We start from the raw sequence: 279,896 nt of genomic DNA, 5'->3' as shown, positions 1-279,896 counted from the left end.
GAAAATGCTGGAAATATTTAGCAGATCTGTCGGGATCCGTGGAGAATTAAATGGCTAAACACTTCATGCCAATGAACTTTCAGGGAAAGTACTAGGAAGTCACATCTTCAGGTGCTTAAGCTCCAAATTCTAACTTTACTCTCTTTTAAAATACTCCTTAAAATCCACCTTTTTGGCCAACCTTTTAGCTCTTTTGGTCACATATCTAAATATCTTCTCACATTTTTCCCTGGATGTTTCGGGGCTGAGGGGGTGACCTTATAGAGATTTATAAAATCATGAGGGGCATGGATAGGATAAATAGATGAAGTCTGTTCCCCCAGGTGGGGGGAGTCCAGAACTAGAGGGATAGGTTTAGGGCAAGAGGGGAAAGATATAAAAGGGACCTAAAGGGCAACTTTTTCACACAAAGGGTGGTACATGTATGGAATGAGCTGCCAGAGAAAGTGGTGGAGGCTGGTACAATTACAACATTTAAAAAGCATTTGGATGGATATATGAATAGGAAGGAATATAGGCAAGTGTTGGCAAATGGGACTAGATTAGGTTAGGATATCTGGTCGGCATGGACGAGTTGGACCAAAGGGTCTGTTTCTGTGCTATAACATCTCTATGACTATTATTATGTCTGGTAAGTGCTCCTGTGAAATATCTTGAGAAGTTTAATTCCCCTAGAGGCACTGCATAAGTACCGGAGAAATTCAAAGGACTAAAATCTGATAAATTGCTGGACCTGCTGGCCTACATTCTAAAGTTATAAAAGGGATAACTGCATAAGAAATGGGTGTACTGGCCATGATTTTCCAAAAGTTCCTACATTGCAGGATAGTTTCAGAAGATTAGCAATTAGGAAATGTAACACTGCAATCAAAAAGGAGGCAAAGGAAACAAAACAGAACTGTAACCCAGTTGGCAAACTGTTAGTCACTTAGGAAGTGCTGAAATCGACTTATTAAGGAAGCCTTGACAATGCATTCAAGGAATGTGTAGAATAATTATATGTTTTATGAAGAGAAACCCAGTTTGGCAAATGTGTTAGAACTCTTAAGGATGCAATAAGTAAAATAGATATAGAGAAACCAGTAGATACAGTAAACTTAGATTTCCAAAAGATATTTGATAATGTGTTATATAAAATATTAATAAATTAGATAAAGGCTTATGAAATGATGTCTTTGCATGGATAATGGATTGTCAATAGACAGAAAACAATGAGCAGAAATAAATGAAGCATTTTCAAGTTGGGAAGCTGTGATTAGAAGGAACATTGCAGGGACCTCAGCGATTCAAAATTTGTATTTAATGACTTATTTGATGAGACAGAAAGTAACATGTCTAAATTTGCTGATAATACAAAGCTGTGTGGGAAAGAAAACTGTGAGGAGTCAAAAAAGAGGTTTGCAAAGAGAATGCACAGGTTAACTGAGTAGGCAACAGGCTGGCTGTTGGAATGTAATGCAGGGGAATGCAAAGTTATTCACTATTGTCATTAGAATAGTTTTTTTAAAAATAACATGAAACTTCTATATGTTGATGTTCATAAAGACTTTAGTGTGCTTGAACAAGGAACACAAAACATTATCATACAAGTTCAGCGATTAAGTTCAACGATTAAGAAAACAGATAGAATGCTGGTCTTCGTTAGAAGGGGTTTGGAGGACACAAATAAAGATGTCTTGCTACAATTGTACTGTACATGCCTAGATTACTGTGTGAAAGTTTGGTCTCCATATTTAAGGAATAACATACTTCCAACAGAAGCAATGATGCATTAGACTTTTCCCAATGAAGGATTTTCTAATAATGAGAGTTTGAGTAAATTAGGTCCATGCTCTTTGGAGTTAAAAAGAATAAGAGGTGATTTTATTGAAAAAGTGAAGTCTATGCATGAGCCTTACATGGCAGACACTGTAGGTTATTTCCTCTGGCAGGGGGATCTAGAACATGGGGGCATGATTTCAGGACAAGGGGCCAAAATATAGGACTGAGATAAGGAGAAACTTCACTCAAAGCCAAGTGAAACTTTGGAATTCTCTACCAGAGGGTTGTGGTTGGGCATCATTAAACATCTTTAAGATCAATGTAGGCTGATGTTTTGTTCTTCAAGAAATCAAAGAACACAGTGAGTGAGTGGCTAAGTTTAACCATGATTGTTTCAAATAGTGGACCAGCTCATATGGTCTTTTCCTGCTCTTACTTCTTATGCTTTGAAATTCCAATTGTTGAAATTCCAATTAAATTCCATCTGCCACAGTTCTGCTCATTCTGTTCCTTAAGGTAGAGAAATCTTTCAATAGGATATTTAATGAACTTAAACAGTCTCTCATAAGTAGAGAGTTTACAATATGGAAGTAACTGGATTGATGGGCTGAAGAAATGTTTTTAAAAATTAATTACATGCTTCCTTGTATTTTTATAGCATTGCTAATCCCAGAAACTACCTGAGTCGTATCACAGAATCTTGCAGGTCATGTAACAGACATTATTAGCCTGTGAATCCATCTTTTTCATGAACAATAAGTTAATGTTAGCTTGCTCTCTCTCCATGGATGCTGTCTGACCTGCTGTGATCACCTGCGTTTGTTGTTTTCAGTGTGCAAGGGAGACCGTTGGAGTCAATAGTTAAGGAAAGGAGTTAGAGCTTTCTTAAAAACATGACTTTATCTTCTCAACATTTAGTTGCAAGACATTTCTGTATGTTTGAAATTTAATGTTAGAAAAGAAACCTAACAATTTAACTGAATATATACAAAAACATGATTTTTGGGACTGGGAAATTGGGTAATTTTATATGTTGGATTGACTTATATGCTGTGATCTTTGACAAGGAAGAATGAAAGCAGATGACTACCATCTCACTGAACTGAATGATTATGAAGAAACATTTGAGGGAGACAGCATGAAACCACATGAAAATTGAAATTAAGTTAAGAAGGTTGAGAAGGGGATGTTAACTTTTGTCATCATCACATAGGGTGTTCGTTGTTCTTTGATATTAATTGCTTCAGTACTGTAGAGAGATTTAAACATGCAATTCAGGGAAAGATAGGAAGGGATTTGGGAGGCAACAATATTTTTAAAGATAACATGGATTAGGGAATTTCACACCAGAAAGTAAAACAACAGGAGTGAACACATGATAGTATTTTACGTATTAGATGAATGATAAGCTCAAGGGTCGTATCTAATATTCATCTTACTAAACAAGTTAATTCTCCATCTTATGGGGTAGGTTCAATCTTTTGGGTAGCAGGTGGTCATTTTTCTCCATAAACTAAAAATCCACAAAATCACAAGGTTATGTAATTACGTAGCTTTCAAACATTCAATTTCTGAGAATCTGACATTTAATTATAGAGAAAAACAAGTAGTCATGCCTTCTTCACAGTCAGAGAATAGTCATTAACCAGACCTGAAATGTCCAGAAGAAAATATTCAGCAGTCAGTGATATCCTAGTAAAATAATCTAATAAAAATCTATAAACATGCAACAAAATTAGTGGGACTGATGGACATTTAATTAGCTTTGAGAAAGATTTTGCTTATTGAAGTTTTTAAGAAGCAAACCACACAAAATTAATTATAAGTTAGATTTTTGGATTAAGTATTGTCTTGCTAGCAGAAAGACAAAGGTCTTTCGGGGGTGGGGGGAGCAATTAACTCTCCGGCAAAAAATATGCTGATGATATGTCTAAATATTGAATTGTTGATGCCCACAACATCTCCCTTACTAAATTGAACTTCCCTAACACATTTTTCCTAGGCTTAGACCCACAGCACAAAATCATCCCAGGTAAGTCCAGCTCTAACATCCCCTAAGACATTCAACATCATTCAGGACAAAGCAGCCTGCTTGACCAGCACTCTATTTATAAACCTAAGCATTCACTTTCTCGACAACTGCATGTGGTGCCAGCAGTTTTCTACAGGATGCACTGCAGCAACTTCCCAAAATCTCTCTGATAGTACTGTTGCATCACATGACCTTTCTTACTTAGAAGAAATAGGGCAGCAGACACAAACATACACCACCATCTGCACATTTCCCTGTGTTTCACGCACCATTCCGACTTAGATATTTTTCATCATTCATTCCTTCAATATCAAAATCCTGGAATTCCCTACTGATATTCCCTCTAATTTTCCTTTGCTGTGTGCAACCATAATTGGTCTCATATCTTAAAGGGACTGCTGCTTAAGTGTTGCCTGTCTGTCCCTGTGCTGTAAATTCTGAACAGTTATGCATCCAGAGGCTTAGAGGAAACACTTTGGGAATACATATATCACTCAGGCCACATAGGATCAAGAAGGTAGCTCACCATATTTTTCTCAAGGAAATTAAGAATGGGCAATAAATGCTGTCACTGTTGCTATTGCATGAACAAATTTCAAAATAATTAAACATTAATTGGCATCTTCAATCATGGCCACAGAACTGTTGATGGATTGGTTGGTCTTTCCATTATTCACCTTCATAAATTCATGTGCAGCTTCTTTCAAGATCTCAGAATATCTCAATTAAATATTATTTTTAAAATGTTGTCTCTATTACAGTGTAGGGAATGAGGCTGTAAACTTATGTATTTCAAGACCCAGCTAACGGCGATGTCATAATAATCAGAAATCGGTTTCAATAAGATTGGTTAAGGAACAAATGTTGGCCAAGAGACTAGAAAAATCTCCCTGTTCTTTTAAATAGTGCCATGGAACGTTTTATATTCATCTGCAGACAGGATTCCAACTAATTCTGATTAATTCAGTTACCTGCATTTCCTGTCACCTGGGGCACAATGGGATCCAAACGTACTGTGACAAATCTAGGAAAGAGAAAATCAAAATCTAGTTATTTGAATAAATGCCTTTCTTTCACTGATGACTACTGTAGCATTGGGAATCTCCGACTGTGGTAATGACTCTTGTTCCCACTCTTCACCCCCAAACTGGCCTGGGACCTTCAATCCCTCTCCACTTGAAACAACTCAATTGACAACTGCACTTGCCTTACGCATAGAACTTACACATCATAAGTACTTAATTGGTTGCAAATCACCCATACCGACCCTCCAAAGAATAATCCACCCAGACAGATACCCTATCCCTACCCTATTACTTTACATTTCCTCTGACTAATGCATCAAACTACACATCCCTGAACACTATGGACAATGTAGTATGACCAATTCATTTAACCTGCACATCTTTGAACTGTGGGAGGAAACTGAAGCACTAGATGGAAGCCCTTGCAGACAGGAGGAAAATGTGCAAACCCCACACAGATGGTCACTCGGGGCTGGAATCAAACACGGGTTCCTGGCACTGTGAGGCAGCATTGGAAATTCCTGATGAAGGGCTTGTGGCCGAAATGTCGATATTCCTGCTGCCTGACCTGCTGTGCCTTTCCAGCACCCTAATCTTGACTGTGAGGCAGCAGTGCAAACCACTGAGCCACCATGCCACCCATGGAAGATCATGGAAGCTGTTGTGTAAATTCAAGTCTTTATTTCACAACAGACTCTACATTTGATGTAAGGCAACCAGAACTCAACCAACAAAACTTGAGTGTTCAGACTCAGTGGTTTGGGCTTTGTGCACCCTCTTGTGTTTCTTGCTTGTATGTACTGATTGACCTCACAGCTTGTTATTCAGATGTTTAGAGTCCAATTCACTATAAACTCTGTGGTCCAAATGGTAGAAAAGATGTAATAGAAAGGATTTTCTGCTATATGTTTGCTACAAATCAAAGATTAATGCCCTCAGACATAATCAGGTCTTCTTTGGCACATAACCATCAGATGCTCATAAATTTAATGAGTATAGATAACTGCTCATATGTAAAATAAAGCCAAATAGAAACAGCATAAAATGAGCCAAGAGTTGGTTCAGTACAGAGCTGGCTATGATTCTGTTAGGCACTGTGATGTCTGCAGCATCTATGTGCTCACTATACTGCATATTATGTGCCCACTGAATTGAAATTATTTTTATTTAGATCCGTGCTAGCCGGAGATAGATTAAATGAAAAATAAACAGCAAAGCTGAAACTGGAGACACTTTCACTACATAAGAATTAATTTAGTAAGTTCAAATCCTGACACGTGGGAATTCAAATTCAGTTAATTGAATACACCTGAAATCTTATTAATGTCTCATTGATAGTGACCACAAAATTAAGGATTGTTGTGAAAACCTAACAGATTCATAAATGTCATCAGGGAAGGAAATCTGCTGTCATAATCTGATCTGGTCTAATTGAGATTCTGGGACCAGAACACTGTGGTTGACTCTTAACAACCCCCAGAAATGGCTCAACAAGCCACTAAATTGTATTCAAAGAGGTCATAGAGTCATTGAGATATAAAGTATGGAAATAGACCCTTTGGTGCAACTAATCCATATCTGGCAGATATTCTAAGTAAATCTAATTCCATTTGCCAGCAATTGGCCCATATCCCTCTAAACCTGGCTCACCATCACCTTCTTTAGGAATGGGTAATAAAATGCAGGCCTTGCTAGCACATCCACATCACATGAACAAGTAAAGAAAAACTGCACAGTTTTGCAGTTGGTACTGAGGACTGCTCCCAGTTTGTATGCCTTTTAACTGATGGTCAACAATGAATTCAAACTGCAATTTATGAGAAACTATGCTATATGTGGAAGGAAGTATTACACTGTATATTGCTTACAAGGTCATAAAGCTCTCAATAAATTCTGCCCTAATATGGTGTAATTCACTTTAAGCAATTATTGCACAAATGTCCTTGTGAAAATGAGTGTTCAATATTATTTAAAATTGTAGTAATCAAAGCTTACAATGGAATCCGAACCCCTCCTGGGAAGATGCTTTGATCAGGGATATTTAATGCATGAGGCTGTACAGTCTGTTACATTGTGGGTGCTAGGCACACAGAGCTTGTACCAGTTCTACCTTGGAGCCACATCGAGCCCTCAAATTCCATATAAGCGAGGTCAACATATCATATTGCAGCTAGTCAGCTCATTTGCAATGTTTAGAACAGGTATTATGAGGATGGGCGTCATTAATTAAAAAAATAATTCAAACACTCTTGTTACATACATACATATATATACATGCAAATGAGGGGCAGAGGCATTGATGAACAGAGGGCAGCACAGTGGCTAGCATTGCTGCCTTGTCGCATCAGTGTCCTTGGTTCATTTCCCTCCTTGGGCAACTATCTGTGTGGAGTTTGTATGTTCTTCCTGTTTCTGCTCCAGTTTTTTCCCACAGCCAATGACTAGTGGAGGTCTGCAGGGGTTAGTGTTGGGATCACGACTATTTACATTATACATTAATGATCTGGATGAAGGAATCAAAGACATTATTGCCAAGTTTGCAGATGACAAAGGTAGTGTTGAGGTAGCAGGGTGACTGCAGAAGGACTTAGACAGGCTTGGAGAATGGGCAAAGATTTGGGAGATGGAATTCAATGTGGGAAAGTATGAGATTATGCATTTTAGTGGGAAGAATATAGGCATAAACTATTTCTAAACAGGTAAATGCTTCAGAAATCTGATACACAAATAGACTTGGGAGTCAGAGTCCACGATCCTCTCAAGGTTAACTTGCAGATTCAGCTGGCAGTTAGGAAGGCAAATCATGCAGCCTGTCTCAATGACTATCACCAGTGGCTCTGACCTACATAATTATGAAGTGCTTCGAGAGGTTAATCATGGCTCACATCAACTCCAGCCTACCAAATTGCCTTGAATCTTTGCAATTCGCATACCAGCATGACAGGTCCACAACAGAAGCCATCTCTGGCCCTACACTCATTCCTGAAACATTTGGACACAAGGATACCTATGTCAGGCCATCTGTAAGTGGATTGTTAACTTCCTGACCCATAGACTGTAATCAGTAAGAATAGACAACAACACCTCCTCTGCCATATTCCTTATCATTGATGTCCCACAAGGCTGCATACTCAGTCCCCTACCATACTCCTGATGCACTCATGACTGTGTGGCCGCATTTCACCTCAATTATATTTACAAATCTGTTGATGATACCACTGATGTAGGTCGGATCACAAACAAAGACAAAACAGAATTCAAGTAAGAGATTGAGTGCTTGTAGCATGGTGTAAAGACAATGATTTTTCCACCAATGTCAGCAAAATGAAGGAGCTGGTCATTGACTTCAGAAAGTAAAGTGGACGGCACATCCCTGCCTTCGTCAATAGTGCTGAGGTGGAGATGGTTGACAGCATCAAGTGCCTGAGATGCAACAGTCAAGAAAGCACAACACAGGAAGCTAAGGAAATTTGGCATGTCCACAAGGAGTCATGAACACAAGGAGTCCGGCAGCCCTCTATATATTGACTCCATCTAGTTTCCACTGCCTCAAGAAAGCAACCATCATAATCAAAGACCCTTCCCACTCTAGTTATATGTTTTTCCACCCACTTCCAACAGGCAGAAGGTATAAAAGTTTGAATACACATACAAACAGATTCAAGAACAGTTTCTTCCACGCTGTTATCAGACTTTTGAATGGATCTCTCAAATGTTAATTCTAATCTCTCTTCCTGCAGCTGTAACACTGTATTCTGCACTCTGTTCTGCTGATGTACGATATGACTGTGTAGCACTCCAAACAATACTTGGAACAACAATGTATCGTGGTAGCACTCCATACAATACTCCAAACAACAATGTATCGTGGTACATGTGACAACAATAAATAAATCAAACTCAAATGTTAACATTCATTTCAAGAGGGCTAGAATACAAGAGCAGAAAAATACTGCTGAGTCTGTATAAGGCTCTGGTCAGACTACATTTGGAATAATGCAATGGCATTGGAGGGAGGTTTACAAGAATGATGGAGGAGCATATTACTGCAGCTGCTGGAATCTGTACTGAAAACAACAAATGCTGGAGATCACAGTGGGTCAGGCAGCATCCATGGAGAGACAGCAAGCAAACGTTCGAGTCTAGATGGATAATGCTGGGTATTAAGGGCTTATCTTATGAGGAGTGGTTGAGGACTCTGGGTCTGTACTCAATGGAGTTTAGTATGAGGAGGTATTTGATTAAAACTGACAGAATACTGACAGGTCTGGATAGAGTAGATGTGAAGAATTTGTTTCCACAGTAGGAGAGACTAGCACTGGAGGGCACAGCCTCAGAGTGAAGGGACAACTCTTTAGAACAGAGATGAGGAGGTAGTTCTTAGTCAGAAAGTGGTGAATCTGTGGAACACATTGCTGCAGTGGTTTTGGAGGTTCCATAATTGAGTATATTCAAGACAGAGATGGATAAGTTCCTGATTAGTAAGACAATCAAGGGTTACAGGGAGGAGGCAGGAGAATGAGGTTGAGAAGCATATCAGCCATAATTGAATGGTGGAGGAGACTCGATGATAATTCTGCTCCTCGGTCCTTTGGGCTTATGGCCTGTAACTCTTCTGAATTTCATGAGCTACAAGCCTGGCCTGTCCAAATTTTCCTCATAAGATAATTCTCTTATTTCAGATGTTAGTGTGGTAAACCTCCTCTGAATTGTATCTGATACATTTTCATCTTTCCCTAAATGAGAATACTGTCACTGTATTCCAGACATGGTCTTACATAACTAAATCATAAGCCCCTAACTTGTATTCAGTTCCCCTCACAATAAATGATAACCTTCTCTTAGTGTTCCTAATTATTTGTTGTACCTGCAAGCTAACTTTCTGTGATTCATACGCAAGAGTATCCCTTTGATGTAGTCAAATGGAGCATTATGTGGATAAATATGAGGTTATCTACTTTGCAAGCAAAATCAGGAAGGCAGATTATGCTCTAAATGAAAGTAAATTGAGAGACGGGATTCAGCCCATTGTGTCCATGCTGATTTTCTGAACAGCATTCCACCCAGACCCACCACCTCTAACCTAACATCCTGCATTTTACATGACTACTCCACCTAGCCTGCAAGTGGAGCACCCGGAGGAAACACACAAAGAAATGGGGAGAATGTGAAAAATTCCACTCAGATAGTCACCTAAGGGTGGATTCAAACCTTGGTCCCTAGCGCTGTGAGGCAGCAGTGCAAACTACTAAGCCACCATGAACTTATCTAGATACACCGCCTAACTTCTTTAATAATGAATTCTAACATTTTCACTATACAGATATTAAGCTGATTGCTTTCTCTCTCCCCTTTTGAAAGAAGGAATTACATTATCTATCTTCCAATCTATTGACACCTTCCCTGAATCTAGAGAATTTTGGAAAATTGAAACCAACTATCTTACATGCCACTTTTTTTTAAGTTAAAAATCACACAAAAACCTGATGAAGGAGCGGCGCTCTGAAAACTAGTGCTTCCAATTAAACCTGTTGGACTATAAGCGGTGTTGTGTGATTTTTAACTTTGTACACCCCAGTCCAACACCGGCATGTCCAAATCATGACTTTTTTTAAAGCTCATAGAGGCCCTACTCCTCATTGTGTAATAATATCATTGAACAGGTTGATTAGAGAAATAGGATGAAATCGATCAGGGCCCAGCCACTTGTCAGCCTGTAACTCTCAACAATTTATTTGGTATCAGTTCTCTGGTGATTGTAATTTTCCTGAGTTCCTCCCTACCTTACATTTCCTGAAATATTACTGCTTCTGGGTTATCTAATTTTATCTGTTGATGCTCTTTTGTTCATTTTCCATTTTCTCGCACCCACTATCTCCTTGCCTTCCGTGTATCTCAGTTGGTGTGCAATTCCCCTCTCCCTCATATTGGAGGAGTGTTCTGTGCCAATAGACCTTCACTAGCAGTTACTCATGTATTAACAAGAGACATGCTCAAATGGCCAGTCAAGTTGGGATGTACATTAACTTTGTGTTATCTGACAAAGTCAGCATATTTTGTGCATAAGACTCAAACTCCAGGAAGCTTTGGTCCAAAAGTGGCTGCATTTTGGGATATTTGAAGAAGAAGGGACACATTACATGAAGTCAATGGTCATTGTTTTACTATCAAAAAAATCTGAAGATGTTGATTGGTGGAAAGGAATTAGGAGATTTTTAAACAATAATCCAATGAGTCTGCCAAAGTGTTCAGACTTCAATTCAATTTTTTTTTTAACATGGATTGTGGATTAGCAACTGTGGATTCTGTCATCTCAAACAAAGCGATGGTCTTAATGATTAATTTCTTGAGATAAATGGTAAATAAAAGGTTGTGTTATTTTAATTTGCCAAGATAGAATCTTGCTGAAATTGTTGAAAAAAGGCACATTTTGTCAAAGCTTTTTATCTGGCACTGATCAAGACAATTGACAAGCAATACCAATGTAAAAGGGAAAACAACATGTTTTTTTCATTTTTTTTTCTCCTGTTTTTTTGTCCTCCTTACCCCCACACTACCACCTAACTGCGGTACTGCTTATTTTTTCCCCAGCACCCATGTTGTGTGTGTGCAGGTGTGAGACACAGTGAGAGACACAAGGTGTACGAATCTTTATTCAATTTCCACCACTGAGTGGCCAGTGACAAGCAGTGCCCAAAAGGCAATGCTGTGTGATCAAACAGTGAAGGGGAGGGCAGGGATTAAATCAAAATAGAGTTGGCGGGGGAAATCATGCACTCCACTCCCTGCGGTGCCCACCTCTCCCTGAACAACTCCAGGGTGTTGGTGGAGACTGCGTGCTCCTTCTCCAAGGACACCCGCGCTCTAATGTAACCGCGGAAAAAACAACATTTATATTGTATGAGAGGACAGTACCAATTGGTTGGCATGTGAACTCTGATTAGTAGGGGTGTTGCCATGGAGAATGCATGTTAAATTATCTAATTTATCTGTGGAAAAGGAAACAGAGTTAACACTTCAAGTCCAATATCATTCTTCTTCAGAATCCAAGAAGTTTCATGTGACTGAATGTTTTTCTAGGCTACTTCAGAGGGCAGTCCAAGTTGATACATGATTGAAGGCACATACAGATCCAAACATGGCAAGGATCTTGAAAGTATAGTCGCAGGTAGATAGGATAGTGAAGAAGGCGTTTGGTATGCTTTTCACTAATTGGTCAGAGTATTGAATATAGGAGTTGGAAGGACATGTTGCAACTGTACAGCACATTAGTTAGGCCACTTTTGGAATATTGCATGAATTTCTGGTCTCCTATCTATTGAAAGGATATTGTGAAACTTGAAAGGGTTCAGAATAGTCTTTTCTCTGAGATGGGGTCTCCAGAACTAGAGGGCAATGGAAAGATATAAAAGGGACCTCAGGGGCAATAGTGCAGAGGGTGGTACATGTATGGAATGAGCTGCCAGAGGAAGTGGTGGAGGCTCGTATAATTGCAACATTTAAAAGGCATTTGGATGGGTATATGAACAGGAAGGGTTTGAAGGGATATGGGTTGGGTGCTGGCAGGTGGGACTAGATTGGGTTGGGATATCTGGTTGGCATGGACGAGTTGGACCGAAAGGTCTGTTTCCATGCTGTACATCTCTATGACTCTGTGATTCTATGACTACAGGTTTCATTCCCCAGTGGATATGAGTGAACTTATTGGATTTGATATTCCCAAAGTTTAGGCTGGGTGTTGCATTATGCAGTCTGCTATGTTTGATCTCTCTTATTCCAGCTGAAAATAGCAAGACAAAGCTGCCAGTTTTTTACAGCAGCACCAGACAGACACTGAAATCATTTACTCCAAACCATAAAAGCTGTAAAGAATTTCAGAATTCAATTACATAGATTCAGGAGTCCATCCAACTCCTCCAAAAGAGGAAACAAGTAACACAATCAATAAAATACTGCAGAATAATTACAAGATTGAAGTGATAGAAAGGACATTGTTTAATCTGTAGGATAATAAATAACATAATTTTGAATTAACAAACAACAATTGGTTAAAAACATATTGTGGTTACCTTCTATGAAACCATCCGAGACAGAGTAAGCTCCATGTAATTGTGTGACTCAATTATTATGCAAGTCAATGTCTGCGACAACTGTGACCTTTGAGTTTTAGTATTCAGGATTAAAGGAGAAGGACAATCTGGCAGGCTTACAAAACAAATTGCATGGAATGTAATGATATAAAATATACATATTTCCCAGAGGCAGATGTCTCCAGTTTGCTTTTAGGCTGGTCTGAAATCAAGGACCCCTATTAATAGTAATTATACTCAGCTAGTGGAAGGGAGAAAGAAGGAGCCCCAAACCAGGAGAAGAGAGGGAGGAGGATTCTAGACCAAAGGGTGGGACACAGTAGCACTTGATGCAGATGAGAATAAATCCAGACCTAAGTTGCCAGTTACATTTATTAGCATTCATTAACATAACTTAATATAATAAAGGCCTCATTCTGTCAATGAATGATTCAAATGTATTCTGCTTAATGCATCAAAAGGAATCTTTCTGTATTTAATGAGTTTATTGTCCAGCATTTTATGAAGGTTCTGATTCTTGCTGAGTTACAATTCCACAGATACTGATTATTGCCAGGGTACAATTTCACAGACACTGACTGTTGTTGGGGTCTATTTCTTGATTTGAGTGTCTATATTGTACTTTTTTCCCCAAACAGCAAGTGGTGGCAGGAAGCCCAACCATGCATAGGAACAGGAGAAGGTCATTCCACTTCCTCATCCCCTATGCTATTCCACCTTTCAATTGATTAGGGTTCATCTGCATCTTAACCTTATCTTAGCCTTCTAAGTGCCATGTCTTTTAATATCTTAAAAGAACAAACTATCTTGATCTCCATTTTGAAATGTTCAGATTATCCCAATGCTCAATAGTTTATTGGAGAGAGTGTTCCAGATTTTCACTATTCTTTGTGTGAGGTAACACTTTCTGACCTCACTTCTAAATGTTGAGATTCTAGTTTTAGAGTCTCTGGATTCCTTCAGAAGATTAAATAGATTATTTTTATCTTCTAAATATCTTCATCACTTCCATTAGATTGTCCCTTAAACTTCTAATTTCAGGAGTAACAAGTATAGTCACTGCAACCTGTCCTTGTAATTTTTCTCGAGACGCAGCATCAGAGGTATTGAATGTTTATTTGAGTACAAATATTGTGCAATGGAAAAAGAAGCAGGAGATTGGCATTGAATCCTCATTTAACAAATAAGTGCAGGCACAATGGGCTGAATAGCCTTCTGCATCATATTACCTTTGTGAATCTGTGATCCCTCTCTGGTATGCACCTGACTAGGCTATTTGTGGAAGTCATGTTTTTTTTATCTATTTTTGGAAATTTGTTGGACAGTTACTGTATTGAAAACTGGGTTAATCATGTCTGCTCTGGAAAAGATTGCTCCATATTCAGTACCGTGTGCCTAGGCCAGCTCACCACTGAGTTGATTTAAACGGACAGGGAGCCTGGGATGTGATTACAATCTTCCCAAGGACAGCTGTGCCTGCAGTAATGGATTCTCTCAGCAGTCACATAGGGCTGATATCAGCTGTCCTGACCTTTCTCAGAGATACGGGTCAGGCATTCCAGTTCTCAGTCATGGATGGATGGTAAGCTTCTTGAATGTCCACTAAATGTTGGCAGTGACAGCAATACACTGGAAAGGTCTTCTCAGTTCATAATTAATGAAGTATTAAAACACGCAGATCGCTGACTTGGCCAGCTTGGCCTATCCAATCTCATCCCAGCAGCCATAAGAACATAGAAATAGCACTGCAGGAGTGGGCCATTCAGCCCTTCAAGCTTACCATATCATTCAATAGGATCATGACTGATCCGCCCCAGGCTACAACCCCTCTTTCATGCCAGCTCAGTATTGCTGTCAACCCCCTGATATTTCAAAATAAAATCTACCTTCTCTTTAAGTACCTTCGTAAACCTGACCTCCACACACCTTCTGGAGTAAAAAATTCCAGATATTCACTACCCTCCAGGAGAAGAAATTGTTTTGCATTTTAGTTTTAAACAAGCATTCCCCTTTTGTGCAACTGTATCCCCTAGTTTGAGATTCCCCCACTACTGGGAATATAGATTAGATTCCTTACAGTATGGAAACAGGCTCTTTGGCCCAACAACTCCACACCGACCCTCTGAAGAGTAACCCACCCAGTCTGATTCCCCTACACCTATCAATATGGGCAATTTAGCATAGCCAATTCACCTGATCTGCACATCTTTGGATTGTAGGAGGAAACCCACGCAGACACAGGGAGAATGTGCAAACTCCCTAAGGCGGGAACCGAACCCAGATCCCTGGTGCTGTGAAGTAGCAATGCTAACCACTGAGCCATCATGCCACCCATTCTCAACATTCACCTTGTCAAGTGTCTCATAATCTTGTATATTTCAATAAGTTCACCCCTCATTCTTCTAAACTGTACTCAATGAAGGCCTAATCTATTTAGCAAATTTTGATAAGTCAAGCCTCTTATCAGAGGAATCAGGCTCATGAATCTCTTTTGAACTGCCTCCAATGCCTTTACATCCTTTTTTAAATAGAGAGATTAAAACTGTACACAGTATTCCAGGTTTGGCCTCACCAACACCTTGCACTGTTGTAACAAGACTTCACTACCAACCCCCAAGAAATAAAGGGCAAAATTGCATTTGTCTTCTGTAATGTTAAGGCTTTCAGCTGCCTTGGTGTTCTTTGGAATCTGATTTAGAAATAATCAAGAACAGAAACCTATCTTGTTATAATTATTAACTTTAATCATTCTAAAACCCTATTCGCAAAGAAGGTAGTGAGTCTCATGCCCTTCTGCCTGTTGGAGGCTTGATTTCTATGGTCCTCAGCACCAGTTCGACATAGTCCAGAGGTTAAGTTCAGTGAACTTTGAAAAGTCCCCAATGTTTATAACAAGCTGAATCCTATGTTATGTGCAACATTGCTTGTACTCTTACTCTTAATTTTCTAAGTACTTTTCCCATTTGTTCCTCTGTACTTGGTTGTTACAAACAAGTCCATCTCTTGGGCAAAGCAACCTGTTCTCACACATTTACACAAGCCAATGTCCATTTATTTTCATTAATCCTTCGTAATCTGATTTGGAGATATACATGTCATACAAACATTCCATCCTTGATATCGCCAATGCAGATGATTAATAATTTACATAAGCGCATATGTTGTTTGCTAAGTGCAAGCTGATGATACGTGTGATAAAATATACAAGCTATTATACTAAAAAAGGAACAAAAAAATAAATACAAGGAACAAACAATTAGTGATAATATAGTAACTGGATGCCATAAAAATGAGAGTGAAAATTTAGGTGATCATCCCTTAAATCGTCCCACCTATTATGTGTTGTTAATGAGTTGAGCTCATCCATCTTTCACTATATGCTGTTGTGGACATACCAATGGTACTCTCTGGTGTAATAATCCCTGTTCTTCCTCAGTGAGATGACTACTTATACTGGGATGGGTTTGAAAAACTGGGACAAAACTTAGTTAAATTAATCATTGGAGAGGTGTAATATTGTTATCCCTTTGGTACTTTGTTATTTTACAATACTTTTCTGTATCCAAATTGATACATTTTATTAGTTTTGAAGTCCTAATAGATTCCCTTCTGGCTCTCATTTATTGAGGGTTCTTGACTGAGTGAATTCCAGAACACTGAACACTGGTAATATGAACTTCATCTTGGCCTGGCTCAAAGATGTTAGTGTCGTTTAGTGGCAATAGTTACCAAGTTCCTTTTGAAAAACTTTTGGGTAATATTCAGGTACCATGGAGTGCATTGGATTGCTTTGGTTAGTCCATTTCCAAATCATTTGGTCAGAGAGCCACACTCATAAGTTATTCATTTGGAACAGTAGCTATCATACGCTAAACAGTTTAACTGCATCTGAGTTAACACTTTGGCCTTTCATAGCTTATTTTGCAATGTTACATCAACAGAGTTTAGCGCCTCAATTCCTGTAGCCACATCTGCCAAAATGGTGGTTAATGGATTTCTTCTGTGATTGCACCTTAAGCTTAAACTTGGATTGGTTATAAATTGAATAGTAAGATTAATCATGGAGGGGACATTAATGTTGTCATACAATTATCATGTAATCTATGCTGGTGTGACATGGGCATTGTTTTACTATCTTCTGATGACCATTTTTATTTTATTATGATTGCCCATAGTTTCCTTCCTTTTCTCCTTCTGCTTCATCTTTCAGCTGCCTGGTAAGGACCGTTCACTGAAGGCTGCTCCCTGAGCTACAGAGTACATCAGGGCCAAGGTAGCCTACCAACAGATGCTGACCACCTGTTTCCTTTACTTCCTGCTGTCATTAATATTGTTGGAATTCACCTTCTCTCTGTATTGAAACTATATGATCAACCTTTGAGGACAATGGTTCATGCTTAACTGGTTACAGTACATTCATTTACTGCCACAAATTATGCATGGAATTAAAAGGACTTCACCCACACCTGTGTTGTGCATTTTTCTTAATTATTACCTCCCTTAGCCTCCAATTGTCCAAACATAAAATGCATTTAACTTTAATTTTTATCCATCCACTTCAAATGTTTTAAAGTCAGTTTTTCTATAGATTATCTCTCAGTGCTTTATCATTTAAACTCTGTTTTTTCAATGTCTTCCAAGCCACAATAGCCATTTTGTCAAGCAGGCATACGTGGTGGCTCAGTGGTTAGCGTTGCTGCCTCACAGTGCCAGTGACCTAGGTTCAAATCCAGCCTCAGGCAACTGTCTGTGTGGAGTTTGCACACTCTCCATGTGGCTTTCCTCAGGGTACTCTGGTTTCCTCCTGTGATCCAAAGAAATGCAGGTTAGGTCAATTGCACATTGTGTTCTGGGATATAGGTGTATTTGTGATGGGTAAATGTAGGGGAATGGGTCTGGGTGAGTTACTGTTTGGAGGGTTGGTGTGGACTTGTGAGGCCAAAAGGCCTGTTTCCACACTGTAGGGATTCTATGAAGTTCTATGTCTGAGACCTGTTCTTCAGTGCATTTCACTGTGCGTTCTCTCATGTTAATTACTTCCAACGAAACAATCACTTTTGCACTCTTACATAGATATGCCAAAATCATGCCATGCACTGTTGACTCTCAGGGAGGAGAAAGTGAGGACTGCAGATGCTGGAGATCAGAGTCAAGAGTGGGGTTCTGGAAAAGCACAGCTGGTCAGGCAGCATCTGAGAAGCAGGAGTATTCATCAGGATTGTTGACTTTCAGCTGATCTTGTTGAAAGATCAAAAGTTGGTGGAGGGTCCTTATATCCTCTTGCTCAGTTTCAATGCTCTGAATGGTGGCCAAATCAACCAATTCAGTTTCCTTTTAAGAAAAAAAAGCTCATAGGCAAGGGAACACATGCTACCAAGAGAAAATTGATAATTATTGAATTATATCTGCATTTTACTTGATATATTCCATTTAACTATACTTGAATGAGTCATTGCAATTTCCATTTGATGCTGTCACATTCTACCTGTCACTGTTCTTTCTATCCTGAGTGTGGCGGTCATTAGTGAACATAGAACATTACAGTTCAGTACAGGCCTTTCGGCCCTCGATATTGCGCCAACCTGTGGACCCAATCTGAAGACAATCTATCCTACACTATTTCATTCTCATCCATATTTTTATCCAATGACCATTTAAATGCCCCTAATGTTGGCGGGTCCAGTACTGTTGCAGGCAGTGTGTTCCACATTCCTACTACTCTCTGAGGAAAGAAACTACCTCTGGCAGCTGTCCTATATCTATCACCCATCAATTTAAAGCTATGTCCCCTTATGTTAGCCATCACTATCCGAGGGAAAAGGCTCTCGCTGTCCACCCTATCTAACCCTCTGATTATCTTATATATCTCAATTAAGTCACCACTCAACCTTCTTCTCTCTAATGAAAACAGCCTCAAGTCCCTCAGCCTTTCCTCATAAGACCTGCCCTTCATACCAGGCAACATCCTAGTAAATCTCCTCTGAACCCTTTCCAAAGCTTCCTTACTATAATGCAGTGACCAGAACTGTACACAATACTCCAAGTGTGGTTGCACCAGCATTTTGTACAGCTGCAGCATGACCTCATGGCTCCAAAACTCAATCCCTCTATCAATAAAAGCTAAAACAGCGTATGCCTTCTTAACAACCCAATCAAATTGGGTGGCAACTTTAAGGAATCTATGTACATTGACACCAAGATCTCTCTGCTCATCTACACAACTAAGAATCTTACCATTAACCCAGTACTCTTTATTCCTGTTGCTCTTTCCAAAGTGAATCACCTCACACTTTTCCTCATTAAACTCCATTTGCCACATTTTAGCCCAGCAACATCCTTCAGCACTATCCACAACTCCATCAACCTTAGTGTCATCCGCAAATTCCCTAACTCATCCTTCTATGCCCTAACCTAGGTCATTTATAAAAATGACAAACAGCAGTGGCCCCAGAACAAATTCTTGCAGTACATCACTCATAACTGAACTCCAAGATGAAATTTCCCATCCACATCATCCTCTGTCAGCTTTCAGCTAGCCAATTTCTGATCCAAATTGATAAATCACCCTCAATCCCATGCCTCTATATTAATTACCATTTAATCTGTTTCAGGAGCTCTGGAAAAAAAACCTTACTGTCCAGTTTTTTTTTAAACTAAGCATGTTTTCATAATATCTTTAAAAAAGCTAATTAGCGATTATTACTGTGTGGTTTAAAAAAATTCTCAAATGTTGTTTGTTTGATCTTAAAGTACATACAGTTTTCGCAAAAGTAACTTTTAGATTATATTCGACTTCTTTTAATATTAACAATAATAGGTGTGGGAGTTTCTTTTATGTATTGCCTCAGCAGGTGGTCAATTAATTTCTTCTCAAGCAATCCATCCCTTTTTTGCTGTTACAAATTAAAACCACCTAAATTGTTTCCAGAAACAATTACACCCAGGTTTGGTGATTTTAAACAGAGATCTCATATTGAAGATTCAAGTGATTATACTCAGTTCAGAGTTTTTAAGTTAAAAATCACGCAACACCAGGTTATAGTCCAACAGGTTTAATTGGAAGCACACTAGCTTTCGGAGCGGGGCTCCTTCATCAGGTGATAATGGAGGGCTCAATCCTAACGCACAGAATTTCTAGCAAAAATTTACAGTGTGATGTAACTGAAATTGTACATTGAAAAATTGATTGTTAAGTCTTTCATCTTTGAATACCATGATAGTTTCACTTCTTTCATGTGTAAATCACAAAACCTTTTTTTAAAAAGGTTGCATTCTCAGGTTAGCTGTTAACAATGGTGATAGCTAGACAATATGTTGAAGATGTTGGCCCCCTGTGTTCTCTGTCTATGCCATGATGTTTAGATTGATTCTAATCTAAAAAGTGAGATAACGGAGTTTTACATGAATTCATGCAGTTTTTGAGCAAAGTACAATGTAACTCTACAAGTACAAATTCACCCCACAACATATATGTCTGCATGTGGGTCTTTGTCTGTCTGTGTTTGTGTGTGTGTCTGTCTGGGTTGGGTTGGTGCGTGTGAGAAAGTGTATGTGTGTGTGTGTAGTGAGTGTAGAGTGTCTTAAGTCTGTGAGGGGGTTCATGTGCGAGTGTGGGAGTGTGTGTATCTGTAAGGGTGTCTGTGTGCGCATCTGTGTAAATGTGTATCCGTGTGTATAGGAGTGTGTGTGTGTGTGTGTGTGTGTGTGTGTGTGTGTGTGTGTGTGTGTGTGTGTGTGTGTGTGTGTGTGTGTGTGTGTGTGTGTGTGTGTGTGTGTGTGAGAGAGAGGACAGTGTGTGTGTGTAGGAGTGTCAGTGTGTGTGTATAGTGCAATGGTGGTCACCTGTAATGTGACATGAACCCAAGGTCCCAGTTGAGGCCCTCCCTATGGGTACCAAACTTAGCTAGCAGCCTCTGCTCGGCCACTTTTCGCTGCTGCCTGTCCCGAAGTCCGCCTTGGAGGATGGTCACCCGAAGGTCTGAGGTCGAATGTCCTGGACCACTGCTCAAAAACTGCATGAATTCATGTAAAACTCTGTTATCTCACTTATTAGATTAGAATCAATCTAAACATCATGGCATAGACAGAGAACACAGGGGGCTAACACCTTCAAAATATTGTCTAGCTATCACCATTGTTAACAGCGAACCTGAGAATGCAACTTTTTTTAAAAAAGGTTTTGTGATTTACATATAAAAAAAGTGAAACTATCATGGTATTCATACAGATGAAAGACCTAACAGACAATCAGTTTTTCAATGTATAATTTCAGTTACATCACACGGTAAATTTTTGCTATAAATTCTGTCTTAGGATTGAGCCCTCCACTATCACCTGATGAAGGAGTGTCGCTCCGAAAGCTAGCGTGCTTCCAATTAAACCTGTTGAACTATAACCTGATGTTGTGTGATTTTTAACTTTGTACACCCCAGTCCAACACCGGCATCTCCAAGTCAGAGTTTTTAAGGACTTTGTTTCTGTAAAATTTTCAGCTCCCTTGCTGTGTTCTTGAAACCTGCTTAAAATAACAAAAAGGAACAAAATCCACTGTGGCTCTGGAAGAAGCCCAATGGGTTAATAATGTTCAAACCTTTCTGTAAATTTAGAAATCCAGAATTTAGTCCTGACCATGTCTCACAGCTCACCATACTGAGGGTGTGTGATAGGTTTTAAGACTGTCAGCAGAAGGAGTTAACTCTCTGGTCCGAGAAGGGGCGGGGTTTATGTCTTGTCTTGCTGTCATGTACTCCGTTTAAAAACTGTCAAAATCGTATCCTGGTAATTTCAAACTAGCATTTTGAATTCTTGTTGCCTGAAAGAAAAACTTTTCTAGATCTTTCTTGTAGTGACCAGTGGAGTGCCACACGGATCAGCGCTGGGCCCTCTACTTTTTGTCATTTACATAAATGAATTGGATGCGAGCATAATAGGTACAGTTAGTAATTTTGCAGATGACACCAAAATTGGAGGTGTAGTGGACAGCGAAGAGGGTTACCTCAGATTACAACAGGATCTGGACCAGATGGGCCAATGGGCTGAGAAGTGGCAGATGGAGTTTAATTCAGATAAATGTGAGGTGATGCATTTTGGGAAAGCAAATCTTAACAGGACATATAATTCCTGAAGAAGTGCTTATGCCCGAAATGTCGAATCTCCTGTTCCTTGGATGCTGCCTGACCTGCTGCGCTTTTCCAGCAACACATTTTCAGCTCTGATCTCCAGCATCTGCAGATCTTACTTTCTCCTCCTTATACACTTAATGGTAAGGTCCTAGGGAGTGTTGCTGAACAAAGGGACCTTGGAGTGCAGGTTCATCGCTCCTTGAAAGTGGAATCGCAGGTAGATAGGATCGTGAAGAAGGCGTTTGGTATGCTTTCCTTTATTGGCCATAGTATTGAGCACAGGAGTTGGGAGGTCATGTTGCGGCTGTACAGTACATTGGTCAGACCACTGTTGGAATATTGTGTGCAATTCTGGTCTCCTTTCTATCGGAAAGATGTTATGAAATTTGAAAGGGTTCAGAAACGATTTACAAGGATGTTGCCATGGTTGGAGGATTTGAGCTATAGGGAGAGGCTGAACAGGCTGGGGCTGTTTTCCCTGGAGCGTTGGAGGCTGAGGGGTGACCTTATAGACATTTACAAAATTATGAGGGGCATGGATAGGATAAATAGGCAAAGTCTTTTCCCCGGGTCAGGGAGTCCAGAACTAGAGGGCATAGGTTTAGGGTGAGAGGGGAAAGATATAAAAGAGACCTAAGGGGCAACTTTTTCACGCAGAGGGTGGTACGTGTATGGAATGAGCTGCCAGAGGATGTGGTGGAGGCTGGTACAATTGCAACATTTAAGAGGCATTTGGATAGGTATATGAATAGGAAGGGTTTGGAGGGATATGGGCCAGGTGCCGGCAGGTGGGACTAGATTGGGTTGGGATATCTGGTCGGCATGGATGAGTTGGACCGAAGGGTCTGTTTCCATGCTGTACATCTCTGTGACTCTATGACTCTAAGATCACCTCCAAAAAGAAACAATATGAGTATACAAAAATTTCTCAACTTGAGTTCAAATTAGATGTCTTCCAAAAAAGCTATCTATGTTATGAGAACAAGCTAACCTATTTCTCAGTACGTATTTTGTACAGCTGTTTAAAAAAAAACTAGTCAAACTTTTGATGAAATAAGTTTTGGTTGAACCTCAGATGCTTTTGGACAACTGCTTGTTTTAGTGCTGATTTTAGTCACATGTAAGGGATGCTCTCATAACAGTCGCTGAATTCAATCCAATGTTCACAGACGGCGCATTTAACTTTACAAGGGAAAGGGACTTGTTGATCTCTTCTGTAGCTGTGCCGAAGGATTCTAACTTCTTCGTCCACCTCTTCCAGCTCCCGAGTGACATTAAATACCGACTTTGTCTCGCTACGTGGGGGTGGAACAGTTGGGAAGAGTCAACTACATTCTCAAGATTACCTACCCTATCTTACAATGTAAAAATCCCAGCTGCTGTCTGTTCACAGATTTCTGTCTGGCATGTTTTAATTTTTGCTATATCAAAACAGAAGTTCATTTCATCATCAGTACCCAGTTTGTCCGGTCCCAATTTTGGGTCGACCATATTCCTTTTCCTGATATTACGCATAATAGGTACAACATTTTCTTGTCAGTAATCATTTTTTACCCTGCAGTTCTTTCACCTTCCCACAGCTTTTATTTTCCTTATCCAAATGCAAAGCACACAAATGGACACTGTGAGATAATTTATTCCGGACTGTTCTAACTCAGTTGTTCCTTACATAACCTCCTTCGAAAGGCTATCAAGAACGAACTCCGAATTATCATTGCATATTTCGACAATTTCCGGTAAATTTCTTGCTGACGATGATACTAACTTTTCCACTAAACTATCAGTTGCATTTTAGAATATCCCAATGACATGGCAACTTCAGTCAAAGACTACTGATTCTTATAGCTTCTCAAATTTAAAGCCAATTAATAGTCACTCCTGTGATCACATCCTTGTCGGCAACTGTTGTTAGGATTTCATGATCACGGTTAGGCAGTCGAACAATTTACATTCTAAACCAACATGGTCATTCTAAAAGGTGAGAGACTTAAACAGTCCAGGAGACCTAAGGGGCAACTTTTTCACACAGAGGGTGGTACATGTATGGAATGAGCTGCCAGAGGATGTGGTGGAGGCTGGTATAATGCAACATTTAAGAAGCATGTGGATGGGTATATGAATAGGAAGGGTTTGGAGGGATATGGGCCAGGTGCTGGCAGGTGGGATTAGATTGGTTTGGGATATCTGGCCAGCATAGACGGTTGGACTGAAGGATCTGTTTCCATGTTGTACGTCTCTATGACTCTATGACTCTACATCATTTCAGTTGAATCGCACTGTGAACTTTTGCTATAAATTCTGTGTCTTACTATCCTATACTCCACAACCACCTGATGAGGGAGCAATGCTCTGGAAGCTCGTGCTTCCAAATAAACTTGTTGGAGTACAACCTGGTATTGTGTGATTTTTAACTTTGTACATCCCAGTCCAACACCAGCACCTCCATATCATGCTCTCCAAGGTGAGAGGGAAATCTTGCTTTGGCCTTCCTCCAGTCCTTTATCTTTAAACATTTTTGCTCAAGTCTTGCCAACTATGGCAAATATGTTACACTTTTAGCTGACTTGGAGTTCTTTTGGATTTAATCAAGAACAAAGGATCTTATCTTGTTAAAATGATTAATTTTAGTAATTCTAGTAACACATATTAAAAGGTACTTAAAGCAACTTATGCCCTTCTACCTGTTGAAATCCCACAACTATGACTGGCCTAGAGATTCAATTCTGATGTAATCCTTGACACCAGTTGTGACACAGTCCAAGGTGAAATCTAGCAAACTTTGAAAAGTCCCTGATATTTATAACAGATTGAATTTGATTTAGGTGCTGCATGCTCGTACTCCAGTTCTTAATCTTCAGAATATTTTTGCTATTCACTCCTTCGTCCTTGACTGTTATAAATAAGTTCATCTTTACATACCTAGAATCCCTACAGTGTGGAAACAGGCCCAACAAGTCCACACTGACTCTCAGAAGACTAACCCACCCAGACCCATTCCCCTACCCTATTATCCTATATTTACCCTGACTAATGCACCTAACCATCCCTGAACACTATGGGCAATTTAGCATGGCCACTCCACCTAACCTGCACATCTTTGGATTGTGGGAGGAAACCGGAGCACCCGGAGGAAACCCAGTCAGACGGAGGGGTGGGAGGGGAGAATGTGCAAATTCCACACGGACAATCACCGGAAGCTGCTATTGAACCCGGGTCCCTGACACTGTGAGACAGCAGTGCTAATCACTGAGCCACCATGCAGTCCCAAACAGCTTGTTTCATGCACTTGCATGAGCTACTATCCATTTTTCCATCAACCATTTGTAATCTGATTTGGAGATATCGTTTTGGTATCATACACTAGTTCTTAATTACTTGCTGCACCTGCACACTAACATTTCATGCACAAAAAAACCCAAATCACTCAGCACTGCACAATTTCCGAGTCTCACTTTTTTTGGAAAATCCCAGATGCAGTAAAGGGACAAGCAATATTGAATTTAGTAATGAGTAATGAGCCAGATTTAACTAGTATTGGTCAAGAAGAAAGAGGAAACATATGTCAGGTACACACAGTAGAAATCGAGTGATTTCCTTGAAGAATATAAAAGCAGTAGGAATATACTTAAAAGGGAAAATAGGTGGGCAAAAAGGGGACATGAGATAGCTTTGGCAAACAGGGTTAAGGAGAATCCAAAAGGATTCTACAAATACTTAAAGGGCAAATGGGTAACCAGGGAGAGAATAGGGCCCCTTAAAGATCAGCAAGGTAACCTATGTGTGAAACAGCAGGAGATGGGGAGATACTAAACAAATATTTTGCATCAGTGTTTACTGTGGAGAAGGGTATGGAAAATAGAGAACATGGGAAATAAATAATGATATCTTGAAATATGTCCATATTACAGAGGAGGAGATGCTGGAGTTCTTAAAATGTATAGAGGGGGACAATTCCTCAGAACATGATCAGGTATACTGTAGAACTCTATGGGAAGCAAGGCTGGGCCCCTTGCTACTTGATATTTGTATCATCAATAACCATGGGTGAGATGCCAGAAGACTGGAGGTTGGCTAACGTGGTGCCATTATTTGAGAAAGATGGTAAGGAAAAGCCGGGAAACTATAGACCAGTGATTCTGACATGGATAATTGGCAATTTGTTAGAAAGAAACCTGACGGACAGGATTTATATGGATTTGGAAAGGCAAGGACTGATTAAGGATAGTCAGCATGGCTTTGTGCATGGGAAATCATGTCTCACAAACTTGATTGAGTTTTTCAAGAAGTAACAAAGAGGATTGATGAGAGAAGAGCAATGGATATGATCTACATGCACTTCAGTAAAGCGTTTGACAAGGTTCCTCATGGTAGACTTGTTAACAAGGTTAGATCATACGCATAGAGGGAGAACTAACTATTTGGATACATAAGTGTCCGGAAAATAGAAGAAAGAGGGTGATGGTGGAGGGTTGCTTTTCTGACTGGAGGCCTGTGACCAATGGTGTGCCATATGGATCAGTGCTCGGTTCACTGCTTTTGTCATTTACATAAATTATTTGGATGTGAACATAGGAGGTATGGTTAATAAGTTTGCAAGTGATACCAAAGTTGGAGGTGTCGTGGACAGTGAATAAAGTTACCTCAGAGTACAACGGGATCTTGATTAGATGGGCCAACGAGCCGAGAAGTGGCAGATGGAGTTTAATTTAGATAAATGTGAGGTGCTGCACTATGGAAAGGCAAATCAGGGCAGGACTTGTACACTTAATGGTGAGGTCTAGGGTAATGTTGCTAAACAAAGGGACATTGGACTACAGGTTCATAGTTCCTTGAAAGTGCAGTCACAGATAGGATAATGAAGGTGTTTGATATGCTTGTTTTTACTGGTCAATGCATTGAGTATAGGAATTGGGAGATCATATTGCAGTTGTGCAGAACATTGGTTCAGTCAGTATTAAAATACTGCATGCAATTCTGGTCTCCCCGCTATAAGAAGATTGTTGTGAACTTTGAAAGGGTTCAGAAAAGGTTGACAAGGATGTTGCCAGGTTGGAGGGTTTTAGATATAAAGAGAGGTTGAATAGACTGGCGCTATTTTCCCTGGAGCATCGGAGGATGAAGGGTTACCTTATAGAGATTTATAAAATCACGAGGGGCTGGGATAGGGTAAATAGGCAAAGTCTGTTTTAGATAGGGGAGTCCAAAACTAGAGGGTATAGGTCTAAGGTAAGAGGGGAAAGCTTTAAAAGGGACATAGAGGACAGTATTTTCACACAGAGGGTGGCGTTGTGTGGAATGAGCTGCCAAAGAAGTGGTGGAGGCTGGTATAATCGCAGCTACACTGGCACCACCCCCACTTTTTCCTCCGCTACATTGATGACTGTATCGGCGCTGCCTCGTGCTCCCATGAGGAGGTTGAACAGTTCATCCACTTTACCAACACCTTCCGCCCCGACTTCAAATTTACCTGGACTGTCTCAGACTCCTCCCTCCCCTTCCTAGACCTCTCCATTTCTATCTTGGGCTACCGAATCAACACAGACATTTGCTATAAACAGACCAACTCCCACAGCTACCTACACTACACCTCCTCCCACCCTGTCCCTGTAAAAATGCCATCCCATATTCCCAATTCCTTCGTCTCCGCTGCATCTGATCCCAGGAGGTCCAGTTCCAATTCCAATACCAAACAACCCAGATGGCCTCCTTCTTCAAAGATCGTAATTTCCCCCCAGATGTGATCGACGATGCTCTCCACCGTATCTCCTCCACTTCCCGCCCTTGAGCCCCACCCCTCCAATCACCACCAGGACAGAACCCCACTGGTCCTCACCTACTACCCCACCAACCTCCATATCATATCGTATCATCCGTCGTCATTTCCGCCACCTCCAAACGGACCCCACCACCAGGGATATATTTCCCTCCCCTCCCCTATCAGCGTTCCAAAAAGACCATTCCCTCTATGACTCCCTCATCAGGTCCACACCCCCCACCAATCCAACCTCCATTCCCGGCACCTTCCCCTGCAACCTCAAGAAATGCAAAACTTGTGCCCACACCTCCTCCCTTACTTCCCTCCAAGGCCCCAAGGGATCCTTCCATATCCGCAACAAATTCACCTGCACCTCCACACACATCATTTACTGCATCCACTGCACCCAATGTGGCCTCCTATACATTGGAGAGACAGGCCGCCTACTTGCAGAACGTTTCAGAGAACACCCCTGGGACACCCGGACCAACCAACCCAACCACCCCGTGGCTCAACACTTCAACTCCCCCTCCCACTCCACCAAGGACATGCAGGTCTTTGGACTCCTCCATCGCCAGACCATAGCAACACGACAGCTGGAGGAAGAGCCCCTCATCTTCCGCCTAGGACCCTACAACCACAAGAGATGAACTCAGATTCCTCCAGTTTCCTCATTTCCCCTCCCCCCATCTTGTCTCAGTCCCAACCCTCGAACTCAGCACCACCTTACTAACCTGCAATCTTCTTCCTGACCTCTCCGCCCCCACCCCCATTCCGGCCTATCACCCTCACCTTGACCTCCTTCCACCTATCGCATTTCCAACACCCCTCCCCAAAGACCCTCCTCCCTACCTTTTATCTTAGCCTGCTTGGCACGCTTCCCTCATTCCTGAAGAAGGGCTTATGCCCGAAATGTCGATTCTCCTGTTCCTTGGATGCTGCCTGACCTGCTGCACTTTTCCAGCAACACATTTTCAGCTCTGATCTCCAGCATCTGCAGTCCTCACTTTCTCCGGGAAGCTGCTATAATTACAACATTTAAAAGGCAACTGAATGGGCATATGAAAAGAAAGGGATTAGAGGGTTATGGATTAGTGGTGCTGGAAAAGCACAGCAGTTCAGGCAGCATCCAAATTGCAGCGAAATCGACGTTTCGGGCAAAAGCCCTTCATCAGGAGTAAAGGCAGAGAGCCTGAAGCGTGGAGAAATAAACTAGAGTAGGGTGGGGGTGAGGAGAATGTAGCATAGAGTACAATGGGTGAGTGGGGGAGGGGATGAAGGTGATAGGTCAGGAAGGAGAGGGTGGAGTGGATAGGTGGAAAAGGAGCTAGGCAGGTAGGACAAGTCTGGATAAGTCATGGGGACAATGCTGAGCTGGAAGTTTGGAACTAGGGGTGAGGTGGGGGAAGGGGAAATAAGGAAACTGTTGAGGTCCACATTGATGCCCTGGGGTTGAAGTGTTCTGAGGCAGAAGATGAGGCGTTCTTCCTCCAAGCGTCTGGTGGTGAAGGAGCGGCAGTGAAGAAGGCCCAGGACCTCCATGTCCTCAGCAGAGTGGGAGGGGGAGTTGAAATGTTGGGCCACGGGGCGGTGTGGTTGATTAGTGCGGGTGTCCCAGAGATGTTCCCTAAAGCGTTCTGCTAGGAGGCACCCAATCTCCCCAATGTAGAGGAGACCGCATCGGGAGCAACGGATACAATAAATGATATTAGTGGATGTGCAGGTACAACTTTGATGGATGGTGGGTGGGGTCTTTTTGGAGGTGGCGGAAATGTCGGCGGATGATTTGGTTCCACCATAGAACACACCAGATGGCCTCCTTCTTTAGAGACAGCAATTTCCCTTCCCACGTGGTTAAAGAGCCCTCCAACGCATCTCATCCACATCCCGCACCTCCACCGTCAGACCCCACCCTCTAACCGTAACAAGGACAGAACGCCCCTGGTGCTCACCTTCCACCCTATAAACCTTCACATAAACCAAATCATCTGCCGATATTTCCGCCACCTCCAAAAAGACCCAACCACCAAGGATATATTTCCCTCCCCACCCCTTTCCGCCTTCCACAAGGACCGTTCCCTCCGTGACTGTCTGGTCAGGTCCACGCCCCCCTACAACCCACCCTCCCATCCTGGCACTTTCCCCTGCCACTGCAGGAACTGTAAAACCTGTGCCCACACCTCCTCCCTCATCTCTACCCAAGGCCCTAAAAGAGCCTTCCACATCCATCAAAGTTTTACCTGCACATCTACTAATATCGTTTATCGTATCCGTTGCTCCCGATGCAGTCTCCTCTACATTGGGGAGACTGGGTGCCTCCTAGCAGAGCACTTTAGGGAACATCTCCGGGACACCCGCACCAATCAACCACACCGCCCCGTGGCCCAATATTTCAACTCCCCCTCAGCAGATGTTAGAGGATGCTAGAGATGCTCCTCCAGCATCTGTCGAGGACATGGAGGTCCTGGGCCTTCTTCACCACCGTTCCCTCACCACCCGACGCCTGGAGGAAGAACGCCTCATCTTCCGCCTCAGAACACTTCAACTCTAGGGCATCCATGTGGACTTCAACAGTTTCCTCATTTCCCCTTCCCCCACCTTACCCTAGTTCCAAACTTCCAGCTCAGCATTGTCCTCATGACTTGTCCAGACTTGTCCTACCTGCCTAGCTCCTTTTCCACCTATCCACTCCACCCTCTCCTCCCTGACCTATCACCTTCATCCCCTCCCCCACTCACCCATTGTACTCTATGCTAATTTCTCCCCACCCCCACCCTCCTCTAGCTTATCTCTCCACGCTTCAGGCTCACTGCCTTTATTCCTGATGAAGGGCTTTTGCCCGAAACGTCGATTTCGCTGCACTTTGGTTGCTGCCTGAACTGCTGTGCTCTTCCAACACCACTAATCCAGAATCTGGTTTCCAGCATCTGCAATCATTGTTTTTACCTCTTAGAGGGTTATGGGCCAAATGCTGACAGTGGGACTGGATTTATTTAGGATATCTGGTTGAATTGTGTGAGTTGGACTGAAGGGTCTATTTCCATGCTACGTATGACTCTGTGAGTATTAATTAATAATTAGTAACCTAATTACACATATGCATTTATGAAATAGTGATCACAGCATGATTGAGTTAAATGTAGCATTTGAATGCAAAATGCATGAATGAGCTACTCGAGTTTTATATTTACGTAAGGCTGACTTTAACAAGATGAGATGGAATCTATTTAAAGTAAACTGGGAAAATCAGCTCATGGACAAAACAACCTAAGAACAGTGGAGAATGTTGAAAGAAACATGTAACATAATACAAAAACAGTTCATACTTCAGAGAAGGTAAAGCTCCAATTCACAAAAGTAAAAACTGTAATGGACAACTAAAGAGATAAGGGCCAGCGTCAAAATGCAAAAACAGCACTGATCCTGCTGAAAGGAAAAGATACAAGATCATCAAAGGGCCACATGGCAGCTTATCAGAGCTACTAAAAAATGATTATGAAAGGAAACTTGCCAGGAACGTCAAAATCAGTAAGAAAAAATGTTATAGTTCCATAAAGAGAAAACAGATGTCTAAAGCAATGTTGGTCCACCAAAGGCTGAAAGTAAGGACATTGTCAATGACTATGGGGAAATGGCAAATAGATCAAATAATTACTTTGCCTCAGTATTTACAGTGAAAGGAGAATAGCTTGCTGAAAGTCCCAAAGAAATTAAGTGGATTAGGAACAGGGATTGAATAAAATTATATAAGATAAACATTGGTAATGAAGAGATTAATGGAATTAAAGAGTGACAAATCCCTAGAACCTGATGGTTTCCATCAACAGTTGTTAAACAAAGTAGGGGAGCACTTTGTAGATGCCTTAACTATAATCTTTCAGAGTTCCCTACAGGATTAATCTCTCTGGTTTGGAAAATTGCACGTCACTCCATTTTGAAAGAAGGGAATTACAGACCAGTGAACCTAACATCTGTGTTGGGGAAATTGGTGGAGTCTGTAATCAAGACTAGGGTAACTGAACACCTTGAAAATTTTCAGTTACTCAGAGATAGATGGCCAGTATTGGATCCATGGTCAGATCATGCCTTACCAATTTTATTGATATTTTTCTGAGGAAGAGAATAAGGTAGTAAACAGGGGAATGTCTGTGGATGTTGCTTATTTGGACTTCCAGAAGGCATGTGATAATGTGCCATATAAGAGACTGATAACTAAGGTAGAAATCTATGGAATTATGGGCAAGTTACTGACATGTCGGGGAAGTAGGTATACAAAAATGACACCTGGACTTCAGGGGTTATGGGGAGAGATTATACAAATTATAGGTCTGTTTTCTTTAGAAATTAGGTGGTTAAGAGATGGTCTGATCAAAGTATTCAAGATATTAACATCAAAAAACAGGATAGTTAAAGAGGAACTATTTTTACTGGTTGGGGATTCTAGAACTAGGGGGAATAGTCTGAGAATTAGGGCCAGACCATTCAGGAGAGATATTAGGAAGCACTTCTCTGCAAAAAGGGTGGTAGATGTTTGGAACTTCCCATCACAAATGGCAATGGATGCTGGATCAGTTGTTAATTTTAAAATCAGAGATATATAATTTGTTGTTAAGCAGAAGTTTGAAATTATATGAGCCAAAAGCAGGTAAATGGAGTTGGGCCAAAGATCAGCTATGGTCTCTTTGAATGTAGGAAGTGGCTCAAGAATCTGAATGGCCTATTCATGTTCCTGTGCTTCTATCTTTAAAAATGTGTGCTTTTTGATTCTTCCAACAGAGTGCATGTGCTCATATTTTCATGCATTAAAATCCATCTACCAAGTTTTTATTCATCTTCTCAATGTATCATATCTTCTTGCATGTTCCTTGTGTCCTTATCACAACACCCTCTGAAATAACACCTCAGAGGCTGATATTCCATTATCAAGTCACCCTTTATTTACACATGGAGAGTCCTTGACACTGATCCAGCTCCCTCAGAGCTAGCTCTCAGTGTCAACAGAACAACTGACATTACTGTTTAATTTTTTTTTAACCAAGTAACCCATTTATTTACATTCCCGTTTATTTTTATTTTTTACCTTAATGGATGTTTATTATCCCATTGTCAAAATATGAAAATGTCCACAACCAATTATCACAACTGGCATCAGCTTTGTTGATCTTTTATCGCAATCTTCTTGCTTCACACTCAGATTCCAAAACTGTGAGTACATCTCCCTCACGGACTGGCCCTTTCACATTTCGAATGATGGAACAGTTGCTGTCATCCATAAATTCTACACGAACCTGAGTACATTGCCCCTGTGAGCTAGTCCTTCCAAGAATTTTAGTAACCCAGACGAGTTTAACGTTCTGTGTCCGCAGTCCCTCCATGATGTGGCGGCACTGAGAAAGGACACATTCTCATTTATTTTTTCTTTTTCTTTATTTATCCCCACACTACCGCCTAACTGCGGTAGTGCTTATTTTTTCCCCAGCACCCATGGTGTGTGTGTGTGCAGGTGTGAGACACAGTGAAAGACACAAAGTGTACAAATCTTTATTCAATTTCCACCACCAGGAAGATGGGAAAACACCCGGGTGGCCAGTGACAAGCAGTGCCCTTCACATCAAAGGGCAATGCTGTGTGATCAAAACAGTGAAGGGGAGGGCAGGGACTAAATCAAAATAGAGTTGGAGGGGGAAATGATGCACTCCACTCCCTGTGGCGCCCACCTCTCCCTGAACAACTCCAGGGTGTTGGTGGACACCACGTGCTCCTTCTCCAAGGACATTCCTGTTCATTTTTTTTCTGCGGTACTGCTTATTTTTCCCCAGCACCCATATTGTGTGTTTGCGCAGGTGAGAGACACAGTGAGAGACACAAGGTGTACGAATCTTTATTCAGTATCCACCACCAGGGAGAAAGGAAAACACCCGGGTGGCCAGTGACAAGCAGTGCCCTTTGAAGATGCTGCTTTTTTTTTAGGAAAACACCCGAGTGGCCAGTGACAAGCAGTGCCCTTCACATCAAAGGGCAATGCTGTGTGATCAAACAGTGAAGGGGAGGGCAGGGACTAAATCAAAATAGAGTTGGAGGGGGAAAATGATGCACTCCACTCCCTGCGGCGCCTACCTCTCCCTGAACAACTCCAGGGTGCTGGTGGACACCGCGTGCTCCTCCAAAGACATTCCTGGTTTTTTTTTCCTCTTTCCCCACACTACTGCCTAACTGCGGTAGTGCTTATTATTTTTATCCCCAGCACCCATGGTGTGTGTGTGCAGGTGTGAGACACAGTGAGAGACACAAAGTGCACAAATCTTTATTTAATTTCCACCACCAGGAAGAAAGGAAACACCTGAGTGGCCTGTGACAAGCAGTGCCCTTCACATCAAAGGGCAATGCTGTGTGATCAAAACAGTGAAGGGGAGGGCAAGGACTAAATTAAAATAGCGTTGGAGGGGGAAATGATGCACTCCACTCCCTGCGGCACCCACCTCTCCCTGAACAACTCCAGGGTGTTGGTGGACACCACGTGCTCCTTCTCCAAGGACACCCGGGCTTTAACGTAACCGCGGAAGAGGGGCAGGCAGTCGGCCCTAACGACCCCCTCCACGGCCCGCTGCCTGAACCTGTTTATGGCCAGTTTGGCCAGGCCCAGCAGCAGACCCACGAGGAGGTCTTCAGACCTGCCCTCCCTCCTCCACACCGGGTGCCCGAAGATCAGGAGCGTGGGACTGAAGTGCAACCAAAAACAGAGGAGGTGGTTTTCAGAAAATCAAAAAGGGAGTGCAAACGCCCACACCCAACATACACATGGTCCACGGACTCCACAGCGCCACAGAACAAGCAGTTGGGCTGGGAGTCCGTGAACTACCGCAATCTGCGGTTGCAGGGGACTGCTGCGTGCAGCACCCTCCACCCCAGATCCCCGAGAGAAAGGGGGAGGACTCCAGCATAGAGGGCCCTCCACTGGGGATCCCCACCGCCCGGTGGCAAATGGGCACGCCAGGGCGTGTCCGGGCGGTGGAGGAGGGAGAAGAGGTGGACGGTGTGCAGCAGCAGTCGATACAGCGCACGCCTTAACATCCTTGAAGGGGACAAAATTAAAATTTCGGAGACGGCTCAGGTTGTGGGGCACAGGCTCCCGCGGGAAGTACGGGACCTTGGGGCCAATGTGAAATTCCGTCCGGGCAGGGGTGAGCGCAGACGGGATCCCACCGCACACCTGAGCGTCCTCCAACTGGTGCACTATGTCGGGTCCGAGCACCGCCATTTTAAGGCGGATGCCGGTGGCCATGTACCGGACGTCTACCGCTGCCCTGCTCGCTATGTCTTGAGGCAACGTCCAGACCAGGCCCCCGGCACCCAGCACATCCCTGACCCTGGTAACCCTCGCCACCACGGCCCTGCCCTCCGACAGCCACTCGAACCCGCGAGCACGGAGGTGCGGATTCCTGAGCAATGACTCCCTGACTTCAGCTGTTACTCCTGCCGGAGGGTAGGCGCGACGCGATTCGACCATGTTCCAGACAGTGATCAGGTCCTGGTAAAAGACAGGCAGCACCTTGAGGGCGACCTCCAAACCGTCACGGTCGACGAACAGGAGCTGCGTGTCGTAGTTGAGGTTACGCACCTGGCGGAAAAAATACGTCGCCAGGGCGCATCACCTAGGAGGAGGCTCGACATAAAGGTATCGCTGCAAGGTCTGAAGGCGGAAGGTCGCGACCTGGGTGCGGACGCACACCAGCGACTGACCGCCCTCTTCAATGGGAAGACTCAGAACCTGCGCAGCGACCCAGTGCATCTTTTTGTCCCAGAAGAAGTCGATCAACGTTCTCTGGATGTCAGCGACAAAGCCAGGAGGAGGGACCAAAGTGACCAGCCGGTACCACAACATGGCGGCCACCAGCTGGTTTATGACCAGCACTCGGCTCCTGTAAGATAGCACTCGGAGCAGTCCTGTCCAGCGGCCTAGGCGAGCCGAGACTTTGGCCTCCAGCTCCTGCCAGTTGGCCGGCCAGGATTCCTCGGTCGGGCTGAGGTAGACCCCCAGGTAGAGGAGATGGGTGGTACTTCAGCTGAACCCCCGAAACTCCTCCGGCAGATAGTCCACCCGCCACGGACCCACCAGTAGCCCGGAACATTTGGCCCAGTTGATCCTGGCGGAAGACGCTGCCGAGTACACGGCCTGGCACTCGCGCATCCTCCCCAGGTCAGCTGGGTCGGTGAAAGTGAGGAGCACGTCGTCGGAGTAGGCCGAGAGGACCACCCCCGTGCCCGCGCCGCGCAGAACCAGCCCCGACAACCTCCTCCGCAAGAGGCGCAGGAAAGGCTCCACGCACAGGGAATACAGCTGGCCGGACAGGGGGCAGCCTTGGCGCACTCCTCTCCCGAAGCGAAGGGGCGCCGTCAGGGACCCGTTAACTTTAACCAGACACTCTGCGGCGGCGTACAAAAGTCGGATCCGGGCGACGAACTGCGTCCCAAACCAGAACGCCCGCAGAGTCCCGAGCAGGTACTCGTGATCGACCCTGTCGAACGCCTTCTCCTGGTCGAGAGACAGGAAGGCACTCGGCAGACCAGCCCGTCGACAGAAATGGATCAGGTCCCGGACCAGATGGACGTTGTCTTGTATCCTCCGGCCCGGGACCGTGTAGGACTGGTCCGGGTGAATCATGTGGGCCAGCACGGAAGCCAAGCGAGAAGACAACACCCTGGCAAAGATTTTGTAGTCTGTGCTGAGGAGGGAGACCGGACGCCAGTTCTTCAAGGAACGAAGGTCCCCCTTCTTTGGCAGCAGGACGATGACCGCCCTGCGCCAAGAAAGGGGCAGCTCTCCGGCATTTAGACACTCCCCCAGGACCTGTGCGTAGTCGCTCCCCAGGACGTCCCAGAACGCCCTGAAGAACTCCACAGTCAGCCCGTCCAGCCCCGGGGATTTGCCCCGCGAGAGCCGGTCGAGGGCGCCGGTCAGCTCCTCTAAGGTGACGGGAGCGTCGAGCCTTCCGGCGTCCTCCGGGCTGAGCTGCGGCAGGTCCTCCCACAGAACTCTGCGAGCATCCTCGCTGGACGGATCCGGAGAGAACAGGGCCGTGTAATAGAATCGGACGTGGGCCCTGATACCCTCCGGATCCGAGACGAGGGACCCGTCGTCGGCCAGCAGCACAAGGAGCTGCTGACGGGTGCCACGCCTTTTTTCCAGCGAGTAGAAGAAGGGGGAGCCGCGGTCCAGGTCCTGGAGGAGCTGGAGCCGCGACCTCACGTACGCGCCCCGAGCCCCGACGAGCTGCAGGTCCCGGAGCGCGGCCTTCTTCTCTTCGTACACCCCGCGCAGGGCCGGGTCCGCGTCGGGCTGACCGAGGCGTGACTCCAGGTCGAGCATCTCCCTCTCCAACTCCCCGATCCTGGATTTCCGCCTCTTCGTCGACCCCCTCGCATACTCCTGACAGAAGACGCGGACGTGAGCCTTGCCCACGTCCCACCATAGCCTCAGGGAGGGGAAGCTTCCCCGCTTCCTTCTCCAGCCGGCCCAGAAACGACGAAACGAGTCCCGGAACCGCTCGTCCTCCAGCAGCAGGTTGTTAAAGTGCCAGTACGCGGAGCCCAACCTGGCGCCGAACGGAAGGAGTTCCGCCCACACCAGGTGATGGTCCGTGCACGACACCTGCCACGTGGAGGCCTTCGGAAAACAGGAGGCGTACGCCCGCGAAACGTACAGGCGGTCGATTCTGGACGCTCCGACCCCAGGCCTCACGAAGGTGAAGGCGATGGAGTCAGGATGGAGATTCCGCCAGACGTCCACCAGGTCCAAGGACTTGACCAAGTCCCCCAACCTCCTCCCCGACGTCGAACTCGTGCGGGCACCGCCGTGGTCCCTGTCCTCGAGGACGCAGTTAAAATCTCCCCCGAGGACGACGCACTGGTTCTCGTCGATGGAAGCGAGATGAGCGGACACTTCTTCAAAGAAGCTCGCTTGCCTCGGCCCGGCCAGGGGAGCGTAGACGTTCACCAAGTGAAGCACCGCGCCCCCCAGCCGAACCGTCAGGTGAAGCAAACGGCCTGGCACTGGCTCCCTGACCCCCAAGATCTCCGGCTGAAAATGCGGGGCCAACAAGATAGCCACCCCGCCAGATCTGCGGGTGAGGTGACTCATGTAGACCCCCCCTCGCCACTCCAGGAGCCAGGTGGCTTCGTCTCCCGGGGTAGTGTGGGTTTCTTGCAGGAAGCACACCGCATACCTCCCGTCCCGAAGGACCGAGAGGGTCTGGAATCTGCGCTGTGACTCCCTGCTGCCGTTGATGTTGAGGCTGGCTATAGTTGTCTCCATGTCGGAAGTATAGTGCAACCACCACCAGTACACACAGTTAAACTATATACACATTTACTGGGAGGACGAGGGAGGGGCACAGAAGTCCCTCGCCCTCACCAGGAGTGCTCCCAGGAAGTTCCTGACTCGCTTTCGCTCGTTAACGTCAAGCCCGGGCGCCTGGCGCGCAGCGTGGGCCGACCAGTAGACTCTTTCGAAGGAGCTCCAGCGGTCGAGCGCCAGTTGGGCTCTATCCCGGCGACTCCGAGTTTCCTCGACAAATTCCCGGAGTTCCTCGAGGGGGATGAGGGGGAGATCGGTGCGGGGCACCTGGGACTCGAAAATGTCGCTGGAGACGGACTCCGCGTCGTCCCCGGTGTCCGCCACCGATCCAGAACCCTCCTCCGGGAGGTCGCCTTCGGTCACCGACCCCTCCCCCACCGAGAGGATGGGGGCTGGTCCGGCACCGCCAACTGGCCTCAAACCTCCAGTGACCCCACCCCCAGGGTCACCTTCCGTATCTTCCTCGGCACACCCCTTCCCGGAACGCCCCGAGTTCGGGTCGCCGGGCGGCAGAGGCTCGGGGCCCCGCTCCTCTCCCGCCACCGGGACGCCCGGCTCCTCGGGGAAAAGGTCCTCCCCCAGGGCCAAGGCCCCCGGAAAAACAGTCTGGGAGGGAGGAGCGAGGATAACACCTTCCTCCCCTCCACCGCTCGACAACCTAATGGTAAAAAGAACGCGGTCGCCTGCACCATGGCCCGTGATGGTATTAAAATCCTCCCCAGGGGCTGGAGGAGTTATGGCGGTGGAAGGCCCGGCTGTCGCCCCTGGGGGTTTGGGCAGGTCAGGCCATGGTGCAGGACAGTGGGGAGACACCGTCGGCTCATCCCCTGGAGAGGGGCAGCGCCGCCGGCACGCTGATGGGATTTCTTCCCCCTCCAAGGGCCAGTGCCTCTTCCCCAGAGAGACAGGGGGGAGTTTATGAGCCTTCTCCTCCCCGCCCGCCTTGGTGGTCATGGGGCCCGAGGTCCCTCCCCCCCGCCTTTCCCGGAATACGATTGGCTGGGGGAAGTCAGGGGTCGTGGCCAGGGTGGGGAGGGTCAGCCATGTCACTTCCTGCCCCGCCCCTGGTATATCAGGTGATGGCGGGCGGGGCAGGGGCCCAGTTCCTTCTCCAGGGCTAGGAGAATCAGTCTCTGGAGGTGGTAGGGCAGCGGTGATTCCCCTCAGGTTAGTGTCAGGGGGTGTATGGGTGGGACGGGGCTCGGTCTCTGGAGGAGGGGTTGAAGCCTCAGGTGTTTCTGTAACGGGGTCGGGGTTGGGGTCGGGGTCGGGGTTGGGGTCAGTGGGGCCAGGATCAGGTACGGGTTTGGGGGTTCGGGGGTCAGGGTTCCCGCGCCGGGGCGACGCTGGCACGGCCGCAGGGGCATTGTCGTGCCGGGGCGGGGCAGGTCGTGGGCTACGTGGAGGGGAAGGGGGAGGGGAAGGGGATAGGGTGGTCTCCCCGTGGGCGGGCTTGACGCGTTGCGTCTTCCTGAGCACCTTCCGTTCGGTCGGACGCTCACCCCCCTCCCTGCCCGAAGCTGAGGCATTGGGAGCCTCCGGCTTAGCCCCCGGTGCCGGGGCTTGTGGTGTTGACTTTGGGGGAGGGGGAGTGGGTGCGGCGGCACCACCCGCAGCCGTTGGTGTGGGCTGGGCAGCCTTCTGGGTGGGGCAGTTCTTTCTAATATGCCCCACCTCACGGCACAGGTGGCACCACACGCCGTCCGCCGTCCAGAAGGCGCGGTATGCCGCGCCCTCGTGGAGGACAGTGAATGAGCCCTCCGTGACCTCCTCCCGGGCCAGGCAAATAAACACCTGGCGTCGGAAGGAGTACACGTGACGGAGGGTGGGGTCCTTAAGACCGAGCAGGAGCGGTTGAACACCTGACCGGATCTCCCCCAAGGTGGTGAGGTGGGGAAGAAGGAGCTCGCTGGCAATGAAGGGCGGGACGTTGGAGATCACGACTCTCTGGGCCGTGACCTCCAAAGGGTCGACGGGTAAATGTGTCCCGCCCACAGTGAGCCCCCTCTCCACGGCCAGGTGGACCGCCTGCTCGGTCTTAAGAAAGAAGACGGCCTTCCCGTACATGCGGGCCGCAGCGACGATGGCCAGTGGGCCGACCACACTAGCCATGGCCTTACTGCAGGCCTCGATGGTCATGTTGGGATGGGGATAGGCCTTGACCCCCAGGCGTTTGGTCAGGTGCCTGAAGGGGGATGCGGTTGCGGCCGGGGTTGGGGCAGCCGAGCCTAAGGCAGCGGCTACCCCGGCGTAGGTCCGGCTGGGCCCTGCGACCTTCGGGCTCGCCATATTCTGCTGCTGGAGGTGAGCCTTTGGCTGTAGTAGTGGTAGAAGTCCTGGGGTCGTGCCCAAAGCCAGTCACCCGAGGCGAGTCCCAGGCAGCGACGGTGGAAACCGGCCTCAGGCAACGGCAGTGGCAGAGGCAGGGGCAGGCTTTGGGCGAGTCCTAGGTAGGCCTTGGTCACCGGTAGGGGCAGGCCTGTTGGGGAGGGTCCCCAAGACAAGTCCCAGGCAGCCCCAAAATTAAAGCCTGGGCAGCAGCGGTGGACGTGGGCCTCGGGTCGCAACAGTGGTGGAGGCTGTGGGGAATGGCCTCAGGCGAGTCCCAGGTTGCGGTGGTGGAGGCAGGCCTCAGGCGACAGCAGCAGTTGAGGCAGGCCTCTGGCGAGTCCCAGGCAGGCCCTCAGTTGGGGAGGGACTCCCAGGCAAGTCTCAGGCAGTGGTGGTGGAGGCAGGCCTCTGGCAGCGGCAGCAGTTGAGGCAGGCCTCTGGCGAATCCCAGGCTGGCCCTTTGTCCCAGCAGTGGAGGCGGACCTGTTGGGGAGGGACTCCCAGGCGAGTTCCAGTCAGCAGTGGTGGAGGTTGTGGGAAGGTGCCTCAGGCGAGTCCCAGGCAGCGCTGGTGGAGGCAGGCCTCTGGTGAGTCCCAGGCTGGCCCTTGGTCCCAGCAGTGGAGGGACTCCCAAGCAAGTCCCAGGCAGCAGCAGTGGAGGTAGGCCTCAGGTCACACCAGTGGAGGAGGTTGTAGGAAGTGGCCTCAGGCGAGTCCCAGGCTGCGGTGGTGGAGGCAGGCCCAGGCGGGGTCCCAGAGACCAGCAGTGGGAGTGGGCCCCACTGCAGCTCCAAAGCTAGGCCCAGAACACACAGCTCTCACCTCCACCTCGTTCTTGTTCTTGTTCTTGTTCTCCTTCTTCCTTCTTCTCCTTCTTCAGGCACACACTGCCACTGGTCCAACTCCTGACTTGGAAAACGCCCAAGTGGCCAGTGACAAGCAGTGCCCTTCACGTCAAAGGGCAATGCTGTGTGAACAGTGAACGGGAGGGCAGGGACTAAATCAAAATAGAGTTGGAGGGGGAAATGATATACTCCACTCCCTGCGATGCCCACCTGTCCCTGAACAACTCCAGGGTGTTGGTGGACACCGCGTGCTCCTCCAAAGACATTCCTGTTTATTTTTTTTTTGTTTTTTTTTTTTTTTTTCTTTTTTTTTACAAGCAGTGCCCTTCACCATCCCCTGTGTATTTTTTTTTCTGCGGTAGTGCTTATTTTCCCCAGCACCCATGGTGTGTGTGTGTAGTTTGTGAGACACAGTGAGAGACGCAAAGTGCACAAATCTTTATTCAATATCCACCACCAGAAAAAGTAGGAAAACACCCGAGTGGCCTGTGACAAGCAGTGCCCTTCACATCAAAGGGCAATGCTGTGTGAACAGTGAACGGGAGGGCAGGGACTAAATCAAAATAGAGTTGGAGGGGGAAATGATATACTCCAATCCCTGCGGCGCCCACCTCTCCCTGAACAACTCCAGGGTGTTGGTGGACACCAAGTGCTCCTCCAAAGACATTCCTGTTTATTTTTTTTTATTTTTTTATTTTTTTTTCTTTTTTCCCCAGCACCCATGGTGTGTGTGTACAGGTGTGAGACACAGTGAGAGACATAAAGTGCACAAATCTTTATTCAATTTCCACCACCAGGAAAAGTAGGAAACCACCCGAGTGGCCTGTGACAAGCAGTGCCCTTCACATCAAAGGGCAATGCTGTGTGAACAAACAGTGAAGGGGAGGGCAGGGACTAAATCAAAATAGAGTTGGAGGGGGAAATGATGCACTCCAATCCCTGCGGCGCCCACCTCTCCCTGAACAACTCCAGGGTGTTGGTGGACACCGCGTGCTCCTCCAAAGACATTCCTGTTTTTTTGTTTCTTTTTTTCTTTTTAACCCCCACACTACCACCTAACTGCGGTAGTGCTTATTATTTTTATCCCCAGCACCCATGGTGTGTGTGTGCAGGTGTGAGACACAGTGAGAGACAAGATGTACAAATCTTTATTCAATTTCCACCACCAGGAAAAGTAGGAAAACACCCGAGTGGCCTGTGACAAGCAGTGCCCTTCACATCAAAGGGCAATGCTGTGTGATCAAAACAGTGAAGGGGAGGGCAGGGACTAAATCAAAATAGAGTTGGAGGGGGAAAATGATGCACTCCAATCCCTGCGGCGCCCACCTCTCCCTGAACAACTCCAGGGTGTTGGTGGACACCGCGTGCTCCTCCAAAGACATTCCTGTTTATTTTTTTCTTTTTTTTTTCCTTTATTTTATTTTTTTTTCATTTTTTTTGGAATTAACCCCCACAATACCGCCTAACTGCGGTAGTGCTTATTATTTTTAACCCCAGCACCCATGGTGTGTGCGCGCAGGTGTGAGACACAGTGAGAGACAAGGTGTACAAATCTTTATTCAATTTCCACCACCAGGAAAAGTAGGAAAACACCCGAGTGGCCTGTGACAAGCAGTGCCCTTCACATCAAAGGGCAATGCTGTGTGATCAAAACAATGAAGGGAGGGCAGGGACTAAATCAAAATAGAGTTGGAGGGGGAAATGATGCACTCCACTCCCTGCGGCGCCCACCTCTCCCTGAACAACTCCAGGGTGTTGGTGGACACCGCGTGCTCCTTCTCCAAGGACACCCGGGCCCTAACGTAACCGCGGAAGAGGGCAGGCAGTCGGCCCTAACGACCCCCTCCACGGCCCGCTGCCTGGACCTGTTTATGGCCAGTTTGGCCAGGCCCAGGAGCAGACCCACGAGGAGGTCTTCAGACCTGCCCTCCCTCCTCCGCACCGGGTGCCCGAAGATCAGGAGCGTGGGACTGAAGTGCAACCAAAAGCAGAGGAGAAGGTTTTTCAGAAAATCAAAAAGGGAGTGCAAACGCCCACACCCAACATACACATGGTCCACGGACTCCACAGCGCCACAGAACAAGCAGTTGGGCTGGGAGTCCGTGAACCACCGCAATCTGCGGTTGCAGGGGACTGCTGCGTGCAGCACCCTCCACCCCAGATCCCCGAGAGAAAGGGGGAGGACTCCTGCGTAGAGAGCCCTCCACTGGGGATCCCCACCGCCCGGTGGCAAATGGGCACGCCAGGGCGTGTCCGGGCGGTGGATGAGGGAGAAGAGGTGGACGGTGTGCAGCAGCAGTCGATATAGGACACACCTTTTAACGTCCTTGAACGGGACAAAGTTAAAATTTCGGAGGCGGCTCAGGTTGTGGGGCACAGGCTCCCGCGGGAAGTACGGGACCCTGGGGCCAATGTGAAATTCCGTCCGGGCAGGGGTGAGCGCGGACGGGATCCCACCGCACACCTGAGCGTCCTCCAACTGGTGCACTACGTCGGGTCCGAGCACCGCCGTTTTAAGGCGTCGGATGCCGGTGGCCACGTACCGGACGTCTACCGCTGCCCTGCTCGCTATGTCTTGCGGCAACGTCCAGCCCAGGCCCCCGGCACCCAGCACGTCCCCGACCCTGGTCACCCTCGCCGCCACGGCCCTCCCCTCCGACAGCCACTCGAACCCGCGAGCACGGAGGTGCGGATTCCTGAGCAACGGCTCCCTGACGACAGCCGCTACTCCTGCCGGAGGGTAGGCGCGACGCGATTCGACCATGCTCCAGACAGTGATCAGGTCCTGGTAAAAGACAGGCAGCACCTTGAGGGCGACCTCCAAACCGTCACGGTCGACGAACAGGAGCTGCGTGTCGTAGTTGAGGTTACGCACCTGGCGGAAAAAATACGTCGCCAGGGCGCACCACCTAGGAGGAGGCTCGACGTAAAGGTATCGCTGCAAGGTCTGAAGGCGGAAGGTCGCGACCTGGGTGCGGACGCACACCAGCGACTGACCGCCCTCCTCAATGGGGAGACTCAGAACCTGCGCAGCGACCCAGTGCATCTTTTTGTCCCAGAAGAAGTCGACCAACGTTCTCTGGATGTCGGCGACAAAGCCAGGAGGAGGGACCAAAGTGACCAGCCGGTACCACAGCATGGCGGCCACCAGCTGGTTTATGACCAGCACTCGGCTCCTGTAAGATAGCACTCGGAGCAGTCCTGTCCAGCGGCCTAGGCGAGCCGAGACTTTGGCCTCCAGCTCCTGCCAGTTGGCCGGCCAGGATTCCTCGGTCGGGCTGAGGTAGACCCCCAGGTAGAGGAGATGGGTGGTACTCCAGCTGAACCCCCGAAACTCCTCCGGCAGGGAGTCCACCCGCCACGGACCCACCAGTAGCCCGGAACATTTGGCCCAGTTGATCCTGGCGGAAGACGCCGCCGAGTACACGGCCTGGCACTCGCGCATCCTCCCCAGGTCAGCTGGGTCGGTGAAAGTGAGGAGCACGTCGTCGGCGTAGGCTGAGAGGACCACCCCCGCGCCCGCGCCGCGCAGAACCAGCCCTGACAACCTCCTCCGCAAGAGGCGCAGGAAAGGCTCCACGCACAGGGAATACAGTTGGCCGGACAGGGGGCAGCCTTGACGCACTCCTCTCCCGAAGCGAAGGGGCGCCGTCAGGGACCCGTTAACTTTAACCAGACACTCTGCGGCGGCGTACAAAAGTCGGATCCGGGCGACGAACTGCGTCCCGAACCCGAACGCCCGCAGAGTCCCGAGCAGGTACTCGTGATCGACCCTGTCGAACGCCTTCTCCTGGTCGAGAGACAGGAAGGCGCTCGGCAGACCAGCCCGTCGACAGAAATGGATCAGGTCCCGGACCAGATGGACGTTGTCTTGTATCCTCCGGCCCGGGACCGTGTAGGACTGGTCCGGGTGAATCATGTGGGCCAGCACGGAAGCCAGGCGAGAAGACAACACCCTGGCAAAGATTTTGTAGTCCGTGCTGAGGAGGGAGACCGGACGCCAGTTCTTCAAAGAACGAAGGTCCCCCTTCTTTGGCAGCAGGACGATGACCGCCCTGCGCCAAGAAAGGGGCAGCTCTCCGGCATTTAGACACTCCCCCAGGACCTGTGCGTAGTCGCTCCCCAGGACGTCCCAGAACGCCCTGAAGAACTCCACAGTCAGCCCGTCCAGCCCCGGGGATTTGCCCCTCGAGAGCCGGTCGAGGGCGCCGGTCAGCTCCTCTAAGGTGACGGGAGCGTCGAGCCTTCCGGCGTCCTCCGGGCTGAGCTGCGGCAGGTCCTCCCACAGAACTCTGCGAGCGTCCTCGCTGGACGGATCCGGAGAGAACAGGGCCGTGTAATAGGATCGGACGTGGGCCCTGATACCCTCCGGATCCGAGACGAGGGACCCGTCGTCGGCCAGCAGCACAAGGAGCTGCTGACGGGTGCCACGCCTTTTTTCCAGCGAGTAGAAGAAGGGGGAGCCGCGGTCCAGGTCCTGGAGGAGCTGGAGCCGCGACCTCACGTACGCGCCCCGAGCCCCGACGAGCTGCAGGTCCCGGAGCGCGGCCTTCTTCTCTTCGTACACCCCGCGCAGGGCCGGGTCCGCGTCGGGCTGACCGAGGCGTGACTCCAGGTCGAGCATCTCCCTCTCCAACTCCCCGATCCTGGATTTCCGCCTCTTCGTCGACCCCCTCGCGTACTCCTGACAGAAGACGCGGACGTGAGCCTTGCCCACGTCCCACCATAGCCTCAGGGAGGGGAAGCTTCCCCGCTTCCTTCTCCAGCCGGCCCAGAAACGACGAAACGAGTCCCGGAACCGCTCGTCCTCCAGCAGCAGGTTGTTAAAGTGCCAGTACGCGGAGCCCAACCTGGCGCCGAACGGAAGGAGTTCCGCCCACACCAGGTGATGGTCCGTGCACGACACCTGCCGCGTGGAGGCCTTCGGAAAGCAGGAGGCGTACGCCCGCGAAACGTACAGGCGGTCGATTCTGGACGCTCCGACCCCAGGCCTCACGAAGGTGAAGGCGATGGAGTCAGGATGGAGATTCCGCCAGACGTCCACCAGGTCCAAGGACTTGACCAAGTCCCCCAACCTCCTCCCCGACGTCGAACTCGTGCGGGCACCGCCGTGGTCCCTGTCCTCGAGGACGCAGTTAAAATCTCCCCCGAGGACGACGCACTGGTTCTCGTCGATGGAAGCGAGATGAGCGGACACTTCTTCAAAGAAGCTCGCTTGCCTCGGCCCGGCCAGGGGAGCGTAGACGTTCACCAAGTGAAGCACCGCGCCCCCCAGCCGAACCGTCAGGTGAAGCAAACGGCCTGGCACTGGCTCCCTGACCCCCAAGATCTCCGGCTGAAAATGCGGGGCCAACAAGATAGCCACCCCGCCAGATCTGCGGGTGAGGTGACTCATGTAGACCCCCCCTCGCCACTCCAGGAGCCAGGTGGCTTCGTCTCCCGGGGTAGTGTGGGTTTCTTGCAGGAAGCACACCGCATACCTCCCGTCCCGAAGGACCGAGAGGGTCTGGAATCTGCGCTGTGACTCCCTGCTGCCGTTGATGTTGAGGCTGGCTATAGTTGTCTCCATGTCGGAAGTATAGTGCAACCACCACCAGTACACACAGTTAAACTATGTACATATTTACTGGGAGGACGAGAGAGGGGCACAGAAGTCCCTCGCCCTCACCAGGAGTGCTCCCAGGAAGTTCCTGACTCGCTTTCGCTCATTGACGTCAAGCCCGGGCGCCTGCCGCGCAGCGTGGGCCGACCAGTAGATTCTTTCGAAGGAGCTCCAGCGGTCGAGCGCCAGTTGGGCTCTATCCCGGCGACTCCGAGTTTCCTCGACAAATTCCCGGAGTTCCTCGAGGGGGATGAGGGGGAGATCGGTGGGGGCACCTGGGACTCGAAAATGTCGCTGGAGACGGACTCCGCGTCGTCCCCGGTGTCCGCCACCGATCCAGAACCCTCCTCCGGGAGGTCGCCTTCGGTCACCGACCCCTCCCCCACCGAGAGGATGGGGGCTGGTCCGGCACCGCCAACTGGCCTCAAACCTCCAGTGACCCCACCCCCAGGGTCACCTTCCGTATCTTCCTCGGCACACCCCTTCCCGGAACGCCCCGAGTTCGGGTCGCCGGGCGGCAGAGGCTCGGGGCCCCGCTCCTCTCCCGCCACCGGGACGCCCGGCTCCTCGGGGAAAAGGTCCTCCCCCAGGGCCAAGGCCCCCGGAAAAACAGTCTGGGAGGGAGGAGCGAGGATAACACCTTCCTCCCCTCCACCGCTCGACGACCCAATGGTAAAAAGAACACGGCCGCCTGCACCATGGCCCGTGACGGTATTAAAATCCTCCCCAGGGGCTGGAGGAGTTATGGCGGTGGAAGGCCCGGCTGTCGCCCCTGGGGGTTTGGGCAGGTCAGGCCATGGTGCAGGACAGTGGGGAGACACCGTCGGCTCATCCCCTGGAGAGGGGCAGCGCCGCCGGCACGCTGATGGGATTTCTCCCCCCTCCAAGGGCCGGCGCCTCTTCCCCAGAGAGACAGGGGGGGATTTATGGGTCTTCCCCTCCCCGCCCGCCTTGGTGGTCGTGGGGCCCGAGGTCCCTCCCCCCCGCCTTTCCCGGAATATGATTGGCTGGGGGAATGCAGGGGGCGTGGCCAGGGTGGAGAGGGTCAGCCGTGTCACTTCCTGCCCCGCCCCTGGTATATCAGGTGATGGCGGGCGGGGCAGGGGCCCAGTTCCCTCTCCGGGGCCCAGAGACACGGTCGCTGCAGGAAGTGGAGCAGCAATGGTTCCCCCCAGGTTAGTGTCAGGGGGTGGCTGGGTGGGGCAGGGCTCAGTTTCTGGAGGGGGGGTTGAAGCCCCAGGAGTTTCCTTAACGAGGTGGGGGTCGGTGTTGGGGTCGGGGTCAGTGGGGCCGGGATCAGGTACGGGTTTGGGGGTTCGGGGTCAGGGTTCCCGCGCCGGGGTGACGCTGGCACGGCCGCAGGGGCATTGTCGTGCCGGGGCGGGGCAGGTCGTGGGTTACGTGGAGGGGAAGGGGAAGGGGATGGGGATAGGGTGGTCTCCCCGTGGGCGGGCTTGACGCGTTGCGTCTTCCTGAGCGCCTTCCGTTCGGTCGGACGCTCACCCCCCTCCCTGCCAGAGGCTGAGGCATTGGGAGCCTCTGGCTTAGCCCCCGGTGCCGGGGCTTGTGGTGTTGACTTTGGGGGAGGGGGAGTGGGTGCGGCGGCACCACCCGCAGCCGTTGGTGTGGGCTGGGCAGCCTTCTGGGTGGGGCAGTTCTTTCTAATGTGCCCCACCTCACGGCACAGGTGGCACCGCACGCCGTCCGCCGTCCAGAAGGCGCGGTATGCCGCGCCCTCGTGGAGGACGGTGAATGAGCCCTCCGTGACCTCCTCCCGGGCCAGGCAAATAAACACCTGGCGTCGGAAGGAGTACACGTGACGGAGGGTGGGGTCCTTAAGACCGAGCAGGAGCGGTTGAACACCTGACCGGATCTCCCCCAAGGTGTTGAGGTGGGGAAGGAGGAGCTCGCTGGCAATGAAGGGCGGGACGTTGGAGATCACGACTCTCTGGGCCGTGACCTCCAAAGGGTCGACTGGCAAATACGTCCCGCCCACAGTGAGCCCCCTCTCCACGGCCAGGTGGACCGCCTGCTCGGTCTTGAGAAAGAAGACGGCCTTCCCGTACATGCGGGCCGCAGCGACGATGGCCAGTGGGCCGACCACACTAGCCATGGCCTTACTGCAGGCCTCGATGGTCATGTTGGGATGGGGATAGGCCTTGACCCCCAGGCGTTTGGTCAGGTGCCTGAAGGGGGATGCGGTTGCGGCCGGGGTTGGGCCAGCCGAGCCCAAGGCAGCGGCTACCCCGGCGTAGGTCCGGCTGGGCCCTGCGACCTTCGGGCTCGCCATACTCCGTCGGCCCCCGGCAGCAGCGGTGGAGGTGGGCCTCTGGCAGTAGTCGCGGTGGAGTCCTTGGGGAGGTGCCCGAGGCCAGTCACCCGAGGCGAGTCCTAGGCAGCGGTGGTGTAGGCAGGCCTCAGGCAAGTCCTCGGCAGGCCCTCGGTTGCAGTGTTGGGGGCAGGCCTGTTGGGGGGGTCCCCAAGACAAGTCCCAGGCAGCCCCAAAATTATGTCCTGGGCAGCAGCGGTGGAGGTGGGCCTCAGGTCGCAGCAGTGGTGGAGGCTGCGGGGAGTGGCCTCAGGCAAGTCCCAGGCTGCGGTGGTGGAGGCAGGCCTCTGGCGAGTCCCAGGCAGGCCCTCAGTTGGGGAGGGACTCCCAGGCAAGTCCCAGGCAGCGCTGGTGGAGGCAGGCCTCTGGCTGCAGCAGAAGTTGAGGCAGGCCTCTGGCGAGTCCCAGGCTGGCCCTTGGTCCCAGCAGTGGAGGTAGGCCTCAGGTCACACCAGTGGAGGAGGTTGTGGGAAGGGGCCTCAGGCGAGTCCCAGGCTGCGGTGGTGGAGGGCAGGCCCAGGCGGGGTCCCAGAGACCAGCAGTGGGAGTGGGCCCCAGGTCAGCTCAAACACAGGGCCCAGAACACAAAGCTCTCACCTCCTTCCTCCACCTCCTTCTTGTTCTTCCACCTTCTTCTCTCTTCTCTCTTCTCTCTTCTCCTACAGGCACAACACTGCCACTGGTCCAACTCTTAACAGGCAAAACACCCGAGTGGCCTGTGACAAGCAGTGCCCTTCACATCAAAGGGCAATGCTGTGTGATCAAAACAGTGAAGGGGAGGGCAGGGACTAAATCAAAATAGAGTTGGAGGGGGAAATGATGCACTCCACTCCCTGCGGCGCCCACCTCTCCCTGAACAATTCCAGGGTGTTGGTGGACACCGCGTGCTCCTCCAAAGACATTCCTGTTTTTTTTTTTTCTTTCTTTTTTCTTTATCTTTACTCGAGTGGCCAGTGACAATCAGTGCCCTTCTCATGAAAGGGACACTCCTCTTTATTTTTTCTTTTTTTTTTCTTTTTCTTTTTAAACCCCCACAATACCGCCTAACTGCGGTAGTGTTTATTATTTTTAACCCAGCACCCATGGTGTGTGTGTGTGCAGCTGTGAGACACAGTGAGAGACATAAAGTGCACAAATCTTTATTTAATTTCCACCACCAGGAAAAGTAGGAAAACACCCGAGTGGCCTGTGACGAGCAGTGCCCTTCACATCAAAGGGCAATGCTGTGTGATCAAAACAGTGAAGGGGAGGGCAGGGACTAAATCAAAATAGAGTTGGAGGGGGAAATGATGCACTCCACTCCCTGCGGCGCCCACCTCTCCCTGAACAACTCCAGGGTGTTGGTGGACACCGCGTGCTCCTTCTCCAAGGACACCCGGGCCCTAACGTAACCGCGGAAGAGGGGCAGGCAGTCGGCCCTAACGACCCCCTCCACGGCCCGCTGCCTGGACCTGTTTATGGCCAGTTTGGCCAGGCCCAGGAGCAGACCCACGAGGAGGTCTTCAGACCTGCCCTCCCTCCTCCGCACCGGGTGCCCGAAGATCAGGAGCGTGGGACTGAAGTGCAACCAAAAGCAGAGGAGAAGGTTTTTCAGAAAATCAAAAAGGGAGTGCAAACGCCCACACCCAACATACACATGGTTCACGGACTCCACAGCGCCACAGAACAAGCAGTTGGGCTGGGAGTCCGTGAACCACCGCAATCTGCGGTTGCAGGGGACTGCTGCGTGCAACACCCTCCACCCCAGATCCCCGAGAGAAAGGGGGAGGACTCCTGCGTAGAGGGCCCTCCACTGGGGATCCCCACCGCCCGGTGGCAAATGGGCACGCCAGGGCGTGTCCGGGCGGTGGATGAGGGAGAAGAGGTGGACGGTGTGCAGCAGCAGTCGATATAGGGCACACCTTTTAACGTCCTTAAACTGGACAAAATTAAAATTTCGGAGGCGGCTCAGGTTGTGGGGCACAGGCTCCCGCGGGAAGTACGGGACCTTGGGGCCGATGTGAAATTCCGTCCGGGCAGGGGTGAGCGCGGACGGGATCCCACCGCACACCTGAGCGTCCTCCAACTGGTGCACTACGTCGGGTCCGAGCACCGCCGTTTTAAGGCGTCGGATGCCGGTGGCCACGTACCGGACGTCTACCGCTGCCCTGCTTGCTATGTCTTGCGGCAATGTCCAGCCCAGGCCCCCGGCACCCAGCACGTCCCCGACCCTGGTCACCCTCGCCGCCACGGCCCTCCCCTCCGACAGCCACTCGAACCCGCGAGCACGGAGGTGCGGATTCCTGAGCAACGGCTCCCTGACGACAGCCGCTACTCCTGCCGGAGGATAGGCGCGACGCGATTCGACCATGTTCCAGACAGTGATCAGGTCCTGGTAAAAGACAGGCAGCACCTTGAGGGCGACCTCCAAACCGTCACGGTCGACGAACAAGAGCTGCGTGTCGTAGTTGAGGTTACGCACCTGGCGGAAAAAATACGTCGCCAGGACATTCCTGTTTATTTTTTTATTTTTTTATTTTTTTATTTTTCTTTTTTTTTGTTTCTTTTTTTTGTGTTTTTTTTTCTTCTTTTTTTTTAATATTAACCCCCACACTACCACCTAACTGCGGTAGTGCTTATTATTTTTAACCCCAGCACCCATGGTGTGTGTGTGCAGCTGTGAGACACAGTGAGAGACATAAAGTGCACAAATCTTTATTTAATTTCCACCACCAGGAAAAATAGGAAAACACCCGAGTGGCCTGTGACAAGCAGTGCCCTTCACATCAAAGGGCAATGCTGTGTGATCAAAACAGTGAAGGGCAGGGACTAAATCAAAATAGAGTTGGAGGGGGAAATGATGCACTCCACTCCCTGCGGCGCCCACCTCTCCCTGAACAACTCCAGGGTGTTGGTGGACACCGCGTGCTCCTTCTCCAAGGACACCCGGGCCCTAACGTAACCGCGGAAGAGGGGCAGGCAGTCGGCCCTAACGACCCCCTCCACGGCCCGCTGCCTGGACCTGTTTATGGCCAGTTTGGCCAGGCCCAGGAGCAGACCCACGAGGAGGTCTTCAGACCTACCCTCCCTCCTCCGCACCGGGTGCCCGAAGATCAGGAGCGTGGGACTGAAGTGCAACCAAAAGCAGAGGAGAAGGTTTTTCAGAAAATCAAAAAGGGAGTGCAAACGCCCACACCCAACATACACATGGTCCACGGACTCCACAGCGCCACAGAACAAGCAGTTGGGCTGGGAGTCCGTGAACCACCGCAATCTGCGGTTGCAGGGGACTGCTGCGTGCAGCACCCTCCACCCCAGATCCCCGAGAGAAAGGGGGAGGACTCCTGCGTAGAGAGCCCTCCACTGGGGATCCCCACCGCCCGGTGGCAAATGGCACGCCAGGGCGTGTCCGGGCGGTGGATGAGGGAGAAGAGGTGGACGGTGTGCAGCAGCAGTCTGTACAGGACCCGCCTTTTAACGTCCTTGAACGGGACAAAACTAAAATTACGGAGGCGGCTCAGGTTGTGGGGCACAGGCTCCCGCGGAAGTACGGGACCTTGGGGCCAATGTGAAATTCCGTCCGGGCAGGGGTGAGCGCGGACGGGATCCCACCGCACACCTGAGCGTCCTCCAACTGGTGCACTACGTCGGGTCCGAGCACCGCCGTTTTAAGGCGTCGGATGCCGGTGGCCACGTACCGGACGTCTACCGCTGCCCTGCTCGCTATGTCTTGCGGCAACGTCCAGCCCAGGCCCCCGGCACCCAGCACGTCCCCGACCCTGGTCACCCTCGCCGCCACGGCCCTCCCCTCCGACAGCCACTCGAACCCGCGAGCACGGAGGTGCGGATTCCTGAGCAACGGCTCCCTGACGACAGCCGCTACTCCTGCCGGAGGGTAGGCGCGACGCGATTCGACCATGCTCCAGACAGTGATCAGGTCCTGGTAAAAGACAGGCAGCACCTTGAGGGCGACCTCCAAACCGTCACGGTCGACGAACAGGAGCTGTGTGTCGTAGTTGAGGTTACGCACCTGGCGGAAAAAATACGTCGCCAGGACATTCCTGTTTGTTTTTTTTTTAAGATAAACACCTGAGTGGTCAGTGACATGCAGTGCCCTTCACATCAAAGGGCAATGCTGTGATCCCCTGGTTATATTTTTTTTTTTCTTTTTTTTTTTTCTTTTTTTTTATATATATATTTTATTTTTTTTTAATTAACCCCCACACTACCGCCTAACTGCGGTAGTGCTTATTTCTTTCCCAGCACCCATGGTGTGTGTGTGTGTGTGCAGCTGTGAGACACAGTGAGAGACATAAAGTGCACAAATCTTTATTTAATTTCCACCACCAGGAAAAGTAGGAAAACACCCGAGTGGCCTGTGACGAGCAGTGCCCTTCACATCAAAGGACAATGCTGTGTGATCAAAACAGTGAAGGGGAGGGCAGGGACTAAATCAAAATAGAGTTGGAGGGGGAAATGATGCACTCCACTCCCTGCGGCGCCCACCTCTCCCTGAACAACTCCAGGGTGTTGGTGGACACCGCGTGCTCCTTCTCCAAGGACACCCGGGCCCTAACGTAACCGCGGAAGAGGGGCAGGCAGTCGGCCCTAACGACCCCCTCCACGGCCCGCTGCCTGGACCTGTTTATGGCCAGTTTGGCCAGGCCCAGGAGCAGACCCACGAGGAGGTCTTCAGACCTACCCTCCCTCCTCCGCACCGGGTGCCCGAAGATCAGGAGCGTGGGACTGAAGTGCAACCAAAAGCAGAGGAGAAGGTTTTTCAGAAAATCAAAAAGGGAGTGCAAACGCCCACACCCAACATACACATGGTCCACGGACTCCACAGCGCCACAGAACAAGCAGTTGGGCTGGGAGTCCGTGAACCACCGCAATCTGCGGTTGCAGGGGACTGCTGCGTGCAACACCCTCCACCCCAGATCCCCGAGAGAAAGGGGGAGGACTCCTGCGTAGAGGGCCCTCCACTGGGGATCCCCCACCGCCCGGTGGCAAATGGGCACGCCAGGGCGTGTCCGGGCGGTGGATGAGGGAGAAGAGGTGGACGGTGTGCAGCAGCAGTCGATACAGGACACACCTTTTAACGTCCTTGAACGGGACAAAGTTAAAATTTCGGAGGCGGCTCAGGTTGTGGGGCACAGGCTCCCGCGGGAAGTACGGGACCTTGGGGCCAATGTGAAATTCCGTCCGGGCAGGGGTGAGCGCGGACGGGATCCCACCGCACACCTGAGCGTCCTCCAACTGGTGCACTACGTCGGGTCCGAGCACCGCCGTTTTAAGGCGTCGGATGCCGGTGGCCACGTACCGGACGTCTACCGCTGCCCTGCTCGCTATGTCTTGCGGCAACGTCCAGCCCAGGCCCCCGGCACCCAGCACGTCCCCGACCCTGGTCACCCTCGCCGCCACGGCCCTCCCCTCCGACAGCCACTCGAACCCGCGAGCACGGAGGTGCGGATTCCTGAGCAACGGCTCCCTGACGACAGCCGCTACTCCTGCCGGAGGGTAGGCGCGACGCGATTCGACCATGTTCCAGACAGTGATCAGGTCCTGGTAAAAGACAGGCAGCACCTTGAGGGCGACCTCCAAACCGTCACGATCGACGAACAGGAGCTGCGTGTCGTAGTTGAGGTTACGCACCTGGCGGAAAAAATACGTCGCCAGGGCGCACCACCTAGGAGGAGGCTCGACGTAAAGGTATCGCTGCAAGGTCTGAAGGCGGAAGGTCGCGACCTGGGTGCGGACGCACACCAGCGACTGACCGCCCTCCTCAATGGGGAGACTCAGAACCTGCGCAGCGACCCAGTGCATCTTTTTGTCCCAGAAGAAGTCGACCAACGTTCTCTGGATGTCAGCGACAAAGCCAGGAGGAGGGACCAAAGTGACCAGCCGGTACCACAGCATGGCGGCCACCAGCTGGTTTATGACCAGCACTCGGCTCCTGTAAGATAGCACTCGGAGCAGTCCTGTCCAGCGGCCTAGGCGAGCCGAGACTTTGGCCTCCAGCTCCTGCCAGTTGGCCGGCCAGGATTCCTCGGTCGGGCTGAGGTAGACCCCCAGGTAGAGGAGATGGGTGGTACTCCAGCTGAACCCCCGAAACTCCTCCGGCAGGGAGTCCACCCGCCACGGACCCACCAGTAGCCCGGAACATTTGGCCCAGTTGATCCTGGCGGAAGACGCCGCCGAGTACACGGCCTGGCACTCGCGCATCCTCCCCAGGTCAGCCGGGTCGGTGAAAGTGAGGAGCACGTCGTCGGCATAGGCCGAGAGGACCACCCCCGCGCCCGCGCCGCGCAGAACCAGCCCCGACAACCTCCTCCGCAAGAGGCGCAGGAAAGGCTCCACGCACAGGGAATACAGCTGGCCGGACAGGGGGCAGCCTTGGCGCACTCCTCTCCCGAAGCGAAGGGGCGCCGTCAGGGACCCGTTAACTTTAACCAGACACTCTGCGGCGGCGTACAAAAGTTGGATCCGGGCGACGAACTGCGTCCCGAACCCGAACGCCCGCAGAGTCCCGAGCAGGTACTCGTGATCGACCCTGTCGAACGCCTTCTCCTGGTCGAGAGACAGGAAGGCGCTCGGCAGACCAGCCCGTCGACAGAAATGGATCAGGTCCCGGACCAGATGGACGTTGTCTTGTATCCTCCGGCCCGGGACCGTGTAGGACTGGTCCGGGTGAATCATGTGGGCCAGCACGGAAGCCAGGCGAGAAGACAACACCCTGGCAAAGATTTTGTAGTCCGTGCTGAGGAGGGAGACCGGACGCCAGTTCTTCAAAGAACGAAGGTCCCCCTTCTTTGGCAGCAGGACGATGACCGCCCTGCGCCAAGAAAGGGGCAGCTCTCCGGCATTTAGACACTCCCCCAGGACCTGTGCGTAGTCGCTCCCCAGGACGTCCCAGAACGCCCTGAAGAACTCCACAGTCAGCCCGTCCAGCCCCGGGGATTTGCCCCGCGAGAGCCGGTCGAGGGCGCCGGTCAGCTCCTCTAAGGTGACGGGAGCGTCGAGTCTTCCGGCGTCCTCCGGGCTGAGCTGCGGCAGGTCCTCCCACAGAACTCTGCGAGCGTCCTCGCTGGACGGATCCGGAGAGAACAGGGCCGTGTAATAGGATCGGACGTGGGCCCTGATACCCTCCGGATCCGAGACGAGGGACCCGTCGTCGGCCAGCAGCACAAGGAGCTGCTGACGGGTGCCACGCCTTTTTTCCAGCGAGTAGAAGAAGGGGGAGCCGCGGTCCAGGTCCTGGAGGAGCTGGAGCCGCGACCTCACGTACGCGCCCCGAGCCCCGACGAGCTGCAGGTCCCGGAGCGCGGCCTTCTTCTCTTCGTACACCCCGCGCAGGGCCGGGTCCGCGTCGGGCTGACCGAGGCGTGACTCCAGGTCGAGCATCTCCCTCTCCAACTCCCCGATCCTGGATTTCCGCCTCTTCGTCGACCCCCTCGCGTACTCCTGACAGAAGACGCGGACGTGAGCCTTGCCCACGTCCCACCATAGCCTCAGGGAGGGGAAGCTTCCCCACTTCCTTCTCCAGCCGGCCCAGAAACGACGAAACGAGTCCCGGAACCGCTCGTCCTCCAGCAGCAGGTTGTTAAAGTGCCAGTACGCGGAGCCCAACCTGGCGCCAAACGGAAGGAGTTCCGCCCACACCAGGTGATGGTCCGTGCACGACACCTGCCGCGTGGAGGCCTTCGGAAAACAGGAGGCGTACGCCCGCGAAACGTACAGGCGGTCGATTCTGGACGCTCCGACCCCAGGCCTCACGAAGGTGAAGGCGATGGAGTCAGGATGGAGATTCCGCCAGACGTCCACCAGGTCCAAGGACTTGACCAAGTCCCCCAACCTCCTCCCCGACGTCGAACCCGTGCGGGCACCGCCGTGGTCCCTGTCCTCGAGGACGCAGTTAAAATCTCCCCCGAGGACAACGCACTGGTTCTCGTCGATGGAAGCGAGATGAGCGGACACTTCTTCGAAGAAGCTCGCTTGCCTCGGCCCGGCCAGGGAGCGTAGACGTTCACCAAGTGAAGCACCGCGCCCCCCAGCCGAACCGTCAGGTGAAGCAAACGGCCTGGCACTGGCTCCCTGACCCCCAAGATCTCCGGCTGAAAATGCGGGGCCAACAAGATAGCCACCCCGCCAGATCTGCGGGTGAGGTGACTCATGTGGACCCCCCCTCGCCACTCCAGGAGCCAGGTGGCTTCGTCTCCCGGGGTAGTGTGGGTTTCTTGCAGGAAGCACACCGCATACCTCCCGTCCCGAAGGACCGAGAGGGTCTGGAATCTGCGCTGTGACTCCCTGCTGCCGTTGATGTTGAGGCTGGCTATAGTTGTCTCCATGTCGGAAGTATAGTGCAACCACCACCAGTACACACAGTTAAACTATGTACATATTTACTGGGAGGACGAGAGAGGGGCACAGAAGTCCCTCGCCCTCACCAGGAGTGCTCCCAGGAAGTTCCTGACTCGCTTTCGCTCATTGACGTCAAGCCCGGGCGCCTGGCGCGCAGCATGGGCCGACCAGTAGACTCTTTCGAAGGAGCTCCAGCGGTCGAGCGCCAGTTGGGCTCTATCCCGGCGACTCCGAGTTTCCTCGACAAATTCCCGGAGTTCCTCGAGGGGGATGAGGGGGAGATCGGTGGGGGGCACCTGGGACTCGAAAATGTCGCTGGAGACGGACTCCGCGTCGTCCCCGGTGTCCGCCACCGATCCAGAACCCTCCTCCGGGAGGTCGCCTTCGGTCACCGACCCCTCCCCCACCGAGAGGATGGGGGCTGGTCCGGCACCGCCAACTGGCCTCATACCTCCAGTGACCCCACCCCCAGGGTCACCTTCCGTATCTTCCTCGGCGCACCCCTTCCCGGAACGCCCCGAGTTCGGGTCGCCGGGCGGCAGAGGCTCGGGGCCCCGCTCCTCTCCCCGACACCGGGACGCCCGGCTCCTCGGGGAAAAGGTCCTCCCCCAGGGCCAAGGCCCCCGGAAAAACAGTCTGGGAGGGAGGAGCGAGGATAACACCTTCCTCCCCTCCACCGCTCGACGACCCAATGTTAAAAGAACACGGCCGCCTGCACCATGGCCCGTGACGGTATTAAAATCCTCCCAGGGGCTGGAGGAGTTATGGCGGTGGAAGGCCCGGCTGTCGCCCCTGGGGGTTTGGGCAGGTCAGGCCATGGTGCAGGACAGTGGGGAGACACCGTCGGCTCATCCCCTGGAGAGGGGCAGCGCCGCCGGCACGCTGATGGGATTTCTCCCCCCCTCCAAGGGCCGGCGCCTCTTCCCCAGAGAGACAGGGGGGGATTTATGGGTCTTCCCCTCCCCCCCGCCTTGGTGGTCGTGGGGCCCGAGGTCCCTCCCCCCCCGCCTTTCCCGGAATATGATTGGCTGGGGGAATGCAGGGGGCGTGGCCAGGGTGGAGAGGGTCAGCCGTGTCACTTCCTGCCCCGCCCCTGGTATATCAGGTGATGGCGGGCGGGGCAGGGGCCCAGTTCCCTCTCCGGGGCCAGAGACACGGTCGCTGCAGGAAGTGGAGCAGCAATGGTTCCCCCCAGGTTAGTGCCAGGGGGTGGCTGGGTGGGGCAGGGCTCAGTTTCTGGAGGGGGGGTTGAAGCCCCAGGAGTTTCCTTAACGAGGTGGGGGTCGGTGTTGGGGTCGGGGTCAGTGGGGCCGGGATCAGGTACGGGTTTGGGGGTTCGGGGGTCAGGGTTCCCGCGCCGGGGTGACGCTGGCACGGCCGCAGGGGCATTGTCGTGCCGGGGCGGGCAGGTCGTGGGTTACGTGGAGGGGAAGGGGAAGGGGATGGGGATAGGGTGGTCTCCCCGTGGGCGGGCTTGACGCGTTGCGTCTTCCTGAGCGCCTTCCGTTCGGTCGGACGCTCACCCCCCTCCCTGCCAGAGGCTGAGGCATTGGGAGCCTCTGGCTTAGCCCCCGGTGCCGGGGCTTGTGGTGTTGACTTTGGGGGAGGGGGAGTGGGTGCGGCGGCACCACCCGCAGCCGTTGGTGTGGGCTGGGCAGCCTTCTGGGTGGGGCAGTTCTTTCTAATGTGCCCCACCTCACGGCACAGGTGGCACCGCACGCCGTCCGCCGTCCAGAAGGCGCGGTATGCCGCGCCCTCGTGGAGGACGGTGAATGAGCCCTCCGTGACCTCCTCCCGGGCCAGGCAAATAAACACCTGGCGTCGGAAGGAGTACACGTGACGGAGGGTGGGGTCCTTAAGACCGAGCAGGAGCGGTTGAACACCTGACCGGATCTCCCCCAAGGTGTTGAGGTGGGGAAGGAGGAGCTCGCTGGCAATGAAGGGCGGGACGTTGGAGATCACGACTCTCTGGGCCGTGACCTCCAAAGGGTCGACTGGCAAATACGTCCCGCCCACAGTGAGCCCCCTCTCCACGGCCAGGTGGACCGCCTGCTCGGTCTTGAGAAAGAAGACGGCCTTCCCGTACATGCGGGCCGCAGCGACGATGGCCAGTGGGCCGACCACACTAGCCATGGCCTTACTGCAGGCCTCGATGGTCATGTTGGGATGGGGATAGGCCTTGACCCCCAGGCGTTTGGTCAGGTGCCTGAAGGGGGATGCGGTTGCGGCCGGGTTGGGCCAGCCGAGCCCAAGGCAGCGGCTACCCCGGCGTAGGTCCGGCTGGGCCCTGCGACCTTCGGGCTCGCCATACTCCGTCGGCCCCCGGCAGCAGCGGTGGAGGTGGGCCTCTGGCAGTAGTCGCGGTGGAGTCCTTGGGGAGGTGCCCGAGGCCAGTCACCCGAGGCGAGTCCTAGGCAGCGGTGGTGTAGGCAGGCCTCAGGCAAGTCCTCGGCAGGCCCTCGGTTGCAGTGTTGGGGGCAGGCCTGTTGGGGGGGTCCCCAAGACAAGTCCCAGGCAGCCCCAAAATTATGTCCTGGGCAGCAGCGGTGGAGGTGGGCCCAGGTCGCAGCAGTGGTGGAGGCTGCGGGGAGTGGCCTCAGGCAAGTCCCAGGCTGCGGTGGTGGAGGCAGGCCTCTGGCGAGTCCCAGGCAGGCCCTCAGTTGGGGAGGGACTCCCAGGCAAGTCCCAGGCAGCGCTGGTGGAGGCAGGCCTCTGGCTGCAGCAGAAGTTGAGGCAGGCCTCTGGCGAGTCCCAGGCTGGCCCTTGGTCCCAGCAGTGGAGGTAGGCCTCAGGTCACACCAGTGGAGGAGGTTGTGGGAAGGGGCCTCAGGCGAGTCCCAGGCTGCGGTGGTGGAGGGCAGGCCCAGGCGGGGTCCCAGAGACCAGCAGTGGGAGTGGGCCCCAGGTCAGCTCAAACACAGGGCCCAGAACACAAAGCTCTCACCTCCTTCCTCCACCTCCTTCTTGTTCTTCCACCTTCTTCTCTCTTCTCTCTTCTCTCTTCTCCTACAGGCACAACACTGCCACTGGTCCAACTCTTAACAGGCAAAACACCCGAGTGGCCTGTGACAAGCAGTGCCCTTCACATCAAAGGGCAATGCTGTGTGATCAAAACAGTGAAGGGGAGGGCAGGGACTAAATCAAAATAGAGTTGGAGGGGGAAATGATGCACTCCACTCCCTGCGGCGCCCACCTCTCCCTGAACAATTCCAGGGTGTTGGTGGACACCGCGTGCTCCTCCAAAGACATTCCTGTTTTTTTTTTTCTTTCTTTTTTCTTTATCTTTACTCGAGTGGCCAGTGACAATCAGTGCCCTTCTCATGAAAGGGACACTCCTCTTTATTTTTTCTTTTTTTTTTTTCTTTTTCTTTTTAAACCCCCACAATACCGCCTAACTGCGGTAGTGTTTATTATTTTTAACCCCAGCACCCATGGTGTGTGTGTGTGCAGCTGTGAGACACAGTGAGAGACATAAAGTGCACAAATCTTTATTTAATTTCCACCACCAGGAAAAGTAGGAAAACACCCGAGTGGCCTGTGACGAGCAGTGCCCTTCACATCAAAGGGCAATGCTGTGTGATCAAAACAGTGAAGGGGAGGGCAGGGACTAAATCAAAATAGAGTTGGAGGGGGAAATGATGCACTCCACTCCCTGCGGCGCCCACCTCTCCCTGAACAACTCCAGGGTGTTGGTGGACACCGCGTGCTCCTTCTCCAAGGACACCCGGGCCCTAACGTAACCGCGGAAGAGGGGCAGGCAGTCGGCCCTAACGACCCCCTCCACGGCCCGCTGCCTGGACCTGTTTATGGCCAGTTTGGCCAGGCCCAGGAGCAGACCCACGAGGAGGTCTTCAGACCTGCCCTCCCTCCTCCGCACCGGGTGCCCGAAGATCAGGAGCGTGGGACTGAAGTGCAACCAAAAGCAGAGGAGAAGGTTTTTCAGAAAATCAAAAAGGGAGTGCAAACGCCCACACCCAACATACACATGGTTCACGGACTCCACAGCGCCACAGAACAAGCAGTTGGGCTGGGAGTCCGTGAACCACCGCAATCTGCGGTTGCAGGGGACTGCTGCGTGCAACACCCTCCACCCCAGATCCCCGAGAGAAAGGGGGAGGACTCCTGCGTAGAGGGCCCTCCACTGGGGATCCCCACCGCCCGTGGCAAATGGGCACGCCAGGGCGTGTCCGGGCGGTGGATGAGGGAGAAGAGGTGGACGGTGTGCAGCAGCAGTCGATATAGGGCACACCTTTTAACGTCCTTAAACTGGACAAAATTAAAATTTCGGAGGCGGCTCAGGTTGTGGGGCACAGGCTCCCCGCGGGAAGTACGGGACCTTGGGGCCAATGTGAAATTCCGTCCGGGCAGGGGTGAGCGCGGACGGGATCCCACCGCACACCTGAGCGTCCTCCAACTGGTGCACTACGTCGGGTCCGAGCACCGCCGTTTTAAGGCGTCGGATGCCGGTGGCCACGTACCGGACGTCTACCGCTGCCCTGCTCGCTATGTCTTGCGGCAACGTCCAGCCCAGGCCCCCGGCACCCAGCACGTCCCCGACCCTGGTCACCCTCGCCGCCACGGCCCTCCCCTCCGACAGCCACTCGAACCCGCGAGCACGGAGGTGCGGATTCCTGAGCAACGGCTCCCTGACGACAGCCGCTACTCCTGCCGGAGGGTAGGCGCGACGCGATTCGACCATGTTCCAGACAGTGATCAGGTCCTGGTAAAAGACAGGCAGCACCTTGAGGGCGACCTCCAAACCGTCACGATCGACGAACAGGAGCTGTGTGTCGTAGTTGAGGTTACGCACCTGGCGGAAAAAATACGTCGCCAGGGCGCACCACCTAGGAGGAGGCTCGACGTAAAGGTATCGCTGCAAGGTCTGAAGGCGGAAGGTCGCGACCTGGGTGCGGACGCACACCAGCGACTGACCGCCCTCCTCAATGGGGAGACTCAGAACCTGCGCAGCGACCCAGTGCATCTTTTTGTCCCAGAAGAAGTCGACCAACGTTCTCTGGATGTCAGCGACAAAGCCAGGAGGAGGGACCAAAGTGACCAGCCGGTACCACAGCATGGCGGCCACCAGCTGGTTTATGACCAGCACTCGGCTCCTGTAAGATAGCACTCGGAGCAGTCCTGTCCAGCGGCCTAGGCGAGCCGAGACTTTGGCCTCCAGCTCCTGCCAGTTGGCCGGCCAGGATTCCTCGGTCGGGCTGAGGTAGACCCCCAGGTAGAGGAGATGGGTGTACTCCAGCTGAACCCCCGAAACTCCTCCGGCAGGGAGTCCACCCCGCCACGGACCCACCAGTAGCCCGGAACATTTGGCCCAGTTGATCCTGGCGGAAGACGCCGCCGAGTACACGGCCTGGCACTCGCGCATCCTCCCCAGGTCAGCCGGGTCGGTGAAAGTGAGGAGCACGTCGTCGGCATAGGCCGAGAGGACCACCCCCGCGCCCGCGCCGCGCAGAACCAGCCCCGACAACCTCCTCCGCAAGAGGCGCAGGAAAGGCTCCACGCACAGGGAATACAGCTGGCCGGACAGGGGGCAGCCTTGGCGCACTCCTCTCCCGAAGCGAAGGGGCGCCGTCAGGGACCCGTTAACTTTAACCAGACACTCTGCGGCGGCGTACAAAAGTCGGATCCGGGCGACGAACTGCGTCCCGAACCCGAACGCCCGCAGAGTCCCGAGCAGGTACTCGTGATCGACCCTGTCGAACGCCTTCTCCTGGTCGAGAGACAGGAAGGCGCTCGGCAGACCAGCCCGTCGACAGAAATGGATCAGGTCCCGGACCAGATGGACGTTGTCTTGTATCCTCCGGCCCGGGACCGTGTAGGACTGGTCCGGGTGAATCATGTGGGCCAGCACGGAAGCCAGGCGAGAAGACAACACCCTGGCAAAGATTTTGTAGTCCGTGCTGAGGAGGGAGACCGGACGCCAGTTCTTCAAAGAACGAAGGTCCCCCTTCTTTGGCAGCAGGACGATGACCGCCCTGCGCCAAGAAAGGGGCAGCTCTCCGGCATTTAGACACTCCCCCAGGACCTGTGCGTAGTCGCTCCCCAGGACGTCCCAGAACGCCCTGAAGAACTCCACAGTCAGCCCGTCCAGCCCCGGGGATTTGCCCCGCGAGAGCCGGTCGAGGGCGCCGGTCAGCTCCTCTAAGGTGACGGGAGCGTCGAGTCTTCCGGCGTCCTCCGGGCTGAGCTGCGGCAGGTCCTCCCACAGAACTCTGCGAGCGTCCTCGCTGGACGGATCCGGAGAGAACAGGGCCGTGTAATAGGATCGGACGTGGGCCCTGATACCCTCCGGATCCGAGACGAGGGACCCGTCGTCGGCCAGCAGCACAAGGAGCTGCTGACGGGTGCCACGCCTTTTTTCCAGCGAGTAGAAGAAGGGGGAGCCGCGGTCCAGGTCCTGGAGGAGCTGGAGCCGCGACCTCACGTACGCGCCCCGAGCCCCGACGAGCTGCAGGTCCCGGAGCGCGGCCTTCTTCTCTTCGTACACCCCGCGCAGGGCCGGGTCCGCGTCGGGCTGACCGAGGCGTGACTCCAGGTCGAGCATCTCCCTCTCCAACTCCCCGATCCTGGATTTCCGCCTCTTCGTCGACCCCCTCGCGTACTCCTGACAGAAGACGCGGACGTGAGCCTTGCCCACGTCCCACCATAGCCTCAGGGAGGGGAAGCTTCCCCACTTCCTTCTCCAGCCGGCCCAGAAACGACGAAACGAGTCCCGGAACCGCTCGTCCTCCAGCAGCAGGTTGTTAAAGTGCCAGTACGCGGAGCCCAACCTGGCGCCAAACGGAAGGAGTTCCGCCCACACCAGGTGATGGTCCGTGCACGACACCTGCCGCGTGGAGGCCTTCGGAAAACAGGAGGCGTACGCCCGCGAAACGTACAGGCGGTCGATTCTGGACGCTCCGACCCCAGGCCTCACGAAGGTGAAGGCGATGGAGTCAGGATGGAGATTCCGCCAGACGTCCACCAGGTCCAAGGACTTGACCAAGTCCCCCAACCTCCTCCCCGACGTCGAACCCGTGCGGGCACCGCCGTGGTCCCTGTCCTCGAGGACGCAGTTAAAATCTCCCCCGAGGACAACGCACTGGTTCTCGTCGATGGAAGCGAGATGAGCGGACACTTCTTCGAAGAAGCTCGCTTGCCTCGGCCCGGCCAGGGGAGCGTAGACGTTCACACAGTGAAGCACCGCGCCCCCCAGCCGAACCGTCAGGTGAAGCAAACGGCCTGGCACTGGCTCCCTGACCCCCAAGATCTCCGGCTGAAAATGCGGGGCCAACAAGATAGCCACCCCGCCAGATCTGCGGGTGAGGTGACTCATGTGGACCCCCCCTCGCCACTCCAGGAGCCAGGTGGCTTCGTCTCCCGGGGTAGTGTGGGTTTCTTGCAGGAAGCACACCGCATACCTCCCGTCCCGAAGGACCGAGAGGGTCTGGAATCTGCGCTGTGACTCCCTGCTGCCGTTGATGTTGAGGCTGGCTATAGTTGTCTCCATGTCGGAAGTATAGTGCAACCACCACCAGTACACACAGTTAAACTATGTACATATTTACTGGGAGGACGAGAGAGGGGCACAGAAGTCCCTCGCCCTCACCAGGAGTGCTCCCAGGAAGTTCCTGACTCGCTTTCGCTCATTGACGTCAAGCCCGGGCGCCTGGCGCGCAGCATGGGCCGACCAGTAGACTCTTTCGAAGGAGCTCCAGCGGTCGAGCGCCAGTTGGGCTCTATCCCGGCGACTCCGAGTTTCCTCGACAAATTCCCGGAGTTCCTCGAGGGGGATGAGGGGGAGATCGGTGGGGGGGCACCTGGGACTCGAAAATGTCGCTGGAGACGGACTCCGCGTCGTCCCGGTGTCCGCCACCGATCCAGAACCCTCCTCCGGGAGGTCGCCTTCGGTCACCGACCCCTCCCCCACCGAGAGGATGGGGGCTGGTCCGGCACCGCCAACTGGCCTCATACCTCCAGTGACCCCACCCCCAGGGTCACCTTCCGTATCTTCCTCGGCGCACCCCTTCCCGGAACGCCCGAGTTCGGGTCGCCGGGCGGCAGAGGCTCGGGGCCCCGCTCCTCTCCCGACACCGGGACGCCCGGCTCCTCGGGGAAAAGGTCCTCCCCCAGGCCAAGGCCCCCGGAAAAACAGTCTGGGAGGGAGGAGCGAGGATAACACCTTCCTCCCCTCCACCGCTCGACGACCCAATGTTAAAAAGAACACGGCCGCCTGCACCATGGCCCGTGACGGTATTAAAATCCTCCCCAGGGGCTGGAGGAGTTATGGCGGTGGAAGGCCCGGCTGTCGCCCCTGGGGGTTTGGGCAGGTCTGGCCATGGTGCAGGACAGTGGGGAGACACCGTCGGCTCATCCCCAGGAGAGGGGCAGCGCCGCCGGCACGCTGATGGGATTTCTCCCCCCTCCAAGGGCCGGCGCCTCTTCCCCAGAGAGACAGGGGGGGATTTATGGGTCTTCCCCTCCCCGCCCGCCTTGGTGGTCGTGGGGCCCGAGGTCCCTCCCCCCCGCCTTTCCCGGAATATGATTGGCTGGGGGAATGCAGGGGGCGTGGCCAGGGTGGAGAGGGTCAGCCGTGTCACTTCCTGCCCCGCCCCTGGTATATCAGGTGATGGCGGGCGGGGCAGGGGCCCAGTTCCCTCTCCGGGGCCCAGAGACACGGTCGCTGCAGGAAGTGGAGCAGCAATGGTTCCCCCCAGGTTAGTGCCAGGGGGTGGCTGGGTGGGGCAGGGCTCAGTTTCTGGAGGGGGGGTTGAAGCCCCAGGAGTTTCCTTAACGAGGTGGGGGTCGGTGTTGGGGTCGGGGTCAGTGGGGCCGGGATCAGGTACGGGTTTGGGGGTTCGGGGGTCAGGGTTCCCGCGCCGGGGTGACGCTGGCACGGCCGCAGGGGCATTGTCGTGCCGGGGCGGGGCAGGTCGTGGGTTACGTGGAGGGGAAGGGGAAGGGGGATGGGGATAGGGTGGTCTCCCCGTGGCGGGCTTGACGCGTTGCGTCTTCCTGAGCGCCTTCCCTTCGGTCGGACGCTCACCCCCCTCCCTGCCAGAGGCTGAGGCATTGGGAGCCTCTGGCTTAGCCCCCGGTGCCGGGGCTTGTGGTGTTGACTTTGGGGGAGGGGGAGTGGGTGCGGCGGCACCACCCGCCGCCGTTGGTGTGGGCTGGGCAGCCTTCTGGGTGGGGCAGTTCTTTCTAATGTGCCCCACCTCACGGCACAGGTGGCACCGCACGCCGTCCGCCGTCCAGAAGGCGCGGTATGCCGCGCCCTCGTTGAGGACGGTGAATGAGCCCTCCGTGACCTCCTCCCGGGCCAGGCAAATAAACACCTGGCGTCGGAAGGAGTACACGTGACGGAGGGTGGGGTCCTTAAGACCGAGCAGGAGCGGTTGAACACCTGACCGGATCTCCCCCAAGGTGTTGAGGTGGGGAAGGAGGAGCTCGCTGGCAATGAAGGGCGGGACGTTGGAGATCACGACTCTCTGGGCCGTGACCTCCAAAGGGTCGACTGGCAAATACGTCCCGCCCACAGTGAGCCCCCTCTCCACGGCCAGGTGGACCGCCTGCTCGGTCTTGAGAAAGAAGACGGCCTTCCCGTACATGCGGGCTGCAGCGACGATGGCCAGTGGCCGACCACACTAGCCATGGCCTTACTGCAGGCCTCGATGGTCATGTTGGGATGGGGATAGGCCTTGACCCCCAGGCGTTTGGTCAGGTGCCTGAAGGGGGATGCGGTTGCGGCCGGGGTTGGGCCAGCCGAGCCCAAGGCAGCGGCTACCCCGGCGTAGGTCCGGCTGGGCCCTGCGACCTTCGGGCTCGCCATACTCCGTCGGCCCCGGCAGCAGCGGTGGAGGTGGGCCTCTGGCAGTAGTCGCGGTGGAGTCCTTGGGGAGGTGCCCGAGGCCAGTCACCCGAGGCGAGTCCTAGGCAGCGGTGGTGTAGGCAGGCCTCAGGCAAGTCCTCGGCAGGCCCTCGGTTGCAGTTTTGGGGGCAGGCCTGTTGGGGGGGTCCCCAAGACAAGTCCCAGGCAGCCCCAAAATTATGTCCTGGGCAGCAGCGGTGGAGGTGGGCCTCAGGTCGCAGCAGTGGTGGAGGCTGCGGGGAGTGGCCTCAGGCAAGTCCCAGGCTGCGGTGGTGGAGGCAGGCCTCTGGCGAGTCCCAGGCAGGCCCTCAGTTGGGGGGGACTCCCAGGCAAGTCCCAGGCAGCGCTGGTGGAGGCAGGCCTCTGGCTGCAGCAGAAGTTGAGGCAGGCCTCTGGCGAGTCCCAGGCTGGCCCTTGGTCCCAGCAGTGGAGGTAGGCCTCAGGTCACACCAGTGGAGGAGGTTGTGGGAAGGGGCCTCAGGCGAGTCCCAGGCTGCGGTGGTGGAGGGCAGGCCCAGGCGGGGTCCCAGAGACCAGCAGTGGGAGTGGGCCCCAGGTCAGCTCAAACACAGGGCCCAGAACACAAAGCTCTCACCTCCTTCCTCCACCTCCTTCTTGTTCTTCCACCTTCTTCTCTCTTCTCTCTTCTCTCTTCTCCTACAGGCACAACACTGCCACTGGTCCAACTCTTAACAGGCAAAACACCCGAGTGGCCTGTGACAAGCAGGCCCTTCACATCAAAGGGCAATGCTGTGTGATCAAAACAGTGAAGGGGAGGGCAGGGACTAAATCAAAATAGAGTTGGAGGGGGAAATGATGCACTCCACTCCCTGCGGCGCCCACCTCTCCCTGAACAATTCCAGGGTGTTGGTGGACACCGCGTGCTCCTCCAAAGACATTCCTGTTTTTTTTTTTCTTTCTTTTTTCTTTATCTTTACTCGAGTGGCCAGTGACAATCAGTGCCCTTCTCATGAAAGGGACACTCCTCTTTATTTTTTCTTTTTTTTTTTCTTTTTCTTTTTAACCCCCACAATACCGCCTAACTGCGGTAGTGTTTATTATTTTTAACCCCAGCACCCATGGTGTGTGTGTGTGCAGCTGTGAGACACAGTGAGAGACATAAAGTGCACAAATCTTTATTTAATTTCCACCACCAGGAAAAGTAGGAAAACACCCGAGTGGCCTGTGACGAGCAGTGCCCTTCACATCAAGGGCAATGCTGTGTGATCAAAACAGTGAAGGGGAGGGCAGGGACTAAATCAAAATAGAGTTGGAGGGGGAAATGATGCACTCCACTCCCTGCGGCGCCCACCTCTCCCTGAACAACTCCAGGGTGTTGGTGGACACCGCGTGCTCCTTCTCCAAGGACACCCGGGCCCTAACGTAACCGCGGAAGAGGGGGCAGGCAGTCGGCCCTAACGACCCCCTCCACGGCCCGCTGCCTGGACCTGTTTATGGCCAGTTTGGCCAGGCCCAGGAGCAGACCCACGAGGAGGTCTTCAGACCTGCCCTCCCTCCTCCGCACCGGGTGCCCGAAGATCAGAGCGTGGGACTGAAGTGCAACCAAAAGCAGAGGAGAAGGTTTTTCAGAAAATCAAAAAGGGAGTGCAAACGCCCACACCCAACATACACATGGTTCACGGACTCCACAGCGCCACAGAACAAGCAGTTGGGCTGGGAGTCCGTGAACCACCGCAATCTGCGGTTGCAGGGGACTGCTGCGTGCAACACCCTCCACCCCAGATCCCCGAGAGAAAGGGGGAGGACTACTGCGTAGAGGGCCCTCCACTGGGGATCCCCACCGCCCGGTGGCAAATGGGCACGCCAGGGCGTGTCCGGGCGGTGGATGAGGGAGAAGAGGTGGACGGTGTGCAGCAGCAGTCGATATAGGGCACACCTTTTAACGTCCTTAAACTGGACAAAATTAAAATTTCGGAGGCGGCTCAGGTTGTGGGGCACAGGCTCCCGCGGGAAGTACGGGACCTTGGGGCCGATGTGAAATTCCGTCCGGGCAGGGGTGAGCGCGGACGGGATCCCACCGCACACCTGAGCGTCCTCCAACTGGTGCACTACGTCGGGTCCGAGCACCGCCGTTTTAAGGCGTCGGATGCCGGTGGCCACGTACCGGACGTCTACCGCTGCCCTGCTTGCTATGTCTTGCGGCAATGTCCAGCCCAGGCCCCCGGCACCCAGCACGTCCCCGACCCTGGTCACCCTCGCCGCCACGGCCCTCCCCTCCGACAGCCACTCGAACCCGCGAGCACGGAGGTGCGGATTCCTGAGCAACGGCTCCCTGACGACAGCCGCTACTCCTGCCGGAGGATAGGCGCGACGCGATTCGACCATGTTCCAGACAGTGATCAGGTCCTGGTAAAAGACAGGCAGCACCTTGAGGGCGACCTCCAAACCGTCACGGTCGACGAACAAGAGCTGCGTGTCGTAGTTGAGGTTACGCACCTGGCGGAAAAAATACGTCGCCAGGACATTCCTGTTTATTTTTCTTTTTTTTGTTTCTTTTTTTTTGTGTTTTTTTTTCTTCTTTTTTTTTTAATATTAACCCCCACACTACCACCTAACTGCGGTAGTGCTTATTATTTTTAACCCAGCACCCATGGTGTGTGTGTGCAGCTGTGAGACACAGTGAGAGACATAAAGTGCACAAATCTTTATTTAATTTCCACCACCAGGAAAAATAGGAAAACACCCGAGTGGCCTGTGACAAGCAGTGCCCTTCACATCAAAGGGCAATGCTGTGTGATCAAAACAGTGAAGGGCAGGGACTAAATCAAAATAGAGTTGGAGGGGGAAATGATGCACTCCACTCCCTGCGGCGCCCACCTCTCCCTGAACAACTCCAGGGTGTTGGTGGACACCGCGTGCTCCTTCTCCAAGGACACCCGGGCCCTAACGTAACCGCGGAAGAGGGGCAGGCAGTCGGCCCTAACGACCCCCTCCACGGCCCGCTGCCTGGACCTGTTTATGGCCAGTTTGGCCAGGCCCAGGAGCAGACCCACGAGGAGGTCTTCAGACCTACCCTCCCTCCTCCGCACCGGGTGCCCGAAGATCAGGAGCGTGGGACTGAAGTGCAACCAAAAGCAGAGGAGAAGGTTTTTTCAGAAAATCAAAAAGGGAGTGCAAACGCCCACACCCAACATACACATGGTCCACGGACTCCACAGCGCCACAGAACAAGCAGTTGGGCTGGGAGTCCGTGAACCACCGCAATCTGCGGTTGCAGGGGACTGCTGCGTGCAGCACCCTCCACCCCAGATCCCGAGAGAAAGGGGGAGGACTCCTGCGTAGAGAGCCCTCCACTGGGGATCCCCACCGCCCGGTGGCAAATGGGCACGCCAGGGCGTGTCCGGGCGGTGGATGAGGGAGAAGAGGTGGACGGTGTGCAGCAGCAGTCTGTACAGGACCCGCCTTTTAACGTCCTTGAACGGGACAAAACTAAAATTACGGAGGTGGCTCAGGTTGTGGGGCACAGGCTCCCGCGGGAAGTACGGGACCTTGGGGCCAATGTGAAATTCCGTCCGGGCAGGGGTGAGCGCGGACGGGATCCCACCGCACACCTGAGCGTCCTCCAACTGGTGCACTACGTCGGGTCCGAGCACCGCCGTTTTAAGGCGTCGGATGCCGGTGGCCACGTACCGGACGTCTACCGCTGCCCTGCTCGCTATGTCTTGCGGCAACGTCCAGCCCAGGCCCCCGGCACCCAGCACGTCCCCGACCCTGGTCACCCTCGCCGCCACGGCCCTCCCCTCCGACAGCCACTCGAACCCGCGAGCACGGAGGTGCGGATTCCTGAGCAACGGCTCCCTGACGACAGCCGCTACTCCTGCCGGAGGGTAGGCGCGACGCGATTCGACCATGCTCCAGACAGTGATCAGGTCCTGGTAAAAGACAGGCAGCACCTTGAGGGCGACCTCCAAACCGTCACGGTCGACGAACAGGAGCTGTGTGTCGTAGTTGAGGTTACGCACCTGGCGGAAAAAATACGTCGCCAGGACATTCCTGTTTATTTCTTTTTTTCTTTTTTTTTCTTTCTTTCCTTTTTTTTTTTTCTTTTTTTTTTTAACCCCCACACTACCGCCTAACTGCGGTAGTGCTTATTATTTTTAACCCCAGCACCCATGTGTGTGTGTGTGCAGCTGTGAGACACAGTGAGAGACAAGGTGTACAAATCTTTATTCAATTTCCACCACCAGGAAAAGTAGGAAAACACCCGAGTGGCCAGTGATGAGCAGTGCCCTTCACATCAAAGGGCAATGCTGTGTGATCAAAACAGTGAAGGGGAGGGCAGGGACTAAATCAAAATAGAGTTGGAGGGGGAAATGATGCACTCCACTCCCTGCGGCGCCCACCTCTCCCTGAACAACTCCAGGGTGTTGGTGGACACCGCGTGCTCCTTCTCCAAGGACACCCGGGCCCTAACGTAACCGCGGAAGAGGGGCAGGCAGTCGGCCCTAACGACCCCCTCCACGGCCCGCTGCCTGGACCTGTTTATGGCCAGTTTGGCCAGGCCCAGGAGCAGACCCACGAGGAGGTCTTCAGACCTGCCCTCCCTCCTCCGCACCGGGTGCCCGAAGATCAGGAGCGTGGGACTGAAGTGCAAACAAAAGCAGAGGAGGAGGTTTTTAAGAAAATCAAAAAGGGAGTGCAAACGCCCACACCCAATATACACATGGTCCACGGACTCCACAGCGCCACAGAACAAGCAGTTGGGCTGGGAGTCCGTGAACCACCGCAATCTGCGGTTGCAGGGGACTGCTGCGTGCAACACCCTCCACCCCAGATCCCGGAGAGAAAGGGGGAGGACTCCTGCGTAGAGGGCCCTCCACTGGGGACCCCCACCGCCCAGTGGCAAATGGGCACGCCAGGGCGTGTCCGGGCGGTGGATGAGGGAGAAGAGGTGGACGGTGTGCAGCAGCAGTCTGTACAGGACCCGCCTTTTAACGTCCTTGAACGGGACAAACCTAAAATTACGGAGGCGGCTCAGGTTGTGGGGCACAGGCTCCCGCGGGAAGTACGGGACCCTGGGGCCGATGTGAAATTCCGTCCGGGCAGGGGTGAGCGCGGACGGGATCCCACCGCACACCTGAGCGTCCTCCAACTGGTGCACTACGTCGGGTCCGAGCACCGCCGTTTTAAGGCGTCGGATGCCGGTGGCCACGTACCGGACGTCTACCGCTGCCCTGCTCGCTATGTCTTGCGGCAACGTCCAGCCCAGGCCCCCGGCACCCAGCACGTCCCCGACCCTGGTCACCCTCGCCGCCACGGCCCTCCCCTCCGACAGCCACTCGAACCCGCGAGCACGGAGGTGCGGATTCCTGAGCAACGGCTCCCTGACGACAGCCGCTACTCCTGCCGGAGGGTAGGCGCGACGCGATTCGACCATGCTCCAGACAGTGATCAGGTCCTGGTAAAAGACAGGCAGCACCTTGAGGGCGACCTCCAAACCGTCACGGTCGACGAACAGGAGCTGCGTGTCGTAGTTGAGGTTACGCACCTGGCGGAAAAAATACGTCGCCAGGACATTCCTGTTTATTTTTTTTTTTTTTTTTTTGTTTTTTTTTTTTTTTTTTTTTTTTTTTCTTTCTTTTTTTAAAGGGCAATGCTGTGTGCACAAGATCTCCTGTTTTTTTTTAACCCCTACACTACCGCCTAACTGCGGTAGTGCTTTTTTTTTTTCCCAGCACCCATGGTGTGTGTGTGTGTGTGTGTAGTTGTGAGACACAGTGAGAGACATAAGTGCACAAATCTTTATTTAATTTCCACCACCAGGAAAAGTAGGAAAACACCCGAGTGGCCTGTGACGAGCAGTGCCCTTCCCATCAAAGGGCAATGCTGTGTGATCAAAACAGTGAAGGGGAGGGCAGGGACTAAATCAAAATAGAGTTGGAGGGGGAAATGATGCACTCCACTCCCTGCGGCGCCCACCTCTCCCTGAACAACTCCAGGGTGTTGGTGGACACCGCGTGCTCCTTCTCCAAGGACACCCGGGCCCTAACGTAACCGCGGAAGAGGGGCAGGCAGTCGGCCCTAATGACCCCCTCCACAGCCTGCTGCCTGGACCTGTTTATGGCCAGTTTGGCCAGGCCCAGGAGCAGACCCACGAGGAGATCTTCAGACCTGCCCTCCCTCCTCCGCACCGGGTGCCCGAAGATCAGGAGCGTGGGACTGAAGTGCAAACAAAAGCAGAGGAGGAGGTTTTTAAGAAAATCAAAAAGGGAGTGCAAACGCCCACACCCAATATACACATGGTCCACGGACTCCACAGCGCCACAGAACAAGCAGTTGGGCTGGGAGTCCGTGAACCACCGCAATCTGCGGTTGCAGGGGACTGCTGCGTGCAACACCCTCCACCCCAGATCCCCGAGAGAAAGGGGGAGGACTCCTGCGTAGAGGGCCCTCCACTGGGGACCCCCACCGCCCAGTGGCAAATGGGCACGCCAGGGCGTGTCCGGGCGGTGGATGAGGGAGAAGAGGTGGACGGTGTGCAGCAGCAGTCTGTACAGGACCCGCCTTTTAACGTCCTTGAACGGGACAAAACTAAAATTACGGAGGCGGCTCAGGTTGTGGGGCACAGGCTCCCGCGGGAAGTACGGGACCTTGGGGCCGATGTGAAATTCCGTCCGGGCAGGGGTGAGCGCGGACGGGATCCCACCGCACACCTGAGCGTCCTCCAACTGGTGCACTACGTCGGGTCCGAGCACCGCCGTTTTAAGGCGTCGGATGCCGGTGGCCACGTACCGGACGTCTACCGCTGCCCTGCTCGCTATGTCTTGCGGCAACGTCCAGCCCAGGCCCCCGGCACCCAGCACGTCCCCGACCCTGGTCACCTCGCCGCCACGGCCCTCCCCTCCGACAGCCACTCGAACCCGCGAGCACGGAGGTGCGGATTCCTGAGCAACGGCTCCCTGACGACAGCCGCTACTCCTGCCGGAGGGTAGGCGCGACGCGATTCGACCATGTTCCAGACAGTGATCAGGTCCTGGTAAAAGACAGGCAGCACCTTGAGGGCGACCTCCAAACCGTCACGGTCGACGAACAGGAGCTGCGTGTCGTAGTTGAGGTTACGCACCTGGCGGAAAAAATACGTCGCCAGGGCGCACCACCTAGGAGGAGGCTCGACGTAAAGGTATCGCTGCAAGGTCTGAAGGCGGAAGGTCGCGACCTGGGTGCGGACGCACACCAGCGACTGACCGCCCTCCTCAATGGGGAGACTCAGAACCTGCGCAGCGACCCAGTGCATCTTTTTGTCCCAGAAGAAGTCGACCAACGTTCTCTGGATGTCAGCGACAAAGCCAGGAGGAGGGACCAAAGTGACCAGCCGGTACCACAGCATGGCGGCCACCAGCTGGTTTATGACCAGCACTCGGCTCCTGTAAGATAGCACTCGGAGCAGTCCTGTCCAGCGGCCTAGGCGAGCCGAGACTTTGGCCTCCAGCTCCTGCCAGTTGGCCGGCCAGGATTCCTCGGTCGGGCTGAGGTAGACCCCCAGGTAGAGGAGATGGGTGGTACTCCAGCTGAACCCCCGAAACTCCTCCGGCAGGGAGTTCACCCGCCACGGACCCACCAGTAGCCCGGAACATTTGGCCCAGTTGATCCTGGCGGAAGACGCCGCCGAGTACACGGCCTGGCACTCGCGCATCCTCCCCAGGTCAGCCGGGTCGGTGAAAGTGAGGAGCACGTCGTCGGCGTAGGCCGAGAGGACCACCCCCGCGCCCGCGCCGCGCAGAACCAGCCCTGACAACCTCCTCCGCAAGAGGCGCAGGAAAGGCTCCACGCACAGGGAATACAGCTGGCCGGACAGGGGACAGCCTTGACGCACTCCTCTCCCGAAGCGAAGGGGCGCCGTCAGGGACCCGTTAACTTTAACCAGACACTCTGCGGCGGCGTACAAAGTCGGATCCGGGCGACGAACTGCGTCCCGAACCCGAACGCCCGCAGAGTCCCGAGCAGGTACTCGTGATCGACCCTGTCGAACGCCTTCTCCTGGTCGAGAGACAGGAAGGCGCTCGGCAGACCAGCCCGTCGACAGAAATGGATCAGGTCCCGGACCAGATGGACGTTGTCTTGTATCCTCCGGCCCGGGACCGTGTAGGACTGGTCCGGGTGAATCATGTGGGCCAGCACGGAAGCCAGGCGAGAAGACAACACCCTGGCGAAGATTTTGTAGTCCGTGCTGAGGAGGGAGACCGGACGCCAGTTCTTCAAAGAACGAAGGTCCCCCTTCTTTGGCAGCAGGACGATGACCGCCCTGCACCAAGAAAGGGGCAGCTCTCCGGCATTTAGACACTCCCCCAGGACCTGTGCGTAGTCGCTCCCCAGGACGTCCCAGAACGCCCTGAAGAACTCCACAGTCAGCCCGTCCAGCCCCGGGGATTTGCCCCTCGAGAGCCGGTCGAGGGCGCCGGTCAGCTCCTCTAAGGTGACAGGAGCGTCGAGCCTTCCGGCGTCCTCCGGGCTGAGCTGCGGCAGGTCCTCCCACAGAACTCTGCGAGCGTCCTCGCTGGACGGATCCGGAGAGAACAGGGCCGTGTAATAGGATCGGACGTGGGCCCTGATACCCTCCGGATCCGAGACGAGGGACCCGTCGTCGGCCAGCAGCACAAGGAGCTGCTGACGGGTGCCACGCCTTTTTTCCAGCGAGTAGAAGAAGGGGGAGCCGCGGTCCAGGTCCTGGAGGAGCTGGAGCCGCGACCTCACGTACGCGCCCCGAGCCCCGACGAGCTGCAGGTCCCGGAGCGCGGCCTTCTTCTCTTCGTACACCCCGCGCAGGGCCGGGTCCGCGTCGGGCTGACCGAGGCGTGACTCCAGGTCGAGCATCTCCCTCTCCAACTCCCCGATCCTGGATTTCCGCCTCTTCGTCGACCCCCTCGCGTACTCCTGACAGAAGACGCGGACGTGAGCCTTGCCCACGTCCCACCATAGCCTCAGGGAGGGGAAGCTTCCCCGCTTCCTTCTCCAGCCGGCCCAGAAACGACGAAACGAGTCCCGGAACCGCTCGTCCTCCAGCAGCAGGTTGTTAAAGTGCCAGTACGCGGAGCCCAACCTGGCGCCGAACGGAAGGAGTTCCGCCCACACCAGGTGATGGTCCGTGCACGACACCTGCCGCGTGGAGGCCTTCGGAAAGCAGGAGGCGTACGCCCGCGAAACGTACAGGCGGTCGATTCTGGACGCTCCGACCCCAGGCCTCACGAAGGTGAAGGCGATGGAGTCAGGATGGAGATTCCGCCAGACGTCCACCAGGTCCAAGGACTTGACCAAGTCCCCAACCTCCTCCCCGACGTCGAACTCGTGCGGGCACCGCCGTGGTCCCTGTCCTCGAGGACGCAGTTAAAATCTCCCCCGAGGACGACGCACTGGTTCTCGTCGATGGAAGCGAGATGAGCGGACACTTCTTCAAAGAAGCTCGCTTGCCTCGGCCCGGCCAGGGGAGCGTAGACGTTCACCAAGTGAAGCACCGCGCCCCCCAGCCGAACCGTCAGGTGAAGCAAACGGCCTGGCACTGGCTCCCTGACCCCCAAGATCTCCGGCTGAAAATGCGGGGCCAACAAGATAGCCACCCCGCCAGATCTGCGGGTGAGGTGACTCATGTAGACCCCCCCTCGCCACTCCAGGAGCCAGGTGGCTTCGTCTCCCGGGGTAGTGTGGGTTTCTTGCAGGAAGCACACCGCATACCTCCCGTCCCGAAGGACCGAGAGGGTCTGGAATCTGCGCTGTGACTCCCTGCTGCCGTTGATGTTGAGGCTGGCTATAGTTGTCTCCATGTCGGAAGTATAGTGCAACCACCACCAGTACACACAGTTAAACTATGTACATAGTTACTGGGAGGACGAGAGAGGGGCACAGAAGTCCCTCGCCCTCACCAGGAGTGCTCCCAGGAAGTTCCTGACTCGCTTTCGCTCATTGACGTCAAGCCCGGCCGCCTGTCGCGCAGCGTGGGCCGACCAGTAGACTCTTTCGAAGGAGCTCCAGCGGTCGAGCGCCAGTTGGGCTCTATCCCGGCGACTCCGAGTTTCCTCGACAAATTCCCGGAGTTCCTCGAGGGGGATGAGGGGGAGATCGGTGGGGGGCACCTGGGACTCGAAAATGTCGCTGGAGACGGACTCCGCGTCATCCCCGGTGTCCGCCACCGATCCAGAACCCTCCTCCGGGAGGTCGCCTTCGGTCACCGACCCCTCCCCCACCGAGAGGATGGGGGCTGGTCCGGCACCGCCAACTGGCCTCAAACCTCCAGTGACCCACCCCCAGGGTCACCTTCAGTCCCTTCCTCGGCGCACCCCTTCCCGGAACGCCCCGAGTTCGGGTCGCCGGGCGGCAGAGGCTCGGGGCCCCGCTCCCCTCCCGACACCGGGACGCCCGGCTCCTCGGGGAAAAGGTCCTCCCCCAGGGCCAAGGCCCCCGGAAAAACAGTCTGGGAGGGAGGAGCGAGGATAACACCTTCCTCCCCTCCACCGCTCGACGACCCAGCAGTGAATAAAAGTCTGTCGACTGCACCATGGCCCATGTTGTTAATAAAATCCTCCCCAGGGGCTGGAGGAGTTATGGCGGTGGAAGGCCCAGCTGTCGCCCCTGGGGGTTTGGGCAGGTCGGGCCATGGTGCAGGACAGTGGGGGGGCACCGTCGGCTCATCCCCTGGAGAGGGGCAGCGCCGCCGGCGCGCTGATGGGATTTCTCCCCCCTCCAAGGGCCGGCGCCTCTTCCCCAGAGAGACAGGGGGGGATTTATGGGTCTTCCCCCCCGCCCGCCTTGGTGGTCATGGGGCCCGAGGTCCCTCCCCCCGCCTTTCCCGGAATATGATTGGCTGGGGGAATGCAGGGGTCGTGGCCAGGGTGGGGAGGGTCAGCCGTGTCACTTCCTGCCCCGCCCCTGGTATATCAGGTGATGGCGGGCGGGGCAGGGGCCCAGTTCCCTCTCCGGGGCCCAGAGACACAGTCGCTGCAGGAAGTGGAGCAGCGATGGTTCCCCCCAGGTTAGTGCCAGGGGGTGGCTGGGTGGGGCGGGGCTCAGTTTCCGGACGAGGGGTTGAAGCCCCAGGAGTTTCCGTAGCGAGGTGGGGGTTGGGGTTGGGGTTGGGGTTGGGGTCGGGGTCAGTGGGGCCGGGATCAGGTACGTGTTTGGGGGTTCGGGGGTCAGGGTTCCCGCGCCGGGGTGACGCTGGCACGGCCGCAGGGGCATTGTCGTGCCGGGGCGGGGCAGGTCGTGGGTTATGTGGAGGGGAAGGGGAAGGGGATGGGGATAGGGTGGTCTCCCCGTGGGCGGGCTTGACGCGTAGCGTCTTTCTGGGCACCTTCTGTCCGGTCGGACGCTCACCCCCCTCCCTGCCAGAGGCTGAGGTATTAGGAGCCTCCGGCTTAGCCCCCGGAGCCGGGGCTTGTGGTGTTGGCTTTGGGGGAGGGGGAATGGGTGCGGCGGCACCACCCGCAGCCGTTGGTGTGGGCTGGGCAGCTTTCTGGGTGGGGCAGTTTTTTCTAATATGCCCCACCTCGCGGCACAGGTGGCACCGCACGCCGTCCGCCGTCCAGAAGGCGCGGTATGCCGCGCCCTCGTGGAGGATGGTGAATGAGCCCTCCGTGACCTCCTCCCGGGCCAGGCAAATAAACACCTGGCGTCGGAAGGAGTATACATGGCGGAGGGTGGGGTCCTTAAGACCGAGCAGGAGCGGTTGAACACCTGACCGGATCTCCCCCAAGGTGTTGAGGTGGGGAAGAAGGAGCTCGCTGGCAATGAAGGGCGGGACGTTGGAGATCACGACTCTCTGGGCCGTGACCTCCAAGGGGTCGACTGGCAAATATGTCCCGCCCACAGTGAGCCCCCTCTCCACGGCCAGGTGGACCGCCTGCTCGGTCTTAAGGAAGAAGACGGCCTTCCCGTACATGCGGGCCGCAGCGACGATGGCCAGTGGGCCGACCACACCAGCCATGGCCTTACTGCAGGCCTCGATGGTCATGTTGGGATGGGGATAGGCCTTGACCCCCAGGCGTTTGGTCAGGTGCCTGAAGGGGGATGCGGTTGCGGCCGGGGTTGGGCCAGCCGAGCCCAAGGCAGCGGCTACCCCGGCGTAGGTCCGGCTGGGCCCTGCGACCTTCGGGCTCGCCATACTCCGTCGGCCCCCGGCAGCAGCGGTGGAGGTGGGCCTCTGGCAGTATTAGCGATGAAGTCCTTGGGGAGGTGCCCGAGGCCAGTCACCCGAGGCGAGTCCTAGGCAGCGGTGGTGGAGGCAGGCCTCAGGCAAGTCCTCGGCAGGCCCTCAATTGCAGTGTTGGGGGCAGGCCTGTTGGGGGGGCCCCAAGACAAGTCCCAGGCAGCCCCAAAATTGAGTCCTGGGCAGCAGCGGTGGAGGTGGGCCTCGGGTCGCAGCAGTGGTGGAGGTTGTGGGGAGTGGCCTCAGGCGAGTCCCAGGCTGCAGTGGTGGAGGCAGGCCTCAGGCGACAGCAGTTGAGGCAGGCCTCTGTCGAGTCCCAGGCAGGCCCTTGGTTGGGGAGTGGCCTCAGGCAGTGGTGGTGGAGGCAGGCCTCAGGCGACAGCAGCAGTTGAGGCAGGCTCTGGCAAGTCCCAGGCTGGCCCTCGGTCCCAGCAGTGGAGGCAGACCTGTTGGGGAGGGATTCCCAGGCAAGTCCCAGGCAGCAGCGGTGGAGGTGGGCCTCAGGTCGTACCAGTGGTGGAGGTTGTGGGAAGGGGCCTCAGGCGAGTCCCAGGCAGCGGTGGTGGGGGCAGGCCCGTGTGGAGTCTCAGAGACCAGCAGTGGGTGTGGGCCCCAGGTCAGCTGCAACACTGACTTGACCTGGGCAAGGCCCAGGCTGCAGCTCCAAAACTAGGCCCAGGACTCCAAGCTCTCGCCTCCTTCTTCTCTCTTCTTTTCTCTGTCTTCCTCTTCTTGCACAGCTACACACTGCCACTGGTCCAGCCCAAGTGATAGATAAACACCTGAGTGGTCAGTGACAAGCAGTGCCCTTCACATCAAAGGGCAATGCTGTGTGATCAAAACAGTGAAGGGGAGGGCAGGGACTAAATCAAAATAGAGTTGGAGGGGGAAATGATGCACTCCACTCCCTGCGGCGCCCACCTCTCCCTGAACAACTCCAGGGTGTTGGTGGACACCGCGTGCTCCTTCTCCAAGGACACCCGGGCCCTAACGTAACCGCGGAAGAGGGGCAGGCAGTCGGCCCTAACGACCCCCTCCACGGCCCGCTGCCTGGACCTGTTTATGGCCAGTTTGGCCAGGCCCAGGAGCAGACCCACGAGGAGGTCTTCAGACCTGCCCTCCCTCCTCCGCACCGGGTGCCCGAAGATCAGGAGCGTGGGACTGAAGTGCAACCAAAAGCAGAGGAGAAGGTTTTTCAGAAAATCAAAAAGGGAGTGCAAACGCCCACACCCAACATACACATGGTCCACGGACTCCACAGCGCCACAGAACAAGCAGTTGGGCTGGGAGTCCGTGAACCACCGCAATCTGCGGTTGCAGGGGACTGCTGCGTGCAACACCCTCCACCCCAGATCCCCGAGAGAAAGGGGGAGGACTCCTGCGTAGAGGGCCCTCCACTGGGGATCCCCACCGCCCGGTGGCAAATGGGCACGCCAGGGCGTGTCCGGGCGGTGGATGAGGGAGAAGAGGTGGACGGTGTGCAGCAGCAGTCGATACAGGACACACCTTTTAACGTCCTTGAACGGGACAAAGTTAAAATTTCGGAGGCGGCTCAGGTTGTGGGGCACAGGCTCCCGCGGGAAGTACGGGACCTTGGGGCCAATGTGAAATTCCGTCCGGGCAGGGGTGAGCGCGGACGGGATCCCACCGCACACCTGAGCGTCCTCCAACTGGTGCACTACGTCGGGTCCGAGCACCGCCGTTTTAAGGCGTCGGATGCCGGTGGCCACGTACCGGACGTCTACCGCTGCCCTGCTCGCTATGTCTTGCGGCAACGTCCAGCCCAGGCCCCCGGCACCCAGCACGTCCCCGACCCTGGTCACCCTCGCCGCCACGGCCCTCCCCTCCGACAGCCACTCGAACCCGCGAGCACGGAGGTGCGGATTCCTGAGCAACGGCTCCCTGACGACAGCCGCTACTCCTGCCGGAGGGTAGGCGCGACGCGATTCGACCATGTTCCAGACAGTGATCAGGTCCTGGTAAAAGACAGGCAGCACCTTGAGGGCGACCTCCAAACCGTCACGATCGACGAACAGGAGCTGCGTGTCGTAGTTGAGGTTACGCACCTGGCGGAAAAAATACGTCGCCAGGGCGCACCACCTAGGAGGAGGCTCGACGTAAAGGTATCGCTGCAAGGTCTGAAGGCGGAAGGTCGCGACCTGGGTGCGGACGCACACCAGCGACTGACCGCCCTCCTCAATGGGGAGACTCAGAACCTGCGCAGCGACCCAGTGCATCTTTTTGTCCCAGAAGAAGTCGACCAACGTTCTCTGGATGTCAGCGACAAAGCCAGGAGGAGGGACCAAAGTGACCAGCCGGTACCACAGCATGGCGGCCACCAGCTGGTTTATGACCAGCACTCGGCTCCTGTAAGATAGCACTCGGAGCAGTCCTGTCCAGCGGCCTAGGCGAGCCGAGACTTTGGCCTCCAGCTCCTGCCAGTTGGCCGGCCAGGATTCCTCGGTCGGGCTGAGGTAGACCCCCAGGTAGAGGAGATGGGTGGTACTCCAGCTGAACCCCCGAAACTCCTCCGGCAGGGAGTCCACCCGCCACGGACCCACCAGTAGCCCGGAACATTTGGCCCAGTTGATCCTGGCGGAAGACGCCGCCGAGTACACGGCCTGGCACTCGCGCATCCTCCCCAGGTCAGCCGGGTCGGTGAAAGTGAGGAGCACGTCGTCGGCATAGGCCGAGAGGACCACCCCCGCGCCCGCGCCGCGCAGAACCAGCCCCGACAACCTCCTCCGCAAGAGGCGCAGGAAAGGCTCCACGCACAGGGAATACAGCTGGCCGGACAGGGGGCAGCCTTGGCGCACTCCTCTCCCGAAGCGAAGGGGCGCCGTCAGGGACCCGTTAACTTTAACCAGACACTCTGCGGCGGCGTACAAAAGTTGGATCCGGGCGACGAACTGCGTCCCGAACCCGAACGCCCGCAGAGTCCCGAGCAGGTACTCGTGATCGACCCTGTCGAACGCCTTCTCCTGGTCGAGAGACAGGAAGGCGCTCGGCAGACCAGCCCGTCGACAGAAATGGATCAGGTCCCGGACCAGATGGACGTTGTCTTGTATCCTCCGGCCCGGGACCGTGTAGGACTGGTCCGGGTGAATCATGTGGGCCAGCACGGAAGCCAGGCGAGAAGACAACACCCTGGCAAAGATTTTGTAGTCCGTGCTGAGGAGGGAGACCGGACGCCAGTTCTTCAAAGAACGAAGGTCCCCCTTCTTTGGCAGCAGGACGATGACCGCCCTGCGCCAAGAAAGGGGCAGCTCTCCGGCATTTAGACACTCCCCCAGGACCTGTGCGTAGTCGCTCCCCAGGACGTCCCAGAACGCCCTGAAGAACTCCACAGTCAGCCCGTCCAGCCCCGGGGATTTGCCCCGCGAGAGCCGGTCGAGGGCGCCGGTCAGCTCCTCTAAGGTGACGGGAGCGTCGAGTCTTCCGGCGTCCTCCGGGCTGAGCTGCGGCAGGTCCTCCCACAGAACTCTGCGAGCGTCCTCGCTGGACGGATCCGGAGAGAACAGGGCCGTGTAATAGGATCGGACGTGGGCCCTGATACCCTCCGGATCCGAGACGAGGGACCCGTCGTCGGCCAGCAGCACAAGGAGCTGCTGACGGGTGCCACGCCTTTTTTCCAGCGAGTAGAAGAAGGGGGAGCCGCGGTCCAGGTCCTGGAGGAGCTGGAGCCGCGACCTCACGTACGCGCCCCGAGCCCCGACGAGCTGCAGGTCCCGGAGCGCGGCCTTCTTCTCTTCGTACACCCCGCGCAGGGCCGGGTCCGCGTCGGGCTGACCGAGGCGTGACTCCAGGTCGAGCATCTCCCTCTCCAACTCCCCGATCCTGGATTTCCGCCTCTTCGTCGACCCCCTCGCGTACTCCTGACAGAAGACGCGGACGTGAGCCTTGCCCACGTCCCACCATAGCCTCAGGGAGGGGAAGCTTCCCCACTTCCTTCTCCAGCCGGCCCAGAAACGACGAAACGAGTCCCGGAACCGCTCGTCCTCCAGCAGCAGGTTGTTAAAGTGCCAGTACGCGGAGCCCAACCTGGCGCCAAACGGAAGGAGTTCCGCCCACACCAGGTGATGGTCCGTGCACGACACCTGCCGCGTGGAGGCCTTCGGAAAACAGGAGGCGTACGCCCGCGAAACGTACAGGCGGTCGATTCTGGACGCTCCGACCCCAGGCCTCACGAAGGTGAAGGCGATGGAGTCAGGATGGAGATTCCGCCAGACGTCCACCAGGTCCAAGGACTTGACCAAGTCCCCCAACCTCCTCCCCGACGTCGAACCCGTGCGGGCACCGCCGTGGTCCCTGTCCTCGAGGACGCAGTTAAAATCTCCCCCGAGGACAACGCACTGGTTCTCGTCGATGGAAGCGAGATGAGCGGACACTTCTTCGAAGAAGCTCGCTTGCCTCGGCCCGGCCAGGGGAGCGTAGACGTTCACCAAGTGAAGCACCGCGCCCCCCAGCCGAACCGTCAGGTGAAGCAAACGGCCTGGCACTGGCTCCCTGACCCCCAAGATCTCCGGCTGAAAATGCGGGGCCAACAAGATAGCCACCCCGCCAGATCTGCGGGTGAGGTGACTCATGTGGACCCCCCCTCGCCACTCCAGGAGCCAGGTGGCTTCGTCTCCCGGGGTAGTGTGGGTTTCTTGCAGGAAGCACACCGCATACCTCCCGTCCCGAAGGACCGAGAGGGTCTGGAATCTGCGCTGTGACTCCCTGCTGCCGTTGATGTTGAGGCTGGCTATAGTTGTCTCCATGTCGGAAGTATAGTGCAACCACCACCAGTACACACAGTTAAACTATGTACATATTTACTGGGAGGACGAGAGAGGGGCACAGAAGTCCCTCGCCCTCACCAGGAGTGCTCCCAGGAAGTTCCTGACTCGCTTTCGCTCATTGACGTCAAGCCCGGGCGCCTGGCGCGCAGCATGGGCCGACCAGTAGACTCTTTCGAAGGAGCTCCAGCGGTCGAGCGCCAGTTGGGCTCTATCCCGGCGACTCCGAGTTTCCTCGACAAATTCCCGGAGTTCCTCGAGGGGGATGAGGGGGAGATCGGTGGGGGGCACCTGGGACTCGAAAATGTCGCTGGAGACGGACTCCGCGTCGTCCCCGGTGTCCGCCACCGATCCAGAACCCTCCTCCGGGAGGTCGCCTTCGGTCACCGACCCCTCCCCCACCGAGAGGATGGGGGCTGGTCCGGCACCGCCAACTGGCCTCATACCTCCAGTGACCCCACCCCCAGGGTCACCTTCCGTATCTTCCTCGGCGCACCCCTTCCCGGAACGCCCCGAGTTCGGGTCGCCGGGCGGCAGAGGCTCGGGGCCCCGCTCCTCTCCCGACACCGGGACGCCCGGCTCCTCGGGGAAAAGGTCCTCCCCCAGGGCCAAGGCCCCCGGAAAAACAGTCTGGGAGGGAGGAGCGAGGATAACACCTTCCTCCCCTCCACCGCTCGACGACCCAATGTTAAAAAGAACACGGCCGCCTGCACCATGGCCCGTGACGGTATTAAAATCCTCCCCAGGGGCTGGAGGAGTTATGGCGGTGGAAGGCCCGGCTGTCGCCCCTGGGGGTTTGGGCAGGTCAGGCCATGGTGCAGGACAGTGGGGAGACACCGTCGGCTCATCCCCTGGAGAGGGGCAGCGCCGCCGGCACGCTGATGGGATTTCTCCCCCCTCCAAGGGCCGGCGCCTCTTCCCCAGAGAGACAGGGGGGGATTTATGGGTCTTCCCCTCCCCGCCCGCCTTGGTGGTCGTGGGGCCCGAGGTCCCTCCCCCCCGCCTTTCCCGGAATATGATTGGCTGGGGGAATGCAGGGGGCGTGGCCAGGGTGGAGAGGGTCAGCCGTGTCACTTCCTGCCCCGCCCCTGGTATATCAGGTGATGGCGGGCGGGGCAGGGGCCCAGTTCCCTCTCCGGGGCCCAGAGACACGGTCGCTGCAGGAAGTGGAGCAGCAATGGTTCCCCCAGGTTAGTGCCAGGGGGTGGCTGGGTGGGGCAGGGCTCAGTTTCTGGAGGGGGGGTTGAAGCCCCAGGAGTTTCCTTAACGAGGTGGGGGTCGGTGTTGGGGTCGGGGTCAGTGGGGCCGGGATCAGGTACGGGTTTGGGGGTTCGGGGGTCAGGGTTCCCGCGCCGGGGTGACGCTGGCACGGCCGCAGGGGCATTGTCGTGCCGGGGCGGGGCAGGTCGTGGGTTACGTGGAGGGGAAGGGGAAGGGGATGGGGATAGGGTGGTCTCCCCGTGGGCGGGCTTGACGCGTTGCGTCTTCCTGAGCGCCTTCCGTTCGGTCGGACGCTCACCCCCCTCCCTGCCAGAGGCTGAGGCATTGGGAGCCTCTGGCTTAGCCCCCGGTGCCGGGGCTTGTGGTGTTGACTTTGGGGGAGGGGGAGTGGGTGCGGCGGCACCACCCGCAGCCGTTGGTGTGGGCTGGGCAGCCTTCTGGGTGGGGCAGTTCTTTCTAATGTGCCCCACCTCACGGCACAGGTGGCACCGCACGCCGTCCGCCGTCCAGAAGGCGCGGTATGCCGCGCCCTCGTGGAGGACGGTGAATGAGCCCTCCGTGACCTCCTCCCGGGCCAGGCAAATAAACACCTGGCGTCGGAAGGAGTACACGTGACGGAGGGTGGGGTCCTTAAGACCGAGCAGGAGCGGTTGAACACCTGACCGGATCTCCCCCAAGGTGTTGAGGTGGGGAAGGAGGAGCTCGCTGGCAATGAAGGGCGGGACGTTGGAGATCACGACTCTCTGGGCCGTGACCTCCAAAGGGTCGACTGGCAAATACGTCCCGCCCACAGTGAGCCCCCTCTCCACGGCCAGGTGGACCGCCTGCTCGGTCTTGAGAAAGAAGACGGCCTTCCCGTACATGCGGGCCGCAGCGACGATGGCCAGTGGGCCGACCACACTAGCCATGGCCTTACTGCAGGCCTCGATGGTCATGTTGGGATGGGGATAGGCCTTGACCCCCAGGCGTTTGGTCAGGTGCCTGAAGGGGGATGCGGTTGCGGCCGGGGTTGGGCCAGCCGAGCCCAAGGCAGCGGCTACCCCGGCGTAGGTCCGGCTGGGCCCTGCGACCTTCGGGCTCGCCATACTCCGTCGGCCCCCGGCAGCAGCGGTGGAGGTGGGCCTCTGGCAGTAGTCGCGGTGGAGTCCTTGGGGAGGTGCCCGAGGCCAGTCACCCGAGGCGAGTCCTAGGCAGCGGTGGTGTAGGCAGGCCTCAGGCAAGTCCTCGGCAGGCCCTCGGTTGCAGTGTTGGGGGCAGGCCTGTTGGGGGGGTCCCCAAGACAAGTCCCAGGCAGCCCCAAAATTATGTCCTGGGCAGCAGCGGTGGAGGTGGGCCTCAGGTCGCAGCAGTGGTGGAGGCTGCGGGGAGTGGCCTCAGGCAAGTCCCAGGCTGCGGTGGTGGAGGCAGGCCTCTGGCGAGTCCCAGGCAGGCCCTCAGTTGGGGAGGGACTCCCAGGCAAGTCCCAGGCAGCGCTGGTGGAGGCAGGCCTCTGGCTGCAGCAGAAGTTGAGGCAGGCCTCTGGCGAGTCCCAGGCTGGCCCTTGGTCCCAGCAGTGGAGGTAGGCCTCAGGTCACACCAGTGGAGGAGGTTGTGGGAAGGGGCCTCAGGCGAGTCCCAGGCTGCGGTGGTGGAGGGCAGGCCCAGGCGGGGTCCCAGAGACCAGCAGTGGGAGTGGGCCCCAGGTCAGCTCAAACACAGGGCCCAGAACACAAAGCTCTCACCTCCTTCCTCCACCTCCTTCTTGTTCTTCCACCTTCTTCTCTCTTCTCTCTTCTCTCTTCTCCTACAGGCACAACACTGCCACTGGTCCAACTCTTAACAGGCAAAACACCCGAGTGGCCTGTGACAAGCAGTGCCCTTCACATCAAAGGGCAATGCTGTGTGATCAAAACAGTGAAGGGGAGGGCAGGGACTAAATCAAAATAGAGTTGGAGGGGGAAATGATGCACTCCACTCCCTGCGGCGCCCACCTCTCCCTGAACAATTCCAGGGTGTTGGTGGACACCGCGTGCTCCTCCAAAGACATTCCTGTTTTTTTTTTTCTTTCTTTTTTCTTTATCTTTACTCGAGTGGCCAGTGACAATCAGTGCCCTTCTCATGAAAGGGACACTCCTCTTTATTTTTTCTTTTTTTTTTCTTTTTCTTTTTAAACCCCCACAATACCGCCTAACTGCGGTAGTGTTTATTATTTTTAACCCCAGCACCCATGGTGTGTGTGTGTGCAGCTGTGAGACACAGTGAGAGACATAAAGTGCACAAATCTTTATTTAATTTCCACCACCAGGAAAAGTAGGAAAACACCCGAGTGGCCTGTGACGAGCAGTGCCCTTCACATCAAAGGGCAATGCTGTGTGATCAAAACAGTGAAGGGGAGGGCAGGGACTAAATCAAAATAGAGTTGGAGGGGGAAATGATGCACTCCACTCCCTGCGGCGCCCACCTCTCCCTGAACAACTCCAGGGTGTTGGTGGACACCGCGTGCTCCTTCTCCAAGGACACCCGGGCCCTAACGTAACCGCGGAAGAGGGGCAGGCAGTCGGCCCTAACGACCCCCTCCACGGCCCGCTGCCTGGACCTGTTTATGGCCAGTTTGGCCAGGCCCAGGAGCAGACCCACGAGGAGGTCTTCAGACCTGCCCTCCCTCCTCCGCACCGGGTGCCCGAAGATCAGGAGCGTGGGACTGAAGTGCAACCAAAAGCAGAGGAGAAGGTTTTTCAGAAAATCAAAAAGGGAGTGCAAACGCCCACACCCAACATACACATGGTTCACGGACTCCACAGCGCCACAGAACAAGCAGTTGGGCTGGGAGTCCGTGAACCACCGCAATCTGCGGTTGCAGGGGACTGCTGCGTGCAACACCCTCCACCCCAGATCCCCGAGAGAAAGGGGGAGGACTCCTGCGTAGAGGGCCCTCCACTGGGGATCCCCACCGCCCGGTGGCAAATGGGCACGCCAGGGCGTGTCCGGGCGGTGGATGAGGGAGAAGAGGTGGACGGTGTGCAGCAGCAGTCGATATAGGGCACACCTTTTAACGTCCTTAAACTGGACAAAATTAAAATTTCGGAGGCGGCTCAGGTTGTGGGGCACAGGCTCCCGCGGGAAGTACGGGACCTTGGGGCCAATGTGAAATTCCGTCCGGGCAGGGGTGAGCGCGGACGGGATCCCACCGCACACCTGAGCGTCCTCCAACTGGTGCACTACGTCGGGTCCGAGCACCGCCGTTTTAAGGCGTCGGATGCCGGTGGCCACGTACCGGACGTCTACCGCTGCCCTGCTCGCTATGTCTTGCGGCAACGTCCAGCCCAGGCCCCCGGCACCCAGCACGTCCCCGACCCTGGTCACCCTCGCCGCCACGGCCCTCCCCTCCGACAGCCACTCGAACCCGCGAGCACGGAGGTGCGGATTCCTGAGCAACGGCTCCCTGACGACAGCCGCTACTCCTGCCGGAGGGTAGGCGCGACGCGATTCGACCATGTTCCAGACAGTGATCAGGTCCTGGTAAAAGACAGGCAGCACCTTGAGGGCGACCTCCAAACCGTCACGATCGACGAACAGGAGCTGTGTGTCGTAGTTGAGGTTACGCACCTGGCGGAAAAAATACGTCGCCAGGGCGCACCACCTAGGAGGAGGCTCGACGTAAAGGTATCGCTGCAAGGTCTGAAGGCGGAAGGTCGCGACCTGGGTGCGGACGCACACCAGCGACTGACCGCCCTCCTCAATGGGGAGACTCAGAACCTGCGCAGCGACCCAGTGCATCTTTTTGTCCCAGAAGAAGTCGACCAACGTTCTCTGGATGTCAGCGACAAAGCCAGGAGGAGGGACCAAAGTGACCAGCCGGTACCACAGCATGGCGGCCACCAGCTGGTTTATGACCAGCACTCGGCTCCTGTAAGATAGCACTCGGAGCAGTCCTGTCCAGCGGCCTAGGCGAGCCGAGACTTTGGCCTCCAGCTCCTGCCAGTTGGCCGGCCAGGATTCCTCGGTCGGGCTGAGGTAGACCCCCAGGTAGAGGAGATGGGTGGTACTCCAGCTGAACCCCCGAAACTCCTCCGGCAGGGAGTCCACCCGCCACGGACCCACCAGTAGCCCGGAACATTTGGCCCAGTTGATCCTGGCGGAAGACGCCGCCGAGTACACGGCCTGGCACTCGCGCATCCTCCCCAGGTCAGCCGGGTCGGTGAAAGTGAGGAGCACGTCGTCGGCATAGGCCGAGAGGACCACCCCCGCGCCCGCGCCGCGCAGAACCAGCCCCGACAACCTCCTCCGCAAGAGGCGCAGGAAAGGCTCCACGCACAGGGAATACAGCTGGCCGGACAGGGGGCAGCCTTGGCGCACTCCTCTCCCGAAGCGAAGGGGCGCCGTCAGGGACCCGTTAACTTTAACCAGACACTCTGCGGCGGCGTACAAAAGTCGGATCCGGGCGACGAACTGCGTCCCGAACCCGAACGCCCGCAGAGTCCCGAGCAGGTACTCGTGATCGACCCTGTCGAACGCCTTCTCCTGGTCGAGAGACAGGAAGGCGCTCGGCAGACCAGCCCGTCGACAGAAATGGATCAGGTCCCGGACCAGATGGACGTTGTCTTGTATCCTCCGGCCCGGGACCGTGTAGGACTGGTCCGGGTGAATCATGTGGGCCAGCACGGAAGCCAGGCGAGAAGACAACACCCTGGCAAAGATTTTGTAGTCCGTGCTGAGGAGGGAGACCGGACGCCAGTTCTTCAAAGAACGAAGGTCCCCCTTCTTTGGCAGCAGGACGATGACCGCCCTGCGCCAAGAAAGGGGCAGCTCTCCGGCATTTAGACACTCCCCCAGGACCTGTGCGTAGTCGCTCCCCAGGACGTCCCAGAACGCCCTGAAGAACTCCACAGTCAGCCCGTCCAGCCCCGGGGATTTGCCCCGCGAGAGCCGGTCGAGGGCGCCGGTCAGCTCCTCTAAGGTGACGGGAGCGTCGAGTCTTCCGGCGTCCTCCGGGCTGAGCTGCGGCAGGTCCTCCCACAGAACTCTGCGAGCGTCCTCGCTGGACGGATCCGGAGAGAACAGGGCCGTGTAATAGGATCGGACGTGGGCCCTGATACCCTCCGGATCCGAGACGAGGGACCCGTCGTCGGCCAGCAGCACAAGGAGCTGCTGACGGGTGCCACGCCTTTTTTCCAGCGAGTAGAAGAAGGGGGAGCCGCGGTCCAGGTCCTGGAGGAGCTGGAGCCGCGACCTCACGTACGCGCCCCGAGCCCCGACGAGCTGCAGGTCCCGGAGCGCGGCCTTCTTCTCTTCGTACACCCCGCGCAGGGCCGGGTCCGCGTCGGGCTGACCGAGGCGTGACTCCAGGTCGAGCATCTCCCTCTCCAACTCCCCGATCCTGGATTTCCGCCTCTTCGTCGACCCCCTCGCGTACTCCTGACAGAAGACGCGGACGTGAGCCTTGCCCACGTCCCACCATAGCCTCAGGGAGGGGAAGCTTCCCCACTTCCTTCTCCAGCCGGCCCAGAAACGACGAAACGAGTCCCGGAACCGCTCGTCCTCCAGCAGCAGGTTGTTAAAGTGCCAGTACGCGGAGCCCAACCTGGCGCCAAACGGAAGGAGTTCCGCCCACACCAGGTGATGGTCCGTGCACGACACCTGCCGCGTGGAGGCCTTCGGAAAACAGGAGGCGTACGCCCGCGAAACGTACAGGCGGTCGATTCTGGACGCTCCGACCCCAGGCCTCACGAAGGTGAAGGCGATGGAGTCAGGATGGAGATTCCGCCAGACGTCCACCAGGTCCAAGGACTTGACCAAGTCCCCCAACCTCCTCCCCGACGTCGAACCCGTGCGGGCACCGCCGTGGTCCCTGTCCTCGAGGACGCAGTTAAAATCTCCCCCGAGGACAACGCACTGGTTCTCGTCGATGGAAGCGAGATGAGCGGACACTTCTTCGAAGAAGCTCGCTTGCCTCGGCCCGGCCAGGGGAGCGTAGACGTTCACCAAGTGAAGCACCGCGCCCCCCAGCCGAACCGTCAGGTGAAGCAAACGGCCTGGCACTGGCTCCCTGACCCCCAAGATCTCCGGCTGAAAATGCGGGGCCAACAAGATAGCCACCCCGCCAGATCTGCGGGTGAGGTGACTCATGTGGACCCCCCCTCGCCACTCCAGGAGCCAGGTGGCTTCGTCTCCCGGGGTAGTGTGGGTTTCTTGCAGGAAGCACACCGCATACCTCCCGTCCCGAAGGACCGAGAGGGTCTGGAATCTGCGCTGTGACTCCCTGCTGCCGTTGATGTTGAGGCTGGCTATAGTTGTCTCCATGTCGGAAGTATAGTGCAACCACCACCAGTACACACAGTTAAACTATGTACATATTTACTGGGAGGACGAGAGAGGGGCACAGAAGTCCCTCGCCCTCACCAGGAGTGCTCCCAGGAAGTTCCTGACTCGCTTTCGCTCATTGACGTCAAGCCCGGGCGCCTGGCGCGCAGCATGGGCCGACCAGTAGACTCTTTCGAAGGAGCTCCAGCGGTCGAGCGCCAGTTGGGCTCTATCCCGGCGACTCCGAGTTTCCTCGACAAATTCCCGGAGTTCCTCGAGGGGGATGAGGGGGAGATCGGTGGGGGGCACCTGGGACTCGAAAATGTCGCTGGAGACGGACTCCGCGTCGTCCCCGGTGTCCGCCACCGATCCAGAACCCTCCTCCGGGAGGTCGCCTTCGGTCACCGACCCCTCCCCCACCGAGAGGATGGGGGCTGGTCCGGCACCGCCAACTGGCCTCATACCTCCAGTGACCCCACCCCCAGGGTCACCTTCCGTATCTTCCTCGGCGCACCCCTTCCCGGAACGCCCCGAGTTCGGGTCGCCGGGCGGCAGAGGCTCGGGGCCCCGCTCCTCTCCCGACACCGGGACGCCCGGCTCCTCGGGGAAAAGGTCCTCCCCCAGGGCCAAGGCCCCCGGAAAAACAGTCTGGGAGGGAGGAGCGAGGATAACACCTTCCTCCCCTCCACCGCTCGACGACCCAATGTTAAAAAGAACACGGCCGCCTGCACCATGGCCCGTGACGGTATTAAAATCCTCCCCAGGGGCTGGAGGAGTTATGGCGGTGGAAGGCCCGGCTGTCGCCCCTGGGGGTTTGGGCAGGTCAGGCCATGGTGCAGGACAGTGGGGAGACACCGTCGGCTCATCCCCTGGAGAGGGGCAGCGCCGCCGGCACGCTGATGGGATTTCTCCCCCCTCCAAGGGCCGGCGCCTCTTCCCCAGAGAGACAGGGGGGGATTTATGGGTCTTCCCCTCCCCGCCCGCCTTGGTGGTCGTGGGGCCCGAGGTCCCTCCCCCCCGCCTTTCCCGGAATATGATTGGCTGGGGGAATGCAGGGGGCGTGGCCAGGGTGGAGAGGGTCAGCCGTGTCACTTCCTGCCCCGCCCCTGGTATATCAGGTGATGGCGGGCGGGGCAGGGGCCCAGTTCCCTCTCCGGGGCCCAGAGACACGGTCGCTGCAGGAAGTGGAGCAGCAATGGTTCCCCCAGGTTAGTGCCAGGGGGTGGCTGGGTGGGGCAGGGCTCAGTTTCTGGAGGGGGGGTTGAAGCCCCAGGAGTTTCCTTAACGAGGTGGGGGTCGGTGTTGGGGTCGGGGTCAGTGGGGCCGGGATCAGGTACGGGTTTGGGGGTTCGGGGGTCAGGGTTCCCGCGCCGGGGTGACGCTGGCACGGCCGCAGGGGCATTGTCGTGCCGGGGCGGGGCAGGTCGTGGGTTACGTGGAGGGGAAGGGGAAGGGGATGGGGATAGGGTGGTCTCCCCGTGGGCGGGCTTGACGCGTTGCGTCTTCCTGAGCGCCTTCCGTTCGGTCGGACGCTCACCCCCCTCCCTGCCAGAGGCTGAGGCATTGGGAGCCTCTGGCTTAGCCCCCGGTGCCGGGGCTTGTGGTGTTGACTTTGGGGGAGGGGGAGTGGGTGCGGCGGCACCACCCGCAGCCGTTGGTGTGGGCTGGGCAGCCTTCTGGGTGGGGCAGTTCTTTCTAATGTGCCCCACCTCACGGCACAGGTGGCACCGCACGCCGTCCGCCGTCCAGAAGGCGCGGTATGCCGCGCCCTCGTGGAGGACGGTGAATGAGCCCTCCGTGACCTCCTCCCGGGCCAGGCAAATAAACACCTGGCGTCGGAAGGAGTACACGTGACGGAGGGTGGGGTCCTTAAGACCGAGCAGGAGCGGTTGAACACCTGACCGGATCTCCCCCAAGGTGTTGAGGTGGGGAAGGAGGAGCTCGCTGGCAATGAAGGGCGGGACGTTGGAGATCACGACTCTCTGGGCCGTGACCTCCAAAGGGTCGACTGGCAAATACGTCCCGCCCACAGTGAGCCCCCTCTCCACGGCCAGGTGGACCGCCTGCTCGGTCTTGAGAAAGAAGACGGCCTTCCCGTACATGCGGGCTGCAGCGACGATGGCCAGTGGGCCGACCACACTAGCCATGGCCTTACTGCAGGCCTCGATGGTCATGTTGGGATGGGGATAGGCCTTGACCCCCAGGCGTTTGGTCAGGTGCCTGAAGGGGGATGCGGTTGCGGCCGGGGTTGGGCCAGCCGAGCCCAAGGCAGCGGCTACCCCGGCGTAGGTCCGGCTGGGCCCTGCGACCTTCGGGCTCGCCATACTCCGTCGGCCCCCGGCAGCAGCGGTGGAGGTGGGCCTCTGGCAGTAGTCGCGGTGGAGTCCTTGGGGAGGTGCCCGAGGCCAGTCACCCGAGGCGAGTCCTAGGCAGCGGTGGTGTAGGCAGGCCTCAGGCAAGTCCTCGGCAGGCCCTCGGTTGCAGTGTTGGGGGCAGGCCTGTTGGGGGGGTCCCCAAGACAAGTCCCAGGCAGCCCCAAAATTATGTCCTGGGCAGCAGCGGTGGAGGTGGGCCTCAGGTCGCAGCAGTGGTGGAGGCTGCGGGGAGTGGCCTCAGGCAAGTCCCAGGCTGCGGTGGTGGAGGCAGGCCTCTGGCGAGTCCCAGGCAGGCCCTCAGTTGGGGAGGGACTCCCAGGCAAGTCCCAGGCAGCGCTGGTGGAGGCAGGCCTCTGGCTGCAGCAGAAGTTGAGGCAGGCCTCTGGCGAGTCCCAGGCTGGCCCTTGGTCCCAGCAGTGGAGGTAGGCCTCAGGTCACACCAGTGGAGGAGGTTGTGGGAAGGGGCCTCAGGCGAGTCCCAGGCTGCGGTGGTGGAGGGCAGGCCCAGGCGGGGTCCCAGAGACCAGCAGTGGGAGTGGGCCCCAGGTCAGCTCAAACACAGGGCCCAGAACACAAAGCTCTCACCTCCTTCCTCCACCTCCTTCTTGTTCTTCCACCTTCTTCTCTCTTCTCTCTTCTCTCTTCTCCTACAGGCACAACACTGCCACTGGTCCAACTCTTAACAGGCAAAACACCCGAGTGGCCTGTGACAAGCAGTGCCCTTCACATCAAAGGGCAATGCTGTGTGATCAAAACAGTGAAGGGGAGGGCAGGGACTAAATCAAAATAGAGTTGGAGGGGGAAATGATGCACTCCACTCCCTGCGGCGCCCACCTCTCCCTGAACAATTCCAGGGTGTTGGTGGACACCGCGTGCTCCTCCAAAGACATTCCTGTTTTTTTTTTTCTTTCTTTTTTCTTTATCTTTACTCGAGTGGCCAGTGACAATCAGTGCCCTTCTCATGAAAGGGACACTCCTCTTTATTTTTTCTTTTTTTTTTCTTTTTCTTTTTAAACCCCCACAATACCGCCTAACTGCGGTAGTGTTTATTATTTTTAACCCCAGCACCCATGGTGTGTGTGTGTGCAGCTGTGAGACACAGTGAGAGACATAAAGTGCACAAATCTTTATTTAATTTCCACCACCAGGAAAAGTAGGAAAACACCCGAGTGGCCTGTGACGAGCAGTGCCCTTCACATCAAAGGGCAATGCTGTGTGATCAAAACAGTGAAGGGGAGGGCAGGGACTAAATCAAAATAGAGTTGGAGGGGGAAATGATGCACTCCACTCCCTGCGGCGCCCACCTCTCCCTGAACAACTCCAGGGTGTTGGTGGACACCGCGTGCTCCTTCTCCAAGGACACCCGGGCCCTAACGTAACCGCGGAAGAGGGGCAGGCAGTCGGCCCTAACGACCCCCTCCACGGCCCGCTGCCTGGACCTGTTTATGGCCAGTTTGGCCAGGCCCAGGAGCAGACCCACGAGGAGGTCTTCAGACCTGCCCTCCCTCCTCCGCACCGGGTGCCCGAAGATCAGGAGCGTGGGACTGAAGTGCAACCAAAAGCAGAGGAGAAGGTTTTTCAGAAAATCAAAAAGGGAGTGCAAACGCCCACACCCAACATACACATGGTTCACGGACTCCACAGCGCCACAGAACAAGCAGTTGGGCTGGGAGTCCGTGAACCACCGCAATCTGCGGTTGCAGGGGACTGCTGCGTGCAACACCCTCCACCCCAGATCCCCGAGAGAAAGGGGGAGGACTCCTGCGTAGAGGGCCCTCCACTGGGGATCCCCACCGCCCGGTGGCAAATGGGCACGCCAGGGCGTGTCCGGGCGGTGGATGAGGGAGAAGAGGTGGACGGTGTGCAGCAGCAGTCGATATAGGGCACACCTTTTAACGTCCTTAAACTGGACAAAATTAAAATTTCGGAGGCGGCTCAGGTTGTGGGGCACAGGCTCCCGCGGGAAGTACGGGACCTTGGGGCCGATGTGAAATTCCGTCCGGGCAGGGGTGAGCGCGGACGGGATCCCACCGCACACCTGAGCGTCCTCCAACTGGTGCACTACGTCGGGTCCGAGCACCGCCGTTTTAAGGCGTCGGATGCCGGTGGCCACGTACCGGACGTCTACCGCTGCCCTGCTTGCTATGTCTTGCGGCAATGTCCAGCCCAGGCCCCCGGCACCCAGCACGTCCCCGACCCTGGTCACCCTCGCCGCCACGGCCCTCCCCTCCGACAGCCACTCGAACCCGCGAGCACGGAGGTGCGGATTCCTGAGCAACGGCTCCCTGACGACAGCCGCTACTCCTGCCGGAGGATAGGCGCGACGCGATTCGACCATGTTCCAGACAGTGATCAGGTCCTGGTAAAAGACAGGCAGCACCTTGAGGGCGACCTCCAAACCGTCACGGTCGACGAACAAGAGCTGCGTGTCGTAGTTGAGGTTACGCACCTGGCGGAAAAAATACGTCGCCAGGACATTCCTGTTTATTTTTCTTTTTTTTTGTTTCTTTTTTTTGTGTTTTTTTTTCTTCTTTTTTTTTTAATATTAACCCCCACACTACCACCTAACTGCGGTAGTGCTTATTATTTTTAACCCCAGCACCCATGGTGTGTGTGTGCAGCTGTGAGACACAGTGAGAGACATAAAGTGCACAAATCTTTATTTAATTTCCACCACCAGGAAAAATAGGAAAACACCCGAGTGGCCTGTGACAAGCAGTGCCCTTCACATCAAAGGGCAATGCTGTGTGATCAAAACAGTGAAGGGCAGGGACTAAATCAAAATAGAGTTGGAGGGGGAAATGATGCACTCCACTCCCTGCGGCGCCCACCTCTCCCTGAACAACTCCAGGGTGTTGGTGGACACCGCGTGCTCCTTCTCCAAGGACACCCGGGCCCTAACGTAACCGCGGAAGAGGGGCAGGCAGTCGGCCCTAACGACCCCCTCCACGGCCCGCTGCCTGGACCTGTTTATGGCCAGTTTGGCCAGGCCCAGGAGCAGACCCACGAGGAGGTCTTCAGACCTACCCTCCCTCCTCCGCACCGGGTGCCCGAAGATCAGGAGCGTGGGACTGAAGTGCAACCAAAAGCAGAGGAGAAGGTTTTTCAGAAAATCAAAAAGGGAGTGCAAACGCCCACACCCAACATACACATGGTCCACGGACTCCACAGCGCCACAGAACAAGCAGTTGGGCTGGGAGTCCGTGAACCACCGCAATCTGCGGTTGCAGGGGACTGCTGCGTGCAGCACCCTCCACCCCAGATCCCCGAGAGAAAGGGGGAGGACTCCTGCGTAGAGAGCCCTCCACTGGGGATCCCCACCGCCCGGTGGCAAATGGGCACGCCAGGGCGTGTCCGGGCGGTGGATGAGGGAGAAGAGGTGGACGGTGTGCAGCAGCAGTCTGTACAGGACCCGCCTTTTAACGTCCTTGAACGGGACAAAACTAAAATTACGGAGGTGGCTCAGGTTGTGGGGCACAGGCTCCCGCGGGAAGTACGGGACCTTGGGGCCAATGTGAAATTCCGTCCGGGCAGGGGTGAGCGCGGACGGGATCCCACCGCACACCTGAGCGTCCTCCAACTGGTGCACTACGTCGGGTCCGAGCACCGCCGTTTTAAGGCGTCGGATGCCGGTGGCCACGTACCGGACGTCTACCGCTGCCCTGCTCGCTATGTCTTGCGGCAACGTCCAGCCCAGGCCCCCGGCACCCAGCACGTCCCCGACCCTGGTCACCCTCGCCGCCACGGCCCTCCCCTCCGACAGCCACTCGAACCCGCGAGCACGGAGGTGCGGATTCCTGAGCAACGGCTCCCTGACGACAGCCGCTACTCCTGCCGGAGGGTAGGCGCGACGCGATTCGACCATGCTCCAGACAGTGATCAGGTCCTGGTAAAAGACAGGCAGCACCTTGAGGGCGACCTCCAAACCGTCACGGTCGACGAACAGGAGCTGTGTGTCGTAGTTGAGGTTACGCACCTGGCGGAAAAAATACGTCGCCAGGACATTCCTGTTTATTTCTTTTTTTCTTTTTTTTTCTTTCTTTCCTTTTTTTTTTTTCTTTTTTTTTTTAACCCCCACACTACCGCCTAACTGCGGTAGTGCTTATTATTTTTAACCCCAGCACCCATGGTGTGTGTGTGCAGCTGTGAGACACAGTGAGAGACAAGGTGTACAAATCTTTATTCAATTTCCACCACCAGGAAAAGTAGGAAAACACCCGAGTGGCCAGTGATGAGCAGTGCCCTTCACATCAAAGGGCAATGCTGTGTGATCAAAACAGTGAAGGGGAGGGCAGGGACTAAATCAAAATAGAGTTGGAGGGGGAAATGATGCACTCCACTCCCTGCGGCGCCCACCTCTCCCTGAACAACTCCAGGGTGTTGGTGGACACCGCGTGCTCCTTCTCCAAGGACACCCGGGCCCTAACGTAACCGCGGAAGAGGGGCAGGCAGTCGGCCCTAACGACCCCCTCCACGGCCCGCTGCCTGGACCTGTTTATGGCCAGTTTGGCCAGGCCCAGGAGCAGACCCACGAGGAGGTCTTCAGACCTGCCCTCCCTCCTCCGCACCGGGTGCCCGAAGATCAGGAGCGTGGGACTGAAGTGCAAACAAAAGCAGAGGAGGAGGTTTTTAAGAAAATCAAAAAGGGAGTGCAAACGCCCACACCCAATATACACATGGTCCACGGACTCCACAGCGCCACAGAACAAGCAGTTGGGCTGGGAGTCCGTGAACCACCGCAATCTGCGGTTGCAGGGGACTGCTGCGTGCAACACCCTCCACCCCAGATCCCCGAGAGAAAGGGGGAGGACTCCTGCGTAGAGGGCCCTCCACTGGGGACCCCCACCGCCCAGTGGCAAATGGGCACGCCAGGGCGTGTCCGGGCGGTGGATGAGGGAGAAGAGGTGGACGGTGTGCAGCAGCAGTCTGTACAGGACCCGCCTTTTAACGTCCTTGAACGGGACAAACCTAAAATTACGGAGGCGGCTCAGGTTGTGGGGCACAGGCTCCCGCGGGAAGTACGGGACCCTGGGGCCGATGTGAAATTCCGTCCGGGCAGGGGTGAGCGCGGACGGGATCCCACCGCACACCTGAGCGTCCTCCAACTGGTGCACTACGTCGGGTCCGAGCACCGCCGTTTTAAGGCGTCGGATGCCGGTGGCCACGTACCGGACGTCTACCGCTGCCCTGCTCGCTATGTCTTGCGGCAACGTCCAGCCCAGGCCCCCGGCACCCAGCACGTCCCCGACCCTGGTCACCCTCGCCGCCACGGCCCTCCCCTCCGACAGCCACTCGAACCCGCGAGCACGGAGGTGCGGATTCCTGAGCAACGGCTCCCTGACGACAGCCGCTACTCCTGCCGGAGGGTAGGCGCGACGCGATTCGACCATGCTCCAGACAGTGATCAGGTCCTGGTAAAAGACAGGCAGCACCTTGAGGGCGACCTCCAAACCGTCACGGTCGACGAACAGGAGCTGCGTGTCGTAGTTGAGGTTACGCACCTGGCGGAAAAAATACGTCGCCAGGACATTCCTGTTTATATCTGTCAGCCAGGGCTGCCGGATTGGACCAGATTAACAGCCCCAATCAGGGAACTCATATTCTATGAGGTCCACTTGGCCGACCTCATTACAATCACTACTTCCCTCCCCCTCTGAGTCCAAGGACATAGGCTGGTTCTCTTTTTTTTTTGTAACTCCTCCTGGAACATCTTAGCATGGGGCTCCTCCAACTCTGCCTCTGTTACAGGCAGCGTGTTACAAACATGTCGTGCACCTGGAGGGACTTGGAAGAAATTCATTCTCCTCTTCAGGTGAGATGGCAACATCTACCTTGTCCATCTCAGATTCTGAGGTATCTTCAACGATTGATGGAGGCAGAGAACCCATGGGTTCCAGAACCATAGGAAAGGCAGCCAAGGAATCGGGCACGTTTTGCTCCTGCACTGATTGCGTGTTTCTAGTTTTCATATAGACCAGATGCTCGTTCAGAACTGTCAAATCTACCCAAACGTTATGTCATTGGACCTGATCTCATGTTGATCATGCATCTTACCCATGCAGTTCCATTCCCATGGTTCCTAAACCAAACTTTATCCCCTGAAGTAAACTGTCTGTTTCACTTAGCGGAGTCTTGTGTTCCTCAAATGGTGTTCCTGATGCCATTTCACCCTACTACCCAGGTCCGGGAAGGCCAGATTTAACCTTTTATGGAGTCTTCTCCCCATTAGCAACTCTGATAGAGCTACCCCTGTAGCTGTGTGAGGGCTGGTCCTACAATCAAATAAGAACCAGGACAGCTTGATAGCTAGAACAAAGAACAAAGAACATTTACAGCCCAGGGACAGGCACTTCGGCCATCCAAGTCTGTGCTGATTTAAATCCACTGTCTCAATCTATTGCCCAATTCCTAAGGATCTGTATCCCTCTGTTCCCCACCTACTCTTTATCTAGTGAAGCTATAGGCTGTTTCTTTAGACTGTAGGCTGCCTAGAATGTTTGGACTGCTCTTTCTGCCAGACCATTGGATGATGGATCCTATTGAGCTGTCTTTATGACGAATACCATTCGACTTTAGGAAATACTGCTAGAAAACAATGGCCCATTATCTGTGACCAACACTTCCGACAGTCAATGTATTGCAAAAGATGTGCGCAGTTTTTCTATCGTTGACCCCGTTTGACAAATCAACTCTATGCATGCCCAACCATTTTGAGTGGGTGTCAGTGATTAAGAACATTGACCCCATGAAAGGACCTACACAGTCAATTTGTAACTGTGTCCATGGTTTTAATTGACCATTCCTATGAATGTGGGGGAGTGTCTGGTGGTAATTTTTGTCCTTCTGGTGCTGTGGGCACTATTCCACCAAAGCAATTAGCCTGCATCCAATCCTGGTGACCAGACATAATTTCTCAACAGCATCCTCATTTTGGAAAACCCTGGATGACCCTGGTGGAGTTCAGCCTGTATCTAGTGCTGGCCTTTGCTTGGGACAAAAACTCTTGCTCTCCACAATATTATGCTGTTCTCTACTGTGATCTGGTCTCTCCAGGTCCAAAAAGGTTTCAAATCTGGCTGTGATGGCCCTTTGGCTTCCCCCATCACCAGCTGCTGTTTCAGTTTTGCCAGTTCTGCAAAGTATTCAAGTAAAAGGTGAGGTCTGCAGATGCTGGAGATCAGAGCTGAAAATGTGTTGCTGGTTAAAGCGCAGCAAGTCAGGCAGCATCCAAGGAACAGGAAATTCGACGTTTCGGGCAAAAGTCCTTCCTGATGAAGGGCTTTGGCCTGAAACGTCGAATTTCCTGTTCCTTGGATGCTGCCTGACCTGCTGCGCTTTAACCAGCAACACATTGTCATCCCAGTTCTGCAAAGCCTGATATTGTCAGCTATGACTGTGTGTCCAGAAAATTTAAAACCATTACAAACTCTTCCAGTGGTAATTCACCAGCGGGAGGTGGCTCAAAGCATCCACATTTGCTACTTGACCTCCCTGGCAGTATTCCAATTATAATTATATGCATTTAGTATTAGAGCCAACCACTGAATTCAGCCTGAAGCTATGGCCAGCACTGCCTTATTCTCTAAGTAGAGATAGAAGGGTTTTGTGGTCTGTTATTATTACAAATTTACGTTCGTAAAGGCATTGATGGAACTTCCTGACTCCGAATACGACAGCCAAACCTTCCTTCTCTACCTGCGTGTATTTACCCTCTGCATTAGCCAAAGTCCTGCTTGCATATGCTATTGGGCATTCCTGTCCATTGGGCCTCTGTTACGACATGGGGTAAACTCTTCTGTTTACTGTAAACCAGCAACACAGAAAAGATTTATCCCATGCAGTAATCTGAAAACTCGAGAGGCCAAGAACTATTTAAAGTAAAAATTAACAACTCTATTTCTTAAAGTATGACAGAGAATAATTAACTAACAAGTATTTACAACTCCTCTCTAACCTATCTTTTACCTTCCCTTCTATAATACTAGTCCAATAAAACTCCTGCTTCTGATTTACAAAACAAAACTTATCTCAAAATCATGCAGCTTTCAGTTTTCTTGGTGTTCGTGTCGTCTTCTTGAGGATTCGGCTTCACAGGTTCCTGATCAATAAAGGTACCTTTAAGGGAGCTATTTTTCGAACAGTCTTTACATGTTGGTAGCTTGGCAGTTCTCCTCCAAACTGTTCAATTTTCCTCGACCGTATACCCCCCCAAAGCATCAGATTGTGTCATTGGCTTTTAAGATTATCAATGTACTAAATTCAAACTGAATTGGAGTTTGGTATTTTTTAGAGTATAATTTAAACTGATTGGCCTAATTCAAATCTGTTTTGTCGTTTCCAGGTAACCAGTTACTCTGGCTACCCCAGTAGCTGGAGCATATGTTACATTGTATCTTTTTTCAGAACATTTGGTGCTGTCAGGTAGGTTTTGCTAGCTTTTAACTCTGTTAAAGGTACAGTACACCCACATCTTCATAACAGTCAACTGTGAGCTAATACTACACCAAGGTCATAAAGGGGACATCATATGCCAGATCTCTTGGAATCATAGTGTGCCAACACATTAGAGGATGTTAGCTGTTTCTTCACGTCCCTGAAGGCTATGGTTTGGCTATGTGACCATTTCCAAGACTGATCCTTTTTCAGGAGTTGATGCAAAGATGCCAGGATGGAGGCCAGGTTATGTATGAACTTTCTATAGTAGTTCCACAACCCAAGGAAAGACCTAACCTCTAGTACTGACAGGGGAGCTGGGGCACCTTTATTGCCCTCACTTTATCTTCCAATGGGTGTAACCTAGTCTGTCAACTCTGTAACCCAAGTATGTCATTTTTCCCTTCTAAGAGGTACATCTGCTTTGGAGAAATGTTTAAGGACTACGTCCAAGTTCTCTAAGTACTCTTGATGGTCTTCTCTGTTACTCGTACGTCATTCAGACAGATGGCGACTTACAGTAGACCTTGTAAAATGTTCTTCATTATCCACTGAAAAATGGCACAGGCTGATGATATTCCAAATGGCAGTCTTGTATATTGGTACAAACCCTCATGGATATTAATTGTAGCATTTTTGGGGGATCCTTATTTCACTGCAATTTCAAGTATACATGGTTCATGTACAGCTTTGTGAGGCTGTATATAAATCCTTCATATGAGGGACTGGTATTTATCTAGCTGCAAGATGCAGTTCAGCTTTTGTTTATAATCTCCACAAAGGCAACTGTTCCATCAGGCTTCACAAATAGTACGATTGGTGCTACCCATTCCGCATGTACTAATTTGATGATTTATTTGCTGTCCAGACTCCTGATTTCTGCCTTTATTTTTGCATGGAAGAGAAAGAGCACCAGGCAGGCCTTGCAGAATCGTAGAATTGCATCCTGGTCAACATGCAAGGTGACCTTGGCTCCTTTGATCGTCCCTAAACCTTCTTGAAAAACTTATGTGTATTTAAGGTAGCCATTTTCTAATTGAAAAATGTTGAGCCAATCTAGGTGAATCTTTCTCAGCTAATTTTGCCCCATCAACCTTGACCCGAGACGTTCAATACAATCAATGGTAATTTAACCAGCTGCTTCTCATAAGAGACCGGAACTAAAGTTGTTCTCTTAATCTGTAAAGGTTCCCCAGTATAGGTTCACAGGCTTGCCAAGGTCTTGTGCAAACATAAGGGTTGGAGTCCAGGGTGAATTTTGTTAAACACTGTTTCTGCAATCATTGAAATAGCTGCACTGGTATCAATCTCCATTAGAACCGACTGATCATTGAACCAGAGGTTTATTTTGATTGATTCTGATTTGGATGTTGCTAAGCAATTTAACTGTTCAAAGCCAGATCTAGGTGGGCTTTCCAGGGTGTACACTCTCCTGTATAACAGCCAATGAATCTCTTACTCAATTCAGGCCTGGTGGAAATTTTTTGCTGCGTTGTGTCCACACACTGGAACAAATACAATGGCTTGCCGTCCAAGATCCTGAAGAAAATTTTAACTGTTTGGCTAAGGCTTGGCTTTGTTTTGGGGTTTTGGTATGGGGTGACCAAGAGTCCTATGTTCAGGATATGTCCTGAGTGAAGCTATGCAATTGCCTTCACTCAAGTTGTATTCCTCAAACTCAGTTGGGCTCAGCCATTTCTTCAGTATACCCTGCAATTCATATGTTCCAATGAAAAAGCCAGTTATAGTGACTGTTTGAAGTCCAGTTGGGCTTCAGCTATTGGGCAATTTTACATGGTTACATCATTAACCACACATACCAAATAGTCTCAAAGCATCTCATTAAGGGTTAAACCAAAGTCACACCCCTCTGCTAGTTGTCTTAATTTCATTAAAAATCCAGATACCGAATCCCTGGTTCTCAAATTGCTGAATAAAACTGATAGTGCCCTTCACATCAAAGCTGCTTGTCACAGGCCACTCGGGTGTTTTCCTATTTTCCTGGTGGTGGAAATTGAATAAAGATTTGTACACTTTGTGTCTTTCACTGTGTCTCTCACCTGCACACACACACACCATGGGTGCTGGGGGAAAAAAAAGCACTACCAAAAAAAGATTAACAGGGGATTTCACTGCTTGTCACAGGCCACTCATGTGTTTTCCAGTCAAAAAAAAGACGAAGAAAAGAAAAAAAATAAAACTGATAGCCCCTTTGATGTGAAGGGCACTGCTTGTCACTGGCCACCTGGGTGTTTTCCTATCTTCCTGGTGGTGGAAATTGAATAAAGATTGGTACACTTTGTGTCTTTCACCATGTCTCACACCTGCACACACAAACTATGGGTGCTGGGGAAAACATAAGCACTACCGCAGTTAGGCGGTAGTGTGGGGGTTAAAAAAAAAGAAAAAAAGAAAAAATAATAAATGGGACTGGGCTCCCTTTCACGAAAAAAAATAAAACTGATAGCACTTCAAAATTAGGGGAGGTTTGGGGTTGTAATATTCCTTAACAAAATCTGTCACCCCTTGAAAGTCTTTAGTATCAGCCTCAGGAAAAGTTAGGCTAATAACCAAAATGGAGCAAATCCACAGGCTATCAGGAGAATTACTCATTGCTTTTCATCTGCCCCAGTGTCATTTGTCCAAAAAACATAATGAATTTTTCCCACATACTGGGCGCAGTCTTCGATAGCAGGATGGAATGACTCAAACTTCCCAAATAACAGCATGGTTCCAGAAATGCTTATGCCAACTCAAAGACAAATGTTGTGAACAAATTTCTTCAGGGGTGTGCTTTTCTCTCTTCACCACTGAAATAAATTCAGAGAGGCCAGTATCCAGTCGCCAAGTCACACTTTATTTACAACTGGAGAGTCCTTGACACTGATGTAGCTCCCTCAGAGCTAGCTCTCAGTAAATAGAACTTCTGACATTCCTGCTTTTTTTTGGAACAGGCCCAGGCTGCAGCAACAGCAGTGAACATTCCTGCTTATTTTTTTTTGTGAGACACAGTGAGAGACAAGGTGTACAAATCTTTATTCAATTTCCACCACCAGGAAATGTAGGAAAATACCCGAGTGGCCTGTAACATTCCTGCTTATATCATGTCAGCCAGGGCTCCATGATTGGACAAGATTAACAGCCCCAATTAGGGAAGTAATATTCTATCATTGTAGATTGTGGGAGGTTGCTGCGTCCATATTTACTGACATGTCTCTTATGGTATGACAATAAGCATACTTCAAAAAGTATTCAATTAGCTGTAAAATAAATGGGATATCCTGGATCATAAATGCAATTATACAAGCGCACATCTTTCGCTTGTACTTTTGCCACAGTCCCTTTAATACCATGTGTCGTAATTTTAAAAAAACTTCGATGCAGGATTTTATTAAGTGCCTTTTGGACACTGATCAAGCAGACAGCAGTCAAATTGATTCTGAATAACAACAGTCTGATCGTAACCTGTTTGAGCTGAGAAATCAAGGACCAAAATTCCAGTATAACAAATGGAGCAAACACTTTAAAGTACGTCCCATTTTAAGATTAAAAGCAAATTCTGATTTAGGAATGTGAAGTAATCTCTATTGCCCTTTCAATCTTTTGAATTATTGGGTATTAAAAAAATAAAAGGACAAGAAGTTTAAAAATGTTCATGGATTTGGGTCAAAGCAAGAGTTTTTACAGCACACTGTTAACTCAGAATATAAGTTTGCAGATACAAGAAACAAAAGGTCAGTTTGCCTGAAGTGGGCTTCCAAATGGGGAAGGTCATTGTTGTGGTCTACCCTACCATAAAACTGACCCCATTGAGTAAAATTATTTAATTTATGTACGAATTAATGAGAAAAGGTACAAAGATGGTCTAGAAATGAATTGTGATAGCACAGGACTCACAAAATGCATAATCTGATTAACAACCCAATCCATTTTGAGAAGAGGCAATAGCCTGGGAACTCAAAAATTGCTATATGACTTCTGGTGCATGATATCACTGCTAGCAATGAGTCAAAACTGATAAACAATTACATTTAAAGAGTTAATGTTACATAAACCTAGTTTGTATTTCCTCCAGTATAGAAGTTTGAAAGTAATCTAATTGAGGCGTTTCCAAATATTAAAAGGAATCAATAGTGTAAATAAAGATAAAGTATGTTCTCTGTGGAAAAGTTAAAAGTTGAGGCTAAGCATTTATGAGGAAAATCAGGCAATAGGTTTTCACATAAAATGGTTGCACAAGTCTGGAATTTTTCTTCCAACCCACCATCCCTATCCTGCCCCTGCCTTCCTTGTCCCCAGAAAAAGATTGTGGGATGCTAAGCATCAAAATCGAGTTTATAAGATTGAAATTAATGTATTTTTTCTAAATAAGGAAAGGTAAGTGGACTTTAAATAACTGATCAGTTGTCATTGTCATGAACTGTTCATTAATTTCAGAATGTTGCGTCCTCAGCATGTTTCTGCCGTGTCATCGTGACTAAAGATACCAATACTCAATTCACAAATCTTAATCCATATAGGATAGAATGTACAATGAAGTAATAGGATCTGGAGCGCAGGATTTGCTTTCCTTCACCACTGTGGCTCTGTCTCATCATCAAGGTATTGTGACTCAACATGTGCCACAGCTTGATGAACAATTTCCCACCATTTTGAACAATGGTCACAAACTACTCCCAGCCATTCATGTGTCATTTCGAAAAAAAAGCTTCAGACTGTTTTGAAGTGTTTTCTTTAACTTCCCCTCAAACATTAGCCTTTTGAGATTTGATGAAACAAGTCCTGGTACAGGAAATACTTTTCAGCCATTCAGATGGTGTCCAGTCCATTAAAGTTGATTTAGAGAAAGTGAGGACTGTAGATGCTGGAGATCAGTCAAATAATATGGCGCTGGAAAAGCACAGCAGGTCAGGCAGCATCTGAAGAGCAGGAGGATTGATGTTTCAGACATAAACCTTTCATCAGGAAAGTTGGGGGGAAAGGGGGCTGAGAGAAAAATAGGAGGGTGGGTCTGGGCTTTGGGCTGGGGCTGGCGTGGTAGCTGGTAAGGCGATAGGTAGATACAGGTGGGGGTTGCTGGTGATAGGTCGGAGGGGCGGGTGTGAGAATAGGTGGGAAGAAAGACAGACAGGTAGGACAGTTCAAGAGGGTGGTGTCGAGTTGGATCTGGGATGAGATGGGGGAAGGGGAGTTGAGGAAACTGGTGAAATCAATGTTGATGCCGTGTGGTTGAAGGGTCCTAAGTTGGAAAATGAGATCCCAGGTGTCAAGCGGGTCGGATTTGGAAAAGGAGGCAGCCCAGGACATGCATGTCCTTGGCAGAGTGGGAGGGGGAGTTGAAGTGGTCAGCCACAGGGCGGTGAGGTGGTTCGGTGCATGTGCCCCAGAGATGTTCTCTGAAATGTTTCACAAGTTGGCATCCTGTCTCCCCAAAGTAGAGGAGACCATTTTGAGAGCAACAGACACAGCAGATGAGGTGTCTGGAATGTGCAAGAAAATCTGTCGGATGTGGAAGGATCCTTTGGGGCCTTGGATGGAGGTGAGGGAGGAGGTGTGGGCATAGGTTTTACCCCTCTTGTGGCAGCAAGGGAAGGTGCCAGGAGCAGAGTGTGAATTGCTGGGGGGCATGGATCTAATGAGGGAGTCAGAGAGGGAATGGTTTCTGTGGAACGCTGATAGGGGTGTGGATGGAAATATATCTTTGGTGGTGGGGTCTTATTGTAGATGATGGAAATGGCGGAGCATAATGAGCTGTACCTGGAAATTAATGGCGTGGAAGGTGAGGACTGGGGGTGGGGTTCCATCCTTTTTGCAGTTCGGGGAGAGTGGAGTTCAAGGGCAGGGGTGTGGTAAGTGGAGAAGATGCACTGGAGGGCATTGTTGATCACATGGGAGGGAAAAGTGCGGTCGTTGAAATAGCAGACCATCTGGGATGTGATTTCAGGTGTTTTTACATGATTGCTTGGAGTTGGCTTCAAGAAGGACTTGTTCAATGATTCTCCCACTAAATTCAGAAAATTAAGTGGAAACATTGGTAATGGAATTTCTCTAATGTTCTTATGAGTCACTACTAAGCAGAAGTTAGTAAATAGAAGGATTAAACTTAAGATTATGGTCAAATAAACAAAGCAGGAAGTTAGTTGAGGTTTGTTAGAAACAAAGGTGCTACCAGGATCCCTAGTATTTTTTGAAAGGGAAGAAAATAAATTTTTGAAAAGTATAGATGTCCAAAGCTGTACAAAAGTCAGGGTCTAGATGAATAGAACAGCTATAGAAACGACAGAGACGAAGTGTTAAATAATAATATAAGACTAACATCTCCATATCACTTTTGTGACAACAGAACCATCTCAATATGTTTCACAGAATCATACAGTACAGAAGAAGCCCTTCAGCCCATTAAGTCTATGCCACCGAATCCATACTAAACCAACATTAATCCTTCTTTCCAGAACTTGGCCCATAGCCTTGTAATGTTCTAAAAGTTCAGGTACTCATCCAAGTATTTTTTAAAGGTTGAGATTACCTTTCCTGACCACCCTCCCAGGCACTGCATTCCAGATCCCCACCACCAGCTGGATGAAAAGACATTTCCTGAACTCTCCTCCAAACCTCTTGCCTTTTACCTTAAAAAAGTGTGTTCCTTGTTATTGACAGTTTAACTAAGGGGAACAATTGTTTTATATTCACGCCCTCACTCTTGTACACAGTTATCAGGTTGCCCTCCTTTACCTTATGTGTGCCAAAGAAAACAATCCAAGCTTATCAAGCCTCTCTTCACAGGTAAAGACTCCGTCTCAAATGATTCTTCTCTGTACCTTTCAGTGCAATCATATCCTTCCTATAGTGTCATGACCAGAACTGCACACAGTACTCCAGCTGTGGCCCAACCAAAGTTGTCCATATTTCAGACCTATACAACTATGCTCCGAATCACAATTTTGATAATTCTTTTCTTCAGATCTCTACTCATCTCCATACTTAGCAATTCTTTATGCTTGGAAAATTCCATTCTAGCTCTGGTTTCTTTATGCCTTTAGGATTTCTACATTAAAAAGCATCCACAGGTATCTTAGCTCAGTTGGCTGGACAATTGATTAGCACTGATGCCAGTGTGTTTCAATTCCTGTTTTGGCTGAAGTCACCATTAACGTCCCACCTTCTCAACCTCACCCCTCGAGTTAAATCAGCATTAGTTGTCTCTGTTGTTGTGGTTCTGTTCACCGAGCTGGGAATTTGTGTTGCAGACGTTTCGTCCCCTGTCTAGGTGACATCCTCAGTGCTTGGGAGCCTCCTGTGAAGCGCTTCTGTGATGTTTCCTCCGGCATTTATAGTGATTTGTATCTGCCTCTTCTGGTTGTCAGTTCCAGTTGTCCGCTGCAGTGGCGGTATATTGGGTCCAGGTCGATGTGCTTATTGATCGCATTTATCCACAGATTCAATGCCTCTACGAATTCCCTGGCTGTTCTCTGTTTGGCTTGTCCTATAAATAGTAGTGTTGTCCCAGTTGAACTCCTGTTGCTTGTCATCTGAGTGTGTGGCTACTAAGGATAGCTGGTCGTGTCATTTCGTAGCTAGTTGATGTTCATGGATGCGGATCATTAGCTGTCTTCCTGAACATGATCCGCATCCATGAACACCAACTAGCCACAAATCGACACGACCAGCTATCCTTAGTAGCCACACACTCAGATGACAAGAAACAGGAGTTCGACTAGGACAACACTACTACTATAGGAAAAGCCAAACAGAGAACAGCCAGGGAATTCCTAGAGGCATGGCATTCATCCACTGATTCAATCAATCAATCAATAAGCACATCGACCTGGACCAAATATACCGGCCACTGCAGCGGACAGCTGGAACTGACAACAGGAAGCGGCAGGTACAAATCACTATAAATGCCGGAGAAAACATCACAGAAGCGCTTCACAGGAGGCTCCCAAGCACTGAGGATGTCACCTAGACAGGGGACGAAACGTCTGCGACACAAATTCCCAGCTCGGCAAACAGAACCACAACAACGAGCACCCGAGCTACAAATCTTGTCACAGAATTTGAATTAGTTGTCTCTCTTGGGACAAAATTAAAAATCACACAACACCAGTTTATAGTCCTGAAAAAGGAGCAGCGCTCTGAAAGCTTGTATTTTGAAACATACCTATTGGACTATAACCAAGAATGTGATTTTTTAAACTCTGTCCACCCCAGACCAACACCAGCACTTCCACATTTATTGAGACCATGGGACTATGGCTACTTTATACAGCTACTTCAAAAATTTTGCAATAGACGTTTTCTGTACAGTAAACCTATAGAACATTTTTTAAAAATGGGCTTAAAGATGCAACAATGAAGTTTCAGGAGAAATATTTATCTCTTAAATAAACCAAACTATTACTGAGGTACTAAAATAGCATAGGTAAAAACAATGACTGCAGACGCTGGAAGAGCACAGCAGTTCAGGCAGCATCCGAGAAGCAGCAAAATCGACATTTCAGGCAAAAGCCCTTCATCAGGAATGAAATGGCATATGCTGTCGAGCATGATCATGTGACCAGGAACCACCAACCAATCAGAAGCTAGTCACCGCCCTTTCCCACAACGGCCAATCGAAACTTAGCATTCAACCAAATCGACCAATCAGGATGCAAACTTTCTGCCAGCCAATAGACATGCGCGTTGGGATCTGGCGCAATCTGGTCTGAGCCGGCCCGGTCCCGCCTGGGCGGAACCGGATCCGGGGCTGGGGGCGGAAATGTCGCTGGAAAGGCCTGATGCCTAGGCCCGAAGAACGGAGAGAAACGCAGCGACGGATAGCGGCTCACATCCGACCTCACTGGGTTAAAGGGGCTGTGCTGGATACTCGGAGTATGAGCTGGACGGGGAAGAGATCGCATTTCAACCATGGTGAGTACGGCTGCCTTCAGCTTTGCCCTGTCCCTTAAATCTTGCTTGCTGCAGTGGACTTGTTATTGCCAAAGGAAACGCCAAGGCTGCTCCCCTCTTATGGGCCTTCAATGGGAAATGCCTTCCTTCTCTGTAGCAAGTCCTGTTGCAATTCCCTTTCTCTGTCCCCAAGACAATAAGTAATCTATTCCCATCTGTTTTTCATAAGGAAGTGTAATCGGGACGCATTGTTATCACTCCTTCCATATATCATGCAAAATGAGTTCTGCTGACATCCTTCAGGAAGGTGTATGGCATTTGCTGTGCCACTCCACAGATTTGATTGGATGCTGAAAACAGGAAGGGAAGAGGCCATTCAGCCCCTTAAACCGGTTGTGTCCTCTCGTCAGATTATGGTTTTTTAAGAAAAAATAATCTCCCTTGCTTACCAGTGTCAGCCCTGATGAAGGGCTTTTGCTCGAAATGTCGATTTTCCTACGCCTCGTATGCTGCCTGACCTGTGCTTTTCCAGCGCCACTCTAATCTTGCCAGTGTCAGTGCCCTGCCTAATAATTTAAATTCTCATAGAATCATGCACACTGCTGAATTCGCTGTACCATTCCTGAGAATGGCCCTTAGAACAGTGTTGCCCAAACATTTATCTGCTAAGACTCCATGTTGAGACTTGAAAATTGTGACCCCTCCTCAGTGAGAACTGATAGCAGGGATATAGCTATCTTAACTGAAAGTAACTGAAATCGCTGATTAATGTTATCCTGTTCATACCTTTTCTTTGGGAAATCCTATCTTATAATAATACAATACTGAAGATTGTGACACTCAGAGAAGTTAATGTGATATGCTATGGAACCAGCTGGCATTGCTCCTGTGACTTGCACACATCCATAGATGCATTTCAGGAATCTGTTTGATTATCAAGTAACAAGATGGATTCACTAGAAAGCAATTGTTTCATCTGAAGGCTGCTAAAATGGTGATCTGGTTTTGTGTTTTATCTGGAAGGTAGATGGAAGATGTTATCGGTTACAAAAAGTGAAGTGTTTTCTCTGACTGGATTCTGTAAAATATAAATATAGTTTGAAAATGGAGCAGAAGTGCTACATCTATCCACAAAACGCTTCAATTTGTCCCCAAACTGTTGTCATCGCCAGAGCAGTTGATCAGCATGTTATGCAAAAATATAAGTAGCCATTTTATTTCTGCTGTTTTATGTACACATTGAGATGGACAGGAAGAGATCGGTTAGATTATGACTCAAATCATGAAGCACTGTATTGTCCCTACTTACCAAAAGAAATGTAAATTATAGTAAGGGCCAAAGCTAACTTCTTTATAAAAGTCCTGGGGAAAATATTTGGGTCATTCTCTCCTAACGCACTTTTTAAAACTAAGTGTGGACATTGCTGAACGTGGACATTGTGAACAAGGATCTTATCCTTTTGTGTGCAATATGATATCAGCTTCCTCTATCAGCCTGTCTGGCTCCCTTTTGACTTTTTTGCAACAAACTTGCAGCATTACACAATCGGCAGTATATTCCAAAGGTCAATTAATCCTTTGGAAGCAAGTGATTCTGGCATCTAACTTAGTTCCTGCGCTTGCATAACTTTTGTCATAACCCACGTATGAAAGTGTGCTGATGTTAAGCCCAACTGCACTCCTGTAGTCTCAAAACTTAAAGATTTGATTGACTAATTCAACATCCCCAGCTTTCCTGTTTGAACTCGGGTTAACAGAACCCTGACCCAGTTTCTGCACTTGACAAGAACTGCTGTAAATCAATTTTGATCACAGGCAAGCACAAACATGATTTGACACAACCCTTCTAACTGAAACTCTAACCTCTTAAACTTCTGCGCAAACAAACCTGGATATAATAGGTGAAGAAAGAAAATTGGCGCTGTAGAACTATATTTCTCCAATCTATGGAATTCAGATGTCCTTTTTGCTGCTTCCTGGTCCTTCTGATCTGACCACCTTGTTTGTGCAGCTCCTTTAGTTTTTTTGAAGAGACTGGATGGTGAGCACTAATTGTTCAGTTTCTCAGTCATTAGTTGGAGCAAATGGTGGGAGCGAAAAGTTGTCTTTTAAAATTCTTGGTTACTTCATTCTCAAGGGAGTGGGAGATGCTGTCTTGCAGTCTGTAGAATATCTGCCTCTAGATAGAACTATCAACCTGTTCAGACCTCTGAAAGATTAGACATTATATATGAACAATAGAATGCTCACAATCCAGTTTCTGAATGGAAATAGCTTTCTTTTTCTATTGAATATTTTACTGCTTTTGAAAGAAAAAAATGACCTCTGGTTGTTGACCCAATTTCAAGAGGCCAGGGGGGGGTGGAGAAATGCCTTCATTGACCTTATTAAAATCTTTCAGTGAAAGCTAGTTGTCCCATCAGGGATATATTTCCCTCCCCACCCCTATCAGCATTCCAGAGAGACCACTCCCTCTGCGACTCCCTTGTCAGGTCCACACCCCCCACCACCCCCACCTCCACACCTTCCCCTGCAAACGCAAGAAATGCAAAATTTGTGCCCACACCTCCCCCCTCACTTCCCTCCAAGGCCCCAATGGATCCTTCAGTATCTGTCGCAAATTTACCTGCACCTCCACACATCATTTACTGTATCCTTTGCTTTCAATGTGGACTCCGCTACATTGGGGAGACAGGCCGCCTACTTGCAGAATGTTTCAGGGAGCACCTCTGGGACCAACCAACCCAACCGCCCCTTGGCTGAACACTTGAACTCACCCTCCCGTTCCGCCAAGGACATGCAGGTCCTTGGCCGCCTCCATCGTCAGACCCTGACCACACGATGCCTGGAGGAAGACCGCCTCATCTTCCTCCTAGGAACCCTCCAACCACAAGGGATGAATGTAGATTTCTCCAGCTTCCTCAATTCCCCTCCTCATCTCAGTCCCAACCCCCGGATTCACCACCACCCTCTTGACCTGCAATCTTCTTCCTGACCCCTCTGCCTCCACCCCCTCTCCGGCCTATCACCCTCAACCTCACCTCCTTCCACCTCCTTCGTATTTCCAGCACCCCTTCCCCCCCCACCCTTAATCTCAGCCCCCTTGGCACACCAGCCTCATTCCTGAAAAAGGGCTGATGCCCGAAAACGTCGATTCTCCTGCTCTTCGGATGCCGCCTGGCCTGCTGTTTTTCCAGCACCACATTTTTCAACTCTGGTCTCCAGCATCTGCAGTTCTCACTTTCTCTTAGTTCATCTTAACCTACTGCGAATCCTCTTTCAATGATGCCTACTTTGAAGAAGCTCTCCTCCTCCCTCTACAAGGATCTCAGTGAGTCCCTCTCTCACTGCACCCCCCCCCCCCCCCCCACCAGGTCATCTCCTCTGCCCTGAAGCTCTTCAGCCACGTCCAGAAACAGACTCAATACCACAGCCACACCTCTTTCCTCAGCACCTGCCTACGGAACTGATTGACCCTGCATGGACTCCAGACTACATTCAGACCATTTGAACCCAACCAGGACAAGCAGTACCTGCAGCAAATCCGAAGCCTCCAGCAACAGACCTCCCTCCGGATCCTCGGCTCCACACTCGCAGCCATGCACCGCTACCTACAGTCCCTGCAGTCAGCCCTGCCCCAGCTCAGGAAAACACTCTCCCAGGCCTGCAAAGGATCTTTGCTGTTCTTCATCCCCAGAAGAATTCATGCACTGAACAAATGCTTTTTCCTAGCCATATCAAACATCAAAGAAAGTTAGTACAAAAAACTTTCATGTAGTCACTCTCACTCCGGATTCCTCGACCGTTCCTGAACCTTCTCATGACCTCAAACCACTCGGGCACCGTTGCCCACGCGGCCCTTGCAGCCACCACCACCGCAGCGACCGGTTACGTCACTTCCGCCCCTCCCCCCACTGCCGCACGGACAACAGCCACCACCGGCCATGCAGCCTCCGATCGCCGCCCAGACAACCGCCTCCACGATCGCCAGAAAGACCATCACCAACAGATACGCAGCCGCTGCGGGATCCGCGGCTACCGGGACCAGTGCCGTTTCTGCCCGGCGCGCCACTTCCGCTCCCGGCGCCTCTGTCGCCACAGCCACCTCCGCCCCTAGTGATGTCACTCACCTGCTCAAGGACCACACCGCATGCTACGCCACTCCCACGTTGATCTCTGCCCCCACAACCAACTCCGCCCCCACTCCCAGCTCCAGCCCCACACCAGGTCCTAGCTCCCAGCCCTGCTGTATTTACACCATCCCTCCAGTCCTCCCCCTCTGAGGATGAACGATCAGTCCTCAGCAGAGACTTCGCCTTCATCCCCCTACGCTCCTGGATCAATGAGTTTGGCAGGCAGCTAGACATTGAGCTTTTCTTCTGACGCCTCTGCGCCTACTTCTTCAACCAGGACTCTTGCCCACTCTCTGACAACCCCTTCTCCCGCCTCCAATACACCCCATCCACCTGGATACCCCGTGCTGGCCTCTTACCCACCTTCGATCTCATGTCCAACTGCTGCAGCCACCCCTCTCACCCACTCCAACCTCTCACCCTCAACGCGCGGCCCTCCATTCCCTCTGCTCCAACCCCAACCTCAACATCCAAACGGCAGACAAGGGAGGCGCAGTGGTAGTTTGGTGCACCGATCTTTACAGCGCTGAAGCTAGACGCCAACTTGCGGACACCACCACCTACTGCCCCCTTGACCATGACCCCACCTCCCACCACCAAACCACATCTCCCAGACCATCCATAACCTCATCACCTCAGGGGATCTCCCATCCACCTCCTCCAACCTCAGTCCCACAACCCCACACCGCCCGTTTCTACCTCCTGCCTAAAGTCCACAAACCCGACTGCCCCGACCAACCCATTGTCTCAGCCTGCTCCTGCCCCACCGAACTCATCTCTGCATACCGCGACACTGTCCTGTCCCCCTTAGTCCAAGAACTCCCCACCTACTTTCGCGACACCACCACCTCCATGATTTTCGCTTCCCCGGCCCCCAACGCCTTATCTTCACGGTGGACATCCAATCCCTATACACTTTCAACCCCCATCACGAAGGCCTCAAAGCCCTCCACTTCTTCCTCTCCAGCTGACCCAACCAGTACCCTTCCACTGACACCCTCCTTCGACTGACTGAACTGGTCCTCACTCTTAACAACTTCTTCCAATCCTCCCACTTTCTCCAAACCAAAGGAGTAGCCATGGGCACACACATGGGCCCCAGCTAAGCCTGCCTCTTCGGATATGTGGAACAGTCCATCTTCTGCAGCTACACTGGCACCACCCCCCACCTTTTCCTCCATTATATCAGTGATTGTATTGGCACTACTTCGTGCTTCCCTGAGGAGGTTGAACAGTTCATCCACTTTACTAACACCTTCCACTCCGACCTCAAATTTACCTGGACTGTCTCAGACTCCTCCCTCCCCTTCCCAGACCCCTCCATTTCTACCTCAGTGGGGCGACTGACTCAACACACACATTAACTCCATCCCGTATTTCCCAATTCCTTCACCTCCGCTGCATCTGTTCCCAGGAGGACCAGTTCCACTCCCGAACAACCCAAATGTCCTCCTTCTTCAAAGAATGCAATTTCCCCTCCGACGTGGTCGACGATGCTCTCCACCGCATCTCTGCCAATTCCCGCACCTCTGCCTTTGAACCCCGCCCCTCCAATTGCCACCAGGACAGAACCCCACTGGTCCTTATCTTCCACCCCACCAACCTCCGGATACATCGTATCATCCACCATCATTTCCGCCACCTCCAGGGATATATTTCCTTCCCCACCCCTCTCAGCGTTTCGGAGAGACCACTCCCTCCGCAACTCCCTCGTCAAGTCCACACCCCCACCTCCATTCCTGGCACCTTCCCCTGCAACTGCAAGAAATGCCAAACTTGCGCCCACATCTCCCCACTCGCCTTCCTCCAAGGCCCCAATGGATCCTTCCATATCCGTCGCAAATTCACCTGCACCTCCACACACATCATTTGCTGTATCCGTTCATCAGATGTGGTCTCCTCTACATTGGGGAGACAGGCCGCCTACTTGCGGAACGTTTCAGGAACACCTCTGGGACACCCGGACCAACCAACCCAACCACCTTGTGGCTGAACACTTTAACTCCCCCTCCCACTCCGCCAAGGATATGCAGGTCCTTGGCCGCCTCCATCGCCAGACCCTGACCACATGACACCTGGAGGAAGAGTGCCTCATCTTCCGCCTAGGAGCCCTCCAACCACACGGCATGAATGTAGATTTCTCCAGCTTCCTCATTTCCCCTCCCCCCCAACTTATCTCAGTCCCAACCCCCGGATTCACCATCGCTGTCTTGACCTGTAATCGTCTTCCCGACCTCTCTGCCCCCACCCCCTCTCCAGCCTATTACCCTCACCTCCTTCCACCTATTGTATTTCTAGCGCCCTCCCCCCTACCCTTGACACACCAGCCTCATTCCTGAAGAAGGGCTTATGCCCGAAACATCGATTCTCCTCCTCGGGTGCTGCCTGGCCTGCTGCGTTTCTCCAGCACCACATTTTTCAACTCTGGTCTCCAGCATCTACAGTCCTCACTTTCTCTTGAAGTTCTTGGTTACTTCATTCTCAAGGGAATGAGAGATGCTGTCTTGCACTCTGGAGAGCTTCTGCCTCTAGATAGAACTATCACCCTGTTCAGACCTCTGAAATATGAACTTGCATGTATTTCAAATCAATTTCATAATGCCAAAAGAAATAAAATAATAGGCCATTTAGCTTTTCAGTGAGATCATTTGTGATCTCAATCTCGAAACCATTTTCCTGCGCCACTCTTGTTTACCTTTATTTTTAATATATAGATCTGTCTTGAATCTACTCAATGAGCCAATACTGCCCTCTGGGTCAGACAGTTCTGAAGATGCTGCCTGACCTACCATGCTTTTCCAGCACCACACTTTTCAACTCTGATCTCTAGCATCTGCAGCCCTCACTTTTTTTTCCTTGCCGTCTTCCATTATCCTGGTAAACTGTTTGAAGAACTCCAACAAATTGACAAAAGATGTTTTTTTTTCCCTGAAGCCATGTTCTGTGCTCCTAATAATCCCTTACATCTCAATGTGGTAGTGTAGAGCTAGGATAGTCCATTGTTAAGGATGAAATTGCAGAGTACGTGGAAGTGCATGGTAAAATAGGGTTGAGTCAGCACAGCTTCATCAAAGGGATGTCATGCCTGACAAATCTTAGAATTCTAACTGGATTCTAATGAGCATGTCTGACAAAAGAGAGCCAGTGGAAGTAGCCTATTTGGATTTCTAGAATGCCTTGAACAAGGTGCTGCACAGGAGGCTAAAAAATAAGATCGGAGGCCATGGTGTAAGGAGCATGGTACTGTCATGAATAGATGACTGGCTACCTGGCCAAAATCAGAGAAAGGGGATAAAGGGGATTTTTTTTCAGGATGGCAGCCAGTGCCTAGTGAAATTCTGCAGGGGTCACTGTTGACACTACAACTGATCCTGTAATGCATTAATAATCTGGACGAAAGAACTGAGGGCATTGTTACTAATTTTGCAGATGAATCAAAGATGGGCTAAGTAGTGTTGAGGAAGTGGGGAAGCTGCTGAAGGACTTGGGTAGGCTAGGACAGTGGGCAAAGAAGTAGTTGGTGGAATAAATGTGGGTTATGTACTTTGGTAGGAGAATTGAGGCAAAGACTATTTTCTGAACGTGGAAGCACTTTGGAAATCTGAAGCACAGAGATTTGAGAGAATCCTGAACTAGAACTCCTAAGGTTAACTGCCAACTGCACTTGCATGTTAGGAAGGCAAATGCAATGTTAGCATTCATTTCAAGAGGGCCACAGAGTTAAAACGTATTGCTGAGATTGTTTAAAGCTCTGGTCAGACTTCATTTGAAATACTGTGAGCAGTTTGGGCCTTGTATTTAAGGACAATGTGCAGGTGGTGGGCATCCAGTGGAATTTTAAAATAATGAGCCTGGGGATAGAGGGCTTATCATTTTGAGTTGTGATTGAGGACTTCGTGTCTGTACTTGATGGAATTCAGAAGGTTGAAGGGGATGTCATTGAAACTTACAGGATACTATGAGGTCTCAATAGATGATTCCACAACTAGGAGAGACTAGGGCCTAAGGGTCCAGTTCCAGTTTCATTAAACTGAGATGCTGCTTTTGATACCTTTTGAGCCTCTGACTCAAGGGTTGATCCTTCAGAACTGAGATGAGGAATTTCTTCAACCAGCGGGTGGTGAATCTGTGGAATGCCTTGCTGTAGAAGGCTTTAGTGGCCAAGTCACCCACCCCCGCCCCCCAAAAATATCTGTGGGGGATATGTTCCAAGACCTACCATGGTTTGGAGCAAACCCATTCATTTCAATGGGAAACTTGTGTTTGTGGCAGCCCCCAGTCCATGGTTCCAGAAGGTTCCCATAATATGTTCAGGCCGCGGGTAACCAAAACCGTGGAAAACGATTCCACGGATACGAGAGTCGCCTTGTATACAAGACAGAGGTTCTTTTATTAGTAAGGAATCAAGGGCTGCAGGAGGAAGACAATCAAATGGGGTTGAGAAACCTAGCAACCACAGTCAAATGAGCAGACACGATGGGTCATGTGGCCTAATTCACCTCCCCTTATGGTCTCTACTTGTAGGTTTAACTGACCTGTTCAGTGCCCTTTTATGGTGTTATACTTCATGTGTCTCTCTTGCCTTTTGTCTTGAATAGCTCATTGAGTTTCCTTTTGAGTTTAAATTCTTATTATGCATGTTGCTGTTTATTGTAAGTTATTCCTAAAGTGTTACCAGTATTTTACACAAAGTTGTTGTATTGGATCCTCTTTTAACATATCCTGTAATATTGCTCTCTTACCTGCCCTCATGCACTGGATTGAATTAATTTGCATTTCCCTCAATACCAATTATATTTATCTACGTTTGTTATCTTGGTCCAGTTTTGAAAAAGATCCAAATTCTCATGTATTGAATTGCACTATTTCCTGCTCATTACAGTGGCTTCAGATTTAGTTTCGTTAAACTGAGATGTTGACTTGGAAAAGGCATCAAAAGCATGATTTGGAGGAGCCAGTGTTGCACTGGAGTGGACAAAGTTCAAATTCACACAGCACCAGGTTATAGTCCAACAGGTTTATTTGGAAGCACTAGTTTTCAAAGCATTGTTTTTGTGATTGTGGAGCAAGACCATTCTGCTCTTAAAGCCCTGCTCCATAACCACTTGATGAAGCAATGCTTCGAAAGCCAGTGCTTCCAAATAAACCTGGCGAAAATGAGGACTGCAAATACTAGAGATTAGAATAGTGTGGGGTGCTGGAAAAACACACCATGTCAGGTAGCATCCGAGGAGCAACAGCCCTTCATCAGGAATGAGGCTATAAGCCAATTGAGTGGTGAAATAAATGGGAGGGGGGTGGGGGCTGGGGCTGGGGGAAGGTAGCTGAGATTGCAATAGGTAGATGGAGATGGGGGTAAAGGTGATAAATCAGAGAGGAGGGTGGAGCAGATAGGTGGGGAGGAAGACTGAGAGGTCATGAAGGCGATGCCAAGTTGGAAGGTTGGCACTGAGATAAGGTGGGGAAATGAGGAAACTGGCGCAATCAGTGTTGATGCGGTTGGAGGGTCCCGAGGTGGAAGATTAGGCGTTCTTCCTCCAGGCATCGGGTGGTTAGGGAGTGACAGTGGAGGAGGGCCAGGACCTGCATATCCTTGGAGGGAGAGTTTGTGTTCGGCCAAGGGGCTGTGGGATTGGTTGGTGCGCTTGTCATGGAGACGTTCTCTGAAGCGTTCTGAGAGTCTGTGCCCTGCCTCCAATGTAGAGACCATATCAGGAGCAATGGATACAGTAAATGACGTGTGGAACTGCAGGAAAAACTGGATGTGGAATGCTCCTTTGGGGCCTTGGACAGAGGTGAGGGAGGGAGATGTTGGTGCAGGTTTCAATTTTTGTGGTGGCAGGGAAATGTGCCAAGAGGGGAGGTGATTTGGTGAGGGGTGTAGACCTGACAAACTCATCTCCACGTACCTTGATACAGTCCTATCTCTTCTGGTCCAGGAACTCCCCACATGCGTTCAGGACACCATCCATGCCCTCCCCCTCCTCCAAGACTTTTGTTTCCCTGGCCCCCAATGCCTCATCTTCACCGTGGTCCTCCACTCCCTATACACCTCCATCCGCTGTGACAGGGGCCTCCAAGCCATCTATTTCTTCCTCTCCTGACATTCCCACTAGTGCCCTTCCGCTGACACTCAATAATCTCTCATTTGAATCCTTCCACTTCCTACAAAAGGGGCTAGCTATGGACACCTGCATGGGGCCCAACTATGCCTGTCTCTTCAGTTCTGTGGAACAATCCATCTTCCGTAGTTACGCTAGCACCATTCCCCACCTCTTCCTCCTCTATGCCGATAACTGTATCAGCCCCATGCAGAGGTTGCACAGGTCATCAACTTGACCAACACATTCCATCCTGACGTTGCGTTCACCTGGACCATCTCCGATACCTCCCTTCCCTTCCTGGACCTCTCCATCACCATCAATGTTGACTGACAACACACTGACATCTTCTACAAACTTGCTGACTCTGACAGCTACCTGAACTACACCACCTCCCGCCCTGCCTCCTGTAAAAATGCTATCCCTTATTCCCAATTCTTCTGGCTCTGCTGCATCTACTCCCAGGAGGGTCAGTTCCACCACTGAACAAAGCAGGTTATAGCCTTTAAAGAAGGAGGCCATTTATCCCTCCCACATGTTTGATGTTGCCCTCCAGCGCATCTCATCCACCTCCCGCATCTCTGTCCTTAAGCCCACCCCTGTCCTTAGCTTCCACCCAACCAACCTCTGTATACATCGCATCATTGTCTGCCGTTTCTGCCACCTACAAATGAACTCCTCCACCAGAGATATATTTCCCTCCCCACCCCTATCCGCTTACCGTAAAGACCATTCCTTCCGCAGCTCCCCTGTCAGGTCCACGCCTCTCACTAACCCACTCTCCCCTCCTGTCACCTTCCACAGCCACTGCAGAATTACAAAACCTGCACCCACACCTCCAAGCTCACCTCTGTCCAAGGCCCCAAAGGAGCTTTCCACATCCATCAGAGTTTTACCTGCACTTCCACATACGTCATTTACTGTATCTGTTGCTCCTGATGCGGTCTCCTCTAAATTTGGGATACAGGATGCCTTTTCAGAGTGCTTCAGAGCACATCTCCGGGACACCTGCACCAACCAATCCCAATGTCCCATGGCTGAACACTTAAACTCCCCCTCCCCCTCCGCCAAGGACATGCAGGTCCTGAGGCTACTTCATTGCTATCTCCCGTATCAATCTGTGCCTGGAGGACCCTCCAACCCCATGGCATCAATGTGGTTTTCACCAGTTTCCTCATTTCCCCTCCCTCCACCTTATCCCAGTTCCAACTTGGCACTGCCCTCATGACCTATCTTACCTGTCCATCTTCCTTCCCACCTATCTGCTCCACCCTCCTCTCCGACCTGTCACCATTACCCCCACCCCCATCTACCTATTGCGCTCGCAGCTATCTTCACCCCCCACCCCCTCCATTTACCTCACCACACTCCCTCAGCTCACAGCCTCACTCCTGATGAAGGACTTTTGCCCAAAACATTGATTTTCCTGCTCCTTGGATGCTGCCTGACCTGTGCTTTTTCAGCACCACACTCTTTCAAATAAACCTGTAGGACTATAAACTAGTGTTGTGATTTTTTAAAAGTCATTTTGTCAATGTATTTTTCAGATTTTCTCTCTCTTCCTATGATTACTCGCCTCTTCCCAATTTATTTTTTATGATTTTTCTTAATTTTCCATCCTAATCTATGATTTTCTACCTCATAAGTTTCCTGTAACAAGTTTTTTTTTAATCTTGGAAAAATTGAAGCTATTTTACAAATGTGATTTTCCTAGTTATTATCAACCCTTGTGCTATTTTGGATCTTCTCTCATTTTCACTCGATCTCTAAAACAGTTTTGAAGGTCATTCCTACTTTTTAAAAAAAAAAGTCATTTCCTAGCATCTCTATACTATGTTCTGTGCTTCCTCCTTCCCGATTGACAGGAATCTCTCCTCCTGCAAGGTTTCAAACTGTTTTCTGGGTTAATTAATAAACCTAATGGGGGCGTAAAAAAGGAGTTTGACTTGCCTTACAAATTCTGAATAAGATCTGATTGTGTCCTTTAATGCGGAGATTGATTTTCAACTCCAGCAATTACAACTTGCGTGTTGTGCATAAGTAGCAGTTTGTACTGACTGCTTCTATGTGGTTAATTTTGAATTTTGACTTAGATTCACATACTTGATAGTTCACCCTGTGACTTTGTGGCTGATCGCTCCCATCTCACTATGGTTTGTTATAGTTTTAGTTCTGCAGCAAGTGTCTGAGCACAACTAGCTGCTGGAACTAGGCCTTTTTCTTTCTGGTTTCTGTTTTGTCCCTATTGGTGTGTTGAATGTACAAATAAATTAAGAACTCAAATCTATCATTTTGTAAAAGTCAAATACTGTGGATGGAAGAAGTCTGAAGCCATTCTGAAGAATAATACTGGACTTGAAAGATTTAACTCTTGTTTCTTTTGGCACAGATGCTACCAGACCTGAGTTTCTCCAGCCTTCTGGCCTGCCTTTTGGTTTGGTCCTAAGCATTGTCTAAAGGTGGAATTAGACTGTGCTTGACGTGAATTGGTTGGGTTTTTGTGTCAAGGTATTTTAAGGTGCTTTCACTTGTGTTTTCACAGTGTTTATTTCGGGTCACTGTGGTGGGGTGCAGAGTGGCATTTTGCGTGACCCTTTTCTGAAAGAGACAGATAATCCCATGTTGATATGCCTGACCAAGAAATGTCATTGTAGCTCTCGCTGTTCAGAGAACCCCATGCAGCCACACTACCAACTGCAGTAAAATAGTCTGTACTGGACATAATTGAATAAAACTTTGCAGAAACTGTATTCCGTATTAACCCCACCATTTCTACTGATTTGGGAATAAAACAGCCATGTATTGCTGCAATTTATGGTCTTTGGAAAGATTGTACCTTCAATGAGAAGGTTTTTTTAAATGCTAATCTGAACATTTGATCACTACAGTAGTGTGATGAAATGAAATCCATTGCAGCTTTAACTGTTGCATGGTTAGCTGTTTAGAGAAACCCTTAGAGGAAAGGGGCTGTGATTTATGTTGTCACATAAATGTATGTTTTTATCCAAAATTCAGTTTGTGGCAAAACTGTTAGTGAGGATCAATATATCTAAAAGTGAAGGAAACGTGCATCTAGAGTCCTAAACATTGAATGTTTAGTTTCTGCCTCTATGGTCAACAAAGGTATGAAAAAAGTAACAATACTGAAATCTCATTTCAGATACTACAACATGCTTTAACAGCCGTGTAGAGTCATGAACGTCTTGACTACAGCAGGTGTTAGTAAAATGTAATTGCTATGAGTATTAATTTTTTTTGCTGTTTTAGTTCCTTTACTCTGATATATTTGTTTAAGGCTTAAATCACAGTCTGGTGTAACATCAATCTGTCATGACCTGAAGATGCAGATCCTATTTTGCCAGTATGCTGTCATGTTGGCTCAAAGTTACTGGCCTAATCACCCAGAAACCTGGACTAATAATCTGCAGACTTCAAATTGTACCACTGGGTGCATTTAAATTCAGTTAATTAAAATAAATCCAAAATAAAAACCTAGTCTCCAGATTCTGGAATGGTGATCATGAAACTACCATGTTGTCATAAAAATCCATCCCGTGATGTTTCTTGAAGTAAATCTGGTATTGCATGTGACCACCTATGCAGAGCAATGCAGTTAAGTCTTAACTGCCCTCTAAGCTACTTTTTTTGCAATCAAGAAGGCAGCACAATTTCACCTTACCTAGGTTAATTCAGGGTCAGCAATAAATCCTTAGGTGTTGAAGGGAGCAGAATTGGAGCTGAATCCATTCACATCCCATGAATGATTTAAAAATTTTCTCCAGCAACATAAGCAAGCCTTATATTAGGACAAGTGAATTACTTTAGTAATGACAATGCTGAAATATGCAATGAAAATATTAAGAATAAGGAGTTCCAAAGTAAAATGAGTGTGCCTTGATTTTAAAATTCTCCTTTTCCTCTCACAACTTTACACCTCAGTATCTCAAATCTCATTCAAAATATTTACATTTGTCTGGTTCTGGTCATAGTCATAGAGATGTACAGCACGGAAACAGACCCCTCAGTCCATGTCGATCAAATATCCCATCCCAATGTAACCTCACTTGCCAGCACCTGGCCCATTTCCCTTCAAACCCTTCCTATTCATATATCCATCCAGTTGCCTTTTGAACTGTTGAAATTGTACGAGCCTCCACCACTCCTTCTGGCAGCCCATATCCCACAAGCACCTCCCTCTGCATGAAAAAGTTGCCCCTTCGATCTCTTTTCATACCTTTCCTCTCTCACCCCAAACCTATACCCTCTAGTTCTGGACTCCCAATCCCAGGGAAAAGTCCTTGTCTATTTACCTTATCTGTTATTTTAAAACTAATAAAATTCTGGTCACTGGCCTCAAAGTGCTCCCCCACAGACACCTCAGTCATCTGCCCTGCCCTGCCTTATTTCCACATATTAAATCAGAATTTTCTTGTACGCATTTAATAAATTCCTCTCCATTTAAACCCTTAACATTGTCAGTCCCAGTCTGTTTGGAAAGCTAAAATCCCCTACTGTAACCACCCTATTACTCTTAGAGATAACTGAAATCTTTAAATTTGTTTCTCAATTTCCTGCTATTAGCGAGTCTATAATACAGTCCCAATAAGGTGATCATCTCTCTCTTATTTCTCAGTTCCACCCAAATAACTTCCCCAGATGTATTTCTGGGAATATCCTCCCTCAGTACAAAGTTTAAAAATCACAACACCAGGCTATAATCCAACAAGTTTAATTGGAAGCACTATCTTTCGGAGCGCCGCTCCTTCAGGTGGTTGCCATCCACCTGAAATACATCCAGGGAAGTTATTTGGGTGGAACTGAGAAATAAGAAAGAGATGATCATCTTATTGGGATTGTATTATAGACTCACCTGATGAAGGAGTAGTGCTTCCAATTAAACCTGTTAGCCTGGTGTTGTGATTTTTAACTTTGTACACCCCAATCCAACACCAGCATCTCCAAATCATGACTCCGTCAATACAGCTGTAATGCTATCCATCATCAAAAATGCCACTCCCTCTCTTCTCTTGCCTCCCTTTCTGTCCTTCCTGAGCACTTGTATTCTGGAACATTAAACTCAGTCCTGTCCATTCCTGAGCCATGTTTCTGTCATTGTTATGATATCCCAATCCCGTGTTCTTAGCCATGCCTTGAGTTCATCCGCCTTTCCTGTTAGGCCTCTTTCATTGAAATAAATGCAGTTTAATTTCAGTCCTACTTTGTTCTCTGCTTTGCCCTGACTGTTGGGCTTGCTTGTTTTCTCAACTTTATCAGTCTCGGATTAATCTCTTTGCTCACTATCCCCCCGGGTTCCAACCACCTCCCCTACCTTACTAGTTTAAATCCTCCCAAGCAGCTCTTGCAAATCTGCCTGCCAGTCTAGTAGTCCCCTTCCAATTCAGGTGCAATCCGTCCTTCTTGTAGAGGTCACTTCGACCCCAGAAGAGATTCCAATGATCCAAAAATGTGAATCCTTTTCCCGTTCACCACCACCTCAGCCATACATTCATTTGTTCTATCCTCACTAGCTCGTAGCACCAGGAGTAATCCAGATAATACTACTCTAGAGGACCTCCTTTTTAAATTCCTGCCTAACACACACTCTTCTCCCTTCAGAATCTCATCCTTCTCCCTTCAGAATCTCATCCTTTTCCCTTCCTATGTCGTTGTATACATTTGAACCAATGAACTCCTGCTGGTCCCTGTCCCCTTTGAGAACATTCTGCACCCTCTCTGAGACAACCTTGATCTTGGCACCAGGGACGCAACACACTATAGACTTTTTGCTGCTGGCTACAGAAATATCTGTCTGTACCTTGGACTAGAGTCCCCTAACACAATCGATTTCTTGGAACCTGATGTACCCCACACTGCATTAGAGCCACTCTCAATACCAGAAACTTGGCAGTTCATGCTCTATTCCCTTGAGAATCTCACCCCCTTTATTTTCCAAAACAGCATACTTGTTTGAAATGGGGATAGCCATGGAAGACTCATGGACTAGTTGCGTACCTCTCTCATCTTTCCTGGAATTAACCCATCTATGTGACTGTATCTGTGACTTTTTTACCTTCCTATAACTGCCTTCCATCACACCACCTTGCTCTTGTAAATTCCTCATTGCCTCTGTTGATCCAACATTCGCTCTGATAGGATTTGCAACCAAGGCGTTTATTGTAGATATAATCCTCAGTAACAGCTAAATCTCCCTGAATTCCCACATCCAACAAGAGCACATCCCTCTACTAAGGGCCATTTTTGCTGCTTCCAATCTGCAGACCCAGAAAATAGCACTGTCTTATTCCTCTACAGAACACTGCTCCTGGCTAACTTAATACTAATGGCTTATATTTTTAATTTTAATTGAGACATATTTCAATAAAACATATAATCAATAAAACCTCACTCTACTCACTTACAGCAAGGCCACTAAACAATTCAACTTATCTGTCTCTGTGCTGTGACCTCTTCCTAAACAGGTTCCTCCAAGATCAGTTGTGAATTTCACTGTTTGTTAATTTTCCCAGATGCACACCGATGTCCAGTGATACATATATTCAACAACAACAGGCAGTAACTGTGCTTCTTTCTCTCTCCTGCACAGACCATGTGCCACCTTTGTCAGTTCTTCTCCTTTTTTAACAGTGCTGTTGTTTTTGATCTTGGGAGAAAAAAGTCAAAACAATGCAACAGCAAATAAAACAGTAATGGTTCCTCCTGGAATTTGAGGAAATCATTTCCTACACCTATAATACCTCAAGGAAAAGCCTGTTACAGCCAGAAATGTTTCCCTCCTCCATCTTGGATTACCCAGAATCCTTGTCTTTAAGCATTTTTGATTCTGATCAATCCACTGTTGGAGCCAAGATCTTCGCTTTTTAAGTGCTGAGATTCCCTCTCTACTTTCAAAGTTTTCTTCTCTTTGTGAATACTATTAAAGCCTATTGCTTTGACCAGGCTTTTGATCTAATTGTGTATTGATGTCACTTGATTTTATAATCCTGTGAAGTGCCTTGGAATGGTTTATTATTTTGGTCTGATGCAGATGTTGAGTGAATATTTCACGTTCTCAGTGGTATGTGGTTCTCATGAAAGAAGTGAATCATAATAGCTTGCATTGCAAGTCCTACTGGAAGGGAAAGCATTATTACCTGGCTGTATTTGTAATTTTCACCTTGTAAATTAGAATACTCTTAAATTAGATGTTTCAATATTTCCCAAGTCAACCTGTTCAGAGGTGTTACCTGCACCTCTGGAGCAAGTGCAACATGAACCTGAATCTCCTACCTCAGAGGTAAGGACAATCACTGCCTGAGAGCAGTGAATTTGCAAGATACACCTGGTTCATGCTTCCAGTTGCCCAACCCATTGTGTTTTGAGGAGTGCCTTTTGATGTTTGGTGACCTTTGATTCTCTTTGTAGATTTCTGTCTCCGTTTCTGAAGATGTTAACGCTTTAGTCACTGTAGGCAGATTTTTTTGGGTGTTGTAGGGAGCAGAATTACTGCTGAATCCAAACTATATTTATACATCTACAATATATACAATCCTGACAATTTGTTTTTCTCTAGTCATCCTTGCTGCACCCCAACTAAGTTTTTAGTTCTGCTCCCCAGACTTGGATCGGTTACATTGGGCCAAATAGATTGTTTTGATGATATCAATCCATGTTTGTATTTAAGCTCCAACTGGGCCTCTTCCCATCTTTCCTAATCAAAATCTATCTTTAGTAACCCTCTGTTCCCCATCTCAGTGTGCTTGTCTAGTTTTCATGTAAATGTGTTTATATAATTTTAATTTAACCCTGATACAAGCGAGTTCTCATTATCACTGCTTTTTGGGTAAAGCAGTTTCTTGAGTTTGATATCTCAGAAATCTAATAATAAAATGATGTTTAACTATGCTCTTCCAACACCAGAGCAAATATTGTCAAAGCTATTAATATCTTACATAATTTAAGATCTGTAGGACCTGTTTCCACACTGTAGGGAATCTAATCTAGTCTTAAATTTCTTTGTCAATAAGAGCAAACTAGTTTGCTGCTCCTTTTCTGACACATTTTCTGATTCTTGTTTCTGATACCATTCTTGTAAATCTTTCTGAATCTTAAATTCCACTATCCTTTGTATATAACCTAATGACAGCAACTGCATATAATAGTTGAAATTTGGTCCAATCAAGTTTTCATACAGATTTAGCATAACTTTCCTGCTAATCTGTTCAGCCCTCTAGAAATAAAGCGCTCGTGCCTTTGATGGCCTTTCCGACTTGTGACTCCACTTTTTTTTAACGACTGGTTTATTTGTACTTCAAGATTTCTCTTCCTTCAACACATCTAGACTTGCACGTTCCAAATTATGTGGCCTCTTCAGTAATGCAGATCTGTCTGGACTATGAGGAACTGGAATACGAACTACTTGGACATTTCTGGATTCAAAAGGCTTTATGTTTTCAAGAAATCACTATTGAACTTAAGGCCAAAGAGAACTGCAATCTATCTATTGTTTATTGACTAGATGCTCCCATACTTCTCCATTACTGAGATTTATTCTGCATTATTAAATCAAACAGTGAATCTCACTCTGTTTAGAGATCAGATTCAAATCCTGTACATGTTGTAATAATTCTCTTCCTTTATACCCACTGCTTTTATCCATTTAATATCAGAAGTCCCTCCTGATTATTAAGGAACTAAAATGAGAAAGAAATGCTGCATATTTCATTTCACACTTCTTTAAACAATAAGACAGTTTAGAAACTACACTGATTTAATATTGTGAATCATGTATTTTTAAAAATTCACTAATGAGATGTGGGTGTCACTGGCTGGGCCAAGATTTATTGCCCATTCCTAGTTGCCATTCAGAAGGCTGTATTGAGCTGTTGTCTTGAAGTTCATATGGTGTAGGTATACCAACAATACTGTTAAGGAGGCAGTCCCAGGAGTTTGACCTAATGACAATGAAGAAACGATATATTTCCAAGTCAGGATGAGTGGTTTGGAAGAGAACTCGCAGTTGGTGTTCATATGCATCTGCTGCACTTGTCCACCTAGGTGGAAGTGGTTGTGACTTGGAAAATGCTGTCTGAAGAGCCTTGGTCAATTTTTGTCCTTGAGCATTGGTGTTGGAAGGAGGGGATGTTTGTGAATGTGGTGCCAGTTGAGCAGGCTGAATTATCATAGAGTCATAGAGATGTATAGCACGGAAATTGATCCTTCAGTCCAACCTGTCCATGCCGACCAGGTATTCTAACCCAATCTCGTCTGACTGCCAGCACCCGGCCCATATCTCTCTCAACCCTTCCTATTCATATACCCATCCAGCCTCCTCCACTTCGTCTGGCAACTCATTCTATACACGTACCATCCTCTGAATAAAAAAGTTGCCCCTTTGGTCTGTTCTATATCTTTCCCCTCTCACCCTAAACCTATGCCCTCTAGTTCCGGACTCCCCAACCCCAGGGAAAAGACTTTGTCTATTTATCCTATCCATGTCCGTCATAATTTTGTAAACCCCTCTGCCTCCAACGTTCCAGGGGAAAAAGCCCCAGCCTATTCAGCCTGTAGCTCAGATCCTCCAACCCCAGGCAACATCCTTGTAAATCTTTTCTGAATCCTTTCAAGTTTCACAACATATTTCCAATAGGAACGAGACCAGAATTGCACGCAATATTCCAACAGTGGCCTAACCAGTGTCCTGTACAGCCGCAACATGACCTCCCAACTCCTGTACTCAATACTCTGACCAGTAAAAAAGGAAAGCATACCAAACGGCGCCTTCACTATCCTATCTATCTGTGACTCCACTTTCAAGGAGCTATGAACCTTCACTCCAAGGTCTCTTCGTTCAGCAACACTCTTTAGGACCTTAGCAGGATTTATACACTTAAAAGAAAAGATTTTCTTTCCCAAAATGCAGCAAATGTTACTTGTCACTTTTCAGACCAAGCCTGAATATTGTCAAAGTCATGCTACTCATAGATGTAGACTGCTTCAGTACCTGAGGAAGCATGAATGGTGCTGAGCACTGCAATAATCAAAAATCATCTGTTGTGTTATAGAGGAAAGGTTCTTTAATAAAGTAGCTGAAGATGGTTTGGCCTATAACCTTAGCCTGAGAAACTTTTATCTGAACCTATGTGGATTCCATTTTTGTATAATGTCCATTTATTTTGCTGCGGTTGTCATCCACCCTACATTTGTTAATTGATCTATCCCTTTTTAAATATGTTATAACCTGCCCTGTTTGCTGTTCCCTAATTTGCTGCTTCAGCCATGTCTCGATCTTTGTCTGGTACCTCTTAGCACATGATTTCATCCATTCCCTTATTCATTCTTAAGGTTTCCCCCATCTTGGTTTAAACTCCTGTTTTGCAACTTCGTTCCCTTAGAACTATATTGCTGCCACTTCCTTCCCTAAATCCTGAAAGGATTTCAGCATTACTAGGGTTTGGAGAATAAAGTTCAAATTGCAAATGTTGTTAACTGCATTGCAAGCTTGATCACATCTAATGCTAAGCAGCATTCCCAACTCCATTTGGCTTTTTTTATATCTAAATGATCCTTGTTTGAATGGAAAATATAGGCATGTTTGTTTTAGTGAAATTGGAAATCATTTTGTAAACAGGTGTGGCACAGCTAATAAAATTCAGAATACAAATAAAAATGCTGAGACTGAAGAATAGGATGGAAAGGTAGCTGATATTTCTTCTACTTTGACTAATCAAAGGATATGAGTCAATCTAATCTGGTGTTTATTAAAACAAAGGTTTTGCCCCACCGATGCACTTCAACCTCTGCCTCTGAATAGTGTCAATTTGGGACATCATAATGGTTTTCTGTTTCTCATTTCAGCTGTTACATTAAGTTTGAATGAGACTAAGATGAAGGAAAAGCAATTAAAAGGATATGGGTGCAGAGTGGGTAAATGGATTAGAATGCATGTTGTGTGGAGACTAACCATTAATACATTCAGTTTGAGGCTGATGTGTTTCTGTGCTGTAACAGTATACATTTCTTGGAAAATTAGGCAGTTTTTGCTTTTGCCCAGTCAGAACTACATTGTGTCTTGAAGACTATTGTTTAGTCATGTGATTCTGCAGTAGGCTTGTAAAAAGTTGATCACTCCGTGAGGCTGCTTGGGAGTGTGCTATTTGATAACTACTTGTGACAGAAGGATTTGTATAGGAAAGTCATGCTTGACAAATCTACTCTAATTCCTTGAGGTTGTGACTGCCAGTATTGATAAAGGGGAGTCAGTGGGTTTTCAGAACTCTTTTAGTAACGTGCTGCGTAAGAGAGTAGCATGTAAAATTAAAAGTGCATGAGATTTGGGTTAGTGTACTAAACATGATGGGGAACTGGCAGTCAGGAAACAATCGGAATAAATGGATATTTTTCCAAGTGGCAGGCAGTGACTAGTGAGGTACCACAAGAACCAGTGCTTGGACCTCAGCTATTCACAATATCAATACTTGAGGGAACTAACTGTAATATCTTCAAGTTTGTCGATGAGATACTGAGTAGGAAGGAGAAAGATGCAGAGATGTTATTGTGATTTGGACAGGTTGAGTGGGTGGGCAAATGCAAATGAAGTGTAATGTGGATAAATGATGTTCTCAACTTAACACAGAGGAATGCAAATTATTTTGGTGATACATTGAGAAAGGGGGAGGTGCAACAAGACCTAAGTGTCCTTGTGAATCACTTGCTGAAATTAAGCATGTAAGTAGTGAAGAAGGCAAATGGTATGTTGCCCTTCAAAGTGAGAGGATTAGCGTATAAGAACAGTGTTGTCTTGCTGCAGTTGTAAAGGACCTTGGTGTGACAAGCATGGTGTACTGTGCAGTTTGGTTTCCTTATGAAGAAAAATATTCTGGCAATGGAAGGAGTGCAATGAAGTTTTATCAAATTGGATGGACGCACGTACTCTGGACTGATCCCCTGTGTTTTAACATAGGAAGTTCATTACCCTTACTGCTTTGTTTTACACATTTAGCCACAAAATGCTTAAAAAGCTGAATCATTTTGTCTTTCAAATGAACTGCATGGTTATCAAGTAGCAGATGTCAGTGAACAGAGGAGGCATAGGATTACTAGAACAACGATAGAGTCAGACTGTTGTTCAGTATGGCATGGGGTCATGGTCATGTTGTTGTGGTTCTGCTCGCCGAGCTGGAAGTTTTTGCTGCAAACGTTTTGTTCCCTGGCTAGGGAACATCATCAGTGCCCGAGCTACAAATCTTCAAGCACTGATGATGTTCCCTAGCCAGGGAACGAAACGTTTGCAGCAAAAACTTCCAGCTCGGCGAGCAGAACCACAACAACGGACACCCGAGCTATAAATCTTCAATCAGATTTTAATCATGGTCATGTAGTATTTTGTCAAATGACTAGCCTTCAACTTCCAACATGAAGAAACCGGAAATGCTTATCACAGAGACTAGGATTACTTGAGAGAATTTCTGAAAATGGCAAGAGTTTGACATAGTTACTATAGTATATGGGATGCTAGGATTTATAAAGCTTAAAATGTGAAAGGCAAGATAATATGTTAAACTTAGAATCAGTATTTTGGCCCACCTGGATACTACACTTTAGGAAGTTTAGCTCAGTTAGCTGGGTGGCTAGTTTGCAATAAAAAGTGATACCTACAGTGTGAATTCAGTTTTTTCACTGGCTAAGGTTACCATGAAGAATTCTCCGAAGTCAATCCCCTTTCCTAAGGTATGGTGATCCTCTGGTTCAATCAATAACAGGCATCTCTTGTGAGAGAGCATAGAGATGTACAGCATGGAAACAGACCCTTCAGTCCAACTCATCCATGCCAACCAGATATATCAACCCAATCTAGTCCCACCTGCCAGCACCTGGTTCATATCCCTCCAAGTCCTTCCTAATAATATACCCATCCAGATGCCTTTTAAATGTTGCAATTGTACTAGCCTCCACCACTTCCTCTGGCAGCCCATTCCACTCATGCACCACCCTCTGTGTGAAAAAATTGCCCCTTGGGTCTCTTTTATATCTTTCCCCTCTCCCCCTAAACCTATGCCCTTTAGTTCTGGACTCCCCCACTCCAGGGAAAAGACCTTGTCTATTTACCCTATCCATGCCCCTCATGATTTTATAATACTCCATACTCTCAGCCTTCAACGCTCAAGGAAAACAGCCCCAGTCTGTTCAACCTCTCCCTATAGCTTAAATCCTCGAACCTTGCCAACATCCTTGTAAATCTTTTCTGAAACCTTTCAAATTTCACAACATCCTTCTGATAGGAAGGAGACCAGAATTGCACACACTACTCCAAAAGTGGTCTAATCAATGTACTGTACAGTTGCAACATGACCTCCCAACTCCTGTACTCAATACTCTGACCAATAAAGGAAAGCATACCAAACGCCACCTTCACTATCCTATCTACCAGCGACTTTACTTTCAAGGAGCTATGAACCTGCACTCCAAAGTCTCTTTGTTCAGCAACATTCCCTAGGACCTTACCATTAAGTGTATCAGTGCTGCTAAGATTTGCTTTCCCAAAATGCAGCACCTGGCATTTATCTATATTAAACTCCATCTGCCATCCCTCAGCCCATTGGCCCATCTGATCAAGATCCCATTGTAATCTGAGGTAATCTTCTTCCCTGTCCACTACATCTCCAATTTTGGTGTCATCTGAAAATTTACTAACTATACCTCTTATGCTCACATCGAAATCATTTATATAAATGATGAAAAGTAGTGGACCCAGCACCAATTCTTGTGGCATCCCACTGGTCACAGGCCTCCAGTCGGAAAAGCAATCCTCCACCACCACCCTCTGTCTTCTACCTTTTGAGTCAGTTCTGTATCCATATGTCTAGTTTCCCCTGTATTCCATTAGATCTACCGCTCTGCCCTCATCAATCCTCTTTGTTACTTCTTTAAAAAACTCAATCAAGTTTGTGAGACATGATATCCCATGCCCAAAGTTATGCTGACTATCCCTAATCAGTCCTTGCCTTTCCAAATACATGTACATCCTGTGCCTCAGATTCCCTCCAATAACTTGCCCACCATTGGCGTCAGGCTCACCAGTCAATAGTTCCCTGGTTCGTCATTACCACCTTTCTTAAATAGTGGCACCACTCACTCTTTATGCCTTTTAGTACTGTTTTAGTTCCTTTCTACTTGTACTCAACAGTTTGATATATGAGCTATGTAAACAACTGATATCTTAATTATAGTCCTGTTATCTGACGTACTTAGCTTTGTTGATAAACAGAATTGAAAAATTGCTTGATAATTGGGAATTTTGATGTAGTTAGAATCCTATGTTTTTGATGGGCTAATCTTCCTGTGACATTTTGGAATGATGTCATTATTATTTTCTATGTGGCCTTTTTTGCTACCCATCTTTCTTGCACTAGATTTGAGTGCAATCAGTGTCAGCTGTGTCTGCATCTTATGGCTCAACTAGTGGAAGAAGGCATTCATCCAAAATCTACCTACTTGTTTTAGATTTCCATGTGTAGAATTGGTGCGATAGGACTGTGGTAACTTTACCTTTTTAACATAAATCAGACTAAAAGTTGAAAAGTGTAGACTTTTAATGGACAGTACACTTGGTTTATATATTTTAATAAAGCAATTGCAGTTTTGAAAGTGAGGAAACCTAATGCCTATGAAAAGCCAACTTTGCCCTTTCAAGTGTTTGGGATGAGCAGAGGGCTATATTTATTATAGTAGATTCTATGTATACTGAGGCTTTATTTTACTATCTATTTTGTCACCATATTTGGGACATTTTACACTTTTTTTTGTAGATTTTGAGAAGATTTGTAGCTCAGATTGAGGTTCTAGATGTACATCTGCTCACTGAGCTGGAAGGTTCATTTTCAGGCATTTTATTACCGTCAGTGAGCCTCTGGTGAAGTTTCAAGTCAAACTTGCATCCACTTTTGTAGATCTTGTGATATTTTCTACATTTTTTTTGTAATGGTAGTTAGGTTCTAATACCCATTAACCCTTAAGCTATTTGTACGTTCACTTCCCTAAACACGTTAAATTTGGCTGGTATTGGATTGAAAGTGCCTGCAGTCGCTGATACCTCAATTAGTTTGCCCTAATTTGTGTAAAACAAAAATGGCCATGTGTCTTCAAGATTTTTTTCATGATAAAAGAGAACTGGTTAGGGAGCAGAACGTATGATTGGAAATGAGAGGATGATGTTAAGGGTGAAAGAAGACAAGCCATCAGCTAGAATGGGTCATCTCTTTAGATGCCTGCAGAATATCCCAAATATTGAAAGGAAAATAGGAGCAAATGCATAGGGGAATTGCAGGGATATACAAGAGTGGTAATATTAGGAACATTCTTTCAATTGTTTTCAGTAATGTTTAAAGGGTAAGCAGGATCTTAAAATTATGAAATGTCTCCTGTCGCCCTAGCAACTGCAGGCTTTAGTTTACTATCAGTTGTAAGGTTTTAGAAAAAAGGTGAAATGGGAATATATTCATGGAACACTTCAGAGAGTTAATTAATGAGAGTCAGCATGAATGTATAAAAAGCTTAACTAGTCTAATTTTTGAAGTAACCCAAGTTTGGAGGGAATGCAGTCGATATTGTATATGAATTTTAAGGTGTTTGTCTAAGTACTATAAACCTCTTATTTTTAATGGAATAGAAAGGTCAATGTCAGCTGAAGAACAGCAGAATGTTTTAGTTGTAAACGGTTCAGACTGGACGATCGTGTGAAAGTGGTGCTCAAAATTCAGAACTGAGTCACAAGTTTTGTTTGTACGTAATTTACTTGAATATTGGATTAGAATAAAATTTTAAAATTGTAACATAATCTGAGGATGTTGCGGTAAGGATTCCAATTGACTGCAACAGCACACATACTAACAGAATAGGCAGGCAAGTTTAGGAGAATCCCTACAGCGACCGTTCCTACAGCAGACCATTCATCCCATTGACTCTACATTGACCCTCAGAGCATCCCACCCTGCACTTCATATGGAAAATCCACTTTGCCCTCAGGATCTAATGATGTGCAGGCTATTTAGCATGGCCAATCCATCTAACCTGCATATCTTTTGGATTTTGGGAAGGAAATCCATTAGGCACTGGGAGAATGTGCAAACTCCGTTACCTGAGGGTGAAATAGAACCTGTGTCATCCCGTTCCCGCTTCAGTTGAAGCAAAACACTCAGATATTAGGAACATAAAGATGTTCCATCTTTATTCCGGGCCCTGGAGGGAGAGAGAACGATCGCCCATGTGCACAGAGATATGGGTTCTCGGTCTTCTCTGGAAGAGCAGATTCTTAATGAATTATGTAGTCATTTACAAGGAGGAACATCCAAATAAAGCAATGTATGTATTGATTGATTGGATAACTGTTAAAATCAGCGAGTGTCAATAGTAAAGATTAAGCCATCTGATGTTACACAGTGAATGTTCTTAACGTTAACTGGCTTCACATAATGAATACTTTTCACCTTTGATAACTGACTTTACATAATGAATGCTGCTGCTTGTTAAATGGCTCTACATAGTGAATACTTTTCCACCTTGTTAACCCACAACCCTTGCCTCCAGTACCTCATTGTTTACTGTAAATTCTAATCTGATCTGGGTCATGCTTAGTTCTTAATCCTTTCCCTACCTGCTCATACCCTGTACACATTTTCACTTGGTCCTGTGAGGCAGCAATGCTAACCACTGAGCAATCGTGCTGCCCTTAAAGTGACAGATGGAATTTAATAGAAGTGTGAAGTGATACATTTGGAAGAAGGTGTAGGGTGAGGGAATGTACGTCTAATGTCACACTTCCAAAGTGGGCAGTGACTGAAGGCCAGAGGGGTTAATGTTGGAAGATGACAGGGATATGGAACAGTCAATTAAAAAATGTGGTTCCTTTCCTGAAATGTATTGAGTTCAATGGGAGAAGTTGTAGTGAACCTTTTTACACAACTGAGCTGCTACAAGTATTGTATGCCATTTCTGTTGGTTACAGTTCCAGAGGATGCAGTAAATGTTTACCAAGGATTTGGTTGTAGAAGGTGGGCTGATTTCCTTTTGGAACAAGGGAAATTTGATTAGATTAGACTTAGTGTGGAAACAGGCCCTTCGGCCCAACAAGTCCACACCGACCCGCCGAAGCGCAACCCACCCATACCCCTACATTTACCCCTTACCTAACACTACGGGCAATTTTAGCTTGGCCAATTCACCTGACCCGCACATCTTTGGACTGTGGGAGGAAACCGGAGCACCCGGAGGAAACCCACGCAGACACGGGGAGAACGTGCAAACTCCACACAGTCAGTTGCCTGAGTCGGGAATTGAACCCGGGTCTACAGGCGCTGTGAGGCAGCAGTGCTAACCACTGTGCCACCGTGCCGCCCACAATTTGGTTGAGATATAAAATATTATGACCAGCTTGGTTAAGGTGGACAAAGAAAAGTAGTTTCCTTAGCTCGTGAAACTAATGATGAAGAGGTGCAGATTTAAGGTTTTGGGCAAGGAATGCAGGCAATGATGGAAGGAAACACTTTAAAAATACACTGAGTTATAATGACCTAATAGTTATGAGAATGGTAGAAGTAGTGATCAATGATCTCAAAAGGAAATTTGTCAGGCTATCGGGGAAATGGGAGAATGGGATAGAACTGGGTTGCTTGAACCTGCATGGGCTGTGGGATGAGTGGTCTCTTTCTTTGCTCAAGTGAAACTTTGACATTCAGTCCCCTCTGGAACTAAGTACTATGGTAGTAGTGAGCAACAGTACCATTTATTATCAATTCATATCCAATGATATTAACCCTTCAATATTTGAACATAGAACATTACGGTGCAGTACAGGCCATTCAGCCCTTGATGTTGCACTGACGTGTAGATCAATTTGAAGCCTATCTATCCTACATTATTCCATTTTCATCCGTATATTTATCCAGCAACTACTTAAATGCCCTTAAAGTTGGTGAGTCTACTACTGTTGCAGGCAATGCATTCCACGCCTCTACTACGGAGTAAAGAAACTGCTGCTGACATCTATCCTCTAACACCTTTCAATTTAAAACTGTCCCCTCAAGCTAGCCATCACCATCTGAGGAAAAAGGCTCTCACTGTCCACCCTATCTAACCCTCTGATTATCTTGTGTCTCAATTAAGTCACCTGTCAACCTTCTTTCTGTAATGAAAACAGTCTCCAGTCCTTCCGCCTTTCCTCAAGGATGTTCCCTTCATACCAGGCAACATCCTAGTAAATCTCTTCTGCACCCTTTCTAAAGCTTCCACATCTTTCCTCTAATGTGGTGACCAAAGCTGTACGCAATACTCCAATTGCAGCTGCACCAGAGTTTTGTAAAGCTGTACAAAAATCTTGTGGCTCCAAAACTCGAGCCCTCTACCAGTCAAAGCTTACACACCATATGCCTCCTTAACCCTATCAACCTGGGTGGCAACTTTCAGGGATCTATATACATGTGTGTGGACACAGATCTCTCTCTGCTTATCTACACTACCAAGAATCTTGCCATTAGGCCAGTACACACACTCTTCCTCTTGCTCCTTCCAAAGTGAATCCCCTTGCATTTGCACATTAAACTCCATTTACAACCTCAGCCCAGCTGTCAAGCTTATCTACATTCCTCCATCGACCTTCATGCCATCTGCAAATTTACTAACCCATCCTTCTACGCTCTCTTCTTTGTCATCTATAAAAATGACAAACAGATGCCTGCGGTATGCAACTAGTAACTGAACTCCAAGATGAACATTTCCCATCAACCATCACCCTCTGTTGTCTTTCAGCTAGCCAATTTTTGATCCAAACCATGAAATTACCCTCAATCCCATGATGAAGCTGCTATTTTATTGTTTTGTTTGTTGTTCTTTCAAATGATCATAAGTACAACTTGGTTTCTGTTGGTATTCCAATGCTTAAATCCACTGCTGGGCTGAAGATCTCTAATGTTCTGTGAATTCTGCAATGGCAAGAAGTGCCAGATAGTTCCTGTCTTAAAATGCTGCAGACAGACCTTGTTGGCATCATGTTTCAAGTACAGTGCTGTACACGAGTTCTCTATCCAAATTCAAAGTAACTTCTGCTTTCAGAAATCCATAGCTAAGCTTCAAATGTACTGCATTGCTAAATCAAAGTTACTGACTCTACACTTGAATACGTTACAGAATTAGCATGGTGGGAAATATTTTCGGTAAGCAAGTGTAAAACTCTACAGAATGCTTGAGGGCTGTGTTAATTCTAATTTTAAAAGCTGTAGAATAAAGTTTTTATCTTTCTTTGTGGCATTGCACACATGCTATGTTTAGGTTAGCCATTTCATCCTTGATACTTGACTGAACCAGGTTATGAGTTTCCGTGACACAAGGACACTAGTTGTGAAATTTTAACTAAGCAATACGTTAGCTGTGAATTCAAAGTGACAATAGTTTAGTAATGTTTTAAATAGGTTTTGGGGTGAAAGAGAAGGTAATTGAATTCCTGATGTGCACTCAAACAGGAGTTTAGTATTAGCAATTATGTCCTAGCTAGATTAAAAACTTATTAGAGCAATAAATATTTGCCTTGCCCTGTGAATTGTCCTTGAATCTAAAAGGCAAGTAGGTTATCTTTGACAACAGTGTCAGTAATTGCTGACCAAAAAATAACTGGGTGCAGACTTGCAGCATCGCCAGTGTCTGTCTGAAGTTCTGTCCTTGAGTACCTCTGTTGAGTTTTACATCTTTGTGATTAAGTTTCCCTGCCATGGTATTCCCAGATTGAAATAAGTTGTTATAGCATTTGCATTAGAAGGGCAGGAAGATAGAATTTCATATTCTTAATTGCATTTCATGTGCTTAATGGATTAAGGGGTTATAAGGCAACATCTATTCCTTTATCAGTGGGTCTAAGGGTGTGGACTCCCTGTGGATAACAAAATATACACAGCTTCTATGCAGCTGTCCTGTGTACTGTGAAGAAACATAGTGTGAGACTTGGGCATGGAGGGGAATGTCTGATGGATATCAGATCTACCTCATGAGCCGCAGCTCCACAGGTAACTAATTAGTGAGATGAAGTATGCATTTCTCTTGATTCTTCAGATTAGCAAAGACTCCCTTTTACATCTGGAGGTTTCAAGATGTCATTGATTAGACTATAATGAAGAGCTCTCACTTTTTTTTCATGAATTCATTGGATATGTGCATTACTGGCTGGGCTAATATCTGTTGTCCACTCCTAAAACCCTTTTGAGAAAGTGGTCGTGTCTGCTACCTTGAATGGTGCTTATAGTGAGGAAGTTTCTCCTTAAACCTCTACTCATGTCAGTGAAGGAACATTGATGTAGTGTAAAGCTCAAATGATATCTGTATTGGAGGGTAGATTGCAAATGGTGTTCTGATGTACCTGCTGTCCTGGTCCTTTTCAGATGATACACTTTGTACATTTGGAAGGAGCCTTGGCAAGATGCCACCATCTTGTTGGTAATGTTTCCAAAAAATGATCAATTTTGTGGAATTGTTTAAAAGCTACACTTGATATAAAATAAACTTTATACTAGAGTCGATCACTGTGCAAATCAATACATTTCTGCCAAGGATTCCAATCAATTGCCAGGGCAGAAATCGCATAATCTTGGAATGTCTTGCCCTTGTATTGTCTGGACCTTGTGGTCCACAAATGCACTAACCAGTGGGCAAAATACCGTCCCAACAGATCTAAACAAAGGGGAACTATTGAAATTCATTATGCCTGAAGTGATACTAATGGCTCATGATTGATCTCACACAGAAGAGCAAAAGTCCTTGCCAGAGAGAAAGGAAACCATATATTACCTAGAAACTCAAGTTGAAATCAAATTTTTGTGGATCCCTGCACATAAACAAAGCTCCTGGCGTTTGGGGGAAAAGAAAAGTTTAATTGCATATTTTATCAACCCTAGCTTACATCTGGTGAGTATCTAGTTGTTAGCATCTGTCTCAGGATCTATGGTCTGTGATATCACAACAGGACTCTAGGATAAGCTAAGCCTGCTTCAAGAGGCTGAGGGGGTGACCTTATAGAGGTTTATAAAATCATGAGGGGCATGGATAGCATAAATAGATGAAGTCTGTTCCCCAGGGGGAAGATATAAAAGAGACCGAAGGGACAACCTTTTCATGCAGAGGGTGGTACGTGTATGGAATGGGCTGCCAGAGGAAGTGGTGGAGGCTAGTACAATTGCAACATTTAAGAGACATTTGGATGGGTGTATGAATAGGAAAGGTTTGGAGGGTGCTGGCAGGTGGGACTAGATTGGATTGGGATATCTGGTCGGCATGGACAGGTTGGACCAAAGGGTATGTTTCCATGCTGTACATCTCTGACTCTGACATTCTTGAGATAATTTAAAATGTTACTTTTTTAAAAAAGTGACATCTCAGCTCAGACAATGCATTAAAGATGTGGGGTTAGAGTTTGTGTCCCAACCTTGAGTCAGACTGGTTCTATTTCCAAAGTAGGAGTTTATAACATGTCACATTCACTGTCTGCAGACTGTGCACTTTAGAGTGGAGTGTATCTGCAATTACAATTCTGCGTGACTTCCTTATTAATCAAAGCTATGAAGATTTGCTCTTAATTGTAATATCCAATGTCCTCTTTTTTTCTTTCTTCCCTATATACTTTCGTCTGTTACAAAAATCAGCCCCTTGGTTAGAATGCAACATAAATTGTATTTCTGTTTAAATTACTTGCCCAAAAAAACTAAGATTTAATGTTTGTACTTTACATACAAACAGGATTTGGGAAGAACACAGCATAGCTTATTTCAGAAGGGAAAACAAGTAAGAATTTTGGTTATGGACAGAAGAGGAAAAAATCATTTTCCCTCAATCCAGTCTGTAATATTACATATACAAACCAAACGTGGCGAAGGTGGGTAGTGAGTATTTTTAATATGGTGGTGGTAACTGCTTTATCCTGGATAGTGTCAAACTCCTTGAATGCTGTTGTAACCGCACTTCAGTGTGGAGTATTTTAGTAGACTCCTAATTTATACCTTTGTAGGTGGTAGTTAGAATCATGAGGAAGTAAGCTATTTACTATAGTTCCTGTTCCCTAAACTCCTTGTTTAATATTTATTTATATGGTTGTTCTAGTTAAATTTTTGTTAGTTGTAACAGTATTTCTAGTGGCTTTTCAATAATTTTGGTGCTATTGAATGTCAAGGGAAGGTGATTAGATTCTCTGCTTGTCTGCTGCTTGTGAGATCGTCATTTATCAACCCGAGTCTGAATGCTGTCCAGGTCTTGCATGTATGGACTACTTTAATATTCTTGCACTTGTAAAAAGGATTGAGCATTCTGCAATCATCAGTTAACGTTTCCACTTTTGATCTTGTTGATAAAGATGATGGTCTTATAACATTGCCCTAAAGAGCTTTTGCAGCATGCTTCAGTGTTTAGCGATAATTGGTTGTCAACCACAGCCATTTTTCTTTGGGAGCCACACCTCCCAAAGTACACCAAACATAACTGAGCAATTTTCCATGTTGTCTAAATGCTAGTGATGTACGTGGCTGCAGCTAGTTCTGATGGGCAAGTCTTTGTTACTAATGTTGGGATATTGTTAGGATTCATAGTCTTGACAGTATCCACTGTCTTCAGTGTTCTTTTATCACATGGAATGACAGACTGGCCTCTGTCTTGGGATATCAGCGTGATCAGCTACTTAAAACCTGGATTTGATTGCTTCAGTCATACCTTTTTTGTCTCATTACATGCCTTTGTCATTGAAAATATGGAATTTGTGAAAGCTCCTTCAGTTAGTTCTTTAATTCTCTATCTTCCTTTGTGTTGGATTGCTGTCTTTTGGAACAGATTTTCACTCAAAGGCCCTTTTACCTGTTCAGGTGGACTTGAAATATTACTGTGAGAAAGGTGTGACAAGCTTGCTGCAGAGAATGTGGGAAAGTGCATGTTTAGAAGAATTGGGGCATCTGTTCTTACTGTAATTGGATCGGGGTAAATAAGGTGATATCATTTTTATCACGTGTGGAATGGTGTGGTAGAACTTCCTTCTCTTGCCAGAGGTTGGAGGTGTGCTTATTTCAGTGGGATGTCAGATAATTAAATTGCTTGTTTATATCAAAGACTCCTACTCATATTCAGTAGGAAAAAACTTGTAATTTAATAAGCTGAGTGGAATATGCATATAATAGAAAATCTATCAGGATTGTTCATGTATACCACACTGAGCTGATTTGAATTTATTAAGCTCCGCTCCCTCATCTTGACTGCTTTGGGAAGGGAGTGTCTCATTACCCTTACAGGCTAGGAGAACACGAAGGTTGAAAGTTGGAAGATGTTCAGGTGAGAAAAATCATTCTTCCATTCACTGACTGAAGGGTTCAAGGGACACAGACAGACATGATGGAAGCTGGTGGAAAGATTGACCCTTTTTATGGTCAGATTTGAGTAATGTTGCTTGTGAAGGATTGAATGTTTGTATGTTCCCTAGAGCACATGATCCAGCAATGTTATGAATTTAAGTTGCATTCTGGGAATCTAAGATGATTTGAAAAGACAATGATAGCTGAGCAAGGTTACTTCATGACCTTTCCACATAGTTTAGATGAGTCCCTTGTTATGGTGTACTGTTAAAAGGGAAGGCTATCTATCCAAAAGCAATTTGAGACCTAAGTGGATCAAGGTTTTCCACCTTGATGTGCAAGTAGCTTCATTAGTCAAGCATTCATAAACCTGTCAGTTTCTCTTCCTATGCAAACTTTTTTTGCCATTTTATTCCCACTTATTTGATTAAGGACATGTGGCATTTTTGTAATTTTAATACCAAATTCTGTATAAAGACAGCTTGTTTGCTGCAATAAGGAGAGTAGTCTGAGATAACTCTTAGGGGTAAGAGTCGGTGCCGCTACTCTGCCGAAGGGTTTAGAACCTTAACTCAAGTCTGGCTTATAGATACCTATGTTATAGTATAACATTGATGTCACTGGTAAATGTAATAATTTAAACTAAACCATCCGTAAGAGTTTTAAATTCCAGACTACCATAGAGTATGATCTCTCGGACAAACTGAGAGGGGCTACAGATAGAGTCCGTCAGGGATTTCCTGAGCCGTCTTGAATATGTACTTTAACTGTTTGAAACACTTCCGTTGTATCCTTCCCACATTGCTGCTTCAACCAACACCATTATCTGATCATTCATTGAATTCCTATTAGTAAGACCTTTCTATATGCAAAATTGATCGCTGCTTCCTACAGAATGACACTAATTGTATTCCAGAAGTAATCTATTTCCATGAAAGTAAGTACCCAACAATTGATGTTTTAAGAGCACTACGTGGAAGAAGGGGGTTTGGTGAAACCTGCTTTTTCTGATGGATATTTTAACTTTTTCTTTCTTGAGTTGTTCATGTATTTTACTGGCATTGGAGAGGAACTGGAGGTTTATGAATCACCCCATCCTTAAAAACCAATGAAGTTTGAGAGGACAGTGGTGCCGATAAAATTTTTAAAGGTGGGGGGAGAAGACAGAAAGAATGGCAAAGGGAGATGCAACTATTTGTGATAACAGATCAGTGTGGTGAGGAAGGAAATTTGGGTAGTTGATCAATTTCCGCCACTTGGACACTGATTATATTGAATTAAGTTGAACATGACTTGAAGATATTTATGGCATCATTGGAATTTGTTTGCATAAATCTTTAAAGTCTGTGTTTGTGAAAATAATACACTATTCATCGTGCTTTTGCATCCTGCCACTATTGCTTTGTTTCAATCTTTATTACTAATGGCTGACTACGCTTTGATCTTTGGCTTAACTTCGTGAAGCGCTATTTACTTTGTCTTTTTATTTGTTGTTTTTCTATTAGTAAGGTGGGAAGAGGTTCAGGGAGAGCAATAACACCAAAATGGACCACAGGTCACATGACCTGTTTCTGAACTGTGCCTTTGATGTAAAGACATTATTGAAAGTTGCTGCAATGGCTTGTTCTGAGACTTCCGGACTTTGAATCTGAACTGTGCAATCCAGATCTGAGACCATCTATTACATTTAACAACACAACAAAGTTCCCATTCCTAGGATGAGCATATAATACCACATAGTTTCCAATCTTTTGTCAGTCCTTACAAAAATACACGTGCTAAAATGCTTACTTTGTTGGCTTGCAGCAAATAACAGTTGGTCCAGAACTCTGGCTATAATCCTCTTTAAAAATCTTTCACGCACCCAACACCCTGGCCTATATTTTGCCCTGCTGGTTTCCATTCTGCATTGTATCTACTTCAGCATTGGTAATTCTCTCTTTTTTTAGTCTGCTTTAAATCCGTGGCAATGTTAAGCTGTGTGTCCCAGTCAGTACCCTTTTGTTTCTTTTGATTGCAATTTCTGAGTTTTGATTTTTTTGTCTCAATTTTTGGAATGTATTTCAAAACTATTTGATCTTTCTACTCTTTAAAGCTGTCATTTTAAGTGTTTTTTATTCTTCCTTCATATTGTTGTATTCATCTTGTAAACCACACTGTTCAATAAGTCAACGTCTGGACATATTGAGTGTGAGTCTGTTTTTATTAAATTAAACATTACTTCTAAGTGAGTCTGTAATCTCTCCAAATCTGGTTGTTAGGCCCCTCTGATTTGGGTTGGGGGTGGGGCTGGGGCTGTGGATTATGTAGCTGTAGAACAAAAATAAGATTTGTTTTGGTTTTCCACAGCGCCAAGTGACTTGGAAAATTCCAAACTTGCCAATGAATGCTTTTAAGAGCTGAGCTGGTGGTCCACACCATTCAGGCTGATCTGAACTATCTGTCCCTATTTGCAAAGGGACTTTGTTTTTTGCTTCATGATATTAATGTATTTGGGAGGTGAAACTGTTACATCCTTTTTAACGTGCAAAAGAAAATGGAATGCTAAATGTGAAGTTTTTAATCTCAATTTAATGCTGTTTTTCTTGTAAGCTGTTGTACATTCCATTTATTGTAAACTATTACAAATGTTACGAACCTCTAATTCCAGAGGAGCCTCTTAAAAGTTTTTCATGAATCCCTCTCCCTCTATGTAGCCCAAACATTGTTTTGTGAACTTCCTCTTTTCTCTGCTACTCAAACAAGCTTCAATAGGCTGTTAATATTTATCATGATTGTGGTGGAAGGTAGATTACAATAAGTGCTTAAATTAATTAAAAGGGACTGCATGGTGCTCAGTGGTTAGTACTGCTGCCTTACAGCTCCAAGGGCCTGGGTTTAAGTCCAGTCATGGGTGACTGTGTTGGAGTTTGCACATTCTTCCTGAAAATTAAATTTACTACAACAGGACGGGAGAGTTTCTAGAACAAATTTACTTTCATTTATGCCAAGATATAGGAATTCTCTATTTAAAAATCTTTTGTTATGTCACCTCCACTAACAAATTTCAATTTTGTTAAAAGATAAGTGCAACAAATGTTGGCTGTGCAATGGGTGCCCATATCCCTTGGATTTTAAGAATGAATATCTAATAGGAAGGAAAATAGAGTAAGTTTTTGAGGAGCTTTATTTAAAATTCTGAATATGTTCCATGACTTTTCTGGTGATAAAATGCAGCTACATTTGATTAGAATGTAATTGAAAGCTAGATGTAACTAACTAAGCTAAGTCAGGTATTCCATAGGTACTGCATGGAAAAGAATGGGCTCTGAGAGCCAAACCTATTGCTCAAGAAATTGAGCCAAGTACACGGAGTCAATTTTTCAATTTTTGAATGGACTCACCCTGTACAATGTATCTTGTACAGTGTATCTTGAGTTTCTCTTACTCTTAGATTTCAGATCTGCTAATTGGTCAATAATCGAATGTAAATATACATCAATGTCTTAGTCCACAGTTTTTTTTAAAACAGCTTCACTGTTTTCACAGGCATCTGAAGAGGCCTCTCTGCGTGCACTGGAGAGTCTTATGACAGAGTTTTTTCACAGTTGTACCACAAATCAGCGAAAAAGGGAGATTGGTAAGTGATTAGATCTGCTATTACATTCTTTAGGTGAATTGCTATACTACTGTGGAACTCTGACAGGTTTGTTTCTTTGCTACGTGAAGATGTTAGCAAATTGTTCCATTTATATCGTCTCTTTCTTTTCTCTTGAAGTCCCTCTTGTTTTCTACTGCACCCCTCATGGCCATTTTGAGATCAAGAACTTGATGTACTAGGAAGTGGAGCCCTTTTCCTTTGTTTGCTGTGATGTTCATCAGCTTGTTGTTTTGAATAGAGCTCTAAAATTTTCTTTCCCTCAAAACCTGTCATAATGGTCTAGTGCCAGTTCGTGATGATTCCACTCCCACTGTCCCTCAACTGTCTCGTGCATTCTATCCTCCATCTTTAATTACCTTTTTTTTAAGGTATCATTTTGAACTAACTTTCAAGAGTCTATACTTTTTTTAAAAAAAAGACATTTTATCTAACTCCTGTACAAGTTAAATGAGGTCTTAAGCAAATGTACATTGTTATTAGTCAGACTTATGTATAGGCAAATCATTGGGAACTACTTTAGAAGCCTGCTTCATTGTAAATGTCCTTTGTTTCACAGAGGAGCTGTTAAATAATTTTGCACAGCAGATTGGAGCATGGCAGCATTGTATTTACTTCTTATCCAACACTCGTAATGAGTACGTCATGATGTACAGTTTGACTGTGTTTGAGGTAAGTCAGGAATATAGAATGAAAACTCTATGGTGGGCCTTAAGGTGGTTTTCACTGGCTTCACTGTTCTTGTTCTTTCCAAAAGTCCAATGATCAAACGCTGGATCTTTTGAGTAATGGTGTGACTTAGGGTTGGAGTCCTCTTCTTAGTCATAAGTAATGCAGTCATGGTTTATGGATTGTTTCTGACTAGTATTGGATAACATTTGTGGACTGAAATAATACAATGAGTTTATAGGTGATGTGGAGAGAGGACCTTATTCATAGAAACATCGTTGTAGTTTCTTCCTACCACAACGATGAGTAAAAATTTTGACATGGTATCTGTCAATGTATTCAGCCAATACAAAATAGTTGATTAAGTTTAATTTGCAGCAAGTAATTTCTTTGATTATGTTTCAGTTCAGCAAGGTGCCGCACAAAAGGTTGCTACATAAGATGATGCAAGACATAATGGATAATGTGTTAGTATGGGTAGAGGATCGGTTAACCAGCAGGAAGCAACGAGTGGGAATAAATGAGTGCTATTCTGGTTGGCAATCAGTGACTGGTGTGCCTCAGGGATCAGTGTTGGGACCACAACTGCTCACAATTATATGATTTAGAGTTCGGGACCATGTGTACTGTCAGAGTTTGTGGATGACACGAAGATGAATGTTGAACAAAGTGTGTAGAGGACTGAAACTTCACAAAGAGATATAGTTTGTGAGTGGGCAAAGGTCTGGCAGACAGAGTACAACATTAACAAATGTGAAATCATCCATTTCAGTAGGAATAACTGTAAAAATGGGCTGTTACTCGAATGGTGAAAAATTGCAATATGCTGCTGTGCAGAGGGACCTGGGTGACCTTGTGCATAAATCACAAAGGTTAGTCTGCAGGTGCAACAGGTAATTAAGGTGGCAAATGGAATTTTGTCCTACATTGCTAAAGGGATTGAGTTTAAAAGTAGCAAAGTTATGTTGCAGCTGTACAGGGTGCCGGGGAGGCCACACCTGGAGTACTATGTGCAGTTTTAGTCATCTTGAGAAAGACGATAGAAGGGGTGCAGAGGAGGTTCACTAGGTTGATTCTGAGGTTGAGAGAATTGGTTTATGAGGAGAGACTGAGTAGACTGTGATTATATTTATTCAAATTTAGCAAAATAGGGAGTGATCTTTCAGAAACACAAAATTCTGAAGGGAATAGATAAGAGAGACATAGAGGATGTTTACACTGGCAGGTGAAACTTAGGACAAGAGGGCATAGCCTCCAAATTAAGTGAATCAGATTTAGGACTGAATTGAGGAGGAACTTCTTCACCCAGAGGGTTGTAAATCTGTGGAATTCCCTGTCCAGTGAAGTGACTGAGGCTTCCCCAAATGTTTTTAAACTAAGATTTTTTTTGAACAGTAAATAAACTGAGGGTTATGGTGAGAGGGTGGGTAAGTGGAGCTGAGACCACAAAGATCAGCCATGATCTTATTGAATGGTGGAGTAGGCTTAGGGGACCAGGTGGCCTACTCCTAGTTCTTAGTTCTTATTCAATGTTCCCCATTAACTAATTGTTGGTATTAACTTTATGAAAGTAATTCCTGCTTTTTCTCAACAGAACTTGATTAATAAGATGTGGCTGGGAGTCCCATCTCAAGACAAAATGGAGATTCGAAGCTGCCTACCCAAGCTTCTGTTGGCTCACCACAAGACAATGCCATATTTCATCCGCAATAAGCTGTGTAAAGTAATTGTGGATATTGGGAGGCAGGATTGGCCAATGTTTTACCATGATTTTTTCACCAGCACGTTACAGGCAAGTTAAGAATAAATGCTACTGATCTTTTCCATAATGGTAGCAATTATGTACTACCACTCATCCAATGTAATTCCTCATGAAAAAACTGGTCTCCTGAAATAAATCCGATTCCTTTGCTGGCATTCTGGAAGCACTTTATTTTGTAAGTTGGTACCCTTTGTGGAAAAATACTTCAGTTTCTCAAGTGACCCAGCTTTAATTTTAAATTATACACCACCTTGACCTCTGTTTTCCCAATCTGAGGAAATAGTTTCTGTACCAACCTATAAAATCCTTTAACCATTGTCAATGTGTTGGTTAACTACAGCTCAATGTTTTAAACACTAGGCAATAGAAATGGGGTTTTTACAACTTGACTTTATAAATAACCCTTTTAAGTCCTTATCTTGTTATACGTCTTGAAAAGCATTGTGCATTTCCAGAGGAGTGGCATCCAAAACTAAGCCTGGTATACTCCAGATTGAGTTCTGTTCAGAGTTATATACTTTAGAAGTGTCACTTCTGTATGTTGAATCCAAACTTGAGGCAATGGTCAGTCAAATTCAAAATTTGAGCCTTTTTTAAAAAAAAAAATTCGATTAGGGTTTGTATATTTATATTTTATTCAGTTTCCCTCCACAATACTTGTGTGACAAGTAGAATTACTAATTGTCTGCTGGCATGCCACATATATTTGAGGCTGCAGCTGGGGCTCATGTGTAACTGCAATGTGCTGAACCTTTCCCAGCTCGTGACAAATTCAGCATAGTCCCAAGAGTGTCAAAACCACCAAGCTTTTTAATAGATATAAGCAAGGTTCTTGTGCAGTGCCAGCGAAATCAAACTGCTTTATTTACATCAGTCTGAGTCTGACCAGAGAAATGCTGGATTTGGAACTTGAACAACTGCAAAGTTTCATTAGGCATTACAAATTCACTGCATTCAAGTTGAAGTTATCCTGTTGCACCAGGTCCAGTATAGGTTGCAGCTTGCATTTCTCCTGTTTATTGGCTAGCATGAGTTTGAGGTGCCTGTTAGAGGGAGTAATTAAAATGACTCATTAAAATTAGTCTTACGAAACAAACTTGGCTCAGTTGATCAATATGTTGCTTTTGATGGCTTACCTGCCTGACTCATTAGTGCAGTAGCCAAGTTTGGTGCATGTCTGGAGGAAGGAGTTCAGTGCTGCTGAAGTGAATTAGTTCAAGTTACCTGTGAACATTCTAACTTTACTGTGACAATGTCTATTTGGGTCTTGGCAAGCTGTGAAATGTTTTCCTATTGTAGCTAATCCAGGCTCCTTCCACCACACCTTTGGGTCTGATCATGTTGAAGACTACCTCAGAGGAGTTAGCATGTCCACGGGAGGACCTCAGTGTGGCACGGAAGGAAGAGCTCCGGAAACTGCTGCTGGAACAGGTGCCAACAGTACTAACTCTTCTCACAGGTCAGTACAGCACTGGGCAAACTGAAAGATTGTTAGTTGGAAAATCAGCAGGCTTATCAGAAGAGCAAAAGGAAGTGATATTTTATTCTGTAATGAGTTATTAGGACATGGATGATTCATTTCAAAGTATCAATGATTCTTTGTGTTGTAAGAAATAAAGTGCTTTAAAATTAATGCAATGAAAGGCTATAGTATACATAGATTTTTTGAGGAGCTAGCACAGGAATAAGAATGATGAGCTGAATGGCTTCATATGCTGCAAAGTTTTGAATATTTCATCTGAGAAAATATTGTTACCATCTACATGACAGAATTAGTTCAAGTGGAGATAAGGACATGTAAATAGTATTTGAAGCTGAGAAGTCAGCAAGATTGTGGGGTCACACCCCATCCACCTGGACACCCCGTGCAGGCCTCCTACCCGCCCTCGACCTCTTTATAGCCAACTGCCGCCGTGACATCAACCGACTCAACCTGTCCACCCCTCTCACCCACTCCAACCTCTCACCCTCAGAACGTGCAGCCCTCCACTCCCTCCGCTCCAATCCCAACCTCACCATCAAACCCGCAGACAAGGGAGGCGCGGTGGTAGTTTGGCGCACTGACCTGTACACCGCTGAAGCCAAACGCCAGCTCGCGGACGCCTCCTCTTATCGCCCCCTTGACCACGACCCCACCTCCCACCACCAAACCATCATCTCCCAGACCATCCAGGACCTCATCACCTCAGGGGATCTCCCATCCACCGCCTCCAACCTCATAGTCCCACAACCCCGCACCGCCCGTTTCTACCTCCTGCCCAAAATCCACAAACCTGCCTGCCCCGGCCGACCCATTGTCTCAGCCTGCTCCTGCCCCACCGAACTCATCTCCCAATACCTCGACACGGTCCTGTCCCCTTTAGTCCAAGAACTCCCCACCTACGTTCGGGACACCACCCACGCCCTCCACCTCCTCCAGGATTTTCGCTTCCCCGGTCCCCAATGCCTTATTTTCACTATGGACATCCAGTCCCTGTACACCTCCATCCCCCATCACGAAGGACTCAAAGCCCTCCGCTTCTTCCTTTCCCGCCGCACTAACCAGTACCCTTCCACTGACACCCTCCTTCGACTGACTGAACTGGTCCTCACCCTGAATAACTTCTCTTTTCAATCCTCCCACTTCCTCCAAACTAAAGGAGTTGCCATGGGCACCCGCATGGGCCCCAGCTATGCCTGCCTCTTCGTAGGATATGTGGAACAGTCCATCTTCCGCAACTACACTGGCACCACCCCCCACCTTTTCCTCCGCTACATCGATGACTGTATCGGCGCTGCCTCGTGCTCCCACGAGGAGGTTGAACAGTTCATCAACTTTACTAACACCTTCCATCCCGACCTGAAATTCACCTGGACTGTCTCAGACTCCTCCCTCCCCTTCCTAGACCTTTCCATTTCTATCTCGGGCGACCGACTCAACACAGACATCTATTATAAACCGACTGACTCCCACAGCTACCTGGACTACACCTCCTCCCACCCTGCCCCCTGTAAAAACGCCATCCCATATTCCCAATTCCTTCGTCTCCGCCGCATCTGCTCCCAGGAGGACCAATTCCAACACCGCACAACCCAGATGGCCTCCTTCTTCAAGGACCGCAGATTCCCCCCAGACGTGATCGACGATGCCCTCCACCGCATCTCCTCCACTTCCCGCTCCTCCGCCCTTGAGCCCCGCTCCTCCAACCGCCACCAAGACAGAACCCCACTGGTTCTCACCTACCACCCCACCAACCTGCGCATACAACGTATTATCCGCCGCCATTTCCGCCACCTCCAAACGGACCCCACCACCAAGGATATATTTCCCTCCCCTCCCCTATCAGCGTTCCGCAAGGACCACTCCCTTCGTGACTCCCTTGTCAGATCCACACCCCCCACCAACCCAACCTCCACCCCCGGCACCTTCCCCTGCAACCGCAGGAAATGTAAAACTTGCGCCCACACCTCCACACTCACTTCCCTCCAAGGCCCCAAGGGATCCTTCCATATCCGCCACAAGTTCACCTGTACCTCCACACACATCATCTATTGCATCCGCTGCACCCGATGTGGCCTCCTCTATATTGGTGAGACAGGCCGCTTACTTGCGGAACGCTTCAGAGAACACCTCTGGGCCGCCCGAACCAACCAACCCAATCACCCCGTGGCTCAACACTTTAACTCCCCCTCCCACTCCACCGAGGACATGCAGGTCCTTGGACTCCTCCACCGGCAGAACACAACTACACGACGGCTGGAGGAGGAGCGCCTCATCTTCCGCCTGGGAACCCTCCAACCACAAGGTATGAATTCAGATTTCTCCAGCTTCCTCATTTCCCCTCCCCCCACCTTGTCTCAGTCGGTTCCCTCAACTCAGCACCGCCCTCCTAACCTGCAATCCTCTTCCTGACCTCTCCGCCCCCACCCCACTCCGGCCTATCACCCTCACCTTGACCTCCTTCCACCTATCCCACCTCCATCGCCCCTCCCCCTAGTCCCTCCTCCCTACCTTTTATCTCAGCCGGCTTGGCTCTCTCTCTCTTATTCCTGATGAAGGGCTTATGCTCGAAACGTCGAATTCTCTATTCCTGAGATGCTGCCTAACCTGCTGTGCTTTGACCAGCAACACATTTGCAGCTGTGATCTCCAGCATCTGCAGACCTCATTTTTTACTCGAAGATTGTGGGGTCAGCATGGAAAATCAGATTAATTTTGGATTTATTGAACATTTGCTAGCATAGGTATTGTAAGATAAACAGCTTTGTATTGTCACATACTCTTTGTAGTACCACATTAAATAATTATGCAGCAAAGATTCTGGATCTAGCTGCTCCAGGATCGATACTCGTCTTGTAAAAATATAGTAACAGCACAGCAATAGAGGTTTGGAGCTTCATTCCAGAAATGATATTTGATGCTACATCACTTAACTTTAAATCTGAGGAACGCTTGTTCAGCAAACCTATTAAGCGATATGGGACAAAGGCAGGTGTATGGAGTACTTTCTCCCCACCCCCCACCCTCCTCTCATTTATCTCTCCACCCTGCAGGCACTCTGCCTCTGTTCCTGATGAAGGGCTTTTGCCCGAAACATCGAATTTCCTGTTCCTCGGATGCTGCCTGAACTGCTGTGCTTTTCCAGTACCACTCTAATCTAGAATCAGGTGTATGGAATTAGGCCACAGATCAGCCATGATCTAGTTTGAATGGCAAGACCAGCTTGAGGGGCTGAATGGCCTACTCCTGTTCATTTGGTCTATACTCCTTGTTCTGAAACCAGTATACTAAGGATGACACTACACAGTTAAACTTGACTGATCGTAACAGGTGAGATTGAGAACAATCTGTCAACGTAAAATACATTTATGACAGTGAGGTTGGTTTTGATTTTTATCCCAACTAATACTTTGGTTGAGTTGATGTTCTCCAAGTTGAATAGTAGAATTTATGGTTCCAGAACATGAGCATGCAAGCTAACTTCACTGATGTATTTGAGGATGTTTTCCATCATTGGAGGTTTTTTGGGAACTGGCATGAAACTAAGGCACAGTGGCACAATGCAAGAGAGCACTGGATTTTTCCCAGTGTCTACTGACCTTTCTCACTTACCAGATTCAAGATCATTTGTCTTATGTTGTTTGTCTACAAATTGGATGTAGATTTGTGCATATGTACAATTGCACTTCAAAAATCCCAATGATGATCGGAGTGTTTTATAAAACAAGTTCTTTGTGTTGATGCATCAAGTTCCAGTGTACAAAATGATGTTTGCAGCACTTGTGAAGAAATAGTAATATCTGGTCATAGAGTCATAAAGATGTACAGCATGGAATCAGCCCTTTCGGTCCAACCTGTCCATGCCGACCCAATATCTGACCAATCTAGTCCCACCTGCCAGCTCCCGGCCCATATCCCTCCAAACCCTTCCTATTCATATACCAATCCAAATGCCTCTTAAATGTTGCAACTGTACCAGCCTCCACCACTTCTTCTGACAGCTCATTCCATACACGTATTCACTGTTTTTCCATTTTGAGCAAGTCTTGCACTTTTTGTCCCATTTAACAGGAAAATGAGTTTCTGCAGTGCTAAATTGATCATCTATCACATTGTAAATTATTCCTCTATTTTCTTAGCCTGTCTGCAACTGGTGAAACAGTTGACCATGCCACCTTCCAAACATCTCTACTGTTTTCCAGTATGTGGCTGCATTCACCAGATTAATTTTTATCTAATATGGGAAGCATATCACTCGCAATTACTTCTCCTATTGCTCACCATCATTGTTTGGTGCATCCTGGGAATCTGTTCGTTGGTCGCCTCCTATTTCTTGTGCAATTGATGCACCTTGGCAGCATAATCCAAACACTTGTTTAGTCTTCAAACATATTAGCAATGTTCACTCAACCTTGGTATGACCTCTGTTAATTACCTCCACTGATCCTAAGCTAACCAACTACTTATCTAACATCTAGTACTGGATTAACAATTTTTTTCCAAATATATGTTCTGAAATTACCCCATACGGACTCTGTTCACCAGCCATGAGCTCCATCCTGGTAACTGTCATAGTTTTTAATTTGATCTGGTGATGGATGTTTGACAACACCATCTGCATTACAAAGACTGCCAATTTCCATCATAGTAGCATATCAAGGTTCTACACCTGTCTCTCTCATCTGAAAATGTTATTGATGCCTTTGTTAGATTTAGACTTCGACAATTCCAATGCAGTACTGGCAGGCCTTCAATGTTTTATCTTTAACTTCGAGGTCGCTCAGGTCTGTGCTGTTACTTTGAACAAGTCATGTTCACCCATCATCTTTGTTAATCTACGTTGAGTTTCTGATCAAGAAGAACTTTTGTTTTAAACTTCTCATCCATATTTTCAAATTCTTCCATGTTCTTACCTGTTCCTTACTCTATTATTCTTATAACATTCTGATTTTCTATATTTCTCTAATTCTGGCCTCTTGCGTATCACTGTCTTCATCTTGCTGCTGTACCTAAAATCCTATGCCCTCATTCACTCTCTTGACTCCTTTGCCTCTTTCCACCTTTTCAGATGCGCATTTAAAACCGACCTCTCTGATCAAGTTTTTTGTCATCTGCCTTCTTGCCACCTTGCAGCAAAATGTCAAGTTTACTTGATATTCCTTTTTGAAGCATATTGGGATGTTTCGTAGGAACTGCTGTAGACTATTTACTTATTTTTGAGTCTGTTCTGCAGTTCAGAGGTAATGACTGACTTACGCACAACACTGTGTATACGTAACTGTCCTGTGTGCCTTCATGTCTTTTCTAATATGATTAAACATTTTGTTTTCAAGTTAACAATTGACTTGTCTTCAGTTGGCCTGAGGGGAAGGGGAATTCCCAACATGAGAAGTGGAAGTAGTTTTTCTTAATCTGTTCCCTTTTATTTTCATAAAGATACTATCCCCAAGGCCATTACTTGTATGAAATGTGTCCAGAACTGTCAATAATATAGCAGGTCTGATTAATCCATGCTCTTTTCCATAATTAAAGAGCATGAATTATATCCCTCTTTAATGCTCTAGGTATAAAAACTAGCATTGTTTATGATCTCTAATCTATGTACCTGGACCCACAAGCCTCTTCATAACTCCACATTTTCCAGCTTTTCACCAGTTGTGAGCAACTTTGTTCTGTATATCTAAGGTCTGAAGTGGGTAGCCTTCCCTTTTCCCTATTGCAATCTAATTTCCACCTGTTCACTTAAACTATCAGTGTCTCTTAACAAATTTCTCTTACGCCTATATTACTTACAGCATTGCTGTAAACTTTCCGATGACCTAAAGGTATGTGGCCTTCTGTCCCATTATCGTAAGGAATGCAGTGAAAAGTTGAGGCCCCAAAGTGTGTACACAGAACACTTCTGGACCCAAACAGTTCTGATGAGTCACTGGACTTGAAATATTAACTCTTTTCTTCCCACAAATACTGAGACCTGTGTTTCTCCAGCAATTTGTGTTTTTACTGTGTATGGTTTTTGGTTTCTGTCTCCTTTCTCTCCACTAGTTGGTGCTCATACAGATGAAATGCTTTCATTTTGAAATACAATCCCTTGTATTTCTATAGTATCCATATGTTTCATATTGATTCGGTGACTAACTAGAGTTACTAACTGTTATCTTGCTAAATCAATAGTGACTATGATATGCCTCACCCTACGACATATGCTGAAGCTTTGTACAGTTGGTAAAAGTAAAATTTTAGGCGTTAGAATAAATGATAAATTTGTCAGTGCTGTAAATAAGTTTGCAGTAGTTGTCAAAATTGACACCCTTCAATTTATCATGCATCTATTTATATATTTGTAAATGTTTAGTTACAAATTAGATTTTCCCCCTCTATGTCAAAATGCTTCAGTGTGTGCAGAAGTTAACTCTGGTTTTACTTCTGAGTAGGTCAAACTTCCCATTTTGCAGTATTCTGCTGAGTGTCTACTTAAGCAAGCCTGTGAGGAGAGCTGTACCAGCAAGGAAAGTGTAAAATTTAAATTCTAGAAAGACATTTCTAGTTTGTGCCATTCAGCCGTTTTCCAACTAATAGTCCTGTAACCCATACCTTTCACTAAGGATGAATGTACATCAGTGATTAAATGTGAAATGGATTTATAGACACAGGATTGCTGTGCTTTGTGAAATATCAAAGTTCAAATAATTTAGCACACTTCATACCTGGATTTTTCTTTAACTGTTTCAAAGTGCTTTTTCAATTTGCTAATCCAGAAATTGGTCTATTCAAGAATGTGCACTAAGAACTGCATGTAATGCTGCCACTTGAGTGTTCAATAAGCTAGCTTCTATTTTGTTCTGAAGAATGTGTTTTAATGAATGTTGCTGTTATACAGTACCCAATTAGAAAAGTTATCCTTGTAAATAGTATGAAAAGAAATGGTAAGGAGCTCAAATCACCAGCTGGACTTGTATGCTGCTGGCCTGTTGGCAACAAACATGATTAGATTAGATTAGATTACTTAGTGTGGAAACAGGCCCTTCGGCCCAACAAGTCCACACTGACCTACCGAAGCGCAACCCACCCATACCCCTACATTTACCCCTTACCTAACACTACGGGCAATTTAACATAGCCAATTCACCTGACCCGTACATCTTTGGACTGTGGGAGGAAACCGGAGCACCCGGCGGAAACCCACGCAGACACGGGGAGAATGGGCTAGCCACCGTGCCGCCCACCAGAAAGTTAGACAATCTGACAGTGGGGGTAGCAAGAGCAGTTAGGAAGATAAGTAATGGTATTGAGGGAATTTCTGGGACCATCGTTAATCAAGGCTATGCTTGGCAGATTGTAGGATAGAAGTGGGGAGGAAGTGGCTGCAAGAGGGTTTGGAGGGAGTAGGATCCTATAGGCAGAGAGAGAACAATTATGAAACTCAGATCCTTCTTGGTGAATATTCCGAAGAAAGCATCAAATTACTGAGCTAATGAGTTCCTTGCAAAACAATGTACAATCTCTAGTTTAAAACTTTAGTTGTATGATACTTTTGTTTAGGCCACAGCTTCAGGACTACATGCAGTTCTGGTTACCACATGATAGCAAGAATGGGATTGCAGAAGTGTACACAGAAGACTTATCATGCTGTTGGCTGGATTGGAGCGTTTTAGCAGTCAAGAGAAATTGGATAAATGTGGTTGTTGTCTTTAGAGCAGAGAAGGTTGAAGGGGGAACCTGACTGAGGGGCATGGACACAGTGGCTAGAAAGAAACTGTTCCTCTTAATTGAAAAGTCTATATTGAGAGGGCATACTTTTAAGGTAAAAGGAGGAGAGTTAGGAGGGGTTTGCAAAAATTTTTCACCTAGAGTCCGTTGTACAGCATGGAAACAGACCCTTCGGCCTAACTCGTCCATGCCAACCAAATATCCTAGTCCAATCTAGTCCCACCTGCCATGCTTCTCATAATTTTGTAAACCTCTACAGGGTCACCCCTCATCCTCTGATGCTCCAGGGAAAACAGACCCAGTCTGTTCAGCCTCAAATCCTCCAGACCTGGCAACATACTTGTAAATCTTTTCTGAACCCTTTCAAGTTTCACAACATCTTTCAAATAGGAAGGAGACCAGAATTGCACGCAATATTCCAACAGTGGACTAACCAATGTCCTGTACAGCCGCAACTTGACCTCCTAACTCCTGTATTCAATACTCTGACCGATTAAAAGGAAAGCATACCAAATGCCGCCTTCACTATCCTATCTACCTGCGACTCCACTTTCAAGGAGCTATGAATGTGCACTCCAAGGTCTCATTGTTCAGCAACACTCCCTAGGACCTTAGCATTAAATGTATAAGTCCTGCTAAGATTTGCTTTCCCAAAATGCAGCACTACGCATTTATCTGAATTAAACTCCATCTGCCACTTCTCAGCCCATTGGCCCATCTGGTCAAGATCCTGTTGTGATCTGAGGTAACCTCCTTCGCTGTCCTCTGCATCTCCAATTTTTGTGTCATCTGCAAACTTACTAACTGTACCTCGTATGCTCATATCTAAATCATTCACATAAATGACAAAAAATAGAGGACCCAGCACTGATCCTTGTGGCACTCCACTGGTCGCAGGCCTTCAGTCTGAAAAACAACCCTCCATCACCACCTTCTACCTTTTTGAGTCAGTTCTGTATCCAAATGGCTAGTTCTCCCTGTATTCCATGAGATCAACCTTGCTAACCAGTCTCCCATGGGGAACCTTCTTGAACGCCTTACTGAAGTCCATATAGATCACATTTACCACACTGCCCTCATCAATCCTCTTTGCTTCTTCAAAAAAACACAATCAAGTTTGAGTCATGATTTCCCACGCACAAAGCCATGTTGACTATCCCTAATCAGTCCTTGCCTTTCCAAATACATGTACAACCTGTCCCTCAGGATTCCATAAGACACAGGAGTGGAAGTAAGGCCATTCGGCCCATTGAATGGCAGAGTGGACTCTATCATGGCTGGGCATTTCGACTCCACTTACCCGCATTCTCCCCGTAGCCCTTAAATTCTTGATGTCACAAGGAATTATCAATCGCTGCCTTGAAGACATTTAGCGTCCCGGCCTCCACTGCACTCTGCGGCAATGAATTCCACAGACCCACCACACTCTGGCTGAAGAAATGTCTCCGAATTTACCCCCTCTAATTCTAAGGCCGTGTCCACGGGTCCTTGTCTCCTCGCCTAACAGAAACCATTTTCTAGCGTCCACCCTTTCCAAGCCATGTATTATCTTGTAACTTTCTATTAGATCTCCCCTTAATTTTCTAAACACCAATGAATACAATCCCAGGATCCTCAGCCGTTCCTCATATGTTAGAACAACCATTCCAGGAATCATCTGTGTGAATCTCCGCTGGACACGCTCCAGTGCCATTATGTCCTTCCTGAGGTGTGGGGCCCAAAACTGAACACAGTACTCCAAATGGGGCCTAACCAGAGCTTTATAAAGTCTCAGTAGCACAATGGTGCTTTTATATTCCAACCCTCTTGAGATAATGACAACATTGCATTCGCTTTCTTAATCACGGACTCAACCTGCATGTTTACCTTTAGAGAATCCTTGACTAACACTCCCAGATCCCTTTGTACTTTGGCTTTATGAATTTTCTCATCATTTAGAAAGTAGCCCATGCTTGTATTTTTTCCAGAGTGCAAGGCCTCGCATTTGCTCACATTGAATTCCATGAGCCATTTCCTGGACCACTGTCCCAAACTGTCTAGATTCCCTCCAACAACTTGCCCACCACTGATGTCAGGCTCACTGGTCTTTAGTTCCCTGGCTTGGCCTTACCACCCTTCTTAAACAGTGGCACCACATTAGCCAGCCTCCAGTCTTCCGGCACATCACTTGTGACTATAGATGATACAAATACCTGAGGCCCAGCAATCACTTCCCTCGCTGTCTACAGAGTTCGAGGGTACACCCGATCAAGTCCTGGGGATTTATCCACCATTGTGTTTCAAGGCGTCCAGCATTTCCTCCTCTGTAATATGGATATTTTGCAAGATGTCACCATCTATTACCCTCCAGTCTATAGCTTCCATTTCCTTTTCCACAGTAAATACCGATGTAAAATACTCGTTTAGTATCTCCCCCATTTTGTGTGACTCCACACAAAGCCCAACTTACTGAGGGGCCCTATTTTCTCCCTAGTTATTCTTTTGTCTTTGTATTTGTAAAAACTCTTTGGATTCTCCTTAACTCTATTTGCCAAAGCTATCTCATGTCCCCTTTTTGCCCTCCTGATTTCCCTCTTAATTATACTTCTACTGGCTTTATACTCTTCTAAGGATTCATTCAATCTATCCTGTCTATATCTGACATATGCTTCCTCCGTTTTCTTTTCCCAACCCTCAACTTCTTTAGTCATCCAGCATTCCCTATACCTACCAGCCTTTCCTTTCACCTGAACAGCAATATACTTTCTCTGGATTCTCATTTATATGATTTCTGAATGCTTCCCACTTTTCAGCCATCCCTTTACCAGCGAATGTCTGCCCCCAATCAGTTTTGAACGTTCTTGCTTAATATCATCAAAATTTGCCTTTCTCTACTTTTAGAACTTCATCTATTAGAACTGGTCTATTCTTTTCTATCACTATTTTCAAACTAATAGAATTATGGTTGCTGGCCCCAAAGTGCTCCCCCACTGACCTCAATCACCTGTCCTGCCTTATTTTCCAACAATCGGTTAAGTTTTGCACCTTCTCTAGTAGGCATATCCACATGCTGAATCAGAACATTTTTCTTGTACACACGTAACAAATTCCTCTCCACCCAAATCCTTAACACAATGGCAGCTCCAGTCTATGTTTGGAAAGTTAAAATCCCCTACCGTAATCACTCTTTTATTTCTACAGATAGTGGAGACCTCCTTTATAAATTTGTTTCTCAATCCCCCTCTGACTATTAGGGGGTATACAGTATAATACAAATAAGGTGATCATCCCTTTTCTTATTTCTCAATTCCACCCAAATAACTTCCCCGGATGCATTTCTGGGAATATTCTCCCTCAATACAGCTGTAATGCTATACCTTATCAGAAACGCCACTCACCCCCCCACCCCCATCTCTTGCCTCCCTTTCTATCCTTCCTGTAGCATTTGTATCCTTGAACATTTAAGCTGCCAATCCTGTCCATTCCTAAGCCATGTTTCTGTAATTGGGGTGCTGGGAATTTGGAATGCAGTGCATGTGTGGGCAGTTAGAGGTGGAAATCTCCACTTTTAAGTGAATAATCGTTGAAATGACAGCATTCAAGGCCGTGAATGTAAGTGTTGGTAAGTGGCACAGACTCAACCTACTAATCCCAATCTATGAACCAAAGAGCACCTCTTCTGTGCTATATGACTAAATAATAACACATTTTTGTGAAAGTTGGATTGTTTACTTGTGCCACAGCAGTGTAGCAGCAACAAAAAGTCAGCCAGAATGGGCTCTATCAAACATAACTAAGGACTGCAACTGTGGTGTTATTGTGGCAAAGATTAACAAGGCCAAAGTCGTCTTGGCCAACCCATTGGGCCCTGTTTTCAGCATCTGAACATTTCATGATATATAACTTGCTGGTGTTTAATGGAAAATATCCTACATGGGATATATTGATGATACTTGGAATCACCAAGTGCAGATCTAGGATTTGGTCATCAGTGAGGTGATAGGAGACTCTAAGGAGGTGAAGGGCTTCCAGTGTATCCCTGGTTCACGTTGTTATAGATCATATAGGATTCCGATGAAAAGTTTTTTTTTACATCCAGAATGGTCAGCCTATGGAAAGTGGTTGAAACCAAAACGTTGAAATTTTTTTCAAAGAATTGGATATTATTCCTAAAGCTAAAGGACTCAGTATGGAGTGAAGGCAGAAAAAGGTTACTAAGTTGGATGATCAGCCATGGTCATATTGAATGGCAGGGTAGGCTCAAAGGGCCTACTCCTGATCCTAGATTCCATATTAAAACCGTATATATTCTGGAACATCTGCTTAGAAATAATGTGACAGATCCTACTGTAATGAACACTTATATTTAACAATTAAATTGGCGATGCTCCAACATAAAATGTTTCAACTTTGTGCATATGTGATGGAAACTTGCACTGTTGTCTCTTTACACAGATGGGTGAAGTATCCATCGTGTGAAGGCATTTTGTGTGGAATGTCAGTGATTTTGAAAAGAGAAATGTCTTGTTGATCACTTTAATTTCCTGACATCATGGAATCTAATTCTTATGTTGTGGTTTTAAAACGCTTAGTGAAAAATTGTTATTTCGGATATTGATAGATTCTCAAAAAATTAATCAAACTAGCTTGTACATCAACACCAATAGCCAAGGTATTATTACTATGTGACTGTATTATCTAATAAGAGTTGGTGAAAATAAAAAGTAGCCCCTGAAGATCAAAAATCCCTTCAAAACTCAAATTTTAATTCCCACCCTAGAACCTGGTGGGCTTGCTGCCCTGCATAGAGAAGTTCTGAATTTCTGCAAGCTGCTGTGCCAGAACTAAATTCAACATTAGTTTAAGTTTTGGTGACGATCCATTAACACAAACGTTGACTTGGACCCAATATACAAACCGCTGTAATGGAAATCCAGAACCGACACCAACCCAAAACAGCTCAAACAGAGCCACATAAATTCAAAGCGGAACAGTAGAACAGCGCTTCACAGGAGGCAACACCGCACTGCTTGTGTCACCCAGAAAGGGGACGAAGTTCTGCCAACAAACCTACCAGCTTGGCAAACAGACCAATAATGAATCCAACAGTATTAGGCTTGATTGTTGCAATAATGAGAACACGAGGAGTTGAAATGTAACACATAGTCCAAGTTACAGAACTTGGGGGAGAATAGTTATTCAGGAACATTGTTTTTCAGGGACCAAATAAGTCAAAATTGCAATTTAGGGGTCTTGTTATTTCTCGGGCTGTAATTTAGATCAACTTACTTTAAAATTACAAAAGGTGGTTAGAATACCTAGTGAATAGAAATTGACAAAGGCAATAACTACAGGGAACCTCTATTATCCGAATGAGATAGGCGGGCACTATTTCGTTCGGATAATTGATTATTTGGTTAATCGATTAAATGCCTTTACTCGGACTTGGTGTTTTTTAAAGTCTCCTCCCCGTTCAGGAGACTGCAGAAGTACACCTGACCCTGCCCTCAACACCACCCCCAACCCTGTCCAACACTGTCTCCCCCTGCCCCCAAACCCCATCCAGGGATGTTAGGGTACACCCCTCTGTCGAACTCCAGGAAGTGTGGGGGGAGAGAGAGGATGGAAGATCAGTCATTTGGAGATAGTGCCTGTTTAATTACTGTAAGCAAAAGATGTGATCATTGTTGGAAACACGTCTTTGATGTAAAGTTCCTGTTGAGACTTCGAGATTTCCTTTGGATAATCCGATTTTCGGATAATTTGGTATTCAGCTAATCGAGGTTCCTCTGTAATTGGTCTTTTGACTAAATACTATAAACAAGAGCAAGAAACGAGGCTTCGCAGTTGTAACTTGGATATGAGTCATGCACACGTAGCTTATTTCCTGCTAAACAGTGTGGTCAAGGGATAGGGTGCTTCATGTCCTAATTTCTTAAGTGTTTAGGTCAAGTGGAAATCAAATATAGAAAAGGAAAAACATGTTTTAGAAACTAGCAAAGGCCCACAAAAAACACAATAGAATGTGGGTGAACTAACTGGTAAACTAGCCATAAAGTTAACTCCTGTAAAAATTGATTGTAAGGATTCTCTGTGCATATCCATCCATCTGAACAGGCTGTCTGTTCCCTAACTGATAATTTACACCAAATCCTTACCAACTCTTTGTTTAGCATCCTTTACAAACAAACTAAAAAAAATAATCAGTAGCCTCTAAATTTAAGGGCGACTTGTGGTATTCCCAGCCTGTTTTGTAGTCCTTGTCCTTGTCAAACGGGTTCTTTCTTGCCTTCCTATCATGTCTGTCCATATTCAAAATCCTCACACAGCCCAATTTAGAGGAATTGGGAATAGTCAGGACATTTTGCAACCGTGCCTGTGGTCTGTTAAATTCCATATCTTAAATTCTACAAAATATCCATCCAGTTTTGTAAATTTATCAGTGTGACTGTCCCTCATGCATTTGCTTATTTAAAAAAAATATTTTAGTAGAATTCCAAGCCAACCTTTGTGTCCAAATGTTGGTCCTCTCCATACTTTGCCTGATCTCTTTTGTCGTGAGTTGGTACCTATGCCATTCCTAACATTTTCTTGTTAAACTTGTAACTCTCATCCACATACCGACTACATTTTTCCAATGATTGTAAGGTTCAGCCTTAAAAAGTCAGTCAGGAGTACTCGCCTGACATGATGCACTGGCTTCAACCATTCTTCTCCAAGCTTAATCCAATTAGTTTTCTAGTTGTAAAGACTTATGACAGAGTAGGAATGCCAAAATGTCAATTAAAATCCAAATAAGTCAGTGAGCCATAACCATATGCCTTTCTTTGTGAATATTGTTTATTAATGGCAATCTTATGGCTTCTACCACACACCTTTTCTTGCTACATCAACAGCAACCTAGATGCTAAAAAGTGAGGTACTTAATGTTAATATCGCTGGAGGAAAAGGTAGTAAAGAAACTTTTTGCTGCCTTCAATAGCTGCAGTATATACACATGGTAGACACTCAATCCCCATAGGGAGGGAATTCCAGAATTTTGACCCATTAGCATGAAAGCAGTGTTGAATCCAGATGGTTAGTAGCCTGGAGGTCTTGCTGATGGTGGTGTTGTGTGTCTGCTGTATTCTTCCCTCTGGTGGTTGCAGGTTTGGAAGATGCTGTCTTAAGGAGCTTTGATGAATTTCTGTAGTGCATCTTGGTGATGTACACTGAACATTATTGGTGCCAGTCAAACAAGCTGCTTTTTCTAGATGGTGTCAAGCTTAAGTGTTGTTGGAGCTGCACTTATCCAGGCAAGTGGGGATGACTTGTGTCTTGTAGAAGCTGGACAGGTTTTGGGGAGTCAGGAAGTGAGTTACTCACTAAGATTCCTAGCCTCTGACTTCGTAGCTAATCCAGTTCAATTTATGTCAATGGTAACACCAGGGATGATAGTGGCATTCAGTGATGGTAATGTCAGTGATGGTTAGATTCTCTTTGGAAATGTGCATTGCTTGGCATTTTTGTGGCATAATGTTACTTAATTAATTCTCAATGCATATTACCAAGTCTAGGATAGCTCCTTCCCTGTTCAGCTATATGATATTGTCCCAAGACATTCAATAACTTGTTTTCTAGGCTACTTTTGCTGACCTGATTTTTTAAGTCTATGTAGATTAAAGCCACCTGTTTTTATTGCAGGTATATTGTTTATGTGGTCCATTTAGTTTTTTCCCTGTAAGCTCTGTCCTACAGTGTATTTACTACCTGAGATCTGTTAAGGTGTTTTCCCTGTCAACCTTTTGACTTCAATATATGTATTTGGGGGTAGGAGGCAGCCTAGTGCTATTATCAGTGGACTGTTAATCCGGACACCACCTCAACATCTCTAGACACAGGTTCAAATCCAGCCACAGCAGATGGTGGTTGATGAGTTCAATAAAAATCTGTAAGAGTCTGATAACATGAATCTGGTGTTGATTGTTGGAAAAAGCCCTTTAAGGAAGGAAACTGCTATCCTTGACTGGTCTGGCCTACATGTGACTCCTGACCCAGAGCAGTTGACTCTTAACTGCCCTCAGGGAAATTAAGGCTGGGCAATAAATGCTGGCCATGCCAGTGATGCCCTCACTGAGTTGGAAATAGCCACTGTATTTATGTGGCTAGTCCAATTTGGTTTCTGTCAGTAGTAATCCCCGGGATGCAATTTGATCCTTTTTAACTCTGGTTTGTTCTTTTGACTTTTTAGAAATGATGCAAAGATTATTGTCCCCTAAATGTTACGCTCCTGACAGTTGATCCAGTTTGGCTCATCTTCTAGTTTAGAACTAGGTCTAGCATGGTAATTTCTAATTGGACAGGCAACATACTGCTGTAGAAAGTTTTCCTAAACATTAAGAACTCTTGTCCCTCACTGCCCTTTTTGTGACTACAATTCGTCTGTGTTTAGGAACTTGCAGTTTCCCCTTAACTACCTTATAATTTTTGTACCTCTTCAAGCTTGTTGCTATGCATTCTTCTCTCAAGTTAGTCTGGGAGTAGATTACAAAAACAATGCAAGTTTTTAAAAAAAATTCTTATCTCTAGTGTAATAAATTGTCTTCAACCTTTGAGGTATCTTCCTTCTCCATTTCTGCAATACTTTCCTTAATCAATATTGCAACCCCTCCCATATGCTCCTTTTCCTATCTTTTCTGAACATCTTGCGCTCAAGTAGTTGACTTCTTTCTTATGTAACAGCATTAATTTTGATAAATAACCTTTACCAGACACTGAACAAATGTGAACTTTACAAGAAAATGGTGCACAAAGAGAAAATCCTTTACTGTGGAGATCTGAGACTCTATTATGGAAACCTCCAGTCGTAAAGCACTGATTTTCCTAGTTAGTCTGGGAAATTTAAAAGCAAGTTAGGATGTGAAACCTTAACGTTTTGGGGTCCTATTTCTGTTCAAAGTTGGCTTACCATGTGCGGTGTGTGAGATCAAAAGTCTAACTGTGAGCAAACTTTGTGGAACAGGTTAATATTCTTAAGTTCTACGCCTGAGGGTTGGATTTTCTGAACTACTTTTTGTCTTTGCAGGTATTTTAGAGACCATTTGGGATAAAAACAGTGTTACTGCTGCTACTCCACCTCCCTCTCCAACTTCTGGAGACAGTGGTAGGTTCTGCTGTTTAAAAATCTTGATTTGACAGTCATCAGTCAGTTTAATGAGATGAAATGGATTCTAATTAAGTATGTCAATTTTGATGTGAAAGGTATTCATTCTACAAGTACAATAATACAAGTCAGGAGCAAGTCATTCAGACGACTCCACTCATCTGCTTAGCCACTCCATAAGCACTAATCTGATCTGACTGTGGCTTCAACTCCATTTTCCCACCTACTTTTGACTCCTTTGTTACTTGTATGAGAATTAATGCTGTTATGGAATTGAACGCGTCTATTTAAGTTAAGTGTTCTCCATCGAGTAAGATGTAGAGCAGATAGTGTAGAGTTTTACTCATAATCTATCTCCTTAGCCTACATTAACACCAATCTTGGGTAACTTTTATAGCTGCACTGTCAGTGTTTGGGATTTGGCCGAGTTTCATTGATCTCACAAGCAGGTTTTTGAATCGCCAGTGATGGTCACTGTGTCCTCCTAATTGTTGCTGTATAGTTAACAAGGTATGGACCATAAATGAACACTGTACCATTTTACAAAATAGTATAATCCTTGGCGCACACTTTACAGAAGACCGAATAGCACTCCTTGGCATTATGTATTTGTTAGTGAGGTAGGCTGTCACTGAATCTGATCACGTGACATAATGTCATCATCCATTTTGGACATACAAACAACTCTCTCTCTAACTTTGCCTGTGGAGTGAGCGCCTCAATATTAAACTCCTGTTTTTAACATTCCTGATCCTCCTTGGAACAAGAATTCAGACCAAGAATTTTATTTTGCTTGAAACTATCACTCTGAATTTTAGCTTTCACTGTTCATTGATTATGAAAACATTACACTTGTAAAATCTTGTGACTACTGTAACTTCAATTCCCTCAACAAACTGTTTCAGGGTAAACTAGCTTAGACATTTTCAGTTGAGGCTGAGGACACCTCCACAAAAGGGATTCTCTTTGATAATCTGAAAATTCAGACTCCGTCCAGCATACAGTCATCAAGATTGGTGGATTGTATGGAAAACCTACCCATGCCAGTGTTAGTGTTAAACTTCTTGCTGTGCCAGTAGAATGTCACAGATGACTCTTCTGATCTTAAGTGTAAGCTTTTGTTTTGAATTGGTACTTTGTAGACTTCCTGTTGAATATCTAACATTTTAAGTTGAGACCAAGTTCCAGCAACAAACTTATTGGAAAATCTAATCTGTGTACCGAGTGATGTCTTTGATTTTTCTTTTTCCCTTCCCTTGAGCATAGTTTGCTGCAATGTATGAGTGCACCATAGATGCAGTGCAGTAAATTGGCTGATGAAGAATGATTTTGCATTAGCTGCATGTGCTATAAGCTTGCATAACCAAAGTTATCGAGCTAGACTACTTTGTACAAGTTAAAATACTGCTGAAATTTACTTGTAACAAAATTGGGAAAGCAGAATATCAATGAGAGGACTGGAATTGTCCCCTGATGGATTTCTGCACCCTTCAGAATTATGCTCCCTGCGTTCTTAAGTCTCTTCAGAAGAATTTATAAAGTCTGCACTTATATTGTCTGTAGAATTGGCAATGGAAGCTTGAAATGCTCAAGGTACAAATCTAATAGTTGGAACAAGAATCTCTGTTGGGATGATATCAAAGATTTTTATGAAATAATAATGAAAAGTCTTTACATCTTGCACTAATGACTAGTAGATTTTTTTTTGTTTTCTACATTTGTGTGCTAACAACTACATAAGACTCATGATTTTCTTTCCTTGTTAGGTGATTTGCTTAGTAGCCTACTGCAGACTCCCCAAGCTGCCAAATTATTAAATCAGCCAATCCCAATTTTAGATCCAGCAAGTGAGCACATTTGTTTTCTGGCTTTGGACTGTCTGACTCATCTTTTCAGCTGGATCCCACTCTCTGCCAGCATCACCCCAGCTCTCCTGACTACCATCTTCCACTTTGCTCGTTTTGGCTGTGATACCCGTGCCAAGAAGCTAGTTGCTGTGAATGGAAATGGCCACAACAATAATATCATCCAGGAGCGAGGTAAACTGGGTGTGTTTGCCATGTCTTGCATTAATGAACTCATGTCTAAGAACTGTGTCCCTATGGAGTTTGAGGAGTATCTACTGCGCATGTTCCAGCAGACCTTTTACTTACTGCAGAAAATCACCAAAGACAACAACGCACACTCCATAAAAAGCCGTCTTGAAGAGCTAGAAGAAAGGTAAGCTTTGTAGATGCTGTAGCATAAAGATATGGTCTGGGGTTCTGTTCTGACCTTATTTGGTACATCTCGAAACAAATTCAAAATTTGGACGAGCCTGACTTGTTCATGCTCTGCGTGGGTAGCAGATAATAATCCAAAATGAAATTACAAGAACACAGGAAGACAGTTTAGTTTTGTCTGTTAATGTTGTTATTCAGTTTGTTTATTGTGACACTAGGAAAAAGGTCTCCTATTTCATGAAATGTTCTGCAAAGGGATATGTCTTGATTCAGGTTTTGATGTTGGGAAACAAAAAAATGAAATTGTCAAGTTAACATCCTTAGTAATGTACTTTTGACTCCTGTAATAAATGCCTACTGGTCTGAGTTTCTGTGATCCTGATTTATAATGCAGATAATTGTCTCTAAAAGTTATCACAGTTTCCTCCATGGTCTGATTTTAAGGTTTATCTTAACTAGCAGCCCTTAAGAAAAATCCAACCACATGTAAGGATTACAAGTTCAAACTGTTGCCAGAACGTTGTCTGGCAGCTATACAATTTGGACCCTTGCAAGACTAAAATCAGTATGGAAGAGTTATAGGCCAAGGATTTTGTGTAGTGTTGTACTCAAGACTTCCCTAGCTTTATGTAAAATGCATGACATCTTGATGGCTTGGTGCAGAAGTACGATGTGCTGTAACACTGCATATTACAAGGGTATACAAGGCCGATATATCTTAGACACACAATGGATATAACACCTGATCAGACTATGGGAATGGGAATTAGCTAGAACAGCAGCTCCCAATCATGTAGGAGTGACCAAAAGTTGAGAGGAACTAAAGAAGTCTGGTTGAACATTTGTGTCAACTGATATGATTGTCTAGAACACTGATTCTCAAACCCTTTGACTTTTGTTTCCTTCCATGCATTAGTAATCATTGACTAAACCTACCAAAATGCATGTGAAGGTCAAGTAGTCATAGTTTTGGTGGATTACCTGGCTGGTGTCTCATATGACTGGTGATGGTTTATTCTGAGGGTATCCAGACTTTGGATGAAGGGAGACTGAGAAGGAAAGTCCTTCATAACCTTGGTGTGGCTTCAGTTCCCTTACCAGCTGCTAGCGTCAATGTGCATCACAAACCAACTGACACCCCCCCACCCCCACACTCCCCAAAATGCATGTAAAGTGTTTTATAAAAAAGCTTTGTAGAAAATATTATTATTTTCATACGTTTGATTTGTAGATTACTTAAAGGTATAGTGACCTTTGTGCAATTCCAGGCAGTCCCTAGTTGCACCCTCAGCCAGGTGAGACTGCTGGGTGACTGTGCTGTGCACATGGTGACCACACTCTACAGCTGCATTCCAATCTGCTTCATAAGAACATATGATGTAAAGCTAAGTAGGCCAATTAGCTCAAGTCTGCTGCACCCATTCAATGAGATTGTGGCTGGTCATCCTCATTCCACTTCCTTGCCTTTTTTCCCCCATAACCCTTGATTCCCTTACTGATTAAGGCTGTTGCACTATCTTGTTTAGAGTTGAATACACTTAATGATCTCGCCTTGACAGTCCCCTGTAGTAAAGCAGTCTACAGATTCACTCCCCTCAAGAAATTCCTCGTGTTTTAAATGAGCCACTTTTGTTGCTCTGAGATTATGCCCTCTGGTTCTAGACTCTCCTACAAGGGAGAGCAAACTTTCTGCATTTATCCTGCTGATTTCCCTGAAGAATCTTGTATGTTTCAAGAAGATTGCCCCTCATTCTTCTGAAATCCGATGTGTAAAGGCCAAAACTACTCCACCAGCATGATCAGAAGTGTTGCTGCAGAGCCACTGTTTTTATGGTGGACATTGAAATCTTCTACCCAGAGTACATCCTGCATCCTTGCCACCCTCTGTGCTTCCTCCAAGTGTTGTTCAGCATAGAGTACTGAGCCGAGGGAGGATGGAACTTGGTAACCTACAGAAAGTTTCCTTGCCCATGTTTAACTTGAAACAGTGAGCCCTCACGAGGCCTGGAGTCCATATTGATGACTCCCAGGACCCCTACCTCCTCACTGTGCGCTACTTGTGGCCACCACTCTATCATCTGTCCTGGTGGGGCAGGTCATATACAAGGATTTTGGTATCTGGGACATTGTCTGTAAGACACGATCTTTACTCATTAATACCATGACTGACTCTGTCAGACTGTTGGTTGATTCATCTTGACAGCTCTTGGCATTTTGTCACGAGCCTGACATGTAATAAGGAGGACTTTGTGGTGTTGACAGGGCTGTTTTTCTGGAGCATACATTGATACTGGCAGGTCTGTCAGGTTTCATCTTTGTTGAGATGTGATAGCAAATGATGCAACTGAGTGGCTTGCTGGCCATTTCAGAGAGCACTTGAAAGTCAACCATATTGCAGTTGTTCTGAAATCACATTTAGGTCAAACCAGGTGAGGATGGCAGAAGTTCTACCCTAAAGGACATTTAGTGAGCCAGATGGGTCTTTCTGGTAATAACAGTACTACTTGGACATCTGTACATTCTTCATTCCAGATTTTTTTAAATTGCATTTAAATTCCATCATCTACCATGGTGGGATTTGAACCTAGATCCCCAGAACATTATCCAAGTTTCTGGATTAATAAGCGAGTCATAATACAACTACCCACTGCCTCTATAAAGCCTGCTCTGCTCAATAAACATCCCTGGACCCCAACTTAAGAACACATGTAGAAAAAGTGGATGAATGACTGCTATTGATGAGGTCTCTGTGTTGACAGCACTAATGAATACTGCCATGGCATAAATCATCACCTTCGAGAGACTGCAATAGGATTCGTGGGGACAGAAGGTGAATGTGAATCAAGTTGAAGTCTTGTGTGGATTTTTGACTGAACATCTCTAGTTGCCTTTGTCTGGATTTTTTTTTTCTTTCTATGATCCAGGTATTAGAGTGAATAGTTTTCTATCCTGTAGGTAATGGTTGCAGGGCTTTATTTGCTATCGTATAAATTATCTACATTTCTTGTACTAACAGTATGTTTGAAAGCTGCTACTCCTTTGCATGTATTTTAAAAATTTGAGTTTGGTCTGTGACAAACTTCTTAAGTATCTTTATCCCTGATCTTTCCCTTTTTCAGCTATGTGGAAAAGTTTACTGACTTCCTGCGACTGTTTGTGAGTGTTCACCTGCGTCGGATTGAGTCCAACTCCCAGTTTCCAGTGGTGGAATTTCTGGCCCTTCTTTTCAAATATACATTTCATCAGGTGAGATTGACTTCCTAGGAACCTGAACTTTGAGTGTGTATACAACCAAAAGCTTGCCATGCAGTGTGACAGAATGTTCCGACAAAACCCCATTACTTCTACAGTTGCACCATGAGTATAAATACGTTGATTGATTTACCTAAATGGCCATATGCTTTTGTACTATTCAGAACAAAACATTCATCAGTTTCTTTTCATGAATTCAAACTAATCTGTTGCTTGTAAACAAACCTTTTTCTTGAAGCAAGTGGTTGACACCTAAACTACAGTCTGGATTAAAACTAGATCCCCATGATTCCAAACAAGGTATATACTCAACACAAAGGTGACTTTCTGCAGTGAGGATGGATTTTCAAATTTAAATGGTGGTAAAATTGATAGGGGAAGAACAATACTCAGTTGGCCAAGAATCTGGAAACGTCAGGGAGAGGAAATCCAGTGGACAAGATGACAAATTGTGGACAACTATAGACTGTTAGTAAACTTCAGTTCTGGTTATATTCAACCTAGATTTGATCCTTTTGAAAAATAAATACAGTTCAACTTTTCAGATTTCATGTGGTAGTCAAAAGTACTGGTATTCTGAAACTTGAAATGCCCAGGAGGTTCCCAGGCACTTCTGAGAGATTCAAGAAAGAGACTTGCTACTTTGGCTATCTTCCTTACTGATTCCTGGGTTTATAAACAGAATTTGAAGTATAGAAGGAGTTGCTAAGCAACCATCGTGCAGAGGTCCTTTAATCCTGTCAAAGCCAGCCTTTCAATTTGATTGAAGCAGTATCTCTTGCTTTTTTTAAAAGCTTTACTTAGCTGTTTTCTCCAATCATTTTATTTTTAATTAATAGTTTCTGATATACAGCACATTGTCAAACTATCAACCAAACTCCTGAAACACTTCTAAAAAGTCTATCTTCCAATTTTTCCACCATCTTTTAAATTATAAATCTAGATACCCAAAGAGGAACCAAGCAAAATAGCTCTATATAATGGGTGTAATGACGGTGGTATCGCATTTCTTTATTCGCATTCTTTAAAGCATGCTAATGTCTGTCAGGGTGGGGTTACTTTAATCCACATTGAGTATTGCTGAAGATACTTCTAAGGATTGAAGCCTGTGCAGTGGACATGTTGTTACATTGAATGTTTATTTGTGCTTTTTTGGAGAGAATGGCTGACAGGAATCTCCTGTGTTTTGTTGCTTTTTGGGTTTGTAGGAGCAAGTTCTGCGTGATTTTCATACATGCAATACAAGAGTTAGCATTATTTGTGATCCTTAATTGCTTGTGTTGATGGTGGCAAGCTGCCTCCTTGAATCCCTGCAGATCATGCCTGTCATGGTTTTTTTTGGGAGTGTTCCAGGAGCTTGACCTTCCTAGTGATAGAGGTCATAGTTTTGGAAGGTGCTGTCTAAGGAGATTTTGCAGTGTGTACACTAGTGTTGTCAGTGGTGGACGAAGTGAATGATATTGTTTAAATACCCCTTTGGAGACAGTTCAGAGAAGCTTCCTTGCATTCCTTCTGTGGATGAAGGGACTATCTTATGTGGAAAGCTAGAGCAGTGAGAGCTTTAAATTTAGAATGATAAGAGGTGGTCTTACTGAAATGTTTAAAATGCTGAGAGAATGTTTCCCTTTGTGGGTGGACCTAGAACTAAGGGACACCATTTCAAAATCTAGGATCTTTCATTTAAGATGCTGAAATTAGAATTAACGCCATAATTAGATGATCCATGATCTTGAGTAGCCTCTAGGTTAAATGTTTGGATCTGCTTGGACTCAGGTGAAGCCTGTCAGGTTTGAAGACCTGTCTGATGAGTGGATTAGGGATATCTTTTCAGTGGCTAGAAGTGAACTTGGAAAGGGAGTGTTAGTTCTAATCATTGTTATCCATATAGGCATGCTGAGAGGTCCTGCTGAAGAATCAGTTTTGCTCAAATTTAGAAGCAAGACTTCATAATTTCTAGATCATTGTCTGAGCCAGGCACAAAGAGCATAGGAAGCAAACAAATCAGAATTGACAAATGGCCAAAGGGATGGTGTAGGAAAGGGGGTTCCAAACTCAGTGTGCTAACACATTCTGGAACAGAAGAGCAGCATCAATAGGAGGGGCCACCTTAAATGAGATGGGACTTGTGTTCTACTGGAAAAGGGTGGAAATGTGACTAAGGCTTTAAACTAAAGATTGGAGTGGGATAGGGAGCTGGAAGAATCATAAATAGCCTAAATGTAAACAAAGCAGCACAGGAGAGCATTCGAAGTATAAAATAAGGCAAGTAACTGCTTTAAACATGAGAAATCCTATTAAAATAAGTTAAAGTAATTGTACATCAATGCTCAATAAAAGAGGGGAGCTAGCATCGTTGGGATCAACCATGCATGATCTAGATGAGAGACATGACCACATTATAAAATAAATTTTACTGTGAAGTAAACATTACAGTGTATGACAACACTTTTTTAAAAAGTTAAAGGGAGGAAAAAGGGGAAATGAAGCTGCATGTATGATTTTCTTTTTAAAAAGAAGGGAAACAGTTAAAATAGAATCCTATGGTTAGAGAGCCTAAACAAAATGGATCTACCAAACTAGCTGATGTGGTCTACACCTTAAATGGAGAAGTTGAAGAATTATCCAGAGAAATCAGGACATGGAATACAAAACATAGAAGAATAATCACTGGCATATCCTTATTAATATTTACTTGGACAGGACAAGTGTGCAAAGAAATGGTTGTTAATGTGTATAAGACATCTTTCTAAACTAAGATGTTAAATGTCAAACTACAAGGTTTGCCCTTGATTAATAAGGAACAGAGATGAGGTAGGGTAACATAAAAGCTGAAGTAACCATAATATGCAAGCAATGTTTCATAGACTCAAACAGCCGACTTTAAGAGGCTGGGAATAGAACTTGGGAAATGAAAGAAACAGTAAATGAGAAATGATAATGTTGATCATCATGGATAAGATTTGAGATGTTCTGGAGAATGCTGGAAACAATTCAGATATTAGAAGAAAATTTAGTTTGCAAGTGGGACTCCAGAGATGAATAAAGCTAAAAGGTTAAAAAGCACTAGCTTTCGGAGCACTGCTCCTTGATCAGGTGGTTGGCCAGACCACCTGATGAAGGAGTGGCGTTCTGAAAGCTAGTGGTTCCAAATAAACCTGTTGGACTATAACCTGATGTGATTTTTAACTTAGTACACCCCACTCCAACACCAGCATTACCAAATCAAAGCTGAAAGGAAACAACTGAGATTATAAACAGTCAAAAATAATTGTATAGATATCAGAGGAGTGCAAATCAGAGGAAGTAGAGATTAGGAGAGAAGTAACAAAATAATTAAGGTAAAGAGGAGCCAGGAAATTAAATAACAAAGCACAATAAAGTACTTTACAGGCTACAGAAAAGGTTATGGGAACTGGTTCATTGAGAGGCAAGCTAATGCTAACAGTAATGATAGAGAAATGGCAGAAATAGTGTCTCATTTTATTTCGTATTTAATACAATGGTGAAACAAGTATGTGACATTGAATGGTGTGAACAATGAGAAATGTGTTTAAATCAAAAATAGTTTTGAATAATCTAAGTGGTAGGGGAGAGAACCCTGGCTTTGAAGGATTGCATCTATGTATTCTGAGACTTCTTAGGAAAGAGATAAAGGTTTTTAAAAAAAGTCATTCCTAACAAATATCGGTGGGATTGGCAGATGGCAAATGTAACTCCTAAATTCGTGAAGGGATAACAGTCAAATTAACATTGAAGGGAAAAATAATGAAATTTCTGTTGAGAGAATAGAACAATATCTTGATAGTCAGCATGTTTCAGAAGTGGAGATGTGGTGGAGAATTCTGACAAATCATTTAATATTAATACAGTCCTAACCCAAGTTTCTCTCAAGGTAAACTTGCAGGTTGAGTCGGTAGTTAGGAAGGCAAATACAATGTTGGCATTCATCTCGAGAAGACTTGCATATAAAAGCAGGGATGTACTTCTGGGGCTTTATAAGGCTCTGGTCAGACCACATTTAGGATATTGTCAGCAATTTTGGGCCCAATTCTTCAGGAAGGATGTATTGGCCTGGAGTGAGTCCAGAGAAGGTTCACAAGAATGATTCCAGGAATGAAAACCTTAACATGAGGAATGTTTGAGGATTCTGGGTCTGTACTCTATGAAGTTTAGAAGGATGAAGGGGGATCTTATTGAAACATGCAGAATACTGAAGGACCTGGATAGGGTGGATGTTGGGAAGACGTTTCCATTGGCAGGAGAGACAAGGACCTGAGGGCACAGCTTTGGAGTAAAGAGAAGACCTTCTAGAATGGAGGTAAAGAGAAACTTCAGCCTGAAAGTGATGAATCTGTGGAATTCATTGCCACATTAGGCAGTGCAGGTCAGGTTATTGAGTACATTTAAAACGGGGATAGATAAGTTCTCAATGGTGAAGGAGATCAAAGGTTACAGAGGAAAAAGTGGGGAAATAGGTTTTTCAACCCCATCAGCCATTATTGAATGGTAGAGCAGACCTGATGGGCAGAATGGCCTAATTTCTGCTCCTGTCTCTTTTGAAAATCCAGTTACCATAAGGCCTTCAATAAGATGCTTCATAAAAGATTAGATCAGGGAATAAGTGATTATAAATTAGTTAATTGGCTTGAAGACAAAGCAGGGGGTAGAAGTAAGGATCCTTATTCAGAGTGGATATTAGTGCTCCACAAGGGACAATGTTGGGTCTACTGTTCACAATTTTAATTAAAGATGAGAACTTTGGAATCAAGGATAATTTCTTAATTTACATATCACATTATGCTTGCTTCAGTTGGTCAAAACAGAGGAGAACTAATACATGAGCAACATTGTTCAATGTACAAATGATTGGCAAATTCAGTTCAAGGCAAATAAATGTGCTAATGTATTTTGATAAGGAGAATAGCTTATTTTCTTGGCATCACTTATTACTGCTTGGTGTTTTGTATGACTACAAAGATATAAATCATTTCCCCAAGCTAGCAAGGCCATAAGTAGACTTTATTTCTAAAGGGATTACATTGAAAAGTAGGAAAGTTGCACTAATGTATATCTAAACGAAGTACAGATTTTGATTGTGGCAGTTAAAGCTGTACATTAATCATAAAAATAGAGACATTGCGGAGAATGCAAAGATGATTTCAGAAATATGTGGACTTGAATATTGCAATAAGATTAGTGACTGGATCTGGTTTTTTTCCCCCTGTTGGGTAAAAAGTCCAAAGACCTAATGGAGGTATTTATGATTGTGAAAACCTTAGTGCATACAGAGAATGTTTTTCTCTGGAAAAACACAAGGGGCAATATTTCATCAATATAAAACTGTTGCCAAGATGTCCTACAGGGGATTCAGAAGAAATTTCTTCATTATTTATTTGGGGGTCAGTTAGATTAGTTGAATGGTTTGCAATGTAGAGTGCCAACAGCATGGGTTCTGTTCCTGCACTGGCTGAGGTTACCATGAAAGGCATTTTTGCAGGAGTGAGCCAGAGGGCAGCCTGGGAAGGTAAGAGTTTCTAATTGTTTTGACTGATGAGGATGAAGTGAAGTGATGCCACAGGAAAGCTGTGACTTGATTGGCTGAAAGAGCATCTGCTAAATTTGAATCTATTAAAATTTAGTCTGTTAAATTGAATCTTTGTTAAATTATTGGTTATAACTTACATTCAGATTGAGATAATCAGCAATATTGAAAAGTTAAAATTTTTAAAAATTCAAAACTAGTTAAATAAAGTAAGGATGGAGGGTCTGGTGATAAGTTGTTCCTGCATAATATGGGAGCTGGTGGACCCCAATATGTTCCCAGTGACTACATCTATAGTAAATTCAGGTTACTCTATGTGGGGGGTGGGGGGGTTGCAGTTCTCTGGGAAATTAGAAAACTCAAATTAAAGGAGTAGGTACTCAGCATTTTGGAAGATAGACTGAAAGGAAAAAGAGGTGGTGTAGCTTTGCTGGTAAAGGAAGGGATCAGTGTTTGTAATGAGAAATTACATGAGCACAGGAGAACAAGATGTTGAATCAGTTTGGGTAGAAATAAGAAATAGCAAAGTGAGGAAGTACTTGGGAAGAGTAATCTATAGGTCCCCAAACAGTAGTTCTACAGTGGGACACAGTATAAACCAAGAAATGCTAGAGGCTTGCAAAGGAGGTATGGCAATAATCATGGGTGATTTTAACCTTCATGTAGATTGGAAGAATCAAATTTGCAAGGATAACCTAGAAGCAGATTTCTTTGGGAGAGGCTGAACAGGCTGCGCCTGTTTTCCCCGGCGCGTTGGAGGCTGAGGGCTGACCTTATAGAGGTTTACAAAATTGAGGGGCATGGATAGGGTAAATAGGCAAAGTCTTTTCCCAGGGGTCGGAGAGTCCAGAACTAGAGGGCATAGGTTTAGGGTGAGAGGGGAAAGATATAAAAGTGACCTAAGGGGCCACTTTTTCACACAGCGGGTGGTACATGTATGGAATGAGCTGCCAGAGGGAAGTGGTGGAGGCTGGTACAATTGCACCATTTAAGAGGCATTTGGATGGGTATATGAATAGGAAGGGTTTGGAGGGATATGGGCAGGGTGCTGGCAGGTGGGACTAGATTGGATTGGGATATCTGGTCAGCATGGATGGGTTGGACCGAAGGGTCCAACTCTATGACTCTCTGAATGTATTAGAGATTGTGTTTCTTGGAGCAGTATGTTGTGGAACCGACCAGGGAGTAGGCTACTGTATTGGCATTGTGTAATGAGGGCAATTTAATTGATGACATCATAGTTAAGGAACCTGAAGGGAGTGGTGACCATAGTATGATGGAATTCAAAATTGAGTTTTTGGGGTGAGGAAGTGGAGTCCCACACTGATGTTCTGGAATTAAAGAAAATTACAACTCTTTCCTCACGCCTGAGTAGATTGAGCAGGAAGGCTAACAAGCAAGACCGTGGATGAGCAGTGATAGTTGTTTAAGGAGCTACTTAATTTCTCATGTCTAAAATACTTCCCTGTGAGGAATATAGATGGTAAGGTGGGGTACAAAAACATTCATAGCTAAACAAGGTGGTCGAGGCCAATATAAAGTCAAAAACTAAAGTATACTATATTGCAAAGACCAGTGGCAGGCTGGAAGATTGGGCAATTTTCAAACATTAACAAAGGGATACTAAAAAATTAAGAGCTAAGGTACGAAAGAAAACTGCACAAAGTATCAAAGAACAGCAAAAGTTTCTATAGGTTTATAAAAGGGAAGAGTCGCTAAGTTGAATGTTGGTCCCTTGGAAGATGAAACCAAAGAGTTAGTAGTGGGGAGTTCTGAAATGGCAGAGATGCTAAATCAATACTTTGCCCCAGTTTTCACAGTGGAGGACAATAGTACCATTCTTATTAGAACGGTCAACTCCGAGGCAATAGAGTAGAACTTAAGATCAATCAACATCAATAGGGAAAAGGTACTCTACAAACTATTAGGATTGAGGGCAGATAAGTCCCTCGGGCCAGATGGCCTATGGTCTAGAGTGTTAAGGGAAATGGCTGCAGAGATGGTGGATCCATTATTTATAATATTCCAAAATTCTCTGGACACAGGAAAAGTTCTAGTGGGTTTGTCATACGAAGAGATTGAAGAGTTCAGGCCTTTATTCTCTGGAATTTAGAAACATGAGGGGAGATCAAACTGAAGTATTCAAGATGTTAAAAGCTATGGATAAAAATAGATGTGGAGTGGATGCTTCCTCTTGTGGGGCATTCTAGGACCAGAGGTTATAGTCTTAGGTTAAGGGATAGCAAGTTTAAAATAGTGAGCAGAAACTACTCCCAAAGGGTTGTGAATCTGTGTACTTCACTACCCCAAAGTGCAGTGGATGCTGGGGTGGAGAGTAAATTTGAGAAGTTAGACAGATTTTTAATTTGTAATGGATTGAAGAGTTATGGGGAGAAGGCATGAAAATAGGAGTGAGAGCCATGATTGAATGGCAGAGCAGACTTGATGGGCTGAATGGCCTGAATGAGTGCTCCTATGTCTTATGAACTTATGAACTACTTAAACTCTCCCCTCACCTCACAGTTAAGTTTCCATAGTCTTACTAGACCATAGGGCAGTGCTCTCATTCGAGAGAAATGATGGTGGTGGTTTAACATGAGTCACCATGTCTTGTTGAGCTAACTGACCACCATTCTGGACTTAACCATTTTTAGATTTAAAAAATAAAGGTTGAGAATATGGAGCTTGTTATCACATGCAGTGGTCAAATAGTACAGCTAAATTTTAAAGTGAAGCTAGACAAACATTTGAGGGTGGAGGGAGTGGGATGTGAGGACAAGTGTGGTGGAGGAAAGTGGGGCATAACCATCCTGAATGGACTGTTAGAGCCAAATTTCCTGTATATGTATAGTCTAATGTTGATGTAAGTCTATATGTGCAACCAGTTTGTAAAAGCAGCAAACATAATTTCTGATGTTTTGTTGTTACAGCCCAGTCATGAGGGTTATTTCTCCTGCCTTGACATTTGGACAATATTTCTGGACTACCTAACAAGTAAAATCAAGAGTAGGCTGGCTGATCGGGATGAGGTACTAAACAGGTCAGCTGCCATATCTTAGTATTTGTAGTATAAAGATACCAAAAAAACTCACTCATCCAATTACAAGTCCTTAACGTTCCCAGTTTAATGTCTTGAACTCTAATTGCTTCTACCTATTAAATTATGATTTCTTTTGAGTTTCTCTTAAATTGTACAACTAATTTCTTTCCACAGACTTGCTACTTTCTGGCCTTGCTACAGTTATTTGAATAAAACCTGTGACTTTGAAAATCTGAAGCTTCTGATCAAGGAGTTCAAAAGGGCAGGATTATTAATGATATTTATTGAGCTATAAAGTTAGCTAAATGTTTCAACCTGCTTGTGAAAGTCTGAAACCCAATATGCTGACATCAAACTAGTTAGAAATATTTTCTCAACTGTATCATGACTCAAAAGGAATGCTTGGGTTGTTGACTTTTTAACAATGATGGCAAACTGGAATACTGCTGGCCGTTTTCTTTCTATTAAATTCTGTGGTGATGCGCAGTCTTTATCTGTAAGATGCAGTAGATAAAGTAGAGTACTTATCTCTTCCAACTTTGAGTGATTTGAAGGCTGGTGGTTATTCAGGAAACCTCTCTAGGGCACACACCAAGCAACCCCACCACTCTAGCCGACCACTTCAACACTCCCTCCCAGTCCGCCAAGGACGTGCAAGTCCTGGGCTGCCTCCACTGCCAAATCCATGACACCCAATGACTGGAGGAAGAACACCTCATCTTCCACCTTGGGACCCTCCCAGCACGTGGCATCAATGTTGACTTTGCCACATTCCTTGTCTCCCCCGCACCCCCCCCCCCCCCCCCCCCCCCCCCTCCACCTCATCCTAGGTCCAACCCTCTTAAATCAGCACCGACCTCTTGAACTGTCTATCTTCCTTCCCACCTACCTGCTCCACCCTTCCCTCTGACCTAACGCCATCACCCTCCATCTGCATCTACCTATTGCCTTCCCAGCTGCCTCCCCCAAACCCCACCCTCCCCTTTATTTCTCACACCTTGCCCTCACCCCCATTTGGGCTTGTGCCCGAAATGTCACCTATCCTCCTCAGCTGCTGCCTGACCTGCTATGCTTTTCCAGTGCCACAATTTTTGATTCCTACTGTATGGTCTAACAATACTTGTTCCATAGTCCGTCTTGGAGATGGGCAGTTTTTGTTTCCCAAGCTGCCCCAGTCTATCTGATTGATAGTTATGGTGCCACTTCAACCTGAAATGATTCCTTTACGTAAAGAATAATTTTACAGATGACTCAAACATAGTCTACTGCCTTCTTCATATCAGGAAGCAAATTTCTGTACAAGATCATTTCATGACTCTGCAAAGTGGGAACTGTTCTCACTTCACATTGAAACAGAAACCCGCATTGTTGGCTGTCTGAGCTGCTTGTCGAAGTAAACTCCATGATGTGAAAGTTGAACATGGTACCTTGCTAACGTAGTGGAATTCTCATCTGTCCTAAAAGGTGACCCCTAATTTTGATACACTGCCTACTAGTTCTGGATTAAACCACATGAAAATCCATTCCTCTCATGTCCAAGTTGTCAAGACCATTTAGGATCTTATACATTTCAAGCAAGTTATCTGTATGCTTCCAAATTATAGTGAAAATGCTATAATGCAGTAGTTTCATTTCGTGCAATCATGTGTTGAGTAATAACAGCACCATTTAAACTAATGGGGCCAGAATCGTGTTATAACCACTACTTAAAGTTTGCGCTTTAGAAATTGTCCCCAATTTGTCAATCGTGTTAGTGCATTTGTATTAACGAAATGCATATTATAGCTGAATGACCTATGAGCCAGACTGTCCAATCTATCCTCCAGACTACCCACTCATTCAAGGTATCAATTAAGCATACCTCCTTTGAATCATCTTCAATGTACACTACCTTTTAAATAAGGTGACCAAAACTGCACATAGCATTGGTGAGACCATATCTCAAAAAGTATGCAAACCAAATCATAACATTCTTTGTTTTACGTTCAATTCTTCGCATAATAAAAAATAGCATTCCATTTGTGCGCTCTATTGCATACTGCAACTGCTGAAGGTTTTGAGATTCATGCACAAGAACACCTAAATCCCAGGAAATTTCCATTTAAGTAATGCTCTGCTTTTTCATTGTTCCAAGTGAATAACTTCATATGTTCCTATATTGTATTCCATCTGCCAGATTTTTTGCCCATGCACTCAATATATCGTATAAAATCTCCATTTGGCTTCAATATGTTTTCCTACATTAACTTTCATCTGCAACTTTAACTGCCATGCCTTTGCTCCCTATATGCCTTATTGTATTGCTTTTTTAAAATCAATTTCTTGGTCTTCCTTTGCCAATTATTACATTATCACAGTCAGGTCTACAATTATTTTTGTCAACTCTAAGCTTTTGAATAGTACTATCTTTAACTTCTTTTGTTAGTCGTGGTATTCTTGATTTTTTGCCTAAAGGAATGTATTTTTAAACCAAACATTAATTGTTTAAATACTAGCAGTTTCTGTAACCATTATCAAATCTTTGTGTATTTTTACAATCCACTGCAGCTGATGTGCCCCTCCTACCGTCACAGTTATCGTCCTTTTGATTGAAGACTCTAGTTTCAGATTGAATAACATTTCTTCAAACCTAATAAAATGTTTTATAGCATGCTTTGGTATTTATGCCTGACAGATTCTTTAACAAAAAAAATTATTAATTAGCCCCCTCATTGTATAATGCTAAATCTAATATAGCTTGCCCGAGTTGATGCCTTGACGTATTGCTCAAAAACTATCTGAACACATTCCAGGAGTTCTTTCTCTGCAGCGTTGGTGCTCATTAAATTTTCCCAATTTATGTATAAATTGAAGTCACCCATGATTACTGCATTCCCTTTATTAGACACACCTCAGATTTTCCTAATTTTGTTTTTTTTTAAACTGTGATCTACATTACTATTACTGCATGATGGCCTATAAAATTGCATCTACTATTATGTGCTGGTCTTACTGTTGCATAGCTTTACCAGCTCAGATTTTACATTTTCCTGATCCTGTCACTTATATTGAGCACTGACCTCCTTTTCCTTTTTACCTGTCCTCAAATATCATTCAGTTCCAAGTTTGATCACCCTGCAGCCAGAGCTCCATAATGGAACGTAACCAGTAGCAGTATCAATTCAAATAGCTCCTATCTTATGGTTAACTAGATAATTAGAAAATATCAGTTTTGGTACTGAGTTTTGACATTTTTATTTTCATGATATACATCTCTCATTGTGAAACAAGGTGCCTTATGTTTCCGGTGGGAATGAAACAGCTGAACCCAGAAATCTTAAACACTGCCAAATATATTGAATCATTTGTTTAGTAAAATCTCTGTATTCATTGCTGTCTTTTCAAGAGAGAGAGAATTGCTGAAGGGGCTGTTTTTAATGGAACTTCCATTATTCAATAAGATCACGGCTGATTCGCCTCAGGCCTGCACTCCTGATCATCTCATTTCATAGCCCTCAATTTCCTGATAATTCAAAAATCTGTCTAATTCATCTTTAAATAGCTTCAATAAATCAGCCTCCAGATCTCTTTGGGTACAGCATTCTAGACGTTTGCTAACCTTGCAGGTACAATTCCTTTGCATTTCAGTTTTAATTGAATGTCCCTCTATTCTGTAACTATGCCCCCTAGTTTGAGATTTCCTCCCATAACAAGAGACATTTTTCAACATCTGCCCTGTCAAGCTCTCTCAGAATCCTCAATGTTTCAAACGATCACCTCTCAGTCTTTAAACTTGAATGAAGGCCTTTATCTGTTCTCTTGTTCTTGATAAGGCGACCCCTTTATTTTTGGAAACTGCCTGCTGTATCTCAAACTGCCTCTAATGCCAGTAACCCTTTTTTAAATATGGGGACCAAAACTCTGTACAATACTCCAGGTTCAGCTTCACCAACACATGGACAATTGTCATAAGACTTTAAACTCCAAACCCCTAGCAAACAAGGCCAGAATTCTATTCATTGCTTTAAGTAGCTGCAACTGTATGCTAACATTTTGTTTTATCCGTGGCCAAAAACACCCACATCCCTCGTGCTGCATTCATTTTAGAGTCGCCCTCCATTTGACTTATTGTATACCTTTTGTATAAAGTGAGACTTGCGCTTTCCTACATAGTCATAGAGATGTACAGCATGGAAACAGACCCTTTGGTCCAACCCGTCCATGCTGACCAGATATCCCAACCCAATCTAGTCCCATCTGGCAGCACCCAACCCATATCCCTACAAGCCCTTACTATTCATATACCCATCCAAATGCCTTTTAAATGTTGCAATTGTACTAGCCTCCACCACTTCCTCTGGCAGTTGCCCGTTAGGTGTCTCTTATCTTTCCCCTCTCACCCTGAACCTATGCCCTCTATTTCTGGACTCCCCATTATTGGAATATTGTGTGCAATTCTGGTCTCCCTCCTATTGGAAGGTTATTGTGAAACTTGAAAGGGTTCAGAAAAGATTTACAAGGATGTTGCCAGGGTGGAGAATTTGAGCTATAGGGAGAGGTTGAATCATCCTCCTGGAGAATGGGAGGCTGGAGGGTGACCTTATAGACCTTTTATAAAATCTTGAGGGGCATGGATAGGGTAAATTTGCAATGTATTTTCCCTGAGTTGGTAAAGTCCAGAGCTAGAGACCATAGGTTTAGGGTGAGAGGAAAGATTTTTAAAAGGGTCTAAAGGGCAAGTTTTTCACAAAAAGGCTGGTGTGTGGGGAATGGGCTGCCAGAGGAAGTAGTGGAGGCTAATATAATTTCAACATTTAAGAGGTATTTGGATGGGAACATGAATAGGAAGGGTTTATATGGGACAAATGTTGGCAAATAGGGCTAGATTAATTGAGGATATCTGGTCAGCATGGATGAGTTGGACTGAAGGGTCTGTTTCCATGCTGTAAATCTGACTCACTGACTCTAAACTCCATCTATCAAGAACTCCCCCCTCCCCACCCCACCCCATCCCAATCTTTCAACCTTCCTGTAATCCCAATACCGGTTCCTTGTCCTTATCTGCCTTCCCATTTATTTCTGTATCAGATTTTCTATAATGCTGTCTGCCCTCTACTCCAGTCATTAATATAGATACAGGTCATTAGGTTATACACATGCTTTGTTAATGCAAATTTGCTATAACGCGATTAATAAATTGGGGACACTGTTTCTAAACTGTCAAGTTTTTAAAGAGTGATGTCTGGAATGCGGTTATATCACCAACACCTTACGTGCTGTCTCTGAAGCACAATTTTTCAAGAGCACAGGGTTGCACAAGAACATTATGCTATTGAAGAACTGACAGTAGTCGATAATTGGCGATGTAGGTTTGGGTTTTGTGGCAATCCATTAGTTAAGACATAATCCTCATTGCCATGAGCTTCTCATCTGTTGTGGCACCTTTTATTGAATGTATTCTAGAAATCCAAATATGTTTGTTCTGTCATTTTGGCCCCATTTCAGCTCTTCATTATATCCTCAAAGGACTCCAGTAAACTTGCAGAACATGATTTCCCTTCACAGAACTATGTAGGCTCTGTTTGATTGCATTAGTTTTCTCTAAAGGCCTTGCTATTTCTTCCAAAATAATGCAATCTAGTATTTTTCCCAGTGAATGGTGGAAGACGGGCTTATAATTTCCTGCTTTCTATCTCTCTTTCCCCCTTGAAGAGATACAGGGATAAGAAATACATTTACAATTTTCTAATGTGCTGGAATCTTCCTGGAACCCAGTGAATTCTGCAATATTTTGACCAATGTTTCCACTATCCTTTAAACACTCCTGGAAAAGCAGCTGTTGGGTCCTGGTGATTCGTTGACTTTTAGTTGTCAAACACTTAGCCCCTTGTAATAGAGACTTAAAGGAAATTCCTCCCATTAGCACCTTGCTTAGCTCATAGCTTTTGAATGTGTATAGAGTCCTCTGTCTTAAAGCAATAAAAAATACTGGTTTTAAGTGATGTGCCACTTCCCTGTTTCTCTTTATTAATTCCCCAGTTGCATCCTCCTAGAGTTCCAAACTCACTTTGGGTAAAAAAATGAGGTCTGCAGATGCTGGAGATCACAGCTGAAAATGTGTTGCTGGTTAAAGCACAGCAGGTCAGGCAGCATCCAAGGAATAGGAAATTCGACGTTTCGGGCATAAGCCCTTCATCAGGATTCCTGATGAAGGGCTTATGCCCGAAACGTCGAATTTCCTATTCCTTGGATGCTGCCTGACCTGCTGTGCTTTAACCAGCAACACATTTTCAGTTCCAAACTCACTTTAGCTACTCTTTTTGTGCCTCTGTAGAGACTCTTTAGTTTTGCTATTTTACATGAATGATCAGTTTTCTCCCACTTCATTAGCTTTTTGGACATCTGGTTCATTTCTCAGTCCTAATTCACTGGCCTACTACTAGTTGTCACTGCTTTGTATGCCTACTTATGGCGTTTCTTTTTGACCAGAATAAATCTTGTTGTCTTAAGAAATATCTGCTTGATTGTCTGCCTCTGCTCATCCACTAACTTTTTTCTCTATATTCCCTGCCTGCTTTAAACCATTCTTCCTTCGTATATCTGTAATTACACTTATTTAAATTGAAAGCACTGGTTAAGACCTCAACCTCTTCCTCTCCTCTTTCCAGCCTGTGTGATATATAAAACAAAATTGTAATATGAGCTGATGTGATGCAACCAAAATGCAACATTTTAATATTATTGTATGATCCAGATCATAGATGATTTAATTCAGCTTCTGTACCTCATAATTTGAAACTTTCTCCTGTCCTTTTGTATGAACACTGTTGCTCCTCTTATTTGGGAGGAAGGAAGCTTGAATGGGTAAATCCAGGATTCTCCCTGACTATTGAAGTCCATGAAAAAAATACAAATATGAGGTTCAGGCCTTGTGCTGAGAGAGGCATTCTTATAGTGACACTGTTCCCGTACGGGTATATAACTAGAACAGGTTCTGCTGGAGCAGGAGGGAGAACTAGTGAAAATTTGCTTGATTTTGTACTTAGTGAGAGCCTTCAGCTTTTCTATCCCAAGTCATTCTGTGCTGAGATTTTATTACCCCTAACTGCTTTGCTTTCCCCAGGTACAAGGGTGCACTTGTTCTACTGCTGACAGAAGTTTTGCGTCGGATACAATTCCGTTTTAATCAGGCCCAGCTGGAAGAACTTGATGATGAGACACTGGATGATGATGTAAGTGAGCTGGGGATGTTGGTGAGGATTAGGCCTGAATTACTGAGGGTATGCGGCATACTATATTTGACCAGGTATTCTATTGTTGAGCATCCCAGAAAGAAGCAAAATGTGACCTGGTAAGCATCAAAATATATAACATTCTTGATGCCAAAAGATATTTTTATTGCTGCAAAGTAAGTTGGCAGAGGTGAGCCTTCGATCACTTTCACTTTACCTTTTAAATTGTAATCATTATGATTGATTCACTTGGACTAAACTGCATCTTGGTTAAAAAAAAAATTCAAAGCTTGAGTTAACTAACCGTTCTGGCATCCAGTCTAAGATTTTCCGAATGTTAGGAGCAATAGTTGATTTAGATTTTTCTGTTTGATTCAATAGACTCTTCCTGTCGCCCACGTATGCTATGGTAGTTGCAGAATTTTTTTTTTGAAGAGCGGAATATTTACAGCACTCCCTGTAAGGAGCTGAACTGTCCATGAGTTCAGCAGTATTTATTAATTCAAAAGTATCATTGCAACCAGCGGGTATTACACCTATTTAGTTTCCCTGTAAATACTGCTCTGAACTCTAGATTCCAATAGGGGATGTATTGTGAATGAAGAATCCCTTGCTTTCATACTTAACCCCATCTCTGCATTTAATTTAATATTTGTAGGTGAGCACTGGGCCAGGCTATCCTATTCTTTGTATGTTTTGTTTTTGCACTGGAGTGCAACAGTTTGCTTAAAGTTGATTTTTAACAGGGCATTCATGGTACAGTGGTAGTGTACCATCTCTGAGCCAGAATGTACAGTACTACTTGTTCTGGAGATTAAAAAGTAATTACTTGACCTGCCTTTTTCCTTTGTTTAATTTTTTTTTCTTCCACAGAAGATAAGTTGTAGATGTATTTTTTGTTTCCTTTCTTGCGTCTATAAAACACACAAGCTATAAATTTACACACAATGTCAGCCGTTCACGTTATACTGGTATTTGTGGGCTTAACATCCTGTTGGCTTTCAATAAACTTCAAAATACATGACACCTGGATTTATTTCCTTTCAATTTTAAAAAAATACCCTTTAAATCCAGAGATGGTTATGGCTGCTTACTGGATTCTGATGTCTTTTAACCACTCGTTTTCAGGTAGTGATTTTTGGATATAGTCTTGTGTCGAGGCCTATAGGGTTGGACTGTTCTTAGCTCAATATGGAGGAGCTGCAGAAAGTGTTAATGTAAAATATTTGTGATGCCTATTAAAGGCAAGATGTTTAAACCTTGAAGACTAGCATTGTAGAACCGGAATCGCATAGCACATCATTCAACCCATTCGAGACCATAGCATTATCTTGTCTTGTGTGAATTGTTTTCAGCCCGTTGAAAGCACAGTTTTACATAAATGACTGAGGTGGTGAGTTCCTTTGTTTCAAAAGAGCTGCCTGAAAGTTGCTTATTGCAACACTTCCCCCTCATCGTTGTTATTTATTGAGTGTAAGGAACTTCAGTTGAATAAAGAAATAAATTTGCATTTATCAAGTACTTTTTGTGACCTTGGGCCTAAAATGCCTTACAGCCAAACAAGTATATGTGAAGTAAAGCAGGTCAGGCAGCATCCAAGGAACAGGAAATTCGACGTTTCGGGCATAAACCCTTCATCAGGATACGTCGAATTTCCTGTTCCTTGGGTGCTGCCTGACCTGCTGCACTTCTCCCGCAACACACTTTCAGCTGATACCCCAGCATCTGCAGACCTCACTTTCTTCCCATATGTGAAGTAAAAACAAACCATTCTGAAGAAGGGTCACTGAACCTGAAACCCGACTCTGCTTTCTGTCTTTGGATGCTGCCAGACCTTAGTTTTTCCAGCAATTTGTTTTTATTTCAGAATTCCAGCATCTGCAGTTATTTGTCTTATTTAAATATCTATGAAGTATAATCAAGTAAAATAGGAGCCATGGCACAGCATTACACAGCAGTTTCACTCACTTTTATGCTTTAGAGGCTTGCAACATCTTTGCTTCTTTGTTTGCAGCAACAGACTGAATGGCAGCGTCATCTACGTCAGAGCTTGGAGGTAGTGGCCAAAGTGATGGAGCTCCTTCCTTCTCATGCATTTTCTACAATCGTAAGTAACTATTACCAAGTTGCATTAATGTGGAATCTGTACGATGCATTATGCTGGACTGCATTCGGTGTAGAATGTCGTGAGAAGTATAGCACTTGCTGTTTCTGTGCTATTGTCAGTATCCAATGCTCCCAGGTCACAAACACAGCATAGTTTAGATCTGCTTCAACAAACCAATGATTATCAAGTTTCTATTTTGATAGAGCATCGTGTATAGAAACCCAGTTTGTAATATTCCATACCAGAGGTTCTTTTGAACTGAGAATTTGACTGCTCAATGATGAATTGAATTGAATAGAATAGAATCCCTACAGTGTAGAAACAAACCCTTTTGGCCCAACAAGTCCACACCAACTCTCCGAAAAGAAATCCATCCCTTCCACCCCACCCTTACCCTACACAGCCCTGAACACTGTATGATTTAGCATGGCCAATTCACCTAACCTTGCCAATCTTTGGACTGTGGGAGGAAACCAGAGCACCCGAAGGAAACCCGAAGCACATAGTCACCTTAGGCTAGAATCAAACCTGGTTCCCTGGAGCTGTGAGGGCAGAAGTCTAACCACTGAGCCATCGTCATGTTTTGAATTGAGACTGTCCTGGGTTTCACTCAACATAGGCTATGTAATAAGTTTCTGGTGTATTCTGACATTTCTTGGGAGCCTTCTGTTTCAGTGTGGGCTAAAATTAAGTTTGAGCTTCGGGGCCATTGTCTATGTATTGCAACCAATCTCTGCAAAAATGCCAAGAACTTCCCATACTTACAGTAAATGCTTGGTGTGGTTGATCATCCTTTTAAGAACTACTTCAATCTTCTGTTTTCTGTTCCTAGTTTCCCATCTTGCAGGATAACCTTGAAGTGTACTTGGGACTACAACAATTTGTTGTAACCTCAGGACAAGGTAAGGGATTATGTTCCTGTTAACAGCTGACAATATGTAACATTGTTCTATATTATGTGCTATAATGTGAATGGGTGTTCTGTATATATTGAGGTGTTTGGCTTTAGAATAGAATTTGGTAGTAGCTGATTTGCTTTATATTAGTTAAATCTGCTAAGTTAATGCATGTTGCAAACTCAAAAGGTTAAATGTGAACATGTTCTAAGACAGATATCTAATCACCCGAGTTATTCGTGACAGGTATGTCACAATGTAACTCTGGTGAGGAAGGCTACTCCATTGTTATAAAAAGCAGCGGTTTTTCTGCCTTTTTGCTTCTGAGGCACTTTCCTATGCTGCATATTTTTTTTTAGAATCCACCACCTGTAACACATGTTTGCTTTTAAAATAAAGGTTGAGTAATTGTTTTTATTATTTTTACTCTGATTCTTGTTCTGTTTTTTGTTGAGCAACATTTCTCCATTCTTATGTCAACTTTCAACCTTAAGGTCATAGATTCCCTCAGAATTAAAACATCTTTTTGAGCCTTGGGGTTGATCTCATTGGCAGTAGTGTTTTGTAATTGCTACAGGACTTTTACACTTGGTTTCATCATTCCTAAGCAAACTCCCCTTCACCTTTTTAACTGGAGCATGAGGGACCATAAGAGACAGGAGCAGACATCAGCCCATAGAGTCTGCTCCACCCTTCAATCATGGCTGATAGGTTTCTCAAACTATTCTCCCGTTTTCTCCCTGTAACCCTTGGTCCCCTTGGCACTCAAGAACTGTCTTAAATATACTCAGTGACCAGGCCTCCACAGCCTTCTGCGGCAATTAATTCCATAGATTCACCACGGTGGCACAGTGGTTAGTACTGCTGCCTCACAGCGCCAGAGACCCGGGTTCAATTCCCGGCTCAGGCGACTGACTGTGTGTGGAGTTTGCATATTCTCCCCGTGCCTGCGTGGGTTTCCTCCCACAGTCCAAAGATGTGCAGCTTAGGTGAATTAGCCATGCTAAATTGCCCGTAGTGTTAGGTAAAAGGGGTAAATGTAGGGGAATGGGTGGGTTTCGCTTCGGCGGGTCAGTGTGGACTTGTTGGGCCGAAGGGCCTGTTTCCACACTGTAAGTAATCTAATCTAAACCACTCTGGCTGAAGATGTTTCCCCTTATCTCTGTTCTGAAAGGTCTTCCCTTTACTCTACTCTAAGGCTGTTCCCTCCGTTCCAAGTCTCTCCTACCAATGGAAGCGTCTTCCCAACTTCAACTCTATCCAGGCCATTCACTAATCTGTATATTTCAATTGGAATCCCCCCCCCCCCCCCCCCCCCCCCCCCCCCAAGCCAATCTTACTAAATTCCATCAAATATCGACCGAGTCCTCAAACATTCCTCACGTTATGCTTTGCATTCCTGGGACGATTCCTTCGAATCTCCTCTGATCACACTGCAGGGGCAGCGCATCCTTCCTGAGATGTGGGTCTCCAGAACTGCACAAAGCTCTGTCAGACCACATTTGGAGTATTAAAGCCTTAAGTATATCCCTGCTTTTATATTCAAATCCTCTCAAAATAAATGCCATCATTGCATTGGCCTTTCTAACTACTGACTCAACCTGCAAGTTTACCTTGAGGGAATCTGGACCAGAACTTTCAAATTTCTTTTTACTTGAGACTTCTGAATTTTCTCTCCATTTAGAAAATAGTCCATGCCCCTCTTCCTACTAAAGTGCATGACCTCACACTTTTTCCCATGTACTCTATCTGCCACTTCTTTGCCCACTCTAGCTTGTCCAAATCCTTCTGCAGCCTTCCCACTTCATCAGTACTACTTGTCCCTCCACCTATCTTTGTGTCATCTGCAAAGAAAGGAGGGACAAGCCTGCACGTCACTGGGGTTTGATTATACGATAGTTTCCATCCAATTGAACTTATTGAAGCATTGACACCTATAATTGCATTAATGGCCTTTCAATTGTCCCTATTTACTCAATCTAGATCCTTTATTTTATATACCATATTCTTGGGGTGTTAAGATTTATATACAAATCTGATATTATTGATTTGAGACTTTAACCAATAAAGCAGCAGGACACATTTTAGTGCAGTGACTCAAGAAACTTTATTTGTTATAAATAATACCTATTAAAGCAGGGCAGCGACTTTACAGTCCTCTACCTCTGCCTTAAAAAAAATTTAATGATACTGCGTCTTTTGTCTTTTAAGAAAGGGAATTATAAAGGCACTTCTCCCTTTTGAGAGGAAAAGTTTCTTCATCTGTCATAAATGAGTGAACCCTTTTCAAATATTTATCCCTAGTTCAAGACTTTTCCACAAAATGAAGCATCCTTTCCATATAGGAAGGGTTTGGAGGGATATGAGCCGGGTGCTGGCAGGTGGGACTAGATTGGGTTGGGATATCTGGTCGGTATTCAAGAGTTAAGAGCCAGCAATTACTTTATTGAAATACAAGATCCTGTGGGAATTAGTCATAGAGATGTACAGCATGGAAACAGACCCTTTGGTCCAACCCGTCCATGCCGACCAGATATCCCAACCCAATCTAGTCACACCTGCCAGCACCTGGCCCATATCCCTCCAAACCCTTCCTATTCATATACCCATCCAGATGCCTTTTAAATCTTGCAACTGTACTAGCCTCCACCACATCCTCTGGCAGCCCATTCCACACATTCACCACCCTCTGCATGAAGAAGTTGCCCGTTAGGCCTCTTGTATATCTGTTCCCCCCCCCCCCCCCCTCCTCCTCTCACCCTAAACCCATGTCCTCTAGTTCTGGACTCCCTCATTCCAGGGAAAAGACCTTGCCTATTTACCCTATCCATGTCCCTCATGATTTTATAAACCTCACCCTCACCCTCTGATGCTCCAGGGAAAACAGTCCTAACCTATTAAACCTCTCCCTTTAGCTTAAATCCTCCAACCCTGGCCACATCCTTGTAAATCTTTTCTGAATCCTTTCAAGTTTCACAACATCCTTGCGGTAGGAAGGAGACCAGAATTTCACGCAATATTTCAAAAGAGGCCTAATCAATGTCCTGTACAGCCGCAACATGACCTCCCAACTCCTGTACTCTATACTCTGATCAATAAAGGAAAGCATACCAAACACAGTCTTCACTACTGTATCCACCTGCGACTCTACTTTCAAGGAACTATGACCCGGCTCTCCAAGGTCTCTTTGCTTTTGCAGACCCCTGCAGGTAATCACCTTTCAATCTCTCAAACTGTCCACTATTACCCATTGCTTCCTGCAATTGAACTAGTTTTGGATCTAGTTTGCCACTTTACCTTGGATCTCAAGTACTTTCCTTTTCAATCGGCATGTGCCGTGAAATCTGGACGAAGGGTTTTCTAAAATCTGTGTAGACCCATCCATTGCACTGCAGCCAACAACGCCAACTGTCACCAAGTTCCTTCAGGGCACAGTTTAGCTAAAGTTGCAGCTCATGGAATTGAAGGCAAATTATTGATCTGGTTAGGAAATTGGTTGAGCAGCAAGAAACGGTTAGTAAGTATCTAATTGGCAGGATGTGACTAGTGGTCTTCTACAAACGTCTGAGGTAGGCCCCCAACTATTACAGTATTTTTAACCACCTTTTGTAGTAGAAAAGTACAAAACAAAGAAGGGTGATTTTCTAAATAGTATAGATAGTTTTAATATAGCAAAAATTAAATAATTGGGCAACACTAACTAATTTAATTGACAAAGGCAGGCTGTGTGAAATTGGGTTGCAGATCAGCCTTGATATCACTGAATGGCAGAGCAGATTTGCAACGTTAAACTGCCTTCCTAGTTTGTACTACTATAAATGTTTACAATGTTACAGGTAGACTTTGGGTGTTATTACATGCTGATGAATTGTGATCCTCAGTTCACAGATTGAACATAACAGCAGAGAATGACTGTCGACGTTTGCATTGTTCCTTACGTGACCTCAGCTCGTTGCTTCAGACTAGTGGTCGCTTAGCTGAGTATTTTATTGGGGATGTGTTTGCAGCAAGGTTTAATGATGCACTCAGAGTTGTGGAAAGGTAAAGCCCTATCTTCTTTAACTCGTTTAATTTTTTAATCTAACTCGCCCACTAATTTGGTGACAATGTAGCTGATCCTTACTTTGGTAGGAGAGGGGTTATCCTTCTTCACCTTCAGTAACTAAATATGCTATGCACAGTGAGTGTATCTCCTGCTGAACAGTGCGAATTCAGTTTGTTGTCAGATATTGGTTTTCTATTATTCAAGAAATCTGTGTTCTTTGTTTTATTTTATTCTGCATCTACTGACCACTTTTAATAACAACTGTCTTTGTGTTCGGTTTGCATCTCCCTTCAAAAGTGTTTTTTTATTCTGCCGCATCATGGTAGCTACATTTATTTTAATGTAGCTTATATTGAGGCTGGTTCAATTTTTGTAACTTGTCTCTGATTTTAGATTAGATTCCCTACAATATGGAAACAGGCCATTTGACCCAACATGAATCTGTGGGATTGTTGGTTACAGTCCCATGCCAACTTGTAGTTCATTTTTGCTGTTGAATTATGTGAAGTTTATTCTTTGCATATAGCTTATTATAGATAAAAGTACAGTATACGTAAATGTCTATGAATGTGCCTAGAGCTATCCCTCTGCTGAGGTGGATCAAGGCGTTGGGGTAGATTATTAACCCATACCAACAGGAAGATCCTGAAATAATCATCAGTCAGGGCCCTACTTTTGTTTTCAGCCCCCATCAGGTGAGGAGGGAAAGTATGCCACGTGTCTTACTTTCTGCTAATGTCTGCATATGTTTGTGGTTGTACAGAGAAGACAGTGTGATTTCCACTGGGTTGTGAAGAATGTACAGTAGGTTCAGGGACTACTTTTCTCCACACCACGGCCTCCCAAAATTTGTTTCTTTCAGGAGTGCTTTGCTCTGTCATTCTATCTGACATTTCCATGCTATCTCAGAGGGGAAGGTCATTTGGTCCCTTGAGCCTATTCTGCTGTTGAGATATTAATTCCTTGCAACCTCTTTAGATGCATAACCACTTTTACTTTATCTAGCAAAAAATCTACCAGTTTACTAATTTAAAATCATTATTTGAGCTGATTTCTTTTTAAGGGAAGAATTTTGTTTCTACAGCCCTTTCTGTAAAGAATTGTTCCCTAACTTCAGATTACTTGCTCATTTTAATAATCGCTGACTCTCCTGGATTTCTTCTAGCAGAGCAATTAATTGTTTACTTTATTTATTCCTTTCAAAATCCTAAAAGCCATGTTCAAATCTCCTTAAATTTGAATGTTCCAGGGATTACAAACCTAGACTGTATTTAAGAACTGTATGTTAGAAAGGATTCTGAGGGATAGGATTTATGACCATCTGGAAGAGCATGGCTAGATTAAATGCAGTCAGCATGGCTTTGAGGGGGGCAGGTCATGTCTCACAAATCTTAGAGTTCTTTGAGGATGTTACTAGACAAGTTGATGAGGGTCGAGCGGGGGATGTGGTGTATATGGACTTCAGCAAGGCATTTGCTAAGGTTCACCATGGTAGGCTCGTTCAGAAGGTCAGGAGGAATGGGATACAGGGAAATTTAGCTGTCTGGAAAAAAAATTGGCTGGTCGACAGAAGACAGTGAGTGGTAGTGGAAGAAAATATTCTGCCTGGAGGTCAGTGGTGAGTGTTGTTCCACAGGACTCTGTTCTTGGGCCTCTACTCTTTGTAATTTTTATTAATGACTTAAATGAGATTGAAGGATGGGTTAGCAAGTTTGCAGACGACACAGGTTGGAGGTGTCGTTGACAGTATAGAACACTGTTGTAGGCTGCAGCGTGACATTGACAGGAATGAGAGATGGGCTGAGAGGTGGCAGATGGACTTCAACCTGGATAAATGCAAAGTGACGTATTTTGGAAGGTCGAACTTGAAAGTTGAGTACAGGATTAAAGACAGGATTCTTGGCAATGTAGAGGAACAGCGGGATCTTGGTGTGCAAGTACATCCCTTAAAGTTGCCATCCAAGTGGACAGGGTTGTTAAGAAAGCATCTGGTGTTTTGGCTTTCATTAACAGGGGGATTTAGTTTAAGAGCCATGAGATCTATAAAACTTTGGTTAGACCGCACTTGGAATACTGCGTCCAGTTCTGGTCGCCCTTTTATAGGAAAGATGTGGATGCTTTGGAGAGGGTTCAGAGGAGGTTTACCAGGATGCTGCCTGGAATGGAGGGCTTAACATACGAAGAGAGGTTGACTGAGCTCGGACTTCCTTCATTGGAGAAAAGAAGGAAGAGGAGGGGACCTAATTGAGGTGTACAAGATAATGAGGCAAAGATAGAGTTGATAACCAGAGACTTTTTCCCAGGGCAAAAATTGTTAACACGAGGGGTCATAGTTTTAAATTGTTTGGCTGAAAGTAAAGAGGGGATGTCAGAGGCAGGTTCTTTACAGAGTTGTGGGAGCATGCAATGCGTTGCCAGCAGCAGTTGTACAAGCAAGATCATTGGAGATATTTAAGAGACTGCTGGACATGCATATGGTCACAGAAATTTGAGGGTTCGTACATTAGGTTTACCTTACATGAGGATCCATGGTCAGCACAACATCGTGGGCTGAAGGGCCTGTTCTGTGCTGTACCATTCTATGTTCTAACTTGGAAATAGCTCAAACATTTGCATGTGTACCTCATCCAATTTGGTATCATTCTTGAAAGAGTTGTGCACATGTTTTTCTGGTCACGGTCCTGCTGATTTGTTTTTTGATATGTTGCTCTACCCTAGACTTGTTGAGGTGACGTTATATGGATCCCAGATAAAGCTGTATGATATGGAAACAGCTGTGCCATCTGTGCTGAAGCCAGATCTGATTGATGTGTAAGTAATCCTGTATACCAAATCTGTGATGTCAATTGATGAAAACTGGATGAAATGTGGCCTGTTTGTTCAGCCCTGATGCATCAACAATAAGAAGGAAATAAGCTGTCAAAGCTCTATCACTGTTACTCCTACATTTGTCCTACACTTGTTGCTGGGAGTGTGCCTGATTTGGTTTTCACAGACCATTACTGTCCTGTAGAAAATCTGATTGCTAACTGATGTGCAAGAAGATCTCTCAAACAGTATGATGGTGGCCAGTGGGTGGTTTTGAGTGATTCTAGCTGAGAAATATTGACCGGTATCCTTAGATTGGCCACACTTTTCTTCAAAATAGAGCCACATGCTCTTTTATCTTCATCTGAGAGGTCCATAGTTCAATATCTTAAACAAAAGACACAATTTTCAGAGGCTTGTAATGGGGCTGTCTGTCTGAATTTGTGTACAATTCTCAATTGGATCAAACTCACTACCTTGGTGGTGGGGGTGTGGAGTGGTGAAGCACTATCTGCTGACCAATGTGAACACGTTCTAAAGGACACTCAACAGGCTTGTCAAGACCAGAGCTTTCCTGAAACATAATAATTTTCTGGGCCCAACCAATACCACTGGTGTTGCCTGGCCTATTAAATATTTGTAGAATTTTGTTTTTAATTCCACATTTCCAGTATATTCAGTACTTTCCTTTTGTATGGATGTGTTTGGACTACCAAGGACTCCTACCAATTCTTTTTCAGTCTGTAGCATAAATTTGAAGCTAGTTTTCCTGCGAAGAGTAACCTAGAGAGCCCCTCTCTCAAGCTATGCTTACAGTATAAAAGCAAATTACTGCGGATGCTGGAATCTGCAACCAAAACAGTGTGCTTCAAAACCAGCTGCTTACTGTATCTGGTTTTGAAGCACGAGGTTTGTTTGGACGATATCTAAGCTGGTGAAGGACAAGCCAGGAAACTATAGACCAGGGAGCCTGATGTTGGTGGGGGGCAAGTTGTTGGAGGGAATCCTGAAAGACAGGATGTACATGTATTTGGAAAAGCAAGGACCAGTTACAACAGGATCTTGATGGGCCAATGGGCTGAGAAGCGGCAGACGGCATTTAATTCAGATAAGTGAGGTGCTTCATTTTATACACTTAATGGTAAGGTCCTAGAGAGTGGTGCTGAACAAAGAGACCTTGGAGTGCAGGTTCTTAGCTCCTTGAAAGTGGAGTCGCAGGTAGATGGGATAGTGAAGAAGGTGTTTGGTATGCTTTCCTTTATTGGTCAGAGTATTAAGTACAGGAGTTGGGAGGTCATGTTGCAGCTGTACAGGACATTGGTTAGACCACTGTTGGAATATTGCGTGCAATTCTGGTCTCTTTCCTATCTGAAAGATGTTGTGAAACTAGAAAGGGTTCAGAAAAGATTTACAAGGATGTTGCCAGGTTTGGAGGATTTGAGATATAGGGAGAGGCTGAACAGGCTTTGGCTGTTTTCCCTGGAGCGTCGGAGGCTGAGCGGTAACCTTGTAGAGGTTTACAAAATTGAGGGGCACGGATAGTGTAAATAGACAAGGTCTTTCCCCTGGGGTGGGGGTGGGGGAAGAGAGGGGGAGTCCAGAACTAGAGGGCATAGGTTTTGGGTGAGGGGAAAGATATGAGAGACCTCGGGAGCAACATTTTCACGCAGATGGTGTACATATATGGAATGGGCTGCCAGAAGCCGTCGTGGAGGCTGGTACAATTGCAACATTTAAGAGGCATTTGGATGGGTATATGAATAGGAAGGGTTTGGAGGGATATGGGCCGGGTGCTGGCAAGTGGGACTGGATTGGGTTGGGATGTCTGGTCAGCGTGGACCGAAGGGTCTGTTTCCTTGCTGTACATCTCGGACTCTGTGAATTAGTGGGTAACATTGGCTGATCTGAGACACAGTAGTGCAAATTTAAACCTGGATAATTCAGTTCCATTGGTTAGCCTTACCGTATGACTCTGAATTGGTGATGTATCTCTGGCTCAGGCAGATTTCAGTTGGAAAGTCTCTGTCAGAATGTTTACAGTGGAGAAGGGGAGGCGTTTTGGCTTATGTTATTTTCTCAGACTGTCTAAAGGAACTGGCCTTCAGGTTTGGGATTGTTGGATTTGTTTGCATAATGAGTTTGAAAATCTGGTCCCTGTCCAATTTCCATACACTTATTTTAATGTTTTGTGTTTGACATCTGTTCAATCTTGTCTTTCAGTCATGCTCAGTCTCTGGCAGCATTGCAGGCTTATTCTCATTGGCTTGCTCAGTTTTACAGTGAAGTTCAACGGCAAAATCCTGAGCAGTTTGTCTCTCTCATTTCCACTGCCATGGAAGCTGCAGCTCCCCTCATTAGCTCAAAGGTATGTTGACATCTTCTCTGGGAGGTTAAGTAATAGTTCGGAGACATTTCACTTGCTTTCATGGTTAAAGTTCCTACTCCGTTTGGATGCATGCAGCGAATTCCTGGGGCTTCTGTATGTCGTATGGAAGATCAGATCTTGAAACCACTAGCTGATATTCCGAGTCTTATTTGAACCTCAGGCTGGTCTGTAGCAAGTAATGATCTTGTATGGTGTTGAGTCACATGATAAACGGTTACTCTTATTAAACTTGTAAAATACCCTTATCATCCACTCGTACAAAGTTAGTGACACACAATATGCAATGGCTGGACTTTTGGAGGTGGAGCAAATATAGTCAGTAGGGGGGAGAAAAGAGCTCTGCGTCACCAGTCCAGACCACCAAACTAGAATGAGCTGTTCACAATGCATTTTTCCTAGCCACGTTGACGCACTGTTTGCAAAATATGGCCAGTCTTCACTGTTAGATTGATCTTAGGTCTTCCCTTTCCTTTTGTTTTAGAATTCTTTCCTACAGTGTCTGTCATTTTCTTGGCCTTTTGTTTGAGTGGGAGAGTGTAATTGGCAAAGACAGACAGATGTTGCAGCTGACTCCTATACATTTCCCATTTACATTTCACTCATGATCTTTGTTAAGCTGCAGGCAGACCAGTCAAAAAGCTGTTAGTATCCGGACCTCAGCTGAAATCTCAACAAGTGGTGGCAATTTGCCTGGATTCTCATACTAAAAAATTAACATGCATTTCTTGATTTCACGTTCTTTTTACTCCCACATCCCGCAAAGTCGCAAGCAAGTTCTGTATACATTGCCCTCTTGGTTTTCAAGTATTGTCTGTTATTTCCATTTCACTCCACAGTTCAAAGTAACGTGTCCCTTGCAGTGCAGTACATTGCTTTCTTCATTTTTCTTAGCTGCATACTTTCAGTAATGCGGACACATTTGATTTCTGCCCAGAAGTGTGGGTGATATTAAATTCTAAAACTTAATATCATTTTAAGTTTTGATCTTCAATTTGATGAGTGGCAAATTAATTCTCTATGAAGGGGTTTAATGAATTACTTGTAAGTACAGGTGCACAATCCTTTATCTGAAATGCTCAGGACCAGCTGGTTTTCGGAATTCAGAACTTTTCAAATTTCAGAACAAGTGGCAGTTTGGTGAAATTTTTAAAAATCTTTCCAAATAACAGACTTACTGAGTAAAACGGGCCCTGAAACAAAATGGAGGCCTGCCAGTGCTGGGCCACTGCCCCATATGTCGCATCTGAATGACAGGCGTCGAGTGGGTGTGGACATGGGTTAACGGTTTGCATGCCAAACAACCTTGTTAATGAGAAAAAAATCTTTTGGACATTGGAGCTTTTCAGATAAAGAGTTGTCTACTTGTATCTTATAATTATGGTGATGTTATTTGAAAAGCAGCCTGTGTTTTCGAGCCCAATTATTTTTGTTCACATTGGGAGAACCCTATGAGCAGAGATGAACAGTTGTGCATTTACGTTCGAGTTTGGAAGTTGGAGACACTTTTCTCTTGATTAGAGGAAACACCCATAGCTTGGAAAATAGCTTTTTGTTTTCAGTTTTGGCAGCTCTGCAGGGCTTTTACCTGAAGCTGGATGCATTAAGCAATTGCACTTGAGAAAGGAAGAAGGTAGTTTAGTTCTAAAACAAAATTACACCCATGAAAGGAGTTTAGCTTGAGTTCCAGGCCTGAAGTCTCTGGTTAAAATTCAGGAGGGGCTATGTGAAACTATAAAAAAGTCAATGCTATTTTGAGAAATCAAGGAAGAGGCTGTCAGATCTTTGCAATCAGGAATCAAGGCTACTGTGCCAGTCCCTCTGGTGGAGAAGGGATTTCTCTCTGGTGTTGTGACATGTTGGGATTAGTGAGATTGTGCTTTGGAATCTTATGTACAGTGGTCTGTACTTGTGGGGGTACAAAATCTACCGTGGAAGCCCAAAACTGTGGATAGGAGTGAACCATTCATTTAAATGGGAAATTTACCTTCCCAGCAGCCCCCTGGTTCTGGAACGTTCCCTGTAGTATGTTCAGGCTGCAGTAAACTATGGGTAACTGAAACCGTAAAAAATAATTCTGTGGATATGGCAGTTGGCCTGTGTATAATTTGGTTTATTCTATTTTTGTCACTTTTTTTGTGTAATTAATTCCTGCTTTATGGTTAAAAGCAGATCTGCCACACTTGTTTTAGTGAGAACACCTCACTAAAAACCAAAAAAAAACACTTTCAGCCAGATTTCAGATTTCAGAATCTGACTTGTCTAGTAATGAAGTCAATTAGTATCCATATCAATTCATTACTTTGTATTTTTGTCCTACACGGTTCAGCATCTTCTATAAATTCTAACCTTGAGATTGACATGTTAAAACTTGTGGGGTGATTGATTTGCAGCCTGTGTGTCATTAACAGAATTCTCCTTGCAGGTGCCAGAGAAATTGTTGCTCTCAGCATGCCATTTGTTGCTGTCACTAGCCACCACAGTACGCCCTGTTTTTCTGGTTAGAATCCAAGCAGTACAGAAAATCTTTGACAGGATTTCAGATGGTTCAGCTCGACAGCTTCCTCAGGAGGTAAATTAAGAGTACATCAAACTGATCAAAATGAATTTCCAGGTTGTAACACCTTAAAAGCACTCAAAGTAGACCATTGAAATACGTTATCTATGAGAAATGTTCACAGCTGGGAGCACAATGATGTTTAGTGAAACCAGCAGAATAAACTTTTGCCTTGCTGAACATGTGATTCAGAAGTTCTCTCCTTAATAATTTGGTCTCTCCACTGCTAAGATGGTGTTTGCTATCTCAGATCTTGCATAACCTGACTGAATTGCTTTGAGCTAAATTCTAGAGCTCTAAAGAAAACTCAAAACTACCCATTCCACTTATTTGGCTATGTTATAAATTATGGCCATCTAATGCAGTTAATATGACAGTTATATGTCGATTAGAATCTTGAATGAGCATTTTAAGCTGCTTCGGAGGCTTTTAAGGCTATTGATATGCCTCAGCTCTGCCAGTCTGAAACCTGACTAGTCTACTTCCACATGCACAAGTATTGTGCATCTAAAATCAGTTCGAATTTCTGAATTCCTTAAACACCAAATCTTTATTGATAGGACTGGTTAAACCTTTATTTAATGCTGTTGTTGGACTGAAAACCAAATATTGTTGATCCCACATGAGAATAATGTATTATGAAGAGCTTTAGTATTCTGGGGAGATCTGCTACCTTTAGGTCTTAAAGTACTAGCCAGGTGATTGAGCAGCATTATGGTTAAATAATGCTGATGCATTTACCCCTTAGCAGGGAGTAATAGATCAATATTGGGTAATGCTTGACGCCGATCAGTGTGAGCAGTAGATACCTGGTTAGTAAAGTGATAGTGATTGATCCTTGAAAAAGAGGGTTATCAGATATCTCTGAATAGATGAATAAAGATTGTTTCAGAAACAGAGTCCTATCAGAGTCTAAATTCTGTTTCACCCTCTCTCTCTGCTGCCAGACCTGTTAAGTTTCTCCACTCTTATTTAAGCATCTGCAATTTTGTTTTAGTATTTAAAATTAGCTGAACCCCACACTGAAAAATCTACCTTTCAATACCATTGTTTCTGGGCTTGCAGAAATCCTACTAAAGTTGTGTCATTGTCAATGGAGGAGCTCTAACACTGGTCCCTCAATTTAGTAATTTCCTACTGTCTTTCTGTGGCTGCCATTCAACAAAGCCAACCATCATTTAAATTGTATTTATAAACTAATTACAGTGAGGTGCTGAAATTTTTACTGTGTAAGTGAATTTGGATGATCAGGAATAATTTCGCCTGGATTGGTTGCTCTGATTCTGGGTTCCAGGTTGTGATATCAGAAGTTCATTTAGCTGAGCTAATGATCTGAAGACATGTCTCACCAAATAGTGATTGGTTCGAAGTTGCTCTTTGCCTACCTAGACATAAGAGGCGTTAAAAAAAAACTTTGTTTACTAACATTTTTGTTTCGAATTCTGCTCCTGTATTTATAAATCAGTGTGTCTTGTACACCTTTTCAGCAGCCTTTTCAAAATCTGCTACTCTCAGCTTTGCACGTGACAGATCTCTGTTCCCATGCCCTCTTCAAAATTAAAGTTCTTCAGGTGAAATTTGTAGTTAGAATGCCAAAACTTTCATTTGGTGGATGGTGTCCCCCTAGCCTTGAGAGCTGTTTAATTAGCAGTTTTTGTTTAGTAAGTACATGTTGAATATTGGACTGTATGTTGAACTGCTTTGACTAAGTGGTGTTCTCTTGTTAGGGCAAAGTGCTAGTGTGCAGGGCCCTGTCCAACATGTTGCTCTTACCATGGCCAAACCTTCCTGAGAGTGAACAGCAGTGGGCAGTCCGTTCTACAAATCATGCCAGCCTCATTTCAACCCTCTCAAGAGAATATCGGCGACTCAAAGAAAACACTGCATTGTCACAGGGCAAAATGGGTCTAGGAAATAGTAAGTACTTGCTGTGTTGTGTGTTTTTAGTTGCTGCCTTGCATGTTTATTGCTGTGATTTTATTAGGAGAAAGTGAGGACTGCAGATGCTGGAGATCAGAGCTGAAAATGTGTTGCTGGAAAAGCGCAGCAGGTCAGGCAGCATCTAAAGAGCAGGAGAATCGATGTTTCGGGCATGAGTCCTTCTTCAGGAATCAAGGGCTGAAGAAGGGCTCATGCCTGAAACTTCGATTCTCCTGCTCCTTGGATGCTGCCTGACCTGTGCTTTTCCAGCATCACATTTTCAGATCTGCTGTGATTTATTAACAAGGTGAACAGCTCTGCTCTTTCACAGCAGTGTGTTCCTAGCAGTATCTGAATAACACAGGAATAAAACAATTGCATTTAGAATTGTTGCTTTGGGAATGTCTGTTTCTCTTTTGGAAGAGACCTTAAACAAGATGCATCAACAAAGTGGAACTCCTTATTGTGCCAGTTTGGAAATATTCTGACCAATAAATGGACAGCCTTGAACTTGTTCATCATCATCTAATCAGAGCCTGCTATTATTGATTGTCACGAATCTACAGATGAATTTAAATGGTTTGATCTGTCTGACTTTCCAGTCTTGGATTGCTTGTTATTGTTTGTTTTTCCCTGTTTTTCTTTAAAGATACAGATTGTATTTCTCTATAAATAAACTTTTGCACTTGCAACTATCGATAGCAATACTGTGACACGTATGTAAGTGAATTCCCTAATTCTTTAGTGCTGTCATTAGACAATGCACAGAGATGGCCTCTGTCCTACTGACCTCCCTAATGACACATTAAAGACACACTCAGCTGCTTTGCTAAATTGAAGAAATAGGGACATTTTGGATGCATGCCTCTGAAGCACCAGTCTGCAATAAACATAAAGTTCTTCAGTCTATGTATAGTTTAAAAAAAGATGAAACCGTTTTAAATGTCCTAGTCTCTGAAGTTCCAGAATACTACTATTCCACACACGTTTTGATTTTTCAAACTATTCACTTTTAGCAAAAGTGATTGTCCAGGAGACACTGAGCATCCTGAGGTACATCGTGGAGAACATCTCTGGGGAGGTAACGAAATCCCGCCAAATCTGCTACCAGTCTCTGCAGGAATCCGTGCAGGTCTCCCTGGCACTCTTCCCAGTCTTTATTCACCAACCTGGTAAGAAACTTGGTTTGCATTGTGAGCAGTATCGTTAACTGGTTCATAGTGGTCATTAAAGGTTGCATTCACCTTTCTAAGCTGTATGACACCGAGTGGTAGTTTACCGATGTTGCCACCATTATCCCAATGTACAGATAAGTTATTTCACTATCACCAATCCCCAGGCACAGGTTCCCATAGGGGAAATTTTAGAAAAATTCACAATGGAAACCAACTCTGCCTATCTGACACATCTCACAAATCCTAACTCCTCAATCAAAGCTATTTCTGTTTCACTGTAGCAGTTCTAATGGAGAGAATTTTAGACCCCACAACACCAGGAAACATGATGTGCAAAGTTTGTTTCCTCACAGTTAAGATGCAAGGTAAATCAGTGAGATTATTCTCAGACAATGCCCTTTCAGCGCATCGTGGAGAAATCCAGCTGAGCCTGCAAGTTTGTTTATATCCCTCAGGTTGGCAAGTTCAGCACTGGACATCTCTATTCCATAAAGGAACTAAAAAGTGCTGTTTCTTCATAATAAAGGCACTCTCCTGTGTCTATGAAGGCATGCTAACTATGAGGCACTCATTACATTTAGCTGGCTGACTCCGCTATCCACAAGAAGCAAGCAGATCATGCAGGAAAATAGTTTAATCAGAATAAATATATTTTCAAGTGAAATATTTTGAAAAAGTACCCATGCCATCTTTGCTCTTAAGTGTTATGGTAATGGAAATGTTATTGGCACAGCAAATCTATGGCCATGATGCAGAGCCTGTCTGTTTGAATGCAGAACTTCTACAGATCTGGTATAGATGCAACATTTTCAGTTGACAGTGGGTTTTAGCAATGAAAAGCATTCCCTATGATTAAACTAAAATGTTTTGCATGAGTGCATCTGGCACTTAGAACTTGAATTTGAATCACCTAGCAAAAAGAGAAAGTGGTAGTAGTGCACTGTTCCAGTTACAAAACATGCAACACCAGGTTATAGTTCAGTAGGTTTATTTGGATGCACTAGCTTTTGGAGTGCTACTCCTTCAGGTGTTTGGAGTATAAGGTCATAAGACACAGTTTTTATAGCAAAAGTTAACAGTGATGCAACTAAAAATTATATATTGAAAAAAACTTGGATTGTTTGTTATATCTCTCGTCCTTTAGAATGACCATGTTGGTTTGAGTTCTTTCATATGTAAATTCCAGAACCTTTTTTAAAGTTCCATTCTCAAGTGAACTTTAGCAATCAATGTCACCAACGCGCTCAAACAAAAACTAACAAACTTAAAAGACCCAGTACAACCCATGGACAAAACCAACGTCATCTACAAAATTCCATGCAAGGACTGCCACAAACACTACATAGGACAAACAGGAAGAAAATTAGCCACCAGGATACACGAACCCAGCTAGCCACAAAAAGACACAACCCTCTCTCCCTCGTAGCCCTACACACGGATGAAAAAAACCCCACCATTTCGACTGGGACAATACATCTATCCTGGGACAGGCTAAGCAAAGACATGCTAGAGAATTCCTAGAGGCCTGGCACTCCAACCACAACGCCATAAACAAACACACAGACCTAGATGTCATCTATCAACCCCTCAGAAAACGAACAGGAAATGATATCACCAGGAACCCCATCCAAGAGAAAGATATAAATAGAAAACAGGAGACAACAGCTTTGCTTCATTTGGAGTTCGTCACTGATGATGTTACCTAGCCAGGTAATGAAACGTCTGGATATCAAACCTACAGCTCAGCGAGCAAACCTACACCCTAAACCTCAACCTGAGCTACAAACCTTCACAAAACTTTTGTGGGTTGAATTTGTACTTGAAGAATTGAATTTTATTTTGCTCAAAGACTGTATGAATCCATGTAAGATTCCGTAAATCCTTTTTTTCAAAATAGAATCAGTCTGAACTTTGAGACACAGACAGCCTCACACTTTCAATGCATTATCTGAGCTGACATGGCACCTATTGTTAAAGTTCACTTGAGAATGTAACTTTAAAAAAGGTTCTGGGATTTACAAAGGAAGAGCTGAAATCAAAATGGTCAGTCTCAAAGATGGGAGACTTAAACAATCCAGGTCTTTGTAAATATATAATTTCAGTTGCCTCACACAGTAAACATTTGGTATGAATTGTGTCCTATGAGCTTATGCTCCCCAACCACCTGATGAAGGAACAGTGCTCTAAAAACTAGTGCTTCCAAATAAACCTGTTGGACTATAACCTGGTGTTGAGATTTTTAACTTGGTACACCCCGGTCCATCGCCAACACCTCCAAATCACGTTCCAGTGATGACATCCAGAATGACATTGACAAATCTTACCAATAGTCTTGTTGGCTAAGAGTATAAAGGCTATGTAGTTAAGGCATGGAGGTGGCAGTGATCAAAATTATCCAATTGGCTTCACTCCCAAAAAACATTAAAATGCCCAGAAAGCTCACTTCAGTGTTTGCATTTAGGGAATGATACATGGAAGAGACAAAATCTGTGAGCAGCTGCTCCTCCAATCAGTCTGCTTTTCTCATGCCTCAATCACGGACTCATTTCCTTGTCTCGAGACAAGCTTTGCAATTGGAAAAACAGCAAGGTTCGGAAAGGAAAGCTGTGATTGAGGCAAAGTCTGACCCATCAGTAATGCTCAATTGATAAAGGGAGGAGTGCATTGCTCAAAACGTGGCCAAATGGTCATGGTCCTTGAGGTTCAGATCTCCAGCTGTAAAGAGACCCTCTGAGTTAAGGTATTCTGAGGTTGTGCGATACTCTAAATGATTGCAAGTCTCTTGTTCAAGTCTGCAAGGATCAATCCCACCTCCGCCTTTAGATGCCTTTTAAATGTTGTAGTTGTACCGGCCTCCCCTTTTTCTGCCAGCTCATTCCATACACTCACCACCTTCAGCATGGAAAGGGTTGCCCATTAGGTCCCTTCTTAAATTTTTTCTCCTCTGTTTAAACCTATGCCCTCTAGTTCAGGACTCCCCCACCTCAGGGAAAAGACCTTGTCTATTTGCCCTATCTGTGCCCCTCATGACTTTATAACCCTCTAAAAGGTCACCCTTCAGCTTCTATTCCAGGCAATACAGCCCCAGCCTATTCAGCCTCTTCCTATCGCTCAAACCCTCCAACCCTAGCAACACCCTTGTAAACCTTTTCTGAACCCTTTAATGTTTCACAATATCCTTCCGATAGGGAGACCAGAATTGTGCAAAGTATTACAAAAGTGGCTAACCAATGTCCTGTCTAGTGCAACATGATCTCCCAACTCCTATACTGAATACATTGACCAATAAAAGCAAGTATACCAAATGCCACCTTCACTATCTTATCTACCTGCAATTCCACTTTCAAGGAACTATGAGCCTGTGCTCAAGTAGAATTGTAATAGGAGGTAATGAGCATGTCTGACAAAGGAGAGCCAGTGGGTATGATCTACTTGGATTTCAAGAACATCTTTGAAGTGCAGCACAGTTTAATGCTAAATAAGATAAAAGCCCATGGGTGTTAGGAGCAAGATACTGACAGAGTATTGGCTGGCAGAATGCTGAGTCTACACTAATGCTAAGATTCTTGGTAGTATAGATGAGCAGAGGGATCCTGACGTTCAGGTACGTAGATTCTTGAAAGTTGCCACCCAGGTTGATAGGGTTGTTAAGAAGGCATACGGTGTGTTAGCTTTTACTGGTAGAGGGACTGAGTTTTAGAACCATGAAGTCACGCTGTAGCTGTACAAAACACTCTGGCCACACATGGAGTATTGCATACAGTTCTGGTCACTGCATTATAGGAAGGATGTGGAAGCTTTGGAAAGGGTTCAGAGGAGCTTTACTAAGATGTTGCCTGGAATGGAGGGAAGGTCTTACGAGGAAAGGCTGTGGGACTTAAGATTGTTTTCATTAGAGAGAAGAAGGTTGAGAGGTAACTTAATTGAGACACAAGATAATCAGAGGGTTACATAGGGTGGGCAGTGAGAGCCTTTTTCCTCAGATGGTGATGACTTGCACAAGGAGACATAGCTTTAAATTAATGGGTGATAGATATAGAACAGATGTCGGGTTTCTTTTCTCAGTAGTAGGAATGTGGAACACTGCCTGCAACAGTAGTAGACCCACCAACTTTAAGGGTGTTTAAATGGTCATTGGATAGGCATACGGATGAGAATGGAATAGTGCAGTTTAGATGGGCTTCAGATTGGTTTCACAGGATGGTGCAACATCGAGGTCTGAAGGGCCTGTACTGCGCTGTTATGTTCTATGGGGTTAAAAGGGTCTTTTTCAGGATGACAACCAGTGACTAGTGGAATTCCCACAGAGTTCAGTGTTGGGACTACAATTATTCACGTTATACATGATCTGGGAGTCAGATGTACAGCATGGAAACAAACTCTTCGGTCCATGCCGACCAGGTATCCCAACCCAATCTAGTCCCACCTGCCAGCTCCCAGCCCATATCCCTCCAAACCCTTCCTATTCATCTACCCATCCAAATACCTCTTAACATCCTCTGGCAGCTCATTCCATACACGTTCCACCCTCTGCATGAAAAAGTTGCCCCTTAGGTCTCTTTTATATCTTTCCCCTCTCACCCTAAACCTATGCCCTCTAGTTCTGGACTCCCTGATCCCAGGGAAAAGACTTTGTCTATTTATCCTATCCATGCCCCTCATATTTTGTAAACCTCCATAAGGTCACCCCTCAGCCTCTGACGCTCCAGGGAAAACAGCCCCAGCCTGTTCAACCTCTCCCTGTAGCTCAGATCCTCCAACCCTGGCAACATTCTTGTAAATCTTTTCTGAATCCTTTCAAGTTGATCTTGATGAATGAACTGTGTGCATTGTTGCTAAGTTTACAATGACACAAAGATAGGTGGAGGGACAGATAGTGTTGAGAAGGTAGGGAGGCTGCAGAAGAATCTGGATGGTCTAGGAGAGTGTATTCCATTCATTACCCAATGTTGGAAAGTGAGAGGTTATGTACTTTGCTAGGAAGGATAGAGGCGTAGATGATTTTCTAAATAGGAAAAAACTTTGGAAATTTGAAGCACAAAGGGATTTAGGAATTCTGGTTCATGGTTCTCAAGGTTAATATGCAGGTTCAGTTAGCAGGCAAATGCTAAGTTGGCAAGCATTTTGAGCGCTAGAGTACAATAGCATTGATGTAATGCTGAGGATGTGTAAGTCTGTGGTGTGACTGCATTTGGAATACTGAAATTTTGGGCCCTGTTGCTTAAAAAGGATATTCTGGTGTTGGAAGGTTCCAGAAGAGGTTCAAAAGAAGGGCTTGCCTTAGAAGGAGCACTTGAGGTCCTTGGTTCTTTACTCCAATAAAGTTGCAAAGTATGGGGGTGGATCTGATTTGAAATTTGCAGAAACTTGCGGAGAGGCTTGGATGAATGGATGTGGAGATGTTTCTACTATTGGGCCTACAAGCAGTGGTGACAGCCTATGAGTGAAAGACTGATCCTTTAGAACTGAGGTGAGGAATTTCTTCAGAATGTGTTGGATCTGTGGAATTCATTGCCTATTGGATTGCAAAATCGATAGAGTTGCGATACAGAACAGCCATGAATGTTAACAATATGTTTTAACCTATTCCTATGATCTTCCCATTGGAAGTACCACTGTGTATTTTTCTCTAAGAACATCAATTTACTGACAAAGATTCTCCTTGGGCAGATGTCAATTCATTGTATTTATTACCCATTTCTGATGAGGCTCATTCTTAACTGACTTAGCCTGGTTTATTCAGTCAGCCCTATGCCCTCGCCCTGTCCATGCTGAACTGTTCAGAAGTGATTTCTTTGGGAAGAAGGGTAGATTTGAATTGGTGTGAAAGCACACTGCTTCTGAGCTGCCTATTCATGTTTTGTAAAAGTCATTAAGATTCACTTTATACATTTGAGATCTCTACGTAAATTGTTTTAATCACATCCCCTATTAAAAAATATCAAGTTGGCAAAGTTTGTATCCAGTAAAGTTTGCCTTTACATCAATTGGCCCTTGAACTTACAATGGGCAACAAGATCATCGCTCCTGTTTTAGGTCCACTTGCCATTTACACAAATCTAGAGCAAAATAAGCTGATAGCATCTTGTTTTCAATATTTGTATAGAATTTGTGCTCGTTCCTCCTTGCATCACCACACTCCTGTTGCTTGATGAATCCTCATTGAGTTTTTCCCTGATTTTGCAGTAAATGGATTAAGTGAGTACTTGGGAATGGTCGTCTCTTAGCATTTTAATATAAATTTCCTTCTTTCAGGTGTTACAGATGAGATGCTCAGCTTCTTCCTCACATTGTTTCAAGGCCTCAGGGTGCAGATGGGTGTTCCCTTTGCAGAACAGATTATCCAAACCTTCCTAAACATGTTTACCAGGTAACTCTGTGCTTTGTGGGGGAGGGGACCCGAGTCCTGTGTCATTAGGAGAACTGTTTCAGTTTCTCCAGGCTGGAATAAGGCATGTGGGGGTAGTCGAGCTTTGCTGTTTGCTAGATATTTGCTTGGAATCTGGGGACGTTGTTATCCTGGCATCACTAGGAAAGTGGCTGATCACCTTCATGGGGATGGGAGTTTGGAGGTGAAGAATCCTGCTCCTGGCATCACCAGAAAACCTGACCCAGTGCCGAGCATCATTCTGTACTTATCCACTTTTTATGCAGAGAGCAGTTGGCAGAGAGTATCCTGGAGGAGGGCAGTGGTGGTTGCCATGTAGTGGAGAAATTTCTGAAGATCCTGCAAGTGGTCGTCCAGGAGCCTGGGCATGCATTCAAACCATTCCTCCCCAGCATCATCTCCTTGTGTATGGAGCAAGTCTACCCAATCATTGCAGAGGTAAAGCTGAGACACATTTGCATCTCTAGTGTTGGTTTAGCACAACTGTTTGGATTTTTTGTTGGTTATCTTTAATGCAGGTGCTCTTATCTTCTCAGCCATTCAGTATCAGTGTAACTTGCTTTTAGTATTATCAACTGTAAGTGCTGTTGCTGAATATATGCAAACCTGTCCAATGCATCTTGGGCAGTAAAATTGAGATATGGAGCCAATGTGAGGCAGTGGTGTTAATGTGAGTTTAACTTTTATTGAAGGGCAGGTTCAGGAACCATGTTCTTTACTCCATTTTATTCTTGTGCCATTTTGTATTTATCGTCTAACCCCTTGCACTTTGGTAGAAGGTTTACATTAAGATTGGCAATATTTTGCTTGATTCTAGAGAATTTAGCTGGATTTTTGAGTCCTTCGAGTCAGATTGCAAATCATTTTAGATAAGATGCTGTTCTATTCCTTTGCTAGTTTGCTTCTAATACTCCTTTATCACCCCCCAGCGATCCTCGCCAGATGTGAAGATGGAGTTGTTTGAGCTACTTTACCAGATCCTGCACAATAATTGGCGATTTTTCTTCAAATCATCTGTATTGGCCAGCGTTCAGCGTGGGACAGCTGAGGAGCCAATGGAGAATGAGGCCCAATTTGCTTCTGCTATGCAGGTGACACTGGTTCTTTTGTTTGCTCCCTTTGTTGTGATGTTCCTACATAGACTGTCATATCCCATGTACATTCAGGACTAGAAAACATTGTTTCACTACAGGAGCAAGAATGAGCAGCACAGTCAGATGAATATCTTTCAGACAAGATATGAAACTAACCAATCAAGTGACCACAAAATGTATCATTTTTCAAGGAGGCAAGCCAATTTCACGCCATCTGTTGGCCAACATTTATCACCCTGGCATTAAAATTAACTGCTTATTACAGTTTGAGGAATCTATTTGTGTGCAACTTGATGGCTGTTTCCTGCATTCCTGAAGTGCAGTCTCAATTGTAAAGAGCTATTTCTGTAAAATCTCTTGGGTGTTCTCAGGATGAGATGGGTGCAATATATAAATGGCCATTTCTTCCATGATCACAGTGTGACTGCCAAAGCAGCTCTTAACTCTGCCTTGGGGCCTTCTGTAACCAGTATATCTCCACTGTGATGTTGCTGTATGTAAAATGGCTGATGTGAGGTGCTATATGTAAAGATTATAATAGTTTTATGGAATGGTATTGATGGTAAATGCTAATTCAAGCACTGAATCTTCCTGTTCTTTTGCCAGGCTTTTGGTCAGTCCTTTTTGCAGCCAGATATTCAGATTTTTAAACAGAACTTGTTTTATTTGGAGACACTCAACACCAAGCATAAGTTGTATCACAAGGTGAGTGTGGTTCACATATATCTGCAGTCTGTTTACGATGGCTCTCTCCACTCAGTGATATATCTCAAGCTGGGTTCAGCATGTGTTAGAAATAAGCCTCTTTATGCCTATTGCTATACCCACTGAAATCCATTTAAAAAGTTGATCATTGAGTACAAAGTTGCGAGCAGAAAAGTTCAGTTATTTGTCTGTTGAAGACATTCCAAACCAGGGCAAAATCTACATTTAGATATGATTTGGAAATGCCAGTGTTGGACTGGGGTGGACAAAGTTAAAAATCACAACACCAGGTTATAGTCCAACATGTTTAATTGGATGCACTAGCTTTCAGAATGCTACTCCCTCATCAGGTGATTTCTAACTTTTACATTTAGACATTTTACTTGGATAAGGAATATCCAGAGGATACTGGGTGTTTCAGCCTGTGGAAGAGAAATCTTTACCAGGGGTATGTTATGGTGAACCACATGACTATTAAAACTTGGATGATTGTAAAAGGAGCTTGAGTGTTTTAGCAGGTTCCTTGAAAAAGCACAGAATTGTACTTGAAGAACTTTTTGTTGTCATTTTAATGGTAATGTCCTGGGGAGGGTTGCTGATGTTAGAGTACAGGTTCATCGTTCCTTAAAAGTAGAGTCGTGGGTAGACAAGATAGTGAATAAAGTGTTTGATATGCTTCTCTGTATTGATCGGTGCATCGAGTAAAGGACTTGGGAGGTCATGTTGTGGAATATTGCGTTCTGTTCTGGTCTTCCTGCTGTAGGAAGGATATTGTGAAAATGTTTGACTAGATTCCCTGCAGTGTGGAAACGGGCTCTTCGGCTTAACCAGGCCACACCGACCCTCGAGTAACCCACCCAGACCCATTTCCCTCTGACGAATGCACCTAACACTATGGGCAATTTAGCATGGCCAATTCATTTGACTTGCACATCTTTGGACTGTGGGAGGAAACCGGAGAACCCGGAGGAAACCCATGCAGACACTGGGAGAATGTGCAAACTCCACACAGACAGTCGCCCAAGACTAGAATCGAACCTGGGACCCTGGCACTGAGGCAGCAGTGCTAACCACTGTGCTACCTTGCTGCCCCGTGTTGCCAGGGTTGGAGGGTTTGACCTACAGGAAAAGACTAAATAGGCTTGAGCTATTTTCCCTGAATCATTGAAGGCTGAGGGGTGACCTTATGAAGGTTTATAAAAGCATAAGGCTCATAGGGTGAATAGCCAAGGTTTTTTTCCCCCAGGTTAACCGAGTCCAAAACTAACTGAGAAGGAAAAGAAAAGGGATCACTTCTTTCACTCAGAGGGTGGTATGTGTGTGGATGTGGAGGAGGCTGGTATTCTCCAACACTTTAAAAGGCATCTGGATGTGTACATGAATAGCAAGGGGTGAGAGGAATATGGTAAATGGGACTAGATTAATTTAGGATATCTGATCAGCGTAGACTAGTTGGACTGAAGCATCTGTTTCCATGCTGTACGTTTCTATGTTTCTAATTGGGATGAAGTGTAAAAAAAAATTACCGTGTCCTAAAATCAGTCACATTGAACTTTGCTGGGAAAGCAGTTAAAACCATAGAAATGATAAAGCACTGAAGAGGGCCATTGATCATATTGTTCATGCCAACCCAAAGACACCCAGATGCCTTTTCTAATCCCATCTTCCTGCACCTAGCCCATATCCCCATACATCTTAGGGATAGTCTTTTAAGAGTTCTGCCTCCAATGCCAACCCAGGCAGCGAATTATGGACACCCTCCACACTCTGCATTTTTAAAAAAAGCTTTTCTTTACATCCTCTCTAATCGCTCTGTCACTTCCCTTGAATCTTTGACCCTTGGTTTTTGAACTCTCTGCCATGGGAAGCAGGTTTCTCCAGTCTACTGTATCTCTACCCCTCTCAATTTTGTATTCCTCAATTATGCCACCCCTCAACCTTCTTTGTTCCAAGGGACACAGCCCCAATCTCTCCTCATAGCTACAATTCTTCAGCCTTGGCAACATTCTAGTAAGTCTTCTATGCACAGTCTCCAAAGCAATTATGTCTCTTTTTCTGTAATGTGTTGACCAGAACTGCGTGCACTATTTCAATTGTGGCCTCACTAGTGTCTTAAAGGATGATCAGCCATGATCATATTGAATGGTTGTGCAGGCTCGAAGGGCAGAATGGCCTACTCCTGCACCTATTGTCTATTGTCTTAAGCCGTTTCATCATTATATCCCTACTTCTTTATTCTGTACTTCAGCCAAGGAGGGAGAGCATTCCATATGCCACCTTTACAACCTCATCGGCCTGTACTGCTATCTTTGGGCACCTGTGCACATGTACACCAAGATGTCACTTCATCTTGCTGTCAGTATATTTCCCTTTATTCCCCTTTACTGTTTGACCTCCCTAAACGTATTACCTCACAGTTGAATTCCATCTGCCCTGTCCACTTCACCAACCCACCAATATCATTTTGGAACCTACAACTATCTTCTGCAGTATCCACTACACAACCAATTTTTGTTGTCTGCATACTTCCAATTGTGGCCCCCACTTTCAAGTTCCAATTGTTAAAAATAGCAGGGGTCCCACACTGAACCTTGTGAAGCACTATTTTAAACAGATTTCCATTTGCAAGGGCAGCTGATGAAAATTATCCTTTATTTCTATTACTAAGCCAATTTTGTATCCAATCTGACACTTTACCCTGTATCCCATGGTCTTTTACCTTTTTTTGACCAGTCTGCCATGTGGGAACTTGTCAAATGCCTTGCTAAAGTCTATGTAGAAAGCATAAAGTGTACAACCCTTAATTGTCTGAATTCTTTGAGGATGTGTCTCAATCACACTTTTAAGGCATGAGCTTGCCTTAACAAAGCCACACTGACTTGTAGCCTTTTTAAGTGATAGTTATTCAATCTCTCTCAATTGATTTTAATGACTTGCCCACTATTGAAGTAAGAAAACAGGCCTATAATTGTTTGCCACTTCTCTCGTACCCCTTTTTTAAACATCAGAACCACATTTGCATTCCTCCAGTCCTCGAGCACCTCACCTGTGTCCAGTGAAGATTGCAAAATATTCCTCGGAGCATCTACTAATTTCTCCCTGACCACCTTCAACATCCAAGGCAACAATCCATCTGTCCCTGGTAACTCATTTACTTTCAAGGATTCCAACTCCTCTAATGCTTTCTCATGATTTTGTCCAATATTTCCCACTGGTACTCTTGCATTACTATATCCATATCATTTGTTTTCATTATGGAGAATTTTCTGCCCAGCAATAAGTTCCATTGCAAATCCCACCAGGCCCCATTCTGCGTGGCACAGCATAATGCAATATTCTTTTCTATTTGATCTTCATTAAGAATTCTTTCCCCTTTTCCAGAAGTTACAGACTCGAGTTAATTTCATGGTGTCATCCACTTAAATCTAACATAAACCATTCTCCGTGGTCGGTCAATCCTGCAGGCCAGTTGTGGTGCACTGGTAGAGTCCCAACCTCAGCCAGGAGACTGGATCAGGCTCCACCTGCACCAGAGGTGTGCAAACACCTCTCTGAACAGGTTATTAGAAAATATAAATACCATTCTTCATCGTCATTCAGGAGTCATTTTTTAAATTCTTTAACATATTCAAATCTTAGGCCAGTTGAACATTTTCAATGTACTGTTCTACCTGAAGTCTGATAACCCAGCATGGAGCAGGAATTGAAGCTGAGAACTTGCTGGTCTTTAACTATTAATTGGACCAGGCAGAGTCTTTACTCAGAACTACCAACTGTCCACTTGTGTGAATAAAGTTACTGCTGACAGCTCTCCATTTAAGAGACTGTATAGCAAATGAGACCTGCTAAATAACCAGTGATCACCTCAAATGATGAGGCTGATCAAATACCTTGGCTAATCACCTTCTCTATGCCCCTCTTGATTTTATAAACCTCTATTAGGTTCCTCCTTAACCACAGGGAAAAATGTCCCAGCCTATCCAACCTCTCCTTACATCTCAACCCTTCCAGTGTCTGACATCCTTGTAAATGTTTACAGGGGAACCTCGATTATCTGAATGAGATGGTCAGGCACTATTTCGTTCAAATAATCTATTTGGTTAATTGATTGATTAAATGCCTCTCCTCTGGGGCTCGGAGTTTTTTAAAGTCTGCTGCTCGTTCAGGAGACTGCAGCAGGACACAGTGGTTAGCACTGCTGCCTCTCAGCGCCAGAGACCAGGGTTCAGTTCCTGCCTCATGCAACTCTGTGTGGAGTTTGCACACTCTCCCCGTGTCTGCGTGGCTTTACTCCCACAGTCCGAAGTTCGGCAGGTTAGGTGAATTGGCCATGCTAAATTGCCTGTAGTGTTAGGTGAAGGGGTAAATGTAGGGGAATGGGTCTGGGTGGGTTTCTTTGGAGGGTCGGTGTGAATTTGTTGGGCAGAAGGGCCTGTTTCCACACTAAGTAATCTAAACAGTTACTTAATATAAGCAGTTGACAATTTGTAGCAACTTTCTGATTGGTTGAGTGAACTAAGCAGCAGCTTAGGTATGCATTAGTGAAGTAGGCAAAGAAGGGAAGTATACAACCTGTGATGGATACAAATGTTTCACTGATCCCAAAACTGTTCTGTAGAATAAAATAGAAGCAGTGCACTCCAACATCCCATGTCTTGCTGTCTTTCCTCGTCATCTTTGTGACAGCTGTCTTTGTTCTTCACTCAACCTGATGCAGGGGAACTCAGTCTTCCCTCAAGATAATGGCTTGTCCCCTTGCTCTCGCTGCTTCCCTCTGCCGGTCCCTGTTAATATACCTCGCGTTGACAAAATTAATAGCTATCACCTATCCAACCCTTTTGACCATTTCTCTGGGCAGCTACTCAGCCAGGAGGACTATTGTCACTTTGCCCAGCTCCATTCGAAGGTTAGTTTTTCATTCCTCCAATGTATACACTGCATTGGTAATACAGTATGGTGGTGTCTGATAAATTTTTGACATAAATAATCATTGACTTTTTTTAATGACCCCTTCTGTTTTCAGAGATTTGTTTATATTTATAGAAGGCTAGTTACTGATCTGACATGGTTACACAAGGGCAGAAATTTCTAAGAGGTTGGAGTTTAAAAACTGGGAAATTTTCTTCCAACTGTACAGGATGGTGAGACTATATACTGGAAGTTTATGTACAGTTCTGGGTCTCTATCTTTTTAAAAAGAAATTGGAGGCAGTTTAAGTAATTTCTGTCTCCTCAGGTGGTGTAAAATATCCTATCAGTTCATTTTGAAGGAGAGACAAGGGAGTCTGCTCAGGCACTGGTGAAGCATTCCTCTTATCCTGGCTAATGCTTAATCCTCAAACAAAGCCTTTTTTAAAATAAAACGTGACCAGTATGGCAGTGTTCTGTAATGACTTTGCTGTGTGCAAATCAATTGCTGCCTATCCTACAATCTCTAATGACTACACTTCTAAAGTACTTAATTGGCTCTCAAGCATTGAGATATCCTGAGGTCATGCAAGTAGTGTCTTTTGCTGTGGGGAGGGATGCAAGATCTTGTACCAAGAGCTGAGCGCACACTCTTTCTGAATTTTCATGCTTCACTGAAGTTCTTAAATACTGAAGAAATCTTACTGTTTTCTCCCCAGAAAATCTTCCGAACGACCATGTTGTTTCAGTTCATCAATGTGCTGCTGCAGGTGCTGGTCCACAAATCTCATGACCTACTACAGGAGGAAATTGGCATCGCTGTGTATAATATGGCCTCAGTGGACTTCAACAGCTTTTACACTGTTTTTTTACCCCAGTTCCTGGGCAGTTGTGATGGTGTTGACTCCAATCAAAGAACGGTGCTTGGCAGGAATTTCAAAATGGACAGGGTTAGTGACTGGAAGACAACTGGGTATTGAAAAAATGAATGTAATTCAGTATCTGGGTACTATAGCCAAAGGATCCCTTTCTAAATTCCCCAGTTACATAGTGAATGCTGTAATATAGAGTACTATGTTTAATTGCTGTGATTTATCTGTATGGTAAGTGTTCTGTGGAGACATGAGGGAAAACGTTTGAGTGCATTTTCCAACTTGTTTAGTTTCTTCATGCAGTTGCATCCTAAGGTTTTAGGAATGAACATAGTTTCATTTGAAGTAGCATCTATCCAGGCTATTTGTATTGAGGAAGTGCTTATGGTTAAGGGAGCCACAAATTGAACTGAGTGGGCTGAGTTTTAATAAACTTGCAGTGAAATCCTGTTGGAGGTATGGAGACAATTGTTGCAGACTCTAAATGGCTGGGTAGATGAGCTGATCACAGATGGACATGATCATGACCAAATTATAAACTCATTATTTTTGGGCAAGTTCTAATGTCTGAAAGACTGAGCAAGTCTATTGCCAATTTGTGTACAAATCAGTTGAATGAACAGAGTCAACTCCAGGGATTATCAATGTCCAGCTCACTCTCTGGCCAATAAAACCGGTCCTTCATTGTTTGTATGTGGTCATACCATTACTGTGTTGCTTTGGCGACCTGATTTGCAGGCTATTAATTGCAACCTGAAACGTGAGCAGTGTGTAGTCCTCTTGCTTGAATTTTTTCAGGCAGCCTTTCGTTATAATCGAATCTATTCATTCGAGCCACTCCACATGTTTTCTTCTTTTAAGATATTGCCCCTTCTATCTCAAAGAAGAAACTTTTCTGAAAACCAGTCTTTGCCTTTTCCTAAATTCAGATCAGATTAGATTCCCTACACTGTGGAAACCGTGCTCTTCAGCCCAACAAGTCCACACTGACCCTCCAAAGAGCAGCCCACCCAGACCCATTCCCATATATTTACCCCTGACTAATGCACCTAACACTGGGCAATTTAAGCATGGCCAATTCACCTAACCTGCACATCTTTGGACTGTGGGAGGAAACCGGAGCACCGGGAGGAAGCCCACACAGACACGGGGAGGATGTGCACGTTGACAGTTGCCCACGGCGGGAATTGAACCCGGGTCCCTGGCACTGAGGCAACAGTGCTAACCACTGAACCACTATGCCACCCAGCTCTTGAAGAAACTGGATAATTACAGGAGAGAGAGAGGAAGAGGGGAATAGAAGAATGGGCTGAAGTGGAGTGGGACTGAAGCATAAACATCTGCATAGGCCATTTAGGCCTAATCTGTTGTGTGGCAAATTCTTTGCCATTCTTCAGTTAGTCCTGGTAAATTTGATGGGCCACCTTTTTACAGAATAAAGTCTGTATGGATAGTTCAGTAGACTTAATGGGCTGGGCTCAGTCATTTATATTCATTATTTTGGGTGGTGGGAGCTGCTTCAATGTAATAAAGTCATTTGGGGTGCATGTAATTGATTCACAAAGGCCAGATGTGTGTAATTCCGGGGGTCTTTGGCAGCTGCGTAGCTTAGTTCTGTTTTATGATCAGGATTACTAGTGAATGGAGTTTGAGGAAGTGGCCAGTTTGGGCTAAGAACCTCTGGTTTTAGTTGAGGAAGTTCATCTCCAATCTCCTTGCTTCCCAAAAGCAAAACTGCTGTCTGTTCACTTGAATGGTGTTCTGTTTTCTCTATTGTATTTCATCTTTCAAAGAATATGGGCGTTATCAGCAAGATTAGAATTTATTGCTCATCTTTTAATTGATCATGAACTACAGCAGTGCTGTTCAAAATTTAGACCCAACAACAGTGGAGTAATGACACTACATTTCCAAGTTAAGATGTGTTTGGGCTGGATGGAAACTTGCAGGTGGTGATTTTCCTGTGCATCTGCTGCCCTTCTCATTTTTGGTAGTAGAGGTATCAGGATTGGAAGCTGCTACTGGAAAAGCTGAGATGTTGCAAATCAGTGGATTGCTCTGCCTAGAGTGTCAAATGCATTGTTCTTGCTAATTTCTTTGTATGGTGTCTTTGTGCAGTGCAGCTGCTTTGATTGCGGCAGCGTATTGATACATTCTGGATACCCTCTGCAGAATTCCCAGCCATTCACCTGCCCTGACAGTACAGTATTTATACATAAAGTCCTGTTGAATTTCTGGTCAGTGGTAAGCTGCAGTGTCTGGTTCCTGAGGATTTGATGATAATGCTGTTGAAGGTCGAAAGAAGATGATTCAAGTCTCCTTATTGAAGATGGCGAAATTTATGAATCTAGTATTACTTGCCACTTATCAGCCAATCTTTACTGTTCAGCAAGGTCTTGCTGTAAGTGAGCACAACAATTTCAGTATCTGAGTTACAAATGGAACTGAATGTTGTACTGATAGCAAACAAGGAAGGATAAAGTAACTGAAGATGGTTAATCCTCGGCTACATCCTGAAGAACTCCAGCAGCTACATCCTGAAGTCAAGATATTTGGTTTCCAAGGACCACAATCTTCCTTTGCTCCAAGTATCACCTAATCCAATGAAGAGTTTTTGGATGGTTGCCATAGACTTGATGGAGCTCCTTGATATATAGCAGTCTCTGAAATGCTGAATTAATGTCAAGATCAGTGACTCTCCACTCTCCTCTGGAATTGAGCTATTTTTGCCCATATTTGGACCCAGGCTGCAGTGAGGTAATTCTGAACCCAAACTATATATCAGCAAGCATGCTTAACACCAACTATATATCAGCAAGCATGCTTAACACCAACTATTCCCATCGTTTTGCTGATAATCAAAAGTAGATTAATAGGCTAGTAATTGACCAATTGGATTGATCTAGATTTTTGTGGATTGCCCTTTACAGGAAATTTTTCACTTTGTCAGGTAAATGCTAGTGTTGAAGTTGTACTGAAAAGTTTAGCCAGGGTAGCAGCTAGTCTGGACCTGCACTAAACCTGGGATATTGTTTTAGAGCACACTGCCCTTGCTGCATACAATGCATTCAGATATTGTTTGCTATCACATGAAGTGAATTGAATTGAATTGGCTGAAGACTGGCATCACAATGTTACAGATAAGTGAAATTGCAGGGTGATGCACCTAAATATTAAGTGGAGCTTCAATGTAGCCAAAGAGGCAGCTGTGCAAGCTGGTTTTGCATACAAACATGCTGTATCAAAAATGAAGAAAATTGCAGTAAATATTTGAAAATTTATTTTAAGTTCTTCACATCCAGCAATGGCCTGATATGTACAACAAAATCACAATGATCCTGGAAATCTACTCAAATCTGAATACCTGCTTGGTGTGCTGTCTTTGGATGAGAATGCTAAAATCCACCATCCTATGAAAGCAATCAAACACAGATGTAAGTTTACTCGCTGAACTGGAAGGTTTGTTTTCAGATGTTTTGTCACTACACTAGGTAACATCTGTGAGCTTCTGGTTAAGCGCAGGTATTATGTCCCACTTTCTGTTTGTGTTTAGGTTTCCTTGGGTCAGACATGTCTTTTCCTGTTCTTTTTCTCAGGGGGTGGTAAATGGGGTCCAAATCAATGTGTTATTGATACAGTTCCAGTTGGAATGCCATGCTACTAGGAATTCTTGTGCGTGCCTCTGTTTGGCTTGTCCTAGGATGGATGTGTTGTCCCAGTCAGTGGTGTCTAGGATACTAGTGATAATGGATCATGTCTTTTTGTGGCTAGTTGATGTTTATGTATCCCGGTGGCTAATTTTCTGCCTGTTTGTCCAATATAGTGTTTGTCACAGTTCTTGCAAGATATTTTGTAAATGAAGTTTCTTTTGCTTGTTGTTTGTATAGAATCTTTTAAGTTCATTAACTGCTATTTTAATGTGTTTGTGAGCTACCAGGATGCCAAGAGGTCTGAGTAGTCTGGCAGTCATTTCAGAGATGTCTTTGTGTAGGGCAGAGTGGCTAGGGTTTCTGGGTGCGTTTTGTCTGCTTTTTGGGTTTGTTGCTGAAAAATTGGCAGACTGTGTTGATGGGGTACTTGTTCTTTTTACGTACGCTATATAGGTGATTTTCCTCTGCTCTGCGTAGTTTGTCTATGCTGCAGTGTGGGGTGGCTCGTTGAAATAATGTTCTAATGCAGCTTCGTTTGTGGGTGTTGGGATGATTGTTTCAGTAGTTGAATATTTGGTTCATCTGTGTTTTCCTGTAGACACTGGTTTGGAGGTCCCCATTGGCTGTTCGCTCTACTGTGACATCTAGGGATGGCAGTTTGATGTTTTCTTCCTCCTTTTTTTTTGTGAATTTTATGCCAGTAAGGATATTATTTGATGGTCTTGATGGTTTCTTCTAATTTTGTTTCATTTAGTGGTGACAAAGCAGACCCAAAGTTTGGGTTGGATGGTTGGCAGAGCTGTTTGTTCAAGTCTCTGCATTACTGCCTCTGCTAAGAACCCTGATATTGGAGATCCCATAGGTGTTCCATTGATTTCTCTGTAGGTTTTGTTATTGAAAGTGAAATGGGTGGTAAGGCATAGGTCCACTAGCTTAACTGTGTTGCCCTTGCTGATGAGGTTGGTTGTGTTGGTTCTTCTAATAGTGTAATCAGTGTTTCTTTGGTCACGTTGATGTTGATGGATGTTAAAAGGGCTGTTACGTCAAATGAGACCATGATTTCTTCTTCATCTTTGTGTCGTTTGGTGTTCAGGAATACATGCTTGGAGTGGATGGAGTGATGTGAGTGTTCCACTAAGTGCTTTAGTGTTTGGTGTAGTTCCTTGGCTCATCTGTTTATTAGTGTTCCAGGTAGTGAGACTGTGATCTGAGGGGGGCTCCTGTTTTGAGAATTTTGGGTAGTCCGTAGAAGCATGCTGTGTTGGATCTGTATGGTTTTGTTTTTGGAACTCTGTCTTGTTTAATTCTCCAGATTTCTGAAATTTTAAGTAAGGCTGTGATTTGGTTCTCTAGTTGATTGTAACAGTCCTGTTCAATCCATCAACATCAATCTGGCCAAGGAAACAATGACTACACTATTAGGATAACCAAAGAGATATACACCAAACACCACCAACCTCATCAGCAAGGGCAACAACATCGAGCTAATGAACCTATGTCCACCCACTTCACTTTCAATAACACAACCTACAGACAAACCAATGGAACACCCAAGGGATTTCTGATATCAGGATCCTTATAGGCAGTAATGTGGAGACTTAAACAAACAGCTCTGCCAACCATCCAACCCAAACTTTGGATATACTATGTGGATGACACCTTTATCATCACTAAACAAAACAAGTTAGAGGAAACCTTCAAGATCATCAATAATACCCTCACTGGCATAAAGTTCACTAAAGAGGATGAAAACAACAACAAACTACCATTCCTACATGTCACAGTAGAGCGAACAGCCAATGGGATACTTCAAACCAGCATCTACAGGAAAACAACACCGATGCACCAAATACTGAACTACAGAAGCAATCATCCCAACACCCACAAACTAAGCTGCATTAGAACATCATTTCAATGAGCCCCCACACACTGCAGCACAGAGGTACTACAAAGAGCAGAAGAAAATCACCTATACAACATATTCAAAAAGAACAAGTACCCAATCAACACAGTCTGCCGATTTCTTAGCAACAGATCCAAGCAAGCAGACAAAACATGTCCAGAAACCCTAACCTACTCTGCCATACATCAAAGACATCTCTGAAATGACTGCCAGACTACTCAGACCTCTTGGCATCATGGTAGCTCACAAATCCACCAATACATTAAAACAGCAGCTAATGAACTTAAAAAATCCTATACAAACAACAAGCAAAACAAACGTCATTTACAAAATATCTTGCAAGGACTGTAACAAACCCTATATTGGACAAACAGGCAGAAAACTAGCCACCAGGATACATGAACATCAACTAGCCACAATAAGACCTGACCCACTATCACTAGTGTCCTTACAGATGAGGAAGGATACCACTTGGACTGGAACAACGCATCCATCCTAGGACATGCGAAACAGACACACGCACGAAAATTCCTAGAAGCAAGGCATTCCAACCAGAACTGTATGCATAAGCCCATCCACCACCCTCTGAGAGAACAGAAAATAACAACACCAACCCAAGGAAACCTAAACACAAATAGAAAGCAGGACATAACACCAGCGCTTCACTGGAGGCTCACTGACAATGTTGCCTAGTATGGTGATGAAACATCTGAAAATGAACCTTCCAGCTCAGCAAGCAAACTTACATCCAGAACCTCAACCTACAAATCTTCTCACATACGGATGAGGAAGGACACCACTTTGACTGGGACAACACTTCCAACCTAGGACAAGCCAAACAAAGACACGCACAAGAATTCCTAGAACCATGGCATTCCAACCGGAACTCTATCAACAAACAGAGTTCGATCCCATCTACCACTCCCTGAGAAAAGGAAAAGGAACAGGAAGTGACTTCACAGCAAATGACATCAACCCAAAGAAACCCAAACATAGAAAGCAGGAATTTTCAGCTTTGCCTGAGGCCCACTGAAGATGTTACCTAGTAGGGTAATGAAATGTCTGGAAATGAACCTTCCAGCTCAGCGAACAAACCTACATCCAAAACCTCAACTTGAGCTACAAATCTTCTCAAAACCTATTAGTTAATATTGAGCTCTCCCTGGGCTGCCATCCTCAGTTTCTTTAATCGCTTTGTCCTTGCCCTGCCCCCTCACTCACTGTACCCAGCAATGGTAATGAAACCATCTGGAATGTTGGCTATAAGCTACATTTCAATTAGTATGACCATCAGCTGCTTGATTATTAAGTAGTACAACTGTTTTGCACAAGGTTCCAAATATGTTTGTGGAAAAATTGTATGGCGAACTGGTCCTAGGTTGATGCCAGTGACTTGTCTTGGTTTACTATTATTGTAGAGATTTGATTAGACCAATTCTAAAGGAAAATCTTGTTCTCTAAAGCCAAGTGTTTCTACAGGAATAGTTTTGTGGTTACTATTACTGTGGCTAGCTTTTCTTTTCAGATTTTATGTAACTGAACTTAAATTCCAGGGATATTTGAACTTGTCTCCAGGGTTATTACAGGCTGTTTTTTTAAAAGTTGCTTTATGTAAGTGCAAAGTTTTATTTTTAATTTTTGCCATTCATTACACAGCTATGTAGGATTACAGTTAGGGGTCCTGTTGCTTTAGTGATCTGTAGTTTCAGTTTTGCAAGGCATTGTCTTCATGGTTTGGAGTTTCAGGAGTTGCTAAGATTATGTTCTGACTAACCAGTGTTAAGCTAAAGAAAACTGTGGTCATTCTCTCCGGTTTTTATTTAATTCCATTTTTAAATTATTTATGGATTTAACAAGATTCTGTAGCAGAGAATGACGCATTTGAACTACACCTCCGTAACTCTTTCACGATAACATCATTATATTTACCTTGTAAATGTCTACACAGGTCAAGGCGTCTATAATCTCCCAGCTTGTTTTTCATAATCACAAAAACCTATTGACGCACTATTTTAAACTTCTCAACTGTAATAAGATGTCCCATCAACTCGTGACTGTCTCCCTCACCAAATGCTGATTACTAGAACATCTTGGTTCTTCCATGTTGCACTTATCCCTGGTCCCCATCCCTTCCTGTGGTGGAGGGTCCACAATTGTACACTGTTTTCCTGTCCTTTTTAAAAAGTTTTCTACAAGCTCAAAATTACTTCCCATTCTTCATATTTAATACCTCTCGGTATAGGGTAAAAGTTTCAATTTGTGCTCTTAGTGAGTTGACCTTTCTGTACATATCTTTATTTGGGCTGTCCCTATAGCTCATTATTGTTTCTAAATTTATTTTATATTGAAATTTTGAAGCTGCTTTTTGTAAGTATACTGAAGTTGAACTTGAAAATTGGGGGCAACCTCTTGTTTGAGACAGCATACTGCAGTTGGTTTTTCTCACTTTGCCCAGATTAGTATTTCTGTTCTGTCTGTTCATTATTACCATTAGGATATTAGCAAAGTGATATCTTTTGCTGTAGCTATTGAGCAGATATTGTAACACTTGTAGGAAGTTACTGCCCCAAACATTCGGCTGAAGTTGTTATAACGTTAAGTTTTCGTTGTTCAGGAATGACACAGAAATAACATCTGCCCACAGTCTGTCAAACCCAATATTATGAATAATCCTGCAGGTACTGCTATCACTTATAAGTGTAATGCAAATCCAGTTCTGTCCAATGTCTTCATAAAAAATTAAAATTTGCTTTATTGCAGCAATTATTTGAGGAACCACTCACTAACATTTCTTTCTCTCTCCCTTGTGCTAGGATTTGCCTTCATTTACACAGAGTGTACACAGACTTGTGAATGATCTGCGTTACTACAGGCTTTGTAATGGCAGTTTACCTCCTGGAACAATCAAACTATAGCCCTCCCGACTGATGCCTTCATCCTTGCCCTTCTGCCAGGCTGTCCATTGCAACCTGCTAGCTGGATCCGTCAGTACGCTGCTGCAGCACTTTGTCTTTGTCCTGGAGAAATATAATGGTTGTATTCAGTACATTGACATGATGCAAACCAATCATGTAGCCTGCACTGAATAGACATCAATCGTTCGCACCCTCACGTCAACGTGGTCCTCTCAACTGTTTATTTGGATTAATGAGACTCTCCCCGGCAGTGCGACTGTGTTCAGCACTTTGTTTCCTCATTTACTTTGATTTGCCTTGAACATTTCTACTCTGTGCAGGCAGAGAACTTTCAATTTTAGGTCATATCATTCCAATGTGATATCAGTGGCACATGCTTAATTGAAGAAGTGCTTGTGTTATAAACTGTGTTCCAATCCTTCGAATTACCCTCTCAAAAAAAACAAGTATGCTGGATTATTTTTTAATAAGTTTTTAAGTTGAGTAAATTTATTTTATATTTTCATTAGACTTCCACTCATCTTTGTAACAATTCTCTTATGATCCCTTTCTTTCATTAGTCAGTCTTGTTCAACATTTACTCACCTTTGTCTGTGTCATGTGTCCACGTCTGATTTGTTGAGGAAATGTTGAGGTGGGCTGTGGAATGTAGAATTGTACGTGGAACAGAATATAGGATTGAAACAAATTAGAAGATGTGTGATCAGTAAGTATAAAAGACCAAGTGTTGTTTTTGTTGGCATTCATGTTTTTTTATTAGTATCTAACTTATTCTCTGTTTGTCTCCGAATTGTGGTGACTGCAGTAAAGTGAACTTTTACCAATCAGACTGTGACAGAAGGAGAATTTATTTTCTTTCTTAGTCCATGGGTCACTCTTTGTCCTGGCCCAATATTTTTTTTAAACTCTGAGCCTCTTTATTGTTCAATTCTCAATCTGCTGTCCAAACACACATTTTCTGCTGCTTTGCTGGAGAACATGGTATTGAGTGACCAGAAGAAAGTGCAAAAGAAGTTTTTTGTGCGAAGGATTGGTGACCACCAGGGAGAATAGGTGGAAAAAGAGCTTCTGGCATGGTGATTTAATTAACTGTACAAATGGAAGGACCTGCAAATCTGCTAGGTTTAGAGTGGACACATGACTGACCAGAGTTTAGTTGGGATTTCTAACCTATGAAGATGATGGTACAGGTCAGGACCTTTGGAAATGTGGAGATCCTGAGCCATGAAGAGGCTGGGTTCTGTAGTGAGTGAGGCCTTCATGCTTACCTGAAGCTTTATCAGATTTGTCAGCTGCTCATATTGCTATTTAGTGTTAAAGTTGGGCCATCTAGGCTAAACTTGTTAAATAGGTGAATAAAGCTTATACTTGAAGATTCGAACATTTTTCAAAAGTCATTTCACACACATAATAGGCACAGAGATTCTAGGAAGCTCTAATCAGTGAGGGTTTAAAATAATAGCCCAGTTATCATCCACAGGATACTGGTCTTTTCAGGATTGTCCTCTCCTTTTGCTTTTGCTACAATCATTAATACATAGCAGGCCCCTGTTACTTAATCATCAACTTCCCTCAGGCCATGGAGGCTTTAGGTAGCAATAATATTTGGTTCCTTGTATTGATCCAAATATTTTTCAGATCCTCGGCAATGGTACATCTCTAACATCAAAACCCAATACTGTCTGCCCTGTTCTTGGGGCACTGACTTAACTCCTCTGTTCAGAGACACAAAATAAATAACTGTACAAAAGAATTTTTTTTAACAAAAGCTAATTTTATCTCTAAATTCGAGCATTTATTTGGCAGTTTAAATGTAATTGTAGTTGATAAATTCTAGAACTAAATAATTTCGTTCATAGTTGAAACTATCAAAATGGACATCATCTCTGTTGAAGTGGGTGGTTATGGGGAGATTGAGTTCTAAACTAAAACAGTGCTGCTTTAAATGATAATGAAGGGAGCTTCATAGTAACTTACTCTGGACACACAATTGGCATAGCAATGGTAATTGCGAAGACCTGTAAAGTTGAGGTGCATCACATAAGCAAGTGAAAGCCCCTTTGTTACATTGTAACCAGATCTACGTGGAGCTGTTAAACTACTGGTCACTGGTTTGTTCCACAGTTTCAAGAATGGAAGTGAATTTTATAAATACTACCTGACTTCTAGGATATTGAGTATTACCAGCACTTCCTATTTCTAAAGCACCTCCACATAAAATGCATTCTGCTGTGTTCCTGTTTGATTCCATAATCTGAAGCTGTTGAGTCATTAGGAGAGAGGCCATTGTTTTCAAACAGGAAAGATTTGTTTTGAGTTGTTTGATGTTTGATTCTCAGGGGCCTGCAATGAGCCATGTTTTTATCCTTTGCCTTGAGTACATGAATTTTTTTTTTATAGACATAAGTACACCAAGTCAGAGGCAGATAAGTGGAAGTCTAATGTTAGTGGGACACTACACTACCACTATTGATTGGACTTGACCTCTTGGATTATGGCTGTTGCCAAAGTTTGTAAGATCTGTTGGTTCCTATGTATACAACGAGGTGTTGGCACAACCTTGCATCTTGCCTTTTTTTTAAAAAAAATCCATTCCCTTTTTTGATTTACTTCTCGCTTCCTTCTCCTTTGCTTTTATTCCTAAGATGGTAGCATAAAAGGATCAGCACTGTTCCATCCTCTGCTATTAAATGTGTACTCTGCACAGCATGTCGCCTGTTTCTTTGACCCTTCATGGAGGGCTGACAACTCTGCTCTTGCACAGCATCCCAGCAATCTACAAAAAAGATTCTATGGTTGCTAATGGAAGATGAAGCCAACCTTTGATTATGCACTCCGGAACTGGAATGGTTATCAGTGAGGTGTTTGTGCTGTAGAGGTAGTCGCCTTTCCTTGATGGGTTGCAATGCTGTGTATTTCCTGGGCCCCATTCAGTGGTCCAGGCTCTGAAGCCACTAAAACCATCGTGGGATCCTGTGTCTACAGTTGCTGGGACCTCTGAGATTCTGCATTATAGGGCACCTTCAATAAGTCTTGTTCTCAGTTACTTTGGATAGACCCCACCATAACGTTCCTTTTCCCATGCTACATCTACGACATGATTGAACTCCACTGTGGTATATATAACAGGTATTCTCTGTACCTGAAAGGAGTTTCCTCCCAGTGTACAAACTGTGATCCAGGTACCATGGTGTCACAACGTTGGTCTCACCTTTGTCAAACGTGGCTGACCAGCTTGTGTGTTGAAATTTGAAGCTCTGTTTACAATTGTATTTAGAATGCCTGTATTTGTACAGTCATTGCAAGTATGTGCAAGACAGGTGCTGCCCCATGCAGCTTGCACCATGTATAAAGTGGACTCTGTTTATTTTTTTAGGATTATGGTAATACTTTGTGTAAAAGTGGACACTGATGCAATTATAAACAGGTTCCAGCTTTCACCGGGGCTCAGTGTTTCTGGATGTACATATGAGACTCTGTATTGTGCCTGAACACTTACAATGCGAAGTGTATTAAAATTACACACTGGTTTTACTGTTTGGGTTGATTTTGTGACATTCCATTGCAGAACTTTAGTCTTTTAATAAGTTGCAATTTTTCAACTTTTGTGTAGATATGACTTTTTTTAATAAACGATGATCCTAATAAGTGTTTGGCTTCAGCAGGCATTTGGGAATTATTGGGATCTCTAAGAATCTCCACCACTTGAGCACACAAGTACAAAAGCAACACTGGGCCATCTGTATCACAGCAAAGGGTTAAAAATCTGATGTAGGATCCTCGCACAAACTCACAGAATTGTGTTGTGGGGCCAACTCAGCACGTTGAGATTAGTTGACCCATTTAGTTGGAGTTTCTACATTGTGGGGTTTACAGCAAATGTATAATTTGGGTGTGGGAGAAACAGGAATGCTTAAATATAACTTATTTTGATCCCTCTTTTTCAGTTGTGTTCAGTAGAAATGCATGAAATGAGCCTTCTTTCTCCCTTCCATTCAACAGGATTTTCCACATTTTACCCATATTTGACAAATGTTGAACTGCAAAGAAAATATGGGCAGCTAACTTTCCGTGTCCAAGCAACAGGAATGTTACATATCTAATGTTCGATTTCATTAATGTAAAGACAAGAGAGGTGCTGATACCTACTGACCTTCAAGATATCAAAGAGGCTTAGATATTCGAGTCATCAGCAGTAGCCTCCATTATGTGCTTCAAGGGGAAAGAAGGCAATTGTTTGGTGAAGGGGGAGTCAGAAGGCAGGAATTTGCAAGGGAGTGACCAGAAAGGTGAAGGAAAATGATTAGAGTAAATTTAAACTGGCAAAAGTGAGAATAGGGAGGAATGGTGGTTTCTGTTAATATTGCCAGAACAAGCATTCTTGAACTGAAGGAATGCATTATTCTGCCCCCTCTACTCCCTCCTCGCTTTCCCCCACCCAAAGACCTCTGGTTATACTGTATATTATGAGTTGCCCTCAGTGTAATTCAGTTTTCTTTAAAATCTTCAAGCTGATTCTAGGGTCCCTATTTGCAACATGCAGAGGACTTCCAATGTGAAGTGTATTAAAATTACAGACTAATTTTACTATTTGGGCTGACATCCTTGGAGTCCTATTCTTCTATCTGGCCCTTTGTTTTGGTTCCTGAAGTTTCCTGAATAACCCTGGATGGATGGCAACTGTTTGTTCCCATTATATGACACAGGATTTCTGACCAACTCCAATCAAGTGCCTAGGAGACAGTAAGGACTGCAGATGTTGAAGTCAGAATCAATAGATGTGAAGCTGGAAGAGCCCAGCCAGTCAGACAGCATCCGAGGAGCAGGAAAGTCAATGTTTCAGGTGGAGATCCTTTATCAGGATTGGGGAGGGGAAGCCAGAATAGAGCAGTCTGCTGGTGAAACGGTAGGTGGGTTGGTGATCATTGGATGCAGACAGGGGGTTGTTGTGATTGGGGTCGAGTGTGGTGCTGGGAAAAGCACAGCAGGTCAGACAGCATCCAAGGCATAGGAGAATAGACATTTTGGTCAAGAGCCCTTCATCAGGACTCTTGCCCAAAACATCAACTTGCCTGCTCCTCGGATGCTGTCTGACCTACTGTGCTTATTCCAGCCCCACACTGTTGACTTGGACCTCCAGCATCTGCAGTCCTCACTTTCTCCCTGGTTATTGTGATTGGTCAGTAAAAAGGGTGGAGCCAATCACAAAACCCCCTACTTGTATCCACTTATCACCATCTTAACTATCCTTCCCTTCGCTGCCTCTTGTGGGCAGCTTCCCCAGTCCTGACAAAGGATTTAGTCATAGAGATGTACAGCATGGAAACAGACCCTTCGGTCCAACCCGTCCATGCCGACCAGATATCCCAACCTAATCTAGTCCCACCTGCTAGCACTCGGCCCATATCCCTCCAAACCCTTCCTATTCATATACCCATCCAAATGCCTCTTAAATGTTGCAATTGTACCAGCCTCCACCACATCCTCTGGCAGCTCATTCCATACATGTACCAGAAAAAGTTGCCCCTTAGGCCTCTTTTACATCTTTTCCCCTCTCACCCTAAACTTATGCCCTCTAATTCTGGATCCCCCAATCCCAGGAAAAAGACTTTGTCTATTTATCCTATCCATGCTCCTCATAATTTTGTAAACCTCTATAAGGTCAGCCCTCAGCCTCCGACGCTCCAAGGAAAACAGCCCTAGCCTGTTCAGCCTCTCCCTGTAGCTCAGATTCTCCTTTCCTGCTCAGATTTGGTGATGCTGGTGTTGGACTGGGGTGTACAACGTTAAAAATCACAAACACTAGGCTATAGTCCAACAGGTTTATGTTGAAGCACTAGCAATTGGAGCGCTGCTCCATCAGGTGGTTGTGGAGTACACAATTGTGAGACACTGAATTTAAAGCAAAAGTTTAGCCCCCTGTGTGCTGCTGTCTGCTATAATGTTTTGACTGATTCTAATATAAAAAATGAATTAACAGAACCTTACATGGATTCATGCGGTTTTAAAGCAAAGTACAATGTAACTGCGTACAAATTCACCCCACAAACATGTGTTTGTATGTTGGGGGAAGGGGGAGGGGAAGAGTAGAGTGGAGTGTCAGTGAGTATGTATACATGCATGTGAGTGTACAGGGGTCTAAGTCTGTGAGAGGGGGTGTGTGTGTGTAGTGCAATGGGGTCCCCTGTAGTGTGACATTAACCCAAGGTCCTGGTTGAGGCCCTCCCTATGAGTACCCATATGGAGGGCCTCAACCAGGACCTTGGGTTCATGTCACATTACAGGTGACCCCATTGCACTCTGACACACAGGCACCCATACACACTCCTACATACACCTTCTCACAGACTTAGACCCCTTTACACTCTCACATACACTCACTTGCAGATAATCACAACACCCCCCCCCCCCCGCCCCCCACACACACACACACACAAACCCACATACACACATATGTTTGGGGGGTGAATTTGTACTTGCACAGTTACACTGTACTTTGCTCAAAAACTGCAAGAATCTATATAAGATTCTGTTAATTCATTTTTTAGATTAGCATCAGTCAAAACATTATGGCACAGACAGCAGCACATGGGGCTAACACCTTCAACACATTATCTGGGCTGACACCAATTGTTAAAGTTAACTGGAGAATATAACTTTTTTTAAAAAGTTTTGTGATTTACATATGAAAGAAATGAAACTAACAGATGAGAGACTTGACAAACAATCAAGGTATTTTTCAATGTATAATTTCAGTTACATCACACTAAACTTTTGCCATAAATTCTGTGTCTTACAATTGTGTTGTACCTAACCATCTGATGAAGGAGCAGCGCTCAGAAAGCTAGTGCTTCCAATTAAACCTGTTGGACTATAATCTGGGGTTGTGATTTTTAACTTGCTGCTCAGATGCTGTCTGATCTGTGCTTATCCAACTTCATATTTACTGACTCCAAACAAGTGCCCCCTGCTGGATATTCCACAGATTTTGATGCAAGATTGCCAATCCTAACAAATTGTGCTGGCATCTCCAGGAATACATTCTTGACAATGAGATTGGCATATCTTGTATCATGCAGGTAATGCAATAGATGAGCAGTCTGGAGCTAGGGGGTCACAGACAAGATGGATTGGTGATGCAAACTTTGTGCTGAATAATGTGAAACTAATCTTGCACTGCTGATCCTAGGGAAAGGAGAGGCAGCCTTGGCCACTGTGGCTTACTGAAGTTACTATATGAACTCCTGCATAGTCTTTATTTTTTTAGCAGCACAAGGAGACCGAGTCGGCTAAGGTAAGGCAAGCAATTTACTTTATTGTACTGTTCCTTTGTCTTGTCACATGACTGAGGGAAAGATCAATGTCAATACATTATTTCCTGTGGTGTATAGCGATCTGGCAATAATTCATACAGTCAGACTGAACCTGTTATAATGACATCTCAGGTGTCTGACCAATTCAAGTCTTCATTTGTACTAATATTTGCTGACTATGATTCACAACCAATCCATTTTAACAATATATTCACTTATCTACAAAGCATAAAATTACAGTAAATAATCACTTTTTATTCCAGGAAATAATTACTGTAAGTGTGAGAAAGGACTTTTGCCGTAGTGCTCTCAGATCACATGGAACTGGGACCTGTATTCATATAATCCTAGCAGAACATCCTTTTGCGCTGTATCTAAATAGTTATTTAACAGAACCTGTTAATATTATGTTATAAAAACATGATTGCACAATTAATTCTCAAACAAAAAAATTGGATTAGATCTTTATGTTCTGCTTGACAATTTCTACAATATAAATTGAGAATAAAATAATATGGCTTAAACATCACAAGTTGAAATGATTCCAATGTGGAGGATTTGCACTGGTGTTCCTGTCAAGTAACATAACTTAACATGCATCTTAAAGTATTCCCCAATAAATTGGTTTTGAAGTGCAGTCATTGTCGTCGACATATGGAAGAGAAAACAAAAACCTGCAGGTGCTGGAATCCAAGGTGGACAAACAGGAGGCTGGAAGAACATACCAAGCCAGGTAGCATCAGGAGGTGAAGTCAACGTTTTGGGTGTAACCCTTCTTCAGGACTGGGGATGGGTGTATGGGGAGATGCAGAAAAAGGGGCTGGGGGATAGGGAGAGGTGCAGTGTGGTGAGGTTGAGATAGGTGGGCACAGAGGGTACGATCTGATTGGTTGATGGGGAATGAATCTGGTTGGTGTCTGGAAGGGAGATTCAATCGGAGGAATGGAGATGGGTGGAAAAAGTCTGAGAATGAGAAAGGAGGTTATGAAATTGGAAAACGCAGAAGTTGGGTTCTCTGGGTTGTATGCTGTCTAGGAAAGATGATGTGGTGTACTTCCAATTTGCTGTCTAATTGCTGTGGAAATGGAAGAGGCAGAGGATGGTCATGTCAGAAAGGGAATTAAAATGGGTGGTGACTGGGAAGTCTAGTTAGCCCATCCAGGCCTGGCTGAGATGCAGGGACTATTCCCTTTACCAATCTTTGATTTACGCCACTCTCCCGATCAACACTCCTAAACCCCCAGATACCTTCCCCCTGCAACCATAGAAGATGCAAAACCTGCCAGCGACCCATTTTCCCCCTTTTCCCCCCCCCTCCCCCCCCCCCCCTCCTTCCCCCTCCTTTCCCCCCCCCCCCCCCCCATACTCCACCCAGGGCCCCAACACCTGTCTCTCCTCCAACCTTGTTTACTGTGTCTGGTGTACCCAATGTAGTCTTCTCTACAGCAGGGAGACCAAACTTAGCTTGGGGAAAGGTTAGTGAAGTCAGGCCCGCAGAGGATAACCAGACCTCTCTGTCACCATCTATTTAAATTCCCCTTTCCACTCTCTTTTCTGACATGACCATCCTCAGCCACCTCCATTGCAGCGACAATTCAAACAGCAATCTGGAAGAACCACACCTCATCTTCCACCTGGGCGGCAGCCTATAGCCCAGAGGATTCAAAGTAGAGTTCTTCAATTTCATAAACTTCCATCTCATCCCCAAACCTTTTCCACACTATTCCACCCCCCCCCCTCCCCATTCCTCTGATCGAACCCTCTACCTGTGCTCACCTATCCTACCTCACCATCCCTTCCCCTTTTCTCTCCAGCTCTCCTTACACCTAGTCCTGAAGAAGGGTTACCCTGGAAACGTTGACTTGTCTACTTCCTGATGCTGCCAGGCTTGCTGTGCCCTTCCACCCCCTCACCCCCTCACCCCCTCCCCCCCTCCCCCTTATCTCCAACACATGGAGGCCAAATTGTTCACTTCAAAGTTCGACAACTAAGCAAGAGAGAGTGAATACATAAACTGGTTTGGTGGGTAAGGGAAGTTCAATGATCAAATTACAGGAAGAATGTTGTGCTCTTTTAATAGCGTCTTGCTTCTGAAAAGAAAATACTTTTATCTACACCATGGTCCCCTATTGCAGTATTACCTCTGACTATACACAGCGTTGAACCTTCCTGTAGCCGAGCACTGCTTGTTCCATCTCATGAGGACAAGTTTAGTAAATAGTTTAAGGTGCAGAAGATTCAGAACGCTATTGGTGGAGGGAGCTGATGCTGGGCTCTGATTGGTGCTGTTCTGCTGGGCTGGGATTGGTGGAGGGGTGTGTTACAGACAGACGCCTAGTTCCGCGTCCGGGCTGTGGGGACTGAGGCGGAGGAAGCGGCTCCCGGCCCCTGGAGTGATGTTGCTGCGGGGACTGAGGCGATGGCTAAAAGGGGGGGTGGTTCGCGGCTTTCCTCCGCCTGTAGAGACCCCCAGGCTGGCCTGGGCCGCCGTTGGAATCCGTTTCTACTCAGCGGGTAAGTACCGGGCCCTTGCTCCAAACTTTCCGCTGCGAGTTTGGAAACAAAGAACTTGTGGCTCGTTGTAATGTCGAGGCCAAATTATTGTTAATAAGTTGATTCATATTCGTGCAACTGGTATGGAGGTTGCTGTGACAATAAGAATATTTTAATGTTATTTTGCATCTGTTTCTGTGCCAGTCCCTAAGTATGTCAGTCAGTTAGTTACTGGGTTTATTTATTTATTCCGAGCTCAGCAGGACGCGGGTGAAATGATTTTTGAGTTTCCAAGCGAGGCACATCCGAAAATATGATTCCTGCATAAAGTTATTTATTTATTTTAGTGTGATCTTGGGTTGAGTGATTGAATTTAATTCATTAGGGATGATAAAAAATAAATTTTTAAGTTGATTTGTAGTTGAAAATTCCTGGTTGATGGGAGAGCAGTCCACAGAGTGGCTGTGTTCTTTTGGGCAAATTGCTCACGAGTTCTAACAGCGTCATGAATGTGACTACAGTAATTTGTCATGAACCTAATGGCAACACGTCCTTCTGTTTAAACAGATTTGATTTCGTTTCAGAATTTTTTTCAATTAAAGCTTAACTTCATTCAAGTAAATATAATTAAGTAGATTTCAAATTTGCGTGCTTACACAACTGATTCATTGTTGTGAACCCTTGGCATTGAAAACAAATATTTTTTTTTAAAAAGTATCTTATTTATAGACAGGATATCAGATGCTTTCGTTTGTTACTGTCTTAACTAACTTCTTTTAACTGCATTGCAAAGAATTGTGGCACCTCCAGCCTGGTTTAATTTGTAACTTGCTCCACCGGGTTACCTTGAAAGGGAAATGGTGATACGTACTGTTGGCCTCCACCGCTCGATAATGTCCCTGCACAGCCAGATTTGAGTACAAATAATCAAGGGGCAAAAACTGTTGGATAACGGATAGAGTCACGTGGCTCAAAATACTGATAGTTTCTCTCCACTAATGCTGCCAGACCTGCTGAGTTTCTCCAGCAATTTTTGTTTCCGCTCTCCAGTATGCACAATTCTCATTTGTTTAACTAATCAGGAGAATTGTTTTAATGAAGTTGCAACATTTGTTTAGCTTCAGTAGAATGGATGAAAAATTAAGGTGTCAAAGTTAATTACATCAAGTTAACCGTGTGATGTACAACTGTTAACAAAATTACTCTAAAATATTTTCTCTTCAGCCTGTTCAGTGATGTTAATAAGCACCTTTTTTTGGAGCAGGTGGGACCTGGGCCTTCTGCTTCAGAGGTAGGGACATGAGACTCGGATTCAAGTCCCACCTGCTCCAAAGGTGTGTAATAAAATCTCTTGACAGACTGAGCTATTGAATCATGATAGCCCCTTCATCTTCAGACACAATTTTTGTTCATCCATTGGATAAGCATGTGGCTGATGAGGTCAGCACTTCATACACATTTATGGCAAAGGCAGTGTAAACTTCCAGCTAAGTGGTTCGTTAGGTCATTTTGAGGCATTTGTAATTGCCCAGAATTGGGCAAATAGAGTGGGTTTCCCTCCCTGAAGAACAGGGCCGTAAAAATAAAAAGTAGCTTCATAGACAATATTATTAATTTTAATTCAATTGTATTTTGAATTCAAATTGTCGTAGTGGGGTTTGAACTAATCTTTCCAGATTGTCAATTTTACTTTTCATTAAGAGACCCACCATGTTATCATATTCTTTGAAATGAATTAAACTTGGTGTCGTGTTGATATTACTGTAACTGTTCATGTCTGAATGCTGTAGAATGTTACTGTCAACCTAAAACTACTCCATTAGATCTGGTTGGGAGATTCTGTTCGATATAATGGTAGCTTCTGTTTGTGATTTGTCTGTTCCAATCTATTGATTAGAATTGATGTGTGTACAAACGAAAGCCTAGCTCAAGGCACCCTTCACCTGGCCTTTTATGGTTTACTTCCTTTCATGTCAGGTTTCCAGCCCATGTTACAATGCAGTACACACCACAGCTAAATAATATCATTGGTATTATTATCATTATTTGCATGGATGAGTTCTGCCTGTAGTTGCAACATCTCGACTTTCAGACGAGATCCCACAACCAGATTTGTCACAATCCTCATGGAGGAATAGGCTAAAGGGCAACATGAATCTCTCACATAAACACCACTCTTTCAGAACAAACACTTTTGCAGAGCCTTCCAAATCCATTCTGTGTCACCTAAGGGCAAGGACAGCAGGTGCATGAAACACTGCTGTGCCAAGTCGCACAATGTCCTCCTTTCTTTGTGATCATGTGTTCAAAATCCTGGAACTTAGCCTGATAACTTTGAGATCACCTTCACTACAGACTGCAGTGGTTCAAGAAAGCCGCCACCATCTTTTCAAGGTCCCCTAGAGGCGGGCAATAACTGCTGGTCATGTCAGTGAAGCCTGCATTTGGAAAATGTTATTTTTTTAAAGGTTTTTTTAAATTGACCTGTTTAGGGATATTATTACACATCTCTAGAGCAGGTCTCCTGGATCAGAGATAGAGACACCTTTTTTAAATGCTGTTGTTAGCAATTTAAATCAGTTATCTAATCTACTCAAATTCAGAGCTGACTTTGTATCTGACCTGTTAAATAAATAACACCTATTGCCCTTCAGTACAAGCAATTCATATTGAGGCTCGGCATAAATTGCTTGCTTTATTTGAACAGCACTTAATCTAGCTTACTGGCTTGTGACAGATTTATAAATAGACAAATACAGATGTAGTTGTGAAGGAAGCCACTGTTTCAAGGTTGCTTGAATGGATAATATATTTTGTTCTTGCAATTGAACCCCTCCAAATGTTAGTGTAAATTTGGAAAGTAGCAAGTTTTTTTTTAAACCCCTTACTGCTGATAGATGTTTAAACATCTGCTGTAAAAGTGCATTTTATACTCGGTAAGAGATCTTCAAATAAAATTAGTGCCTGTGGTGTAAGCAGTGTTGTCATATGAACACCTGTGCTAGTCAGTGCTTTCCAATGGGCAAGTTCAGTATTAGAGGTATATATGTTTATATGGATTTCTGTAAAGCACTGTAATACTCTTTACAATGGACCTTTCTACTTCTTGAAAGGCTTTGTACCTGAGATTTTGAGCAATAAAGTGAACTGACCAGCCTCATCAATGTTGTTTCTTTTGTGACTTTACTATGTATACAGATGCTTTAAAATACATCATACTGAAAGTAGCCATATTTATTCATTTGGCATTCCCTGTTTAAGCTGTTATTAAAGAATGTGTGTTGCCTATAAATATACAAGAAGCAGCGATTCAGGCCTATGAGACTCTTCTGACATTCTGTTATCACGGCTGCTTTGGTTTCATGATCTTTAACACTCAAAAGAAATTCCAATGTGATCTTTTTTTAAATTTAATAATGAAAGACCCCAAACTTTTACGTAACATGCTTCTCACTGACCGATACATTGCTCCTAAGAATGTGTGTGTGTTTTTGAGGGGAGGGAGGAGAAGGTGGTTGAGGGAATTGGGGTTGGTGGAGAAAAAGGAGGAAGGTGGTGTAGGGAATGATGGAAAGAGGTGAAGGGGATTATGGGGAGGTGGACAAGGAGGAAAAGGAAGGTGGAATGGAGTGCACTTGGCTTAGATATAAACGAGGCACGGTGGCTCAGTAGTTAGCACTGCTGCCTCACAGCACCAGGGTCCCAGATTTGATTCCAGCTTCGGGTGACTGTCTGTCTGTGTGGAGTTTGCATATTCTCCCAGTGTCTGCGTGGGTTTTCTCCAGGTGCTCCAGTTTCCTCCCACAGTCCAAAGATGTCAGGTCATGTGAATCGGCTATGCTAAATTGCCCGTAGTGTTAGGTGCATTAGAGGGAAATGGGTCTGAGTGGGTTTCTCTTTGGAGGATCGGTGTGGACTGGTTGGGCCGAAGGGCCTGTTTCTACACTGTAGGGAATCTAATCTAATCATACCAATTTCTAATCTTTTTCCTCCTCATACAGGGATTGAGATTCATGAGCAAACACTAGTGGCTGTGAAACCAGATGGAGTCCAAAGGCAGCTCGTTGGAGAAATCATCCAACGGTTTGAGAAGAGGGGATTCCAGCTAATGGGGCTGAAACTTGTGCAGGTACAATAAGGGCTGACTGATAGATTAAGTCTGCCAGAGTTGGTGGCATGATTGTGTACAGTTAGGATGGAGTTGTCATGAGGTCCTCAGCATAGACTCCCAGCACCATTATATCCCGTGGTGTCAGGTCAGACTCTGACCCGTAGGTTAACATCTATCACTGTTCCTGGCTATTGAATCAGTACTCTTTCTTGTTGGAGTTGGCAAGGGCAAAAGTATATTGAGTGGGAGTCTTCACTGTCCATCAAGAATACCTCAATCACACCAATTCTGACTGAGCTGATGGAGTTCTTAAGGACATATCTGCCAGGCGTGGTCTGCCACAGGTGATGAGGGAACAAAGGGAAAATCCTAAGACACCATGATCTCTCAAATCGATCTGTTATAGGTGCATTTGTCCATAATAAGGTAGGAATCATTTATGAAGACCATATCTTGTCACCACACTGAGCATAATTTTGTATTATGTTACCATTGTATTAAATAGGATATATTCAGAACAAATGTAGCAATTCGGCAAATATGGCATTGCACTGTCAGCAGAATTCAATTCAACAACACCTGTAACCTCAAGGCCCAGAACATCTTTCACTCTTCCATCATTATCAAGCCAAGAGGTTAATCCTGGTTCAATGAAGTGTGCAAGAGGGCCTGCTAGGTAGGAGCAGCACCAGGCTTTCTTAAAAATGAGTTGTTAAACTGATGAAGCTATAACATGGAACTACTTAGTAAACCAAACAGCTAAAGCAGTATTAAAGGATACAAATATAGTCTTATGCCAATGGATAATATCAATGCTCTGTAATCTTGTCGGCAATTAAACTAACTGCAGCAGAAGGCTCTGTAGATATTCTCATCTTCACTGATGGTGGAGCCCAGCATATTGATGCAAATTGCAAAGCAGATGAAATAGATGTAATTGCAATCATATTGATCCAGAAGTGCCAAGTAGACACTCTGTGATATCAAGAAACAGCTGAAAACGCTGGATACTGCTGAATTTATGGACATTGAAGATATGCCAGCACTGAAAACCTGTGCTCTAGAACTGGCATAGTCAAGTAGTTCTAGTACAGCTGCAACACCAACATCTATCCAACAACGTGGAGAATGTAAACAATTTAAATACCGTGATTACAAGAGTTGATTAGAGGTTGGAAATTCTGTAATGAGTAATTCCTGTCCTGAGTCCTCAAGCCCTGTCCACCACCCACACTTTGGACAAAAATGTTCAAGTAAAGATTTAAACAAGCAGTGCTGAAGAACTCTCTCTCAAATTGAGTTTATGATCCTAATTTGCACGGACCCCACCACCAGGGATATATTTCCCTCCCCTCCCCTATCAGCGTTCCGCAAAGACCACTCCCTCCGTGACTCCCTCGTCAGCTCCACACCCCCCACCAACCCAACCTCCACTCCCGGCACCTTCCCCTGCAACCGCAGGAAATGTAAAACTTGCGCCCACACCTCCTCCCTTACTTCTCTCTAAGGCCCCAAGGGATCCTTCCATATCCGCCACAAATTCACCTGCACCTCCACACACATCATCTATTGCATCCGCTGCACCCGATGTGGCCGCCTCTATATTGGGGAGATGGGCTGCCTACTTGCGGAACGCTTCAGGAAACACCTCTGGGACGCCCGGACCAACCAACCCAATCACCCCGTGGCTCAACACTTTAACACTCCCTCCCACTCCACCGAGGACATGCAGGTCCTTGGACTCCTCCATCGGCAGAACATAACAACACGACGGTTGGAGGAAGAGCGCCTCATCTTCTGCCTGGGAACCCTCCAACCACAAGGAATGAACTCCGATTTCTCCAGTTTCCTCATTTCCCCTCCCCCCACCTTGTCTCAGTCGGTTCCCTCAACTCAGCACCGCCCTCCTAACCTGCAATCCTCTTCCTGACCTCTCCGCCCCCACCCCCACTCCGGCCTATCACCCTCACCTTGACCTCCTTCCACCTATCACATCTCCATCGCCCCTCCTCCCTACCTTTTTATCTTAGCCTGCCTGGTGCACACTCCTTATTCCTGATGAAGGGCTCTGGCCCGAAACGTCGAATTTCCTGTTCCTTGGATGCTGCCTAACCTGCTGTGCCTTAACCAGCAACACATTTTCAGCATTGTATGAGAAAAGTCCATAATGTTTTCTGGTGCAGTGGTAAATGACACAAAGTCTAGATAAAATGTCAGAGAAAAATGGTTCCATGCAGGGAGCTTCTACGCACATTTAAATTTGGACGGATTCAATTTCTGGAATTAGATGTGATGGAGCAAATTATATTTGTCTTAAATCCATTCATTTAAGTCAGGAGTGTGATGGAATACTCTCCAATTGTTTCAGTGAGTGCAGACTCAACACCCAAGAAGCTCAACACAATCCAGGACAAAGCAGTGCACTTGTGGGTACTCCTCCAACTTAAACATTCGTTGCCTGTACCACAAACACAGTGGCAGCAGGGTGTGCATGTACAGAATGTGCTGCAGGAACTTGCCAAGACTAATTCAACAGTCCCTTCCAAAGTCCATGACCACTTTAACCTAGAGCTGTGGTCTCTGATGTATAGATTCTGATCGACTGTCAATCTCACTACATGCCTGCGTTCTTTCACCATGGGCAACTCCACTGTCATGCTGCCCTGTAACTTTTGCTTGTGGGGGTCATGCAGCTAGAGAGAATGAATGCTATTAACAGGCTTTGCCAGCTTGTTGCATCATGTTTCAGTTTAATCCAGTGAGGTATCATTACGATCTGCATTTTTGTGACGGCAATATAATTAATTGAGTAGAAGTATCCTAGAAACTGCGTGAAGCCAGTATATTTACGGTATTGAAAACATAGGAAACTTTTCAACTTGTGTTCTTGTAGACGCTGTCCAAGAGCTGCTCGGCTAGTCCCACTCTTCCACCTGTTTGCTGTATTTCTGCATTTTTTTCCTCATTGCTTGTCTAATAGGTCTTGACAGGACAAAAAAAAATTACGGAGAATGCTACCACATCCCATATTTAATATTAAGCTAACCAAGGGTCCTGGGGGAAAACAAAATTGCGACCATAGAAGTGATCTCCTGTGCCTCTTAGCTTGAAAGCACTCAGCAACATTCTGGATGTTCTAGATGCGAGGATCCATTGCAGTATAACCAGTGTGATGTTACACACCTCAAGGTGAAGTAATAATAATGAGTGATAAACCTGGACCATCTAAATTAACTAAAAATGTACACCTTCCACATAGAATGAGAAAATGAATTTCTGTTCACAACTGTAGAAGATGAGAGCATGTGTCTTGGAAATGTCACCAAGTTATACTGCTGAGTAAGAAGGGGAATTTGGAACAACACCCTGATCCATTATAAATTCAAACATAGTTTTCCTTTGGACAGCATGCTTTGGACAAAAGTGTTCAAGTAAAGATTTAAACAAGCAGTGCTGAAGGGCTCTCTCTCGAATTGAGTATACGATCCTAATCAGCATTGTATGAGAAAAGTCCACAATGTTTTCTGGTGCAGTGACAAATGACACAAAGTCTAGATAAAATGTCAGAGAAAAATGGTTCCATGCAGGGAACTTCTACGCACATTTAAATTTTAGACAGATTCAATCTCTGGAATTAGATGTGATGGAACAAATTATATTTGTCTCAAATCCATTCATTTAAGTTGACATTGGATTGGTTACCAAATTTTGATTTTAGAGAGCAGTGGAGTTGACATTAAGACTATTAATCTGCAAAAGATCAAGAGGCACCAATTTTTGAGACTCAAAACAGTGGGGAAATACCCACTTCTGTCATCCTGTGCATTTAAGATGAAAGCTTGCTTTGACTCCATATATCTTGAGACAGTGTTCTCCCAAATGAAGATAATCAAGTCCAAGTATCAGAACTGTGTCTCTCAAAACAGGGATTTTAAATTAGACTCCTTACAGTATGGAAACAGGCCCTTTGGCCCAACAAGTCCACACCGACCCTCCGAAGAGTAACCCACCCCGACCCTATGTTTACCCCTGCCTAATGCATCTAGCACTACGGACAATTTAGCATCTTTTGGATTGTGGGGGGAGAATGTGCAAACTCCACACAGACAGTTGTCCGAGGCTGGAATCGAGCCCAGGTTGTGCTCTGAGGCAGCAGTGCTAACCACTGAGCCACCGTGTCGCCCCACCATTGACTGGCAGTCTCATTACAATCTAGACATCACATTATGTCAGTGCATTTTTGTCACACTGAGGCGTGGTGAGTAAAGGACAAAATGAAATATTAAGGTTTTACATATAAAGTGCTAAAATCTGTTCATTCTGTATTTTCTGTAGGGTAATTACAGGATTGCACTTAAATTCAAAGTAAATGTGTGCTTAAAATAATTGGAGCTCGCTAACCTCTGACAAGTGTAGCAGGATCATTGGTTTCATTCTCCTGCAGGCCACATAACAGCCAAACATTGGAACTATATCAGCACTCATGCATTGTTGTCAGACCAAATTCTGGGAGAAACTCTTTTTTTTTCCCCTAAAGTATGTGGCTGTACCATGTGAATGACTGGTCCAAGATGTTAACATGGCATCACTTTCTCAATGAAAATGAGGGATGAGCAAGCAACAAAAGCTGGTCTTGCCAGAAATATCCACAGTCCATGCAAGAATTAAATTGCAATATTTCCCTGAGACTACAGCCATCTAATATTTTTGATATTGTTACAGATTATGTTGTTGGATCTTTTATATTCTTTTTGGTTTAACATTGTGTCCAGAAGACAGCCTCTGGCTACGTGGTGCACTCCATGTTCTGGTTGAGCTCCTCATTCCAATGCCACTTTATTTGTGCGTGTATGTGACGCTTTGCTGTTCTGGTGGGTCAACAGACTCAGTCACTGGAATAGTAAAATATCGAGTTGGAAGATGCATGTTCAGGGTTGTTGTAGACTTAGTGTGCTTGACTAACACATTCAATTACTTTGTTTCAGCCCTCTCGAGATGTGCTTTTGAAGCATTATCACGATCTGCAGGAGAAGCCTTTTTATTCTGCATTGATTCAGTACATGAGTTCGGGACCCATCATTCTTATGGTAAGAAATGGCAAGAAACAGTAATGCAGTATTAAGTATTGAAGGAGTTAACCTCTGAATCTGAGATTCCATTGCAGAAGGACAATGTATGTGAGAGAGATGATAATGTACATGGTGGCATCTCCATCACCTCTCCAACTTTGGCAGTAAAAGTGATGGAGATACCACCATGTATGTTATTATCTCTCTCCCTCTCTCTATATTCTTCCCCCAACCAACTAACCCCTCAACTCCCTTCTCTGACTGGATATATGAGGACTCTTGTTTGTTGCTATGTGGAGGGAAGTGGCACAGTAAATCTTGCCCATTTCTCCATCTTTTTCTAAACCTCTTGCACTTTCTTTCTGTTCCTTTAGTGTTAAAGCGTCATATCAGCTGTGCAGCCAAATGGTGACTGAAGCTTGAACCTCCTGCCTTGTCGTCTGCAATTAATGATGCTCTTGCCTTGCAGGTTTGGGAAGGTTGTGATGTAGTGCGTATATCCCGTATGATGGTGGGTGATACTGATCCTGCCTTGGCTCAACCAGGAACCGTGAGAGGAGACTTGTGTGTACACATTAGCAGGTAGGGTCGGATGGAAAAATGTAAAAATCTTTCACTGAATTAGTTGTGCCAGAGATGAAAGTAAGAGTTTGATCTTAGCTGGATTACCCATGTTCACAAAAATCAGCGAACCCCACTCACCACAAATCTCCTATTAGGGACATGTAGTAAGAACACTGATTTCATTATCCAACTAATTGAATTGAAATCTGTTTAAAGCTGTTTTGGTAGAAATAGCTGAATAGAGGAAATTATTCACGTTCACTGTGACCAGTATCTAAATAATAGCAGTTTTGAGACTGCTCTATCATTCAGTGTTATCATGGTTAATTCTCTAATTCATTTCAGTTCCCAAAAACAAAGGGAAACACAGTCAGTCTTAATCTTGAATATAATTAACAATCTACGTCTCTCTGGAGTGTAAAATTCTTCCAAAAAGAATCAGAGAAAATTTTCCTTCTCTTGTCCTAAATGACTGACCCCTGCTTTGAGACCATGACCCCTATTACTGGACCTGACAGCAGGGAAAGCAGCAGAAGAATTGTATTCCACTATGATCTTTAACCTCGTATCCCTCACTCTCTAATCATTACTATCAATCCAGATAACTTCATTTTTGGTCTAATGAGGAATGTAGAAAGTGTTGCACCAGATATTAATAAATGTGTGCTTCTGAAGATACAGATTACAGAATTATGTGCATGCTGAACAGAAGAAACAATCCCCCAACCAGCAGATTGGACTGAAGCTCTGTGGTTCTGCCTCATCCTATGATGAAAGAAATGGACAACTAAATAACATTATGAACATCCACATTTTCAATATGCTGCCAGAGTTGCTGAGTATTTCCAGCAATAATTTTTTTAAAAATATTGATGGTTTAAAGTGGAAAATAGCCCAGCTATATTCTGTCTACAGGTAGGGTTGCATGCTGTTGGCTACTGGACTAGTAATCCAGCAAATGTTCTGGGGACGTCGGATCAAATCTCACCTTGAGTGAGTCAGAAACAAAAGTTCATATCCCACCTTTTCAAATGTGAAGTTTGAAGTTTTATTCCAGATTTAAGAAACAGAACGAACATCAGCAATAGTGATCATAAGCTTCTGAACCATTATAAAACGGCATCTGCTTCATTAATGTTCTTGTAAAAGAATGAAATTTGCTATCCTTAAACTGTGGTATACATGTGACTTGAGCAATATTTTTGAGATAAATATCTGAGGAGAAAGTCTCTTAATTGTATTCAAGGCAACAGCTCTCCTCTAACTTCTCCAAGAGCAAAAAAGAATAATGTCACATACCAGCTTTACTGCCAATACTCACTTCCTCTGAAATAAAACATCCGTCAAATTTTATTAGACTTTGAAAAGCGTCATTTTCTTGTCCTTCTAAATTCCAGAGATTACAGGTTCATTTCAGCTCAATCACTCTGCAGGATAATCTGCTCATGTTCATCCCTCTTTACAAGATTATTGTATCTTATGGCAGGGAGACCAAAATTGCTCTAGTTGTATGAAATTGGAGATTTCATTGTTCCTGCAATAAAATATTAGTGAACCCTTTGCCACCTTAACTCCTTGCTCTGCCTGCTTGTTAATTTTCTGTAGTTCATTTACTAGGACACAGATCCCTATGAATTCAACCATTTATTGGTTACAAGGATAAACAATTTCCAGTTTTCTCCATTAATTGTGCCCAAGTGCATCATTTCATACTTTCCCCAAATGAACTTCCATTTTCAACCATTTACGTAATCAGTTAACCAGTCTGTATTCCCTTTGCAGCCACCTTATATCCTCCTCCCAGCTCACTTCATATCCTTTCTTTATATCTTCAGAAAACTTGGATACATTTTACTCTATCCCCTCATCTTAATGAGTGATGTTAGTTGTGGGGGAAAAATCTATTTTCTAATCAATCTGTTCAGAGATGTTATCACACACCTCCTGACCAGGTGAGACTTGAGCCCAGACTTCCTGGTATAAAGATATTATTGCATAACAAGAGCCCCCTGGTATCAAATGTACTGATTAAAAAGTTACAGCATAACATCCTAAAAAATGATCCATTTACCATTACTCACATTTCCTTGGCATACTAATTCTGTCCATGTCACTCCCATGAACCCTTATCTTGTGTAATACGTGTTGTGCGGCATTTTATTAAATGCCTTCCAAACTGTCTAAGGATACTAAATCTTTCTTTGTGTCTTCAATAACAACCCCAAACAATTCTTAATATATTTGTCAAATGTAACCATTCCATTTCAGTTAACTGTTGTTTCTAATCATTGTTATTTTGCAAATACGTTGCAATGTTATTAATAAACTCCAGCATTTTTTCTACTATCAACATCTGATTAACTGTCCTGTTTCCTTTGCTGTCAAGCAGGACTATGTCTATTATATAGGGCCTTTCTGGAATCTATAATTCTAACAGATCAAAACTAAAGCACAAGAACATAAGCAGGCCATTCAACCCCTCAATCCTACCCCACATTTCTATGTAATCATAGTTGATCTCTCCCAAGCCTCAACACCTCGTGTCAACTCCTAATATTTAAAAAGTCTGTCTCCTTCTTTAAATGCTTTGTGATCTAACCTCCACAACTCGAGGTATAGCAAGCTAACATCGAATCTGGATTACTCTTACTCTTCAAATGCTGCGATTTCCAGCATTTTTTTGTTTTCAGTTTAAATGAGAGGTCTTATTTTAAACTGTCCCCAAATTTGAGATTTCCCATTAATGGAAATTGGGACCAGAACTGTACCCAATATTCAAGATGCTGATTGACTAACAGCTTGACAGTTGTAACAAGACTTCCTTGCATTTTAAAACTCCAAGCTCCTAGCAATAAAAGCCATAATTCCAAAATGCAGCCCACTGGGTCAAAGGGATTTATCTGATTCACATCACAATAATTCCTGTGCTCTTCTAAAAATATTTTAGTTGAATAAGGCTACTTGTACACCTCAAATGTATAGTTGACCCTAATCTAAGTTTCCAATCCTATAACCTTTTTAATAAAAACTAGTTCTTGGGTCTCTGATTGGGAGTCATAGCTGGTGGATGGCAGAAGACTACAATACTCCCAGTGGAAATTCAATCTGTGAACTCTTCCATTTCCTGAGAAACACAATATTAATAGTGCTGTATGGCTGGCTTTTAAAGTGAAGCTCCTCGACTGTACAATACTAAGTATCACCTACATTAGAACAAAATCAAAAAACTGGAGGCCTGTGACCAGCGATCACTTTTGTTTGTCATTTTTATATAAATGAATTAGATAAGAATATGGAAAGCATGGTTAGTAAGTTTGTGGATGATTGGTGGCATAGTAGACAGTGAAGAAGGTTATCGAAGATTACAGATCTTGATCAATCAGGTCAATGGGATGTAAAACAGATGAGATTTAATTTGGATAAATGAGAGGTATTGCATTTTGGTAAAACAAACAAAGGCCAGACTTGAACAATTAAAAGTAGGACTTTGTGTAGTGTTATAAAATAGAGACACAGAGGGGTACAGGGAATAACTCTTTGAAGTTTACATCGCATTTAGATAGGGTGGATAAGAGGATCATTGCTCAGATCTTGAGCATCAGAGTTGGGACATAACATTGAGGTTTACATGATGTTGGGGAGGCGTCCTCTGTAGTAGTAAGGATATTAATAGACCAGGAAAGGGTTCAGAAGAGATTTCAAGGAGAAAGTGAAGTCTGCAGATGCTGGAGATCAGAGCTGAAAATGTGTTGCTGGAAAGGCGCAGCAGGTCAGGCAGCATCCAAGGAACAGGAAATTCGACATTTCGGGCATAAGCCTGATGAAGGGTTTATTCCTGAAACGTCGAATTTCCTGTTCCTTGGATGCTGCCTGACCTGCTGCGCTTTTCCAGCAACACATTTTCAGTTCAGAAGAGATTTACCAGGATGATTGTGAGAATACAGGGTTTGAGTTATAAGGAGATGCTGGGACTTCTTTTTTCACTGGAGCAGAGGTAGAAAGGTGACTTTATCATGATTTTATAAATCTCTATAAAGGGTGAATTTGAGAGGGAGAAATTGGAATCAGATGTAACAGTATTACAGTTGAATAATGGCAACTACAGAGGCATGAGCTGACCAGAAGTGACTGGGTGAGGAAAGATAGTGGAACAGCAGGAGTTTCTGGGAGTAATCTTGGAGACAGCAAAAATGCATTCCCAGGAAAAAGCATATTAAAGGGAGCATGAGGCAACCATAGTTGACCAGGGAAGTCAGGGACAGTGCAAAAGAGACAGCATGTAATGTAGTGAAGGGCAGTGAGAAGCCTACAACGACCAACAGAGGACAACTTTTTAAAAAAAGGGAGAAAATTACATTGGGCTGTAAGATAAAAGATGATTGCAAAAATTTCCTTAGCAATGTAAAAGGCAAAAGGGGACATTCAGCTACTGGAGTAGTAATGGGGAACAAAGAAATGGCAGAGGAACTGACAAAGTACTTTGCATTAGTATTCATGGTTGAAGACCTGAGTAATATCCCAAACATTCTAGAGAGGTGGGGCCAGAGGGGAATGTGGCAGTCAGCAACCCACAGAAGGTGCAAGAAAAACAAAGGTTTGAAAGTGGATAAATCACCTCGACCAGATGGACTACACCCACGAGTTCTGAAGGAGATAGCTGAAGAGATAATTGAGGCATTAGTGATATCTTTCAGGAATCACTGGAGTCAGGGAGGGCCTCCGAGGACTGGAAAATCGCTAATGTAACCTCCCTTTTAAGGGAGTGAAGCAACGCAGGAAATTACAAGCCAATTAGCCTGACCTTGGCTGCCTGTAAGATTTTGGAATCCATTGTGAAGGATGAGATTTCTGAATACTTGGAAATGCATGGTAAAATAGGGCAAAGTCAGCATGGCTTCATCAAAGGAGTCATACCTGACAAATCTACGAGGAGGTAACAAGCAGGTTAGACCAAGGAGAACCAATGGATGTTACTTACCTAAACTTTCAGAAGGCCTTTGACAAGATGCTGCACAGGAGGCTGCTGAGTAAGATAAGACCCCACAATGTTAGAGGCAAGGTACTAGCATGGATAGAAGATTGGCTTTCTGGCAGAAAGTGGAGATAAAAGGATCCTTTTCAGTCAGTGGTGTTTTGCAAGGGTCAGTGTTGGGACCACAACTTTTAACTTTATGCATTAATGATTGAGATGAAGGAACTCGGGGCATTCTGGCTAGGTTTGAAGGTCATACAAAGTTAGGTGGAAGGACAGGTAGTATTGAGGAGGCTGCAGTTGGATTTAGAAAGTTAGGAGAGTGGGTAAACTGGCTGATGGGATAATAATGTGGCAAAGTGCGAGGTCATGCACTTTGGTAGGAAGAATAGAGGCAGAGACTATTTTCTAAATAGAGAGAAAATTCAGAAATCTCAAGTATAAAGGGATTTAAGTCACAGGGTTCTTGTAACTTGCAGGTTGAGTTAGTAGTTAAGTGCAGGGATGTAGCTCTGCAACTCTAGTCATATAACATTTGGAATATGGAGAGGAAATTTGGGCCCCATACCTCAGGAAGGATGTACTGGCCCTGGAATGGGTCCAGAGGAAGTTCACAAGAATGTTAGGCTTAATATGAGGAATGTTTGAGGACTCTGCATCTATGCTTGATGGAGTTTAGAAGGATGAGGGGGAATATAGTTGAAACTTACAGAATACTGAAAGGCCTGCATACAGCAGACATTGGGAAAATGTTTCCATTAGCAAGAGCGACTAAGACCGGATGGCACAGCCTTAGCCTAATGGATGACCCTTTGGAACAGAGAGATGAGGAGAAACTTCTTCAGCCAGAGAATGGTGAATCTATGGAATTCATTGCCACAGAAGGCTGTAAAGGCCAAGTTGTTGATTATATTTGAGACTGAAATAGGTTCTTGATTGTCATGGGGATCAAAGGTTAAGGGGAGAAAGCAGGAGAATGAGGTTGAGAAACTTATCAACCATGATGGAATGCCAGAGCAGACTCAATGGGCCAAATGGCTTAATTCCTGCTCCTGTGTCTTATGGGAGATTTTAAGACTCAGGGCATGTTTTTAAGGTGAGAGGAGAAAGATTATTTTTATACACATAGGGTGGTTCATGTGTGTGATTGAACTTCGAGGAAATGGTGGATGTGGGGTACATTTACAATGTTTAAAAGATGCATAAGCACATGAATAAGAAATGTTTGGAAGGGTATGGTCATCATGGACTACTTGGACCAGAGGATCTATTTCCATGCCGTATGGCTCTCATCTCTCCCATGTGTCTTCTAACTTTGCATAACTTCGGCCACTAAGACTCAACACACTACTTTGCAATAATCTGATTCTGCTGTCCTTCCTCACAGAAATGCCATCCATGCCAGTGACTCGGTCGAAGTGGCAAAGAAGGAAATTAGCTTATGGTTCCATCGCAATGAGCTGGTGGAATGGAAAAGTTGCACTATCAAGAACATGTACAATGTTTAAATATTTCCGCTGAATCAGCCAAAACAATAACTACCTCCAGTGACAGTGTTTCCATTTCACATTTTAAAGCTAGAAACATATTTCCATTATTGAGAGTTTTCTTAAATTCCTTCAATGGTGCTCCCATCTGACTTCATGCTAGGTGCTGGTAAACTGCAATAAAAGTCCTATAAATTGCTGATCAGCATTAAAATGGTTTCAAGCCAGTCAAATGGATCATTTTGTTAAAATTTTCTCATTACATTACAATGCAGCAAACTGCTTCACAGGAATTCTATCAAATGAAATTTGTCACCAAATATTAATATTAGACAGGTGAGAAAAATGCTTGGATTACACCATAGGTCTTAAGCAATAACTTAAAATGAAAGTTAGGGTGACAGAGGTTTGTGAAGAAAAATTGTGCTTTGAGCCAGTCACCTGAAGCTAGTGGTGGGGAGATTAAAATTACAAGTGTACAAATAGCTAGAAGCAGGGAAGCAGATGAGAAGCTGGGCACAAGGCGAGAGGACAGGTAAAGTCACAGAGATTTTAAAACAAGAATAAGAATTTTAAAATTGGAATTTGATGGTCTGGAACCTAAAATATTCTGAAATTTGTAAGATTAAAGTTTTTCCCTCCAACCCCCCCCCCCCCTCCCCCGACAGAATCCTTGCTTGCTGTTCTTAACTATGATTCTCACTTCAGTCAGATTATTGGTTTGTGATGAGCAAAGTTGGGTTACTTATTCAGTGCAGAAGTCGTTTAAGCCAACAGAATATTTCATGACAATCCACCATTTAGACAGGAGTTCTGTTACATTAGCCTATTATTTTGTGCATAAAACATCATTGGTCCATTAATCATAGGTACAGGGCAGCTAGGCTCACTCTGATGTTTCAGTATGACCACAACTGTTGTCAGGCCTTTGTTGTACCCTGTGTAATTTATCATTCTCTCTAAATTTCAAACTTGTGGAATGTAAATAAAAGCACCCTAACAAGGAGTCGTCTTGTGAGTAATTTATAATTCTGATTTCTTGCAATGGAAAAGTTAATCCAGATACTAAGAGGCTCAGTTTGCTTTGAGTTTCATTTCAATCATGTCATCAGTGTTTGACATGCTGGACTGTTTGCAGGCTTATGTTTGTCAAATAAATTCCTCTGACTATCAGATAATGATCCTGGTTTATTGAAGTATAGAACTTATACAGAAAAATGGTATAAATACAGCAAAGGATCCAACTAAAAAAAATACAAAAATCCAAAACAATTGGACAGAGTCACTCTTGATACTCAACTCCTGCAGAATGTCCCCATGTGTGAATTAAATCTCATATCTGAATCCAAACATTATTTCTCTGTTCATTTTCTACTTGGATTGCGTGAATGAAGCAAAGCTTAACCAGTCCCATGTTAGAGCAAATCATGAGTACCACCTCCTTCATCTCAACAACACTGCATTTGTTTGGAGGTCAGTCTAACAGGGATCTGCAATAGCAACCAAGACTCCAGGTGCTGTCTTGATGTCCATTATAATTTGATGACTGGATCGTGTTCCGTATTTGCCTTCATTTAACACATGGACATTCTCACAGTCCTGGGTTATACCCTTCCATCCCCATCCTACCCCAAACACAGCACATATTATGTGCAAACATTTAAAATACAGATTTTCTCCCTACACCCTCCCACCCACCCACTTAATTACAGAACTTAAGTAAAACACAACCTGAACAGAGTTAAGAGATGGGGAAAATTCACTAAATTTCCAAAGTACGTTTGAGCCTCCATTTCAAGATTTATCTTACAAACAGAAGCCCCAGAGAATTTACAGTCTTTATCGTGAGGAGTTGGAGCTGGATCTGCTACGGTGACGCCGGCGTCCTGGTGATCGTGACCGAGACCTTCTGCGGACTGGTGACCGTCTGCGAGGCGAGCGGGACCTGTGTCACAAGACAAGCATTAAGTCAGCTCTCTGTCTCCACGTGGCAACGCATTCCCAGGCCAAAAATATTATGCACCATTCTAAAGCTTGACATCAATGGGCCACATGTTTAAAAATTACGCATACACCAGAGAAAACCTAATCCTATAACTAACCTTCTCCTCATTCGTGGGGGAGTTCTACGCCACATGGGAGGAGGTGGTGGCATTCTACGTGGAGGCGTCATTCGTCGAGGCAAAGGTCTGGGCCGAGGAGCCAACACGGCAGTCGCTGTTACTTCCTGACCATCGATCTGACCTACACAAAACAAACTGGGTAAAATGCAAGACGACAAGAGTCTTCAGCAGAACCAATGCATTTGCAAAACATGCCACACATCAAAGTTCCCTCTAAGCTGCCCTGAGGTGTGCCAATGCATTGATTTCTAGTTTTGGAAGTCAATATGTACTCCGACCTCAGAGGTCTGCTCAATGGAAAACAAAATTTAGATGGTGTACGGCTACAGCACCATATCAGGTGAGAAAATAAATCTACTAATCATTCACAATAAACAAGAGCAAAACAATGGCCAGGGCAGTGGCAAGAATTCCTGTTCCTATCTGAAAAGTGCTGTAGGATTTTTGTCTCTACCTTATCAGGCAACCAGGACTTTGGTTCCAGTACAGCATATCCCCACTCCCAACAACAGAACATTGCTAGGCTGGGAAAATCAGCTCAAGGTCTGGATTCAGGCTTGACCTGCCAGTTTCCCATTCACTCAGCAAAGCCAACAAACTCATGTCAAACCAAATTGTGAGCAGACAGCAAGCAAAATATGCATCTGCTCTCATCCTGAAGGCTGTGGATCGAAGAAACTGAATAATCATTCAAAAATTAAAATTCTCTATAAATACTGTCATCATAATACCATTTCCCAAGGATGTTGTCCCCATGTGCTCAAGACAATTAAAAATACTCTAATTTTGCTGTACAAGAGAATTTACAGCATGAAATAAAGTATAATAGTAATTAGCCATTTTACTGATGATTTTGGTCTGTCTGTATTCTGCTGAATGTTGACTGACTGTCTATCACTCATATTAAAGTCACACGATGGGAGTTTTGTCTCTAAATTAGCTGTTACCTCCATCCATATGCTTCAGAGCCTTCTCTGTATCATCTGGGTTCTCAAACTCCACGTAGGCATAACCTTTGGACAAGTGAGGGTGGAAGCGGTCTAGTGGCATATCGATCAGTTTGATCTTCCCGTATGTAGAGAAGATCTCCATGATGTGCTCCTGTTGCCAAAGAAAGAGCATCAGTCACAGCTTGCAGCGTTAGAATACCCAAAAGTTCTGAACAGAACGTTCATTCAGCCCACTCCAAAACACATGGGAGCTTCTTTTAATTCACAGGTGCAAAGTGGGTATCACTGGCTGACCCAGCATTTATCGTCATCCCTAATTACCCTGCAGACCGCTACCCTGAGCTACCTTGGTGAACCACTGATGTCCCTGTGGTGTAAGGACACACATGGCTGTAAGAAAAGGAACTCCAGGATTTTGACCTAATGACAGTGACACAGTTCCAGTTTTAATGTATTAAAACATTCCAAGAATTTCAGATAAATGATATACAATGAAGCATGACACCAAATTACATGGAAATGTTAAGGCAAATGAGCAAAAGCTTTATCAATTTTAAGAAGCATTTTAAAGGGTATAGAGAGAGGTGAGGTGGTTTAAAGAGAGAATGCCAACGTTTAAAGCTAAGAAGTTAAATGGAATAATTAAAATCAGAATTAGAGTGCAGATATTTTGCAGGATTGTAAATTACAGCAGTAGGGAGGGAGGATTTGAGCTATAGGGGGCGGCTGAACAGGCTGGGGCTGTTTTCCCTGGAGCGTCCTAGGCTGAGGGGTGACCTTATAGAAGTTTACAAAATCATGAGGGCCATGGATAGGATAAATAGACAAAGTCTTTTCCCTGGGGTGGGAAAGTCCAGAACTAGAGGGCATAGGATTAGGATGAGAGGGGAAAGATATAAAAGAGACCTAAGGGGCAACTTTGTCATACAGAGGGTGTTAAGTGTATGGAATGAGCTGCCAGAGGATATGGTGGAGACTAGTACAATGGCAACAGTTAAAAGGAATTTGAATGGGTATATGAATAGGGAGGGTTTGGAGGGTTACAGTCTGGGTGCTGGCAGGTTGGGATATCTGGTCGGCATGGACAGGTTGGACCGAAGGGTCTGTTTGCGTGCTATACATCTCTTGACAAGTGTTAAAGCTTTTAGAAGTCAGTGACTAGCTAAAATCCTTCTGTTTGGGAGAGGAAGAAACTAATTCCTGAAACTGTCAATGCCAATAACAAAAACCATGCAAGCAGAAAATTTTGACAGAAAAAGCATTTCCACCCAAGTCACCCTGCAGTGTGTGGGCTAGAGCTACAGTGTCCTGGTGCCATCTGCCCAAAAACCCCAACAGTTCCATTAATCTGGGGCTGCAGCTCACCTCCACCTTAGGTAAAACCATTACCTTGGTCACATTCTTTGTCAGCCTGCCAATGTGCACTTTCGTTGGCCTGGGAGTTGGACTTCTTTTCTTTCTTTCCTTGTCATCTCGTTTTGGTGATTTAGATCTGTCAATGCAACAAACAACAGCTTATACATATGGAGCAGATCACTGCTTACTACAAACAGATTGCATGTGCACATCTCTGAGAGTGAATGATGTTGGAGAAAATGTATTCAAAGTTCAAAAGAATTATCCCACCTGCAATAAAGGGATCTTGGAGTGATCTATGCTTTGGTTGCAAATTTGATTAGAATTCCCAACATTTCACCAAGGAACATTTACAATTTCAAGCTAAAAGTGTCCCAAATGGAATATTTCCTAGGTGGGTCAAGCAACACAAAGCTCTGATCCATTACTATGGCATTTCACATTACTTCCATACTGCCCAATCCCAGAGCTGAAGAGGAGTCACACCTGACTCAAAACGTCAACTACTTCTCTTTCCACAGATACTGCCAGAGCTGTTCAGCTTCCCCAGCATCCAGTATTTCAGATTTCCAGCACTACAGTATTGTTTTTACACTGGACAATCCAAAGTCTGCCTCCTCTACCACCCAAAAGCTCATAAACCCCCCTCCTCACCCATTTTCTAAAACCATTGTAATCACCTTTGCATCCAACTCAATGAAGCTGTGAAAGAGACAGAGCCACTAGGGTGACACAGCGCTCTATATGAAAATATATAAACACAATAACAAACTGAAGAAACCATATTTCACACGAATGCCTTTTAGTTCCCTGCAAGTTGCCCATTGGACAGGCTATTCCTCAATCTATTAAGTTTGTAAAGTTGCCAGGTGATTATGAGGTCCAGGGTCAGGACTGCAATCCTGACAGCTCTCCCATACTGACCACTAACAAAATATGGGCTACTAGAGATCACAGCAGCAACAAGCTGGTGCCTGCCCACCATTTGCAGCATCTTAAGGCAGTGACTCACTACCAGCCTTTCAAGGGCAATTAAAAACAGGGTTGCCAGCAATGCTCATATCTCATCAACAAGTAAACCAAAGGACGAAAAGACTGAAAGGCAGAAATAGATGGTAATGAGTCAAGAGAAGAAACAAAAGGTGGGTATACAGTCAGTGAAAATGAGAACAGTAAAACCATCCAAAGAAAATGAGTTAGTGTTTACCAGAGATGAGATATTTCTGTCATTTAGGGGATTTGCAACTTGCATAGATCTCTGAAATCCACCAGTTTAAATATTCACTCTAACATTCCTACCAAGATTTTCTTTGAAATTTCAGCATTGCAGCAAGAGTGGGAACTGCAAAGCTGTGACTGGAGAAACAGCCAATGTGGGAACATCAGAGCCGTTCCTGCAATCTCAGATCCTGTCTCTCACAAACTCCACATACAATGCTCCACTTTCTCCAATGATAGGTTCACATTGTTCTCATCTTTGCTGCCTCTCGAGAGAAGAGCGTGAGATTGGAGTAGCAGTCAGGGTTGGGTTGGCATTTAGCACTGTGGTAGTATTCCTCAACATGATAAAGGGCATTCTTAATTTGAAGATAGGACTTCATCTCCGCAGAGACTGTGCAGTGGTCACTCAGATGTATCTGCTATAGGCAGATGGTAAGGATGATGTCAAGGACATTTTTCTGTCAGCTGACAGAGACTCAGTCTTGCAGCGATTTCCTTTTTGACTCAGCCAACCCAATCAGTAATGTTGGTACTGAGTCACCTTTAGCGACAGGCAATGTAGTCTCTCACGCAGAGTATATTCTGTGCCCCACCACTGACAATGCTTCCTCCAAGTATTAAACATGGAGGAGAACCAACCTTTTTTGGTTTCTTTTGGTTGAGGAGTCGCAGGTTTCCTTAGCCACATTTCACCTAATGCTATGAGAGTTGATGGAATCCAGCAATTATCCCCACCTGTATGCCACTTGGTACAGAAGATGTTTTCCACTATCAGGACATGCCTAGTGACGGTGGCACTGTCTGCAACATTGCCTGGAAGGTATGATTCCATGAGAATGACTATGTCAGGCTGTTGATAGTCTAATCTGTGATACATTTCCTCCAAATCTGGTTAGTAAAGAGAACTTAATAGTGTCAAAAGGGTAGGCCCTCCTTTCTTATTTCTAGTGTCTGGGTCAATGTCAAGAAAGCATTTGTAGGAGTGACTACTGTATAGTCGTTGCGGAGATGAAGTCCTACCTTCAAATTAAGGATGCCCTCTATCATGTTGAGTAATACTACCACAGTGCTAAATGGCCCAGTTTTTCAAACAGGAATCGCTGGTAACAGATTTTGTAACAGTTACAAAAATGTAAACTAGAAGCAGAAGTTGACCATTTTACCATTTAATTAGATCATGGCTAATTTGTTTGTTTCCTGAACAAGGACTTATGCCTGAAACGTCAATTCTCCTGCTCCTTGGATGCTGCCTGACCTGCTGCGCTTTTCCAGCAACACATTTTTCAGCTAATTTGTTTGTGTTTCAAGTTACTCATTCCTATCTACTCTGGATAACCTTTGATCCCCTTGCCTCATGAAAAGCTACCGCCAGGTCAAAAACATTCAACGACCCTGCTACAACCACCCTGAGAGATTTCAAAGTCGGACACCAACAGAGAAAATATGTTTTATATTTGTTTTAAGACAACACCTAACTTTAATGCAGTGTCCCCAAGTTTTAGACTTAACCACCAAAGGAAACATGCTTTCTGCATCCACTTTGTCAAGTCCATTCAGGATTTTATGTACTTCATTCAACCCTCCCGATGGGAGACTGGTGAGCAAGGTTAGGTCTCATGGAATACAGGGAGAACTAGCCATTTGGATACAGAACTGGCTCCAAGTTAGAAGACAGAGGGTGGTGGTGGTGAAGAGTTGTTTTTCAGACTGGAGGCCTGTGACCAGTGGAGTGCCACAAGGATTGGTGCTGGGTCCTCTACTTTTCATCATTTATATAAATGATTTGGATGTGAGCATAAGAGGTTTAGTTAGTAAGTTTGCTAATGACACCAAAATTGGAGGTGTAGTGGACAGTGAAGAGGGTTACCTCAGATTACAACAGGATCTGGACCAGATGGACCAACAGGCTGAGGAGTGACAGGTGGAGTTTAATTTAGATAAATGTGAGGTGCTGCATTTTGGGAAAGCAAATCTTAGCAGGACTTATACACTTAATGGTAAGGGTGTTGCTGAACAAAGAGACCTTGGAGTGCAGGTTCATAGCTCCTTGAAAGTGGAGTCGCAGGTAGATAGGATGGTGAAGGCAGCGTTTGGTACGCTTTCCTTTATTGGTCAGAGTATTGAGTACAGGAGTTGGGAGGTCATGTGGCAGCTGTAAAGGACATTAGTTAGGTCACTGTTGGAATATTGTGTTCAATTCTGGTCTCCTTCCTATCGGAAAGATGTTGTGAAACTTGAAAGGGTTCAGCGAAGATGTTGCCAGTGTTGGAGGATTTGAGCTATCGGGAGGGGTTGAATAGGCTGGAGCTGTTTTCCCTGGAGCGACGGAGGTTGAGGGGTGACCTTAGAGATGTTTATAAAATCATGAGGGACCGATAGGATAAATAGACAAAGTATTTTCCCTGGGGTGGGGGAGTCCAGAACTAGAGGGTATTGGTTTAGGGTGAGGGGAAATATGTAAAAGAGACTTAAGGGGCAATGTTTTCACTCAGAGGGTGGTACATGTATGGAATGAACTGCCAGAGGAAGTGGTGGAGGCTAGTACAATTTCAACATTTAAAGGGTTTGGAGGGAGATGGACCGGGTACTGGCAGGTGGGACTAGATTGGGTTGGGATATCTGGTCAGCATGGATGGGTTGGACTGAAGGGTTTGTTTCCGTGCTGAACATCTCTATGACTTGTTCTTTTAAATTCCAACGAAAACGAACCTAGCCTGTCCAATTTATCTTCATAAGACAACTTCTCATTCCAGGTGTCAATCTAGTAAACCATTTCAGAATCTCCTTCAAAGCACTTCCATACACTTTGGCAATTGCTGTGTTTCTTTACAGCAATCAGTATCACAGCTTTGCCTTTTTATCATTTCAATCTCTCCCATCTTCCACCTTTATCTCAGCCCTTTTGTTTTTCTTCTTTTACCTCTGTCCTTTAGACAGCATATACTCTTCACATTTTGACACTTCTGAGAAGTTTTGAAGAGTCATATCTAGGTGAACTGTTAATTGTGTTTGTCTCTCTCTCTCTCCAGAGATACTGCTATTTTCAGCACTATCCAGCACCATGCAGTATTTTGCTTTAAAAGTAAACGTTATTGGTGTACAGCTAGAATAACAGAGGCACACATTGCAAAATAACACCAGGGTTTTTTCTTTCATGGACATGAGTGAACCAGTAATACAAAAGCAAAATACTGCAGATGCTGAAAAAGGTGAATTCCACAAATACTCACCTGCTCTGACAGCACACGCAGAGAAAAAGTTAATCATTCAGGGTAATAACCCTGACACCACAGATGTTTTCAGATCTGAGTATTTCCAATGTTTTCTACTTGTATTACGAGTGAACAGCTGGGATTTTATAACAAACTAACAAGCTACACAGTCACTTATTAAAACCAGCTTATTACTGGTAGATCTTTTTGAAAAACTGAACTCAAGTTCTCAAACAGGAGTGAGATTTGAACTGACAATCACTGCATTATTGATTCAGAAGTTTAGTTCCTGCCTAACCAAGGGGCAGAGTGAAACACAAAATCTAATCAAAATTGCTTCTCTGAGTCAAAGATAATTATTGACAAAGGAGTTTCACTGAATTGTTTGCAACAGTTTATTTGCAAATGTTTTTACTGAACTCACTTTGAACGAGTGCGCCTCCTGTTGGTATGCCTGCGTCGGGACGGACTTGGAGATCCAGAGGAAGTACTGGAACTGGAGCTACGAGAACTGCTAGAACTTCCAGAGCGACTAGAGGCAGAGGATGAGCTCGATCCACTGCTGGAGGCAGAGGTAGAACTGGATCCCGAACTGGAGCTGGAGCTAGAAATGTGAGAGTTACCAAGGGAGAAAAAGGGAGATGTATCAACAGACAGCAGACAAGGTTAGGATTCAAGCTAATCTATGTCCTTGACAATACCACAAAAGGAGTATTACTTTTGCAGATGCAGAGCTCAACTTTCAGATCTTAGCCTCATGCACTGTCCTCTACTCAATGCTCCAAGCATACAGTTTAAAAGCAAGACTTAAATAGTGGCTTCACTCTGCTGCATACTAGAAAACAAAGAACATCACTGGAGCAATCTCCGTACAATTTTATTGTCAATGACAGCATTCCTGCTTCAACACATTGCGTGGGTGAAGCTCCAAAGAACTCCAGCTCCAAAGGTTTATCAGACTGTGTACTACATTAGCTGATTTCAGCTGAAAAAGGATGGAATAGAATCCTTACATGTTTCCTCCCTTAAGGCAGTGGTGCTAACCCAAACAATAATTCCTCAAACACTGCCTTGGCTGTGTTCCACAATAAGAATTGGGCTCATGCTATAATAGATTTGGATTGACTTTTATTTTTGTTAGCACTTTCATCTGACCAGTGTGAAAAAGGAATTTATACTTAAATCACACCAAAAGCCCAAAGCTCTGCATACAATGAACTTCCTACTAGTAGTCACTGTTGTTTGGTAGGTAATGTCATTCCATACAAATTGAGGGCATTACAAAATAATTAATTTTTTTCTTAATACAAACTGAAAAAGTGAGAGATAATTCATTTGGGTGGGCTAACAAGGCAGGGTATTAAGGATGACATTAAAAGTTGTAAGAATTAACAAATCACAGCAACAATTATCACCAAATTTCTTTGCTAAAGTCCCTGGTTTCATCAAAGGAAGATTACTTAATTATCAAAGAACTTACACTATGCCTGCACAAAGACTAGACTATTTAGTAGTCATCTGAAGCACTAATTTGCAAAGAAATTTACAGACTGTCACTGTATTTACTAAGATCTTGTATTCTAGTTACGAATTTTCTGCTAGGAATGAACTTCAGCATAACAGTAATTTTTGCCAGTCAGATGCATTTGTCACAATTTTCATATCTGTGGCCCACCTAGGCAGTGATGTGTCCATGAGCAGAACCTTTTAACAATGCAGTACCCAATTAGCACAAGTCTGGAGCATCTGCGCAAATTATTCACTCAAGTCATTGAGCATGCACTGAATTCTCAGCTCCCACGCCAAACACACTAGAACAACCAGTTCTCAATATTGTTAATTAACATTATTTTCTGCAAGAGAACATTTATCCACTAAAGGATTTTTTTCATTTAAAAACGCAGGATTTAGCATTTTGGTGGACATGCACCTTGATGCTATTTCCCACACTTGAACCTGCCATAAGAAAAATAATTAATCACATAGGTCCCAAATTGGTACGAGGGCTTATTTGATATGAATAGCTGCCCAGAGCTGAAAATGTGTTGCTGGTTAAAGCACAGCAGGTTAGGCAGCATCCAAGGAACAGGAAATTCGACGTTTCGGGCCAGAGCTCTTCATCAGGAATGAGGAGAGGGTGCCAGGCAGGCTAAGATAAAAGGTAGGGAGGGGCGATGGAGATGTGATAGGTGGAAGGAGGTCAAGGTGAGGGTGATAGGCCGGAGTGGGGTGGGGGCGGAGAGGTCAGGAAGAGGATTGCAGGTTAGGAGGGCGGTGCTGAGTTCAAGGGAATCGACTGAGACAAGGTGGGGGGAGGGGAAATGAGGAAACTGGAGAAATCCGAGTTCATCCCTTGTGGCTGGAGGGTTCCCAGGCGGAAGATGAGGCGCTCTTCCTCCAACCGTCATGTTGTTATGTTCTGGCGATGGAGGAGTCCAAGAACCTGCATGTCTTCGGTGGAGTGGGAGGGAGAGTTCAAGTATTGAGCCACGGGGTGGTTGGGTTGGTTGGTTTGGGCATCCTAGAGGTGTTCCCTGAAGCGTTCTGCAAGTAGGCGGCCTGTCTCCCCAATATAGAGGAGGCCACATCGGGTGCAGCGGATGCAATAGATGATGTGTGTGGAGGTGCAGGTGAATTTGTGGCGGATATGGAAGGATCCCTTGGGGCCTTGAAGAGAAGTAAGGGAGGAGGTGTGGCGCAAGTTTTGCATTTCCTGTAGTTGCAGGGGAAGGTGCCAGGAGTGGAGGTTGGGTTGGTGGGGGGTGTGGACCTGACGAGGGAGTCACGAAGGGAGTGGTCTTTGCGGAATGCTGATAGGGGAGGGGAGGGAAATATATCCCTGGTGGTGGGGCGCTGATAGGGGAGGGGAGGGAAATATATCTGCTGATAGGGGAGGGGAACACATCTGGGATGCCCGAACCAACCAACCCAACCAACCTGTGGCTCAACACTTTAACTCTCTCTCCCACTCCACCAAGGACACGCAGGTCCTTGGACTCCTCCATCGCCAGAACATAACAACACGACGGTTGGAGGAAGAGCTCCTCATCTTCCACCTGGGAACCCTCCAGCCACAAGGGATGAACTCGGATTTCTCCAGTTTCCTCATTTCCCCTCCCCCCACCTTGTCTCAGTCGATTCCCTTGAACTCAGCACCGCCCTAACCTGCAATCCTCTTCCTGACCTCTCCACCCCCACCTTGACCTCCTTCCACCTATCACATCTCCATCGCCCCTCCCCCAAGTCCCTCCTCCCTACCTTTTATCTTAGCCTGCCTGGCACCCTCTCCTCATTCCTGATGAAGGGCTCTGGCCCGAAACGTCGAATTTCCTATTCCTTGGATGCTGCCTAACCTGCTGTGCTTTAACCAGCAACACATTTTCAGCTGTGATCTCCAGCATCTGCAGACCTCACTTTTTACATGAATAGCTGCCCAGCCCATTTACTCTCGCGGTACCTAGTGCTGCTGCTCCCAGTTGAGGCACTTCTCCTTTTGCGGGTCTTATCACGACCTCGTTCTTTCTCACTTGACTCCTTGATACTAGATTTTTCCTTGGTCCTGTCTTTGGATTTTTCTTGAGTGTGTTCTTTACGCTTGGTCGGCGACGGAGCCCTGTTGGAAAGGTATTATCAAAAGTTACTGAGTAAAAGAAAGTAAGGAACTGCCAACAACTAAGCCCAAGCAAATGGTGTCTGTGGTAGAAAGAACCCATAAGCCTGCATGGAGAGGGGCAAAGGACCTTATATGATCTGAAATTAGACCAGGCTGTATAAAAACAACAACTTCAGAATCAAAGAGGAATTAACATTTCAGGCAAGCTTTTTAGTTGCTGACTGACCTATGAATGTTTAGCATTTTTGATCTTTGCAATACAAAGGAATAAAAAGTACACTCACCTCAACTTTGTTTTTAATTTGACTGTAGTTAGTCTGTACCTCAACTCTATTTATGTACTGTATTAATAATTAGGAAGTTGGAATAACATATGTCAACAAAGTATCAAATGACTCAGAGCCCAACAACACAGCGTTCAATAATTGCATATACTGAGAGCTCACAAGGTGCCCCACAAGTCTCAGAAATCTGATACAAATACAATCAGACATAACCACATAACAAACCAAGTGTTACCAACACAGATTTCAGGTTGAGCTTGATTGTGTTTGCACAACTACCACCTGCAGAGGCAGGATAACAATTCGGATATGCTCTGCAGGTACACTGCAGGCCCAAGTACTGGCCAAAGACACATGTTTCAGAACTTCGCTCAAAGAATGGAATAATTAAGAAGGATTAATAATAGGATCTGCTGCCCATTTATTTTTATTCGGCCAGATATACCAAACCTGATTTGTTTCCACAGCAACAGTGGTTTCTTCAACTATATAAAAAAACTGCAGATGTTACAAGTTTCAAACAAAAAGAAAGTGCTGGAAAAACTTAGGTTACATTAATGGCGTTTTCCCTTTCTGCACAGATGTGCTATTTCGAGTACTTTGATTTTAATTGCCTCCTGTAAACTTGGCCCAAGCTGACTTTCACCATCCCTGTAAATCTGAGATTGTATTGCATGTACAGCAATACACCTTAGTGTATCGAAAAATTCCTCACATCACCAATCTTGTATCTTTTCTTGTGCTCTATGTATTTGAAAATCCCAAACCAATTTCACCATTTGCATTCTAGTTGCTCTCCTGTGAACGACAATGAGTGCACCTCTAAAGCATTGTTCACATTTCCTTTAATCTGTAAGATTTGTGCCAGATGAAATGAGATTTTTATGGTGTTGCACAATATCACCTGCGCACATTTAACATCAGACAATAGTGGGAACAAAACCAGGAGACATCCTCAATGAAGCAGAAAAAGCTTGAAAACTGACAACAAATAAAAGTACAAAAAGCTTGTCTGGCCTTGAGGCCATGCTTCACCACTCAGTAAGGTTATATCTAAGTTCTACATCAACTTTACTGCTCCAGAACCACACTGTATTTACATCTCATTTTTTGGCAGCTTACTGGCAGATTATCTATTTAATAAAGAGATATCAAGTGATTCATTGCTATCATTTGATCAATAAACAGAATGCTCACCTTAACCTAAATATTTGCAATGATCAAACTAATTCAGAATCCATGGTGAGTTCTTCTCAAAAAAAAACAAAATACTGCAGATGCTGGGAATCAGAAACAAAATCAAAAACTAATGGAAAAACTCATCAGGTCTGGCAGCATCTGTGGAGAGAAAGTAGATTAATGTTTTGAGACCAGTGATCCTTCAGAACCAGCAGACCTGTTGAGTTTTTCCAGCAATTTGATTCTGATCAAGTTATGGAATAATAGAGATGTACAGCACAGAAGCAGACTCTTTGGTCCAACTCGTCCATGTCGACCAGATATCCTAAATTAATCTGGTCCCATTTGCCAGCACTTGGCCCCTATCCCTCTAAACCCTTCTTATTCATAAACCCATCCAAATGTCTTTTAAATGTTGTAATCATATCGCCCTCCACATGTACTCGAGCAGCACATTCCATAGACACATCACTCTCTGCATGAAAAAGTTGCACCTTGGGTCCCCTTTAAATCTTTCCCATCTCACCTTAAACCTATGAGGAGAAAGTGAGGTCTGCAGATGCTGGAGATTCGAGGAGAAAGTGAGGTCTGCAGACCTATGCCCTCTAGTTCTGGACTCTCCCACCTTAAAAAAAAGACCCTGGCTATTTACCCTATTAATGCCCCTCATGACTTTATAAACCTCTATAAGGTCACCCCTCAGTCTCCAGGGAAAACAGCACAAGCCTATTCAGCCTCTCTCTATAGCTCAAACCCTGGCAACATCCTTGTAAATCTTTTCTGAACTCTAAGTTTCACAATATCCACCTGAAAGGAGGGAGACCAGAACTGCATGCAGTATTCCAAAAGTGGCCTAACCAATAGCCTGAACAGCCACAACGTGACCTCCCAACTCCTATACTTGATGCATCGACCAATAAAGAAAAGCATATCAAATCCCACCTTCACTATCCTATCTACCTGCAACTCCACTTTCAAGGAACTATGAACCAAGGTCTCTTTGTTCAGTAACACTCCCCAGAATCTTACCATTAAATGTATACATCATGCCCCAATTTGCCTTTCCAAAATGCAGCACCTCACCTTATTCTAAATTAAACTTCATCTGCCACTCCTCGGCCCACTGGCCCATCTGATCAAGATCCCATTGTACTCTAAGGTAACCTTCTTCACTGTGCACTGCACCTCCAATTTTGATGTCAATTGCAAACTTCCTAACTATACCTCCTATGTTCACATCCAAATCATTTTATATAAATTGACGAAAAGCAGTGGACTTGGCACCAATCCTTGTGGCACTCCACTGGTCACAAGCCTCCAGTCCGAAAGTCAACTCTCCACCATCACCCTCTGTCTTCTACCTTTGAGCCAGTTCTGTATCCAAATGACTAGTTCTCCTTGTATTCTATGTGATCTAACATTGCCAACCAGTCTACCATGATGAACATTTTTGAAAGCCTTACTGATATCCATATAGATCAGGTCCACCACTCTGTCCTGATCAATCTTTGTTACCTCATCAAAAATCTCAATCAAGTTTTTCAGACATGATCTTCCACGCACAAACCATGCTGACTATCCGTAATCAGTCCTTGCCTTTTGAAATACATGTAAATCCTGGCCCTCAGGAATCCCTCTAACAACATGCCCACCACTGATGTCTAGCTCACCAGTCTATAGGTCCCTGGCTTTTCCTTACCACCTTTCTTAAACATGGGCACCAGGTTAGCCAATCTCCAGTCTTCAGGCACCTCACCTGTGACTATTGATGATACAAATATTTCAACAGGGGCCCAACAATTAATTCTCTACCTTCACAAAATGTTGTAGAGTACATCTGATCAGGTCCTGAGGATTTATCAACCCTTAAGCATTTTAATACATCCAACACTATTTCCTCTGTAATATGGAAATTTTTCAAGATGTCACCATCTATTTCCCCACATTTTATAACTTCCATGTCCTCCTCCACAGTAAGCACTGATGCAAAATACTTGTTTAGTACCGCCCCCATCTCCTGAGGTTCCACACAAACACTGCCTTGCTGATCTTTGAGTTCTTGTAGTTTCTGACCTATCAGCTGCCAAGGCTCTCCCAGCATGGTGTGAATGTGTCCTGTTCCATCATAATCTGCTCCTGTTGTTACTGCAAAACCACCCAACTGATAACCACTGTGTATTTCACAAAATTGAAATGGCGAGAAGGGTTAAGAAAGTGGATACAGGCTAATCAAAGTTTTATGCATGCTTCCATTCCACACTAAGTAATCTAATCATCTAATCAGTGCAATGTCTGATAAGTGAACAAATTTATTTCAAGTTCCAATATGACTGTGCTCTTAGGCTCTAGATAATAGTACAATTGCACTGTCACGTCAACAATTTCTAAAAATTGTTCCTTTTTTGATTGCATTACTGACAAGGCTAACATTTACTGCCCATCCCTGATTGTTCTTGAGAAAGGGGTGGTAGAGAGCTGTCAGCCTTTTACCGACTCCAGTAAAGGAAAAAGTAACATAGCTCCAAGTGAGGATGATGTTCATTTTGGAGGGAAAATTGCAGATAATGGTGTTTCCAAGTGTCAGATGTCCCAGGTTTGGAAGATACTGTCAAACAAGTCTCAGTAAATTGTTAGAATGCATCTTATAGGTGAGAATGAGGTCAGTAGCAACAACAGTCCAAGTAGTCTGACCCAAGCAGATTATCTCAAGTGGCGATACAATGAAAAGTTAGGAAACTAATATCCTAAGTGGAAACGCTGCATTTTCAATAAAGAACTTTGAAACAACTTGCATTTATGTAGGACTTTTAAAATAATAAAACCCATGGCATTTCACAGGGACTACATAAAACAATTGTGACACCAAGACACGTACAGGCCTTTCTCTTATAGTGCACATTTCGTCAATGTGAATTCACCTTAACGTGATTGATGAATTGGGGAAAATGCTTCTACAGCTGGAATTTTTAAAAGTGTGTTGGCTGTAAAGCAACCACAGCACCGACACTAAGCACTGTTTCTAAAGCGGGATTTTTCTACTGCACGGAGTTGCACAAGAACACAACCATTGTGTTATTGAGTAACTGATTTTATTAATATATTAAGATGGACACGAAAAGATTTCATGCACTATTTTGAAGAACGTCAGAGGAATTGAACTTGGTGTCCAATCCAGTGTTTATCTCCCAATCAGTATCAGCAGAATAGATGATTTACCCTTTATCATTGTCATGTGTAACAGCATGCTGTGTGTAAATTAGTTGTTTTCTACAACAGCAAATACACTTCAAAAATGGAACTTCACAGCCTGCATATACAACATGCTAAAATTATGGAAGGTGGTTTTAAATTAAATTCAATACCATAAATCCACTAATGTCAATAACTCATACCTTCTCGGAAGTATATGAGTAAACACTATACTAAAGCATGTTTAGGCAGTCAAATCATTCACTCCTAATCATCCATAGAATTCCCACTGTGGAAACAGGCCATTCAGCCCAACAGGTCCACACCAACTCTCCAAAGAGCATCCGACTCATCCTCACTCCCTATCCTATCCCTACAACTCCGCGGCTCCCGTGGCTAATCCACTTGACCTGCACATCCTCAAACACTATTGTGTAACTTAGCATGGCCAATCCACTTAACCTGCACATCTTTGGAGTGCAGGGGGAAATCGGAGCACCCAGAGGAAATCCATGCAGAAATGGGGAGAATGCACAAACTCTATACAGACAGTCGCCCAAGGCTGGAATTGAACGTGGATCTCTGGCACCGTGATCCAGCAGTGCTAAACAATGAGCCACTGTGCTGCCACAGATTTGTAGGATCATTACAACAAAGAAGAAAACCATTCAGCTCACTGTAGGAGCACTCAGCCTCTAGTTTTGTATTGTTTTATCTTCAGATAATTAACTACACCTGCCTTTATCACATTCTTATGCAGAGCATTCCAGATCCTAACCAGCCTCTGCATAAAAATGTCTTTCGTGCTGCCTCGCTTTTCATCTTTAATCATTGGCTTGATTCTCTCACACACCACCAATGAGAAAGTTTCTACCTGCTCTGTCTATTTGCTCCCTTCCTGATTTTGAACATTACTACTGAATTGGTTCTCAACTTACTCTTAGGAGAACAGCCCCAATTTATCCACATAATTGAAGGTCCTCAGTGGAACTTTCATGGACCTTTCAATACCGTCTTTAATGCCTTCACATGCTTCCGAAAACGTGGTGCCCAGAATACACAATATTCAAGTTGAGTGCAAACCAGAGTTTTATAACAATTCATCAAAACATCCCTTAAGTACTCTATTACTCCATATAATGCAGGATCCTGTATGCTTTTTTCAACCTGCTCTGCCACTCTCAACTTATGCATATACACTCGCAGTTTTGATTCTGCTTTCCCTTTTAAGTATACTCTTATTTTCTGTGGCCCATCCTTATTTTTCTTACTAAAACATATCACTTTCCACTTGCCTCCAATAAATTTCATTTGTTACAAGTCTGCTCATTCCAATTTCCAATTTTTTGGTAACCATATATTTTGAAATTATGCCCTGTACCTCCAAGTATATTTGTTACTAATACAGCCAAGAAAAACAACTGCCCTAACATCGACTCTCCTAGAGAACCCACTATATAAGCTCCAATTTCAAGATTTCATCTAACTAAGCCAGTTTTGTATCCAAGCTGCTGCTATTAATTATACTCCATGGCCTTCAACTCTGCTGGCAAGTCTATTTTGTAACACTTTACCAAATATATGAAAGTCCATGCATGCCATAACAAATGCATTATTCTCATTAACTATCCGCCACCTGATCAAATCAATTTAAACAGGATATGCCTTCAACAAATCTTTGCTGGCTTTAATTAATTAATTCACTTTTCCAAGTGATTCATACTTTGGTCCAAGATTATCATTTTTAAAATGCTTTCCCAATACTGAGGTCAAAATGACTGGCTTGGAATTGCTGGGTTTATCCTGACATGATTTTTTTTTAATAAAGGTGCAAACACTGGCACTTCTCATTCCCTGCCATCACCTAAGAAAGTGGTTTGGAAGATTATGGTTTGTGCTTCCACAAGTTTTGGCCTGACTTCCCACAATATCCTTGGGTGCATCTCCTCCAGTCTTGGCAACTTAGCCAGTTTTGTCAATTTCTGGGACACAAATCATCTCATCTGCTCCCATATAGAAACATAAAAACATACAAAATAGAAACAAAGGTAAGCCATTCAGCCCTCGAGCCTGCTTTGCCATTCATTATGATAGCATGGCTGACAACTTTTGCCTACTAAGAAATCTTCCTTAGTAATGACCAGCGCAAATTATAGCATCTCAGTCTGGATGCATAAATCCTTCTTTTTGGTCTCAAAATAGGAATACTCTTGTTTATCATCCTTTCACTATTAATACGCTTTTGGATTGTCTTTAATGATAGCTGAAGTCTCTTCCCATTCTTTGTTTCCTTTTTAATTTCCCTCTCTGACCTTTCCAGTCAGCTTGAATTATCAACATAATATTTATCTCTCAGAACCTTCTACTATTTCAATTTCATGCCTTCATCATTGTCAGCCTTTAATATGCCAAAACACTTCTTGGCTGGCCTTCAAATTTATTCTTCACAAACTTGCCATCCAAAACTATGCTGCCCATTCCTTTATTGTGCTCAATGAAATACAGTGGCTCCCTGTCAACATCTTAAATTTTTTAACTTTTCATTTTCTGGGGAAGTCAATGGCCTATTTGCATTATCACTAGACTGTTAATCCAAAGACCGGGTTCAAATCCCTCCATTGTGGAGTCTATTGATAATTATGAATCCATTGTTGGTTGTCTGAAAAACCCATCTGGTTCACTAACAGCCTTTAGGGAAGGTACAGTCAGCCTTTATCTCACCTGGCCTACATGTGATTTGACACTTACAGCTCTCTGGGCAATAAATGCTGGCCTAACCAGCAACACAGTCATCACATGAATTAATAAAAAAACTTCTGATTTTCAAATCCCTCCAGGTCATCATCCCTTCAATCTTTTTAACCTCTCTAAACAAGATTTTGATAATTTGACCTAATATTTCCTTCTGTAACTATGTCATGTTTTGTTTTAAAATACTCCTTTGAAACACTTTCAGACTTTGTTACGTTAAAGACACTTTCCCCAAGTTGTCATTCTCTATCTCATTGTTTAGTAAGATAATTTGTTTATCCTAAAATCCCATTAGGGGATGTACTTCCAACTGTACCTCAAGTACATCCTCTTGACTGGCAGTTAATTACAGTAATGCAGAACTCGTCCTCCTCGTTAAGTTTTTCTTATTTTTGGTTTGTTCTTTGTCCTTTTCCATCGTTAATCTAAAATTTATGACGCTATATTCACTGACGCCTTATATAATTCCCTACTGACAGGACCCACCTCATTTCTTATTTCACCACATTCAAGGAGAGGTATTGGGAATGTTCAGGGATGTGTGGAAGCTGCCCCAGTGACCACTCGGTAAGAGGGGAAGACAGGAAACAGCTCCAACATGGCAAGTGGGCTACTTAGCGGGGATTCCCGGGGTCAGGTGTCAACCACAGGCCCAGACACTGCGCCCCAAGGATACAGCAGAGTTTCCCGGTCAATGAGATTCGTTCAACTAGGCCTCAGGCTCCGTTCTATACCGAGATTCCATTCTGTACAAAGGACCAATCATCCTTCTAAAATCGTCACACTGCAGTGAACGCAGGCCATCCCGAAAGCGGCGAGCCCATTCAAGGCGCCCCTTGGCCCCGATGGACACGGATTCTCGCCCACTCACATTCCGCTCTCGGTCCGCTCTCGCTTGGCGCTCCCAAGGCCGCAAACCGTCCCGCTCAGTCCGCGCCACCCATCGCACGCTGCGTCATGACGCAATCGCCCACAATACTGATAAGCACCACTTGAGGGAGTGAGAGAGCCTGTTGCACTGTCGGGAGGGCCTGGGTCAGGCTATGTGGTGAATCTGGGGGTCTTGGATGTTGGACAGGTATTTCCTGATCCTTTTCCAAGAATTTTATGGAATCCACCCAAGAGGGTAAAGCAAGGGTCTCAATTCAAATAAAAACCTAAAGAACTGCAGATGCTATAAGTCAGAAACAAAAACAAATTGCTGCAAAAGCTCAGCAATTGTGGAGAAAAATTGGAGGTAATGTTTTTTTGTAGATATTTTTATTGAAATTTAACATTTTTGCAAATTTACAAAAATAAACAAAACTCTCAAATACAAACATTGATGTACAATTAAATCATATATACAATAGTCATAATTTAACAAAGAAAAGAGAAAGAAACAAAACAAAAGAAAACAAAAAGAAAAAAGAAACGAAAAAAAAGAAAAAAAAACTCAACTTTCTACTAATCTAACCTATAACTAACCAGAGTGTATCCCTAAGTCTCTTACATGCTCGGAATGTATAAACATCAAATATAATAAAACCCGTATTCGCGCAGGATTCCTCTCCCAAGGGGCCCCGGAGCAGCCCGGTCTGAAATCTTCACTAAATAAAAGCCCTTGTTAGGATAGCCGAAATATCTGCATTTATATAATTCAAAAAGGGCTGCCATATTTTATAAAATAATTCAGTCTTTCGGTGCACCATATTTGTGAGGAAGTCAAGGGGGATATATTCCATAATTAATCTGTGCCAATTTGGAAGTCCAGGGGGGCCCTCAGCCACCCAGTTCACCAAAATATTTTTCCTTGCACAGAAAGAGAGAATAGAAAATAGTCTCTTCCCATGCATATCCAGAGATGAGAGGTTCGAAAAGCCCAAAAGGAGAGATACAGGGTCCACCCTAATTTCCGTTCCTAAAATTTCTGTCAGGGTATTTGCCACTTTAGTCCAGTATCTGCGGATTTTCTGACAAGTCCACAGACAATGTGCAAGAGTACCCACCTCTATTTTGCATTTGGGACACATTGGAGATGCTCCTGCCTTAAATTTTGCCAATCGAGCCGGAGCTATATGGGCCCTATGAAGTATCTTTAGTTGGATAGCCTGAGTTCTGTTACAGATAGCAATTCTTCTAGCATTTTCCCAAATGTCATTCCACACATCCTCAGAGATTTCTAGCCCCAAGTCCTGCTCCCATGTTTTAAGCAGGTCATCCATGTCTCCTGAGACTCCATCATGTAGCAAATGGTATATAGTACTAACGGAGGATGCCCCCGCTGGTCGTAAGACATTACGTTCTCTGTCTGATTTATAAAGACTATCTATTAATGTAGTCTTCCTCTGTATATAATCTCGAACTTGGAAGTATCGAAAGAGATCCCCATTAGGTATTCCGAATTTCAGACGCAGCTGCTCAAAGGACATCAGGATCCCATCTTTAAATAGGTCCCCTAAGCATGAGATGCCCCTGGATCTCCAGAGTTTAAAGGTGGCATCTGTAATCCCCGGTTGGAATCCCCATGCGCCTACTATTGATGCATGGGGGGATGTTTTATGTGAGTTACCCTCATTTTGCCGCATTATATTCCAGGCCTTAATTGTGTGTAATATTATGGGATTTTTACAGTGGTCTGTAATGATTTTCCTCTTATCTGAAAATAAAAGGTTAATAAGTGGGTATTTTACTTGGGAGGCTTCGATATCCAGCCAAATTGATTGTGGATCAGATGAAACCCAATCAGCTATGTAACTTAGTAGGGAGCTTAACTGATATTTCCTAAAGTCTGGAAAGTCCAGTTCTCCCCTTGCCTGTGGAAGCTGTAGCTTCTTCAGCTTAATAAGGGGCCGTCTATGGTTCCAAATAAAGGAGCCCAACCAGCCA

The 279,896-nt window shown here is 46.3% G+C and overlaps 4 protein-coding genes across 7 annotated transcripts; 2 read left to right on the top strand and 2 right to left on the bottom strand.

Annotated features, from left to right (window-relative positions):
• Positions 1-32,900: 32,900 nt before the first annotated feature.
• Positions 32,901-33,160, bottom strand: LOC132825183 (small ribosomal subunit protein eS28-like). Its single transcript, XM_060840222.1, has one exon. The coding sequence runs from the start codon at positions 33,158-33,160 to the stop codon at positions 32,951-32,953; it is 210 nt and encodes a 69-aa protein (XP_060696205.1). The 3' UTR covers positions 32,901-32,950.
• A 78,249-nt stretch (positions 33,161-111,409) lies between these two features.
• On the top strand, positions 111,410-233,550 carry xpo6 (exportin 6). Of its 2 annotated transcripts, none has more exons than XM_060840673.1 (24): positions 111,410-111,598; positions 148,700-148,790; positions 149,368-149,480; positions 151,072-151,269; positions 152,539-152,698; positions 169,472-169,549; positions 171,316-171,769; positions 174,891-175,017; positions 183,496-183,605; positions 190,708-190,816; positions 192,831-192,923; positions 193,756-193,825; positions 197,701-197,860; positions 200,583-200,675; positions 202,893-203,037; positions 205,481-205,627; positions 207,340-207,529; positions 208,549-208,664; positions 215,022-215,077; positions 215,362-215,533; positions 216,025-216,186; positions 216,796-216,894; positions 222,521-222,751; positions 231,040-233,550. In XM_060840673.1, the coding sequence occupies exons 1-24, from the start codon at positions 111,596-111,598 to the stop codon at positions 231,139-231,141; spliced, it is 3,279 nt and encodes a 1,092-aa protein (XP_060696656.1). In that variant the 5' UTR covers positions 111,410-111,595; the 3' UTR covers positions 231,142-233,550. The 2 variants fall into 2 exon arrangements, with proteins under 2 accessions (XP_060696656.1, XP_060696654.1); XM_060840671.1 differs by having other exon boundaries at positions 208,549-208,704; positions 214,963-215,077.
• Positions 233,551-240,787: 7,237 nt separating this feature from the next.
• Positions 240,788-258,156, top strand: LOC132825422 (nucleoside diphosphate kinase A-like). 2 transcript variants are annotated; one of them, XM_060840670.1, is made up of 5 exons: positions 240,788-240,968; positions 244,949-245,076; positions 250,044-250,145; positions 250,597-250,709; positions 257,051-258,156. In XM_060840670.1, the coding sequence occupies exons 1-5, from the start codon at positions 240,851-240,853 to the stop codon at positions 257,169-257,171; spliced, it is 582 nt and encodes a 193-aa protein (XP_060696653.1). In that variant the 5' UTR covers positions 240,788-240,850; the 3' UTR covers positions 257,172-258,156. The 2 variants fall into 2 exon arrangements, with proteins under 2 accessions (XP_060696653.1, XP_060696652.1); XM_060840669.1 differs by lacking the exon at positions 257,051-258,156 and adding an exon at positions 251,367-252,311.
• A 684-nt stretch (positions 258,157-258,840) lies between these two features.
• Positions 258,841-277,981, bottom strand: rnps1 (RNA binding protein S1, serine-rich domain). 2 transcript variants are annotated; one of them, XM_060840667.1, is made up of 7 exons: positions 277,515-277,888; positions 269,470-269,625; positions 266,437-266,616; positions 261,613-261,715; positions 260,221-260,374; positions 259,253-259,394; positions 258,841-259,095 (listed from the first exon to the last, which is right to left on the bottom strand). In XM_060840667.1, exons 1-7 carry the CDS (start codon positions 277,517-277,519, stop codon positions 258,990-258,992), a joined length of 846 nt encoding a protein of 281 aa, XP_060696650.1. In that variant the 5' UTR covers positions 277,520-277,888; the 3' UTR covers positions 258,841-258,989. The 2 variants fall into 2 exon arrangements, with proteins under 2 accessions (XP_060696650.1, XP_060696651.1); XM_060840668.1 differs by lacking the exon at positions 277,515-277,888 and adding an exon at positions 277,900-277,981 and having other exon boundaries at positions 258,842-259,095.
• Positions 277,982-279,896: the final 1,915 nt, after the last annotated feature.

Source organism: Hemiscyllium ocellatum, chromosome 20 (genome assembly GCF_020745735.1).
Source record: "Hemiscyllium ocellatum isolate sHemOce1 chromosome 20, sHemOce1.pat.X.cur, whole genome shotgun sequence".
In the NCBI taxonomy this organism is placed as follows: domain Eukaryota; kingdom Metazoa; phylum Chordata; class Chondrichthyes; order Orectolobiformes; family Hemiscylliidae; genus Hemiscyllium; species Hemiscyllium ocellatum.
This window is presented reverse-complemented; position numbering and strand designations above follow the sequence as displayed.

What these genes read in the sequence shown, in the direction of transcription:
- xpo6 (XM_060840671.1), top strand. An exon ending in GCACTCAGAGTTGTGGAAAG is followed by an intron (nt 197,861 to 200,582) that starts GTAAAGCCCTAT and finishes GCTCTACCCTAG; the next exon opens with ACTTGTTGAGGTGACGTTAT. An exon ending in AATTTGCTTCTGCTATGCAG is followed by an intron (nt 216,187 to 216,795) that starts GTGACACTGGTT and finishes TTCTTTTGCCAG; the next exon opens with GCTTTTGGTCAGTCCTTTTT.
- rnps1 (XM_060840667.1), bottom strand. An exon ending in AGGAGGCGCACTCGTTCAAA is followed by an intron (nt 261,716 to 266,436) that starts GTGAGTTCAGTA and finishes TTGCATTGACAG; the next exon opens with ATCTAAATCACCAAAACGAG. An exon ending in CCCCCACGAATGAGGAGAAG is followed by an intron (nt 259,096 to 259,252) that starts GTTAGTTATAGG and finishes CTTGTGACACAG; the next exon opens with GTCCCGCTCGCCTCGCAGAC.
- LOC132825183 (XM_060840222.1), bottom strand. Translation starts at nt 33,160, where the DNA reads ATGGAGGGACTGCGGACACAGAACGTTAAACTCGTCTGGGTTACTAAA.
- LOC132825422 (XM_060840669.1), top strand. Translation starts at nt 240,851, where the DNA reads ATGTTGCTGCGGGGACTGAGGCGATGGCTAAAAGGGGGGGTGGTTCGC. An exon ending in AATCCGTTTCTACTCAGCGG is followed by an intron (nt 240,969 to 244,948) that starts GTAAGTACCGGG and finishes CTCCTCATACAG; the next exon opens with GGATTGAGATTCATGAGCAA. An exon ending in TGGGGCTGAAACTTGTGCAG is followed by an intron (nt 245,077 to 250,043) that starts GTACAATAAGGG and finishes ACTTTGTTTCAG; the next exon opens with CCCTCTCGAGATGTGCTTTT.